Consider the following 288,358-nt stretch of genomic DNA (forward strand, 5'->3'; position numbering starts at 1 on the left):
TACAGATCCTCTAACTGAGAATTTTATTTTTTCCAATTTCAAATAATATAAAACATCGGTTTCCCACTGACTTATCAGAGGAGAGTTAGGATTCTTCCAATTTAACAGAATAAGTCTGCGTGCCAAAAGTGTAGTGAATGCAATCACCGTTTGCTTGTCCTTCTCCAATTCAAGTCCATCTGGAAGAACACCGAACACAGCTGTTAATGGGTTAGGAGGGATTGTGACCCCAAGGCTGTCTGAAAGGCACTTAAAAATTTTGGTCCAAAATGATGTTAGTTTGGTGCAGGCCCAGAACATGTGACCCAGTGAGGCAGGAGCTTTGTTGCAGCGTTTGCAGGTTGGATCTTGCCCTGGAAACATTTTGGACAATTTTAAGCGAGACAGATGAGCTCGATATATACTTTTTAGTTGAATAATTCAATGCTTTGCACATATGGAGCTCGAGTGAATTCTCTGCTTTGCTACCTTCCACTCCTTTTCTGATATATTGATTAAGAGATCTTCTTCCCAATGTCCTCTTGGGTCTTTGAAAGGTATGGACTCTAATAGGATTTTATATAATGCAGAAATGGTGTTTAATTCCTCGAAATTGAGCAGTATTTTTTCCAGCATGGTGGAGGGTATGAGGTGAGGAAAATTGGGCAATTTCTGTTTAACAAAATTTCTAATTTGAAGATAGTGAAAGAAATGTGTAGCTGGGAGGTTGAATTTGGAACGTAATTGTTCAAAAGATGCAAATATGTTGTCTATATAAAGATCTCTGAGCATTTTAATCTCTAAACTTTTCCAGGTATTAAAAACTGGATATGTTTGCGAGGGTTGAAAGAGGTGGATCTCTTGCAGAGGTGTCGCGGATAAAAGATTTTCCATCTTAAAATGCTTTCTAAGTTGGTTCCATATTCTGAGTGAGTAAAGCACAATTGGGTGATTAGTATATTTGCGATAACTTTTAAATAAAGCAGTTTCAGCTCCGATAATGTAAACGATCACATATTCGAAGAATGTGTGGTGTGGTAATTAAGGCTTTGGACTTCATACCCTAAGGGTTGTGTGTTCAGATCCTGTTACTGACATTGTGTGGCAAGAAATAAGTCACCTCACCTGCCCGTGCTTTAGTTAGAGAAAAAATAAAAGAAATGTAACCAATTTCATTTTTAAATACTGTAAGTTGCCTTGAATAAAGGCATCAACCAAATAATAAGTAATGATAATAATGTAATATAAAAATAAAATACATATTAAAGTCACATGTAAACATATTGGACTGGTCAGTTACTTTATTGCTATCCATACCACCTGCCACCTACAGGCCATCCACCTGAAGCTAAGTACTGTATGTTCAGGCCCGGCCAGTACTTGGATGAAAGACCGTCTAGTAATAACCTTGGGTAGCTGCTGGAAAAGGTGTTGGTGAAGGTATCAGGGGGCACTTACCCTGTGGTCTGAATGTGGATCCCAATGCCCCAATGCAATGATGGGTACACTGTGCTATAAACATAGCCGTGTTCTTCGGTTGAGGCTTAAAACCGAGGTCCTGAATTTCTGTGCTCATACAGTTAAAGATCCATGAGCATACTTCGTAAACAGCAGGGTATATCCTGATGTCCTGGCTAAACTGCCCTCCATGGCCTAATCATTCTGGCCCCTAATCATCATCGTTTCTAACTGGCTAACTATTTTTCACCTCTTCACCATCTAACAGCTAATGTGTGGTCAGTGTACTAGTGCAAAAATGGCTGCCATTACAACATTCAGGTGGATGCTGCAAATTAGCGGTGGTTGAAGTGGCCTCCAACTCACTACGTATAGCTCTTTGAGTAGTGAGAAAAGCGCTATATAAATGTAAATAATTATATTTATGTTCTTATTATTATCTTCATGATCACGCAGGTGGGTCTTTCTCTAGAGCTAAAGACTGTCTTTGAATTGACTTTTTGTGTAAGATGTTTAACTTATATATGTGCAGCACAGGCCCTCAACAACACATCTCCAGCAAGTTCGCCTCTGGGCTGTCTTTTCTATCTCATTCCACGTGGTGCCATACACTCTTAGTTTTGCTTGTGTGTCTTGTTTCCAGGTGGTTCTTGTTCTGTGTCTCTCTTGAAATTTTCCTTGATAATTCCAGGTCAGAGCCTAGTAGGTAGTGTTAGAAGCAGGTTTTCTGAGGGTATGCCCAATCCAACCGAACATTCTCCTCTGCATATGTTCTTGTTCTGCTTTTAGTCACAGGTGTTCACTTTGTAACAAGTCACTGTATGTTAAAGGTCCTGCGCAGGCAATTGTTGATGAAAGTTTTGGATCCTCTGTTGCATCCTTTTCGTGAATCTCTATTTTTGTGCATTATACAATAGAACAGCTTAGATGTCTGAATTGAAGACCCTCAGTTCTGTTGCTGTTCTGCTTTCTCAAGAGGACATCACATTTTTTAGTGATACAAACCCTTACCTTTTCCATTCTAGTGGTGACATCTCTATCTGTGCCTCCCTGTTAATCTACTATACTTCACAGGGAGTTAAAACAATCCACTTCTTCACAGGTGCTCCATTCTACTCTCAATGTGTTGTCATGTTGTGTACATGCCATGCTTTTAGTTAATTATTTTAGTAAAGAGGTTAGTGATGTGTTTATATTAATTTCATGCAAGTAGTGTAAAACATTAGTGACATATGAGTTGATTACTGGCAGCACTGCACTTGATATTCAGCATGCTGCTTGTGTTACTTCGAATGGTATAATGTTGCGTCGATCAATGTTCTGCAACATGTCGACTGTGATGATGAATTTCACACAGTTACTAGGCACCTACTGACTGATGAAGCATTTTGAAGCAAGCTTTAAATGAGCCCATGTATCTGTAAGTGACATGCCTTGTCAGTGAATGCGCTTTGAGTCCACTGCTCTCCTGCATGCCACACACACCATTAATGCAGCAATCTACAAAAGAGAATTCTAGCCAGGACTTTCTAAACTGAAATGCTACAAGTAAGAAGAGAGTATGAACTATGATCACTTCTTTGAAAAGAGCATTGTAGCAAAGTATGATATTGTTTGTCTTTTTCTGTTGAGGCAGACTGCACCAAAACAATTCTCACTCCATCCATTTTCTATACCTGATTTCTAACAGGACAGAGTATCAGGGAGCTGAATCTTCACCATTTATATATGAACAGTATTCCATCATGTATGCCTTAAAAGAGTTACCTTCCAACTTTTACTATTTATGGCATCTTTTCACTGTTCTTCTTAAACTTATGCAAGATCTTCTCATTGGTGAAGCACATTATGGAAATCCAATCCTAATGGCTTTAGCCCAACACGAACTGTAAGAAAGCTGCATGGAGTGTCAAATATTTGCTTCTGACTGGAAACACATCTGACTTCTGACTGCCTCTGCAGTGCCATCCTCTCAACTCAGGACATTCATGTCTCCCATCCACAGCATTCACCTCTTTTCTTTCACCATCCTGTGCTCAAGCTGTTTTGATTTCTTTTTTTGTTGAATTTATTAAAAACAAGTAACATTCCATACAAACAAGTTTAACTTCACAAAGCTAAATTCAATTCAACCCCCACCCTTGAGAAACAGAGGAAGGCCAACAACCAGAGTAAAACTTTTAAGAGTAGAAAAGAGGGAAGAGAATCCCTTTCCCCAATATAAAAGCTTATTTTAAAATGTTATTGATTAGATCCTGCCAGGGTTTAAAAACGTTTTGTACAGATCCTCTAAGTGAGATTTTGGTTTGTTCCAATTTCAAATGGTATATAACATAAGTTACCCACTGACTTAACAAAGGTGGGTTAGGATTCTTCCATTTGAGCAGGATAAGTCTACGTGCCAATAGTGTAGTAAAGGCAATCACAGTTTGTTTGTCTTTCTCCACTTTAAGCCCATCTGGAAGTACAATGTTAATGGGTTAGGAGGGAGTGTGACTCCAATGCTGTCTGAAAAGCATTTAAACATTTCGATCCAGAATGATGTTTGAGGGATGGCCGGCCGAATATTCCGGTCCACACCTCCAGGCCGCTAGATGGAGTCCTCCCAGCAACATGGAAAGTCCCCAGATTCCAGCAGGGCATTATGGATGGTGTAGTTTTTATATACAACCCTGCTGGATACCATGTGGACCACCAGGAGCCGCTGTAGGGAGGCTTACAGAGTGCTACGTGCCATATAACCCGGAAGTGCGTCATGATCACATGACCAGAAGAAACGACGTGCTTCCGGGTTGAAGACAAGGACTTTTAATCTGACCCGGAAGTGATAAGGAATCATGGACTGTAGGATTGGAACCACTTCCGGGTCAGGGAATATAAAAGGACCATGGGAAAGCCCAGACGTTGAGCTGAGTTGGGAGGCAGGGTGGCTAAGCGTCTGGGAGTGGAGGATTGAGTATTGTTTATTGTATTGATTATTGTTTATTAGAGTAGTGTGGAGTAGTGGTGCTTTGTGCACATTTATTATTATAATAAACCATTATTTGGACTTTTATCTGGTGTCTGACGTCTGGTCTGAGGGTTCAAGGGGTCACGGAGACCTTAATCTGTCACAGATGTTAATTTGGTGCACACACAAAACATGCGGCCTAGTAAGGCTGGAGAACAATTGCAATGTTCGCTGGTTGGATTTTGCCCTGGGAACATTTTGGACAATTTTAATTGAGACAGATGTGCTTGATAAAAGATTTCAAGTTGAATAATTGTATGCTTTGCGATTATGGAGCTTGAGTGAATTCTGTGCATTGCTACCTTCCACTCCTTTTCTGAGATGGTGAGTGAGAGATCTTTTTCCCACTGTACACTGGGATCTTTGAAAGGAAGGAACTTTAAAATGTTTTTATATATTATAGAAACGTTGTCTGAGTCCTCAAGACTGAACAATATTTCTTCCAGAATATAAGTAGGTGGGAGGTGAGGAAAATTAGGCAGATTTTGTTCAACAAAGTTTCTAATTTGGAAATAGTGGAAAATGGTGTTGATGGGAAGCTAAATTTAGACTGCAATTATTTATGGGATGCAAAGACATTATCAATGTGCAAATCTCAAAGTGATTTAATCCTGTACTTTTCCAAAAATTAAAAACTGTGTGATTTCTATCCCCGTTTAACCTACTTGGGCTCTCTTCATTCTCCTGTGGGTGCAGAATCCTAATTATGACCCATGGAGTGCCAATGTGGAACAGCTGAGCTGATCACGCTTTGGCATGTTAACAGGTAATAAGCTCGCCTCCACACCAAACACCCACGGCTGCCCAGCTCTGTAACATTGCACACCCACACAGCATGGGATACATTGTTTTTATTTTAAAAACCTGAACAGAAAAAAAATCTGGACAGGGTGCCAGTCCATTCCAGGGCACTCCCACACACACTGTTATGGAACCAATTTAAAGTCATAAGGCATGTCATGGGGATATGTAAATAAAAGTGAAGTACCTTGTGCAGACACAAGTAAAACATGTAAACTTCACACAGGCAGTGCTCTAGAGCTGTGAGATATAACAGTTAATTATAGCACTAACATACCTCCCTCATGACAAACATATTTTTGGAAAATCTTAAATGTTTTAATAATTTGATTGATTGGTGTTTTCTTTCCTCTTAAAACATCTTTGTAGTATATGATCTTCAGAGGTATAATTTAAGTGCCTTTTTGTGTAGTTTTATGGTGAGTTTCTCAACTTAATTTAGCGGTTTTTATGAATTATATGGTAAAAATATTCAGATAGCTGGAAATGCAGTTCAAAGCAAAGTAAAACAGGGCACAGTATAAATGCTCATATGATGTCCAGTTTTTGCAAGCAGCTTCAGAAGGGTAAACTTTCTCTTTGAAAGGGAAGCCGATATGGCAATTTCATTTATTCATTTCTAAGAAAGTGCTGGTTAATGTGCTATGCACTCAGGGACCTCCCTTGCTTTGCACTACATTTTTACAAAAACTTTAATAAAATCCATTTCAGAATGCAGGTGAAACAATGAACAGCACCATTCTTCTTCCAATAACAGCCTCTGTTTTTGTACTGCATATTGCATAAAAATTTAAAAATATAAGGTTGATTCTGGGACCACAATTCAAGTAGTTCTATTGTAAAAATACAACTGCCACTTTATTGGATAATTATAGAAAGTTTGTTGAGGGTATAAGTAGAAGTTGTGTAGAGTATATTTTTCACATATTGCATGATACAAAATTCCCAGTAAAATATCAGTGCTGCCTCACAACGCTTGGGACTGGCCTTGGCTCCTACTTCAGCCACTCTATGAGAAGAATACTCACATTCTGTCAGTATCCATGTGGGTTTTCTCTGTATGCTCAAGATTTGTAAAATATTTAATGATGGTCTCCAAGTTGTTTCAGTACAGGAGGTTATGTACTTTCACAACTGAGTGACTTCCTCAACTTTACACTCCAAGCAAATGGTAGTAGGAATGGTAGGAGTGGCACCGGCAGACTTGTCTAACTCCTTATCCACTGGACCAAACTCAGAATAAAACCAAAGAGACAAAAGGGCACCAACATAAAGGTATAATTTACAAAAATGATCATGATAAAAGGATACAAGATCAAATGAAAACACATACAAAATAACAGAAGAAAAGAAAAAATCCTTTGCCTTTCTGGGAACGTCCTATACAGATTATGTGCATTATGTTACAGATAAGGTGGGTTGTCCATTTGTTTACCACAGAGTAAATCTGACACTCATTCCCTTTCTTACCTTCTACCCTTCTCTTTCTCTGAAATGTTTGCTTTTCTTCCTCCTTCCATTTCAACTTTTACCAGCTGTTGTACTTCGTATGCCAAGGTTGCTGACTCAGAGGTGGCTTTAAACCTATTTTGTCTGTCACTTCTGGCCAAATTCTAGTACTGGTTCCTTGTTGAGTGGAGATGCTATACATACTTCAAATACACCATACTAGATCTCTTTCTAATGGTCCCTCATGTCTTCTGCTTACTGATGACCTTAAAAGGCCAAGTCTTCAATCTTCAAGATGGATCCTGAGCTGCATACACTATTTAAAGGAGAGCCTGGTCCATTCTGGGATTGTGCAGCCTTCAATGCTATATTATTGGTAACCATGTTCATAGCTCTTCTGGAGCACTCTACAGAAGTAGATAGATAGATATATAGATCGACACTATATGATAGATAGATAGATAGATAGATAGATAGATAGATAGATAGATAGATAGATAGATAGATAGATAGATAGATAGATAGATAGATAGATAGATAGATAGATAGATAGATAGATAGATAGATAGATAGAAATTTTTTTTGTCTCCAAAGGTGGAAATTTGGCTTTTTACAGAAGCTCTTTAAATCAATGTATATATTTATAGGTTTATAGGGTTATTATTGTTAAGAATGCAGAAAACACAGTGCCAATTCTAACTTCCATGTGCTAATTAACATGTAACATAACAGCAGTCTCCAGCAACATGATCCATAAGTGTAACTACCTCAACTCAAAACTATGGTCTTCTTACCTTATCTTACAACATCTGTCTTCTGTAACTGAAAAATGTCATGTAATATTGTACAATTTAATTCATTTTTGTTTATTTTGTTACAAACTGTGTGACACAATTTAAAGTCAATCTTTTAATTTCTATTTCTTTCAAGAACATCAACCTTGCCAGGACTACTGTGGTACCCAGTTTGAAAACCATTTGCTCAGGAGCTTACAGAGAGTTACCAATGCTGATTTAACCACCAACTTTATAACTAAAGTCTTAGCGAATTGGACATATGTCATACAGTACATTCACAGAATTTGTATAACCCTGTGTGGAAGTGTACCCACTGGGGAGTTTGTCTTTCCTCTACTGTCCAAAACTATACTGTTAAGTTGATTTGAAGAGTGGGTATGTTATTTTGCCCTGAAACTAACTGACAAACCACCTCAATCTGTTGCCTACCTCATGCCCACTGCTGTAGCAATTGGCTCTTGCTCCTCATAACCCTTACCATAACATAGCAGAAATGCAAAACAGATATTAACTTTTCCATTATCAGTGTCATATACTGTGCCCTCCATAATGTTTGGGACAAAGACACATTTTTTACCTTGATTTAGCCCCTCTGCTCCATAGTTTAAAATTACAAATCAAACAATTCAGACGTGATTAAAGTGCACATTGCAGACATTATTTGAAGGGTATTTGCATATATTTCGGTCACTCCATGTAGAAATGACATTTTTTTATTTACATGGTCTCCCCATTTCAGAGCACCACAATGTTTGGGACAATTGGTGTCACAGATGTTTGTGATTATCTTAGGTGTGTTTCTTTGCTTCATTACTGCAGGTATGAGATACCCAGACTTGCTTGCACTTTTTGGAGTCTGTAGTTGCCATTGATCAACATGAAGACAAGAGATGTGCAATGAAACTCAAAGAAGCCATTATGACGCTGAAAAACCAGAATAAAACCATTACAGACATTGGTAAAACCTTAGGATTACTAAGATCAAGTGTCTGGAATATCATTCAGAAGAAGAAACGCACTAATGAGCTCAGTAATCACAAAGGGACTGGTAGGCCAAGGAAAACCTCCACTGCTGATGACAGAAGAATCCTCACTATGGTAAAAATAAAGCTCCAGACGTCCGTCTCACAGATCAGAAAAAGACTTCAGAAGGTAGATGTGGATGTGTCAGAGGACTACTATTCAAAGAAATACAAAGGCCACACTACAAGATGCAAACCACTAGTTAGCCACAAATACAGAATGGCCAGATTACAGTTTGTGAAATAGTACTTAAAAGAGCCTGCAAAATTCTTGTGGACAGACGAGACAAAGATGAACCTGATCAGAGTGATGGCAAGAGCAAAGTGTGGAGACGAAAAGGAACTGCCCAAGATATAAAGCACACCATCTCATCTGTTAAACAAGGTGTATGTTATGGCTTGGGCATGTATGGCTGCCACAGGTGCTGGCACACTTCTTTTCATCATTGATGATGTAACTGCTGACGCCAGTGGCTCAGTGAATTCTGAGGTGCATAGAAACATTTTATGTCTCCAAACTCACTGGACAGCGCTTCATCAAGATAATGATCCCAAACAAGCAACAGGAGTTTTACAAAGTTAGTCACCCAATTTAAATCCAATTGAGCAGGTCTTCCATAAGTTGAAGAGAAAACGTAAGAAGATAAGTCCCCAAAACAAGCAGGAACTGAAGATGGCTGCATTAGAGGCTTGGCAGAGCATCACCAGAGAAGATCTTCAGCACTTGCTGATGTTTATGAACGACAAAGTTCAAGCAGTCATTGCATGCAAGTGATATGCGACAAAGTACTAAATATGCCTGCTTTAATATACCTGCCATTGCTGGGTACCTAACATTATGGTGCCCTGAAATAGGGGGACCATGTAGAAAACGTGTTGTCATTTTTACATGGTGTGATTAAAATGTATTCAAATACCCTTAAATTAAACTCTACAATGTGAACATTAATCGCATTTAATTTGTTTGATTTGTAATTTTAAACTCTGAAGCAGAGTGGTAAATCAAGGAAAATTGTGTCTTTGTTCCAAACATTATGGAGGGCACAGTAGGTGGTGTCACTGACCATTTTAATGCCTAGTTTGTTTTGTATAGGCTTATTTTGATGTATTTGTAAATCAGTTAGTAATCGATAATAAAAATGTACTATATATAAAATTAAGATAAATGTAACTTAAAACACTTCCATTAGTATTTTTGCATGAACAGCACAACCAAATGAAAACTGTACTCCCACAATTAGATTTCAGGCATGTTAAGTGACCAGTTCCCATAGGGGTGGGACTCAAACCTGCCTCCTTATATGAATCAATGAAAACCATAGACCTTCAGGCTATAATGCCTGCCAGAGCATATTTTCTCAGCAAGTCTGTCATTCGGTTCTGAATTTCTGACTTTCTTTATATGGCCTTATTGTGAATATTGCACATTTGTATATCAAGAGATGCACAGATGGTCAACAAGGCACAGTGACAGATGTAGTCTAAATGCAAACAAGAGACACAGTCAAGGTGCACAGATGAAATAATAATCATCATATACAATGAAACAAATGGTAACAAATAGAAAATAAAAAGCGTGAAAGAAATAACTAATCTACATATAGCACTCAGATCTAAAATAAACTATTACCATTTGTAAAAACCATGAATGCATAATCTACATAAAAACTCAAATCTAAAATGAACTATTAACCATTTCTAAAACCCATTAAGGAAATACCAAATCCACATATATCTAGACAAATCTAAATAAAATGTCAAGCTTTCAATTTTTTTTCTTTTACCAGAAGACAATTTTTTTGCTAGGTTGTTAGGTCGATCCAAATGACCTACCAGCTCATCTTGCTTATGACCAAAAAAGTAATGAAACTAAACAAAAGGAAGGATTATTTAGTTTAGTGTACATTTTAGGAATAAGTAATGCACAGAAGATAGAAATAAAAACATAATATTCTTAAACTCACTTAATCCAATAAAAGGTGTCAGGAGACCAAAGCCTTTCCCCCACAGCACAGGGAGCTAGGCAGGAATCAGTCCAGAACAGACAAACAACAGATATATTGTAGTGTAAACAATTATATTTTTTTCTCAAAAATATAGGAATAAATATATTTGTAATGTCATCCATCATAACTGAAGGTAGTTGTTTTTAATATATACTATGAATATACAGTACCTGTCTCAACATTAATAGAATGATAAAAAAGAAAGTTGTTCATTTTAACATTTGCACTCATGAAAATGTTTTAAACTGCTAAATAATAAAAGGTCTGTTGTCTGGGTTCAAAAATCTTAGCTTTTGCTCAAATATTTAATAATAAAATGAAAGAGATATGCAATGGCTGGATTGTACATGCTGTGTATTTTATATAGATACAATATGCTGTGACCTAAATTCTAAAAGGGTTAGGGTTAGGGTTAGGGTCTGCCTTGCCTTACAATATGTTAGTATTTACAAATTAGGCGAAGCTTGCAAATGCAAATATTCAGTACAATTAGTATGCCTTTTCTAGGGATCAATGTAATTATTAAATATTTCCAAGTTACATGCAGCTTTTCCAGCCTGCAGTCTGGAGGTGAATATGAAAACATGAAATCCTGTATTAGACACAACGTTTTTGTTCATATGATAAATTTTAATTTAGAGAGTTTTCTGTTGACGGGGTCACAAGCACTGCTCCTTTTAGCTTCCCACTTTTATAAAGTGGTAGAGAGGTTGGGAGTGTGCACTGACAGCACGTTGCTGCACCCACCACACGACAAACCACCTGCATTGGGACACCTCAGCGCCACACTGGAACACTGTCAGGTATTTTTTATGGTGGTTGGAGTGACAATTTTGCCACCAATCCTCAAGTTTTCCCAGGTAGTTGGAGGACCTGTTTGCAGGGCTGGATGCAAATTAACGTCATACCCAGGACGGAGCAATTGCAGGTTAAGGGCCTTGCTGAAGGGCCCAACAGAGCAGAGTCACTTCTGGCATTTATGGGATTCGAATCGACAACCTTCCAATTTTGTTTTAGCAAATAAATAATATTTAATTTTACAAATATCATAGCATTCATGAGCTAGTAACTTATGAAAACCATTGGATGAGCCAACTGTATGCAATTTACAAAATAAGCTTGCTGTTTTTATAGTGACACGTATAACAACCAATATATTCTTTACCATTTTACAATACTTTTATTAGATCTTAAATAAGTAAACACAAGCTTTTCGTCATAGACTGGACATTTCTGTTGCTTTATCATTCGAATGTACAATTTGTATTATACCATGGAACAGTAATGACAAACTATGACCTGACAGAGAACTCCTCCAGATTCCTTTGGATTATGTCATGTCATTTTCAAACGTGCTTAGCCCACACCAGGGTCACAGGGCAGGGGGCTGGAGCCTATCCCAGCTACCATAGGGCACAAGGCAGGAACAAACCCTGGACAGTTTACCGCAGGGCGTGCACACGCACACACACACACTAGGGCATTTACTAATTTTTCACCTAACCTTCATGTCTTTGGACAGTGGGAGGCAACTGGAGCACCCAGAAGAAAACCCACAGGGGGTATGGGGAGAACATGGTGACTCCACGCTGGGGGCACCTGAGACACAAACCCTGGACTCCTTACTGTGAGGCAGCAGCACTACCACCGTGCCACCGTGCTGACCCTGTAGATTAGGATTAATGTTAATTTGAATGGTTTGTCTGAATATTGTGGTATGTTTACTGCCTTTTAAGAAGTTGCTCAGCATTGTCTTCTTCTGAGAATATCACATCATTACAGGGGTGCCTTATCTTGATCTCAGACAGCCAAAGTCGACACAGAATTTCATTCTAAGTAATTTCTTAATTTGACACCTATACTTGTTGTTAATTAATCTTTCCTTTTAATTAGAGGGCTAGCTGCTGCTTTCTGTTTTTAGTTTAACACATTAAAACACATGTGGTTTTTGCCCTCTTTGAAATACAGAAGCTCTCTTGTAGCTTTGGTGAACAGGAGCTGATTCCTTTTTTTTATGTCAGTTTAAATTCACTTACTTGTTCAGAATGTTCTATTTGTAAAGTTTTTTTTTTCTCTTAACTAGTCACCAATTAAAAATGTGTTACATGCAGCAATTTAGCCAACACAAGACTACAGTCGCTAATGTGGCATTTGATCATCAGTGTATGTGCATTCTGTAGGAGCTGCTTTCATAATATAACATAGCACAACACAAAATGTTAAACCCATTTAATCTATACCAGGTTCAAGGGGAGCTGAAACGTATCGTAAGAGTTTTGGGTCCAATGCAGGTAGGTGGATCTGTACAGTCCAATGCAGTCTGTGTGATCCTGTCATAATTGAATTGTATGGAATTTATAATTGTATTATACTGAAAATAAGAGAGAACAATAGTTTATGGATTAAAGGGGTTCTAATCCATTTCATTCAGCAAAACATGTTGTTTTACCTCAGGCAAAAACAATGTACAATGATAGGATCTTCTTATGCAGCAGCATGATAACAGGAATACTGAGCAATACATCTAATTAAATGGCACATTTAATTATGTACACAAACTGCTTTATAATTAAGAAATTGGCTGGAATGAAAAATTACATCCACTGTAGCCCATCTTGGCCTGTGCTACCCACCCCTGTGCCTTATATTCTGTTATCTAAAACCCATAGTATTTCTTTTCATACAGCACACTGTCAATCATTATTATTTGTTGACCATCGGTAATCCCCCCCCAAAAAAAAAATACTGCAGATGATTTTTACTTTTAATTTTTGTCTCATTGAGATTTACAGAGTACTATAACTGTCTATTGGTAAAGGGTAATTCTACACAAAAAGCAGGGTAATAAGAAAACTGGAAGCATTAATAACATTACTGTAGACAAGATGCAACATTTCTTAACCAGGCTGCTAGAAAAATATTTGTAAAATGTAAAATGAGTGGAAGTCTTCCCTCTTTTTGTTACACTCACCTCTTTACGTGGCACCAAATTCTGCCAATCTGTATTTGAAGAGATTGTTGCAAAGCATGAGGTTGTGTTGTTAGCGAGCGTGTGTGGAGCAGTGGGGTTTTGGATGTATATCATGAAAAAAGAATGCAAAACTGGTGTTTGTCTCCAGACTCACTTCTCCCACTTGGTTCTCCCACTCTAACACACAAAATAAAAAGAAGGAAAATGGAAACAAACAAAAACACTTTTTAAAAACACAAAGGCTAATGTCAGAAAAATACTAAGTGACAGCAGTCATATTAGGGTAACTTATAAAACATGCAACGTTCTGCTTCTGTTTGCATAATATGAAAGATTTTACAAGTATCTGAGCCTTCAGGCCACAGTTATTCATGTTTTTTATAGAAGTGTCATTTTATTTTATATAAGTAAACCGGTGCTTCCATGCTGCAGACCTAACTGAAAGAGAAAATTAAAAAGAGGGAGAAATCCTGTTAAGGTTTTGAAGTAGAAATGATGCAATAAAAAAAAGCATAAATTTCAACAACTTCATTACGTTTTTCATTTCTGATTGCTCCATTAATATTTTATATGAACTGAATTGTCATAAAATGAACTAAATAGGGCCCACCGTTTGCATGCAGGTCCGCAGAAACACAGACACAGCCTGCATTATGAAGTGCGGGTGGCGGAGGAAAGGTCGGTTTTGAAAATCGACTGTTTTGACTCATCAAAGGAAACTCAGCTCTCGTGTTCTGCTGCACTTGATCCTAATGGGATCCAGCCAGTCAAAAGCAAATGCTGGAAACAGAATAGGGACCGTATTAGTGTTCCTATCATTTGTAAAGAAGGGAAAGGAGCTCAGATGTTTTATAGGCTTTAATTTGCTATACAGCAGTCAGATTCTGTCTGTAACTTGATTAAGAGACAACAATCTGTGAAAGCGGTTGTAATAATAATGATAAACCCGTTTAATTGCAATGGAAAGGGCAAAGATGAAGAGTTAAGAAAACAGAGTATGGTGCCATTGTAATGTTTGGCTCCCTGCTGGTCCTTAAAATGATGAGGGATTCATGTTTAATATTTCCTTTTGTTAATGTAATAGTAAATGATAAAGACTGGTTTAGAAAGATTATAAAGTGAGATGTTGCATGATGTTGGAGCTTTGGTGGGGCACTGTCAAGTATGTGCTGCACCAAAGAAGCGTGGTACACCATAAGACTTAGGGACCCAGAAATAAACAGGTCGAGGCATCTGTAACATGGAGATGGAGAAACACTGAGACCTCAAATGCCAGATTCAAAACATGAACAGGTATATCTTGCGAACAGTAGACAAACAATGAAAGCTTTTACACTAGAGTGAAACAAGACATGACTTGGACACATCTGGTGAGTGGATCATTCAGGAACATCTTGGAGGTAAAGAGACCAATAAATAACTTCATAATAAAAAATAAACTCATACACAGAAATTAACTGGAGAGCCGTGGAGTGGATGTCTTTCATTTCCCTTTAGACAAAATTCTGATGATGCTGATGATTATCCTGACAGATACACAATGTTGTCTTTCATGCCTATTACAGATGCCCTTATGATTCTCTTCTGCGCCAGTGGAGATATTTCTCACATTATTGTTTCTGCTTAAATACACCTATATATCTCTCAAACAACTCATCATCTCACCAGGCAGGTGGCTATCAGGCACCAAATGGCTTTGTGATTTTTAACAATTAAGTGATTAATCTATACCACTGTTTTCTACTATATCCATGCTGTGGTATGTGTTTGCAACCGGAGGGACTCATGCCAAAAAGCTATGTGTGTTCTAGAGAAAAAGGAAGCCAAAATAAATGATTTTGACAGGCACATCGTCCCAAGTCTTTGTAATGAGTTGTCTGTCCAGTAGACATGCCAATTAGGCGGCACAACATTTGCGGAGCCCAGTCATGGTGTTCTGGGAATACAACTGGAAAGGGGTGGTTGAGAACAGAAATGATGGAGCTAATGAGATGATTGAACTAATGAGCTGATTGCAGATAACTTAGTTTTGCCAAGAGCAAGCACTCTGTGCCAGTTTTCAGGAGACATCACTTGCAGGGGCAAAAGACAGAACAGCTTGGCTTCTGACTGCTATCAGCTCCATCATTTTGATTTGACATGAAATGTAGCTACTGGTATGATAAAGCTTAGCCATCGTGTGTATCTTGTACTGCCGTCATGATGATTGCATGTAAAGTAAACGATACATTTTTCTAATATGCCAGCCTAATGTGGTGATAGTTATCTTTCAAAAGTTGAACTATGTTTTCTTTTGTCTCTAGAATGGGCATGATATTGTCTAATTTTGTTAGACTGTCATTAACCTATTTCAAACTCTGTATCATGATGTCAGTTGACATAATTGTGTGCACATTTTTTAATGATTACTTCTGAAGATTGCACTCTGAAACTGATTTTTTTTAACGATTTCATATGTAAACCATATATGCTAACCTGTTTCATTTTTATAAGGCTAACTGAGCTTGAGAGAATGTAATTTGGACTGTACAGGTTAGTCCATTATGGTCCACATCTACCCTGACTATGTCCTGAAAAGCTGTGGTGGTTTAGCAGGAGGAATTGATTTTTAAAACAGTTTGATACAGAAAATGACTCAGCATAGCTGCCACTGCACTGACATGTAAATATTTACTTCACCCTGCTGGGTAGTCCATCAAGAAATATTAAGTGTTTCAGTTTTAAGTGATGCTGTATCTTGAGCTTTTAGGATCATATTTTTTCTATTCCTGTTCATGCAGGCAGCAGCTGTTTTATCAGTTCAGCATAGACAGTGGTTGTGTTGTCTGCCCAGCCTATCATATCCCTTAAACCAGCAATTGTCTTGTCTGTCCAGCCAAGTCATTTTGAAATGACAGTTGTCAGTTCTTCTTTTTTTGTAAAACTCTCCGGCAAAGATGGCACCCACTGTCGTTCCTTCAACAAACTCCACTAGCCCATCTTCTCATCCTCTTTTACTGAAGCACTGGCAGTCTTGTTCACAAAAGGCATTTTCTCAAACTCACAGTTCTTAACCTATTCTGCTTTCTTCTGTGTGTGACCTTTTTGTGCCTTTTACTGCATATGCTTCTACTGCTGAGCTTCCTTGGGGTCATAACACATTAGCTACATGTCACCCTAATCATAAGTATTAGTAAAACACTACAGTTTTTGTCTCCGATTGCCAATGCATCTCAGTATGCAGCAGTCTTAAATATCATCCATGATCATTTACATGCTAATTTCACTTCTGAGCTTCCATTACCCAGCTTTGCTGTAAAATCTCAAGTGAAGCACATTTTTAAGGTTTATAAACTTTCCCCTCTGTTGTGCTATTTCAGTCTACTTTTCCCACAGGGTACTATGAAATTCAGTGCTGTTTCGACTGTTATTACATTATTGTTCCACTGCTTTGCTGCTTCCATTGACTAGCAAAGTGTACCATTAAGGCACAGACACATATTATGGTGACATTGAAAGGTGTTGCTTTGAGACATTAGGGCTTATTGCTTGTCTGTGATGCTGCCTGACATTTCTGTTGACAATCTTTTCTTTTTACAGCCAGCAGGATCTAGTATTAGCTGAAGTAGTGCTGCCATGTGTGAAGTACAGTGAAATACTTATTTAGATGTCTGATCAACATGTAACATTTTGAAACTGTTTAGTGCCTTGATAAACCAAACACATCATTTCATAAAAAGAAACCAAAAATCAGCATACTTGATGTACTCCTTACCACTCCTTACTCCTGTCTCTTTACCACTTGGTCAATTATGCTCCCATATCCTGAAACCTTGGCAATTCAAAAGTCTGCTTGCAACCTATGTTCATGTTTAGTGCATAGCACCACTTCACATGACAAATGCTTTAAACTGGTAAGGACTGGCCTTCATGAATTACACTTTTTATTAAGGTAAGAGTTTACACAAACTGCTACCATGTAGCTTGGCTTGATCTTAGAATTTTTTTAGTTCCTAGCATCTTCTATATTCACCTTTGGTTCTTGTTCTGCATGATATTAACTTTTATTACTGTTTGGCATCATAGTACCAGGCAAATAGCTTTCAGCTGAACTTCAAATCTAAGGAGCTGGTTGTGGATTTCAACAGGAAGCATCTGTAGTCCTTCACATCAATCGATATCAATGAGGCAATGGTGGAATGGGTGAGCAGCTTGGAGTTCATATCTCTGAGGACCTAATATGGACTCAGCTTATCCAAGCTCAGGTCAAAAAGGCAAGGCAGTGTTTCTACCATCTGAGGCAACTGGGAAAATTCTGGGCCTTCCAAGTGATTCTAAAACTTTCTACATAAGTGCTATAGAAAGGATCTTAACACTTCAGATCACATCCTGGTTTGGCAACAGCTCTGTCCAAGACTGCAAAACCCTTCAGAGGATGGTGCAACCAGGTCATTTACATCAAGTGGTTTTGTATATAATGACTTTGAGGTGTGGGCGGCACGGTGGCGCAGTGGGTAGCGCTGCTGCCTCGCAGTTGGGACACCTGGGGACCTGGGTTCGATTCCCGGGTCCTTCCTGCATGGAGTTTGCATGTTCTCCCCGTGTCTGCGTGGGTTTCCTCCGGGCGCTCCGGTTTCCTCCCACAGTCCAAAGACATGCAGGTTAGGTGGATTGGCGATTCTAGATTGGCCCTAGTGTGTGCTTGGTGTGTGGGTGTGTTTGTGTGTGTCCTGCGGTGGGTTGGCACCCTGCCCAGGATTGGTTCCCTGCCTTGTGCCCTGTGTTGGCTGGGATTGGCTCCAGCAGACCCCCGTGACCCTGTGTTCGGATTCAGCGGGTTGGAAAATGGATGGATGGATGGACTTTGAGGTGTAAAGTCAGAGCAACCAAAATCTTCAAGGACTCCTCCAACCCCAGTGATGGTCTATTCTGTTGGCTAAAATTGGGCAAAAGGTTCTGCAGCTTACGGCCAAAACAGAGAGGCTCAGAAGGAGCTTTTTTTCCTTCAGAACGCAGGGCTCCTCAATCAGACACCTTACTTACACAATGGTCTCATTTGCTCACACTCCTGCCTTATGTATCATTGTTTTTTATTGACTTATACAATAAGCTTACTATCCATATTACATGTAATGGGATAAATTTCATAATATTTGATATATCTTGCCCTATATGTACCTTCTGCGTCTTTCTTTGGTATCCTCAGATATCTGAACCTCTCCTGACTGGCACGCCCTCTGTCGAATGAATTCCTTTAAAGCCTTCTTCTCTTGACTGTGTCATTTCAAGGTGCATTGCTTACCTCCTGTCTGCTGTCATACTCACCATTGTTTAAATCATCTATTCCTTTACTCCTCCTCAAGTGTCTCACACTCGCACTTCCTCTTTTAATCGCATTACCAAACCCAAACTGACCAATCACACCAAGGCCAAGTTGACAAATCAGATTGCTTGTAGGGACTGGACACACACACGGACCTTAGTTTTTTATACTATATAGTAGATATATAGAAATATTTTGCAATACATTATTTAACTTAATTCGATAAGTATAGATAGCCTCATACTTTATGTATTATATTACTGAACATTATATATAAATTTAAAGTAATGGATGGTCTACAATACTACTGATTCATGGAATCTAATTGAGGAATTCAAAGTCATCAACATGCTGTATTGACCTGTTGTAAATTTTGTGGTACTGTATAAAAGGCATTTGCCCTGTACAATGATGATAAGTATATTATCATTATATAATAAACAACATAACATTATGTCATTTGCTGCTGTATGTGACACCTTACATAGTGCATATTGTTAGCTTATATATAACATTCAAGTGTTTGTTGTTAGCTAAATTATATTTAAAATTTAAGTTGTTTGTTTAGTCTTATTCTTGTTTTCTACTCGTATTTATCTTTATTACTTACTTTTTACTCTCTTTTCTAGTGTCTGAGTAGCGAACTAGGTTGACATTTCACTGCACATTGTATGTGTATAATTGTGTATGTGACAAATAAATTTAGAGTTGCATTAAATTGATTTACTGTAGCCTTTATATAATAATTTCCAGTTCTTTACTTATATCTTTGTTCTGTTTTTACTAGTATCTCTGAATTTTTTTGCCTCATTCTTTGTCTCTGGCTATGTGAAATAACAAGTTGTACGCTCGTTGGCTTTTGTTGTCTGTCACCCCAGCTAACTAGCACTGGGGGCTTAACTGATGCCATCAGCTATATGTTACGAGATATATAATATATATACTGACTCAATTCATTTTAATTTTAATCATGCACATTTATGTCTTACTGCTGGCTTTTGTAGCTCAACTATACATGCAGGTTTACTCTCTTGGTAGAAATCTAGCATCTAGAGATGGAAGTGGAATGTCAGTCTGCAGGTAATAGACTTATGCTGATTTGTTGCATTATGATTATTGTAACTATTCAGGCAAAGGACTGGTATTTGGCAAATGAAACCTTAACAGCTTTGGCAACTGTAAGATTTATTAACACAGTTTCATGTGTTTGCTAAGTTTCCAGAAAACACAAATTTGGATCAGAAATGACTACCAGTGTTAAATATGGAAGAATATACGTAGTGTTTAAAGGATAACAGAAAAGACTTTCATTCATTCATTCAGTTCAAAACAAAAGATGAAATATGGGTCCATATTTTTATATTCAAAAAGAAGGCAACAATAAAATCTGTGGAAGTGTAGCTGGGCTCCAATGGAACAAGCCTGCTACAGAGACACACCTCACAGTTGGAAGCCACATTAGTCACTTCAGCTAATTAAGTTCTCCTTTGGCTCAGTTGAGTAAGATAGCTACTTTCCACTCTCCACAAACCTGAGATCATGATCTGGGAGCCCAGTGGGGAACGATCTGTGTGGGACCATTGCCCAAATGAAGAGAACCAGGTTACAGAAACCCTAGCTCTTTCCAAGAAATCCAAACGTCAGTTTTCTGCCAGGAACATAATGGCAACCTTGGGTGAACTGTGTAACACCACAGATGGACAATGTTGCAAAAGCCAAGCTCTGTATCCATATGCATAATGACTTTCATAGAGTAAGTAAGTTAGATAGCTATTAGACAATCCATACTCATATTTTTATGACTATTTCATCAAGGAAAAATTGTAAGATCTAAAGCTAATTATCAGTGCATCTGTTTATCACAGCACAGACCAGCAATTCTCTACCATTGTGTTAAAATGGGGAGTGTTGACTAGTACTGTAGTAGTCTTGAGATGTTAGTTGTAAGCTGAAGGCTCCCATCTAATTGCTGTTTTCAGATTTAGCTTCCATTTTATTGGTACATGAAAATGTAAAAAGAAATCAAGTTCATTGTCTTAAGTTTACAATACTTGCATTTCTCCCTAAGACAAGACAAGAGTTGTTTAAAGTTTATTGAGGACAGACAAACATGAGTTTTATGAGTGGGCGCAAGAAATGAAAGTTCAACAATCCTTCAGCCATGCAATTGGGATGGCTTTATGTTGGTCAATCTGTTCTTAATGGGCTCAGGGTCCAGAGTGAATGCCAACTTCTGTATTCCTTCTGGTAGCTTTGTGGTTTATATAGGGAATGGGGAGGAAAAGAAGGGGCTTTGGGCTTTGGGGCATGTATGGTGATGAAAATCAATTCATATTAAGAATAAATGTTCAAACTCACTATACCAAGGCTATGAATTACAAATATATATAATATAAAGACTTTAACAAAGACTGCATTCAAGTCAAAATCTGAACTGAGTGAGCTAACACTGAATAAACAACCAGCACTCAGAACTTGGACCTCACCATTTTTTCAAAGTCTGTTGGAAATGTTCTCAAACAAACCATAAACTCAAGACTAGTAGATATTCATTTAAACTCTAAATCTTCTTCTCAAAACATATGTAAAGGTTAAGACAAGCCATCATTTTCTTGTTGAAATCTATACTTGATATTTTGTATCTTGTGTCACACACGTGCGCATGGGAGCCAGCTACAGGGACCAAAAGAAGGGAATTCCATGCCAGGCCGGGGGGTGGTGGGGTGCACTAAACCTTCTTATTTTATCCCCATAGACCAGACATGGGAAATTCTGCCAAAGTCCGAAGACGTCACTTCCTGTTTGGCTCTGAGGACATCACTTCTGGCCCCGAGGATGATGTCACTTCCTCTGACCTCTCTATAAAACCAGACTTCCTCCCTCCATTAATCAGTTCTATTTTGGACTTGATTCTGTGCACTGCTGTACTAAAACTTTGTCTTTTTGCAGCCAACATCAAGTACACGGGTGGTTGCCCCGAATCTTTGTCGTGTGTCAAGGCTATTCATTTTACACTTGTAACTGATATTAGTGCAAACTGCAAGATATTGACTTACACTTTGAATCTTTTATGATCCAAACCTTTATATTTTGCTTAATTTCTTTGTAATATGCAGAACTATCTTTATATATAAGTCTGAGGTAATTAGGATCAGAAGGACATCACCTTGGGAAAGAAAACACTGATGTAATGCAAACATGTCAGTAGTTTTAAGATTATTGAGTATTCATGTAATTATTGTTAAATCTATGAGAAGAAATGTCTTCTTAAGTAGGATGGCTACTGCGCACAGACAGGGAAACAACACACTTCAGTCTAAACGCACACTGGAATGACCATAAAGCAAGACAATCCGAAAGAAAGAAAAATTCTGAGGCATTATGCAGACATATTGCTGTTGGTATAAAGGAGCCCCCATAGCGTTTCTGCTGAATGATTAGTTGGCTGAAAGTCCTCAGTGTTAGTGTCTCAGTGAGAGGATGTGCAGCATTGTTCATAATGGCACTCAGTTTTGTTTTAATTCTCTCCTTCTCTTCTAGTACCTCCAGGGGGTCCAGAGTGCATACTATACCTGAGCTTAGCCTTTTAGTTATATTGTTGATTCAATGCGCATCTCTTGTAGTGATGTTACCAGCCTAGCACATCACAGCATAGAAAATCGCACTGGTTAATACAGAGATGGGATGGTAGAGGTAGAGCTTCTGTCTTCAGTGTGAAAGTGCCATAACTTCATCTAAAAAGTCCTCCTTCACTCTAGGGGGAAACAACACCGAGGCAGTTAATGATTATGTTTTGCCATTGTCCTTCCTTGTCTTTATCTGCTCAAAACCCAGAAAGCCTCTCCTGTGGCTTATGTGTCTGATAATAAGTTATGAGGAAATGGTTGGTATGTAAATGACCGCTAGTCAGACTGCTGCAAACATATCTTAGGGTAAGATATTAGGACAGCAACAAGAACTATAAAATTTGCAGGTCTGTGGGAGGAACAATCAAAAAAGGGTTTTACATAGTACCATATTCTCTCCTTTAGGAAACTGACTAGGCACCAAGTCTCTTTTGGACCATTTTGGATATAACATATACTAAAATAACTTAAAGCAGTAGAAGACAAATCCAAAAATCACTAGGCCAGTACAAAATACAAAATGATTTTTGTATTAGTGCCTTTATGTTTTCTGCTTATGTATATTTTACATGAAATGTCTGCTGTGTAAATGTAAAGTATAATTTTGAGTGTACTGACTGAAATGAATAACTGGTAACTCCAGAAATGGCCAGGAGGGAGCACTTTGATTCAAGGTGTCTTGATTAATGGTGTACAGGGTGAGTGGATACAGTAAGCAGTATGGAGGAGCCCTGCCTCCAATGCAGTGCATGGCAGCACTGGGCCCATAACCATTTCAAATGGGACGTTATTCCTCTAGTAAACTGGAACCAGGCAGATCCTGTTTTACTTCCAATACATTTTTCCCCAGACGTCCATATAACCAGCGCTGATATTTTATGACTTGTTTCTTTTTTAAACTGTCTATATAGAGTCCCCAATAACCCGGGAACTTAGTCATGTTAAGCTTGCTGCTTCCAGGCTGTGTCATCAAGCAGATTGGTGAAATGATAACTGATTCCCAATGCCAATGCATTATACACTCCTGGAAATAACTGGAGTAAATAGCTAAAGGAAAACATTTTATTCCATCAAAACAATTTTACTGGGACATTGATCAAAAGGAATAGTAAGTAATGCAAAATGGAGGAGAGAACAGCTTGCACTTTCCCTTTGTGTCTCAGATCATTACAACAGTTTAGGTTCCTCTCATTTTATCCTGAACATCATCTTGCCACACTTGCTTTAAAAGATTCCCTTCTTTGAAACATTTCATAACCAATCAGTTTAAAAAGAGAAAATACGAAAATGGTTTTAAATGAAATGTATCATGAGGGCATTTACTGTAAATATCATATTTTAAAATGCATAACATGGAGAGATATAACATTTTTACCTACAACAGAATAAAGCTTCAGTTTTGTCAAGAATTTAACTTTTTTAAATAGCGTATTATAATTAATATTCTACATGAGCAGTGACAAAGTAAAACCTCACAGCTGTAGATTAGATTTGCATAAAAGCCTTGTTCATTTCACATATTTATGTAGAATGAGATCACTTTAGCTAAAACTGCTATATTTACTTACAGATGTATTTTAATTTCATTGTGGAATCTTTGTGGCAGTCTTCTTATAAACATTTGGCTATAACATATGTGGATAATATTTAATTGTTAGTAGAGGTGCCAGGAGCTACACCTTCAAGGCTTGATTAAGAATCCAATCCATATTGCCAGAAGCAGTATATATAACTGCACTTCAGCAAAATGATCTTTCACTGTCCCCTCTTCCCCTGAGACTTCATGTTTTGTTTCATTCCATTTGGGGGAGGCTGACAGATGGACAGCTGCTAAAGGATAAGGGTAAGGATTAGATTAAAATAATCAATAACCTCACACTTAAACAGCGCAAATGTCTAAAATGCATATTTAAAGGTAAACTGAACTTGAAAGAAATAATGAGCAAATATTTTATTTTCAGTTTATATAGTGACAGTTAACTTTAAAAGGCATGACAGACACAAGAGTTCTGTTAAAAAAAGAAAGTTGGAATCGCTGCCTGAGAGAGTTTAGGCGCCACGCAAATTTAGTGATTGCTTTGTTTCTTTTTAAATGCAAGTTAAGGCTTACAACATATTTACTAACATAACCTTGCAGGGCCCAGGCAGACTGTGTTGATTTAACTGCAGATTTTGCTTTGTCCCTGTGTTGTACTTTGATTAGAAGTACAGGCAAAAATTGTTTATCTTTGCTTTAATATTTTCATGTGGGTTTGTGGTTTATTAGTTGTAACGTTCAGCGTTTTCTTGCAGAATATTTTCTAGTCTTTGTAGGACTTTATTTGGTTATTATAATTTAGGTTTAATACATTGATCTTTTTCTAATGTTTGCATCAAAATTTCTATAATCAAAGGGACTTTATTAGAATAGAAACACATCAAAATGAATAAGGATGGCACAATGGTGTTCTGGGGTGTGCATATACCTCCCAACTCCGGAGACACAATTGCTGGTCAGGCATTGTCTGTGTGGAGCTTAACATGCTCTGCCAATAGAGACACCAGGCTGGATCTGTTCACATCTTTAAAAAACTTTTTACGGCTCACTTATTTTTTTTTTTATTTTATTTGACCTTTGCTTAGTCTACAATATATACAGTATGTACGCCTTAAATAGGTTACAATTCTCAGTTCAGTATTCTGTTTTAGTTTCATTTAATCAGTGACTACTCCATTTCTTTTTTTCCTCTGTATACTTTTTTTCTGGTTCTCTCTGCTCCCAGTCTGCCGTTTCTGCTGCTGCCCACAATGCAGATGAACAAAGAGTCTGTACGCATCTGTATAACTGAATATGGACTTCACTGGGTGGACTTTCATTTATTAATTTAAACATTTTTATGTCTTAAAATCTTACTGCACTGTTCTTTTATTATTGCTCTTACGTTATCTCATATATAAATGTCTATGCGTGGAAGTGTGTGTGACTGTGTGTCTGCTTGCCCAGGGAGTGCGAGGCTACAGCGCTGAAGCTCAAAGAAAGCGACTCTGTCGCCAAAGTAAAACCACAGAGAAAAGAGAAACGTTAATACACAAGCGAGGCAAGCACATCGGCAAAAAGAAACCTCCAAGGAGAGAGAAACTCACTCAGCCGCTGATAGACAATGGAGACGAGTACGTTGGCAAAACAAAGCCGCCAAGAAAGAGAACCTCGCTTAGCCGCTAATGCACAACCGATGCAATTGATTGATTGAAGATTATACAGCACAGGCTTGCTTAGTTTGTAAAGTTGCATGACAGTGGAGGGTTTATAATATGAGCTTATTTTAATTCCAAAGAACCTGGATACCATGCAATCACTAATTTCATCATGAACTATAGAGAAAAGTGGGAGTAAGTCTGTTCAAGAACTAAAAATTGGCCAAAAAAATTATTCAATGGGACAATGATCCAGCAGACGTAAGTACAGTACAGTGAATGTTGATGCAGAGCACCATCCAAGAACAACGCAAAACAATTCAATGCAGGTTCTGACATGTCCATCCTAGAGTCAGTCATTTGTGAGTCACTGTTGAGTTCAATTGTGTTTATCAAGCTTGTCATTAATAATGGATATCGAGCAACGCATTAACATGAAATTTTGTTTCAAATTGCAAAAACCTCAGGAAACCCATCAGATGTTAAAATTGGTTTATGGTGACACTGCACCGACAATTAAGACTGTTTACAAGTGGTTTGATCGATTTTGTAATGGATCTGACTTGGTTGAAGATGAGAAAAGATCAGGACGTCCTTCAACATCAATAACTGAGGAAATGTTGAAATGGTTTCAATCTTCATCATGACAATGCTCCTTGTCACACATCCCTTCTAGTACAAACATTTCTGTTGAATAAAAACATTACGCTGTGTCCACATCCACCTTATTCACCGGATCTGGCATTGTGTGACTTCTGGCTGTTCCCTAAATTGAAAATGACCATGAAAGGCAGACAATTTCAATCCATTGAGGACATCCAGGCAGCCATGACAGCCCAAATAAAGACATTTTTGGAAGAAAACTTCCAGAACTGCTTCGCAAAGTGGTAGGAGCGTTGGGATAAGTACATTCGAAGTGGAGGAGAGTATTTTTAGGGTGACTAGTAGTTGTAAATCTTTTACTGCAATAAACATTTCTTTTTTAAAACATTCACCCTATTTTTGATCACACTTCGTATAACTGAATATCTTAAAAGAAAAAGAATTAAAGTTTTGGAATATATAAGACAAAGTCCAGACCTCAGCCCAACTGAGATGTTGTGGTGGCACTTCAGAGAATTGTGTACAAATGAATACCTTCAACCATGGACATTTTTCACCCTGCTGTCTTATTTATGCTTTGTAACAGTCATTAGGATATTTTTTCTATTGCTAGACAACTCTATTGTTGGGAAGTACAAATTCGAAAATCTACAGCAACCTCTTAAATCCCTGAGAAGTTAATTTCATATGTACATCCTTTCAATGGAAACCAAGGACCTCCAACTGGTGGGTGCTTCCTGCTGTCTAAGTTCATATGAAGGAGGTAATCTTTACTTGATAACTGGCGAGCCATTCAGGCAAAGAGTAATTTATCTTCTGCCTTAGAAAGGATTGTCTTATTACTTTGCTTTTTCTGAAGGCGGTTATTTCAGACACTATTTCTCTATTGCATTAAGTGCTAATACAAACTGTAGCACAAGAAAAAGTGTAACAACCAAAATTCTTTCTTTTGGATTAGTACATCTTGTTTGATTTTAAATCCACCTTGTGTTTAAAAAACTCAGAAGGGGAACTGAATTTTTTTCTGCTGACACAAATAAATATTAGCTTTCTGTCGATGAAGCAGAAATAGGTGTATTATTGCTGCTGGTTCATTATTATGAACAGGGTTGTCAGCAGCAGATTGTTAGCAGATAATTGACATTTTACATGTCCCAAGGGAGTGCTTCCATAAAAGTAATAAAGACAAATAAGCACATTACAAGTTATTAGGATTAAAACTTTGAAAGACAATTTTACATCATGTAGGGAAGGACTGCCTTTATCATCACAATTTGTGCAACCATAAAAATTTACAATTTCCTAAGAGATGACTTCTGTAACTACTCTGTCCTTTTTGATTTTATAATCACTTTTATAATCTCACTTTTTATTTGAAAAGCAAATTACTTTTCAAATTGTAAAGAAAATCTATCCATTTTGTGAGCCTGATTTTTCAGAACGGTGTCCTTAAAGCTTATTACATATTCAGTACTATAGAAGAGGAAGACATGAAGGTATCCCAATATTAAATTGAACTGATTTCTAAGTGGAATGGCGCGACAGAACTACCTGTTGTGCCACAATGTTGATTTTTGAGATGTGCATGGGATGGATGTCTGTCCTGTTCCAAGATGGTCGCTTCCATGTACTAAAATGGCCAGGGTAGACAAAATTCTTGGTAAATATGTTAAGAAAATAGGTGAATAAATGTTTTCTTAGGATTTTTAAAATATAGACTGAATATTACTACTGCTAATAGTAATAATAATAATAATAATAATAATAATAATTATAATAAACTTTTGGTGAAACATCTTTTCCTTTTATTACAACTAGGACTGTTTTCGACCGGCTTCTATCAACAATTTACAATTGTTCTCACGCAATACAGATGAATAAGCGAAATTACAGGAATTTTCCATTTATAGTTGGTCATTAAATGCATAATTGCATTATTCAACACAACCTGTGCATCTGTTAACATGGTATCTCCACACTAGGGTGGTTAAAAAAACTCAGCAAAAGTAACACATTGAAGATCTCCACAAGGCTAGTTTTATTCTGTATCATATTTAGAACAAACACACATTTTCACTAAAATAAGCAACATTTAGAAGTCACTCCATGTCGGAGTTTTTAGAGGAACTGAGCAGCAGACAACTGCTACACACGTGTTGGTCTACAACATTAGCACTGTCTTTGATGAAGGTGGAAAATTCTGGCAATAAGTTTGGAACCTGTCAAATAACAAATGTTTCTGTTCCTTGTCGTTTGTATGCATTTTTGTAATTTTAGATGAGTCTTATTTCTCTTTCAGGAATAATGCCTGGTACAATGGACTTCACTGGAGACCCAGCATGAACAACAACAAACAAAATCAAAACACATGTCTACAAAAAATGCTGAAATGACTTCAGTTACATAATCTGCATGTCTGGCTTCCTGTCATATGCTTGCAACATCCCAAACACGTGTAGTTTGGCTAAAATATTTTTGAAAAAGACACTTCCTGGAAATCATCTTGTGAATAACAGAGGCATGGAATTCAGATGAGAATGAGCACGCATATTCTGGCTTTGTTTGATGGACACAATATATTTAATATGGTTATATAAAACATTATGTATATGTAACAAAAGTATAAGCAAATATGATGGGCCTACAGACTTTTCCACCATTTTAAATGTTCTTGATGACATACAGAAAGTGGAAGTATAAAAACATGGATTAGCTAATGAAACCAGTGACAGTTAAAACATTGTAAGATGATAAAGTAACAATCGTTTAACTGTGTGGGTCATATTATTGTTGTAGATAGCCATGAATCTTAACAGGTCTTTTTATTTGCAGCTTGTGTTCATTGAAATATCAAAAAATTCTCCTCCAGAAATTAATCAGTGTTTTAAAAGTTTTTGTCCATTTCATAGATTGATCAAATAGTGATGAGCTGGGAGAAAGACCAGAATGAAATAATTTCTTGTTATTCAATCGCATGTGGATCCTAGCTTTGTCATATTTACTGGAAATAGTGCTGATTAACACTCCGGCCTACGTCTTCCCACAAGTGCTCAATATGGCTGCATTCTGTGGGATATGTGTGATATTTATGTGTTTGCTGGAGCATATGCTCTAGTCTAAAATCAAAATAACAATATTTGAAAACATGCAGAAGCAAAAAAAAAATGTCTGGCATCAATCTTTGGCTAAAATAATCAATAGCCTTTAAGAACATTTTAAATGTCATTCAACATTTAATTACTCAGTCATGCTGTTTATCAGACTATCTGCTTCTTCAAATTTGTGTAATTCTGAGATAAGAGAAATGATTCAGATTAAGAATATAGTTTTTGAATAAATTGTGTAACTTCAATTGAAATATGGGTAGCAAAATAGGAAATATTATTAATTATTACACATCTGTTGCAGCACTCACACCCAAAGTCTAATTATGTATTTGTAGTAAAAAATTATTAAGGAGTCCATTACAATTGTGCATCTACAGGTAAAGGCCAAGCTGCTGGAATGCACAAGTGACTGCTACCTTCCAGAGTATTTTTATCCAGAAAGGACTCAGGTCTTTCAGGATGGCCAACTAAATGCAGTCATTCACTGTTTGAATGAAACATGTCAACTCACAATCCCCTCCATAATCAACATGGTCATATTTTAACATGCTAATCTTACTTTCATTAGTTTTGAGGTGGTTCAGCCTTGATATTGTTGAAACCAATAACTCATATATGTAGGCAAAGCCAAAGAGTGAATATGTCACACAACTGAGGACTAAAACTACTTGTAAACCATATCCTAAATTTTTATTTCACTCCCATGGTTTACTTTCAGTGCCCATTCTGCAGTGCAAATGAATAAATAATGGATCCAAAATTCAAGAATTCAGAATCACAGAAGTTGATGATAAAATGCATGGGCCAAGATGATGTGTGTTTAAAGAAGTAGATATAATTAGACTTACTCACTTAACAGGACAGACACAACCATTGTTAAGTCTTAAAATTGTTCATGAAACAAACAAAAAATATTTATGATTCAATCTTACTCATTACATGAGCAAGTCAAGAACTCTGCTGTGCAGATCAACTCATCTGTTATGGTCAAAAAGCTCACCAGAAGCTATTCTTTCTGAGACAATTAAAAAGGTTGAGGGCCACAGGATGTTATGACTATTTCCTCCGGTTCATTATTGAAAATGTTTTTTTCCATTTTAGTGTTTAATATAATAATATCTCTGCCAAGGATTAGAAGCAGCTGAAGAGTGGTGTTTTCTCTCAGAGAGTGAGAGTATGCCACTAGCTCATCCTGCATTTGCTTTCTTTTAGCTGATGGAGAAATGAGGCCATTAAGATCTTTTCTAAGCTATCGTTCCCTGCTCAACCTCTGTTCATTCTTCTTCTTCTACCTTTTAAATGCCTTGGGTCAATTAAGATCAGGTATACAAGAATTTCCTCAGTATTTCTTATTCTCATGTTATGAGACATGAATTGAACATCTTGACCTTTAAGAGTTGTGTACTATAATTTGGGGAATCATTATTATGCTGAATGTTTGGCTTTTTGATAAATTGATGTTCCATTTGTATTTGAGTTCCGTCAAATAAAATTTCATGTAGCTCACATTGTTTTGGCAAAAAATTATTATTTAATGACTGTGTATTCACTCTGGATTTTTTTTGTTGCTACACTTAATATAGAATAGGTGAAAGAAAAAATGCTACTGATAACCTAGTGGCAAATAAGAAGCATAAATAAGTATTTTTCTTAGAGTGATGAACCTTCATAAGAATATATATTTGCATGAGATAACAAGCAAGCTCTGGCTGAATGATGTTGTTTTTCTTTTATAAATCCTCACAATATAGTTAAAGACTGGAAAGAAAGGAGAAAAACATTTCTATATTGAAAATGCACAATCATTTTTTCAAGAAGTTAAAATCAGTGGTATTAAGTGCCGAAACAAACATGACAATTTTTAACATTGTTATATTAGTGCGGTTATGTGTATTTTTGCACACAAAATGATTCAATTTCGGTGTTTTTTTAATTTTAACTTAATTTGACAAAATTTACTATTGTTCATGTCTTGTTTTCTTTGATTAAACAATACTGTTTGGAGGTATCATGTAACCACAATATATATATATATAGCTGCATTAGTCGGGCGGCCTCGCAGTTAGGAGACCCGGGTTCTCTTCCCGGGTCCTCCCTGCGTGGAGTTTGCATGTTCTCCCTGTGTCAGCGTGGGTTTCCTCCGGGTACTCCGGTTTCCTCCCACAGTCCAAAGACGTGCAGGTTAGGTGCATTGGCGGTTCTAAATTGGCCCTAGTGTTTGCTTGGTGTGTGGGGGTGTGTGCCCTGCGGTGGGCTAGTGCCCTGCCCAGGGTTTGTTTCCAGCAGACCCCCGTGACCCTGTAGTTAGGATATAGTGGGTTGGATAATGGATGGATGGATGCATTAGTCACTTTACGTACTGTCCCTTAGTGCATACAATTATTGACAAAGTTTTCTTTAGTGTTATTCCTGAATTCCAAAAGGCCCTTGTGCTAGATACAACTTCTTCTTGCTCCCAACTTTGGATCATTGTCTTTTGCCTTTTGTTTTAGTTTTTAATTATTTCTGATCGTACTGCTTTGATCCCTTCCTTGCCCTCCACATCTCATTCTTTGTTAACCACCTCCTGGTCAGTCACTGCCTCACAATAATCCTCAGACATGCCTGGTCTTCCTACTCTATTATATATTAAATTAAACAAGGATTAGGATCACCATCTCCCACTAAATATATTACATTCATAAAACATTTCCTTTAGTATTGCAGGAGAAAGACAAGATCATGATAAAGATTTGAGATGGGTAACCCAGTATAATTGAATGGCTAGAAAACAAAAGAAAAACATGCAGCAATTGCAGAGATGTCTTTACAGACACAAGTTCATAACAGAACTGACTCAGTATGGCTGAAATTTCTGGTTTTAATTCTTCCCAGCAGGAAGAGGCGGGTCCAGATGGAACGGCACCAGAAGTGATTTCAGTGGTCTTACAGCCATCAATCTCCCAGTCTGCAGAAGGAGGAAGAGAAAAGGCATTAGGACACAGCACCAACGTCTGGAGCGGCAGAGAATTACAATCACTAGAGCCCTTAAGCTGTCCCAAACATGCCTGCACGTGGCAGTATCTTAACAGAGTATCCTCTGTTAATCTAAATGCCCACTATGAAAATCAGGTTTATCATGGCGGAGGTGACTGAACATAATAAATTTGGAAAAAAGGCAGAGTTTTTAGTGTGCTAGAGATTTAAAGTAACTGTGTAAGTAGGTAGATGTGCATTGACGAAAGGTTTGGGTCCTTGAAAAAACAATGGAGAGAATAATGTGGAGGAATAGTGGAGCAATATAAAAAACAACTGTAAAGCTGAGAGATGGGTGGACGTTTGTAAAGTAGTTGATGAATTCTTGAAGCAGCTCCCTGGAACAGGAGGTAGCAGCAGCACTTTTTGTACAGGTCAGGCAGACGTCTAGGTATGAAGAGAAACAACTGAAAAACATGAAGATGTACGAGGGCAATCCCAAAAGTAAGGTCTCCAAAGTGGTGGGGACGTAGAGAAACTGTTCGTATGGCTGTTGGCCACACTGTTGTGATTGGTGCTTCCTCCACTCCCAAACAAGCATGTACGGCTTCGCTGGGATGCTCAATCTTGGCTTGGCAGTCCTTGAAAATGGAGCTCCCGTTGAACGCTACCGCCAAGTGCGAAGTTCGCGCAGGAGACCGTCAATTTCCAACGAGACAGTCACGAAAGTTGAGGAAAACATGCGTAAAGATCGGCGGTTGGAACTTCATCACCCACCCACCCTATAGTCCGGACTTGGCAGCCAGTGACTACCACCTGTTCCCTAAGTTGAAAGAACATTTGTCCGGAAGGCGATTCTGCTCCGACGAAGAGGTGAAAGATGTGGTTCAACGCTTCCTGAAGGACATGGCGGCGTGCTGGTATGACATGGGCATTCTAAAACTACCACAGCGTCTACAAAAATGCATCGACTGAAATGGCGATTATGTAGAAAAATAAATAAGTCTTTAACCTTTAAAATGATGTAAACATTATAGAAAATAAATGGTTGTTTGTATTTCTAAAAAAATAAGAGACCTTACTTTTGGGATTGCCCTCGTAGCTAGACCCATCCTAGGCAAAAACTGATTTTAAAAGAAAAAGCATTGAGGTTGAGAAACTATAATTATCTCTCACTTGTATGCTTAACTTTATAATAAGCACTGTAGAACCTTTTTGGTATAATTTGAACTTCTTGTGGTTATTATATAGTAGATGTCAGAAGAGTACATTTCTATTACAGTTTATAACATATGGCTGTTTCATATTTTCCTATACATAGTTTTCCTGTCATGCACACTGTACAAAAAAGGTGAATTTATAAAAATAAATTGATTCTCACATACCTTTAAGCTATAGGATATAAAGCTGGCTGACAGCTGATCAGCAGTCCTCTTACACATTTCATTCTTCTTTTACTGATGCATAAACTGACAGTGATTACATGTGTCTTAACTAGCAGATCTACGCAGGGTGGAATAAAAGTCAGGTCACTAAATAAACTACCCATGAGGAAAAATTTTGGCCACAAGCCAAATGTTTTACTGACTTATCCCACTGTGGACAAAAACTTTGCATACCTGTGCCAAGCCCTAAAATGCCATCTAGGGGGCACCTTCCTAATAAAAAGCAGGTGCAGTCACTAAACAAAGTCCCCAAGGGGAAAAAATTTTAAAATGAAACATAGTTTATGATCTTCCCCTGTACAAATGAGTAATATGTACAAAATGTGGTGGAGATCGGTTCAATGGTGTGGATCTGCATGCCAGAGAAACACACAAACATACATTCAGTTTTATTATATTAGAAAACTCAGCAGTGTAGATATTTACACAACAGCTGCCAGCATTAAGTGAAAAAGTAAACTGATTAAATTGTTAAAGTAATGTGTTTCACTACTTTATTATTGGGAAATGTGATTAGATTACAGTAAAGCATTACAGTTTAAATTGTCATCACATTACACTTACTGACTTAGCTAAAATTTCATTACTTGCATTATAACAACAACAGCATTGATTGCTTATAGCACATTTTCATACATAAAGTTTTAATCAAATAATACGTAAATGTCATAAAAGGGCAGCCATTCCATTTGAAGGTGGCCCATTCTGGTGTCCCTTGCCCAATTTGCACTGCACATGCATGCGAAGGTGGATAAGTTTAAATACTTGGGTTCAACAGTACAGAAGAGAGGTGAAAAAGAGAGTGCAGGAAGGGTGGAATGGGTGGAGAAGAGTGTCAGGAGTGATTTGTGACAGACGGGTATCAGCAAGAGTGAAAGGGAAGGTCTGCAGGACAGTAGTGAGACCAGCTATGTTATATGGGTTGGAGATGGTGGCACTGACCAGAAAGCAGGAGACAGCAGAGTAGCAGAGTTAAAGATGCCAAGATTTGCATTGGGTGTGACGAGGATGGACAGGATTAGAAATGAGTACATTAAAGGGTCAGCTCAAGTTGGACGGTTGGGAGACAAAGTCAGAGAGGTGAGATTGTGCTGGTTTGGACATGTGCAGAGGAGAGATGCTGAGTATATTGGGAGAAGGATGCTAAGGATAGAGCTGCCAGGGAAGAGGAAAAGAGGAAAGTCTAAGTGAAGGTTTATGGATGTGGTGAGAGAGGACATGCAGGTGATGGCTGTAACAGAACAAGATGCAGAGGACAGAAAGATATGGAAGAAGATGATCTGCTGTGGCGACCCCTAACGGGAGCAGCGGAAAGAAGAAAAAGAAGAAGATGCACACTATTTAAAAGAAAAATGGGTAGAGCAGAAAGGAGAGGTTGGGAGCATGCACTGACAGAGCATTGTCACACCCACCACACAACAAAGCACCTGGATTGGGATACCTCAACACCTCACTAGAACAGAGTACTCTGAATATTAAAAACTCTTTCAGATATATACTGTGTTCAGGGTTGTGTTAAAATTACTTAAAACAAATAACTGTTCAGTTTCACCATCCTTTGAAAGAATGTGATTAAAGGTGAGAAAATAACTCAGAGGAACAGAGAGCAAAATGAAAGTTTGTCTGGAACGATTTATAATTTAACATTGATAGCTAAATTCATATTTTTTTTATCCTTTGTGATATAGAGCCTCTTTGCAAAACAGTCTCAAATAAGCAGTCAAATGAAAACTATAAGTGTCACGTGTCATAAAATGTTGGAACAACATCTCGACCTGAATTTTATTTTTTTTTTTTCACATCTCTTTAAAGCTCTCATGAAAATGGAAGAGAAGTCTGTGCTCAAGAAAGTTAATTGAGTGTTTATCTTAATGGTCAGTTAATGTATAATTGTTAATTAAGAAATGTAAATGCTTCATTTTTGATTTCCACATGCCTTTTTGATGGTGTAGATGGGAGAGGCGGAGACACAGGCATAAGTATTGTGTCACACAATAAACACTGCAAGTAGCTGGACCCACCCGATCAATAAGTGTTCTCGACTGCTGGCCATTAAACTATTAATAATTATGTTATTTACCAACTCCATATATGCAAGTGTTCAAGTGGTTAAGTCAGTTTTATTCCTACTTATTAGCATTTTTTTTTAATTAAGAATTCTTTTTGTGTGCTAATGCGTTCTACTGGCTTATTCATACATTTTTAATAACACAATGCTAACAGACGTCATTTAATTTACTTATTTAAGTGCTGAATTCACGTTCACTATTATTAGTTATGTCCTCCAAATTAAAATATTAAAATAAGTTTTGAATGCCAAACATAGATTTTTCAACTAAAAGTAATGCATATAGTAATGTGATTACTTTTAGCATTAAGCAAGGAGTTAAGAAATCCTGTTGCAACTTCAGAAAGATAATTAGTACTATGTAATAGACTTTTAAGTACTCCAGCTCTATTCACAATTGATTAACCAACTCTCTATCATTAGCCCAAATGCAGAATAATTCTGTTTAACTTGTTGGTTTGTTTGCAGATATAATTTAAAGACCTAGCTGAACACCAACCTGTTTTGTCCACGGACACAGAGGTCTGCATTATCCATTGGGTTTGATATCAAAGATGCATCTGCCATCTCTAATTTAGTTGTGTTTATATTATTTTAATTATTTACCTCACTTGTTTGAATCAAGACCATTTTATTATGAAGATTTTTGATAATTCGTCGCTTTTTTAAGTTTGTGATTGAAGTTGCCATCTCTGATATAAACGTGTTCCTGTTATTTTTATTATTTGAGCATAGAATAATCATTTGTTTGAATCAAGACCATTCTAATATGAAGTTTTCAATAATCATTGTTTTTTAAAAAGAACACACATTGAATGGAATATTGTGTACAGAATCACTATTTTTTTACAATGCTTAATGTTTCTTTACATATATTTTTGTTAAGAAATGTCAATAAGATGACATTATACCAGTCAAAATATATAGATATGAAATCAGTACTATTATTTGCCCATTATTTTGTCAGATACAAATATAAGATAAGTTCCTAACTATTCGTATAGAAAGCTTCCAATGCCAGAGACTGTAAGAGCTTCATCTAAATTTTGGGATGGGTTTCACGCATTAGTGCGACGCTCAGTGTATGATGACCAGAGGTGTGCAGAGAGCAGTGTCCCAGTTCTGTCATGCTGAACTCTGTGAACATTCAATTGATTTAAATTGTAAGAAAAAATGTCACAAAAACCTGTGCATTTAAAAACTGTTTCTATCTTTTTGTTTTCCATCTTTTTTAAAGCAAAGCTGTACATTCAATATAAACAAAAAGGGTTAAGTTACAGAATATTTACATGCACATACAGACTCATGCAATTTAACAAATCTACTCAGAAAAACAAAAAAGAAGCTGTCATATCTTTCTGGTTTGCTTTTTTTGAGGTGTCACATCATATTTTCAAGAAGACCTTAAGAAATGACACATTGCAGAAGTAAGCCTTTAAGCACAATGCTTACACAGAAAACAAATATAATAAAGGTTTAAAAATAAATATCATTTTTCACGACCTGTATAAGACTGTTCTGGGAATAATTGGACTACAAATATACCAGTCATTAAGTGGTATCACTAGAGGGGTATTACTGGATGACCGACCTTTGGTAATTACAAATGTTAACCATAAACTCTTCTCTAAGGCAGAATTAATTTATATAGAAAACCAGACATTATGGCAAAATGATACATGTAAAAAGATATGAGTGACATTTCCGGAACAATGACATCCTTAAGGTTACAGATAATGGCTAAGTTGCTGCCCTCTGGTAATCATACATACTGTAATAATTTTGACAACTGAGTTAATTAAAATCAGTATCTATCATTCACAGGCCTTGTAATAAGTAATGACACTACACTTTCTAAAATAAAATATATATAATATACTGTATATAAATTCAACAGGAGATGCAAAAGAATTGGAGGTGGCAGAGTTAAAGATGCTAAGATTTGCATTGGGTGTGGCGAGGATGGACAGGATTAGAAATGAGTACATTAGAGGGTCAGCTCAAGTTGGAAGGTTGAGAGACAAAGTCAGAGAGGCGAGATTGCGTTGGTTTGGACATGTGCAGAGGAGAGATGCTGGGTATATTGGGAGAAGGATGCTAAGGATAGAGCTGCCAGGCAAGAGATAAAGAGGAAGGCCTAAGCGAAGGTTTATGGATGTGGTGAGAGAGGACATGCAGGTGATGGGTGTAACAGAGCAAGATGCAGAGAACAGAAAGATGGTTACGCTGTGGCAACCCCTGATGGCAGCAGCCGAAAGAAGAAGAAGAAGAAATGCAGAAGAATTCATATAGGCCTTTCTCAATCAACCAAGCTATTATATACAGTATAGCCTCATTTACAATATGAATAATCACAAGTTTTTATACAATATATCCATGCATCATTCTATTTGTTGACACACTCCATCCAACTTCAGGTTTAGTTTGTTACATTAACAAATTATAATAAAAAATAAATGCATAATTACAGGCAGACGAATACAGTGAATTGAATAAAGAATGCTGCAGACATTTGGGCCACCCTCTGACACTGGAAGGGCCTAGGTTCTGTTATCTCTAAACCCCCTTTCTGTGGGGAGTTCACGTGTTCTCTTTATGTTCTTCAGGGTTTTTTTTTTTTTTTTTTGAATACTGTACTCAGGTTTTCTCTCACATTCCAAAGACGTGTGCCAGGCTGATTGGCGACTCCAAATTGCGTCAATGTTGGGTTCTTATCCCATTCAGGCTTTATCTCTATCTTGAACATGATATTACCCATTAGGCTCTCTGTGACCCTGCATTGGAATAAGGATGATTGAGCAGCAGTTAAATAAACAAATGCATTAAGTTACTTTTAATTTCATTTCTACCTTGTCAGTGGGCATGTATGATTTAAAATAGAAAAGGAGACAAGCATCATCTTGCACAGACACTAAGACGGCATTTTGGAAAATATATGTCTAGTAGAAAGCTCAGGACCAGTTATCTGAGTCACTGTTAATTGAATAATTGTAGCCATTATCGGGTTGGTTTCAGTTATCATTAACAGAATCATTTAATTTCCATTTTTATCCATTAAAGTTTCAGTTTCAGTTAATAATAGGTAACTCTTGGAGCCGAGCAAGCCAATATTTTTGTTGGTGTCATATTGTAACCTTGGCCACATTCCACTTTACTATTTTTTTGTATATCAATAGGCTCAATAACTAACTTGATGATAATTATTTTAGATAGAAGAAAAACATGCTGCTGACAAACAGACTTAGCCATCACAAATATTGAGCTATGACCTGCTAGTCTGAAATACGAACACTTTCTACACATGATAGCTGCCAGGCCAAGCATTTAAAATCAACTGAGCAAGGAATATTCTACTGAAAACCTGCTATCCAAATTATGTCAGATTCAGCCATTATAGACTTTTCAACCATCAATTTGTAAGTTCTATTTTTATTTTCCAAGTCAAAAGAAATAAGTAAGGTTAGGTGCATAGTGTATGCTTGTCATTCTGAATGCTTTTGGTTTGCTTCAGTCTTATCATTTTGTACCATTAGGTCACTACAGCATTAAGTAATCTTCTCAGTGCTTCAAATTAGGGAAATTCAATGGAATGGAAGGCATTTGTCACCTTGTCAAAACCATAAACATTACTATAACCTTAAAAGCCAAAATCAAATCAGATCTCATCTCCAATTGTACCTAGACATGTGTTTTAAAGTATATGAGGGTCATTTTTATGTACATTGCCTATGTCGTAATGTGTTACTCCATGATAACTTACTGACCTAAAATATCTGTGGCACCCACTCTCTGAAATTCCTAACCCAGAAATAAGATTGGGTGTTCTTTGGTCATTCAAATTAAGATGCATGATCAAACAAATATTAAATCATTTTTGTAGTCATTCACAGGGAATTCAGAAAGTATTCAGATCTTTTCACTTTTTACATTTTGCTGTTTCAGTCTTGTGCTAAAATCATGAAAATAATTTTTTCCCCACATCAAGCAACACTCACTACCCCACAATTAGAGTAAAAACAGGATTTTAGAAATTGTTGCAAATTTATTTAAAAAATATCTGAAATCTGAAATCTCACTTTAACGCAAGTATACAGGCCCTTTGCTATGACACCTGAAATGTGGTGCATCCCATTCTATTGATTTTCTACACCTTATTTGAAGTCCACCCATGGTCAATTCAACTGATTAGACATAATTAGAAATGGCACACACTTGTCTATGGAAGGTCCCACAGTTGACATTGTGTATCAGAGTAAAAACCAAACCATGATGTAGAAGGAATTGCCTCCATAGCTTACAGACATTATTGTGTTGAGGCACAGATCTGGGGAAGGCTATGAGAAGAATTCAAGCAGCACTAAATGCTCCCAAGAGCACAGTTGCCTTTATAATTCTAAAAGGGAAGGAGATTGAAACAACCACGACTTTTCCTGCAGCTGACCACTCGGCCAAACTGAGTAATTGTGAGAGAAGGGCCTTGGTAAAAGAGATGACCAAGAACCTCATGGTCCCTCTTGCAGTTTTCCAGGGAACCTGTGTGGAGATGGGAGAAATTTCCCAAAGGACAACCATCACTACAACGCTCTGCCAGTCTGAGCATTATAAAAAAATTGGGCAGACAGAAGCCTCTCTTCAGTAAAAAACACATGGACACACGCCTGAAGTTTACAAAAAGGTAACTAAAGGACTCCCAGAAACAATATTCTCTGATCTGATTAAACCAAGATTAACATCATGTCTAAAGGAAGTCAGGCACTGCTCATCACCTGCATATTACCATTCCAACAGTGAAGTATGGAGGGGGCGGCAACATGTTGTGGGGTTGTTTTTCAGTGGCAGGGACTGGGACACTAGAAAGGGTTGAGAGAAAACTGAATGGATCAAAATACAGAGATATCCTTAATCAAAACCTGCTTCTGGGCACTTGTGAACATCATACCGGGCCACAGGTTCACCTCCTCACAGAAAAACAGCTCTAAGTACAAAGTAAAGGCAACATAGCAGTGGCTTGGGGACAACTCCAGAAATGTCCTTGCATTGCACAGACTTATACTTAATTGAACATCTCTAAAGAGATCTTAAAATAGCTGTCCTCTGACAGCCTCCATCCAGCCTAAAAGAGCTTGAGAGGACCTGCAGAGAAGAATGGCAGAAAATTCCCAAATCCAGTTATGTGACACTTGTGCCCAAGAATACTCCAGACTGTCATCGCTGCCAAAGGTGCTTCAGTAAAATACTGAGTAATACTCTGAATACTTGGTTCAACATAGTAATTTTTACTTTAAATAAATTCCCAAAAAATTCTAAAATCCTGTTTTTGCTTTGTTATTCTGGGGTATTGAGTGTTGCTTGCTGTGGGGAAAAATGTATTTATTCGATTTTCATCACAAGACTGCAACATAGCAAAATGTGAATTTTGAAAAGTGAAGGAGTCTGAATACTTTCTGAATCCACTATACATCCTTCTGTTTTGTGAACCCACTTTTTACAGCATAGAAATCTATGAAGACACAAGCTGTCTCAGTAGCAATGAGGACATTGTAGAAACCAACCCTACTCTGATATCAGTACATTGTATGGCACAATGACACAGCCACTGGTTTATTCTTGGCCAGTTTAATTAACACACCCATCTATGAGATGTAAGATGAAGTGAGTTCAGGGGGAAACACATAAGTAATGGAGGAATGTACAAACTGCAGGCATCAAAATGTTTACCATATAATATATATTTACTGCAATATATATATATTACGGGCGGCACGGTGGCGCTGCTGCCTCGCAGTTAGGAGACCTGGGGACCTGGGTTCGCTTCCCGGGTCCTCCCTGCGTGGAGTTTGCATGTTCTCCCCGTGTCTGCGTGGGTTTCCTCCGGGCGCTCCAGTTTCCTCCCACAGTCCAAAGACATGCAGGTTAGGTGGATTGGCAATTCTAAATTGGCCCTAGTGTGTGCTTGGTGTGTGGGTGTGTTTGTGTGTGTCCTGCGGTGGGTTGGCACTCTGCCAGGGATTGGTTCCTGCCTTGTGCCCTGTGTTGGCTGGGATTGGCTCCAGCAGACCCCTGTGTTTGGATTCAGCGGGTTGGATAATGGATGGATGAATATATATATATATTACTGTTATCTGCATGTTTATGCACATTTAATGTTGGGAAACACTTAAGAAAATAAATAAATTAATTGACCATTGTGGCTGCTTATGGATTGTAATGATTTTGCAATGGTAACAAAAAAGTGGTTGGGTTAATTTGTCAAAACTGCTGAAAGCTGCATGAATATTTTATATCTTGCATTGACTTTGATTCCTGTTGTTATTTTCAGAAGCTTAGTCATTTTTATATTCTTTTTACAGAACTGTACATTATCAAAATGATTCTTAGTTCAAGATTTGGGGGGACTGGCGCTCATCCCTAAAGAAACAGGATTCCCTTCTTTCACAGGACCCATTTGGCCATGCACCTACACTTAACACTTCTTGTCATTGCAGGGCACCACTAAACTGAAAAAAGTTTCATTTCAAAAAGTAGGAATCGACTTTCCATTGAGACCTAGAAATATGGAGTAAATCTGGCTCTGAAATTATGGCTTGCACAAATATAGAAACAAAGCAAAGCTTACAACTTCAAAACAGATAAGGAAGAATTGTATGAAACCTCTGGTCTAATTAAAAAAATAGTTTCTTAATCATTATAAAATAAAAATGAAATTTATTAATGAGGTTTTAATCAGATTTAACAATATTCAGAATATTACCCCAAAAGCTGGCATCTCAAAAAATGACCAAAACCATATCAAACATACAAAGAACAAAACCTTAAAGGAAAGTGGAAACTCCATAAACCAGTGGCAATGAGAAATACAAAATTCAAAAGAGATAAACAAAACCCAAGAAAAAGAAGCCGAACAATATAAACAAAAGGTAGCTAATGCTTCAGCTGGAAGGTCTGGGATTTCTTAGCATTTTCTAGGCCAAGGGAGGTCCCACAACTGCAGAATCAGTGGGTGCCCAGTGCATTAGACTGAATATACAGAACACAACATAAATATCAGAATAAACATAGCACAATAATCAGAAATAATTTGAAAGTTATCTTAATATAAGCAATGTTATTATTTAGAGCAAGTGTAAAAGCAGGTGAAACATAAAAAGAAATTGTTCATCAAAAGGAAAAGCCAAATTTGAAAAAAAAACTCAATAATGATATTCAAAGACAAGACATACATTTAAAAAACAATATAAAAAGGAATGAAAACTCCACTGTTGAACTCCCTCAGTACTAGTGTAGAATGCAATAACTTAAGGAAAGAAAAATAAATAGGCTTTAATGGCCACTCAAAAAATACACTTTAAAAGGTAATAAACCCAACTACAAAACAGTCAATTGCCTAAGTTCACTGTCTTTGCCAAGAAAACAACAAACCATGTAAAGCGGTAAATCCAGACAACTCAATCTGCTTCATCCTGAAGAAAATCAACAAATGAAAAATATTCCCCACTAAGCTCTCACTGGGGTTTTTACCCTAACAGGCTGGCCAAGACATCCAATTAGCATGTGACCTCTCCACTGGACATTCTGGGAATCCTCTAAAAAAAAGAAATAAGTACTAATGAACTAATAAAACTTGTGGAAATAGACAAAATCATATACCAGCATTTTCCCCCCCCAAACCAAAATACTACAGTGGCATTCAGAGGATCAAACATATATTATAATAACCTGCCAGATACAATAATTTACAAATTAATTACAATGACAGCAAAGGAATACTACAAATACCAAAAAAGAGAGAGAGAGATTCAACCCCCATCCAAAAGAAAAAGAAAAAAAGTAAAACTCAGACAAAATGGAATAAAACTCCTCTCTTTTTATGATAAAATAATTAATGACACACAGAGTCAATCACAGGCCCAGCATGCTTATTCTAAAACAGGATTAATGAATTCTTACCATATTTAAAAAAAGTTTTAGACATATTTTCTAAGAGAGAATTTGTTTTTTTTTCTAATTTGAGATAATACACAACATCTCTTATCCACTGAGTTCTAGAAGGTGGGCTGGGATTCTTCACGATGAGCAGGATAAGTCTACATACTAACAGTGTGGTGTAGGTAATTACAATCAATTTCTCACTATGAACTTCAGTGCCATCAGACAGAACACCAAATATCACTGCTAGTGGATTTGGAGTGATTATAACATCAAGGCTGTTTGAGAAGTATGTAAATATTTTGGTCCATAATGATGTTAATTTAGTGCATTCCTAAAACATGTGACCTAGTGATGTTGGTGGTAGATAGCAGTGCTTACAGGTTGGGTCTTGCCCTGGATACATTTTGGACAGCTTTAAGGAAGATACATGAGACAGATAAAAGAACTTTAGTTGAATTATGGAAGGCTTGGCATAGACATAACTGGAGTGTATTCTGTGTATGGCTGAGTTCCACTTCTTTTCTGAGATGACGATTGAGAGGGCTCCTTCCCACCATTCCCAAGAATCTATGAAGTGTTTTATATGTGGTTGAGATTGGTCAATATTGCCTCTGGGATTGATATGGGTGTGAGACGTGGAAAGTAGTATATATATAATTAAATACAAGCGATCTTTTCCTGATCACTGAAATAGTTCTAAATGAACAATAAAACCCACGTTAAAAACAAGAAATCATAAAAAATAAATGTTTGTTACCTTTTAGTATCAGCGGCAGCAGCTGTGTCTTTTGTGTGAACAAGTGAAATCAGATTTGAGAGGTGCTGTACACACGCACATATGTGAAGGTAAAATAAACGACTGCCACCATGAACTGCTAGAGGTATGCAGACTGAGTGCTATGAGATGACAATGCCTGCAAAAAAAGCTAAATAAATAAAGTGATTTAGTTATTTACTTTTTTTTTTTCATTTACGAAAACTAGAATATTAGAATGGCATGCTCTTCAGTCAAACACATAATAATATCCTTAACAGATACAAACATTTACTTCAAAATCAATATAGAAAAAAATAAAAGAAACAAGGAAACACAAAATAAAAAATAAACAAAACATGATGCAACCCCAGCATAATCAGTTATTATTTACTTTCAACCTTGCAATTTAAATGCAGAGTCACACACTTTACTTTTTGTTTTCTCTGTTTGCATGTTGTAGATAGATAGATAGATAGATAGATAGATAGATAGATAGATAGATAGATAGATAGATAGATAGATAGATAGATAGATAGATAGATAGATAGATAGATAGATAGATAGATAGATAGATAGATAGATAGATACTTTATTAATCCCAGGGGGAAATTCACAGTTGTATATGCATTATCAAGACCTGAGTCTATAGATATGGAAGATTACATTAAAGAAAATCCTCAATATGTGTTTTTAAGGACATTTAGTAGTCCTGTGGGGGGCCACATTTTCCTTTCATTAAATAAAATGATAATTCTCTGCCTACATGTATAGACTATCAAGAATTCAATAGAATCAATGACATAAATAACTATCCTCTTCCTCTGATTTCATCTCAGTTCAATCAGGTTCTATTATAGTCACCAAGTTAGACTTACAACATGCCTATAATATCATCCATGTCACGAAAGTGGACAAGTGGAAATATGCATTTAATGTGACTACTGAACATTATGATTATTATCATGATTTTGGAATCCTTTCTATTTTGTGTGCCTCTATTTTGTATATTTATTTAGTTCTTTTTCCCTTTAGAGTTTTTGATATATAAGGAATCTGATTCCTCAATTAATTTTCAATTTTAGAATTGTGTGACACTAGAGGGCACTGTCGCTCTTCAAACCCCGCTGACAAACGTCCAAGACACCAAGTAAAAGCACTCAGAAATATTTTAATTTCTTCTTTTCGATATTGTGCCACAGTAGACACCACTAACACCACCATAAACAAATACTGTAAATCAATAATCAAATACAATAACACAATCCTCCTCTCCCAGCAGCTCCGTCACTCTACCACCCAACTCTGGCTCCGCTTGATGGGTTTCCCATAGTCCTTTAAATAGTCCTTGACCCGGATGAAGACTTATATTTTTCTTCAGCCCGGAAGTACTTCTGTTTTTCCGTCCCTGTGACTTGGGAGTACTTCCGGGCTATAGGGATTATAAAAATCCCTGCGTCTCCCTGCAGCATCACACGATGGCACCCATGGCACCCAGCAGGGCTGTAAAGTTGACCTCCATCTCCCATGATGCCTTGCGGGAATCCGGGGCACCTCCATGCTGCAGGGAAGACGCCATCTATTGGCCTGGATGTGTCGGCCGGGATGAGCTGCCGGCTGTCCATCACAATTGTTTTCAGATGCTAAAGCATTTCTCATATTTTCACACTCTGTCCTTTTTCTTGTGGGTTGCCACCATTTTGTAGTAATGTTTCATAATTTGTTGCTAGCTTCATTGGTACTATAGGACAACTGTGAAGTCACAATACAGAGGTCGCAGTACACGATATTGTCATGACAGTACAAAGGCCAGCATTGCACACGTGGCTAAAACCTCTTGAATTTTACAAGTTAATGTCTGTTTTTCTGATTAAGCTGGTGAAAAGCTGAAAATTTTGGTTTGTGTTTTGGAGAGAACATTTGATTAATGCAGATTTACTGACTTTTGACCCCTGCTTGTTTTCTGGCTTTTGTTTTAATCCCATCTCTCTGTTCCTGTTTCCTTCATCTTTTTGCATCAGTAAAATTATCAGGCAGTGGCATATGGCAAGGGTGTCCAAGTCCAGTACTGGTGGGCCACAGTGGCTGCAGGTTTTCTTTCTAACCAACTTCTTAATTAGTGAGCCATTTTGCTGCTGATTAACTTGTTTTGCCTTAGTTTTAATTGACATGATTCAGACCCCTTGGCAGCCAAACAATAATGAGACACAAAACAAGCCGCAACATGACCAGCAAAACCTGAAAATAAAGAAAGGTGAAGGTCTCTGTCATGTTGGTCTGCTCAGGTCACCAAAACATCTCGACATTGGTCTTAGAAAAAAACAGAAAATCAACAGTCTGCTGTGGCAGAATGAGAGCAGCAACAAGTCATGGTATTCAATAACAGCTTTAATTAACAGCAAGAATTGGCTTCTCATTAAGAAACAGGTTGGAGTGAAATTGGCTGGAGTTTGACCTTCCAGTTTAGCTGGTCATCTGTTGGCTCGTTTCACATCTCATTTCTGTTTGGCTGCCATTTAATGAAGAAACGAATCAATTCAGAGGACTGAATCCTTAAAAACAGGGCTATTAAAATGAAGAGAAAAGGAGTTAATTAGCAGTGAAAACTTCTCGCTGATTAAGAAAAGGGTTAGAATGAAAACCTGCAGCCACTGAGGCCCACGAGGACCAGAGTTGGATACCCCTGTCATAGGCTTTTTTATTTGGTGTGCTACAATGTCAATGGTGCCCTACCACTGCTGTTGTCTGGGTCACGGGGACACCTCCAAAATAATAGAACAGGTAGTCTTATGTTCACCAACCACACACACATCTTTTTTGCATGAAAACACTGTTAATTAAACCTGACCCCTGCCACACTCTCTAGACAGGTGCCCTGAGCCCTCCCAAGGTGCTTTCCCACAAAACTCCACTCCTAATCCTGATTACACTTCCCACATCCAATGCAATAGCAAGACACATCACAATATAATAAAACACTAGTGTTTGTGTGTGGGCCTGTGTGTCCGGACCCTCCAAGCAATCTGATTGGTCAGTTTGGCTTTGATCTGATCGGTCAGTTTCATTTAGGTTGCTCAGTCATACTCGACTGAGACACAAAACACTGGCAAGATAAATTGACACACATACAAGGATACAGAGGAAAGGTGTAAGAGGAACGCTGAGAGTCGCTAAGAATACGATCAAGAGAAGAGTGTTGGGCATAACAAATTGACACCATCGGGCACCAAAGAAAGGCGTAGGAAGAACAAGATAGCACACATACGGTAAGAGACATCAAATATCAAATATTTTAAAATTTAGTCTATTACCTGTAACATAGCTAATTGTTAATAAAATGCATTACTTTTCTCTATGATGATATGAAAGAGCCAACAGAAAATAATTGATTTAGCTGATGTGCTTTAGATTCTCTGCATTAGTAGATGCTGAAATAAAATACGAAATTTTACAAAAGTGTAAATATAACCTTTATTAAAAAAAGAAAGAAAAATGTATGTTTGAATTCTTTCAGTCTTTTGGCATACCACACAATGCACAGTTCTGATATCCATCTGGCAGATCCTCTCTGTACTATGTTTACTGCTGTTTAATCATATTTTTACATAATATTCTGGGTGGCAATTTTTAAGGATGCTGTGCATTTTAGGTATAACCTCCCATGACTTGTGCACACACCAGTGATATAGCCCAATGTCCCATAAGTTTTCTTAATTGCTTCTGTCTGGATGTAGACAGTGAGGAGCAGAGTTGCTCAACCCATTAGGTGACATAGGAGGCTGCCTAGGGCACCATCATCCAAGGGGCAGCATTAAGGTAACTTAAGGGACACCGAAGGGGACCCAAAACTCACTCCTCAATGTCTAATAATGCTGGGTGTGCACTCCTGACATCAATGAGTTCCATTTAGGTAGGTTAAGGGGCGTATGCTCTGGACACAGAGGGACATCTCTAATGCCAACACCCCTACCAAGGGCTCCATATGAGCTTCTTAAAATACCACTACAACAACAACAACAACATTTATTTCTATAGCACATTTTCATACAAATAATGTAGCTCAAAGTGCTTTACATGATGAAAAATGAGAAAAAAGACAAGGTAAGAATTAAAATAAGAGAACATTAATTAACATAGAATAAAAGTAAGGTCTGACAGCCAGGGAAGACAGAAAAAACAAAAAAAACTCCAGACGGCTGGAGAAAAAATAAAATCTGCAGGGGTTCCAGGCCATGAGACCACCCAGCCCCCTCTGGGCATTCTACCTAACATAAATGATCAGTCCTCATTGTATTCAGGGTACTCATGGAAGGACTTGATGATGACGGTCACATGGACTTCTGGCCTTTAATCCATCAATGTACAAATCCTTTTGTTAGATATACCTTAAGATTCAGATCCTCAAATCCTCAGATCCTCCGTCTGTTTGTTTCCTAACCTTCACATTTACTTGCACAAAACTTCATACAGTATCTGGCACAAATGTTTAAAAGTTTTTATTTGTATCGTGTAAATAAATCCCAAACTGAATGTATCTTCAAAACTGATACCTGAAGGACTTCATGTTTAACAGTACTTTAAGCCATTGAAATTGCTACGGTGGCCCAAAGGGCCAGTGACAAAAAATGTAAAGGTGTGACGCACACAATTAAACAAGGAGACGCGCACATTCAAATGAGGTGGCGCACAGAATTAAATTTGGTGCCGCACAATTTAAAAAGGTGATGCGCACATTCAAACGAGGTGCCGCGCAAAATTAGAGATGACGCGCTTACAATCAGAGGGGTGATGACAAGTAAAAGTGTACAGAAAGGGTAGGTACCTTGGCAAAACAAAAGGAAAACATTAATTGGTGGAAAGGTTTGCCTGTCAGTCCACAGGGGAAGTTTCTGATTAAGTGGTGCGCTGAGTGAGGGAAAGTTAATATAGAATTCTTGTTTCAATTAGATTGTTGGCAATCATAGTTTCCAATGTGTGTACATGATGGTTTACATTAACAGGCGGACATCCATTTCTTTTTTTTTTCCCATGCAAGAGTTATATAAAAAAAAAACGATCCCAAAGTAAAATGGACGTGCTCCCTGTTCTTTTTTTTGCCTGCAATGAGGTGTTTGATAGTTTGTTCCAGTTTGTTAAGATACCATTTTATTGTAATAACAATCACTAAAGGAATTATTTGTAATCTAACAGGTGCTCAGTGGTGATTTTATGTTCGATGTGGGGATGAATCATTGAAGTATTTCAGCAAAAGAGACAAAAAAACAACCCTCACATTCATGATTTATATGTGCTCTGAGTGTCCATATGTTTGAGAGTTCTGGATATTGCACATTATTACTTGTTCGAGACAACAAGACATTCCTCGTTTGAATGTGCGTGTCACCTTTTTTAATTGTGCGGCACCACATTTAATTCTGCGCGTCACCTCTTTTGAATGTGCGCATCACCTTAAGTGTGTGCAGCACCTTTTTTAATAGTGCGAGTCACACCTTTATATTTTTTGTGAGTTGCCCTTCGGGGACGCCGTACATTGCTCTGTTAAGGACAATTTAGTGAGCATCTGAACAATGCACTCTGAATTCCTATTTCTTGTACAATGACAATTAGCCTCTCATGGCACCTAACTAAAATCTTAACCTTTAATATTTACTTCCATTGATTTTACTGTAATATACATTAGCCCAATTTTCTTTAATATGATGGGACAACAGTGAACAGGGGACCCATCTGGTTCCCCAGATCTTTAACTTGTCCTTCATACATTTGTTCACATTGTGTCTTGCACAACTATTTACATCATCTGCAGTGCTAGAGTCTCATAGTTTGTCAGTGTTTTTCTTTATGATTATCATGGGCTGTTTTACCATAAAGGAGTGACTGGAATGCTTTTGACATCTCCCACTTGCATTTCCAGGGGCACAGCCGGACATAGCCATCACCTTTGTCTGTAATTCACAGTTATTCAATAAGGCAACTTTGACAGAAATTTTTGCCACCGGGCATCATGAGAAAGAAGTGCTGGTGTCTGTGTAAAGTGATGTTGTGAGGCTTAAAAATATGCCTGATCGATTTGCATTCTCCTGAACATGACACAGGGATGTAGCCAGCCTTTTGGCTGGGAGGGGGTCTTTGGACTTATGCATTACAAAAATGTGGTGCTGTCTAGTGTGAAGAATCATGTCACAAAACAGGCAAAAATGTACGAGTATCACTTGGTAAGTGTGTAGTTTGAACACAATAAATTAAAACAATTGGTTGACAGTAGTGAGCTCTACATTCAGGTGAAAAGACGCTTATTTACAGTAATATAAGGGCACTCATAGAAGATCCATCCATCCATCCATTGTCCAACCCGCTATATCCTAACACAGGGTCACGGGGTCATAGAAGATAACAGATTTTTATTTTACAAACTTTACAAAATATATGCATGTTTTAATAAAAAATTACCACACATATTGATTGAGAACTCTGGCAAGTTCTACCCTTCTTGGGTGCATTTTACAGGCCTTGCACTAGGCTTTGCAAACCAATAAACTAAACAAAAGGTGGACTAGAGTTTTACAATTCAATTTTCATTAATAACTTCCATTATTCAAATAAAGGACAGTCATGTAAGATATTATTTACACATGATATTATTTACAAGGGGTGGCACAGTGGCACAGTGGTAGCACTGCTGCCTTGCAGTTAGGAGACCCGGGTTCGCTTCCCGGGTCCTCCCTGTGTGGAGTTTGCATGTTCTCCCCGTGTCTGCGTGGGTTTCCTCCCACAGTCCAAAGACATGCAGGTTAGGTGCATTGGCGATTCTAAATTGTCCCAAGTATGTTCTTGGTGTGTGTGTGTGTGGTTGTGTGCGCCCTGTGGTAGGCTGGCGCCCTGCCCAGGGTTTGTTTCCTGCCTTGTGCCCTGTGTTGGCTGGGATTGGCTCCAGCAGACCCCCGTGACCCTGTAGTTAGGATATAGCAGGTTGGATAATGGATGGATGGATAGATTATGTACAAGACATATGACAGGGGATGCCAAATTCGATCCTGGAGAGCCACAGTAGCTGCAGGTTTTTGCTCCAACACAGTTGCTTAATTAAAAGCCAATCCTCACCAAAAACAGAGCTTATTTTTTCATAGCTTATTAGTGTTTTCTACATGTATCATCTTATGATTTGATGCCTAAAATGGATGAGTAATTTTCAGTTTTTCACTTTCTCTTCAGTTTCCTACTTAATTTAACCAAATAGTGAATGATGAATGCACACAGGTAGAAACAGATACAAGCTAGATGAAGAACTGCTGGTTCCTTTGTCATTTGGATCTTATTGCTAATAAGGAGCAGTTAAAAAAATGAGTACAGCTGTTTAAGAGTAAAATAAGCAATTAAGGGTTCAAAATCTTAACAAGCAAGATAACTAAAAAGAAGCAGAAAAATGTCACTTGAGTAATAAGTGCTTCAACAATAATGAATGATTTCTCATGAAACAATTGGATTGGAAGAAAAACCTGAAGCCACTGCCGTCCTCCAGGAGTGACGTTGCTAAGCCCTGATTTAAATGGTTTGAATCTTAAATAGCAAATAAATGAAATGAAGTTAATTAGGAGCAAAACCTGGTCACTAATTAAGAAAATGGCAAGAATAAAAACCTGTAGCCACTGTAGCTCTCCAGGATCAGAGATGGCCACCCCTATGAATAGATGAATTGTCTTTTATTTTTAAAACTGAATTGAAACCTGTCTGAACTTCATGTATTTTCAAAACATGGTTTAATAACTGTAACATATAATTCAATTATTGAACCATTTGAAATTGCGGCAATAAGTCCAAACACCCGTAAATTGCCACACTACAGTTATGTTTTTGGAAAAATCAACAAAACGTTCTGGTGGATTCTTGCAGATTAATGCACTTTTACTTTTTTATGACAGTAGTACGATCAAAATAACAATTACACAAAGCATAGTTAGCATGTTTTCTTTACAATGTCTAAAGGTACTCATTTTTGTGGCAACATCTGAAGACATGTTCTTTTTTTGAAAGCGTTTTAACGTTTGACTCTTTGTATATCATTTTAACTTGGTGAGAAGCATCAGAGAAACTGGAAGTTTCTGAAAGAAAAACTGCATTTTAGATTTTGATATGTACAAACAAATACTGTATGAAGAAACGACTACTTTTATAAAGGTAAAACTCATCACACCTATGGTAGACAGGCAAAGTGGTAGATCGCTAATACTGTTAATTTACAACATTTTTTAAAGCATTTTACACAGTGAATATGTTGTGTTCACCAAATATGTTCCTGGAAATTCACCGTGCAGCCAGCTTAGGCAAGTATTTTTTCCCAAGAGCCCCATGATGCTTTGCAAGGCCAACATGGCATTACAGAGCTGTAGCAGCCATGCACAGAACTTTCACATACTGTATGTTTACTATAAGATAGCAAGTACACAAGGAAAAAAAAGCAATTCACAGTGTAGTGTGATATTTTACACCGTCTCTAACGGCAAAATTTCACCAAGGGCAATTCTGCTCTTGCCAACTCCCCGGATTTCTATCCTGCATGTCTTTAAAAAATAAAATAAAAAACTTTAAGAATTTTCATTTGAGTGGTAAATTAGCTGACCATAATGAGAACATTAGGAGTATTGCCACTAGATATATAACAGTGGTCCCTGTGCACTGGGATTGCAGGACCGCATGCAAATTAGCCACGTGCCCTTCTACAATCCCAAAACAAGCCTTAAAGAAGCCTTAATGTGTCCTGTGTTTTCTCATCAGAAAACACAGGACACATTAAGAAATAATAAAAAACAAAGATGTATTGCTATTTACAAGGCATTTCTTTTTTCTTGATTAAAGTATCTACAGAGATAAATCAGAAACAAAACAGATTTTCTAGCTGCTGCCAGAGCCGCATCAAACAATGGAACAAGCCAGCCAATGTGTGCCCCAAGAGTAGAACTCTGTGAGCGCAATGATCTATAATTTATTTTCTTATTGCTAGTTTGTGGCCTTATGTTGTATTTTGTTAGTGCTATTCCTCCCATCTGCATCTTTTGTGGTTTGAGGCATAGTGGAGCAGTGGTCAGCACTGCTGCCTCACAGCTCAGATCACATACTTGGCCACTATACCGGGTCCGACATAGTTTGGCAGACTTTTCTCTAGGCCCCCAGAGACACTTAAAAGACCATTGCACCATTATAATCTACTCACAACTAGTTCAGTTTCTCCCTCTTCATTGACTTGAATGCATTTTGTGGAGTTTGGTGAAGTTTGTGAACATTTCTGTGACTTTGCTGAACTCACAGCAAAGCAAATTCTATGGGGTTCACTTATCACTAATCACTAATGTGATGATAGGTCTGTGGCAAAGTGCAATTTTTAAATAAATAATTGGGTCATGGAGTGTGCAGGCTCTAAATGGGTGCGTCTGCACGTGTGCCTTTCCGAGGTTGATTGGGGTACATTCATGTGCAAATGCAAGCAGGTCAGTCAGGTGCCTCACTCACACCTCAGAGTAGGTGGAGGACAAATCAGGCACTGTAAAAGGAGCCTGCATGGTAAAAAGGGGGGATCAAATCAGAAAAGGAGGAGACAGGCAGGACAGTGAGGAGCCTGGGTTGTAAAGAGTGGTGGTAGGTGGTTGAGTTTATGCCCTTATGAACACAGCAGCTGACCTGTGATCAAGTGAGGGGCTGGAGAAGGGGCGCTCCTTAGAGCATTGAAAGAATATTGAAGGGGAGTTGGAATGGCCCTGTCGTGCAGTCTCCTTCACAAACAGTAACGATTGAAGCTTCAGTTGGAAGTCCTATGGACTCAGACAGACTGGCAGTAGGACCCCGACCCGGGATTTAGTTGATGACTTTACCTGTCAATGGGTATATCCTAATGAGGCAAGGTCCAGATTTTAGGAAGAGGCATTGGGGATCGTGACTATTTTAAAAGACAAACCTGCCTTGGATTTTAACCTCATTTTAGTGGATTATTTATTTGGATTCTAAACTCCATGTGGCATGTTTTAAATAAATAAACTATGTATTGAAGATCTTTTGCACTGCACTTTTTGGAACAGTGTTTGGTTTTCAATAAAATCCCTTTGCACATTTGAACCAACCCATTGCTGACTGTGTGTGTCTTCATTTGCCCGGCTCATTTCAGTTTACAACTATCAATGGTTCTGGGTTCAAAAGGCTTCTGGAAGCAATCAGGGAGCACATCACAACTAACTTACCTGAAACAATAATAGCTAATCAGCTGTTCATCAAGGCTGAAAAGCACCTTTATTGAGTGACTTAATTAACAAAGTAGACATTTTCCATTTTTGTCTGTCCTGTTCTGTACGGCCAGTTTCTACTCATATATCAATGAAAAATGACAGCAAATAAACAAATACGCTCTCGATAGAGTTGCGCGTTTATCATCATTTTCTCATATTTATCTTTTTGGGTGGGTGGACTATGCCTTAACTATGGGCTTGTAGCTACACAAAAAAGTACATACTGAAAAAAATAAATGTCTTCATGGTATTTTAGAAGAAATTCAGCTTCTTGAAATAAAAAAGAGGAATTAACAAGTAATGCAATACCTCATATTATTTGTGTATTGCAGGAATGTGTTGTTGGGTACATTTTTAATTATATTTAGGATTAGGCTGATAAAGTAATTCATAATATTGTTTTTGACAAGGCATTTATGTTATTTCATTTTTTATTTAATTTTCATTACGTTTATTACGTTTTACTTTTTTACTTTTACTTTATAACTTTTACTTTTAACTATGTTTTATTACTAATTGGCATTTAAAATAGACAGTTGTAGTGAAATTCAGTATTCATGTAACTGATTTTCTATCTATAATAACTAAGGACCATCTTCCTCACGCTCCCCACAAACTCTTCTGTATACAGTCTCTTTAAATTCAATCGCTTTCTCTAATGGAGAAGCACCCTTTGAGCGGCTCAACTCTGAGATAGCAGGCACCCAGCACCTGCCGGGTGAGCAGGGGGTTGAGCCATATATATATATAAAGAGAGAGAGCGAGAGAGAGAGCAAGAGAAAATTGCAGAATGAAAGGATTGGGGACACCCTGATACCCTGTTTAATTATTACAAGAGAAAAAAAGGTTATCAACAGCAAAATGAAAAGAACACAAAGAGGATGGCTCTACCATCTAGGATATTCCCTTCTTGGCTTGATTCAGACTTCTTTTGGGTCAAGATTCATTTCCTGTAGAAGATGGTCCCAGAAAGAGTGCCAAATCACATGTCTGACTTTGTTTATATGGCTGGTAGGGCGGAAGGGTGGGGTTTCTGGGCTCATCTTAGAAGTGAGGTCATTGCTCCTCCTGTGCCTCATCTGCTGCTCTATGGAGGGAAGAGGAGGACACACAAATAACCAAGTTACCCTGCCCTCTCAAACTGGGTTCCTTACCTTTTAGTGGCTCTGAAGGCAATCCCTTAGTGCACATCCTGGACTATGTGTATATATAAATATATGTACAAATATTTGCAATATATATATAGACACAGTATAAACTGTACACAGGTATGCATATTTCTTTCTATCTTTGTCTCTTTCTTTTAACTTTGAAACATTGTAGTAAATCATTTTTGAAAATGTTCTGTTATTTGATGTTATTCTCACTCAGTTTCACTTTCGCATGGTAGTTAGTGCTGTTACCTCATAGCTCCAAGTATCTGGATACAACTGACAGTTTTACTTGCAGAGTTTTCTTGTATTCTTATGGATTTTCTTCAAAACCTAAAAATCATGAAAATGAAGTTAATTAGAATGAGTTTGAGCAAGAGTGCCTTGTTATTCTGAGCTGGTTCTGGTCTTGCTCATGATGTGATTAGAATAGGTTCTGCTTCAGCTAAAACTTATTAATCAAAACAAAAGCCTCAGAAAACCAATACACTTAGTTAAAATACATTCTTTTACATTGCAGTAAGTATTCCTACATCGCTAGGTCTTGAAATTATCTTCATGCTAAGTTGGTCAAGTTGTCAATTTTTGTTTAACTGCAGTGTGTATGGATTTTTTTAACATCATTTCCAGAATGTCCACAAACATTTTGCATGGAATTTTATATACCTCTATAACACAATGTGGCTCATATCATATATAACAGATAATGTTTTGAAATAATAACGCTTAATCTACTAATGCTGTGATCTTTGCTGTAACATTGGATAAATTAAGATACCGGATATAGGCGGTGTCTTAATTTACTAAATTACAATGTGGTTTCCATTTTAAGAGATTTGGTACTTTAATGGTTTCATTATGTGACTCCTTTCGAGATACAATTTTCTAAGTATCTGCTTATTGTGTTCTGATACAGAAGAAATTTCAATGTTAGAACCCCTTATGCAGTATATTTGCCCCACGGTGCTGGCAATTGTGTATTGTTTTAAAGAACTGGGCAATAATATTTTTTCCTTCATGTAATGTAATACATTTCCTTCATATATTGTTGTTATTTATAGTTTAGAATGATATTTAATTTTTTGTATTACCTACAAGTTGCAAATCTGTCTTGGCACTGTACTCATTGACACAGACTGTCCCTCTATATGAGGTTAAGCACCCTCGGCTATAACTGATGTTCTCTAAGTGAATCCCAATTACTGAATTTTGCTTTTTTCCTGCTCCCTACTGGGTGTTTTAGTGTAGTGAGAAAGGACTGAAGATAATTTATTAAGAGGCAGGCCTAAACAGTTTTTTTCCAATAATGCTTTGCAATACATAACTGAATACTGTAGATTTTGCTTATCAGTAAGCTATATCGAAAAACTTACATTTGTATACTCACTCAATTTTATTTGTCTATTATTTAGTCTCTATGTGGGCCCTTGAGCAAGGCCCTTAACCTGCAATTGCTGAGCGCTTTGAGTAGTGAGAAAAGCGTTATATAAATGCAAAGAATTATTATTATTTATGTTCTCTTCTATTTCTTGGATTGTGTAGGTCAACTCCAAGCATGAACTCATTGCTAGAGGGCTGCTTCTAGCCTTTAAATTCAGACTAGATTACTTTTTTTATTAATTGTTTTTTCCGATATTTATTTTTTTGTATTTTGTGTTTTTTTATTCCCACCACTCAAAAAAAAAGTACTGCATGTATCTGTGAAACATCGCGCGCACACATGTGCTCCAGCCATCTCATGACAGGTACTGAGGAGGAAAAGGAGTCAAGCGAAAACAACTAACCAAAAGTTATAAGTACACTGTGCATTTCATCCTACTTGTGTTGAGAGTTTAGGGTCACAGGGAGCCAGAGATTATCACAGCAGCACTGGTTGTAAGGCAAGAAGCAAATGTGATATGGCAACGTTTGAGCCCAGTCGCACACCCAATCAATAAATCCAGTAATAAAAACTTATAAATATAAAGTATTGATTTAGTTTTAATCCAGCTATTCACTACAGATGTTTTGAAATTGTGTGATCTAGTGATGCAGGAACAAGTCTTCATACTGTGAATCTGCAGGAGCTTGCCTTTAAGAATGGAAAAGGGAATGGATATTATTTATTTCACAGCACATGTAGGGCTAAACATTTATAAAACACAAGTAAACTATCAAATGTAACTGTGTTTCTGGTCAGTTTCATGAAGGTTAGGCTTAGAATTTAATATCATGCTGGCTAGTGCAGTTTTTATCACAAAAAAAGAAACAGATTCCATTTTATAACAATTAACTACTGTATATAACATATTTAGTTACTTTTTTGTAAGCAAAGAGTAATGTAAGGAAGTTATTTTTAAAATTAATGTTCCACAACACTGTTGGCACATGATGGGCTTTAATACTTTGTAACACTTGTGGTCACAGTACTAGTACTCAAACAAAAAACCTCTGACAAATAAAAAGGGGAAGGGGTATGGAAACCATGGAGCTTAGAATTTTCATCTGTGAGCAATGATCATCCTCACAGTGGCCGTCCGGAAATGAAAAGACATCAAAATGTTTCCACAAAGATATAACAAAAGCTTAAGACAGAAATTTCATTTGCAGTGGAGGATATGTAAATACCCAAATACTTGAACCAGTCAGTAATGTGGACAGATGCCAGAAAAGTAGCACAGTGGGCAGGGGCATTAAGTGGTGGTAGTAGGGAGAATTTCAACCAATTCATTTTATATCTTGACATAATTTCAAATGATTTTAAAGGTCTACAATGTGGGAGATCCTTAGTGGAATTCCCTAGATATAAGTGTATGTAGTCAGCATAAAGGGAAATTCTATTGTCTGCATTATGTATTGAATTCATTAGGCATAATGATCTGAAACTCTGACACTGGGTAAGGTCGTTGCCTTGTGTTAATAGAAAGTGATGATTGCAGTGTTAAGTCTAGGATTTAAATACTGTGAAGAAGTGGCTGCATTCATCATTTGGAAGAGAAGAAATCTGTTCCCAAAAGCCTGAAATTGGGCAGAATGCCATCAATGACAGGGGCTTTGCCTTTGTTCTTAGAACTCAGGGATAGTAATAGGGGTACCAGAACTCAAAGCTTCCTCATCTAAAATGTGGGGCAAATTCTGTAAATTTAAGAAAGATGAGTAAACTAAGGAGGAATGCAGGGGTGCTGCAGAAAACACAAGTGGTAATTAAGAAACAGTTTATATGGAGTAATTAGTTATTGAACAGACTAGCCGTGATAGAAGAAATTACAACAAATGACAAATTACAGCAGGGATGGAGTGAGTGAAGAAAAACATACAGGGTTTAGCCCTGAGATATAATAGTTGTTGGGTATTAATACATATTTGTGTGTTTTATTGTTGTCCTTGTTAATTATAAATTATTATTTGTCATATTTTTATGTAATTTCTGTTATTTTATCAATTATGTAATAACTCTTTAAATAAATTGTTTCGTGTATTTTGTGGATGGGTCCAGGAGGGTGGAGCTAAAAAAGGCTAGGCCTCTGTAACCACACCAGCTGCTGAGTCCTCCTTTGGCCTTTAAAAGGGGAGGATCAAGCAGCACTTAGCAGTGTACCATTTTGCTTTTGTAATGTGGAGTTGTTTTATGAATATTGGAGAACAAAGTGAGGATTGCCCATTCTGCTCAACTTTAGTGGCATACAAGGCCTGTTAAGACAGCAGATTTAACAGACATCCAACTAAGCAAAATTCCCACTTACATTCCAAACTAGGTGACCGAAGTCCAGTTTGTACCAGGATCTGTCTGTACTTCATCTGATAACAAAAGTGTAAGTCAGGGGTGAACTGACATCTTGAGCCAGAAGGCCCAAAAATGAACTCAAGCAATAACAAAGACCTATAATTCCAAGAATGAAATTCTGGGATAGACATAATATAACACCTATGGGATGGCACTGATTTTGTAACTGTGACTTTATTCTAATCATGACAGGTTCCACCTTCATTCATTAACTCTTACTCATCCCATTGGAAGATACTTTCTGGGAACCCTCTTGAGGGAATTCTCAGAAACTCTGAGGTAACTCCCATGGGACTTCTGCTCTCACTCTACAAAATGACTGAGCACCTCTGAAAACTTCTCACTGAAACTAAAAAACTAATGAGAAACTCCCTCCATTGGCAGATGAAAGCTGACAATATCTTCTCTTTGTGGACCAGAAAGCTGAGATCCAGTCTGCCAAGCCAAACAGGGAGAACAGTCTGAAGACTAGTAATGAGCAAACTCCACGGTGTTTGCTTTGCCTGGAGTTCAGAGAAATCATGGAAGTGATGGTGTAGGTCTAATTGCTTTCTACAACAGAGAAAGATAAAGTAAATGTTATCCTTACTGAATTATATAATTAATTACATGCATTGCTGAAGTCAAGAAGGATAATTAACCAAGTTAAATCTCACCTCATTTCCTACAGTATTTCCTTCTTTTTGTTTGAATTTCTGGATTTTTATGACATTTTTTTGTTCTGGATTTTAATTTTGCTTTAGGAGTCATGTATTGGGTCATGTTTGCTTCAGATTTGACTTAGGCAATTTGAATTGGGCAATAGCTTTGTCTCTTTTTGCTCTTTTGAGCTTGTTCTTTCATTTTTCTTAATTGGTTAACAAATGCTTCTTTATAAAGAGTCTTTGCTTCTACTCTTTACAAGCTGGATGTTTTGATGGTTCTTCCCTCTGGTGTGGGCATTTGTTAAATTTTTGGAATTAGAACTTTTTTCCAGTAGGGCCTGCTAGGCCAACAAGGTGACCTCTACAGTGGGAATTAAGTCCTGGAAGGCTGAATACCTACTGGACAGTAAAGCCTGTTTTTTTAAGAAGCCTCAGGACTTAATAACTATGGATCCAACTCCATCTAACAACAATAGTGAGTCCTGGGACCTCATGCATAACATCATGTGTAGAATTCACACTAAAACATGGCGTACAAACCAAAAAAACATGGCACAGAAAAAATCCAGATGCATAGAAATGTGTTTAAGCCAAGTTTCACACACCTCCCCTTTATAAACCCCAATGAATGTGAAATTTAATGCATGTGCACACGCCTACAGCCCCACCTAAAGTGCTCCCAGAATTTGGCCTATTTTAATATGCAAATCAATATAAATATCACCTTCCATTCGGTGTTTTGTTAAAAGACAATGACAAAAGTATGCAGAAAAAGGAAGAATTTTAACAAATGTGAAGCGGAGGTAAGGAAAAAATTACTATTTATTGGCTTAAGCAGTGGTATAAGAAAGAAAAGGAAGTTACGGAGTGATAGAGATAGTCGCCTAGTTCCCGAAATAAAAAAGAAGTGGTCAGATATCCAAATCGATATCAAAAGGCGAGTTTCAGTCCACCATCTGTTTATTCTGTTTTAGACAATATTACAAATGCTGACCCCCCATGCTGATGACGCAACACCATGTAGTGATGGTGCCGCTGTGTGCAGCACATTTTCAGGCATTGGCTATTCACATACCTTTTCCTCGGAAACCAATGGGTGACCATCTGGGTTGTTCTGACAGACGCTGTTCTGAAGTCACAAAATGCAATAGTGGATGCTGTAAGAAATGTGGCCAATGAACTAAGGAATATAAGGGCTGTACTATGTGATTTTGACCACAAATTAAATAAATTGATTAAAAAATAAATGGTTTATTTGATAATCTGTTTTTACATTCTGCTAATTACATTCAAATAAAATTGTAATGCCGTCCGATTTGACTGATCATTTGGTTGGCCAGGGTCATGTTTATCATAGCGCATCTCTTCAGCTACGGGCAAGCCAAGATTGTGTGGCACATTATGCAGGACACGACATGCCTGCACAATGCAAAACACTTTCTGTGCACTATCGAGGAGCACATTACCAGAGTGGAAATGCTTTCTATTTACACAAGCAAATTCATTTTCTAAAGGCAACTTTATAGTGTAGTGTCGGCACTGAGTGGCACAACAGATCAATTTTCTAATCTTTAAATGGCTCTTTGAGGTGACTCACTATTTTTAAAAGGACTGCTTGCCTTTTGCTGCACTAGTTGGAAAAAGCACCTGTGACTGTGTGGAGCTGCCATTTTTATAGGATTTCCTGCTATAGATGATGTAATGCCAGCTCATTCTTGTGTTGATTCATCCCTGGCTGATGTAACTTGTCCAGCACTGTTGCAATAGCAATGTGAGTGCAGTTGATCAGTCCGATTACATTTGGAAAACCGGACATTGCTGCAAATTGTGCTTACATGTTTCATTGTTCAACCACAATGTAAAGAAATCTTTTATATCTGGGTGAAAAGCACATAATACCATCCTATATAGCTGGTATGGTGCAACTCAGTGATGACTGAGAAATACCTGATCAGCCAGCCAGTTCATGGTGAAAAGCTCCTGTAGTTAAAAACCTGAGAGTGGACAGATCTTGCAAAGGAGCAGGTAGAGCACAATTCCTCAAAGTCTGCCATTGTAAAGCTGGCACCAGTTCAGCACACAGCTCCAAGAGGATAGTTCTTGGAAACCTAAATCAACTTAGAAGACAGTGATCATCATGTGTAAACATGCAATGTCTAATAACAACACTAAAGCAGCTATCGTAGTGGGAATAGTTTGGCCATTCTATGCACCATTATATGTTACAGAATGATTACAATCATCCATCCATCCATCCATCCATTGTCTCCCGCTTATCCGAGGTCGGGTCGCAGGGGCAGCAGCTTGAGCAGAGATGCCCAGACTTCCCTCTCCCCGGCCACTTCTTCTAGCTCTTCCGGGAGAATCCCAAGGCGTTCCCAGGCCAGTCGAGAGACATAGTCCCTCCAGTGTGTCCTGGGTCTTCCCCGGGGCCTCCTCCCGGTTAGACGTGCCCGGAACACCTCACCAGGGAGGCGTCCAGGAGGCATCCTGATCAGATGCCCGAGCCACCTCATCTGACTCCTCTCAATGCGGAGGAGCAGCGGCTCTACTCTTTAAGGGAAAGCCCAGACACCCTGCGGAGGAAACTCATTTCAGCCGCTTGTATTCGCGATCTCGTTCTTTTGGTCACTACCCATAGTTCATGACCATAGGTGAGGGTAGGAACATAGATCGACTGGTAAATTGATGATTACAATCAAGTGAATTAAATTTGTAAATGATATGCAATTAATTTCGGTGTATTTGTTAACTTCCGTGTCATTGATGCAAATATGTAAAACACGGGAAACAACACAGAAATAGTAGCACTGCTGTGACGCTTGGTGCCGCCAGTTTGCAAAACCAAGCAGAAAGGTGCTTACACAAGGTGAAGGGCTACCATGAAAATCGGCATGGCTTTACACTAAGTTTTAGTTTTTATACATCTCGAGGTGAGAGTGGAAACGGGAGTATGCAACAATTTTGTGCATAGGCACCATTTATACAAGAGGCCTCTGGTGTGTTAGATCTGAAATAGTTGGAAGAAGAGTGCCTTTAGCTCAGCCCTAACATTTAATGTTTCAATGTGATGGTTTTTATCTTCCAAGCATGGCAAAGATCTCTCCAAAGCAGAAAGCCAAGAATCAAGCTTGCCCATCTTTTTATGGTTAAGATGTGATGAGAAAGAAATTAGTGACCTCTCATAAGATTGCAGGAACCACCATTGAGCTAGTACTTATCTCCAGAAATGAATTTCATTTAGCAAATATTTGATTGTAAAATTGATTATTATGGAAGAGTGATGTACTGATTCTCAAACTGTTGGCATAGGGTATGATCGTATTTGAGAACATTAGTTTGTTCACATGATTGGAGAGAACAGATTATAGGAATCTAGGACATAAGTGTCTAAAGCTTAAAAAATAAATAAATAATTATTGACTGGGATTATTGGTGTATGGAGGACAGCATTCTCTAAAAAATGGATTTAAAAACATAAAAGCTGTCTACTAAACTCAGGTCTTCACAGAATTTTGAAATTGATGGAGTTAAATGAGGAAGATGGACTGGGAAAAAAGGAAGTGTCATTAAGCAATCAATTTCCATCAATGCCTATACATAAATCAAATCCATGAAAATTGTATAGCCAATTGCCTAAATTAGGTTGGAAAGAGTCTTGATATGGAGTGGGTGCATAAATGTTTGCAAATAACTTTCTGTCCTTCTAACTCTGCATATAGGTAAAGTGCCACCACGCTTTGTCACACCCTAGTGAAATAAACAGTGCCTTTGTATTCCTCCTAACAAGTATAAATATTCAACATTTCTTGTTAGGATCCGACAAGGAGGCAGCATTTAGCATCAGTCACCCTTATCTGAGTTTCTTGTAAAAATGCAGCGTAAATACACCAATGATATAAAAGATTAAAATTGCACAAATGTTGATTTATGGAATTCAGACTTCAAGCATTATATGAAGTGACAGAAAAATTATCAATAGTTAAAGAAAATAGCAAGGAGAAGACACCACAAAAGACATAAACTGTCTGCTGTGGAGTAGTAGCATAGCGATTAACCAATATGTCATAGGGTCCAGAAGTACTGTAGAGCACAGGGGACTCCCTCCCACTCCTCCCACATATGCAGTCTGACCTCCTAACTTCGCAGGAAGGCTTCGGCCTACTTACATCCCAAATGAGGAACTGACTTTCAAAGATACAAACAATCTCTTTAATGTCCCAAAATATATAAAATTCATACAAACGCTTTGGCTAGGAACAATCAAAACCTTTGGCTAGGAAAGACATTGCCACAAATGCAAACATTTATTTAGAGATAACAACAATGAACAAAAATGTCAATAATAGTTACCTAAAAAGGTAAGTCCCAATATGCAATCCGGTGATCAAAAACAAGAACAGAACCAAAAAAGCAAGATTTAGAAAATCCAGTACTCACAATTAAAAGCAGTCATGAACCTTTATAGACCACCGAAGGATCTGCTCTCAGCTTCCCACTGAGGGATGAGGGTGGTCCTTCAACAGTGACATCAGGGTGGCCCCATGTCTTTGGGTTCCATTCACAAAAGATACATATGAATTAACAACTGATTATACACAGATAGATGTTAAATAATATTTAAATAATGCTTAAGTAGAATAAACATACTAAAAATAATACTTTAAAATGCTTAATATTTGCAACGCACTGATGAGGTTGCACCTTTGCTTCCGCATGCAGATTTGGTGTCTGAGCTACACAAAAGATATTGCAGTACTAGGAAAGGTCCAGAGAAGAGCGACTGCAGGGATGAGTTATGAGAAGAGATTAAAGAAGTTGAATCTTTTCAGCTTAAACAAATGGAGAATAAAAGATTACATGTATTGAAGTGTTTAAAATTATGAAAGGAATTAGTACAATGCATTCAGGCTGTTTCATTAAAATGAGTTCAACAAGAGCACACAAGGGTACATGTTAGGAAGTTTGAATGAGGCGGAGAGGGGGTCATCAATTAAAATGGGTGGTCATGTGTGAGCACTTTTCATTTGCATTTCCAGAAGTGGTTTATTTAAAAATATTTTATTAATGTGTTTGGGGAATTGTGGGCATATGACTGGATGACTTAACAGTGTGGATTATTCAATGCAGATCATGTGCAATTTTTTCTTGGAGTTTTTGATATTATTTCTTTTTTATACAATGTTGGACCCCATAGCTGCAGTTTTTGTCCAAAATTTTGTTTACTGTGCTCTGCCTGAAAAAAATGTGTTTAAAGTTTTTTCTTTGCAATCAGTCTGCATTACATGAGGTATGTAACATATAAAAAATATCATTATTTAATGGAGAACTTTCCTTTAACATGACGACAGACATAATATGGAAAATAAAGCTCACCACATCATCTACTGGTGTTGCCTGCAAATCCATTGATAGTCCCAGATTTCTGTATGAAAGCTGAGGAAGGAAAAAAAAGAATGTTTGTTACAATAGAGAACGTAAACAAGGTGCAAATGATAAACTTTTAATGTGTGATTTACTTATTGTGTTAGCTCAATTGGTGAGTTTAATGTCTCAGTTTAGGCTGCCCACATTTAGCGCCACCTCTGTGTGCAAAATCATTGAAATCCTTGCATTGAAACAGCAATTTGGAGAGTGCACACATATAGTATCCATGGGTGGGCCCTGCACTCAGTAGTTAAACACAGCAGATGGTGCACAAAAGTAAGTAGGGCACATTAAATACAAATCTGATGCTTCTTTTTTGGTTTTCAATGATATTCATTTATTTGAGAAGATAAAACCGATCAAAACTGGAAATGTTTACTAAGTTAAACCTACCGTGTAAATATGTAGTGTACACCCAGCTTTGGGTCTGGATCAGATCCAGCCATTACTATGCCTCATAGGCACACACAGCTGCGTGATAGGAGTGCTGGAGATTTATAACTGTCATCTTCGGCTCTGTTCTCCTGAGTCACGCTGTAAAGTGACTAAAGCTTAATAAACTTAATTTGACAGCCCTAAAATCAGATTCACTGCTAGAAAATAGTCTTTGAAAAGAGTGACATCAATTCCTAATGGGTCCAGCTTGACAATTCAAAAGTTAAAAAATAAGTTAATTTTCATGTCTAATAAGTCTCTCTATTAAATATTTGAAATTTTTATTATAGTATAAAGAAGCATAACGGCTAAGTGCATAGTACAAATGATGATCATTATTAGTTTTTTATTCATAATATACAGCAGATTTTATTTCTTATACTTGCAGATTAATGGCTCCTATCATATTAAAATGGTGTACAGTTTTTAATGTCTAGTATTGTAAAATGAGGGTAAAATATCTCAGGAATACCATAATTCTTATGATGTATATTGATGTTACAGAAAGAAATTTTAAAATAATAGAAAATGTACTAAGCACAAATCAAAGTATGACTGCTCACCTGCTTGTTATTTTTTAATACAAATACACTAGAATAAATCATAAGGAGTTCACAGATGGGAAAATATGTATATTTTTAGTACTTTGTGCTAAAAGCATAGCACCTGAAGGTGCCAAAGGCAAAATTAAACAACATGCAACACTGAAAACAAAGCTTTACTCTTACCTTCAATATGTGACAAAGGGCCCTGTGAGCTGCTGGCCAGCCTACCCAGCACTCTGAGCTCATTGTCTCTCTAGCTGCAGGAGTCTTTATATAATAATTAATAATAATTCATTACATTTATATAGCGCTCTTCTCAGTACTCAAAGCGCTATCCACACAGGGAGGAACCGGGAAGCGAACCCACAATCTTCCACAGTCTCCTTACTGCAAAGCAGCAGCACTACCACTGCGCCACCTGTGAGGACAGAGGCGTGGAGCCACCTCTAACACCCTCAGGTACCACTCGAGACACGAGGTAAAAATATAACTACTATTTATTTTGTTATTAAACTGTGCACAAAGCACCCTCCACTCCACACTCATATAAATCACAAAGTTCAAGTTTAGGAGCCAAGCAGAGTATCCCCATTGCCCTTGCAAAACCTGGGGTCATTAATGTGGGCACCAATGACAATGTCACTGTAATATTAGTAAAATTATAAACAAATCATAAAACCAATATACATCCATGATACTATTAAAATATCCTTCCAGAAACAACATACATGCCCATGATGGCACTATGAAATTAAAGTAGCAGCTCTTGAAAACACAACAGACGTCTTTTGTTCCTGACTAAACTTTTTTAAAAATCTGCTATGAAGGCTAGGGGGTGCAACTGAGTCCCAAACCCCAAACACAAATGCAAAATACAGTCCCAGGTTCAAATAAAAGTGGGGAGGGGATCAATTCCACCCACAGTCTTTTCTTCCTTCTTTCTTTCTCTCTCTCTCTCACTCTTTCTTCTCTGCTACTGCTATTCCTCCAGGCAAGTGTTGCCTGTCGCCTGGACAGGGCAATGTGGTCTCTTTTATGGAGGACCTAGAAGTACTTCTGTTGCCAGGGATTTGCCCATTAGAAGCACTTCAGGGCCATATGGAAGTCCCACATTGTAGGGAATATAACTTCTTGCAGCACCCCCGAGCAGGACTCACAGACCCCACCAGGGCTGCAGTAACAGACTAAAAGTTCTGGCATTCCCTGTAGGTGTCCGAAATTGCTGCTACCATCTAGACAATGGGGGCAGACAATAAGCAAGAATTATTGCTGTCCTCTCTCCTTCCATGTAATGGCATCCCATCCAGGTAAGGACCCCAGACCAACTCTGGCTGGGACACCGCTCCCAGCATGCTGTCCCTCATACAGCATAAAACTAAAATTTATTAAGCTTATACTGTGCCCATGAAAACCAGTATAATGCTGTCACAATGTCCAGTCTATAATAATTGTAGGTTCTTCTGGTCCACACAGCATTGTACAAATGCTGCTATTCCCAGTGTTTCCCACAGAAATCTGATAAAGCAGTAGTGACCACATATTTTGGGGAATAAGTGGGGGAGTAGTACTGTCTTGGTCACATGTTCATTTCCATTATATTATAGTGTTTACAATCCATTGTTTTGTAGTTCATTCATACAGATTTTTAAATGAATTGCTTAAAAAGTATGAGTATTACTATTCTGCATAGTGCTAACTTGGATAATTAAAGAAAATAAAGAAAATTGAACTTTTCCAGTAATTTTTTATAACATTAAAAATAAACAAATAAAATAAATAAGTTAAAAAACAATAAACTACAGTAAACACAGTTTCTGTGAATAAATAAAAATTAAAATGTAGCTGTGATGAAGTATAAAAACTGTAACAGAACTGCATGTTTAAAAGAAGTTTATTCTTTAAATTTAAGTACTGTATTTTCTACGATCTCACATCATGTTCAATATGTCCATTTTAATGGGCACCATGGCAGCAATGATAAGATTTAAAGGAATAAAGTTTCACCAGCATTCTGTTTTAAAAAACCTTCAGTGAGTGCACTGAATATCTCAGCTAACATGTTGGACGGTCGTAGTTTCTGAACAGCCTGCTGGAAACCGCACACCACGACAATGTTTCAGTTGTGTCACTATCTGAGTATGAAGCTATGATGTAATTTAAATGCTTATAACAAGTCAATGTAAAGTAAAAAGAAAATGTTGACAGCCCTTAATTAACATATATATATGTTGTATTTGGGCTAGCCTATGACTACTTGAGCAGTCAAAACTCTATTATAATAAGGGATGTGTCAAAGTTAAATCACAAAGTCAGTTCAGGATGGGAAGAATGTGTTTATTGACACGTACATGGAGTCACTCAGTTCATGGAAGGAGATGACTGACTTACAAATGGTGGTAACACTTCTTAAATACACTTGTCAATTACAGAAGTACGTGATTAGTTTCATTTCTCATGTGCTTGAAGGTTACTGATAAACAGGACTCTTGGAATCAGGAGTCTGCTACACTAGATACTGGTTTTAATATCAATACTTGTCCTTGTGCTAAACTAGCAGTGGGGCTCTGAATAGAATAGAATATAATCAATTAGTGAATCATCAATCATATTTATCAGTAATAATCAAGTCTCACAGGAGCATTTCATGAAAAATATCAAACTTATTGAATAACAAAAGAGATATCAAATGGCATAGGTAGAAAATGAGTGAGTTTTGCAACTGTTTCCTGAAGCCCTTTATTATTCAACATTTAACAAGTTTAAAATACTTCTTTGTTTGCTCTTTTCCAGCGTCCATATCAGAAAAGCAGACTGTCGATAACAGAACCATCAATCTCATGTATTTCAGAAGTCAAATATATGTTAAATTGTCACTCTAGATATTTGCAAATGTTAGAAAAGTAACAGAAATTCAATATGTACCCTAGCAGTATTGGCTGATAGGCAAGAGTCAGCCCTAGACAGGGAGCCAGTCTATTAAAGAGCCCACCCGTGCATACTCCCACAATCACACTGGAAAGAAAGTCAATTCACCTAAATTGTTCATCTTAGAAGGCCGTAAAAACTGGAGTGACCAGAGGTGAACCCATGCAGACACTCATACAGATGAAAGCATGTAACTCCACAAGGACAGTGACCGGGGCCTCACTTAAAAAGCTTGCATATGCATAAAAAGAGGCTCAAAATGTGCATACACAGCTTCCCATGCAAATGTTGTGATTTATAAAAGAAAGCATGATGCGAAAGCCTGCATATATTTACGTCAACTCTGACCCATTCGTACACCACATTTCAAAGAAACTGGGAAAATGTCAACACCCTTGATCAAGCAGGTAAATACAGTCAAAACAGCTAAATGGGGACTCATATGCATAATAATTCATATTACTTAGCCGTTATTATAATATGTGTTGATGTGACAAATATATTATACCTCAAAAATGATGAATATGATTTCAAGACTATATTTTAGTTCCCTTTAAAACTGCCAAAGCAACATATTTGCACTGAAGAATTTTTTTGTTTTTTCATCAGTTTATATCGACTATCTGTTGTCACTTCTCAATGAACTAGCTGACAGGTTAGGAATATCTTCATCAAGCTTCACACCATCATGCCTGTTGTGCTGTTAGCCGTTAACCAGCCAGCAAGGCACTACATCCAGTTTTCATATGGTGCGGGTGTACACATTGGAAAAAAAAACATGATTTTTAACCATAGCCATTCCATTAATGTACAAGTTATCCAAGACGTGACTGGAAAACATGGTATATCAATGGCCTGGGTCAACCCATGATTGGTTTATTTTGAGACAAAGTAGCTTTGACAGACATTAAGGTGCTCTATGTGGTGGCTGGCTTGTTGGTAAGGTAACTGTCTCAGTGTTTCATATGGCCTGTACTATTCATTGTAACAGCAATGTGCCACTTGATAGTGGATCCCTGCTCAGCCGATGGTGTCTTATACCTTCCCAGACCTCAAGATTGCAGAGAAGAGATGTTACTGCGCCATGCATGGTCTTGTACTCTCAGTTGCAAAGCACAACCACATAATCCTGAATGCAGGTGGTGGGGTCTCGTGTAAGGAGGGAGGCTGCTCTACCAGCCAGTAAATGACTGCAGCATCATAACTACATATGCATGAGGTTGAGTAGCATGCTCCATATATGGATGTTTCAAGTCAGCATTTGAGACATGCAGATGTACAGATATTTACAAGGTGATTGGGATTTATGAGCTGTAAATTGCATAGAAATCCATCCATCCATTTTCCAACCCGCTGAATCCGAACACAGGGTCACGGGGGTCTGCTGGAGCCAATCCCAGCCAACACAGGGCACAAGGCAGGAAACAATCCTGGGCAGGGTGCCAACCCACCGCAGGACACACACAAACACACCCACACACCAAGCACACACTAAGGCCAATTTAGAATCACCAATCCACCTAACCTGCATGTCTTTGGAATGTGGGAGGAAACCGGAGCGCCCGGAGGAAACCCACGCAGACACGGGGAGAACATGCAAACGCCACGCAGGGAGGACCCGGGAATCGAACCCAGGTCCCCAGATCTCCCAACTGCGAGGCAGCAGCGCTATCCACTGCGCCACCGTGCCGCCCTGCATAGAAATGTCAGGTTTTATTATTCTGATTTGATTTTTTTTTGGTGTACGCGTTTTCCCATTCTTTTACCATGCCCATATTTTCACACTCAGATCCATGGAAAATTTTATAAATGAGGCCCCTGTTGCAGGATTTGAACCTAAGCTCTGGCCTCTCCTAATCTCAGCTGAATTAAGTGGGTTTCAGAATGATTTGTTCCTATAAAATAACACAGATGAATTATTAATACAAAGTAGTTAGCAAAAAAGCATTAAGCAGAACATATAAAGTTTAGTTTACATAGGTGCCTTGCAGTGCCATGGTAGTTCAAATGCTACATACTAAGAAGTCCTCGATTGTCACTAACACACCACCTACATGCAAACTTGCATTTATAAATTTTAATGAAGATTTATCAAGCTGTGTCAGTCATTTTCAAAGTTGTGTATAGTTGTTTACTCTTCACTCTAAAGAGGAGTGTGTTTTTATACATAGATCACTGGCTGTACAAGAATAATTAATCCTACAATTATATTTAAATACAGTAATATTTAATATATTCTTTTTCATTTCAAAATCACACTTTTTTCAATTACTTTTTATTCCATACAAGTACTGTAAGAAAATACAACATTTAACAGTGAGGTGATCACTAAATTTGTCCTAACTTGAAAATGCTCAATTCTATCCAAGTCCCAACCCTAAACCCCACCACGTGGACTTTAACATATTTCAAAAGAAATTTAATTTCTTTCAATATAATAATTAAATCTCTGATCATGTGCAGTAACAAAATGACTGACAGGCCTGATTATCAATATGGTAGTTTTTTGTAGTCCAATTCATCCTCATATAAGCAGTTTTATTCAAATAATTTTTGGCATGAAGCACACAAATAGCTCCAAATGTCAGCTGCTATGGGAGTTTCATCATGGCTTGGGCTACAATGTGTCAAGATGAATGCACGCCCATCAGGACTCCAAAGGATGGGACAGGGGCAAATCAGTATCAGACAGTTGGTTACTGGCACAAAACAAGCCAGATGGAGCCAGAGGGTTTCATGATGACTTAATGGGGGAATGTTACAGGGATTAATTAAGATGCCATGCATTTGTCCATTTATCATACAAAGATTAAATTGTGATTTTTAGCATTTCAAAAATATTTTAGAGTGATCAGCTAGAGAATTCATTGTTTTGAAAATGTTTAGAAAAATATAATTTGTAATAATTTATATAAAATATATTTTTTAGAATCCTGTTTCTACCCCATGTTACTGTAAGTCAAAGAGCAATAAAGTATTTCAACAGTAAAGGGAATCCTTGAGAATTATTAATTGTCATAAAATAGAATGTTGGATAAAATTACAGGAGTCCACTTCTTCCTTGATTAAAAGGCCTACAGCATGACCCATCTGATGGTAGCTAGGCTAGCTAGCTCTATAACCCATAGAGTGAAGTGTGGATGGAACAATTGGAAGAAGTTATCAGGAGTATTATGTGATTTAAGAAATAAGGCAAAGGTTAGCAGTAAGGTGTTTAAGTCAGCAGTAAGACCAGCAATGTTGCTTGGAGCTATGACATGGGGAGTAAAGTGAGTGCTGGAGAAGATGTTAGATGTGACTGAAATGAGAATGTTGAGATGGATGTGTGGAGTTACAAAAAAGGACAGAACAAGGAATGTGACAAAAAGAGGTACGAAAAAAGAGGGAGAGATATCTAAGAAAGTAGATTAAAGTGGTATGGAAATGTGATGAGGAGAGACAATAAATATGTGGGAGAAAGAATTATGGGAATGGAAGTAGAGAGGAAGAGAAAATGAGGGAGGCCAGAGTTGAGGTGAATGGATAAAGTAAAAGACAATCTGAAGGAAAAGGGCTTGACTGGTGAGTAGGTGCCGAACCAAGCTGCTTGAATTAGGTTGATCAAACACATAGAAGTGGGAAGTGGGAAAAGATGAAGAGGAAGAAATAAAATGTATTATGCTAATGTTAGGTTAGGTTAGCTTAGGGTAGGTTACGTCAGGTAAGGTGTATATTTGACACATCATTGTGGTGGAAATGACACAAAGTCACATTCCTGCATGCTGCTGGCATATGGCTAGATTTTCACCATGTGATGTGCATGGAATGCAGCAATGCAGATGTGGCCTCTGTATCAAAAGTCAACTTTGTCAAAATGACATCAGACATAGAGACATGCCCTTGCATCGACCCCTTAATATAATTCAATGCACTTAACAATGAAGTTGGCTAACGGCCTATTGGTCAGAATCCTATGCCGTCATTGCGCGAGGCATGACTGTATCTGTTTATTTATTCATTGAGCTTCTGTAAAAAGATCAATTGGGACAAATTAAGATCTATCTATCTATCTATCTATCTATCTATCTATCTATCTATCTATCTATCTATCTATCTATCTATCTATCTATCTATCTATCTCAAAAGAAATTGATAACATTACAATACAATACAAATCTAACAAAATGGTGGGAATACATAAAATTCAATTCAATGGTATTACCACTGTACTCTGCCTGAGCATTTCTACAAATGAAAAGTAATTCAGGGTAAAAAAAAACCATGAAGACAGCGGCAGCAGTAAAATAAATAAATAAAATTAGAAAAAAAGAAAAAGCAAAAAATGTGTAAAAATTAGGGGATCGTCAATAGACAGTTGAAAGTGCCAGAACATGAAGTCCTTGCTGAGTATTTAATCATGTCACAGTCCTTAGAAAGAAGCCATTTCTCAACCTACAGGATCGAGCCTGGAGACACCAGTAGCACCTTCAGCAGGGCAGGAATGAGAAAAGCTTCATAACTGGGGTGAGTGTGATCACGTTATACAGATCCTTCTGCATAAGCAATGGTTTCTATACTTCTGGGACACTATTAATATGTTTTGCAGTTTTAACAATTCTCTGCATGGCTTTATGATCAGTGACTGTGCAATTGCCAGTCCACACAGTTATGCGACTGGTTAGAATGCTCTCTACTAGGGATGTCACAAAAAGCAATATTTCGGTATTAATTTGGTACCAAAGTTCCAAAAACACAGTGGTACTAGCATTTTTACAATATAGATAGTACCAAGAAAGTCAGTACATCACTCATGCATAACTGCAAGTACTGTTAGACAAATTATTTCAGAGAGCACAATAATAAATGAGAAAAATGTGAGTAAAACTACATTTAAAAACACCTGCTGCTACAACACCATATGAACACATGTCAAAAGGAAAAACAGCAGAAGTCATGTCTGGAAATGCTTTTGTATTTGGGCAGAGAATTTCAGGGCACCTGCAGTGGGCTTGCACCCTGCCCAGGGTTTGTTTCCTGACTTGCGCCCTGTGTTGGCTGGGATTGGCTTCAGCAGACCCCCGTGACCCTGTGTTCAGATATAGCGGGTTGGATAATGGATGGATGGATAGATGGATTTCATCGCACGAGTGTGTGAATCGTACTTGTTATTAAAAAAAAACAACACACACACAGGCTCACATTATTGCCACTTTTACCTAATTATGAAATTAGTTCAATAACAGATTTGTGCATGTTTTGAAAGAAGAATCATGTTACCAATCAAATGAGGTATCATTGTTTAATTTGTATTGTCGAGCATTAGTAAGAGAGGATGGAAAGACAACAAGATTAACAGCTTTTAATGGTCCTGATATATATACTGTAAATGCAGGATTCACTTCTGCAGGTGTCTATCAGACTAAGCACCTCTACACTTTATAACTGGCATATACAGTTCAGGGTCACGGTTTTGGTATGGGGGGCAGGATTTCACACGTATCCACAGTTACTCATATAGGACTGTGGGATGTGGGTAAACTGGCAGTGCTAATAGTAAACATTGAGGAAAGACTCAAAAGAAGCAGCTATCTAGCTTGTCTACACTGGTGATGACATGCTTAGATACATTTGTTAACACCAAAATTAAATTTATTTAGTGTTTTAATGCAAGGACAAGGACAAAGCATATCTTCCTATTAATACAACATGTACTATGTTAACGGAGACGTGTAATCGCTGAAACATGCAATTAGCAGGACAAGCAAAACAGCATACCTCACTGCTAAATATGAATCTGCAAACACTGTTCATTTAGCCTTCGAAGCTGCACACTAATGTTTATTTATAAAACCTATAACTGAAATCACATATGTCAGATTTTGAAATGGTACGTTGAAAAATGTAATGCTGTCTCACAGTTATAAATTAATAGAGTACACATAACAACAGTCAAAGTAAATCTCTAATTATGGATTTGCATACAAGCATAAGAAAATGCAGTCTGATCACTGATGTAAGAAACCTTAAAAAGAGAAAAACAAAGGCTATTTAACTGGAGTTCTGAAAAGAAAACTGACAAGTTTGATTTAACACAGGAGACTTTAAAGCTGGGATAATGTAGAAAAAAGAATAAAGGTGAGAAAGATTTGGAATATTAAAGCACCATGAGTTTCTGACATTTGAAATTTGAATTAAGTTGACTCATTCATTAAATATTACTCTTTAGTAATATTTTTAACCACCTAATGATGCAAATATAAAATCTTTTAATAGCAAATGTTAAAACCATAACAGAGGGGTTCACTAACAAAATAAACTTTAAAAGCATGTTGTTATAAAACAACTTTTAAGAGTTTGTTTAAATGGAAATACCCTTAATTATCTTGGAGTTCATTAATTTAATAGTACCTATTGTCACGCACGAGCGCTTGGGGAGCAGCTTAAGGACCCGTTTTGCATCACGACAAGTCCTGCAGGGGGACAACGGCAGTGTACTAATCTCTCTCTTTGCTTCTTCAGGAAGACCGAGACACCGCCGCTGTAAAGATCGCCCGGATGACTTTAAAAGACGCACACTCCCGGGTCCCTTTCTTCCCTCTGCTCCTAATTGATGACATCATACTCCCATACTCCACCACGATTCTCCCAGAATTCCACAGTTTAATTTCCGGTCCTTTCCTATAAACTGTCCATCCTCCCTCCCTTCAGTGTCTTTTGAGTTTTGTAAAATTGACGAGACTTTTGTTACAGTATACGGGGCTAAAACCCCAAACCTATATGAGTGTTTTGTGCTCTTTATTACAGTGGCGTAGTCGGCAGGATTCAAACCTGTGCGGGGAGACCAGGGCAAATAGGTCTGCAAGGTGTTACATCACCTGGGAAGGGACTCCTAAACAACTGTTGGTTGCTGTGATGCCGGAGCCCCCCTTTCCGGTCATCTTGGGACGAGACTGGTCGGAAACTAAATGCGGTAGGACTATCACCACTCCTATACCTAGCTTGGGTCTGACTATGGAGGGTCAAGGGGCCCGCCCAGCTGCTCCCACGGTGTGCTCCTCGGCAACTAGTGATGACGTGGAGGGGCCGGGGGAGCTCTCTTTGGCGCCGGACCTCGACCCGGAAGTACAACCGGGTGGGGTTCCGGGGCAGGCAGGTGCTCCCACGGACCAAATTCCTGATGTGCATTCAGTACCGGTCTACGCCGGCATCATTTAAGCGTGAACAGTGGAACGATGATTCCCTGAAGTTTGCCCGGAATGCTATCGTGTCCGCAGATGACATGTCAATGGCTTCCACACCACACGGACCCTATTTTGTATTAGACAACGAGCTGCTTTATTGAGTTGCGAAGCATGAAGGTGAGGTACAGAAGTTGTTGTTAGTGCCGTCAGACCTACCGGCGGGAGGTTTGCAAACTAGCTCACGGCCACCTTTTAGGCACCCATCTCCGGGCTGAAAAAATACTGGAGAGGATAAAACTCCGGTTTTACTGGCCCAGGGTCAATGAGGAGGTCCGGCGCTTCTGTCAGTCTTGCCCCGTCTGTCAGCTGCGCCAGATACCCCAAAGGGACCGCGCTCCTCTGATCCCGATTCCCCTTGTAGATATTCCCTTTGAGAGGATCGGTGTCGATCTCGTCGGACCCCTAGAACCTTCGGTGCATGGTCACAAGTATATTTTAGTTATGGTTGACTACGTGACTCGATACCCCGAAGCGGTCCCCCTGCGAACCGCTAACACTAAAAACGTTGCACGGGAACTAGTAGGGCTTTTTTCCCGAGTGGACATACCTGAAGAAATCCTCACAGATCAGGGTACGCTCTTCACGTCGGATATGTTCAGGGAGGTTGCCAAGTTACTCCGGGTTAAGCATCTTAAGGCATCCGTCTATCATCCACAGACGGATGGCCTCATTGAACGGTTCAACCAAACCCTTAAACAGATGCTCCACAAGGTAGTCAGCACGGACGGTAGGAACTGGGACCAACTCTTACCTAGTGCTTTTCGCCTACAGGGAAGTGCCTCAAGCCTCCACGGGGTTTTCCCTTTTTGAGTTGCTATACAGACGCCAACCCCGGGGCCTATTGGGTGTACTAAAAGAAGGCTGGGAAAGGGAGGCACTTCCCTCCACCAAGCTCTTGGAATATATCGTGCAGTTACGTGATAGATTGGCTAAAATTAGACCCTTACTCAAAGAACACATGTCCAGGGCTCAAGCAGCACAGGTTCTGAATTATAATCGGAACACCTCCCTACGCCAATTTCCAACCAGGGGATCACGTAATGGTTGTTCCCACCTCCCACTCCAAATTGTTGGCCCATTGGATAGGGCCTTACGAGGTTAAGGAGAGGAAGGGACTCGTTGATTATTTGGTGAGTCAACCAAATCGTCAGCTGAGTGAGAGAGTCTACCATATTAACTTACTGAAGCTGTTGAAGGACAGGGAAGACGGCCCTCCTCCCAGCCCCACTCTCTCCCTTTTTGTCAGAAAAGACCACGCTTAACCTCAGCACCAATTTGTTGCCCCTCCAACGACAGGAGCTCGAAAGAGCAATCCTGTCCATCCCAGAGGTGGTCAGCGAAGCACCTGGCCGGACCTCGCTGATTCAGCACGACATCATGGCAGACCTGGGGGTGGTTGTCAGGGAACAGCCCTATTGCCTCCCCGAGGCAAAACGTGCTGAGGTGGAGCTAGAGGTTCAACGAATGTTGGACATGGACATCATTGAGGAGAGCCATAGCCCCTGGTCCAGTCCTATCGTCCTCATATCCAAACCAGACGGGTCGTGGAGGTTCTGCAATGACTTTAGACGTTTCAATCAGGTCTCCAAATTTGACGCATATCCCATGCCCAGAGTGGATGATCTCCTTGAGAGACTAGGGACGGCCCATTACCTGACTACTCTTGAAATGACGAAGGGGTATTGGCAAATTCCCTTAACGGCATCCGCAAAAGAAAAAACTGCTTTTAGTACCCCTAGCGGACACTGGCAATACAAAGTACTCCCATTTGGGCTGCACTGGGCACCGGCAACCTTCCAGCGTCTGGTAGACAGAGTGCTAAGGCCCCACCAGACCTACTGTGCCGCCTACCTGGATGACATGGTCATCTATTCCGGCACCTGGGAGGAACATGTAGTGCAGGTATACACAGTACTCCTGACACTAGCGGAAAGCCGGGCTCCGTATCAATCCTCGAAAGTGTTACTTTGGGATGAACAAGACCCAATATTTGGGCTACCTAGTGGGAGGAGGGCTGGTGAAGCCACAGTGTACCAAAATTAAAGACATCTTGGAATAGCCCTGTCCGATGGTCAAGAAACAGATGCAAGCCTTCTTAGGATTAGCAGGCTACTACCGCCGGTTTGTACCTCATTTTTCAGAGAGGGCAGCACCCTTGACGGACCTGACAAAGAAAAGGGCTCCTTTACATGTGGTGTGGAGTGAGGAAACAGAACGGGCATTCAGTGACTTAAAAATGCCCCTTACAACAGCACCTGTATTAAGGACTCCTAACTTCTCACTTCCTTTTATTCTCCAGACCGATGCTTCGGACACCCCGTGATATACATGAGCCGGAAACTGTTGGACCGGGAGACGAGGTATGCCGCGGTGGAGCGGGAAGCTTTGGCCATCAAATGGGCAGTAACTCACCTGCGGTACTACCTGCTGGGCCAGGAGTTCACCCTGGTGACGGATCATGCCGCCCTCCAGTGGATGGCCCTTCACCGGGACTCGAATCCTCGGGTCACCAGGTGGTTTTTGGACCTGCAGCCGTTCAAGTTCACTGTCATTTATCGCCAAGGTAACCTGCAAGCCAACACTGATGCACTCTCTTGGGTTCACAACCTCTCGGTTCAGGCTGCCCGACCCCATGGGTCTGGGCTAAGGGGGGGGGGGGGTCCTGTCATGCACAAGCACTTGGGGAGCAGCTTAAGGACCCGTTTTGCATCACGACAAGTCCTGCAGGGGGACAACGGCAGCGTACTAATCTCTTTCTCTTTGCTTCTTCAGGAAAACCGAGACACCGCCGTCATAAAGATCGCCCGGATGACTTTAAAAGATGCACACTTCCAGGTCCCTTGCTTCCCAATTGATGACATCATACTCCCATAATCCACCATGATTCTCCCAGCATTCCACAGTTTAATTTCCGGTCCTTCCCTAAAAACTGTCCGTCTTCCCTCCCTTCAGTGTCTTTTGAGTTTTGTAAAAACAATTGACGAGACTTTTGTTACAGTATACGGGGCTAAAACCCCAAACCTTTATGAGTATTTTGTGCTCTTTATTACACTATATAATACTGCTTGAATTTTTGTATTTACTATGGATTTTAGGCAGCATTTCTCAGTTACTGCAAATAAAATATCACAGAATAAAATGTGCACATGCTAAGATAAATCAGTTAGTTAATGATGGAATTATTCTTTAGAACCCTTGTATTAAAATCCCTCCAAGATTATAAATCTCATGTTTTGTTACACTGTAGGATCCCCATCTCTGCCATTCATCAAATTTCAAACTCTGCATTGTGTTTTGATATTCATAAATGTCAGTACTTGTTAACTTAAATGACAATTTGGTAACTACTTGATGGATATACCAGTATTTTAAAGATGCTGTTACTATTAATATTTATTTACCATATATACTCGCAGATAAGTTCTCCCGCGGATACGTCGGGACTTGATTTTATTGTATAATTTCTGTTATTTTATAATGTCGGTCATGTAAGCTGAATGCGGAAAACACACGCTATTGGTCCAAGAGATTATGATATGCTAATGCCCACCAGAGAGAGTAACCACGGAGCACACTGCCTTTTTTTTCTATGTGGGCGTGGCATTGCACTGTATCAGCAGGTGCTCCTAACTTCTCTCTCTCTCTCTATTGTGCCAATGTGACCACATGATAACACCCGAACTATTCCGAAGCAACGTTTGCACTGATTTGTGTTTTTTGTATCTCACATCCTCATACACCTTTATCATAACAGCATCCATTATCTACGATGGAGCGTTTGATTAGAAGAAAATATAAAGCTGGTTTTAAATTAAAGTCATTGAAGTAGCAAAAGAAATTGGTAACTGCGCTACTACAGCAAAATTTAATGAGTCTGAGAAACTTATGCAAGATTGAAGGAGGCAAGAAGATGCGTATATGTCAGGGTCTGATTTTATTATCGATTTTTCGAGTTTCAAGACCCAACTTATACTTGAGTATATACAGTACTTTATATTGTATTATAGAAAAAGGCACAATATTGTTCACTTCAATAATGGAGTGTCAAGTGTGTGCGCGTGGGAAACAGCTTGAAGGCTTGGGCGATGGTAATTCTCTGCCAAGACAGGAGGTGACACTGTGCACTAACAACTTTTCTTCTTCTCCTTCTGCAGAAAGGATGATTGCCACCATTCCATCTGACGTCACCTCCAGAGTTTGTCCACCTGGACCCGCATCTTCCTCCCAAAATGCCTTAAATATGGAAGAGCTGCTATCTTAATTAGTCTACTTTAGACCGAAGTCGGGACGATTCGATTTTATAACACGCATTTTCTTTACATTTATTGTTGAGAAGTATATGGGGTTGACTGCAAGGTGCCCCAAAAGTCTAACCCTTGTCCTGTTGTTACTTTTGCAGTAGATACTTTAATAAAAAGTAATCAAATGGTATTTCTGTTTTTGCCTTTGTATTGAAATGTATTGTGTATTGTAATATTTCACTGGTATTGTTATCAAGAGCTAAAATTCTGATATTGTTTCATCCCTATTCTCTATTGTTCATCAGTAAAAAATGGCAAGCAATGTAGAGGTAAGACGGACCTTTTTCAACCTCCTTAAGAAATGAAGGCACTGCTTATCCCTCCTTACCCATGAGGACATGTTAGTTGTCCATGTCAGATCCCTCTGTGGTGTAAGTGCCAAGGAACTTAAACTTAGACAACACTGTTGTGCCAGTATGTTTCTTGGACTTCCTGAAATCTGAGTTCAGTTTCTTTGTCTTTGACATATTCAGAGTTAAATTGTTATTTGTGCTCCATGCCAGTAGCTGCTGAACGTCTTCTATGTAAGCCATCTCATTGTTTGAAGTTTTGCCTCTCATGGTGGTGTTTTCCACAGGTTTAATGATCAAATTAGATTTGTGAACTGAGTCACAGTTATGGATTAAGAGACAAATACATGAGGGTGCTCAGCGGAGATAAAGAGATCCAAAGCTAAGATAAAGAGACATGGTCACTTTCATCTTTTAAAGTGTAATGATGCATCACATAATAACATGGTAAACATTTCATTAGCAATGTGAGAGACAACATTAACAATATTACCAAAATAATGAAGCAATGATATCACCATAATAACAACAAAATAAATCATTAATTTAGAAATTTCAAACATAATTAGCAAGAAATAAGCAAAGTTTTATTCCAAGAGGAGCCAAATATAGAATCACAAAATTATTTGGTTGTTTTTGCTTGAATGTGTAAGCCAGCATTAAAAGAAAGCAAAGTCCATCTTTGTCTTAACATCTCTGACCTGTGCACTGAAATGGGCTGCATCAATGAAAACAGGGCTGCATTTTTTTAAAAACCCATTTCCAGTGGGTATAAGCTAACAGATACTGAAAGCATTACACCCACTTGATTTACTTTATGTGCTTTTGCGTGCTTCTCATACCAAGGCCCTTCATTTGCTCAAGCCATCATAATAACATTAAACTGACAAACTGAAAATTAAAGTTCATCATTTCACCCTCAAAATTCTTCTTTACCTGTTTTTTCCAAAGCAGGAAAGTTTACCTGGCAAAGGGTTCCTCAGAAGCCTTTAAAGCTGAGGACTTATTTACTTCTATTTTTGTTGACTAATCTGTCCTTTTTTAATTGATTTTTGAGTTTTCTGTATATCTACTCAGGTATAACAGACTATTGCATCTTTGCCCAAGTGTTATATTATTAATATGTAACCAAGGTTGCATTTTTCATTAAGTGATTTAATTGATCTTATGAAGATACAAAAGTCATGCAGCAGTTGCCAGCACTTGAGAAGGAAACAACTTAGCAGAGCTTGCATCCTTGTAAGACACTGGAAAGAAATGGCTTTGCTTACCACTACCAAGTCTCATCTCCTTACTATCTGGCTCTGCTAAGCTTGCTATCTTCATAATTTTTCATTATGTTGCTAATAGAATATAATTTTATTTATCTGTTAATTTTTTTAAAAATTAAAACCAGTGAAATTATACTACAGTATGATTTGTATTTTACAAAGTCATCCTGTAATGCGGTCGGTGGTGTTGTCATTCACATGAGGGCAGTCTGCTGTGTCTGTGGCGTTTGGGAAGAGTAACTAACAAGCAGTGATACTCACAAAACTCTGGATAAATGCATTTTATACAGAATCACTTATCAAATAAAAATCATATTGATGTTGATGCAAATGATTTTGAGCAATGGTCTGGCATTTTTTGTGATGAATTCACTTTGTATTTTAGGGCTTCAAATAATTGCATATAAATGAAAATACCAATGGGGGCTGTGATGTGATGTTCTCTAACAACACATTTATCACATTTTTAAGAAATGGGTATGGCATGGATAATGTAAAGGGTTGTTGAAAGAAACCACAAACATCTGTATGAAACTCATCTTTACGAGTGTCAGATCACACTTGCCAAGTTTTATAATAGATGTTTCCGTATTACTGGCAGATGGTCAATTACAAAATATTTTGGACTTTTAAAATCTTTTCTAGTGAAGAAGGAGAAGAAGAGGGGGGAGATGTGTCCGGAGGCAGGAGGAGAGGAGGAAGGTAAAGAGAATGGAACTGAGGGTAGGAACTTTGAATGTTGGCAGTATGACTAGTAAGGGGAGAGAGTTAGCAGATATGATGGAGAGAAGAAAGGTTGATATATTGTGCATGCAAGAGACTAAATGAAAGGGGAGTAAGGCCAGGTGGATCGGAGGTGGATTCAAATTGTTCTATCATGGTGTGGATAGGAGGAGAAATGGAGTAGGAGTTATTCTGAAGGAACAGTATGTCAAGAGTGTTTTGGAGGTGAAAAGAGTGTCAGACAGAGTAATGATTATGAAGCTGGTAATTGGAGGTGTGATGATGAATGTTGTTAGTGCATATGCCCCGCAATTTGGGTGTGCAATGGGTGAGAAAGAAGATTTTTGGAGTGAGCTGGATAAAGTGATGAACAGTGTGCCCAAGAAAAAGAAAGTGGTGATTGGAGTGGACTTCAATGGACATGTTGGTGAAGGGAACAGAGGAATCTTTGCTTGCATTTGGGAGACTGGTATCATCCCAACTGACTGGAAAACGGGACTTGTCACCCCTATCTGGAAAGGGAAGGGTGATCGCCTGGATTGCAGCAACTACAGGGAGATAACACTGCTCTCGGTGCTGGGTAAGGTCCTTGCTAGGGTCATCCTCAATAGGATCCGTGATCACTTGATCACCTACTAGCGACCGGAACAGTCTGGTTTTATGCCTAAGAAGTCTACCTCGAAGCTCTCGAGAGACTGAGTGAGGAGTCTGAGTGTCTGGGCATGCGAGTGTCCTGGATTATAACCAAGATCCAGGCCTTTAATGACCTCTTGGGCACAGCAATCAGTAGTGTGTCTGTCTGCGGAGATAGTGTTGCCCTTGCTGAGAGGTTTACTTACCTTGGCAGTGACATTCATGTCTCTGGTGACTCTTCCTATGAAGTCAGTAGAACGGATTGGAAAAGCATGGGGGGTCATGAGGTCGCTGGAAAGGGGTGTGTGGCGCTCCCGATATCTATGCAAAAGGACCAAGGTCCAAGTCTTTAGAGTCCTGGTGCTTCCTGTCTTGCTATATGGTTGCGAGACATGGACGATATCCAATGACCTGATACAAAGACAGGACTCCTTTGGTACTGTGTCTCTTCGGAGAATCCTTGGGTACCATTGGTTTGACTTTGTGTCGAATGAGCGGTTGCTCATGGAGTCCCAAATGAGGCACATTACTTGCATTGTGAGGGAGCGTCAGTTACGGCACTTGTTATTGGGGACCCAAGTTGCTGGACCAGGCCAAGGTGTCACCCACGTAACACCTGGCTGTGGCAGATAGAGGGTCATTTCCGGAGGGTGGGACTGGACCACGTGTCTGCCTGGGGGGTTGCAAACCGGGATCCCGAGTTGTTTCGTTGTGTAGTGGGTGCGGCAACGCACTGTACCAGTGCATGCTCCCCAACTTGACTTGGCATTTTGCGTCATCCACAGTCTAATCGTGAGTAAAGTTCTCAATGCTGACCAAGACATGGGGCATGGAGTATTCACGGCCATGCGCAACAGAGAAAACATTCTGAAAGGCCTATCATGCAAATGCAACTCATGAGATTTAGCAATAACAGGTCTGTGATCAGGGTTGTTAGATTGGTTTAGTTTTCACACCGGATTGGGCTATTTATGAAAGATCTGTGAGGGGAAAAAATTGATTTGGCAATGTGTTTTTTTTGTTCTATTTTCATGGGTTATGTATGGCTGCACAAATGGGGAAACTCCAAGGGGTGGTCCAATAGTGGAAAACTGCAAGGGGAAAGATGTCAACAGCAGCAAAATTTCAAGGGGGGACCAATCTAGACACCAATAGTGCCAAAACTCCCACCAGTTGTCAACAGCATCATTCATTGGACTGGTCCGCAGCGCCATTAGGCATGTTTTCAGCTGTCATTGGGCTGGAAATATTTCCAGGACCTGGAAACTCTGTTTGTGATGTCCTTAGATGTCCGCAGCTGTACATGCACTACACTGAATAGATCAACTTGTGTCCACCTGACACAGAGGAGTATGGGTAAGCTGTTGAACCCCATTTGTGATGACGACAGAGGCTTGCAATTGTTCCCTTTGAATGAGAAATTTCCTGTAAGTGCAGGTCATAATCCTGCAATGATTAAGTCCCTGCCCTTTGAAAAAAACGCATGTTGCCGTAATTGCTCACAGCTTCTGGCGGGGCTTCTAGAAGACGATCAAACTCGACTGCGGTGGAAGTCATAAAAAGGCTTCCATAGATGAGTCTGTGATAGTATTATTACAAGATGAGAGCGAAGGGTTGGTGCATCCGACCGACCCCCCAAGCTGGTGTCCTGCCAGGACATATTCTCATTTTTCCCATAGGATCAATGATTCAGTATCTGTTTTCTGTACCCAGATTTTTCAGGAGAATGACCTTAATGATAATTAAAATTGACTATATTTCACAATCAAAATAATACAGTAATATAAAGACTGAGTAAAATTAAACTATAGCAGTACTGGGGAGTGGTTAAACAAAGTTTCAACAGATAGTTCAACAGTCTCTTGTGTAATTTGAGAGATTCAATATAATCAACATCAATAATTCTTCTAGATTATTATTTATCCTTTCACATATTACTGCTAATATAAATAAATATTTAAAAAAAACTGGCAGCAAGCATAACATTATTTAATTAGAATAGTAAATGACCCTGCCAGAACAGTTACTGTTTCAAAGACGAAAAATAGTTGGAGGTCTTGCCATATGCCAGTTTCATTTTTAATGCTGGATAACAAATGATCAGACTCTGGGACTGTGGAGTGAATCAAACAGCTCTAAGCTATTCTCTAGATCTAGAGTTATTTCTTCTTTTAGGCTCTAGCTTGTTTTTCTCATACTCATGAATAACCTTTGACAGTCAAATGAAATAAAAAATAGCAGCTTAGACTGTATCAGAATTTAGAATTAGTACAGGTTGTTACTGACAATTGAACCTCAAGACATCATTCATATATTTCCTCCCTTGGTAAAATGCTCCCTGATCAATACATGGCACATGAGAGATATTAATAACTTCAGAAGAACATCAGCATAATGGTAATACGCTTGTGTTTTTGCACAGTTTTGCTCTGAATGTAACCACACACCATGGCATTTTCATGATTTAATGCCCATCAAGGATAAAACAAAATCTACATTTGACAATGGAATTACTGTGGGTCAGAACTATAATAGAACTTTCAAAGCAACCTACCTTAAAATAATCTGAAACCTAAAATCAGATTATAAGAGAAAGATTAGATGTTAATGTCAGATAAAATAAAATGTCAGGTTAGATAAAATATAATATGCTTTTGAAAAGCTAAAGCAAATAGTATACTTTTACTAAAATACTGCACCGGTTACAAAGGAAATGGCAATTTAAAAACTCATAAATGAGTAAGAAAAAATCAATGAAACAATGCAAGAAAATAGCAAATGACAAAAATAAGATTTTTAAAAAGAAACAAACAGAAATAGAACACCTTAGAGGGAAATACTGTAAAAATGAGCTATATCTCAGATGTAATTCAGGCACTAGGTTTGGTGAAGACTAACAAAGTCGCTGTGTCATTATCATTAACTATGGAAAAAGTATTTTTTGTCAGCCTTAAGTTAGCTTATCATATTCCTGCAACTGCTCCAGTTGGAGAAATTACCTTTGTACAAGATCTCTAACCCATGTAAGAATATGGAAGCAATTTTCATAAATAAATAAGACTACTTGCTTAAAAATAAATAAATAAAAGTTAAGATAGAATGGGATTGGCAGAGGAAAATTATGTTCCAAAGAACATTACATAACGCAGCTCTGCAAAATTTAATTATTAAAAAATTCTTTTAAATGTGAATAGGTATTTTTACTTGCAATTATGAACAGAATAAAAATATATTTAGAATATTTCCATCAGGTGACATCTAAGTTCAAAATTGAAAAGAAATTTTAATTAAAATTTAACAAAATACACAATGTATTCGTGTATACAATATTTTGTTAATCTTATATTTTTAAACACATATGTAAAATAACAACAATTCATATTCATTGCTTTGCACATAACTTCTCTGGTTTTGTTATTTTTTCAATCCAAACCTTTGTTTGGTGGCCCATTGTTTGTACACTTATTTTCTGTTGTGCCCATATGAATCATCAAGAAGTAGTGTGCCATCATATTGACATCACAACGTCCCTGGCACCTTCTGTCGACATCCTTTTATATCCTCTGCTCTTTACTCACCACTCCAAGAATTTCAGGGAGAAATTCCAAATGCAAAGTGCACTTTGAGCCTTGTGTTGCAATCCAATTAGTTAAGTTTAAGCAATAAATTTTTCACAAAACGTTTAGAATTTGGATATTTATTGTAACTTAAAAACAGAAATTACTTCTTTGAATGATACCCTAACCTCTTTTTCCAGGTCGTTCATTGTACCATCAAATTATGCCTCAGAAGTCAGTTTTCTAATATCAGATCTGACAAAAATGCCTCCTTTCAATTTATCCTCAGGCAAACCTGAACACTTTTGGCAAAAATACATAAAACAGGCTCCATCTTTTGATAAGATTTTGACAAACAACTTCATTAAGTCAAGCTTAATATAGAGTGTTGGTAGCAGCACTCTATCAGGATCTACCTGGCTAGGTCCAGTGATGTTTTTGGAACCACAATGTCACTGTTTTCCTGGCTGGCCATTCCTTCTGAGCCCACTCACTCACTGAGAATACCTGGGAATTTTGTATTCCCTGACCGCTGACCCAGTTAAAATTTTCAGGTCTCCACATATGAACCAACATTGCTCATAGTAGTTCATTTTCTTGAGAAGAAACTTTAAACATTGATTTTAATATTATATTATAGAAAATATTAAATACAAGCAAGCTGTCATTACAATATTGACTTTTAATTAATTATAGCACAAAATCAATAAAATATAATTGACAGCAATGAAATGTATTTTGTGAAATAATGTTACCTAATGGAGTAAAATGGCTTTCATTTTCGAATTTAGCACCAATTTTTTTTTTCAGTGTAATCCTTCATATTATTAACTTAGTCTTTAAAAACAGTTTGTTACAAGACAATAACATTGGTGGGAATTGAGAAGCTGGATTTCAGGATAGTGAATCAGCAAGAGACAAAGTCTACAGATGAATAAGGAGTGCACCTCATGGAGCAAGGTCATTGATAGAATGCTGGTAGGAGGCTTTGCTGGGATTATAACAGTCTTCCTAAATTTGTCATTGTCAACGACATTAAAACTGTAGTTATAGAAAATACTGAAGAGGCAGAAAAAACTATTCAAAACACCTTGGTATTCTTCAAAACTGAGTTCAATTTGAAAAATATATTTTAATGTTACCAAGTGCTACATCTATCTATCTATCTATCTATCTATCTATCTATCTATCTATCTATCTATCTATCTATCTATCTATCTATCTATCTATCTATCTATCTATCTATACAGGTGAAAGGAGTATTAATTTTAAATAACATATATGTAACACAGATGTACAGGAAGCAAATCAGAAAAGATTTATGGGTTTATGTCAAGACATCTTTGTTTATCATCCAAACAATATACAAAAGCAAATAAACGACAAATACATTTTTAGATTATATTATAAATATGGCTGTTAACCAAGGGTGATTATACTCAGACTTTAAAATTATCTTTTTGCTGTGTTTTTTTTCTTGATTTTAATTTGTGGATCTTGCTTCTGTTTTGATGGTTGCTTTCTTCACTCTTCTGGTTTGTTCTACACTACTCTACCACTGACTATAATTTTTTCCTCTCACTAATATTTTTCAGCACTGACTGTTTTTTTAATGTGCCCATAACAAATCTAGAAGCACTGGATAGTTTGTGAGAAAAGTAACTAAAAGAATCCGTGAGCTAAAGGGATGCCTCACTCTAAAGTTCACAGAATTGAATTTCTTTACATTTGAACACTAAAGTCTGTATATAGGCCTAATGCAAAACCTTAAAATTCTCAACGCCATTGGTAAAATTGATCCAGCAAAATTCTCTCAGTTAAATGAAATGTGTATTGAAGGACACTAGTGGAAACCAAGGACTGTGGACATTGGGAACATATTGCTATATCATGTAGTTCAAGCAGAAACCTCGGCAACTGCATAAAATACAGTACATAGGTGAGATGTTATGGCAACTTAACTGTTACCTTGATGGACTAAAGGGTCTGTTCTCATTAGTAAGATTTCTTGTGTTCTTTAGACTGTCACAAAGATCCTTCAAACACTCTTTGATACCGGGAACGTTTAAAAACACCAGTTAACATAACAATATAAAGTTATACTGTAATAATGGTAGTTTTAACAAAGTCATTCACAATGTAGGAAACAGCTCTTGAAGGGTTTTCAGACCTCACCGCTAAACACACTCACATAAGCACCCAATCTCACTGACACTGGGTGAATTTTGAGTTGTCTGTTAACTTTGCACACACACTTTTAGGATGAAGGTGATAAACCAGAATGCACAAGGAAAAAGATAATACAAATTAGCATCATGCCAAAGCTCCATTCTGCATAAGGAACATAACTTCTAAAACCCATTCAATCCAGTTCAGGGCCATGAGAGGGCTGGAGCCTATTCTTGCCACAAGGCAGGAAGCAACTCTAGATGGGACACCAGTCCCCTAATGGGGCCTGTTTACAAACTTGCCCACAAGTCCAGCCTGCATGTTTTTAGGGATGTAACAAATAAACCAGAATATCTGGAGGAACCCACAAAGAATGGGGAGGCTGGGGAAGACAACATGAAAACTCCACATAGTCAACAATTGGGAATGTAATCTATGCGGCAGCAGTGCAAACCTATCATGACGTTTCACCCAACATTACTTTTGTTTTTGAATTCCACCCAAGAAGTATTGCCTAATGAATGGGGAACATCGTACTTTTCAATAATCGTTCAATGTTTACCAATGACTCATTGTGTTACTTACTTAACTCCACACATGTCATTTCTTACGTTGTAGGAATATCAACATAATTATATTTTGAACTTACAATTTGTGTAATAAAATCAAAGACAAAGATTTGGGGCACCAGCAGGTGAACCCCATTGAATTTGAACTGGGGATAAACAAAAGCAATAAAGCAAAAAAAAAAATTTCAAGCAGAGGAGTCCTAGAATGACTGGAGTCTACTAGAAGGGCTAATCTTTAAATACACTGAAACGACAGGGGCAGGTACTGTATATCTATGGAATTGGAAGTGGAAGTGATATCTTGGCTCTTCAAGCCTCCAGTCTTCAGTTCTGAGGTCAAAAGAGAGAAAGATGTAAATAACAGCGCCAACCTGGGGCTTGAAGAAGGAATTACAAACATAGAAGTGTATAAAATTTGTTAATAATTATAAGAATGTTAGATTAGTAAAGAAATGCTAATTGGATTCAGTAGATTCGTGGAATTTATTTATTCAGGGAGGAAGGAAGAGAGAAATATGGTGGCAGACATTGAGGTAAAGAAGAGCAGGAACAAAAGCCAAAGTATAAGTTTTGGAGGAAGTGATGAAAAATCAGAGACAAAAGAGGGGGAGAGAATGATTTTTACAATAGACAAGGCTAGGAACAAAGCCTGAAAGGATTTTAGTCAGATAAAGCCAATGAAAGATGAGCAAGGTGTGGAAGAATAGATGGAAGAGGTACTTTGAAAAGCTGTTGAGTGAAAAAAATCCAAAGGTAGTATTTGGGGATGGAGCATCAAATGAAAGACTTATATCAAGAATAAGGAGGGAGAAAGTAAAGTGGCACTGAAAAGCATGAAAAATGGAAAGACAGAACTGGATGAAATACCAGAAGAAGTGTGGAAGAGTTTAGAAGAAAGAGCAGATGTGTTGTGGGATCTAATGCAGAGAGTCTATGAACAGGAAAGAATAACAGAGGAGTGGAGGAACACTACCCATTTATAAGGATTGTGGAAACTACAGAGTGATAAAGCTGATGTCACACACAGTGAAAATTTGGGAAAAAGTTATAGAGAGAATGTTTAGGGAAGAGACCACCAGGAGGATTAGTTTAATTTTATGTCAGGGAGAGGAACAGCTAATGCAGTCTTTGCATTGAGACAGCTCATAGAGAAACATTGAGAAAAACAGAAAGGATTACACAGGGTGTTTATTGATTTGAGATGGCTTATGATAAAGTGCCATGTCAAGAGATCTGGGGGTACATGAGACAGAAAGAAGTACTGGAGAAGTACAGTATGTGAGGATTATCCAGAAAATGTATGAGGGAGTGAGGACTCAGGTTAAAATTAGTGTTAGGGTAAAAGACAAGATCCCAGTTAGAGTAGGTCTGCACCAGGGATCTTCTTTAAATTCTTACCTCTTTCTGGTTACGAGATGTGTAAAGACTAATCCCCACAGCACATGCTTTTTGCTGATGACATTGTGTTGTGTAGCACCTGAAAAGAGGAAGTGGAGAGGAAGTTGGAAAATGGAGATGGGCTTTAGAAGATAGAGGATTGAAGATAAATAGGAAGAAGACAGAATATATGACGTTTAATGATGATCAGGATTCAGAAGTTAGCCTGCAGGGAGAGCTATTGAAAACAGTCGATACTTTTAACTATCTAGGATCAGTGGTAGCCCCAGATGAAAAAATAGATGTAGACATAACCCATAGAGTGCAGTGTGAATGGAACAAGTGGAAGACGGTATCAGTAGTATTATGTTATTGAAGGATTAATGCGAAGGTTAAAGGTAAACTTTTTAAGACAGTGAGAAGATCAGCAATGATATGTGGAGCTGAGCTATGGACATAAATGGAGTGCAGGAGAAGAAGATAGATATGAGATATGAGAATGTTGAGGTGGATGTGTGGAGTTACAGAGAAGGACAGAATGAGAAATGAGACAATCAGAGGTACAACAAAAGTGTTAGAGACATCTACAAATGTACAGGAAAGTAGGTTGAAGTGGCATGGACATGTGATGAGGAGAGACAATGAATATGTGGGCAAAAGAGAGATGGGAATAGAAATACAGATGAACAGAAAGTGAGGGAGGCCAATGCGGAGGTGGATCAATAAAGTAAAAGATCTGAAGGAAAAGGGGTTGACTGGTGAGGAAGGGCAGGACTGAACGGTTTGGAGAAGGTTGATCAGACACATCACTGGGGAAATATGAAAAGGAAGAAGAAGAATTGATTTAATCTTATTCAGATTGTCATCATTTTATTATATCAAAGCAAAAAGCTCACTTACACTTTTGCATTAGTGCACTTAATAAGCCAGTACTCAAAGAACAAAAATGCAAAAAGAATTGTGTTTTGACCTTGATATTCGTAAATTACTTTGAATAAGCATTGGATAAATACATGTTAAATAAATCTCTTTCAGACTACATTGAATGGTTTCTGATGGTGGCTATTAATGATTCCCACTAATTGGGTACATGAGATTTCTTACGACTTATAAAAAATGCACTGTGGATTATTGATGACACTAAATATTTCTATGTACACATAGTAAGTGTGCTGTGTAATTTCTGAAGTTCCATCCAGGCTTTTGTTAATGCTATTTGTTCACTGCTTCCAGGTGAAACTACAGCCGCCCTATATCACCCAATTGATTTGAATGAATGGATACAACAACAATAGAAAGCAGAGTAATACTAGCACCTTATCATAAAAGATGTAGTGCAGAAAATGAATGGATGGATTTTACACATTCTGATTATTTTTGATATTCCAATTATCTGTTTAAATCCTAACAAATAAAAGACTTCCATTCAGTTTCTTCCTCTTTGCTAATTCAGAAATAAAAATGATTATTATTATCTTTTTAGCTTTTTTTACAATTTACAATTTGTGCTCATTATGTTTCTTGTGTGGAAATTTTCACCACATGCCTATTGTAAGGTCAAAGTAATACTACATGCTACATTAATCCCATAATTTGATTTGGAAGAAACCAAGATTAAGGTGAGCATCTCATGTATTAAAGCTGTTTGGCACTTCTCTTAAGCATACCGGTGAACTGCATTGGGTTATTTTCTGATGCTATTTCACTCTCCAAGCCTCAGGATATATCAATTACAGTAATCCAGTATATAAGATAAGACTGCTATAATATCTGTATGAATAATAAACAGAAGATCAGGCACCCATGAGATCTAGTTTTTTTCAGAGCTGAATAAACACTTTTAAAATTAATTTTGCATACCAGGGTTTGCATGAAGACATCCACCATTTATCCCATTAAAGTCAATGGAAAAACAAGACTTGTTATTTAGTTGAATCCTTCAGTTTCCGGGAACCAACAAATGTAAAAACTTGAAAGATCAGTCCATGTACCTTGGCCTGTTTTCTTAATCTGTAATGTAAAAATCTAGCCCTGCTATAGGAGATATCATAAGTGAGGCTTGCATTCTAAAGATTTACGGGACAAAATAGGTAAATATCCCTAAAGTACAGGTTTGTAAGCCTATTGTTAAACTCTATTACAACAGAATGCAACAAGCAATTCAATTCACCTTGTTTTGACATCTGATAATGTAAAGCACAAAACAAAGATAAACATGACAAAATCCGTCACGATAAAAAAGAGGAGCATGGCATCATTCCTAAAAATTTAGAACATTCTATGGTGCAAAAATTAATAACATTTTCAGCAGGTTTACCTATAAAATATTGTATCCACACTTTGTATATATAAATCTTAGGGTCAAAGCAACATACTGAAAATATGGTCTTGAAAGCAGGTGGGAGTGGATTACAACTTTGCTGCAGGCAAAATAAAAAGATGAGAATTCAGCTAACAGTTTTTGGATTTTCATAGCAAGCTCTGTGATGTAAAAGAATAATTCATGAGACCTGTCTTACAGCTACGTTTACAAAGATCAGGATTCAACTTTTTCTGTTATTTTTAAGTGTTCCCCTTCAATTCTCTTAAAGAAATAAAGCAGAGGTGAGTCAAAAGAAGAGGCGTCAAACCCACAATGAAAGGTTTAAAAAAAAAAGAAAGTTAAATTTGTGATCATTTAGATACCACAATGAAATGTTTATTTAATGAGGATGAAGGAAAATTTGCAGGGTGCCTGTAATATGCTGAGCAGACTTCAAGGCTTACTTAGGTATTTCAAAAGGAAGATTTGCTAAAGATTTGAGAAACCAACAAACTTACTCAGCCTTAAATATCGAAAATAATTTGCATGTTTCTAAAAGTTTGCACTGCTGCAGAGTGGGTGGTCAGTACTTGCTTCAGGACACCTTTATTGGCAACATTCCATTTTTATATTGGGAATGATAGGAGTATCCTTTAAGGCATGGACAGTCACATCCACAAGTGTAAAAATTCAATATTAAACAAAAGTGGACTTTATCACATAAATTATAAATAATGCTCAACAACATAAAACAAACAAACTTTCTTAGTTCATCTCAGGCTTCTTTATGTTGACCCTGACTTTCAGCCACTAACTCCTGGAGAGACACAAATAAAAGTTATCAAAACCCAGGTTTTTGAAGCCATTAGGGCAGAACACAATTAAGTCATAAGTATTTAAGCCTAGCAAAACTCCCTCCATGTGCAATCTCTACAGTTCCTTTATGCACTTAGACGTAGTCATATGACTTTAAACTATAGACGCATTATCATTTCAGCTAAATTTTACATCCAAGCAAAAGCTGATGCACTCCCTCCTCTTGTCTAATCGATAGTGGGATTCAAAGTATTAAAGAGGTAGGCCTTAAGCATGGTAAATGTCCCAAAAAAGACCAGAAACTTTCAAGCAGGCATAATGGCGAGCCATATAGCATACCATAACATGAATTTTTAATAGACATATTTCAAAAAAGGATGATGTTAATAATTCATTTTATCTAGTTCCGCTATTTTACCGTTAAGTATAAACATACCCAGGCATGGACTAAAATGTTTGGGTAAATAATTTTTCCTTACGTTTTCCAATTTGACAAAAAGTTCTTCCTAGGTTTTATTTTTCTTGTTATAATAAATCAACCTTATTTGTAAAGTTTCTGATAATGTAAAGCATTAATAATAATATTTACATGTAAGTGTGTTGCAGATAACAGCAGTCAGCCAACAAGGTATCTAAACTCACCTACTTTGTTGTTTAATGTTCTCATTTTAAATAAAATGTAATAATGCTTGGACACTGTTTTGGAGTCCTTATAGCCTACAGTATACTTACATACATATGCAGAAAATATCAATTCAAATAAAAACTCTTGGAAGTTTTCACGTTTTATTGTTATACAACATCGAATCACAGTGTACTTAATTTAGCATTTTCAAAACTGATCAAAAGATTCTTTATTATTCTCTGCATCATATTTGTAATTAATTTAGACCACTTTGCAGAGATCTGTTTTCACTTTAACATTGAAGAGCCTTTTTCTGTTGATCAGTGTCAAAAATGTCAAATTAAATCCATCGTGATTCAATGTTGTATAATATAAATATAGGCACTGTACAATGAAATGGTACCATAATAATAATGTTACATGAGCTCTCAGTCAACACACTAAAATTATTGAATTGATTTGTATAAATAAAAAACAGAGTGCAAGAGATTCTACAGTTGATGTGTCTGAATGTTTGCAGTTAATTACTATTATCATTAATGAAAACAAATGGTGTTAATGGACTTAAACTATTCACCTGATATATTTTATGTATATGTTGCATCCAATATTTGTATTTTTTGTCTGTCATTGGTGTTGTATTATTTTCACTATTCTAAAGAGACATGCAATTAGGAATTTAATTATAATATGTAGACATGACAATAAAACTTGAACCGGAAGGAATGGGAACACCCAATGGGCACCATGAATTGTGTACAGTTTGTGTTAAAGGCCTTGTGCCTTTGTCTGGAAGAATGGTGAACTCCTAAAACAGGGGTCGGCAACCTACGATCACACTTGGCAAAAGGAACAATTTTCAATGGCACTCTGTTTGAACTAAAATATAGTAAAAAATTATATTTTAATTACAGCACACGCACGCTCCACGTTCCCCCCCCCATGTTGTGCAAATGCCACTCAAATATAAAAGGAAACCATGTGTTCAATGCAGGCTGTGGTACGTTAAAATAAACCTCTTGTTATTATTAAGTAATATACTGCCCTAAAATGACCATAAAAGACAAAAACTTGATATTCGCTCTTTTCAAGACTCTTGGAAGAATAATTATGGATTTGTACAACAAAAGGATCATGCTGTGTGTGTGTTATGCTGTGAAAGTGCCGTGTGTCGTACATCAAGTGTTCAAAGACATTATCAAACTAAACATCAGTCCACGTTTAAAAACTCTGATGAGAAAAGTGAAGCTATAAAAAAGGCTGTTTCTGGCTTTAAGAAACAAACTACTTATTTTAGTCAAAAAATTGGAACCAAAAATAAAGACACTGATTGTAGTTATACAATTGCTTCGTATTAATTGATTAATAGCTCTGATTAATAATAAAGAATGATTAATCATATTAGAATTCTTGATCATTTCTTCTTATTCATGCAATGAATTTTGAATTGAAAAAACTTGTAATTTATAATTTGTAATACAATTTTTAATAACTTGCACTTGGCGCCAGGATGTCCAAGGTCGCAGCTCGATGATCAACTTTGTAATCGTGTCATCAGATCTGCGACCTTATGTCTTGGACACTCGGGTGAAGAGAGGGACTGAACTGTCAACTGATTACCACCTGGTGATAAGTTGGATCAGATGGCGGGAGAGTCTGCCGGACAGACCAGACAGACCCAAATGAATAATAGGGGTCTGCTGGGAACGTCTGGCAGAGGAACCGGTCAGAAAGATCTTTAACTGCCACCTCCGGCAGAACTTCAATCTCATTCTGAGGGAGGCGAAGGACATTAAGTCTGAATGGGCCATGTTCTGAGCCTCCATTGTCGAAGCAGCAGAACAAAGCTGTGGCCGCAAGGTTGTTGGTGCCTCTCGTGGCGGCAATCCACAAACCCGGTGGTGGACACCTAAGGTTCGAGAGGCTGTCAAGCTGGGCCCGTCCATAACAGGGGCTGAGGTCACTGAGGTAGTTAAAAAGCTCCAAGGTGGCAGGGCCCCTGGGGTGGACGAGGTTCACCATGGGTTCCTCAAGGCTCTGGATGTTGTGGGGCTGTCCTGGTTGACACGTCTCTGCAACATTGCATGGACATTGGGGGCAGTGCCTCTGGATTGGCAAACCGGGGTGGTGGTTCCCCTTTTTAAGAAGGGTGACCGGAGGATGTGCTGCGACTATAGGGGGATCACACTCCTCAGCCTCCCCGGGAAGGTCTATTCAGGGGTGCTGGAGAAGAGATTTTGGTTGATGGTCGAATCTCGGATTCAAGAGGAACAATGCGAATTCCGTGGAACACTGGACCAGCTCTACACCCTGGCCAGGATCCTGGAGGGGGCATGGGAGTTTGCCCAACCAGTCCACATGTGTTTTGTGGATTTGGGGAAGGCATTCGACCGTGTCCCTCGAAGCATCCTGTGGGGTGTGCTCCAAGAACCATCCAGTCCCTGTTACGAGCCATCCAGTCCCTTTACAGGAGGAGCAGGAGCTTGGTCCGCATTGCCGGTAATAAGTCGGACTCGTTTCCTGTTGAGATTGGACTCCGCCAGGGCTGCCCTTTGTCACCGATTCTGTTCATAAGTTATATGGACAGAATTTCTAGGCGCAGCCAAGGAGCGGGGGGGGGGTCTTGTTCGGTGACCTCAGAATCTCGTCTCTGCTATTTGCGGATGACGTGGTTCTGTTGGCTTCATTGGACAGTGACCTCCAGCTGGAGCAGTTCGCAGCCGAGTGCAAAGCAGCGGGGATGAGAGTCAGCACCTCTAAATCTGAGGCCATGGTTCTCAGCCGGAAAAGGGAGGAATGCTCTCTCCGGGTTGGGAACACAGTACTGCCTCAAGTGGAGAAGTTCAAGTATCTCTGGGTCTTGTTCACGAGTGAGGGAAGAATGGAGCGGGAGGTTGACAGATGGCTTGGTGCGGCATCCGCAGTAATGCGGGCTCTGCAACGGTCCATCGTGGTAAAGAGAGAGCTGAGCCAAAAGGCAAGGCTCTCGATTTACCAGTCGATCTACGTTCCTACCCTCACCTATGACCACGAGCTTTGGGTAGTGACCAAAAGAGCAAGATCGCAGATACAAGCAGCCGAAATGAGTTTTCTCCTCAGGGTGGCTGAACTTTCCCTTAGAGATAGGGTGAGGAGTTCAGCTATCTGGGAGAGACTCTGAGTAGAATCGCTGCTCCTCCACATTGAGAGGAGTCAGTTGAGGTGGTTCTGGCATCTGGTTAGGATGCCCCCTTTACGCCTCCCTGTGGGGGTGTTCCGGGCATGCTCCATTGGGAGAAGGCCACGGGGCAGAACCAGGACATACTGAAGGGATTATATCTCCCAGCTGGCCTTGGAATGCCTCGGGGTCCTCCCAGAGGAGCTGGAGGAGGTGGCTGGGGAGAGGGAGGTCTGGGCTTCCCTGCTTAGGCTGCTTCCCCTGCGACCCAATCTTGGATAAGCGGTGGATAATGGATGGATGGATGGATGGAATTTTTAATAAATATGTTGAAAAAAGTCAAGCAAAATGACACCTTTTATTGGCTAACCAAAAAGATTACAATATGCAAGCTTTCGAGGCAACTCTGGTCCCTTCTTCAGGCAAGATGTAATACAGAAACAGGAGTTCCCTGTGTTTATATACACACTAGAACAAGAAACAACATTGGTAAATCTTTAAGTGAGAAATCTTAAATGTAAAAAATTAATAGATTCTTTCAGGCTAGGGTTCATTTAACAAGAGTTGCCTTGAAAGCTTGAATATTGTAATCTTTTTAGTTAACCAATGAAAGGTGTCATTTTGCTTGACTTTTCTCTACATTCATAATGGCTAACACGGTACAACACCCTAGTACTAATAAATGTGTTGAAAATTAAAATTTGACAAAACATTCTTTTCACATATGATCCTATGTATTTTAAAATATTGAATGACCAATAGTATAAGATCCAGTTATAATGGGCTTCAAAAGTATGTCCATTATAACTGGACCAATTCTGATACTATATATAACAAAACTGGTAGAATTATTTTGGCACGCGGAATAACATTGTAACATAGGCTCGGCTGAAAGGTTGCTGACCCCTGTCCTAAAACATTATAGCATCCAATAAATTTGAAAAATTTGAGTTATCAAAAATTTGGAATTTGAGTTATAAGAAATTATGAATTACTCGGGGTAGTTTATATATTTTGCCGCTTAACTTATAGTTCCAGCCCAGTTATAGTCAAATATATTCACACAAAGAAACTAATCATTACTTGTGTAGTGCAGGTCACAGATTTGCACATAAAATCAACATGTTTAAAATGAGCAAACATTCTTAGACGTTTGCACTAATGTTTTCAGGTAAATGGAAAAGGGTGCTGAAACAAACCTTTTTTTTCCCATTTGTGGCATAAAGGTCACATAAAGAGGACATCCTTCATAATGTCACATGTTAGGAAATACTTTGGCAATCAGCATGAACTTTTCAAGTTAGTTTAGCTAAATGGCTATATGAATTGTCCATGTCTATTGTAGTTTTGTATTATATTCTGAGAAAGGCTAATTATTATCCTTATCCTCAATCAGATAAACACTGTTGTTCAGTTATTAACACATAACTCAGAAATATTATGACCTGCAGTTCCTCAGCAGGAAGAGGATTAGAGATAATTCACAGCAATCTGAGATAGTTCATCTGCAATAAATGGGAAAGGCAAACAGACGGCAATCATAATGTGAGTAGTTTAAATTGTAGACATACTTAACACTAAATAAACTGTGCAGTAATGTGCAGAAACTCAGCTTTATGTCTTCAGATTTTTGAAGGACTTAAGACTGTACCTATAGCAGAAGACTTTTATAGAAATTATGAATTATTAAGCGTGTATTTCTAGTGGATGAATGTAAATGTTGTTGTGAAATTGCATTTGATTGCTAGAGACATGATTTCTGGATGTAGCTCCTAAGTTAGTTGTTTCTCTTATCTATATGTTACAAAAATAGAAGTGAGAAGTCTAAGGTAACTTTTTCTCACATTTAAACTGTTTAGGGTTTCAATGCAATGAATTTCTCCTCCAAAAACAAGTACAAACCATCTAAGTCAACGATCCTCACATCCTTTCCCTATATCTTCTTTGTTAAGACTGTCTTTTAGGGTAACGCTATGAATCCACCTCAACATCTGCATTTCCATCCTCTTCAACAATCTGACTTCCTTCTTACACAGCATCCATGCTTCAGCTCCATCAAGCAGCACTAGCTTAGAGGCAGTTTTGGACATTTTTCTTTGCAAAGCAAAGGTATTTTTCTGTCAGAAAATATTCCCAACATCGCGTGCCGTTTACTTCCAGCTACTATTATTTGGGCTATAAACTCTTCCTTACATCCACCTTTGACTTTCATCACTAACATATGCATGCACTCATTTGAAGTTTTATTATCTGTTCATATTTTGAATATATTACTATATGTTGCTTTTTATTCTATTGCTTCCCAAGGCCTGTTGTCAGACTAGGAATCATGGAGATTATTTTGTGTCTCCTCAATGATAATGAAATCATAAGCATTTGTCCCTTGTCCCATTGCAAGTCTCTTCTCACATCTTGATTCACCTCATTCATAACTATTAGAAAGATTAGAGTGTTTTGCCATGGATTTGTCTGCTCCACTGTACTCATCTCCCGGTTTTGATATTCTTTTGTATTGCCCTCTGGATGATATCCTTTTCCATAGTGTCCATTACTATAGCAGATTGTATTAACTGCTCTTTTTATTCATTTGTTTTCACAAAAATCGTCAAATAAATGACATAGTCACATTATATACTGGTTTTAACTTTCTGTCTTTTAATCAGCACATTGTAGAACATATATAACTGATAAATATAAGCTGGTAAATAAAGTTGTACATATTGTTTAGCCGGGTGCAAAAATAACAGTTGCATGAACAAGAACATTTTCGGGTGTCAATCAGGTCATCCCGTTTATTGTTCAAGAGAGAAAAAAATGCTCTTCGGCATGCATGTCCCGCAAAACTGAAAATCAACTCAAAAGCAAGGCATTTATGCTGGTTAGCCAGTAATAAGGTCCACTTTGGAGAAATGACACCTCCTGCAGGAAGCTCAGGCTTTTACAGAGGCTGAACCAAATGGGGTTGGATTCGGTTGATCTCACTGAGCGCTTTCTTGACACTATGGGGAGAAAAGGAGAAGACACCATTAGCGATAGTGTCTGCTCTCGTCCCAGTGGGTTATTACATACCTTGTGCCTTTGAAAGGAAGTCCTACGATGTGCATGCGTGACCATTGTTTGGTGGTAGCTGTGTTCTTGCAGTATGTCTCTGGATGATTATACTAGAAAAAGTAATTTTATATAGATCCTGACTGCAAGGAAAATCTTTTCTTTAGTATTACTGGAACAATTTTATATTTACATGTTATCATGCATGTGTACCTGGGGAACACATTCCAGGCTGTAACAAGGTAAGCAGTACCACCCCAGGGTGAAAGGGGGTGCTGACGCTGGCTGTATCTTCTTTTTCTCAAGGAGAAAGCCTAGCGCAGCTCATCATAAAACAAACCAGTCCTGGAAGGTGATGTCGCATTTACACCTAAAGCTTGATGAGGACAGAGCTCCTGTGATTGTATTTAAAGTAATTTGGATGGCTGTTTGAAGCCCCTTTATTTTCTTTATGTAAGCCCAAAGGGCCATGTTTTCTTTTCTGCATTAAAAGCGGTAACCCGGCTGGTACCCCAACATTTCCACGACATACCATTGTCTGTTTTACCCAGCCACAATGTAAATATGAATTACATTTATATGTAAACTTGTAAAACTAACAAACACAAATCTCACTGACATATTGTTTACTGATTATTTTGTACTGTTCACTAGATTGTTCACAAGTACATTTCCATTTTGGTGACAGCTTTACATAGAACTTTTTAAGTAAAATATATGTTACACTTTAATGAAGGGGGCGGCACAATGGCGCAGTGATAGTGCTGCTGCCTCACAGCTAGAAGACCAGAGTTCATGTTCCAGGTCCTCCCTGTATGGAGTTTGCATGTTCTTCCTGTGTTTGTGTTTGTTTCTTCTGGGTGTTCTGGTTTCCTCCCACAGTCCAAAAACATGCATGTTAGGTGGATTGGCAGTACTAATCTGGCCTTGGAGTGTGTGTGGTGTTTGTCTGTGTATTCACCCTGCGATGGACTGGCACCCTGTCCAGGGTTTGTTCCTGCCTTGTGCACGATGCTAGCTGGCATAGGCTCCAACACCTCACGTGACTCTGTTTGGGACTAAGCAGGTTAGAAAATGACTGACTTTAATCATAACTTACTGCAAGATGAAACTTTCAATCATTTTAAAATTCAACTAATATGTTATTTCAAACTACTTAAGGACAATTTGATTAAGGTAAACTTAATGGATTACTATTGCTTAGTCAACTAGAATTTTTTTTTTTATTTAAGGTTTAACTCTGACCTTTTCTGATGGGACATCTGAACCTCTTTAGCCCAGAACTGAGAAGATGATGTGGCTGTCTAACTCAGGTTTTCAAACATCGACTTGATATTACTTGTGACAAGCTAAAGCTGAAAGATGAAGTTGTTGGGCTGGACAGTCTGTTTTTGTCACGATTGTTATAATATTCTAATTCCCAAGGACATCAATAACATTTTTTCAGCACATTCAGTTAAGTAGTGAATTATGTTGGAAATCAGTAGGGAATCAAGAGGATGCTCATTCAAGATGGAAAATCAGGAGTACTATCAAGACATATTGTTAAAGCAGACAGCTTTTGAAAAATGTTTGGATGAGACAGTGGAAAGCTTACTTTTATTCATCTAAGCAGGCTTCCAAAACTGAAAGGTTTAATCATACGTATAGGTTGCTGTCATATTCTATATCATGTATTTTGACAGATGTATTCAGTTATTTATGCTGAACCACCTTACATTACTCTGTTGAATATGCAGTGCACACCTGCTTAAAGAAAGATTTTTTTCTTTTGTAAAATATTGTTCATAATGCAAAACCAAATAACAATCTGGAAGAATGAGCACATATCACCTTTTATATTACCCACCGAAAAGTCACATTGGCTTATTTCATCATTTAACACCATGCAGTTAAAACTGATTATAATAATTCTGTTCTTGGGCAATGGGGAGCAGATGCCATATGCTGAATTGCAGAGGTGAGAAGAAATGGTGTAATAGATGAGAGCAATTTTCTTTTTATCAGGCAAATCAAGTAAATAAACATTTCCTCTGCCATCACCTTCAAAGAAAAATAACCATGGAGAGAAAACAAGTGCTTATTATGCCACACAAAACATCTTTTCCATTTTTCAGTCCATTACCTGAGACAAAGCTAATCCTAATCAAATGTACTGGAGGGTTGTCTTTTTTTTAATTATGGGATGGGATGAGGATGACCCATCATGCCCGATATAATGTTATATGTCTTCATTTGGGCACACTAGACTAAGGTTCTTCCTCATATCTCCCCAAGTAATGAGCTCTAAATGTGGGTCTCTTGTTTCCCTTGCAAGGTCCAATATGGTGGAAATATATTTCTGAGGGCTAACTTACAGATTTGTCTAGAGTTTATCTGTGGCATCCTTCTGGATAGTTTTCTGAGAAATTCTACAAATTTTATTGAATATCCCTTGAAGTCTGGTTAAATTAATCATTAAGAAATGGAAAGAGTATGATATACAACTGTAAATCTACCTAAAGCAGACCATCCACAAAATCCACCTGTAGACAACTACTGAGGGAGGCCACCAAAAGGCCAATGAGAACTCTAAAAGGCTGGAAAGACTGTGCATACAATAACTGTTGCCTGAGTGCTTCACATGTCACTGCTTTATGGGAAAGCAGCAAAGGGAAAGACATAGTTAAAAAACACACACACAAAGAGTTTTCCAGAAGGAACATGGGGGACTCTGAAGTCAGTTGGAAGAAGGTTCTATGGACTGATGAGACCAAAATGTATCTTCTTGAGCATCAGACTAAGCACCATATTTGGCATAAGCCAAACACTCCATATTATCAAACACACACCATCCCCACCATGAAACATTGGGTAGCAACTGCATGCTGTGAGGATGCTTGTCTGCAGCAGGCCTTGTGAGACTGGTGATAGTACAGGGTAAAATGAATACAGCACAATGCAGGGAAATTCTGGAAGAAACTTGTGCCTTGGGAGAAAATTTGCTTTCCAGCAAGACAAAGACCCCAAGCATAAAGCCAAATCTACACAGGAATGGTTTAAAAATAATAGTGTTAACGTCCTGGAGTGGCTGAGTCAGAGACCAGGTCTTAATCCAACTGAGAACCTGCAGCTGGACTTGATAAAGACTGTTCACAAAACCCATGAAAGCTTACAGACCTTTAGCAGTTTTGCAAAGAAGAATGGTCTGACAGAGACCTTTGCACAAAGACTAAAGGTTGTTCTGGCTATCAAAGGTACTTCTACTAAATACTGACTTGAAAGGGAGTGAATACTTTTTATAGGCACTGTATCCTAAATAATGTGTCATGTGACTTCTTTGTCAACATAATAGGCAACCAGCAAAGCAACATTAAACAATATGGTCATGGGCCTTTCAAGGAAAGACACAAAACAAAATGGCATCACTAGAATAACATTTACCCAACTATCTTTCAGAAGTGTTAAAACATACCATTGAATATGAACAAATAAAAATATTGGCTAGTTTTAAATGAAAACCTACATAGTAGAATATTTCTGAAAGACTGGACCTACAAAGTGGCACAATACAAATCTGGTTTTAGCATTTGGAACATCAACATTTTACTCATAAATAGTCTTTCTGCATATTTTGTTTTTTTAACTCTCAGAACAAAAACATTTACATCACAGTTCAAACATATTCAGAAAATGCTAATCTTTGTTTACTATATTTACTCAAAGCATTCATCCATCTGTTTTCTAAAGCACTTAACACTAGAATCCCTGAAGCTTACGATTTCTTTCATTGTCCCTGACCTCCTTAAAGTTTCTTGACATGTGCCAAGAAGCTCGTAGTTAATTATCACTGCGCTAATAGCCCGCTATTGTTTTGCAAATGTGTGGGTGAGCAGAATGGAGCCTGCTACGCTCAATTCGGTGAGATGAAGGCATCACTCTGCTGCAATCCTTTCAGCTGAAGTCTGTGTTGAAGTGTTTATCTGGCATACGTGTGTGTTTGCGTGTTTCATTTTCAACCAGTTGTCACAGTGGTAACGCAGTTCAATCTCAGACCTATGCAGATGGCACAGTGGAAAAGCTACCACTTAGCAATCTCAAGATAATAGATTCAACTCTCACATTGTCCCTGCATTTAGCACTTTGAGTAGTGAGATGCTATTATAATTATTATTATCATATAATAAAAACATAAATTTGATGTGAGTTTGTAACATCCTGTGTAAATTTATGGTACTTGGAAAAGTTAGAGCTGAAGGGATAAAAGCAGACATAGAAATGCAGCTCAATTATTTCTTCTTGGTGTCTTGTTGAGCAAACAGACACTGCAATGTCTGTGGTGGATGTTACTTTTTCTTGCACACAGACATTTTCATCAACATGTCATTTGAACAATTTTTTAATTCAATTTTATTAAAGATTCAATGAATAAAACTGAAGGTAAGGTAAGGTTTTTGGTTTTAATTCCTCAAATATGCTCCCTGAAATGGCCTGCTAGCCTTCTCGCTGTTTCACGTATGTAGATGGCTGAACACTTCCTACCAGAAATGCAGGATTTTTAGACTGGCAAGAGGCCCGTTGTTTAATATAGAATTTACTAGAGGGATCAGATACAAGGGGATTGTTGGTGACATATTTACAAGTGACACAGAGGCTCCTGTTATGACTCAACGTGCCTAATGAGGAATGTTGCTCTCCTCACTAAATTGAGCTATGGACAAGAATTTTGCATTTGTTAGGTAATTGATGGAAAGAGGTCAAGGAAGGGATAGAAAAAAGGCAGCAAAATTTTGTTTGATGACCCGTAGAAGAGAATAGTGGGACCAGTGGGATTCAGGTTTTATTATTGGGGATCCTGTGATCGTGGATGTTGCGAGGTCTGCTCCTGACTTAATTGAGTGGCCTGCTGACAATATGAGAAGGAGAAACCCCTCATTCTGAGTTAGAAGTCAACCTCATAGCAGCAGAGATTCATAACACCTTTTTCTTTTTGAGTTATTTTAGCTGTTACATAAAACAAAATAAGCTTTTTTAAAGAAGTCAAAGTTTAAGTCCAAGTGGAAGATAATGAATTAAGATGTGGAAGTTATTCAACTCTGCGTGGGTTTCCTCCGGGTATTCCGGTTTCCTCCCACAGTCCAAAGACATGCAGGTTAGGTGAATTGGTGATCCTAAATTGTCCCTAGTGTGTGCCTGGTGTGTGGGTGTGTGTGTGCGTGCCCTGTGGTGGGCTGGCGCCCTGCCAGGGGGTTTGTTTCCTGCCTTGCGCCCTGTGTTGGCTGGGATTGGCTCCAGCAGACCCCCATGACCCTGTAGTTAGGATATAGCGGGTTGGATAATGGATGGATGGATGGAAGTTATTCAACTCCCTACTCTTTAAGGACCCACCTGGGTTTTGAGTAAAGATGAGAAGCCATATCTTAAAGGAATGCTGAGAAAGAAATATCTGATTTATAATAGAGAACCTGAATTTTTGAAAGTGCTGTTTTATTTATTTGTGCCTAATGACAAGGTGAAAGTGCAATTTTTGTCCAGAGTAAACTGGATTATTAATCATCATATCCTTCTTGGTTTATTATATTACATGAGCTGTTCCTCATTGCCTTTTGTTTTCTGCCTCAAAATAAATATTCAAAATGCACCTGCACCTGTAGTTTTTATAGACAGTAAAACAGGTTTTTTGTGTATTTGGTCATTGTGTAAGTTTATGGAACACACTTACATGGTAAGATGCAGTTTCAAAGCCTGATAGTAGTAAAATTATAAGAGGATTATGCTCACCTTTGAAGTTATATTTATATTTTTTAGTATCATCATACACATTTTCTATATACAAGCTTGCAGATTTTACAAATAAAAATGAGCATGCAGCCTTTATTATTTGTTTGTTTGTACTCTGTTGTTAAAATCTGTCCGCCTATCTATATACCTAACAACAGCATACTCAGAATCTATTTGTTAATTTTATTTTCTTTTTGAATATCAGTGACATCTGGTGAAGCATTCTGTAGCTGGATGAATCAAAAAGGGATATGTCCAATGTGAAATGTGGTATGCGAGCCTCAGGCAGTATGTTCAACATGGGGCTTTTGTGTTGATTTTTGGACACTGACGCTAGCTTTAACACTTCACTTCAATTGCACAGAGACATGAGGGGTGTTAGACATCTGGTCTCCAGTCCGTGTGACACGGAGCTCAGGCAGAATCTGATGAAATGCTTTAGGGTGACACAGACTAATTTGAATTGTCAGAGGAACGCAGGGTCACATTATCCTTTCTGGGCTATTCAATGTTACGACACACATATTTTAAACTAGTCTTCTTGTAGTTATAGAAGCTCAAGTATAGTTTTATCATTTTTTCCTTCTTCATTTTGTTTATAGATAATTTATTTTTATGTAACATTCTTTGTACAGTTCTTCCTCAGAACACTGCACAGTCCAATAAATATAAACATTTTAACATTAAAGATAGTCAGTAAAAGAAACAGAAAATTAGAAACATGAACTATATATCAAAGAGCAAAAGCTTAAAGGCAAACAAAAAGGAAAAAAAATTACAACATGACAGAAATCTAGGACAGGAATGATAATTTAAATTATTTAAATGTAATATCCTTAATAAAATCCAAATTAAGAAACAAATTCTTTTCATACATGTGGTATCACTGAATTGTCTAGATTTACTGTCACAACTTTATATATTTTTGATGCCTTAGTTGTATTTTGTTTCTTATATAAAGTAAGATGAGTTTAAATTCAATGAAGAACAGTTTATACAGTACACCCGTCCATCCTTCCATTACCTGAACCTGCTTAGTCTCTGTTTTACTGTTGTGAGAGAATGCAGCACATCCCAGCAGCACTTGAGTGCAAAGCAAGAACCAGTCCTGCATGAAGCACCTGTGAGCTCAGTTAATCTGGATTGTTTCTCTGAAGTATCAAGATATAAAAAAAACTGCCAGTCCATCATAAAGCAAAACTGAATATAAACTGCAAAAAAGATGCATTATTTTAAAATTTTATTATGCTACAATGAGGATTATATTTTCCTTTAACAAACTCAAACATTTTTTGCGGAAGATATATTTTATAAATTTCTTTAAATTAATTAGACGTAAAAAAATACAATATGGCTATCACATTAAGTTACCACCTCATATACATTACAATGGCTCTGGTAGAAGTCATTGTTTTTAGAAGTCATTGAATTAGTTTAATCAAATCTGTCTTTGTACAGTGCACTTTAGTTTAAATACATTAACAGAATCTTTGGAAATGTCACAGCAGGTCAATGCAATTCCTAACATACATTGTATCATCACAAGGAAATTCAATGTTTAAAAAAATTGCAGGCCAAGTTATTGGAAAGTACAACTTAAATTAATAAAATAAGAACATTTTCAAAGAAATGGAAACAGACGCATGTAAGAAATAGAAAAAATCTGTCATTATATAAAGAACAGAATATTCATCGAAATGGGGTGTCATGGTAAGAAGGACAACTTTCAGGGAGATAAAGAAAGAAAAGGACAAAATCTGAAAAAAAGTAACATGGAAAAACACAATGATTGTGTCACGCATGCACGCCTGGGGACCATCTTCTGGCCTCTGAGGAGATAAGCAGTAGCACCCTGGGACAAGAGGGGATGCCGACTCTAACAGTGTCTTCTCCTTACCCAGCAGCATCAAACAGCCATCCAAGGGGGATGCCCAGTTACGTACACAAAGCCTTGAAAAAGCTCCGCCCCATCCAGTTCTGACAATATAAAAAGAAGCCACACCCAGAAGGTGGCAACACATTCTGACCTGATGATCAAAGAGGACAGAGCTCAGCCCTTAATTTTTCACAAGGCAAAAAGCCAACTGTAGTTGTTTTGTATGTTTGGCCCCTAATGGCCATCTTTTCTGTTCTAACTAAATGGGTACTTCCCGGCTGTGAATAAGCCTGTAAACTTTAATGATGACACAAATCTGAATGGGTGTCAAGTTTCAAACATACTATACTTCAGTCAAGTGCAGCAAAGCCAAGCCACCTAAAATAACCATTGCCACACACATGCGCATGGGAGGTAGCTAAAAGGCCTGAATAAGGGTAATTCCATACGAGACCAGGGGGTGGCAGAGTGTACTGACCCATTCTCTCTTTCCACTGCAAACCAATTACGAGAAATTCTGCCTGGTTCCTGATAACATCACTTCTGGGTCTGGGTTTAATGACGTCACTTCCGATTCTGGGTTTAATGATGTCACTTCTGGTTCCGGGTTTAATGACGTCACTTCAGGTTCCGACCCTGATGATGCCACTTCATACCCTCTGCTTTAAAACCGCCATCTTTGCCTCATCAAGACAGTTCTGTTTTGGACTCGAATCTGTACACAAATGAACTCTCAATTGAACTCTTTTGCACCCAGGAAAAATTATACAGGTGGCTACCCCAAATCTTTTTGTGACTCTTTGGTCTCCTTTTGTCTCTCAGTTCCTAGTAAAATAAAAACATACTCTAGCTTGTAGCTCCTTAATGACAGTGACCCTTTCTTCCTGATAAAATATATTTTTGCTTTATGTTTAAAGTATTTAATATTTTCACTAACCCGTGAATTCATTATGAAAACTTCACACACAGTTGTGTTGTATTTTTAATGAGTGTTACAAGACAGTGTGAGGTCTGTAAGAAGTTGAAAAAATGTCTTTTGTAAAGAAATTCTTTGAAGCTTTGATGATTTAGGAGTAGAAAAGAGACATACAGTACATATATGGAAGGAAGATTAATTACAAGTTTGTATTTCTGTATGGACAATCTTATTTTGTTTTGGAAAGACACATTCCTGAATTATTGCTTCAGTCTCAAATAACGGACTATTAAAATTAAGTTAGCAGAATAAGAATATTTACTTCACATAAGGGCAAAGAATGCAGTATTACTGTTACGCTCAGAGTCTGAACCTAAGTCAGTGGCCACTTTATTAGGTGCATCTACTTACACTCATATGAAAAAGTTTAGGAACCCTTCCTTTTAATATATGACATGCCTTATGGAAACAGTAGTATTTCAGCAGTGACATTATGTTTATTGGATTAACAGAAAATATGCAATATGCATCATAATAAAATTAGACAGGTCCATATATTTGGACACCCCAAAAGAGATATTACATCAATACTTAGTTGAGCCTCCTTTCGCAAATATAACAGACTCTAGATGCCCCCTATAGCCTTTGATGAGTGTCTGGATGGAAGTATTTTTGACCATTCTTCCATACAAAATCTCTCCAGTTCAGTTAAATTTGATTACTGCCAAGCATGGACAGCCTGCTTCAAATCATGGGGACTATGACAAAACATTGTACTTTTCCCTCTGCATGAATGCCTTTGTAGATTTCGAAATGTTTTTTGGGTCATTGTCTTGTTGGAATATCCAACCCCTGCGTAACTTCAACTTTGTGACTGATGCTTGAAAATGATCCTGAGGAATTTGTTGATATTGGGTAGTACTAGGGTGTTGTACCGTGTTAGCCATTATGAATGTAGAGAAAAGCCAAGCAAAATGACACCTTTTATTGGCTAACTAGAAAGATTACAATATGCAAGCTTTCGAGGCAACTCAGGCCCCTTCTTCAGGCAAGATGTAATACAGAAACTGAAGTTTCCTATGTTTATATACACACTCTAGGACAAGAAACAACATTGGTAAAAATTTAAATGAGAGATTTTGAATGTAAAAAATTAATAGATTCATTCAGGCTAGGGTTAATTTAGCAAGAGAGAAAAGAACAATGTATTGTCAAGATCTCTGGATAAGATAACTGTCCAACAAAGTCTTTTGAAGTTTGTAATGAGTTTTTTCAAAACAATGTGGGTCTGTAGACAGGTTGTCTGTCATTCTGAGAGATGTAAACAATCCTCATATCTGGCCATAAAACTCTTGTCTTTATTCAATCCATGTTGTAAAGTATTAAATTTTAGCATGAGTTTAACTTCCCATTCTTTTCTCTCTTGCTGTGTTTTGAAGTTGCCCATAAGCACTGTGACCTTAAAGTCCTTCTCACAGTGTCCATGGCTGTTGAAGTGGGCCGCCACAGGAACATCTGTGTTGCCATGTTTAATGTGGAACCTGTGTAAGTTCATTCTCTGGCGGAGTGTTTGTCCAGTTTCTCCCACATAGAGTGCAGTGTCAGGACATTTCATGCAGAAAATTAGATAGACTACATTAGATGATCTGCAGGAAAATGATCCCTTGATGTGATGTTCAAGTCGGCAGTGTGGTATAACTATACGGTCTGTATCATAGATGTGGGCACATGTTTTGCATCTTTTCTGTAGGCATGGAGATGTGCCATTTTCTGTTGGTTCACTTAGGGAGCCTCGGACAATTAATTGTTGAAGGTTTGGTGGTTGTCTGTATGCCAGGAGTGGAGGTTCAGGAAATACATTTTTCAGTGTGATATTGGGTTAAATTCATCCAATCCTCAACTTTAACAAGGGCCCCAGTCCCTGAACTAGCCACACAGCCCCACAGCATGATGGAACCTCCACCAAATTTGACAGTAGGTAGCAGGTGTTTTTCTTGCAATGCGGTGGTCTTCTTCCGCCATGCAAAGTGCTTTTTGTTATGACCAAATAACTCAATTTTTGTCTCATTAGTCCAAAGCACTTTGTTCCAAAATGAATCTGGCTTGTCTAAATGAGCATTTGCATGCAACAAGTGACTCTGTTTGTGGCGTGAGTGCAGAAAGGGCTTCTTTCTCATCACCCTGCCATACATATGTTCTTTGTGCAATTTGCACTGAATTGTAGAACAATGTACAGATACACCATCTGCAGCAAGATGTTCTTGCAGGTCTTTGGAGGTGATCTGTGGGTTGTCTGTAACCATTCTCACAATCCTGCACATATGTCGCTCCTGTATTTTTCTGGGCCTGCCAGACCTGAGTTTAACAGCAACTGTGCCTGTGGCCTTACATTTCCTGATTACATTCCTTACAGTTGAAACTGACAGTTTAAACCTCTGAGATAGCTTTTTGTAGCCTTCCCCTAAACCATGATACTCAACAATCTTTGTTTTCAGATCTTTTGAGAGTTGCTTTGAGGATCCCATGCTGTCACTCTTCAGAGGAGAGTCAAAGGGAAGCACAACTTGCAATTGACCACCTTAAATATCTTTTCTCATGATTGGACACACCTGTCTATGAAGTTCAAGGCTTAACAAGCTAATCCAACCAAATTGGTATTGCAAGTAATCAGTATTGAGCAGTTCCATGCATTCAAATCAGCAAAATTACAAGGGGACCCAAATTGTTTCACATTTGATTGAATTTCATACAACTAAATACTGCTTCACTAAAAATCTTTGTTTGGAAAACACTCCAGTACTCAGATGTTCCTAAGAAATGAAAGACATACCACTGTTATCTTTTTTATTGAAAGTAGAGTAAATTATTATGCAGGTTGGGAGGGGTTCCCAAACTTTTTCATATGACTGTAGTACTAGGTATGACCATGTTTTACCTGAATTCTTTGGGCACAGATTTAACACACTGCTGGACTGTAACACACAGTTTCTTCTTATTTTTTAGCCACAGATTCATGCTACTGTCTTCCCATTGCACCTTACCCCAGTGGTACTCGGGGTAAGTGTCTGGCATTAACAGAAGTGACTGCAAAGTTCATTGAGACATCCTGTGCTTGGTGACATTGTGCATTATCATAATAAAAGTATCAATTTAAAAAAGAGCAGAATATGGTAATAACGGGTTGGACATACCGTAGTCAGAAACAGAGGCTACTACAGTATGTGCCAAGTAAGCATTCTCATGATCATTACTCTGAAACAACCAGCCAGTATCATTAACACAACACAGGGTAGATCCATTGATGCTGTTTACACATAAGTCTGACCCTGCCTTCTGCTTGTTTCAGCAGAAATTAAAATTCCTCAGACCATTAAAATTTTTCTTATCTTCATTAATTCAGTTTTAGTTATCAAATGCCCACTATAGCCTGCTCCTCCTGTTTGTAGTTAGCAAATGTGGAACCTGGCATGCACTCCTGCTGCTGTAGCCCATTCACTTCAAGGTCCAGCACACTTTAAGTTCTTCAATGTTTTTGTGACCACTAATATTTGTGGCTTTACTATTAGCTTGAAAGAGTTTGTGTGTTACCTATCTGATTAACATGGTGTTTCCATCCACAGATCTCCTGTTCACTACATGATTTTTGCTGATCACATCATTCTTTGTAAACTTTAGAGATTATGGTTTAGAGATGCTGAAGCCACTAAGTATGTCTGGCTTACATCTTGCCTGAAGAAGGGGCCTGAGTTGCCTCGAAAGCTTGCATATTGTAATCTTTCTAGTTAGCCAATAAAAGGTGTCATTTTGCTTGGCTTTTCTTGGCAGTCAAAGTAATTTAAATCATGGGCTTTGCCCATCTTCATCTTCGGTGTAGCAATAGCTAAACCCCTTGACCATATCTGGTTGCTGTATATAATGAACTGCTGCCATTTGACTATCTTCATGGAGAAGCAGATGATTTGGGTTAATAATCAGATGGCCACTGAGTGTATATAGCTTGCATACCAGGAAAACAGAACTTGAGTCAATGAATTTGTGAACCTCATGCCCTGGGTACAAAAGAGTTCGATTAGGAGTAAATCAAGACAACAGATATGGGGGCTAGAGTTTTAAAAAAGGAATTATGCAAATTCTCAGAGTTTATGCAAAGACAAACAGAATCAGACTAATCTAATGAACAACAGGAAAGGCAACTTAAATGGCAAGTAACATTTTAGAGGACATTTAAAGACAAAGATGTTTAGTTGACAAGCCTGAGTTAAAGTAAGATCTAAGGGAAAATATATAAAATTATTACAGACACAAAATAGGAGAGAAAGCATTTTCGAGATTATTAAGCAGTATACCTTGTTAATTTATGCTGAAATATTTACATATGACCACAAAACAGTCAACATGCCATAGGTCAAAAAGAGAAAGACCTTTGGGAAATATGAATTAAGGCAGTAGTCAATCCAAAAGGTTTATCAAATCTACTTCAGTCAAAATACATATTTCTTTAAAAAATTATATGTTCCAAGATCCGAAATGGTTGAGAAAATCTAAATTCTCAAAACAGGTAAGAAAAGTTAAGAAATATGAAAAATGTGTAATTTTATCTCTCAATTTTAAAAAAGAAAAAATGCAAAATTGGGGAACATACTGTATAATAGAATATCAGAAAAATTGTAGTTAAACAGACCATTCAGCCCAATAAGTTCGTCCACCCATTCACCTAGATTGCCTATAATAACATCAAGTTGAGATCTGAAGGTCCCTAAAGTCCTACTTTCCAATACTCAATATAGTAATATATTCTGCATGTCTATAGTTCTTCGCATAAAGAAAAACTTTCTAACATTTCTGTGAAATCTGCCCTTAACAAGTTTTTTGTGTTGAAGAATGTATTTGAAATAAACAGTTGTAATCCATTTTACTAATTGCTTTCACATTTTGAAAGACTTCAATCATGTCCCCTTGTAATCTCTGTTTACTTAAACTGAAAAGGCTCATCTTCTTCAATCTCTCCTCATGGCTCATCCTGAATTCCACCTAGACATTCTCCTCTGGATTTTTCTCTATGTGTTTTTTGCAATAAGTGTTGCTAAGTCTTTTTTTTAATAAGGTATTATTATCTGTAATAGCCTTTGTCACTCATGTGCATCAGAGGACTCCCTCACAGGCTCAGTCAAGTTATGTCGTAACCTGTCGGGATCAGAGGGTGCACTGCCACTAACTTTGTCTTAACTTTACTACTTTGCAGTGCAGGGAAACCACCCAATGAGGGCATTTAGACCCCTTTAAGTCTGAAAGTCATAAATCCCGGGCGTCCAAGATAGAAGGTGTCACTTTTGGCATGGTACAAGCTGCAAGATGGACCTCAGGGAAGCCAGACCCAACCTGATTTGTTTGAGGCCCCAGACCAGGGGAGGAGCACAAAGACACACCTTTTTTGTTCATTTTTACATTATTTTGATTTTATCCTTGGACGAATAAAGGGGACAACCCGTTTGGTATCTCAAACATATACTGTGCATCCGGAAAGTATTCACAGCACATCACTTTTTCCACATTTTGTTATGTTACAGCCTTATTCCAAAATGGATTAAATTCATTTTTTTCCTCAGAATTCTACACACAACACCCCATAATGACAACGTAAAAAAAGTTTACTTGAGATTTTTGCAAATTTATTAAAAATAAAAAAATTGAGAAAGCACATGTACATAAGTATTCACAGCCTTTGCCATGAAGCTCAAAATTGAGCTCAGGTGCATCCTGTTTCCCCTGATCATCCTTGAGATGTTTCTGCAGCTTCATTGGAGTCCACCTGTGGTAAATTCAGTTGATTGGACATGATTTGGAAAGGCACACACCTGTCTATATAAGGTCCCACAGTTGACAGTTCATGTCAGAGCACAAACCAAGCATGAAGTCAAAGGAATTGTCTGTAGACCTCCAAGACAGGATTGTCTCGAGGCACAAATCTGGGGAAGGTTACAGAAAAATTTCTGCTGCTTTGAAGGTCCCAATGAGCACAGTGGCCTCCATCATCCGTAAGTGGAAGAAGTTCGAAACCACCAGGACTCTTCCTAGAGCTGGCCGGCCATCTAAACTGAGTGATCGGGGGAGAAGGGCCTTAGTCAGGGAGGTGACCAAGAACCCGATGGTCACTCTGTCAGAGCTCCAGAGGTCCTCTGTGGAGAGAGGAGAACCTTCCAGAAGGACAACCATCTCTGCAGCAATCCACCAATCAGGCCTGTATGGTAGAGTGGCCTGACGGAAGCCACTCCTTAGTAAAAGGCACATGGCAGCCCACCTGGAGTTTGCTAAAAGGCACCTGAAGGACTCTCAGACCATGAGAAAGAAAATTCTCTGGTCTGATGAGACAAAGATTGAACTCTTTGGTGTGAATGCCAGGCGTCACGTTTTGGGGAAACCAGGCACCGCTCATCACCAGGCCAATACCATCCCTACAGTGAAGCATGGTGGTGGCAGAATCATGCTGTGGGGATGTTTTTCAGCAGCAGGAACTGGGAGACTAGTCAGGATAAAGGGAAAGATGACTGCAGCAATGTACAGAGACATCCTGGATGAAAACCTGCTCCAGAACACTCCTGACCTCAGACTGGGGCGACGGTTCATCTTTCAGCAGGACAACGACCCTAAGCACACAGCCAAGATATCAAAGGAGTGGCTTCAGGACAACTCTGTGAATGTCCTTGAGTGGCCCAGCCAGAGCCCGACTTGAATCTGATTGAACATCTCTGGAGAGATCTTAAAATGGCTGTGCATTGATGCTTCCCATCCAACCTGATGGACCTTGAGAGGTGCTGCAAAGAGAAATTGGCGAAACTGGCCAAGGATAGGTGTGCCAAGCTTGTCGCATCATATTCAAAAAGACTTGAGGCTGTAATTGCTGCCAAAGGTGCATCGACAAAGTATTGAGCAAAGGCTGTGAATACTTATGTACATGGGATTTCTCAGTTTTTTTATTTTTAATAAATTTACAAAAACCTCAAGTAAACTTTTTTCACGTTGTCATTATGGGGTGTTGTGTGTAGAATTCTGAGGAAAAAAATGAATTTAATCCATTTTGGAATAAGGCTGTAACATAACAAAATGTGGAAAAAGTGATGCGCTGTGAATACTTTCTGGATGCACTGTATATTGTTCGAATCTGTCATTGCCACACCCTACCACGCCTTCTAAATCTGATATTTAAAGGATGAATAATGTGTTAGAGTATCCAAGGAAAAAAGCTGGTACCCAGGCATCCAAAGGGAAAAACTGCAATTTTAAATCTTCACAAAATTTGTTGTCCCGCTATATTGAAAATGAGTAGCAGACTATGAGGGGACTGATATTTTCTTTTAGAAAACAATCAAGAAATAAACATGGTTAAAAGAAAAGGAAAGAGTTGACACAGCAAAGTCCTAAAGAAGCATTAACTGAGCCAAAACTCTAAGCTGTAATCATCTTCAAACTAAGCAGAAGATCAGAAACCAAAAGAAAAGCTTTGAAAGTGTATGAGTTCTTTTTCAATATCTGCAATCTTAGATGACAACATCAATACAAGGTCAACCCTGATACCATTGCATGCTTCCAAAGCCATACCCCTAGAGACCAACTGTCACATCTATACAACACCATAAAATGACTGCCTCTGTACTGGCGAGCTGGTAATTTCTGCTTATTTATTTTCTGTTCAACTTAATAAAGTTGATTTAAACAATCCTCACAGGACATATAATCAAAATGCAAAAGAGTGATGTCCCTCATTAAACTTTCAAAACAACAAAAGAAAATTTAAAGAGTTCACAAACAACCTTTTCAGCCTCATGAACATATCCAACAACCGAAACCTGACAATCTGCAATGATAAGAAAAATATAATGAAAAATAAAAATATTTTTTTTGTAGTGATTCTAGAAACATGAGAAGAATCAATTAATTTTTGCACATTTCAAATACCTCAAAAACACACCTATAAGCCCAGAGAAACATTTGTTTGGAGACAAAGAAGTTTTCAAAATGTTCAAATCATATCATCTGATCTATGAAATGTCAAATAATGAGGGGGTAAAGTCACCAAAAAATTTCATTATTTAAGATTTAAAGCAATGAGCTGGAGATTATCACCCTTAGAAGCAAAAAACATAGTGAGCTGCAACAGATCACACAATAGGGTTTACACAAAATTTTTGCAAACATGTAACTCATGATTGAATGAAATCCTTTCCATAACATTTTGAATCTACTATTTTTGGCAATTGTTGGTTTCTTTCCTTTGTTCTCTTTGTATTTTGGTGCTGACACCATCATAAGTATTGAAGGCATCACTGGGGGTACCACAAAAAATGTCCTACAGTGTTGCTTGTGTCAGAGCCTTACATTTGCATGTGCCTTAAACTCTCTTTGTAATTCTTCAGTCATTGCAGATGAGATGTCAACTTCACACCCATGCGCATTGGGGTTTTATGGTAACATAGTACCTTTTCTAAGGCAGTTAGCAATTCATACCCAGTGAGTTCTGTGTGGGATTCAGTTCTGGGAAGTGAATTGTTCTGTCAAGGCTCAATTTATTTATTACATCATTTTTCTCTAGCAATGGAGGTTTAGTCTCAGTACAGTGGTGAGATCTTCACTTATTCTTTTTGAAAACTGTTAGCATCTGTTCTTTTTTCTTCTGTTTCAGTTCTAGGATGCAGTTTTAGCAAAGTACTAAGTGAAACACTCTTCTTTTTCTTCTTTCAGCTGCTCCCATTAGGGGTTGCCACAGCGGATCATCTTCTTCCATATCTTTCTGTCCTCTGCATCTTGCTCTGTCACACCCATCACCTGCATGTCCTCTCTCACCACATCCATAAACATTCACTTAGGCCTTCCTCTTTTCCTCTTCCCTGGCAGCTCTATCCTTAGCATCCTTCTCCCAATATACTCAGCATCTTTCCTCTGCACATGTCCAAACCAACCCAATCTCGTCTCTCTGACTTTGTCTCCCAGCCGTCCAACTTGAGCTGACCCTCTAATGTACTCATTTCTAATTCTATCCATCCTCGTCACACCCAGTGCAAATCTTAGCATCTTTAACTCTGCTACCTCCAGCTCTGTCTCCTGCTTTCTGGTCAGTGCCACCGTCTCCAACCCATGTAACATAGCTGGTCTCACTACCGTCCTGTAGACCTTCCCTTTCACTCTTGCTGATACCCGTCTATCACAAATTACTCCTGACACTCTTCTCCTCCCATTCCACCCTGCTTTTGTTTTGTCTGTTTTCTTTTTACTTTAATACAGCTTATTTTCTGCCTCCTTGTGCTACTGTAGTAATCTGTTAATAAATACTTTTCTAAAATTATATTTAAGCATCCTGGGTGCTAGTTGGTTTTGGTGCTGCCTCTGGGCTTTGAGAAGAATAGAAGGCATTTAAACCTCATTTCCTGGAGGACTGCAGTCAAATGAGCTGTTGTATTACCATTAACGGGCTGGCCTGTTAACTTCTATGTACATTGTCTTTATGGCAAACTTCAAACCATACAGTTTATTCAAAATAAAAATTAAAATCAGCAGCTTGGAGTTTTGTAATTCCTGCATTCTTCCTGATCCTTTCTAAAACTGTATAAATTGAATGGATGCAAGACGTGCATTTTACAAAGGGGCAATGAAGCAGCTTATGCTGATTCACTGCTTCTAAACAGTTAAAATGGAATCAGTCCTTTATTAGTGGTGAGAAAACAGTTTCCAGTAGGATTTTGTGTATTGTTGCTTTAATTTGGTATCAAACTTAATGTGATCTTTATTTAGTTCCTAATAATATAGACAGAGAATCCAGTTAAACAAACAGAAGACAAAGAAAATTATACAAAATCCTCCAACATTTAAATAAAAATAAAAATAGTAATTTATGAAGTGGAATTATATCTTTGTACTTGTCTCTTATTATGACATTTGCTGCCATGTTTGAGTAGTAAGTGAAAAGTTTAAGCAGCTTGACACAAAATGTTACAACAGGCAATTCTGCCTGAAACAAATTTATCTGATCAAGATATTGGGAGATCAACAAAGAGTGTTTTTCTTGAGATAGGACTAAAGTTTCAAGATCACAATTTGTTCTGTTAATGTAGAAAGAAAGGGTAAATTTGAAATTGATTCATAATTCTTAACATATGATGATTTGAATCTGAAATAACAGTCTAAAATGTTTTCTTTGAGAGAATCACAGGCTAATGACAGTTAGTAAAGACAGATAAAGATGGTAAAAGCAAAGTTTTCCGTAATCTGATGCAGTACTCCTGGATCTGGAAGTTGACTTTGCTGATTTTGTATTATTAAGGAGTCCAAATAAATTCTAAGTTCTGAATATATTATTTTATAATAACCATTTTATCAAATTATTCTTTTTTAAAATGCAACACTTGATGTTCTTAAAATATCTCTTTAAAGACTGTATTCCTAACTGGAATATTCTGTGACTTAAAAAAATGATACATTAAACAATGCATTGCCTGGTCTTTAGCTCGCATTCTGCTTTCCTGCAGTCTGCTTTTATGTGGATGTTTACATTTGAAAGGGATCTTATGTTACACAGCTTAAAGTAAAATACTTTCCTAATACAAGTTTGATACTTTAATGGGTGTACAGAAATGCAACCTACATATGGAAATACTGCAAAAGCATATAGAATATACATGAGGGTAAATCAAAAAGTAAAGACAATTTCAGTACTCGGTAACCGCAATGTATAGAAGCTGATGCAATACAGGTTTGTGATAGTTTATGGGTAGTTCGAACATGCACAGTGCAATGCTCTGCCATTAATCTAGTTGAAGTTAAAGTCAAATGAACATGGGTGCCCCACTGGGGGATTGCACCATTGTTGAACAACGCACTGTAATGAGATTTCTTTGAGCAGGTGGACTGAAACCTGCTGAAATTCCCGCCCTACTCCCTACGACAACTTCTGATTCCCCATAACCCAACATTAAAATTGTGTAGGATAGTTATTTAGTTAAGCCCCATTCTGTTAGTTACAGTGGTTACTGCTGCTGCCTTACAGCTGTGAAGTTGAGCTACGGTATGTGGTGTTTGCATATTATTTCTATATTCATGTAGGTTTTCTTCCGGATGGTCTGGTTTACTTCCCACATCCAAAAAAGGTAATGCTCATCTGGCTCCGTATGGGTGAGCGTGTGGGCGTATTTATGTGATAGACTGACCACCCTGTTCAGGATTGGAACCCACATTGCACCCAATTCTGCTTCTAGACCCTTAAGTTCGTAAAAACAGGTCAGGAAATTGATGAATGCACAAGTAATTATGATAACCAAAATAGCACAAGAGTGCATTTAAATTCACTCGTTATATTTCACTTTCCATTGGTTCCTAAATTGCAGTCAGAAATATTACAGCACCTTACCATTCAGCAATAAAAACTACACAGCCCTTGATAAACTTTGGCATTAGACTTGATTGTACCTGGCATCATTTAGAATAACATTTGATATAACTGATGAAAAAGTCGACGTGATATTAACATTTTAAATTCAGTTTATTTTTTATGATGCAGAATTTATGGAATATTTGTTTCATATGCATTAAGAGATACATTGTGTGTAATGCATATATAATATAAGGACAAGCTCTAAATTTCACTGGTTCCTCATCCAGGATTGGCTTCTTCATTGCAGTAGGTGTTTTATGCAACCTTTCTAATATCTGGTGACTCAGTAAGTTACAGTTGAGGAATAAAAAATATAGGCTACAATTTTGAAATCAATGTTGTCATAGATCATTAAAGAAATCATATAAAGTTCATAAAATAGGTATTCACAATAATCAATATTTTCAAATATTATTAATTTAGCACTCATTCTCAAATACACTGAATCCATTTCTTATGGATCTCATCCAAATTGAACTGAGCACAAGCCACAGAACCCAATCCAGCCCTTTTACACACACATACCGGGCCACTTTGAAATCACCATTAACCTAACACGAACATATTATGGGAATGTGGAAAGAAAAATGGTCAACCTTAGGGAAAGCCATGTTAGACGTGTGGAGAATGGCAATGACAGGGAATGGGATTCAAACATAGGACACTGGAGCTGTGAGGCAGCAGCACTGTTCACTAGACCAAAAGTGGCAATTTACCTTTGCAGAAATGTCATTGTTTATAGTAAATGCTATAGCCAACATTTCTATGAAAAAATTAAAAACATCATCTAAGTGCTTACACCCAATAAGTCTTGAGCACATCAGATATTTACCACAGTGAACAATCTGTGTTTAATACATGTGAACAGCACAATGACAAATGATGCCATGTATTCATCAAGCATGTGCTCCAGCTGAATGTTACCGGGATGCTCACCATACCTTTGAGGATACAAATGAACAGAATTATCACAATAATAAGGCAACTGAAATGAAAAAGCATTCGAGTATCTTTGTCACTTGAAACTGTGGACTATTTTAATAAAAAACATCTCTACTTTACTTGAAATTATCTTCTAAACTGCTGTTTTTATTTATACATCAATGCATTATTTATCAGTGTGTTTTGAATCTTGCCTCATTGAAAACCGAGACCACATTATGAAGACTGGTAGAAAATGGAATTTAAAATTTTGCACAATTTTGACTTTTTAAATAGCAGGTGAATTCCTATAAACCTGGTGTCACATTTTATTGAAACATTGTATTGCACACTGACACATGGTTTGTTACAGGAGAGCACATGATGGCGCATTTATTTGTTTCTTTACTATCTCCCTTATTTTGAAATTCTAAGTGAATCTCACCAGATGGCTTATTCCAGTAGGTTAATATAAATGCATTAACAGTCTAATTAATAATTATTTAAACATTTTAAAATATTTTCATTGCATAAAAAAGCATGAAAAAAACCCAAGTGCATCTGCCATTGAACTCTTCTACAGAGTATCCTGTGCACTTCTGTGTATAATTTAGTTTGTTGGCTGGTGTGGAGGCAAATAATGAGTGGCAGCCATTAAAATTATTCATTCCAGGACCATGCTATTTATTAAGTGAACTGCTTGCATGTAATTTGCAGGATGCAGCCAATGCATACAAAATAAATAAAACACTTTTGACAGAATATATCAGTTTTGCGACTAAAACCACATTGGATTTCTCATATTAATAATTGTGCGATGCTTCTAGAGAATGAAACCAGTTGACAAGAATATATCTAGATTTCTTGCTGCTGGACTATCTGTCCTTTAAATTGAATTAATAAATCATTATTTTATAAAGCATCCTCTGTGTAAAATGACAAAGAATTATCTGTTTGCATTTTTGTACCACTATTCAGAGAAAGACCTATCACACAAACGCAAAATACAAGTACAAAAGAATAAAGGATATTACGCAACAAACAATAAACAAAAGAAAACTGACCTTAAAAACTGGAGTAAAAGTACAGTGAATGAAATAAGATGCAGAAATATGATAGCAGCAGGGTGCCACAAAAACCACATTCTCTTTGTTGAAGCATTTTAGCTAGGCCCTATTGAGTTCTTACAGATTACATTAGATTATACTTTATTTGTCCCCAGGGGGAAATTAAAATTTTACAGAGCTTCAAAAAATAAGTAAAAAAATGCAAAAATAAATATGATAAAAACAAACAACAACAACACCCCCTCCCCTCATGCACATAAAAACTTCTTGCTTGGATGACAAAGAGCGGCTACTCTCAATATCATGCCTGTAGGTGGCAGTAAGATGAGGTCAGACCAGCTTGGATTGTGCCACAGGTTTATATTTCAAGGCATTAATACAGTAATCCCTCCTCCATCACGGGGGTTGCGTTCCAGAGCCACCCGCGAAATAAGAAAATCCGCGAAGTAGAAACCATATGTTTATATGGTTATTTTTATATTGTCATGCTTGGGTCACAGATTTGCGCAGAAACACAGGAGGTTGTAGAGAGACAGGAACGTTATTCAAACTGCAAACAAACATTTGTCTCTTTTTCAAAAGTTTAAACTGTGCTCCATGACAAGACAGAGATGACAGTTCCGTCTCACAATTAAAAGAATGCAAACATATCTTCCTCTTCAAAGGAGTGAGCGTCAGGAGCAGATAATGTCAGAGAGAGAGAGAAAAGCAAACAAATCAATAGGGCTGTTTGGCTTTTAAGTATGCGAAGCACCGCGGCACAAAGCTGTTGAAGGCGGCAGCTCACACCCCCTCCTTCAGGAGCAGAGAAAGAGAGAGAGATAGAGACAGACAGAGAAAAACAAACAATCGAAAATCAATACGTGCCCTTCGTGCTTTTAAGTATGCGAAGCACCGTGCAGCATGTCGCTTCACGAAGCAGCTGCACAGAAGGTAGCAACGTGAAGATAATCTTTCAGCATTTTTAGACGAGCGTCTGTATCGTCTAGGTGTGCGAACAGCCCCCCTGCTCAATCCCCCTACGTCAGGATCAGAGAAAGTCAGCGCAAGAGAGAGAGAGAAAAGTAAGTTGGGTAGCTTCTCAGCCATCTGCCAATAGCGTCCCTTGTATGAAATCAACTGGGCAAACCAACTGAGGAAGCATGTACAAGAAATTAAAAGACCCATTGTCCGCAGAAATCCGCGAACCAGCAAAAAATCCGCGATATATATTTAAATATGCTTACATATAAAATCCACGATAGAGTGAAGCCGCGAAAGGAGAAGCGCGATACAGCGAGGGATTACTGTATTTGGGTAGAGCAGGGTCCATGAAAAGAACAGGTCTAATAGGCCTTGATTCCTTCTTTGAAGTCACTAGCATTAAGAATGATTCATCAAAAAGATATTAGCACAAAATGAATCATTTCTGTTGCTGAGTCAGCCAGGATGGTGTAACTGACTTTTTCTATGGGCAGTGACACAGACAAATTCAGCATTTAGGTTTAATAATACTATGCTCCCTTTTTAATCACTGCACATTCACAAAAATCTCCAGTCCTCCTCCTGCTTTTTCCACTCAGTCTGATGAAACCCATTCAGCATGAAAACAGCATCTGAAATAAATGGTTCTCCACAGTACCCAAATATCACAGTGGATTTGAGAATGAATGTAAAATTAACAATATCTGAAGATATTGATGATTGTGAATACCTGTTTTATGAACTTTATATGATTTCTTTAATGATCTTTGACAATATTGATTTCATAACTTGCTTACTTTAATTCTCACTTCGGATCTTTGCCTCTTCCATCTCTAGATGAGCCTGTAACTTTTTTCCTTCCTCTGGATATTCACCCTTTAACCCTTTTCAGTTATGGACAGATATATTTCCTGATGTTATAAACTACATAGGCTTCCATCAGATCTTTTACGCTCAAGTTCTCAGCTTGTCTGAGAGACAATTGAGGTGGGCCGGTGCATGGGTCTGCATTGACAGCAGCATCTCTGCAGTTTAGTTTAAAAATCCATTCATATGGTAACAAGCCAGAGGACAAACCTTAAAATTATTAATTGATAACATTAACTGATTACAATAAGACCATTAATAATTCTAATAATAATTCTAAATAAACTTTAAAAAACAGAAAGACAAAGAGAGCCACTGTACAGGCTGCCACCTGATGTGGCGTCCAGAAGTGGAAAAAAAAAGCTTTGGTCCAACACATTGTGGACAGAAATTCTTTGATTTACTTTGTTGATTGTTGGTTTTCTGACACTTCCATGTCATAGTTGTTAGGTTTACTTGGTTCTCTGTCATGAATAAATGTTATAGCTTTTGAATACATTTTTGATTATTGACTAACTTCCCTGGCCATGGTTAATTTTACACTATTCGTTAATTTATTAAATATTCTTAAATACAATCTAAGATGCCTTATCTTCAGTAACTCTATCAACAACCGTGACCTTTGGTTTGGAGTTGATGTCATCAAATCAAATCTTCCTAACCAACCTTCCCTGGGTGTTTCAACCCCTAAATATGACACCCTTTGGTTTGGCAGGTTGGCAGTGGTGTCCAAGTCAGTGGCTGTCAGCCCCAGACCTCCAACCCTAACTCCTTCTGTAGCATAACCAGCAGGAGGCTCTTTCTGCTACCTCGCCAATCCTGTGATCAGTCATCTTTCCTTCTTTCCCTGGTATTCACAGGTAATTTCTATGAGGAATTCTAGGAGGAAGCAACAAAAGGATATGATCAAAGTGGAGAATATGATATTATTAATCTTGACTTTCAGAAAGTATTTGATAAGGTGCCACATGAGAGGGTTGGACATCAGTGTAAAGGAAGTGGGAGTTCAGGGTGTAATGTGTAGATGGGTGCAGTACTGACTGAAACACAGTAAGTAGATTGGGTTATGGTACAAGGAACCTTATCAGATTTGAGTGATGCTAAGAATGGTGCCCCTCAGGGGTCAGTGCTAGGGCCGATGATATTTTTAATATATATAATTGATTTGAATAGGAATATAAGTAACAAGCTGGTTAAGTTTGCAGATGATACCAAGATAGGTGGATTGGCAGATAATCTCAGATCCATGGAATCATTACAGAGGGACAAGACAGCATAAGGATTGGGAAAATTTGTGCCACATGTAATTTAATGTAGGTAAATTTAAAGTATTACACGTAGGAAGTAAAAAAGTTAGGTTTGAATACACAATGAGAGGTCTAAAAATTGAAAGTACATCTTATGAGAAGAATTTAGTCGAAATGGAGTTGTCACTATGAACTTCCAGGCAGTGTTTAGAAGCCATTAAGAAGGATAACAGAATGTTAGGTTATATAGCACCATGATGTGTGGAGTACAAGTCCAAGGAGGTTATGCTCAAGTTTTATAACACACTGGTGAGGCCTCACCAGGAGTATTGTGTGCAGTTTTGGTCTCCAGGCTCCAAAAAGACATAGAAGTGCTAGAAAAAGTTCAGAAAAGAGCAACTAGGCTGATTTCAGGACTGAAGAGGATGAATTATGAGGAAAGATTAAATGGGCTGATCTTCTCAATTTAAGCAAAAGGAAATTAAGAGATGGTATGATTGAAGTGTTTAAAATTATGAAAGGAATTCATACAGTGGATCGAGACAAGAAGACAGGGACACAGTTGGACATTTATTGAGGGTAAATTTCACACAAACATTACGAAGATTTTTTCACACAGAAAACCATAGACACATGGAATAAGTTACCAAGTAGTGTAGAAGACAGTAATGCTTTAGGAACCTTTCAAAGTCAACTTTTACAATAATTAAGCAGTTACTACTTGCCTGCATTGTTGGGATGAATGGCCTGTTCTCGTCTAGATTGTTCTAATGTTCTAATTTCCAACGCAGTGAGTACTAACCATATTGACTGTGTAGGGAACCTTCTACAGCCCACCCCGAGAGGAAACAGCCATGCTTGCCAACCTTTGTCCCTGTACTCCTGGACTAAGTCCTGGTATTTGGTATCTTTCTTCTTGTGGATTTCATCACACCTCTCCTCCTATGGGATGGTCAGTTTCATCAGGATGACTTTCCTCACCTGCTCCAACCAAATAACAATGTCAGACCTTAGAGATTTTTGCAGAAACTGGGAAGAACTACAGCATCCTTACCAGATCTGCTCTCATCTATCACCCTTGTATCTTCTGGAGGATGTTGCTTTTTGTCATCCTTGCAGAAGATGGCGCCTCCCCCCACCCTAATGAACTGGACAGATGATGCTGGTGTCCCATGGTTTTACTAAAACTTTCATCTTGCCTTTTCTTTAATAGTCATTGAGGGTGGTAGAAAATAGTTAACTACTACATAGATACAGTATGTACATTGTCAGACCTGTTTAATACAGTTCAGGATTGCTGAGTGTCTGAGTCTCTTCCAGCAGCAGGAGGGGCAACTTTGAATAGGGTGCAACTCCATTGTTGGGTACACAGATTAGAGGCAATTTAGAGTCACCAGTTAACCTAACCTGTACATCTTTGTGGATGTGGGATTAAACCTGGAGTACTCCAAAGAAAATGCACAAATATATGAGGAGAATGTGTAAAACCCACAAAGACATGAACTGGTGGATCTGCACACCACCAGAGTTAACCACGAAACCACCAGTTGTTCACTAGTATTTATTAAATGAAATTGGCTTAATGGAGTGTTATTTATATACTTGCACTAATACTTTTACTCATGCACAGAACCCTACATTCTTCTGAATTCAAAGGCTGGTAGATGCTGTCATTGACAGTGACCCAAGACAGCAAAACTGTAAATTAAAAAATGTCAGTCACTGTTTTTTTGGTTGGCATTTTATTGATTTAAAAAAAAAAACAGGAACAGTCAAATGAGAAATGTCAAAAACAGAAAATAACACCCAGCCTGTCACAACCCACCTGGAGATGTCCAAGAAAGAATCATCTTAAAAAGAAAAAAAAACAAAACATTGGCATACCACTCTCTACATCTCTGTTAAAGCTAAATAAACATGTTCTTAATGAGTGTGACATCATTTTCAGGAGAAGTATTAACGAGTGAGAATTAAATCGTAAACTAAATTTCTCCAGGCATTTATTGAACACTGTGAATTTTCAGGAGCATTTTAGCAGCTGTAGAGCTTAATGAAATCATCTTTTTACTAGGAGATAGTAAAGTGTGTGATGGAAAATTCAGAAACAGAAGAAGCTGTGGAGAACAGGGAATAGTAACATCCCAAGTGAACAAAAGAAAGGTGAAAATGGAGGACCACAAAAGTGTTGTGGGAGACCAGGACTAGAATATGTGAAAAAAATATCTTTAAGAGAGCATAAACTGCAAATAGGCTCAGGGATAAACCCACTAAATATTGTTTCATGGGTGTCAAATAAATTATTTGACTATTTTATATTGGATATACTGATAACTGGAATTTTTGACTTTTTTTAAAGTTCCCCAGTTCACAGGTGAGGAAAGTGTCAAATCAAAATTTTTTGTGAGCCAGACAGATTTCTTGCCTCTGTCATAAAGATGTGCGTTTAGGACAGAGACTATTTTGGATTGAAACCGGGTAGAACAAACAAATATTAAAAAAGGATGTGATGGAATAGGGGAGGATGAAGAGCTACTGCATGCTTTGAGGACCAACCTTAGCTGTAGGTAAAAGAAAAAAGTAATTTTAGAAAATGAGAATTTAGAGTTAAGGCCTTCTAAATTATCAGTCACTCATGATAGTCCAGCATCATCTCCCAAAACTAGCTATCCACTTGAGGAGACTACAAACAGTCATCTGCCTCTGGATTTTCTATTTCTCTTTACATTTTCTTTATTATTCTCTTTACAAATGTATTGTCAGGAAAATAAACAGTTCTTGGGTACTGTAAATCTACGTCTTTTTCAATAAGCTTTGAGTATCCGATCCTTAAGCTACACTTATCAACTGAATACATTGAAAATCTGTCCATCTTTCTGCCTGTGATGTGTAAACACAATAAAGATGGGGGATTATCTTAAAAAACATAAAATATCAATTGTTGTGTCTGCAAAAAGAAAAAAGAATGAGTTGTTACGTCTTTAAGCCCTTGTGATGACAGGGTAAGTGATAAAAGTCTAATTTAAATTGATATGGATTTATATTTGGTTAGTATGATGAAAGGGGGAAGCTGTGAAAGTAATTGCGTTTAAAAAATTGTCCTTTATACTGTAAGACATTTGTTTCATTAGTTGTGAAGCAATGTATTAAAAAAAAACTAAATAAATAAAATAAAAAATCCTTGTGGGAAAGATAAAAATGTAATGCGCTTTTTTATACAGAATAATTTTTAAAACAATCAGTCATTTTTAATAAGACAATAACAAGCTCTGGGCTCCTTGAGGATCCTCCCCAGACTGATTAAATCATTCTGAAAATGTGCCAAAAATGCAAATAATATAGTTAGCCAAAATCATTTCCAGTCCAAAAGCGGTAGTGTTATGCTAGTGATGATGCGCACGCTGCATATTAGCTGCATTATGTGCTGCACTGTGAACCACAATACAGGACATACCATAGAGTAGTTTGTGTACTTGAATATTAAAATTATATTTTAAAATGCACAGGTTCATTCTCTTCACCTGCCTAATTCCCATTGATTTTCTTTCTGTGTTAATTCTACAATATTTAATTCTATATGCTCTATTTTTTGTGATCATTTTCTTCATTAACTAGGGTGAAAGTGGTGTAAGGAAGATAACTTATAAAATAGTAACAAAATAAACCCCAAAACAACTCATCTATTCAATCTTTCAGTACCAGACCCTCCTTAAAGGTGCATCCAATACTGACAGAATCAGGTAACATACAGTATGTCACCTCCCCAAAAGTAGCATCAATAGAACATCCATCAATCCAGAAACCCAATACCCCCCCACATGGAGTCCTATAAAAATGGATTATGAAGTGTCAGAGGGCAACTGGTGGCTAACAAACAAATAAGTAAATAAAAATTAAGACAAGTGACTGGGATACATCTAAGCCTTTCTTTATCACCAATACCACCTAACCAACATAATTGTGTCTATTGTGGTGAAGATAAGTAAGAGAACTGCAGGCAAGAGAACAGAATCTAAAGCTGGGTCAGGCCCGGGGTTATAATTGAGGGATCCCTTCAATTGTAGGCAAATCAAATGTGGATCAGAAAGGATGCGGTTTTAAATTTCTTAGAGTTACCATCACTGACGACCTGAAGTGAGCACAATACACCTGCTTATGATAACCTTGACTGCCTTAGACACCTGAGGAATTCTTGGATGGCTCACTAGCTTTTATAGATGCAGACATCTCAGCCTCACTGGCTGCATTATTTCCCAGTATAGAATTGTTTCCGCTCTGGGACTACAAAGCATCGCAGAGGGTGGTGACGTTGGTATAGTGCCACACAGTTGACTTCTATTCAGGACTTAAATGAATTTCACTTTTCTCACTGCTCTATTCTGGAAATCAGTTCGCCAGATTCAGAGATTTTTATCCATAATCTTTGGGTGACTTAACAATCACTCATACTGACCACACCATGATTGCCTATTGTGTACAGTATACTGCAGATATTATAGAGTATGCAAAAGGTGCATATAATGTATGATGTTGTGTTCTTTGTTGGTAGGATTGGACTGCTTATTTAATTTACACTTTTTTTATTTTGAGAGTTCTGATACTATGAATCTTTCATTAGTTTTTCAATCAGAAATTTGCTTTCATTTTTGGTATTTTGTTTGCAATGCTATCCCCGCCATTTTGTTTAATAACAATCAGCGCTATTTTGCTCACTTGCTGTTATTTTAGCTCCAGCATTGCCAGGTTGTGCCTTCAGAGGTTATGACCATTGACTAATAACGGTCACTTAAAACACACCCTTTAGTCAATTGTTCTCTAACTGAATTTTTCTCTGGTCGAACTCATGTTCGTACATTATTTTGACTTTGATGTTTGTTTCATTATTTGCCATTGGTCCCTGTTTTCCACTTTTTTCGGCTTTTGACTACGGCTTTTTTCTCATGATCACTTTTCAAATAGCTCTTGCTAGTGTTTCTAACAGGACAGTTGTATTGTTTTGTCTGTTGCTGGTATTGTGTTAATGTCACTCATCAGTGGAAGGCATGCAAGTATGAATTTCATTATAATAATCTTAAAATTGAGCTTGAGGATTTCACATCATGACTGGTTCAGTAAAGAACACTGCTTTGGATGGTGTGCAATATAAATGTGTCTGGTGTCAAGAAAAAACAGCAGATAAAGATACCTCAACAAGATGTTGGTAACCTGGGAGAGAAGTAACTAGTGGTGTTATTCTCAGATGCTAGAGGTCAGGAATTTCCTGGTTTAAGGCTGATTTATACTTCTGCATCAGGCCTATGCTGTAGATACACCATAGACCACTAAGCCATAGTGCAGTGGTTCTCAAACTGTGGGGCGGGCCCCCCTAGGGGGGCGCAAAGTAACAAAAAGTGGGGCGCAAAGATGTGAAAAAAAGAAAACAAGAATCGAAAATATGAAAAATACATCTATTGAAACCAAAACAAATTAACTTAAACTACATTCTGATACTAGAAAAATAAATATAGAGTTAGATAAATGTCGATAAAAGTTAAGTAGGTATAATAAAATATGCATCCATGATATATCATTAATTAAAAAAGAACAAATTGGTATTAGTGGGCTCCTTTCAAAAAACATTAGGGGGGCGCGATTAAAACTGTTATGAAAACTCGGGTCACAAATACTTAAAGGTTGAGAAAGGCTGCCATAGTGTAGCCTCACATCCCTCTCTTCAAAAATGTGACTATGTGTCCCTACACAACCTAACACAACTCTGACTGGCCACTTTGGTAGCGGTGTATTTCATGAAATGCATTTCTGTTCATTTTCCATCCATCCATTCTGAATTATCATGGGGCAGACTGAGGAAAGACTTGTTGAAGAAGTTATACAATAAACCCATTTTTATGATACCTCATTACAAGACTACTAAGAAAATTACATGGAAGACAATTTGCGCTGCAAAATATTGGCTAACATCGGTTTGGAAGTATATGAAATAGTGAAAAAATGTGAGGGAAAAATATGTTCACCTACGGAAGAAAATGTGTAGCCAGAGGCGTGGTGATCCTAGAGAGCAAAAACTGCCTGCATTTAAATGAATCATTCACTTTTCTTATGTGTCACAAACATGGCCAACTAGCGTTCAGGCATAAGACTACAGTGTGGCACAACACCGAAGTATAAACTGTTTTCAATGGCATGGCCTGCGACATAGGCTTGACACAGAAGTGTAAATCAGCCTTTATGGGAGACACTTTACTCCAAAAAGAGGAAGAGAGAAAGAGAGGTTAAAAAGGGTATTGGTGTGAGATAAGCATATTCTGGCCAACAGAGGGCATATAAGCCCAATTTAGTGTGTATAGGGCCATGCTGCCCTTTTAGCCAAAAATGTAGCTGAGGGACTGTCTGAGAAAAATGGCCCTTTTAGGTAGGGTTAGTTGGTGCAGGGTCTAGTGTGCAGTCACTGTGGTATATAATTAGTACATCACTGTCACTTATGCTGTAGGTAGGTATGTAGATATATGTAATTTTGTGATAAATGTTTACACATAGATTTAGCTTATATTTACAGACATGTATATATAAGTATTTGTACTGGGAATAAGATGATATGCACAGAAATGTCCTTTTGAAGCTGTGACCGGTGTCCTGGCCGATTCGCCGTCCTTGACCATGGTGGTGGCGGTCACTCAAGATGGCGGCTCCTCTACTCCTTATTCCTAACACATGATGCAGGCTGCTGCACACTAATGCTATCTTAGCTGCCAGCTAACTCTCTGTTAAACAGTAAACCATTGACAAACAAACACAGTTACCTTTTGAAAACCCCACCTAAACAGTATTTCAATGGGAAACAAACACGCTCTTAACCAGCTCTTTAGCAGTTTCAGCTGCAGCTTTGCTCCCTTACTGCTTAACGTGCTTCTCGGACGATGCTTAGGACATTTAAGAGACCGGACCCTGGCCAGCCAATTACTCACTGTTCTGTCCTCTCTTTCCCAGAGTGCGTCTGCCCTAGCTGCTGCTTCCAAGACACTGCTCAATGAAGACTTTGTGTTCTTCTAAGATGAAGGGTGAAGCCAGAGCACAACGTTTGCCAGTTGATCCCTGTGCATTTGTGTGCTGAAGATAGAATCCAGTTGAATAAACTCTTGTGTCGGTTCCTGCCTGTTCACCAATAAAGTTAATCTTCTTTGGAAACCCTGTCTCCTAATCAACTCTATGGCCCAAGCTTGACAAGGCATAAACATCCAGAGGGAAAAGTTAGGAAATAAGAATATAGATGAAGACTTTGAATGGAATGTCACCTCTCTGAAGGGGAAGAATCCTGAGTTAGTGCGCGAGGTTGAGAGGTTCCGGCTAGATATAGTCGGGCTCACCTCGATGCACAGCTTGGACTCTGGAACCAATCTCCTTGAGAGAGGCTGGACTCTGTAACACTCTGGAGTTGCCCCCGGTGAGAGGCGCCGAGTGGGTGTGGGCATACTTATTGCCCACCGACTTGGAGCCTGTACATTGGGGTTTACCCCGGTGGACGAGAGGGTAGCCTCCCTCCGCCTTCGGATGGGGGGACAGGTCCTAACTGTTGTTTGTGCGTATGCACCGAACAGCAGTTCAGAGTACCCACCCTTTTTTATGCTAGAGGGCATACCTTCTGGAGACTCCCTCGTACTGCTGGGAGACTTCAATGCTCACGTGGACAATGACAGTGAGACCTGGAAGGGAGTCATTGGGAGGAATGGCCCCCCCAATCTTAAACCGAGTGGTGTTTTGTTATTGGACTTCTGTGCTCGTCATGGATTGTCCATAACGAACACCATGTTCAAGCATAGGGGTGTTCATATGTGCACTTGGCACCAGGACACCCTAGGCCTCAGTTCGATGATCGACTTTGTGGTCGTGTCGTCGGACTTGTGGCCACATGTCTTGGACACTCGGGTGAAGAGAGGGGCAAAGCTGTCAACTGATCACCACCTGGTGGTGAGTTGGCTTCGATGGTGGGGGAGGATGCCGGTCAGGCCTGGTAGGCCCAAACGTGTTGTGAGGGTCTGCTGGGAACGTCTGGCAGAGCCCCCTGTCAGAAGTAGCTTCAACTCCCACCTCCGGCAGAACTTCGACCACGTCCCGAGGGAGGTGGGGGACATTGAGTCCGAATGGGCCATGTTCCGTGCCTCTATTGTTGAGGCGGCTGACCGGACCTGTGGCCGTAAGGTGGTCGGTGCCTGTTGTGGCGGCAATCCCCGAACCAGTTGGTGGACACCGGCGGTGAGGGATGCCATCAAGCTGAAGAAGGAGTCCCACAGGACCCTTTTGTCCTGTGGGACTCTGGAGGCAGCTAATAGGTACCGGCAGGCCAAGCGGAATGTTGCTTCGGAGGTTGCTGAGGCAAAAACTCAGGTATGGGAGGAGTTTGGGGAGGCCATGGAGAACGACTTTCGGACGGCTTCGAGGAGATTCTGGTCCACCGTCCGGCGTCTCAGGAGGGGGAAGCAGTGCAGTGTCAACACTGTATGACTGTGGGGGGTGTTCCAGGAGTATGGGGTACCGGACCCCCTGATAAGGGCTGTTCGGTCCCTGTACAACCGGTGTCAGAGCTTGGTCCGCATTGCTGGCAGTAAGTCGAACCCGTTTCCAGTAAGAGTTGAACTCCGCCAGGGCTGCCCTTTGTCACCAATTCTGTTCATAACTTTTATGGACAGAATTTCTAGGCGCAGCCAGGGTGTTGAGGGGGTCCGGTTTGGTGGACTCAGGATTGGGTCACTGTTTTTTGCAGATGATGTTGTCCTGTTTGCTTCATCAGGCCGTGATCTTCAGCTCTCTCTGGATCGGTTCGCAGCTAAGTGTGAAGCGGCTGGGATGGGAATCAGCACCTCCAAATATGAGACCATGGTCCTCAGCCAGAAAAGGGTGGAGTTCCCTCTCAGGGATGGAAGCGAAAATCCTGTCTCAAGTGGAGGAGTTCAAGTATCTCGGGGTCATGTTCACGAGTGAGGGAAGAATGGAGCGTGAGATCGACAGGCAGATCAGTGCAGCGTCCGCAGTGATGTGGGCTCTGCATCGGTCTGTCATGGTGAAAAAGGAGCTGAGCCGTAAGGCAAAGCACTCAATTTACCAGTCAATCTATGTTCCTACCCCCACTTATGGTCCTGAGCTATGGGTAGTGACCGAAAGAACAAGATTGTGAATACAAGCAGCTGAAATGAGTTTCCTCCACAGTGTCTAGATTCTCCCTTAAAGATAGGGTGAGAAGCTCAGTTATCCGGGAGGGGCTCAGAGTAGAGCCGCTGCTCCTCCACATCGAGAGGAGTCAGATGAGGTGGCTTCGGGCATCTGATCAGGATGCCTCCTGGACGCCTCCCTGGTGAGGTGTTCCGGGCACGTCCAACCGGGAGGAGGCCCCAGGGAAGACCCAGGACACGCTGGAGGGACTATGTCTCCCGGCTGGCCTGGGAACGCCTCGGTATTCTCCCGGACGAGCTAGAAGAAGTGGCCGGGGAGAGGGAAGTCTGGGCATCTCTGCTCAAGCTGCTGTCCCCGCGACCCGACCTCGGATAAGTGGAAGAGGATGGATGGATGGATGGATGAAGACCTAGAAATTGTCAGCATTTCTGGTGTGAGAGGGGAAAAAGAGTTTATATGGAAAGACAATAAACAGGGGAAGGTATCATACTGTGCTGCTATTTGAGTATGCCTTCAAGCTATACAGTCTCTGGACATCTTTTCTCTGAACCAAGACAGCCAGGACTAGTTGAAGAGCCAAAAAACTGGGTGATTGAAAAAAAAACTTGTTTGTGTTCTTGTTGTACCAGAGATTCATGTGTTTGATAATAAAGAAAGAGCTGCTTGTATGTTCCAAGTCAATTCAGCACTAAAAGTTAAGCTAAGTGTTATTTTTCTTTTATGTTAAAGTGCTTCATCCTCAGCCACCTGTTTTGTGTGGCTTGAGAGAAAAGAATACATTTTTCAGGGACCATCTGCGTCCTACTCTGGCACAACAGGAATGTGTAGAGGAATAACTATCCTTGAACCTGTAATTGATTAAGAGGCTGACTTTAAAACCCCTGTGTAGAGTTTAAAGCCATCCCTGGTCCAGTGGATCGTGGAATACAGGGTAGAAAGGAAAGTGAACAAGCACTTGTATGGTGGGAGGAAAGGGACAGAATTTGATAAGACAAAGAGAGAGAGAGGGAGACAGAGCATCTGTGATGGTAACCATGTTTAAATAAGGGTAACCTAATTAGCCTTCATTGTGGCTGTCATCACTTAACATTATTCCAACATCTAAGAATAAGACCATAGTAATATTGAAGATGAAATAATCCTGCAGTTTTGGTTTTGTTACCCCTCCCTTTGGACAAAAGGTATGAAATCATTCTCACACCAATAAATTCAGAGTTTCTATGAAAAAGTAATAGCCAGTCATAATAACAAATATTCAATGTGTTCTTTCATATAATATATTGGGGAACCCCAGCCATTAGTTAAACAAGCAAGCTTGGTGCTCTGAATGATGTTCACGTGCTTGTTAGACTTCTTAGGTTTTCATGTAACACAATACTTGTATGTATTTTCACCCATGTGAGTAGTTGACATGTCAGTAGTAATGACTGGTTTCTTGTGGGTTGCACAAACATTTTGTTAATTGCATCACTGGTGATGTATCCTCATGTCTTAGCACAAAAGAAAGGAAGAAACATTTCACTTAACTCTTATTTCTTAATCCAGAATAAGAAGCAGAGGGAATGTTGCCTTTTATGTTGTTTTAGAAGAAGAGGAAAGCAATGTGTTTTGATACTATGAGGAGCCACATGTTGCCATTCCGAGTTTAGCAGCAAACAAATTCACAGACTTCTTTATTTTATCCAGTGAAACTATTTACTTGAGAAGTAGCTGTCCCTTCAGTCTTGTACAGTCCAAGTCAGTACATGATTTCCCCAGCCACCTATGTTTTCCTCTCCTGTTGGTGGCTGCAACTTTAACCTAGCTCCTTGGAGACCATCTCTTTCCAACATTAAGAAAAAGCAACTTGGCAGCAAATTACAAATGTCTAACAAACGGCAGCAAGTCAGCTCATTAGTATCCTTCATACTCCCATGAAGTCTTTGGATCACTGCACAGTGGCTGCATATCTGCCTAGTAAACAGTAGCATGCATGGATTAAGCTGCTGGGTGCTTAACTTGTATTATACTTTACAATAAGGGAAAATTTGTGTTTTAATATGTACTTATTGTATGAGGGGCTTCAAGAGAATTCTGCTTTTCTTCTTATCTTCCCCCATTTGAGTAAATTCTGAAAATCTAAGTATATTACACTGATCTAGTTGCAACTAGAAACAAATACAGGTCAAATTCTGTTACAACAAAGTGCCAGGGACCTAAAAAATATTTTTTAGTAATGAGATTCTGTATTTGTCACTATAGTGCTTTAACTTGCATCTAGGCATATTTCAGTAGCTTCTTTCACGTTAATTCACGTTAATTTTCGTCTCCTCCTGTCTGCAAGTTATGCTGATGGGAATTTTCTGTCAGCATTTCCTTGCCATAATACACTTTCATGGTTCGAATGATCCCCAAATCCAATGGCTGAAGAACTGCCGTGTAATTGGGTGGAAGGAACTCAACTCCAACATTATCTAAATGTAGAAGCATGCTGTGAGCAGCACAGTTATCAATTAGAAGCAGAATCTTCCTTTTCTTCTTCTTCATATTGTGAAGTTTCTGAACTCTTTTGGGACCAATAACGAGACGACTCGCTAAAGTGCGTACCGAAGTGTGATTGCCTCATCTGTGGAAGACTGCTTGTCACAGTGCTACAGCAGAGCGATTGCGGTTGAGTGCCTGTCATCGATGGGTGTTGCAAAGAACATTATGATGCAGGGAACAGTATTACTTGGCCACTAACCTGGCCACAACCCTACCTGACTGCTTTGCCTGTGTATAGCAGAGTGGCAGATCGCGCTATAATAAATAAGTGTGCTGTTCTTGTTTCAAGCTGAATAAAGCTGTTTTTGCTAAAGTACTGAGACTCAGCCTCATGTTTTGGGGTGCAAGACAGGGACTCACACGTCACAATATCCTTGTCAAGTTGTCACAGCCAGTTTCCCAAAATGTCTTGAGTCATCCAAGCTCGCTGGTTTGCTTTATACTCGCAGGGAAGGAATGTAAGGTGCTTAAAACACAGAGGACTTGTCGACTTGCCAATGATGAGAGGAATAACTGCTTTTTCGACGTCTTCAAATGCAGTAGTTCGCATACGTTTGCACTGAGGCCCAAGGTTTGCAACCCGAGATTTTTCTTCTATTTTTACTTGGTCTTTCAAGAAAATTCCAAATTCACTGGCGAAATTCCGAATTCACTGGCAACGTCTTTTCTGTTTTTGGCGGAATCGAGCGCCACAAAAATTTCAAGTTTTTTTTCTAATGTGAACTGTTGTCGTTTTTTCATGTCTGTTATTTCTATAGGAGGGTGACAATGAGTTAAATTCCAATGGATGTTTTTCAAATGTTGACAAGCAATAAGCAAAAAGTATCACTGAAAACCACAGAAAACAAACACAGCAAAAAACAGTACAAGGAAAGTTCGAAGAAAGAAAAAAATTTATAAAGTTTCTGTTTGGGGATTGTGGTGCACAACTGAGCTGCAACCACAGAACTAATTGCTTTGTGGATGATTCATTCAGGAATTTCAAGGGCTTTCGGGCACTTAGTTGTAATGAAAGTATCTGCTGAATGTATTTCGTAGTAACGAGATTTTTATAGACTCTGTCTTATGGGGAAACTGTCGGGTTTCTAAAATCACTTTGTTGTAATGAAATTTCCAAAATCCTCAACTTTTTGAACACTGTCATGCCACCAACTCTGTTGCCTTTAATTTCTTTTTACTGTTGAATGGATGTGAACAGGGCGGCACGGTGGCACAGTGGGTAGCGTTGCTGCCTCGCAGTTAGGAGACCCGGGTTCGCTTCCCTGCGTGGAGATTGTATGTTCTCCCCGTGTCTTTGTGGCGGTACTCCGGTTTCCTCCCACAGTCCAAAGACATGCAGGTTAGGTGCATTGGCGATTCTAAATTGTCCCTAGTGCTTGCTTGGTGTGTGTGTTCCCTGCGGTGGGCTGGCGCCCTGCCTGGGGTTTGTTTCCTGCCTTGCGCCTTCCTGCCTTGTGCCCTGTTTGGCTGGGATTGGCTCCAGCAGACCCCCGTGACCCTGTATTTAGGATATAGCGTGTTGGACAATGGATGGATGGATGGATGTGAACAACATACATGCAGATTTGTCACATACACAGTCATATATGTACAATGTGCAGTGAAATATCAACCTGGTTTGCTACTCAGGTTATGCAACAGAGAATAAAAGATACTGTCGCAGTAATAATAATAATAATAATAATTCATTACATTTATATAGCGCTTTTCTCAGTACTCAAAGCGCTATCCACACAGGGAGGAACCGGGAAGCGAACCCTCAATCTTCCACAGTCTCCTTACCGCAAAGCAGCAGCACTACCACTGCGCCACCTGTGAGGACAGAGGCGTGGAGCCACCTCTAACACCCTCAGGTACCACTCGAGACACGAGGTAAAAATATAACTACTATTTATTTTGTTATTAAACTGTGCACAAAGCACCCTCCACTCCACACTCATATAAATCACAAATACTCTTTCTCAAACCAATCCTCCTCGCCCAGACACTTCGCCACCCTACCTCCCAGCTCAGCTCAGTGTCTGGGCTATCCCACAGTCCTTTTATATCCCCTGACCCGGAAGTGGTTCCTGGCCAAACCCACAAGTCCTTATTCCCTCCGGGTCAGGGTAAACAGTCCTTTCTTCAGCCCGGGAGCACGTCGTTCCTTCCTGTCACGTGATGATGACGCACTCCCGGGTTATAGGGCACATAAGAGCCCACTAGCCCCCCTACAGCGACTCCCGGTGGCCCCCAAGGTATCCAGCAGGGCTGTGTATACAAACTACAAAGTCCATGAGGCCCTGCTGGAACTCGGGGCACCATCATGCTGTCCGGAGGGCTCCTCCTGGCGGCCTGGGGGTGGCGACCGTAGTCTGTAGCCGGTCGTCCATCACAATACGTAAAAAATAACAAGATAAGGAAAGACAAGAAATACAACTGAGAGTAAAAAATAAGACAGAGGAATTAAAAAATTATTGTAATAAGACCATTGATTCATTTTATATGTTAACACTGTGCCAGTAACTATTGTAGTCAAAGGGTTCCCAGTAACTCTAATATCTCAATTCTTGGACAGGCACAGTAGCTTAGTCAAACTAGTAGTAGAAACAGCATAGTTGAAATTAATCTACAATTCTTAAGTATATACAGTTCAATTCAGTTTATTTTTATATGACATTCATCAATGAGTGCAGGCAGAGCCCACTGTGACAAGTTTTCAGATAAAATGCAAGTATAAATTTTACAAATCACTAAATACATGATTAGCATGAATAAAGACAGATTTGTTTAAAATAAAAGTGGTTTGAAACTAATTAACATTAATAGAAACCAACAATATCTGTTCATTAATTAATTGTTGAACTACAGCCAGTTGACAACGGAGGAGATTAAAACGAAAACTCCAGTCAGCCGCATCCCTGGTAAAAATAAAGCTGTGGGGGGGTCTATGGTCAGTTTTAAAAGTGAAAGTCAAAGGCAAAGATAGACACTGTGACAGTCCTGGAGACTCTAGCCAACTAGTTGCCAATACTCTCTACAGTAGAGTCTGTGCTGGCCATCCATTCTGATGACATAACTGAACCATCTAATGACTCCAAGGGTCCTGGTATTTAAGACTACTTTTCCATGGAACGGTGAACATCTTAGCAGTATTATGGTTAAAATCTGATTTATTCAATATAAATTTGACTATGGCATACTTTTACTGTATCTGTAAGTATCCATGTCAGTAACAATTTATCAGTAATACGAGGGTAAATCAAAAAGTAAATGCAGTTCACAGTGCATCTGTCTGTCATTTGTCTAGTTGAAGATAAGTCAAATGAACACAGATGGTCTTCTGTGGTCTTGCACTATTGTTGAACAACCTGACTAAGGACACTGGCCCAGTATGGGACTGAAAACTGCATGACTCAAAGAAACACTTATGAAAATGTAGAAAGGTTTAAAGTGGGAAGGACAGATGGAACCTACAAAGCTCAATCTGGTCGACAACCAACATCGCACACACAAGCCCACGTTGACATGGCAGAGAAGGACAACAGATTATTTAAATGTAATTAATGCATTGATTTAAATGTAATTGATAAATTAATTTATTTTAATAATTATATGTAATTTAATCAATAATTTATCTACCTCAGTTTGAAAGAAAAGAGTTTTGAAAAAGTTTTTTTTATTTTCCAAAAGTTCATCCACTTTTCCTGCAATGATTTTAACTCCTTTGAAAAAAACCTTCTTTTTCACATTCATACCAGAACGTTACAGCTGCCTTTATGTCTTCATCACCTGAAAGTCATTTCCACAGAGAGATTTCTTCAAAACGTGGAACAGGAAATAATCTGAGGGAGCCAGGTCAGGACTGTAGGGTGGATGGTTCAGCTGCTAGAACTCACATTCTCATATGGCAGCCTGTGATTGACGTTATATGTTGTGAAGAGCACAAGCAGCACGCCTGCTGTGAGTTTTCCTCATGTTTTCTCCTTAAATGACTCCTGCAAAGCGATCACTGTGTTGGCGTAACTCTCCCCGGTTATGGTTGTCTTGTGTAGAATGAACTCCAGAAACAGAAGTCCTTCAATATCCCAGAAGACGGATGCCATTCACTTTGCCTACAGACTATTCTGTCTTGAACTATTTTGGGGTGGGGAATGACTTGTGCTTCCACCTGCACTGACTCCATTTTAGATTTAGGATCTCTGTGATAGACCCAAGTCTCATCTCTAGTCTCCAAACAATTTAAAAAATTCACTTGGTCTTCACTGAGCATCTTCAAGTTTTCCTGACAGCACTGGAGCCTCGTGGCCTTCTGATATGGCATCAGCATTCTTGGAACACATTTTGCACTGACCTTTGACATGTCCAACTTTTCATGAATTATTTTCCAAACTGCACCAGCCGATATGCCCATTTCTTCAAACCTTAATTCGTCTGTCTGACAAAATTAAATCCTTGACTTTCTTGCACATTTCTGTGGATGTTTCCTCCTCAGGCTGTCCAGTGTGAGGGTCATCTTCAATGGACTCTCTACCTCACTTAAACTGCTTGCTCCAAAATTTTACTTTGTAGGATGAATGGAGCAAACTCACCATAAACTGCAGTTCCGCATTCATGGATCTCCTTTGGCTTTTTCCCTTCTTTTGTGAGAAATTTTATCACTAACATTGCTCCAAATTTAGCATATTCTTACTTGATTTACACATGAACTCTCCTGACTCTCACTGAGCCACAACTGTGCATGAGTAACCTTGAGACATGTCACAGCATGCTCAGACTTGTTTCAACATGCCTGCTACTTTCTTTCATACTCAGGTAAATAAATTATTGAACACCCCTCATATCAGCTATGGATTTGCACAAGCCATAGTACAAGATGACTTAGGGTATCATAACGTTTGCGTAAGATGGGTACCCAAACAGCTTACTGATCTCCACAAGATAACGTTCTTCGGTGAATTTCAGCATATTTCTCTCTCTCTGCTCAAAGAAATCTCTCCGCAGCATGTTGTTCAACAGTGGTGTAATACTACAGCATCCATGTTCATTTGACCTTGGCTCCAACTAGACTAATGGTAGAGTGCAACAACATGCGTGTTCGAACTACCCATAAGCCATCATGAACATGTTGTATTTTGTATTGTGTCAGTCTCTATCAGTTGCAGTTACTGCGTAGTTTACAAATTGCCTTTACTTTTGACTTACCCTAGTGTTAAAAACTAACTATACTTGCTGCCAAAGACAGGCACTTCCTTTCTCGAACGCATTCTCATAAAGCTTGCTTATAAAAACTCTATCATTTTGAGGTGTCCTCTTATTGCCTACAGCATTTGTAGACAGGCCCCTATTACCCATTGCTAATACTTCCTGCCTTTGAAGGTAATTAGTGTTGCAACTCAATAGATAGATAGATAGATAGATAGATAGATAGATAGATAGATAGATAGATAGATAGATAGATAGATAGATAGATAGATAGATAGATAGATAGATAGATAGATAGATAGATAGATAGATAGATACTTTATTAATCCCGATGGGAAATTCACATTCTTCAGCAGCAGCATACTGATACAATAAATAATATTAAATTAAAGAATGATAATAATACAGGTGAAAAAAACAGACAATAACTATGTATAATGTTAAATATTAACGTTTACCCCCCCTGGTGGAATTAAAGAGTCGCATAGTGTGGGGGAGGAACGATCTCCTCAATCTGTCTGTGGAGCAGGACAGTGACAGCAGTCTGTCGCTGAAGCTGCTCTTCTGTCTGGAGATGACATTATTTAGTGGATGCAGTGGATTCTCCATAATTGATAGGAGCCTGCTGAGCGCCCTTCGCTCTGCCACAGATGTTAAACTGTCCAGCTCCATGCCAACAATAGAGCTTGCCTTCCTCACCAGTTTGTCCAGGCGTGAGGCGTCTTTCCTCTTAATGCTGCCTCCCCAGCACACCACTGCGTAGAAGAGGGCACTCGCCACAACTGTTTGATAGAACATCTGCAGCATCTTATTGCAGATGTTGAAGGAAGCCAGCCTTCTAAGGAAGTATAACCGGCTTTGTCCTTTCTTGCACAGCGCATCAGTATTGGCAGTCCAGTCTAATTTATCATCCAGCTGCACTCCCAGATATTTATAGGTCTGCACCATCTGCACACAGTCACCTTTGATGATCACTGGGTCTATGAGGGGTCTGGGCCTCCTAAAATCCACCACCAGCTCCTTGGTTTTGCTGGTGTTCAGGTGTAGGTGGTTTGAGTCGGACCATTTAACAAAGTCATTGATTAGGTCCCTATACTCCTCCTCCAGCCCATTCCTGATACAGCCCACGATAGCAGTGTCATCAGCGAACTTTTGCACATGGCAGGACTCCGAGTTGTATTGGAAGTCCGATGTATATAGGCTGAACAGGACCGGAGAAAGTACAGTCCCTTGTGGCGCTCCTGTGTTGCTGACCACAATGTCAGACGTGCAGTTCCCAAGACGCACATACTGAGGTCTGTCTTTAAGATAGTCCACGATCCATGCCACTAGGTATGAATCTAATCCCATCTCTGTCAGCTTGTCCCTAAGGAGCAGAGGTTGGATTGTGTTGAAGGCGCTAGAGAAGTCTAGAAACATAATTCTTACAGCACCACTGCCTCTGTCCAAGTGAGAGAGGGATCGGTGTAGCATATAGATGATGGCATCTTCCGCTCCCACCTTCTCCTGATATGCAAACTGCAGAGGGTCAAGGGCGTGTTGAACCTGTGGCCTAAGGTGGTGAAGCAGCAGCCTCTCCATGGTCTTCATCACATGTGATGTCAGAGCAACAGGCCGAAAGTCATTCAGCTCACTAGGACGTGATACCTTTGGGACTGGGGTGATACAAGATGTTTTCCAAAGCCTCGGGACTCTCCCCTGTTCCAGGCTCAGGTTGAAGATGCGCTGTAGAGGACCCCCCAGCTCCGATGCACAGACCTTCAGCAGTCGTGGCGATACTCCATCTGGACCCGCTGCTTTGCTGGCACGAAGTCTCCTCAGCTCTCTGCTCACTTGCGCTGTTGTAATTATGGGTGGGGATGTCTTTCCTATGCTGGTATCAGCAGAAGGATGTGTGGAGGGTGCAGTACTCCGAGGTGAGAGTGAGAGTGGGTTAGGGTGGTCAAACCTGTTAAAAAAGTTGTTCATTTGGTTTGCTCTCTTCACGTCTCTCTCAATGGTGGTACCCCGCTTCGAGCTGCAGCCAGTGATGATCTTCATCCCATCCCACACTTCCTTCATGCTGTTATTCTGCAACTTCTGCTCCAGCTTTCTCCTGTACTGCTCCTTCGCCGCCCTGAGTTGGACTCGGAGTTCCTTCTGCACGCGCTTGAGCTCATGCTGATCACCGTCTTTAAAAGCCCTTTTCTTCTGATTCAAAAGGCCCTTGATGTCACTTGTAATCCATGGCTTGTTGTTAGCATAGCAGCGTACTGTTCTTACTGGAACTACAATGTCCATACAGAAGTTGATGTAGTCAGTAGTGCAGTCAACAACTTCCTCAATGTTCTCACTATGAGATCCCTGCAGGATATCCCAGTCTGTAGTTCCAAAACATTCTCTCAGAGTATTCTCAGCCTCCAGGGTCCACTTCCTGAATGATCGTGTGGTTACAGGTAGGACTCTAACTTTTGGTTTATAGTGAGGCTGAAGCTGAACCAGGTTATGATCTCCTTTCCCAAGCGCAGGCAGCGGGGTGGCGCTGTATGCGTCTTTAACGTTTGCATACAGTAAATCAATAGTCTTATTTCCCCGGGTGTTACAGTCCACATACTGGGAGAATGCAGGCAATGTTTTGTCCAGCGTCACATGGTTAAAGTCTCCAGCGATTAGCACAAGCGCCTCAGGGTGCTGCGTTTGTAACTTAGCAACAGCGGAATGGATGATGTCACTCGCTGACTCCACGTCTGCCCGAGGAGGAATGTATACAATAACAACAATGACATGTCCAAACTCTCTGGGCAAATAGTAGGGACGTAAACTTACGGCCAACAGTTCGATATCCCTGCAGCAAGTGGAGATTTTGACGTTAACATGTCCAGAGTGACACCACCGTGTATTAACATAGAGAGCGAGTCCTCCTCCTTTGTGCTTACCACAGGTACTTGCATCTCTGTCCGCTCTAACTGTGCTAAACCCGGGTAGCTCCACGTTGGCATCTGGGATGGTGTTATTTAGCCACGTTTCGCAGAAACACAACAAACTGCATTCTCTGTAGGTCCTTACATTTTTCACCAGCGCAGCCAGTTCGTCGATCTTATTTGAGATTGAGTTTACATTCCCCAGAATCACAGAAGGCACCGAAGGCTTGAAACGCCACTTTCTCGCAAGCCGCTTCTTTTTTAGCTTAGTGCCGGCTCTGCTGCCACGATACCGCCTTCTATATATAAATAGTATTTAGCAACACAACATTGCTTGGTAAGTTATTAGCTTTGTTGTTGTTAAAATGCACAATTGTGCATGTGCATGTGTGTATGTGTGTGCTGCTCTGAACTTTCATACTGAATTTAAGATGGGAAACTTATGACAGTTAAAAACGTATCCTTTACGTAGCTTATTATTTCTGTTACCATAACATCAATATGCAGAATACATTATCATCCTAACTACTGAGTTACAATAAACAGTTCTTCGATTCAAAGTAGATATACTTATGGTTTGGTTCATGTTGAATCCAGGTATTGGTGATGCTTTGTTCCAGTCCTTCTGGGTCAACTTTCACTGGCATACATGGTAGGATATTCAGGACTCTTTTTTCTCTCTTTGTTCAGGAACTTTTCTCCTTGTTTGGCTTGGTCATATCTTCTGATACTGCAGTTTTCTCCAAGGTTTCACAGACTGTGGTGTTCTTTTTGCTAGCATACAATTTATGTGTGCTGGGTAGTTAGTGATTAGTGGACTTCTTCATTTAGCAAGACAAATATGTAGCTTTCTTACTGTCACACTGTTGCTCATGCACCTCGCTTTACTTTAGCAAGGTTTGGACTTGCAGCACCCTTGTCTAACTCCAATACAGACAGTTTTCCACTCTTTCAGTTTGGCACCAGGTTGCCCTTCAGAGTAAAAGGGATCACTTCAGCCTTCATTGTGGCCTTGCCCTAGCCAACAGGGTGTGTGCATTATCTATCTATCTATCTATCTATCTATCTATCTATCTATCTATCTATCTATCTATCTATCTATCTATCTATCTATCTATCTATCTATCTATCTATCTATCTATCTATCTATCTATCTATCTATCTATCTATCTATCTATCTATCTATCTACACTGTAAAAAATGTTTTGTTGGATCAACCTAAATGAATTACTTCACAAGGTAACAAGAAATTTAATTGATTTCTTTCAAATTTTAAAAAGTATTTGAGTAAACTTAATTCATTTGAGTTTGTTTTAACCTTTTCAAAAACTTGAATAAAAGCAAAAAAATGTATTTAGCTCAAACCAAATTTCTTTAAAAACTCAAATTAACTGCGGTGGGCTGGCGCCGTGCCCGGGGTTTGTTTCCTGCCTTGCGCCCTGTGTTGGCTGGGATTGGCTCTAGCAGACCCCTGTCACCCTGTAGTTAGGATATAGCGGGTTGGATAATGGAGGGATGAACTCAAATTAAAATTTTGTCCATTATTGTATTCACTGTGATGCCAACTTAAATTCTTAATTGGACTCAACTAAATATGTTCTTTATATGGTGTTGAATTCACTGTTTGTTAGGGTGAAATTGTTTTTAATAAAACAAACCACATCAATGTTTTGCTTTAAACAATGGAAGCAAATTTATTTTAAAATTAGTGCTACATTTTGTACAGTGCCTTCAAACATGAAACATGTTTTTAAACTGATCTATTGGTGGTGAATGTTACTGAACCAGCTATAGCAAAACTCTTTTAGATTTATTACTGAATATTTGCAACACAAAAATCAATTTTTTTGGTCATTCTGTGAACATGTTTTTTCTGTAAATATTCAGAACAAACATTTCACAAAAAATACATATATATACATATTAAATAGACAATATATTTTATAAGCTTTTCACAAAAAATGTTTATAACTTATACATAAAATATCTATTTAAAATAATTATATATACATATATTAAATACACCTTATATTTTGAACATTGCATAACATTATATAGTATACATAAAATGTATATATATATATATATATATATATATATATATATATATATATATATATATATATATATATATATATAGTCACAAACTCGAGACAGAGTCATATAAAGGTTTGGGGCAGCCACCCATATAATTTGGTTTCCTGGCTGCAAAGTTGCTTTTCAAAATAATACAGCACTGATGTGCACAAAACCGAGTCCAAACAGAACTGAGGTAATAGGGAAAAGGTGGAGGCTTTTAAAGGGGGAGACAGGAAGTGAAGTCAAAGGGGTCGGGCTCATGTAGGTCTTCTGCCATTGGTGTGAGCCCGGACGTGACATCACAGGGGTCGGAGCCGGCAAGGTCTCCAAAGCGATTTTTTGCTTTAGACTAAATAGAAGAAGTTACATTAAGCGACAGCAAGGTTTTTCAATTTGAAGTAAGGCAAAAAATTACGTTAGGTGAACAAACATATTAATATAGTTCATTACAACTACAAATATTACCTTAAATCAAAAATAGCCCTTTTTCTCTTTTTAGAGTCTATCTATCTATCTATCTATCTATCTATCTATCTATCTATCTATCTATCTATCTATCTATCTATCTATCTATCTATCTATCTATCTATCTATCTTTTACTGAATTTATTAAAAGCATGTGACATTCCATATAATCAAGTCAAACTTAACAAAACTAAATTCAATTCAACCCCCACCCATGAGAAAGAGAGGAAAGCCAAAAGCCAGAGTAAAACTTTGAGAGTAGTAAAGAGGGAAAGACGTCCTTCTCCCCAGTATAAATGCTTATTCTAAAATGTTATTGATTAGATTCTGCCAGGTTTTAAAAATGTTTTAAAAACATCTGTTAAGTGAGAATTTGATTTTTTCCAATTTCAAGTAGTATATAACATCAGTTACCCACTGACTTAAAAGAGGTGAGCTAGGATTCTTCCAGTTGAGCAGGATAAGTCTACGTGCTAATAGTGAAGTAAAGGCAATTACAGTTTGTTTGTTCTTCTCCACTTTAAGCCCACCTAGGAGTACACCAAACACAGCTGCTAATGGATTAGGAGGGATTGTGACACCAAAGGCTGCCACCGGAAACATTTTGGACAATTTTAAACGAGGCAGATGTGCTTGATAAAAGATTTTAAGTTGAACAATTGAATGCTTTGCACATATAGAGCTTGAGCGAATTCTTTGCATTGGCTGCCTTCTGCTCCTTTTCTGAAATGTTGAGTGAGAGATCATTGTCCCACTGTAATTTGTAATCTTTAAAAGGAAGGGACTTTAAAATGTTTTTATATATTATAGAAATGCTGTCTTCAAGACTAATCAATATTTCTTCTGGAATAGAAATAGGTGGGAGGTGAGAAAAAATGGACAGATTTCGTTTACGTGCTTTAGACACATCAAAATGGCTTCAGCCTTTAATGAAAGCAGAGTTCCAAAATACCTCACAAATGCTCACTAACACAAGATCTTTATAAAAAAAGACTTCACTGTCAGAAAATGCTCTGTGGCACAAAAAGCTCCAGGGGCTCAGAAGGAGTTGTCTTCAAAAATTAGGCAATTCAGAAATAAACAAGTATCAATACACACATCCCAAGAAATATCAAAAACAGAGCACACAGATCCAAATCCAAGAAATCATTAATCAAAAAGGTGAAATAAGTCACCAGAGAACTCACCAGAGCTACAGCCAGGATGCAGGAAGAGCATATATAGGGAGAATACAGATCTAGTACTTGTAATGGGTTATAAAAGAAGAAGAAGACATTTTGCTATTGTTTTTTGGATGTATAAAAGTCCATTCTTTTGGCTGAATAATTGGTGCAAAGTTTTGTCCATCAAGGTTGCCAGTAGCTCATATTGCTCTTTGTTCTCCAACTAAGTCTTTAAATGGTGCACAATGGAGACATCTCAGCTTGTCACTTTCCTTGTGACTGTCCAGTCTTATAAGATAAGACTCAGAAATTTAATTCCCAAAAAGCCCTTATGGGGAGACAACTGACACTTGAGTTGATGTTAAAAGTGCCTGGCAGCTAACTCTTAAGCAAAAGACTTGCATGTCAAAGCAAAGCAAAATGAGTGATGCCAGTCTGTCCTACAGACTTCTGTTTTGTTAATTACATCAGCAGGATTGAAACAGTAAACAAATAATAAAGTTCACTCTTCTGTGTTGATAACACACTGTGATAAAACTCAAAGTGATCTGTTACAAAAGCCACATAATGCGTTCAGATTCTCATTTTGTTTGCTATAGAAATTTCAGAAGAAAGTTACATATTGACAATCTGGTGCACTGAGTGCACTCTTTTTGGGGGTCAATTTCAACAGCACACCATGGATTGTTTTCAATGGGATACTATCAAAGGAGATCCGTTCCTAAAAGAAGAACAGGAGCTTCTCCACAAGCTACACCTCTTTCAGTGCCAGTGCTGTTAAAACCAGGATAGTCTACCAAAACAGCATCATTCACACTCTGACCATAGAAGAAGACACATTGGTCTGGATGGACTTGCTGACATCTGTGTTTTTTGCTTTTTTATAAACTGAGATACAGCGATTAATTGGGGTTTTCTTTTTTGGAATCCAAACACTTTAACATTTCCCTTATATTCCTTTTATAATATATAGTATAAAACAGATCTTACTTTCTAATCTACTTACATAAAATAACTAAAAGAGTTAAATTAACTTTCTGAAACTTTACAAATTACCGCTAAAAAGTGATTGACACTTCTTTCCTCCAATCAACATTCATACAAGTTGAACCTACAGTGCTAAATTCTGTAGATAATTTTTCAGTTTGTGCTCATAGTTTATATTAAATGCAAGGGCACAATTTAGCTTCAGTAATCCATGCATTTATTATGTCCCGGCTTGATTACTCTAGTTCCTGCCTTTATGGTATCAGCAAAGCCACTCTTTCTAGACTACAACTGGTTCAAAATGCGGCTGCAAGGCTTCTAACAGGGAGTGGCAGAGGCCAACATATTACTCCAATTTTAAAAACCTTACATTGGCTGCCGGTTAGATTCAGAATCGATTTTAAGATACTCCTCCTAACTTATAAGGCATTAAATGGTCTAGCCCCCCGCCTATTTGAGTGTTTTGCTCCATCGATACAATCCCCCTCGCGCTCTTAGATCCGCAGATCAGCTCCTTCTAACCGTTCCCAAGGCACGTTTTAAAGCTCGTGGTGAAAGGGCTTTCTCCATCGTTGCACCCAGGCTCTGGAACTCCTTACCCTTAGTGGTTAGGCAAGCCACTTCAGTTGCCACATTCAAATTACGCTTAAAAACGCACTTCTTCACATTGGCTTTTAATTCTTAACTTGTTTCATTTTCTACTTGTTTTTCGCTGTTTTCTCTATTTTATTGGATCCTCTGACCTGTTTTTAGTTTTTAGTTCAAATTCTCTCTTAATGTTTGCTTTAATAATCGTAGTAAGGAGTATAGAAACCAATGTCAGGAACCAGAAAGTCTAAAGTACTTAAACACACACACAGACATGTGTCAGGTTATTTGCAAACTTGCATGATGATGTGTTTAAAGTGCCTCCTTTGTAGCGTTAACTGCGTTACTTCCAAAAGGTGCACTCTGTAGCAACCAGCATCACGTTGTGACTTAAAATGGGACAAACCTAAGAAAAACAAAATGGCAACAGAAACAGCAATAATAACATTTTCAATAAGCAAAAGCAATATTAATAGTGGGTAACAAATGCAAAATATGACACAGAGCTTCAAAAAAATAGGATATTCTGAAATAACCAAATATAAAGGCGGTGAAAGAACTGCTCTTTCAAGCACAAGAGTGCTCTTGGTTACTTTCCTACTGGAAAAGTAAAAAATTCTTGTACTTTTTACACAAAATTTTCTTTATTATTTTTTACCTGCTAAATACAAGGCCTCTTTCCTTTTTTCAAATATTCACTAAAGTTTTCCTTTGATAAAAAGCAATAGATGTAAGGCTTTCCCTTTAACACTGAATTCTCCATAAATGGTAAGTTTGGTATTTTCCAGGTTGAAGTTATTTCTTCACAGACATGTATTTTCCACATGAAATTGTGTTTTAAAGTTTATCACGTTCTATAAATTAAAAAAAATATATACCTTGCCCACAAACGTGCTTCACATTGTAGTCTGTGGGGCATGGAGGAAAAGCCAAAAACTTACCAAACATGTCCATTTTTCAAGCCAAGACAGTTGGCAAGTATTGATTGACATCTTGCAATTACACACATATTGTAAAATAGTTTTTTCATGTCATTTTCACCAAAAAACCACCAATATTATGAGATTCAGCCGTTTTAAAAGAAGATCAACCAAGCAAAATCACCCAGCACTTAGTCTGCCTGTGTGATGATGACCTTTCACCTCCCCTGGGGGTCATTTACAATACAATACAATACAGTTTATTTTTGTTTAGCCCAAAATCACACAGGAAGTGCCACAATGGGCTTTAACAGGCCCTGCCTCTTGACAGACCCCCAGCCTTGACTCTCTACGAAGACAAGGAAAAACTCCCAAAAAAACCTTGTAGGGAAAAATTGAAGAAACCTTGGGAAAGGCAATTCAAAGAGAGACCTCTTTCCAGGTAGGTTGGGCGTTCAGTGGGTGTCAAAAGAAGGGGGTCAATACAATACAATACACAGAACAGAACAAATCCTCAATAAAAAATAAAAAATAAAAATTTTTTAGAAGTTCCTCCCAACCTACCAAATTACAGTAAACGTTTTGTGCCACATGGTTGTTTTTGTTTTGACTTGCTTCTGTATTTATGTGACAATTTGCAAAAGTGAATAGAAAACTTATCCTTACCATGTAAGGTACCAAGTACCATGCATATGCGATAAATGATTATTTTGAGACGCCGATTGTTGTCACAAACATACATCAGAAACACAGAAGGTGTCAACACTCAACATCTGTCTTGACTTGAAAAATGGATGTATGTACTGGAAACACCCTAAAGTCCAAACTAAGAGCTCCTTGACACACCATTCCCAATCTGTAAAATTTTCCCAAATTTCTTTCTTTCTTTCTTTCTTTCTTTCTTTCTTTCTTTCTTTCTTTCTTTCTTTCTTTCTTTCTTTCTTTCTTTCTTTCTTTCTTTCTTTCTTTCTTTCTTTCTTTCTTTCTTTCTTCATTGCAAAAATGCACTGCTCTGGCAATAAAAGAACAGAGCCCATAACATCATGTTTAGACATACATGTACTGTACATTGTGGTGGACTGCCGGCTTCCTATTCCGGCCCTCACCCCCAGGCAACCAGGAGGAGCTCTCCCAACAGCATGGACGTGCCCCGAGTTCCAGCAGGGCCTCATGGACTATGTAGTTTTTGTACACAGCCCTGCTGGATATCCTGGGGACCACTGGGAGTCGCTGTCGGGAGGCCCATGGACTCCTATATGCCCTATAACCCGGAAGTGCGTCATAATCCCGGGACAGGAAGAAACGACATGCTTCCGGGGTGAAGATAAAGACTGTTTACCCTGACCCGGAAGGAATAAGGAACTGTGGACTGTTGGGCAGGAACACCTCCGGGTCAGGGTGTATAAAAGGACTCTGGGAAAGCCCAGACACTGAGCTGAGCTGGGAGGTAGGGTGGCTAAGTGTCTGGGAGAAGGAGGATTGGTTTTGTGAGTAGTTTATTGTGTATATGAGTAGTGTGGAGTGGAGGGTGCTTTGTGCACGTGAGTACAAAATAAAGAAGTCTTGTACTTTCATCCGGTGTTTGGAGTGGTACCTGAGGGTTGAAGAGGTGGACGAAAGTCTTAACTGCTACAACATACATATAACAACAATGCCTATAGTATAAAAGCATGCTGTCCATGGTGCTACCAACACTCCAGATTCCAAAGCACTGTGTCTGTCAAGTTTAAATTGGCATATTGTGAAACTTTTTTCTTAATAATCAAACAAAACACTAATGGCTTCATAAAAACTTTGGAGTTTAACAGACATACCCAAACTCTTCATTCTATACTATTAAATTAGTAATTCCTTTCTATAAAAGAGCTTAAACTACCACACCCTTCCTCATCTTTAATCATCTTTAAACTCCTGATTAACAGCAGTAACAGACATTTTAATCATACCAGCATCTGCCATTTTTCCCAATATTCTTTGCAAAACTGCTCAAGCTCTGTCAGGTTGCACAGGGATCAAGAACAGCCTTTTTCAGGTTCAGCCACAAATTGTGGATAGGATTGAGATCTGTGCTGATATTTATAAAGTGTTTCAGGGTAGAAGAACAGTTCTGACTGGAACAAAATCTCATGGTGATGTACATTTGGTCCTGCTCTTAGGAGTAAAAACATTTTAGTAGTTGTCCTAATGTAGGAAACTACTCCTAACTTCACCATGATTTAGGAGAGCTACAGAGCTTTCCTTACTTTATAACAACTGCCAGAAGATGGCGTTCAGGGAAAGATTAGCACGCATATCCTGGGAAGGTTGGAATGATTTGGAAATGTTGCATAACAATGAACTTGTAAATGGATATTGATTTGACAGATATGGAATATTATTCATAACAAATCTTGTATGTTATGTGATCACTCCATCTATGCGGCAAAGCCACACATTTATTGCCGAAATGAAAGTTCAGTAATGTTACTTATAAAATGTGGCTTTGCAATAGTGACAATTTGGATATGTCACAACCAACACTTTCTCAAATTTTGCACCAAACTTGAAACGTCCTTACAGATAATGCCCTGAGGTAATGAGCAAATTCATACAATTCTCCACCATTCTACATGAGGTTAGGTTAAAGCAAGCTACATTAAAGCAAGCTACATGCAAATTGGCACGCACATTAAGTGTGGATAAGCACACATACACAAATTGCAAGCAGTATCGCAGTATCAATACACAGGTAACCAGTATATACCCTGAAGATATGCAGGGCTAAATAGGTGATTGACAGTGAAATGTCACACAAGTACACTGAATTCTGCATTCCACAAACCTTGGAACATTCATGCTACACTTCAAGAAAGCAGGTGGACACTCCCGGGGCATTGGATAAATAAAGCCTTGCCGAAGATAAGGGGTGGTGGGATGAAGGAGATACACAGCACACCACAGTGGAAGATGATCATGAACACTGGTAAACTGAACATAACTTCAGACGTAGCACTGTGGCTAGTTTCAGTAAAACTGTTGCTTTACTAAGCACCATAACAGCTGGAAGGTGATTCTACTGAAAGTATGGCTGTGGATCATTCATTGTTAAATAAACATGTTCCTTATCAAGCTTTACTCTCTTTCAGTGTGTGCCTCAGTCTTTTCATCTCAATGCTCGTTACAATGTTATTCATTAGTATCAGAACACTACAAAGCATCATCATGAGTAGCATTTTGTGGTTTGGAGCACCATAAAATAGTAACCTCATTCATTCTCAAACATGAACTCTGGGATAAGTGTAAGACACTTCATAAATACTTCATATGTCCTACTCTTGGGTAGGACAAATTCTTATCCTAGTCAGACTTTTAGTGCAATTCCTAGGAATAATTCTGAGACTGAAAATACGGGCCCTGGTCTCCAACTCAACCACTCCAGGACATTAACGTTGTTGTTTTTATGCCAATCTTGTGGTTGTAGTCATGCTAGAAAACAAATCTACCAAAGCAGACTGCTTCAGATTTTCCTCTAGGATTTCCATGTATTTTGCTGTACAGAAGCTACAGGATGGTTTTTTTAATAACGTGCAGTGTTCAAATATGGCATTTAATTTGATTTTTAGTCTGGCTAACTCTAGGCAATATGTTGTGTGCTTTTTTAACAGGGGTTTTCTCTTTGCCACTCTCCCACAAAGCTGCAACTGGTGAAGCACCAGGGCAAGAGTTGTTCTCTGCACAGTCTCTCCAGTCTCAACCACTGGAACTTGTAGACCCTTTAGAGCTCTCATAGGTCCCTTGGTGGCCTCCTTCACTAGTCTTCTTCTTGCACAATCATTCAGGTTTTGGGGACGGCCTGCTCTGGGCAGATTTACAGTTGTGCCATACTCATTCTACTTCTTAATGTCTGATTTAACTGGATTCCAAGTGATATTATTCAGTGACTTAGGTATTTTCTTGTCTCCGTCTCCTGACTTGGGCTTCTTAATTGCCTTTTCACAAATTTGCTTGGATTGTTCTCTTGTCTTCATTTTGTATATCAAGCAACAATGCTGACTTAACACAAGTTGGATACAGAGCTACATTTACACTACAATCAATTGAAACCCCTTGACTACAGACAGATGATCTCAATTTAACCAATTATGTGACTCTAAAACCAATTGGCTGTTCCAGTGATGATTTAAGCATATTAAAGAGGGTGAATACTTTCTATAGACATTGTATATAAACAAATTTTACTTGAGTGCTTTTCCAGAGTAAGTACCGTTTCTTAAGTTTTATAAGTACAAAGCTGTAGTACTTTAAAGCACTTTTTCTTATTTATATTCGCTTTCAAATATAATTAATCTATTTTAGATTTTCAGCAGCAGCCCATGAAAACACTAAATGGATCACCACTCCCTTTTTAGGATGTAAAAGATAATGGTTGGATTTTGGTCATCCGTTGTTTCAGGGATTTATGGTGTAGCCTTTTTGTGATTATGAAGCCAATGTTCCAGTTTATGGCAAACAGCTAGTTTACAGTCTTGAAAGCTCTCGCTGGCTTTCCATCCTTAAAAGGGTTGACATAATGGAATAAAATTTGGCAGCCAACAGCTCACGTGTTATATGTACTGTATGCCTTGCTAATACCAGTTTTGTAATATGCTCTTAGCAGCAGCAGGCTCAAATTTCACTACATCAATCACCCTTTTAATATGAAAACATCCCGCTGAGATTCGTGACTCGCTGTGAGTACAAGGACATTGAAATCTGCACTGAGATACTGTACTGCGCCCCTGTGATCTAGAAATTTAAAACCACCATAAATAACACATTCACAATTGAGCTCTAGTTGCTTGTAATATTTGTGCTATCTTGCTAAAAGACCACAGAGTCTTTTGGGATAGGAGATACAGAATTGAAGATTTTTATCCTTTTGTTATAATTTTATTATGGTCACTGCATTATTTTATTAAAGGGGGAAAAATATTTTGGTGAAATTTAGCCAGCTTACAGTCATATGATTAGTAAGGTGGGCAAATTAGAGCAACATGTTATTGTAGTACTTGCAGATACTTCAAATGATAGGGATTTATACAAAAAGAACAAAAGGAAAAAAGTACTATCATCCATCCATCCATTTTCCAACCCGCTGAATCTGAACACAGGGTCACGGGGGTCTGCTGGAGCCAATCCCAGCCAACACAGGGCACAAGGCAGGAACCAATCCCAGGCAGGGTGCCAACCCACCACAGAAAGTGCTATCAGTAATCTAAAAATATAACCCCAATACTAGGCCGAAATGAAAAAACACTATTGGAAAATTTAGGAGGGCTGAGAGAAAAGTGGCAGGCTAATGTTGACCCAAACCACATCAGTTCATCAATCATTCCTTTATATAAACAAATCAAAGTCCATTACAAAGCCAATAATATTCTTATTTAAAGAGACCTAAACAGAAAAGAGAAGTGTGTGGTACTTTTTTGGATTTTGGTTTACAGTCATTTCTTCCCGCTACAGCCTGTTAGTTCTTCTAATGGAAAAACCAGTGCAGAGGATATGGCAGTAATCTAGTAGGAGGATGCTCATAAATAGGAAGTTCACCCTTTTAGAAATGTGAACTCATCATAACAGTTTCCATGAACTCTCTTTATCACAGAAACCAATTTTTATATCTGCTGCGTATACAAAAATACTGTATATGTTAAAATGTTTAGGCTATCCCTTGCTGGCAAAGAAACATGTGAAAATAAACCCATTTTGCACCCATTCCTTATTATGGCTGCTACCATTCTTTGTCATAATTTGTTTTCAAAGTATCTGAGAACAGTAATCAAGTGGCATTTTCTATTATAGGAAACAACAGGAAAATGACTCAATTTTGTCAAACCTCCCCTAACTGTAACAGAAAGCAGATGAAGAAGAGATAATGGACTTGCCTAGAAACATTTGGTCAATTTTTTTCTGTAACACAATACTTAAAAACAAGCTAGTAAATGTATGCATGGCATGACATTCAGGTTCATTCAGGGACTTAGTGAACTCCTGTAAAAATGGCAACATTTTAAAATTTTGATTATGTACATCATCAAAGACTGAGATTTCACATTTTCGTTTATTTTGTGTTTTTGTAACAATCAGTCATACTACAGTACAGTGGAACCTCGGTTTACGAACGTCTCGGTATACGTACAACTCGGTTTACGACCAAAAAGTTCGCCAAACTTTTGCCTCGGTTCACGACCAAACACTCGGTTTACGAACAAGCCAGGTTCCCTTTCGGTTTGTTGATGTTCATTCTCTCCCTGTGCATTTCCTGTGCAGCGAGCGAGAGAGAGCACGTGCACGCGCACGCGCACACGCACACACACACACACACACACACACACAGGAACACGCGCGAGAGAGGCGTGTGCGCACACACACAGGAGCGCTCTAGACAGACACACTGTGAGCTGCAAAGCTGATCGCACCCCCAGAGAATACAGACGCCCCTGAGAAAACCCCTAAGAAACATGGACAGACTACCTTCACATTCCTCCTTTCCCTTCTTGCCGGCTCTGTCGCGTAATATGCCTCTCGTGCGGTGCTCCGCCTTCTTAAAAAGCCTGCACGGGCTTCTTTCAGTTTGTTAAATTGGTTGCTTGCTTCTCCTTCTTTCTCTCTCAGACAATCTGTGCTCCTGGCGGAGCTGTCATCTCTGACTTGTCATGGAGCACGTTTAAATTGTTGAAAAGAGACAAATGTTTGTTTGCAGTGCTTTGAATAAAGTTCCTTTTTTTCTACAACCTCCTGTGTCTCTGTGCAAATCTGTGACCCAAGCGTGACAACACACACAGGCGCTCCAGGCTCGCAAAAGAGAGACGCACGCACACACACACACACAGGCTGGGGGGGGTAGGAGAGAGACGCGCACACACACAGGAGCGCTCCAGGCTCGCAAAAGAGAGACGCACGCACACACACACAGAGCGATTGAGGGACGCATAAGTTAGAGAAGGCTTGTTTTTGTTTTCAGTTATGTTTCCGGTGATCGGTTCGTAGCCTGCATTGTTGCAGTGTTACTTTTCTTGGTGGTTTATTAAATTACGGATTTTTCAAATATTCCTTTTTTCCCCTGTGCTTAAAACTCATTAAAAAAAGTGTTTTTAGCGAGAGCGGTTCCTAGCACTATAGCGCGAACTATTGCAGTGTTAGTTTTCTCTGTTGTTAAAGGTTTTCTCAGTGTTATTCAATGTTTTTACATTTAGTTTACCATTACGCTGTGCATTCTATGGTATAATTAACTATATTTGTGCTTAAAAACTGAAAAAATGTATATATTTACATACAGTTTCTACGGTCTGGAACGGATTAATTGTATTTACATACAATCCTATGGAAGAAATTGCTTCGGTTCACGACCAACTCGGTTTACGACCAGAGTTGTGGAACGAATTATGGTCGTAAACCGAGGTTCCACTGTACTTTTATTAATGGATTACATAAATTACAATACATTTTTTAAAGAAGTACCAAATGCATAATTAAAATCTATGTTGATGTTCACCCATGTGTGCCTATGTAGCAGAGGTGATGTCAAGTTCCTGGCCACGCATGTGATGTTTTGGGGATTTGTTTTGCCATCAGAAGCATCTATCTGACACGTAAAAGAGGAAAATATACATTGAAGATATCCATCCATCCATTTTCCAACCCGCTGAATCCGATCACAGGGTCACGGGGGTCTGCTGGAGCCAATCCCAGCCAACACAGGGCACAAGGCAGGGACCAATCCCGGGCAGGGTGCCAACCCACCGCAGCATTGAAGATATGAATTGAAATAAAAAGGTAAACTTTTATTTACTTCATTAAACAGAATATAGTACATTTCATGAAATAACCTCTCTCAAGATAAGATTGAAACAGTAAGTTAATAACAGAATGTTTGTCTGTTTTAAGATAACTGATTTTAAAGATATAACAGTAATTTTTAAATGGAAGTTTTTGAAGTTTACAAAATTTGCAAAACACTCTCTATTTGAAATATCACAATGAAAATTAAACTTTCCCATTAAATTTGCTTAAAAAAAAAGTACTTCAAAGAAATTGGCCTGACTAACATTGTTATACCTTAGCCAGGGTCACGTCTGTGGTTCAGGTTTTCTTTTTTAATTATTTTGTTGTCTTTAAAATATTATTTTGTAAACTTCTGTTGTTGAATATGTTTGTGTTCTCTTTTTTGTGAATATTACTTTGTTTCCTACTTCTCTTATATTTTAGTTTTTTAAATCATGTTTTTATTCTTATTTTGTGCATTGAGCCTGGGGAGCTGGGTTAATTAGTGATGGGCAATTCGAAAACAATTCATCATTTAGAATAACTCTTTTCAGTGAATCATGGGAATCAATTTATAAGCATGAGCTAATTGATTCAATACAGGTCAACGAAGAGAACTAAAGCACATGTGTGGCTACGTCAGTTTAGATATTTTTGCATGTGAAGTGAATGTGAAACGTACCATCCATTTGACTCATGAGTCTTTTTAGTTACAAGCAAATCATCATTAGCAAAAGAGAACTCTGTCATTGATCATTCTCTTGTTCATCATACAAAGCACAATACAGTAACAACACATTTATATTTGAATGTATTACAATTTATATCTTTTATTGTACAATTCATTATTGGAGTTGTTTTAAACAAAATATATAAACATAATATTAAACTAATACATTTATGTCGCTTTGTACATTCAACAAAATAGTCTCACAAACCTGAACCTTATCAAAATATTATTCTAATTTCTAACAATAATCTGCTTTCAATTATACTCTAGCATGTGCTTCTTACAGCTCATCGAATGCAGGCATCATATATCATTCACTGATTCTTTCAAGTTCCAAATTAATCATTACACAAAAACTGCTCTTACCATTCTTATTCAATTGACTCACGAATGAGACACAAATTCTCGTTAATTTGATTTGTGAATGGGTCTCGCAATTCTTATTCACTTGTGATTCTGTAACATAATGTCTTATTTTAATTATGCATCTTAAATGTGTTATAATGCTTTTTGTTTTGAAACAGGACAGTATCATATGAATTATCATCATTATTAAATTCATACATACCGTATATACAAACATATGCAAATGAAACAACAGTACTTGGCATAACTGAACTGAATTCCTATTATCATTGCCACTACTTTTAGATCACCGTAGATGTTCCAGTTGTAGTTTTTGTACTGTATATTTATATATATTTAGTGTGACCGGAAGTCACCGCTAATTAGCTGCCTTTAATGGAGGCAATTGTTGCTCATGGGCAGTTCAGTAGCTCCCATGCTCCATTTTTCCTACCACATAGTGCTGGCAGCTGCACACTTATATGCTCTTAACAGTGAGCTGTCTCTTTGTTAAACAATAAACCTATGACAAAGAAACACAGGTGCCCTTCAGAAACTCCCTCTTAAACAGTGTTTCAATGAGAAACAAACACACTCTTATCTGTACTTTGTGGGATCAGCTGGAAGTTGATAGAACATTTAAAAGACCCAGCCCCGATTATCCTAACGGCTCAGTCTCCTGTCCTCTCTTCCCCACACTGCATCTGTCCCAGTCGCTGCTTCCGAGCCGTTGAACCCACTTGATAAAGAAGGCTTTGTGTTTTTTTAACCAGGGGAGGGAAGCTGTACCGCAACGTTTGCGAGTTGCAACCTACATGCTTGTGTGCTGAACATAAACCCCTTTCGAAGAGTCTTGTGTCTGTACCTGACAGTTCAGCAATAAAGATTTCTTACCTTGGAAATCTGGTCCATTTTTCCTTTCTCCTATGCAACTCTGTCATCCAATATATATATATATATATATATATATATATATATATATATATATATATATATATATATATATATATATATATATATGAGAGAAAAATACCAAAAATAGGCTATTGTAAGAAAATGGTACATGATAGGAAAATTGAAAGGTGATTTTTGTGATCAGCACCTCAAAAATCCATAAGGTGCAACCAAAAGTGTTCAGGTTCAGCATTATGAACTTTCATGGTGTTAGAACTTATGATGTATGAACATTTATAGCTGATGTCTTTATGTTTTTATATGGATAAAAAACCAACTGAAGAAACCACTCAAAGTCATGGAATAGAAAATGAAATACAACAAGTACATTATCAAGATATTTTGATAGTAGTACGGTACTCTAATGATCACTTGCATGGAGTTAGTGGTACAAGTTAAAAGTCATCCAACTTGCTTTCAATCTCATCTTCACTTCCACAATAATGACTTATTCTCTTCATTTTGAACTAGATGCCAGATAGTTTGATCTCCCATGTACCAACCCTAGCCTGCATCAATCCTGCTTTAGTTTGATCCCTATGAAATCTTCTTCTTTCCCAGTTATAATATTAACTCAATTAAAGTAAATCGCTTGCTAGTGAATTCACAATGACAGCCCTAGCTACACTAAAATGAAAAAATAGTCTGATGCATAATACTGCTGGTGCCTAGTGCGTTAGACAACAAGCAGTGAACACATTCTGTTCAGACTGCTTACATGTCAGAAATTAATAACACATACAATACAATACAATACAATTTATTTTTGTTTAGCCCAAAATCACACAAGAAGTGCCGCAATGGGCTTTAACAGGCCCTGCCTCTTGACAGCCTCCCAGCCTTGACTCTCTAAGAAGACAAGGAAAAACACCCAAAAAAACCTTGTAGGGAAAAATGGAAGAAACCTTGGGAAAGGCAGTTCAAAGAGAGACCCCTTTCCAGGTAGGTTGGGCGTGCAGTGGGTGTCAAAAGAAGGGGGTCAATACAATACAATACAATACAATACACAGAATAGAACATACAATACACAGAATAAAACAATCACATAATAAGATTTGGATATATTTAGAGTCCTGGAGACCTCATCCATCAAGCGCCCTCCCCCATTTGGCCATTCAAAGAGTGTTGGGCCAGCCAATCCGATGAAAGGACCCCTCTTTCCCACGATTCCTGCGATCCTCCATCAGGGATGACTTTACCTTATGCAGTGTGGAATATGACCCGGACACAGACAGACGGAGAGCATTTTAAAGTCCAGCACATGTTTATTATACACTACTATTTACACTTATCGTGAGCACAACCCAGTGCCTCGGCACCAATCTCCCCTTCAGTCCTTGGCCACACAACACAATGGCTTCAGTCTCTCAGGTCCACCTCCACTCCTCTCCTCCGAGCTTCGTCCTACTCCTCCCGACTCTTGCCCCAGTGTGGCGGAAGTGCCGGCTGTCTCCCCGCAAGCACACCGGGTGTCCCTGTTCCTCTTCCCCCCAGCACTCCTTTCCTGCTGTGGTCCAGGGCCCTCCAGGTATTGGGGTCCCCCTGGCGGTGACCACGGGCCCCTACAGAGTCGAGCTTCCCAGCTCTGTTCCCGCGGCCCCTAGGGCGGTCACCCCCTCGAGGTCTGGAGAAGGCACAAGCCCTCCTCCGATCTTCTCGGGCGTCCCGGCTGGGTACCACCCCCATCCGGGTACCACAGCAGGCAAAACAACTTGACAGGTGGGCCGTGGCACCAAGTGCCACATTTGAGTACTGAGAAGAGAAACAGAATAGGTGAGGATTAGTATCCAATTATAACTATCATGTTACTTATGTTTTAGTGCTAATGACTAACAACAGAGATGCAGTCTGTACAGTTAATCAGCAGCTCTAGTGAGGATATGCTAAACTGAAGTAGTGAGTCTTCAGCCGGGATTTAAAAGCTGAAACCGAAGGGGCATCTCTTATAGTAGCAGGCAGACCATTCCATTGTTCTACTCACTTGCATTTTAGTGAGTAGAACAAAGCTTATAATACACTACAAAGCTTATAATACACTATCTGGAATATAAGGTATAAGAATTGAGTTTTGCAGCTAGTAATTAAAAGGTTTATTATATAAAATAAAAAGATGTTAGGGGAAAAATCAAGAGGTGATTCAATGATAATAATCCAAATTAGATTTGGAAAGGTCTGAAAACAAACATGGGACTGGATCCTAAAAAATGTGAAACATTTCCAATACACAAGGACAACAAGCTTTTAGTGGATGAACTTCATGACTTTTATTGAAACCAATGATTTCAGAAAGCAAAATACTGGGATGGAGACGAGTATAAGTGAAGTGGAAAAATTTCTGCTGCAGATAAAAACTAACAGGGCAGTGGGGCCAGATTGCATATTAGGATGATTCCTGAAGTCCTGTTTCAAGCTGCTCATCCAGTTTTTCATTTGCTTATTAGCTGTTCCCTGACCTGTGCTATTGTACTTGTACAATATTGTATTGTATTGTATTTGTCAAAAGAACAAATCATTACCCCAGTTCCTAAGGTCTCCAGACCAAGCAGTCTGAAAATATATAGACCTGTGGCACTCACCTGAATTCCAAAAAAATACTTTGAACAATTACTGAAAAACATTTTAATGACAGAGACAGTATCTTTTCAAGATACCATAAATTTGCTTACAGTGCAAACAGAAGCGTAGATGATGCTTGCTGTTTATTCTACATCAGGTCTATGTTTTTCTCGATAAACCTGGTTTATATTTCAGAACACTATTTCTGGATTTTTCCTCAGTGTTCAATACCATCCAGCTTCACATAATAATAATAATTGATAAATTGAACAGTATGAATGTTAACATATTTATTACATTATGGATTCAGGACTTTCTTTTAATAATTCACAAACAAGCAAAGTACAGGGCACTTTTTTATATGTCATTCATTCAAATACAGGGACTCCGCAAGGCTGTGTTCTGGCCCCATTACTATTTACACTGTAGACAAGTTACCTGAGATAGAACAATGACTACTGTTCCATTATTAAGTATGCTGATGACACCATGTTGATAGGATACATATCTGGGAAAGATGAAACTCATTATTTAAATGAAGTGGACTGTTTAGTAAACTTGTACAATAAGAACCATCTTACTCTGAATGTCAAAAACACCTTAAGAGATAGAAATCTGCATGTTCACCCATCATTGTTTTGGTGGAAAGGTAGAAATATTGACTGAATATACATAGTTAGGAACTACCCAAGATAATAAACTTGGAAACTACTTGACCTAGATGACCTCATACGTATGAGTCAGCAATGCCGTAAAAACTGGAAATCATCTCTCTGATGACAAGCACCCATAACATGCAGAACTCAACTTCAGTAAATCAAGTAGGATAATCACTTTAAAAACCCATACAAACCGCTCCAGAAATTCTTCTTATTGCCATAAACATTTTTAATAAGGAATATTGGAGACAATAAAAAATTCCAGGTTAGAGGTTTATCAAGGAAACATTTTAGGCTATGCCCTGTGGTGGGCTGGTGCCCTGCCCAGGGATTTGTTCCTGCCTTGCGCCCTGTGTTGGCTGGGATTGGCTCCAGCAGACCCCCGTGACCCTGTAGTTAGGATATAGTGGGTTGGATAATGGATGGATGGACGATTTGTTTTCATGATGCAAATATTTTAGAATTTCTCTGTAATTTTAAAACTGTCTTGTCTACATTTGTTTGTTTTATTTCATTTGTGTCTGTTATTGGATGCAACTGAGAAGGCAAATTTTATGTTTTCTTGTGTAAATATGACTAAATTAAAACCATGAAACTTGAATATTATTGTAAAATAAGAAACAATCTTAGTTGAGCAAAAACGTAAGCAGGTGCTGTGACTGTGCTGTAATAGTTATGCATAAAGAGATGCTTTCTGTGAAGGAACTCATGCTCAAGGAGACTCCACATTCTTGACATGCACTTCTTTCCTTAATAAATGCTTCCATTAAGTTGCCTATGATGCACATTAAGCTTATTGGCCTATAGTTACTTGGATCAGCCTGATCACCAATTTTGTACAGCTGGAGAATATTTGCTAGCTTCAGTTCTTTCAAAGTTTCACTACCGCACAGTGATTTTTTGAAAAATCTGCATCAATGGCGTATATATGTACTCACTAAATTCCTTAAGCACTTAAGGATAAATGGCAATTTGTTAATATTTGACCCTATTTCATATAAGCAGTTATTCTCTCTCTACATTTTCCAAATAACTAAGTATCTCCTTAGTAGCCCCTGTTACTTTAGGAAAATTATCAGCTTCTTCACATGTACAAACTTCAAAACAATTAATGCTCAAAGCATTAGCTCTTCCTTCTTGATCATTCTTTTATGACTATATTCAAATAAAATTGAAAGAATATCTTTGGGTCAACATTTACAGAGATCTAAAGCCCTCACTTATGGCATCTGTTTTCCCTGCACCCCATATCAGAATATAGCTCCTAAATGGGCAGGGCTGTCTAACAGCTTGTAAGCTGCTTGCCTTGAAAGGTGAACACAGTTCCACTTCTTTTGATCAGAGACTGTTTGCTGTCAGCTCACAAGCAAGCAATAAGCTGCTGGTTCCTCCCATGGTCTCACTTTCTTTTTGGTTCACCATTCCAAAACTTTGGGATAGCAAGAAGACTGGTGTTGCAAGACCTCATGAGTAATGAAGACAGGCATTCTGAGGTTCTTGTTTTTAACATTTAAAGGCAGAGTTGTGTACTTGGTCCTGTGTCTATTAAGAAGCAAATGTTTTCAATCTATTTAAGAGTATGTGACTGCTGTGTTGGGTTTACTTCTTCTATCTTGTGTTTTGAAACAAACTCTGTTACTACTACTTGCCTTTGATTTATATTTGCATTATAACATGATATAATTATTATTTTTAAAATTATTATGTCACTTATTCTTAAGCGATATATATTAATAAAATTATAAAAAAAAGAAAAGAAAAAAACAAAGTTTTGTACTATTGTCTGCAGTTAGGCTCAGGTTATAAAGGTTTGTTTCTCTTTTTTAATTTTGTAAGCTATGTACTGATTAAACAATGGATAAAGCATGTACCATGCAATAATGTATTAATATTAATTTGTTAGTTATTTTTTGCAGCACATAGTGTTATAATTTTGATTCCTATCTCACTATGTCTTTAAGTATGTACTCATAGCTAGAAGATGTGGCTATGCTAAAAATACAAATCTCTTTTAGACCAAAACAAATTTGTTTAAAGAGTACAAATTAACATCAATACTTTTGAATTTCTAAATAATTTCTCTCTCCCAAAGCTTTTCACTTTCATAAATAATTGTTTTCTTTGGTTATTTTCAGTTGTACATTTTAACTTAAATAATGTGTTATTATTCTCTTTCTTCCATGGCTGCTGGAGGAACTCCTTCTGTAGGTGGCATACTAACATATACTAACTGGATTAAAAGGACATGGAAATGTTGTTGAATGTTATGTTGTGCATTTCTAGTTAGCAGAAACTAGTAGAATACTCTGATTAAATTAGGAAGAGTTTTATGCAGAGAAATATATGAAATATTCAGTATATGGGAAAATCCTATCCAGTTCTTTATAAAGGCTGCCTGTGATGTGGCTGGACAACCAAACTGCTTAAATAAAAACAGACTTTGACTTGCTTTTTCATAATAACTGTTGACCTTGAAGGTTATTTTCTCTCTTGATTTGTGTTGCCTGAAATTTTGTTCTGCGGTGGGTTGGCACCCTGCCCAGGTTTGGTTCCCTGCCTTGTGCCCTGTGTTGGCTGGGATTGGCTCCAGCAGACCCCCGTGACCCTGTGTTCGGATTCAGCGGGTTGGGAAATGGATGGATGGATGGATGAAATTTTGTTTTCATCTTCTCTATTGCCAAATGGCATCACCTTAATCTACTTATGAATTAACATTTATTGAGGATTATTAAGACTAGTTATAAGAAAATGGCAGCACGGTGGTGCAGTGGTAGCGCTGCTGCCTTGCAGTTAGGAGACCGCGGTTCGCTTTCCGGGTCCCCCCTGTTTGGAGTTTGCATGTTCTCCCCGTGTCTGCATGAGTTTCTTCAGGGTGCTCTGGTTTCCTCCCACAGTCCAAAGACATGCAGGTTAAGTGCATTGGCGTTCCTAAATTGTCCCTAGTGTGTGCTTGGTGTGTGTGTGTGTGGGTGTGTGTGCCGGGCGGTGGGCTGGTGCCCTTCCCGGGGTTTGTTCCTGCCTTGCACCCTGTGCTTTGGTATTGGCCCAGGCAGACCCCCATGACCCTGTGTTGGGATATAACAGGTTGGAAAATGACTGACTTATAAGAAAATACATGCAGTTACTTGTTGAACCACAATGTAAAAATAAAGAGAAATATGATCTTGTCCAGATCAATTTATAAGTAAAGATTTATAAATGTCTTCAATAACAATACTGACCCTTACTTGACCAGGATTACAAAATGAGTAAGTAGTAAGAATGCTGTCTTCTGCAGCCCTCCACTTTAGCCATTAAGCCACAATGTCTGAACACAGATTTATAATTAGGGATCAAAACCAGTTTTAAAGCCGATTGCCTTAATGGCTAGAAAACGGGTCTCTAAAATTCAGTTCCCATGTCTTACTCACTTTCTGCCCTGATCAAGTCACTTAACTTGCCTGTGCTCTGAGTTTAAAAAGATATATAAAAATCATACAATATCTCTGTACTTAGAAAGCAACTTGTGAGAATGTTTATAAAATATGTATTGCTTGTTAAGAATGGAGAATATGGAAAACATATATATATTATTTAAATATGGATCTACTGCCTTAAGGAATAACCTGTGACCTCACATCAACTCACAGTGTTGAGATCACTCACTGGACATATTTTATGCTGTGTCCTGTATTATTTCTTTCTGCAATCCCTGCTTTTCTTTTAGATTACATTTAGAGACAGTAAAATACATTGGTACTCTATCATTTAAGCAAAACTAGCTAAAAACTAAACATTGAATATAGTAATTAGAGTTTACGGGAGAAGAATTGCCCATTTGAATAGAAAGCCATCAAAATGTGAACAAAACCATCACTTTTAACTGATTGATTGTCTTTGGATTGTACTAGAAACCAAAAATCTCACAGATGGTCACACTGCAAAGCCAGAGGTGGACACTATTATCAAGCCGCAGACATCAGTACATTAGAACAATTATGACAAGAACAGGACATTTAAACTAAGAAAGCTAGTTAATCCACTTTACCTAACCACGGAGTTTAATACTATGTTCCTTCTGTCCGTGGATCACTGTCTAAAAAAAAACAAAAACATTAGTGGGTAAATTTCAGTTAACAAGTTTTCATTTTTGTCCCATGCTCTTGTTGAAAAGTTCATTTTTAAGATGGAATCCACTGTACTAATTGTCTTCATCATGTCGTTTCAAAATCTCTGCTTACTTAAAATGAAAAGGTTCAATTCATCATTTGTAATCAGTCCAGTGGCTCTTTTCTGGACTTTCTTTCTTAGGTTTTATTTTTTTTTCTGCCATACAATGACTAAAACTTAGTCACATAGTACTCCAGATGAAACCTCAAAAGGATGTTGTATAGCTTACGTATAACCTCCCTAGACTTCTACTCCAGGCATTGTGACATATTGTACAATCTAACATTCTATTAGTTTTCTTTATTACTTCTGTACACTGAATGTAAATAGTGAATGGTTCACTACGACTATTAACTCCCTCTCACAAGGTGTACTTTTAACTTTCAGACTCCCCATTTTGTCTTCAAATGTTGATAAGGTCAAAGTGTACTTTACTGATCCCTGTTGGACATCTCATTTAATATCAACTAATTTGAAAACAGCTCCTCATACCATGACTATTTGCTTCTGGTGCTTAAGACAATTTTGCACCCATCTTCACGCTGTACCTTCTTTTAGTTTGATCACTAGCTTTTCTTCCTTCCTGAAAGTCAGAATTTAAATATTACATGTACCTATCTGATCATATTCTTTTATTGCTTTCCCACAGAAGTCTAGAATTTTCATGAAACATGATCTCCGCTGTCTAAACTCATACTGAATGTTCACTGATACCGTGAGAAGAGAGCACAGCAAGAAAAAGAATGATCCACTAGGATAATACCAACATTGGAGACCTTCTGGATTGGTATTGTTTCTCCTGACATAGATTAAGCACCCAAAATTCATATATAGTGAACAAGTCTGCGTTATTAGCAATTGGCAACAAACAAACAAAGAAAACTTAAAAAAATGACAAAATATAATCAAACAAGTTAGAAAACATAGGCATGGCATAACATTCGGGTGAAGGTAAAAATGAAGTTAACTGTTTCCAAACTTGGAGCATTTACAGTTTTTGTTTATTTCATAAAAAAGATAGATATAAATATATATCATGAAATAAAATTCTTTGGAACAGTAAATTATTCAGTAATTCAGATTTTACAGCATGTTTTTTTCTGTTTTATGATTGACACATTTGAAAATTTACCAATGTGTTTTGAACAGCAGTTTTTCAAATTTCAAACATTGTACAGCTTACTCCACCCAAAAATATCTCAAAGAAAATGGAAGCTTCTCAGCAAAATGTTTTGAAGAATAAATGTAAAATTAGTCCACTGTGAACCAAATTATTTTATGTGGACAGACATATAGATATGCAACAAAAATGATTGATATTCTCTATACACTGCAGTAAAAATGGAGAATACCATTCGATGTTGATATGTGCGAAAGGCTGCACAAAGTTAAAAATGATAAATTACAAATACAAGTAGAGACAGAATGTTTATCAAATAGCATATTTGCATTATCTTCATGTAATGCTCTCATTCTACTGTCAATGCACAATTAAAAGTGAAAATAAAGATTTGAGATATTACTTACTACGCCCGGAGTTCCTCAAGGCTCTGGATGTTGTAGGACTGTCTTGGCTGACACGCCTCTGCAACATCGCATGGACATCAGGGACAGTGCCTCTGGATTGGCAGACCGGGGTGGTGGTCCCCCTCTTTAAGAAGGGGGACCGGAGGGTGTGTTCCAACTACAGAGGGATCACACTCCTCAGCCTCCCTGGAAAAGTCTATTCAGGGGTTCTGGAGAGGAGGGTCCGTTGGATAGTCGAGCCTCGGATTCAGGAGGAACAGTGTGGTTTTCATCCTGGTCGCGGAACAGTGGACCAGCTCTATACCCTTAGCAGGGTCCTGGAGGGTGCATGGGAGTTTGCCCAACCAGTCTACATGTGTTTTGTGGACTTGGAAAAGGCATTCGACCGTGTCCCTCGGGGAATCCTGTGGGGGGTACTCCGAGAGTATGGGGTACCGGCCCCCCTGATAAGGGCTGTTCGGTCCCTGTACGATCGTTGCCAGAGCCTGGTCTGCATTGCCGGCAGTAAGTCGAACCCGTTTCCAGTGAGAGTTGGACTCCGCCAGGGCTGCCCTTTGTCACCGATTCTGTTCATAACTTTTATGGACAGAATTTCTAGGCGCAGCCAGGGCGTTGAGGGGGTCCGGTTTGGTGGGCTCAGGATTGGGTCACTGCTTTTTGCAGATGATGTTGTCCTGTTTGCTTCATCAGGCCGTGATCTTCAGCTCTCTCTGGATCCGTTCGCAGCCGAGTGTGAAGCGGCTGGGATGAGAATCAGCACCTCCAAATCCGAGACCATGGTCCTCAGCCGGAAAAGGGTGGAGTGCCCTCTCAGGGTTGGTAGCGAGATCCTGCCCCAAGTGGAGGAGTTCAAGTATCTCGGGGTCTTGTTCACGAGTGAGGGAAGAATGGAGCGCGAGATCGACAGGCGAATCGGTGCGGCATCCGCAGTAATGCGGGCTCTGCATCGGTCTGTCGTGGTGAAAAAGGAGCTGAGCCGCAAGGCGAAGCTCTCAATTTACCAGTCGATCTATGTTCCTACCCTCACCTATGGTCATGAGCTATGGGTAGTGACCGAAAGAACGAGATCGCGAATACAAGCGGCTGAAATGAGTTTCCTCCGCAGTGTCTAGATTCTCCCTTAAAGATAGGGTGAGAAGCTCAGTTATCCGGGAGGGGCTCAGATTAGAGCCGCTGCTCCTCCGCATCGAGAGGAGTCAGATGAGGTGGCTCGGGCATCTGATCAGGATGCCTCCTGGACGCCTCCCTGGTGAGGTGTTCCGGGCACGTCCAACCGGGAGGAGGCCCCGGGGAAGACCCAGGACACGCTGGAGGGACTATGTCTCTCGACTGGCCTGGGAACGCCTTGGGATTCTCCCGGAAGAGCTAGAAGAAGTGGCCGGGGAGAGGGAAGTCTGGGCATCTCTGCTCAAGCTGCTGCCCCCGCGACCCGACCTCGGATAAGCGGGAGACAATGGATGGATGGATGGATGGATATTACTTATAGTAATTTCTACTTTAAACTTAGATTATTTAGTCTTGGTTATTGAGGATCGTGAGCACCTATTTCTCAAAATTGTAAAATAAATTGAAAAATAAAAATCTATCTGAGTTCCAGGAGCTAAGTACTTAAATGTTGCATGGAGGACATTGGTTGGTATTCTCATTAATTTGTTTATCCAAAACACATGAGCATTTTGTTAATTCTTCTCCCTTAAAGTAAAAATGCTCAAGGATTCTTGCACACATCTTACCTCACTTTGATGAAATCTATCAACAAGAGAAATATGGCTAATATGAACAGAATATAAAGAGGGTTATTAACTCAACTACCGAAATTTATGACTGGAAATGTGATATGAACAGAAAGAATTAAATTAAAGGACTACAGGTGTACTGTAGTTCATAACCATAATGGGGTGGGATATGTGTTTTTCAGCAATTTCTCTACGTGTTCTTTACATGAAAATAATTCATCCCCCCTCCTTTTGATAAATATGTAACAGCTAGTTAATACAAACTAAAGAAAAGTTTCTATTGTGAGAAGTTTGGACGGAATTCAGTAAATGATTCCTAGAAATCATTATGCTTTCTTAGACGTCATGTCCTTAAATGAACTTTTACAGCTTCTTAAACCAAAAGATCCATTTGATTGCCAAATCATTTAAGTGATTGATTAATAGAACATCTTCCTTGACTGAGTCATGTATTATATGATTATGTTGGTCTATATCATGGCATCATTTGCAATGTTATTGCAGTCTCTGCCGTCATTCGTGACAATAATTTAAAAAATGCTGTTATTCTGCATGAACAGACAATTTATCATTTTTATTCATCCTATCTTGTAATTAAAATGACTAAACACTGAGAAAAGTTGCTACTCTCAAAAAATGGATTGAATTTCTATTGAACATACTAAAGCAGATCACATGGATTCAATTATTCTTTTAATGTGCAAACGTGATTACTGTATATTGCATCAAGTCAAAATGAAAAGTGATTTGATCTCAATGTGAATAAGCATTCAAATAAAATGAAACAACAACTGGAAGGTGCTTGTATGAAGGTATATTTCATAAAGTTAGGAGGTTGCATAAACCAGCTTTGCCTTAGAGGGAAACAATGTAAATTGTTCCTGGTGATCCCCATACCTTTGTTTAGTGGAAAGAAAGTTAAAGGTAGTTGCCTGGTTTGTGCTCAATAAATTGGTAAAACTATCACACACTCTACTTCATAAAAGTAACCTGTCCATCTCTTTGAGACAACTTGGCTGCCGCATCTTAAATGTTGGATTTTGTAAAGTCTATTGACTATAACTTTGAAAATTCAATTCAATGGAAGTTATAAGTAGCATAACTATAAACTGGTGCTACCAGCCATTAAATCTGAATGAATGAATGAAAAGGGAAATGCAACATGAATGAAAATGAATAGAATCAGATCACATTGCTGAAACCAATACCATAATGCCACTAACATAACAAATTCAGGTAGGAATAACTTTATCAAAATAGAGTGTCCATGAAAAGATAAATACATAAATTCCACTGAATTTATGAAGATAAGTAAAGGTGAATAAATTCCACTGCAGTAACATAATATTTACGTGTTGAAACAATGCAGAATTATAGGGCACTGTAAAACCCAACAATTCATGTGTAGCCAATGTCCGCAATTAAATGAAGTAAATCCTAAAGTTTTTTTGTTTTTTTTTGATTAGCTGGCTTTAAACCCTCTTTTAAATTAACATTATTTTTCATCTCATTAACTTGCTTTTTTGTAATTTGGTTTAAAAGCTTTGCAAATTTATCACCAGTCAATATAACAGTTGAAACTGCCATCTCTTCAACTATTTTAATAGTCTATGCACTTGTATAAACAAGTCTTTCTAAGAATGGTGTTTTCGTTGCTTTCAGTTTTTTACATTAAAAAGTAAAGAATAATTTGCCAAATTTCTTTATTTAAAGGACTTTTGTGAAAATATGATAGTAATCCATATTGGGCAAAGAAGAAGGAATTGATCTGCCCTGAATTTCAATAGTTAAAAAATGGCTACAACACTATGAGGTGGTATAAAAACATAATGTTAAAAAACATATCCAAGCAAGGCACTTTAATCCTTGTCAGCTTCTGCTCTGAGTGAGCCGCTCAGGTGCAAATCCAGCTGAGCATCAAGGTCATCAGTATAGCAGCGCCCCGTCTGAGCCTGCACCTGGGCAATAACCAGAGGGGTTCAAGCCCCAGCTTGCTTGAATGCTTTTAACTCACAAGAGACCCATGTCTACTACTGACTGCTTAATGCAATGTCCCACAAAAGGAAACACATGCGTGCACACACACAGCCACACAGCTATATACTGAACCTGCCCTGCCCTCTTGGGATAACGGGGTCTGCCTGGTTGCCATCTGCTGCATAATGTAATAGGGCAAACCTTACATCCTTTATTGCCAGTCTCTTCCTCATCAGTCTTAACTACACTATGGTATCCCTCCCCTTCACTTTCCACCCTCCATGCCTTCACCCCCTTCTCCCAAACATCACTCTATCCCTCTAGACAGACCTAAGTGTGGATAGTTGTCTCCTGCTATCATTTTCTCCCAAGAGAATTATATGTATGAGGGCCATCTGTTTCTGTATTTTTCTTTCTTTTCATTTTTTATTGCTGTACGCCATTCTTCCTATTCTATCAATAAAAAAAAAAAAAACTTAATCAAACTCTATATGTTGCAATAAGTTAGAATTCTCCCCATGTCGAAATTATAAACACTAACAAGTTACAGGAATATTGATAGTGAAAGTAGCATAAAATAACCCATACAAAGCAGCTAACATTACATTATGAAGAAAATCACAACATTCTAGTTTAAGTTTACAAATTCCAAAATAAAGGAAAGTCAATATAATAAAAAATTACATGTACACACCCTTTACATATATTTATCTATGTCATATTATAGTAATGGGTTAATGTATTTAATCATCGTAATAATATTTTAAAACATCTTTAAATTTTTTCCCTAAGTATCAAAAATATGTTTTAGTTATTTGTCATTTTTTTTTTATTCACTTTCATCCACATTACGCAAAAATAAGTTTAACTAACATAGACTTTCAGATAACAGCAAAAGTACATATGGGTAATTCTTATTACAGGTCATTATATTACCAGAAATATCTTTGAAATATAAATAAATCGAAGCACATTAAAAACAGAGGGAGATGGGTTTTAAAATGTAAAAAACAGTCACATAATGTATGATTGTTTGTGTCTGAATGTTGGCCTTCACTTAACTTCACTTTATGACATCCAGGGCAAACAGGTCCAAAAAGAGCTTCTTTCAAAAACAAAATGAAATCTGTTCACTTATTTCTCGTTCTCTCTCTCTCTCTTTCTTTCTCTCACTCCATTTCCCATCTCCTGAGAGAGACCTTGCAGCCTGGTTGCCATCTGCTGCCTGTTTTTTTATGAGGCTGGAATCAGATGGCATCTAATCGATCGTCACCATCTCTATGGTAACCAGGGCTATGGAGGAGCAGCAGAGAGACATTTTTCCAGCCCTGGGCCTTCAAGAGTGAGTGTGTGTGTGTGTGTGTGTGTGTGTGCATGTATGTGTGTGAGAGACAGAGAGAGAAAGAGAAATATAGAGATTGACGAAAAAAGTATGAATTTAAACAATTTCAATTCAGCCTTTATTTGATACTTTGGTCCATTTTTATGATGGCATAAGTACAGCAGTAAATATATGTGTGCAAGACACCTACAAAATAAAATTGAAATATTACTGAAAGGGATTACAACTTCTGGATAATTGACAATTGTCAGTACTGTTATATAAATGTGATCCAGTATATTTGCCTGAACAGTTCTTTGTGGAATGAAACATTGCCTGTAATTATTTAAAAAAGGTCCCTTTGCCTGCTGATTTCTGAAGTTAAATCTTATGTTTGTACCCCTGGCAGGTGGTGATTCCTCTGAGGTCTTGTATCTGGTTTTCAAAAGTCTTAACATAAATCCAAAGCTAACAAAATATCAAAAATATAATCTAAGACAAATATCATTGGCCTTCTGAGCAAGTAACAATTTCATACTTTGGAAGTAGGAAGATAATTCTTCGCTTTTATTCTAGTATGGTGTGAATTACATTTGCCTTTTAAATCTACATGCTTTTATTTTACTATAAGATAGAGAATTACAAAATCTGTATAAATTTGTACTAAAGAAATAGACTATCCAAGGGAAGATCTTAGTTTAAAATATTCTCAGCTTCCAAGTTCTTGTTTTCTGTATGTAAGAATCAGAATTACTCATAATGAAGAACTCTAATCACACAGCCTGCTACTTCAGTGGGGTTATCCCACTACAGTGTAACACGAGGGGCGCAGAGAAGCAATACTTTGTCACAGTAACATCTGTTACGTGCAGTCCACACTACTTAGAAGCATATTGCATGAACACATGAAGTGATGCTCTTTAGCAAATGTTGTGCGCATATTTGGACATCTCTCTTTTTTTGTTAAGTCTAATTATAATGACGTTTCAACTTTTATTTCTATTTGTTTATTTATTGTCACTTATTTATTTTAAATTAATTTCAATACAGTAATTGCAGTTGTGATTAACCTACATTGTACATATTATAACAAATCTGGTCTTTCATGCACATTTTATGTATTTTCTGAACCTGCTTATCAAATTCAGGGTAGTGAGGTAGAACAGTGTATCCTGGCAGCAAGAAGCACAAAGCAGAAACCAACCGTGGGATGGGTGCCAACTTAAGTGGACAAAGGCACACGCTTACTTACTTATAAGATCAACTTAGCATTTAGTCACCAATCATTTTAGTCACCCATGTAAACAAAGATATTGGAAGAAAGAAGGACACTTTTAGGAAATATCCATACAAACATTTTCACACCCACTTTATCTGGAAGTGTTTTCTGGCAGTGGTGGGCATAAAGCAGGAATGGATCCTCAGTGGGTAGCCAGTCCATCACAGTACATGCACGTTTGTATACCCTCACTCGCTCATAGTAGGGCTAACTTAGAGTCACAAATTAATATGTCCTGCATGTTTTTGGGGTGATGAGTGGAACACACAAATAGCAGAAAAACAGTTCATATATGGAGAACATGCAGACTCCACACAGATTCAAACACTGGACACATGAAAAAGCAGCACTAACCACTGCAACACCATGTCTCCCTTCTTTTCAGAAATAGTTACAGTCAAGTACAGAATGTCTGCTTTCTGAAAAATTCAGTCTCCTCAGATTCTAAAGGTGAAGAGTTCCCGTTCATTCAGTCTTTAATTTTAGTGTGACAATTAGATAAGGATGCAATAGGGAGAGTATCATAATATTCTCGGCCTATACTGGCAGCACTAGCATCTCTGCTGCCCAGTTCAGCCAGTCCATCACAGGGCCCACTCACATAGAGACAAATATGGAATCATAAGTTAACCTAACTTGCACGTCTTTCAGAATATGGGAGTGAAAGCCCATACTGAACTACATGAATGTCTAGGCATGGAATCTGAATAAAAGATGTGAGGTGGAAGCACAACCCACTGAACACACCATGCCACTGCTACTAATGTATGCTAATAAAAAATGATCACTTTGTAGATTAACATGCAGAATCATTTCTGCTGTCTGGAAACAAAAAACATTCTGTTTACATTTAATATCATTGATAGTTTTTATTTCAATGTTTTTATCTACTCAATACTTGGCAAAGACTACATCAGATAAGCTGATTTATGCTTTCTATTCAATAAAACTAAGTTGTTTATTTTAATGCATTCTTGTTTATTATGGCACCAGGGAGTAGTTACATGTCTCACGTTGGACAGAAATGCAAGTAAGAATCTCAGCTGTACTTTGTACGTGCGACAGCATGACTGCTACAAGTATTACTATGTTTAGCAATCGATAAGCCTCATACAAGTACAATAGTTTAAAAGTTATTTTTAATGGTGTGTTGTATTAAGGAAGCTGGATGAAATAATATTTCGCTTTAACACTGTGGGTTTTTGAAATTAGTTGAGAATCGTAATTGACAGTGATGACAATGGTTTTCCTTGTGTTTCTATTCTCTGCATCACTTACGTCTTTTTTATCATTGATTGGGTTAAACTGGATTGAGAATTTATGCATGTTTATTTTTTTACTAATATGGGGTTATTTTGACAGAGGAGTCTTCATTATTAAATTCTATTTTTATTGCTCACATTGTAAAAGAAGAGACACATCACTGAAAAAGGTTTGGGTCTGTGACACTGTATAATGTAAAGCAAATGGAGAAAATAAATGGTCTTTATGCAAAGACAAAGCAACAGCTTTTCAGACACATGTCCAAACAAAGAACTGACAGAAATGGTGGGGTTTGAGGTCATATGGGTTTCAGGCAGGAAGGGATGGGTTCAGGAGGGCGAACAATGGAAGTGACGTCAGTGGTTGAAAGACTGTCCATCATCCGTGCTGCAGAGGGAGGATGAGAGAAAGCATCAGACAACAGTGTCAACCCCCTGGTTCAAAAGAACAAGTACCATCATCAGAGCCCTTAAGCTCTCTCCAAAGTACACACGCGTAAAAACATGCACTGGTTCTTTGCTGGGTTGTGTGGTTCCTTGTAGAACAGTTGCTTGACAAAGAGCCATGTAATTCTGAGGAAGGTTCTTTACATATGAAATGGACTCTTCTAATATGTAAACTAATCATCAAATTTTAATGTTTAGTAGGACCTTGCAGGATACTAACAGATCAAGTAAATTTTTACTTAGCCTGTTTAACTGTATGCAGTAAGAATCCTTTTAAAGTCACAAACCCATTGGTGTTTCACAAATCTGTTATTACCTATTCATGGTTATTTATGGAGCCAATTATGGAGCCAATTTTCAATCTCAAACATTTTCAAATGGTTTTTTTGGGACCCAAAATGGTTCCCTCATACCATCCCACTGTAGAACCTCTTTGGCACCTTTATTTTTAAGTGTGTGGGTAATCTAATATGGCACATTAAACCAGTGAGAATCCTAAATAAATATATTCACCATGTAAAGCAATCCATTTGCTACCCAATATCCATTCCTGCATTAGAAAGAATTTATGTGAAATGTATTCAGTGGATACTTTGAAATTGAACTCTTCTATAAAGAGGCACAGTAGCTGAGCCTTTGGTTTAAATCCCAGGACATAATTTGTTGGAGATTTATGTGAACCATAGCATGTTGATTCATTTAGATCAGGGGTCCCCAACTCCGGTCCTGGAGATCCCCAGTGGCTGCACGTTTTCATTCTAATCCTTTTCTTAATTAATGACCTGTTTCTGCTGCTAATTAACTTCTTTTGAATTCATTTTAATTGACTTGTTTTTTTAAGATTTGTTCCCCTGAATTTCTTCATCGTTCCTCTGAATTGCTCCATTTCTTTCCTTAAATATGAGCCAACAGAAGACCAACTAAGTCAGGGTCTGAAACTCCAACCAATTTCACTCCAACCAGTTGCTTAATTAGACACTGATTCTTGTTGTTAATTAAACCCGTTCTTTAATTCCATTATACAATAGCATACATTTCCAAAATTGTTGATTTTCTCTTTTCTAAGAGCATTGTTAAAATGTTGTGGGGACCTGAGCAGATCAGCATTCCTGAGGCCTTCACCTTTCTTTATTTTCAGATATTGTATGATGGACACAGTTTGCTGGTCATGTTTTGGCTTATTTTGTATCTCATTATTGTTTGGAAGCTAAATAAGGAAAAAGAAACACTTAAGGGGTCTGGGTCTTCAAGAGCCAGTCAAATAAAATTAATTCAAAAGAAGTTAATTAGTAGCAAAAACAGGTCATTAATTAAGAAAAGGGTTAGAATGAAAACCTGCAGCCACTGTGGTCCTCCAGGACCAGAGTTGGGGACCTCTAATTTTGATGATGCTCTTATCCAGTACAACTTACAGATCACAAAGGACAAATTATAATGTTCTCCACATATTTTTTTGCTTGGTTGTTCACTATCCTGCTAAGATCTACTGCACTGGCCCAATAAGACTGTGGGTATGTGAATGAGTCTGCCCTGAAATGGTACACCTCACTGCTTCCTACATTGTATCTGATGCTACTAGGCATTAACCCTGGCATAAAGCAGTTTTAGAGAATGCCTTTATGGGCAGATCATTAAAATGACAATAGGTACACAGGAAAGGTAAGCAGTGTGGTGGAGCAGCTAAGGCACTGGACTTTAAACCTCAAGGTGCCCGTTTAGTTCCCATCTCTGCTTCACTGAGTGATTCTGAGTTAGTCAATGAGTCTGCCTGGACTCCATCTGTAAAGCAGCTGTAACACATCCTGACCTTGTAAGCCACCTTGAATAAAAGGTGTCAGTAAAATGTAAATTAATAATAAAAAACAAAATATTACACTTATGTTACAATTAGTTGCACTAAGATAATTAACTTACAAATTAAATCAGTAATTGAAATCAATAAAATGTGTGGCTTAGCGGTTTCTGGGGTATTATATACTTTTGTTTTTCAGGATGGATTTTCAGGATGCCTGGAACACCAAAATGTCATCTGGCACCAGATACAGACAGCTAAGAAGGAGAAGAAAGATTTGCACGTGGTTTTCCTAGATCTTGCCAATGCTTTTGGGTCAGTGCCGCATGAGATCTTGTGGACGGCGTTCAATTTCTTCCAAGTCCCAGAGGGAATCACAAGGCTGGTCAAAGTCTACTTCCAGAACCTGCAATTCTGTGTGACATTACAGACTAGAACAACGGCCTGGCAGCACCTTGAGATAGGCATAATGGTGGGCTGTACCATCTCTTCACTGACGTTTACCATGGCGATGTAGCTAATTATTCGAGCCTCCCGATGGGTGGTTGGAGGGGAACGGTCGAAGGCTGGTTTGCGTTTCCCCCCAATCAGGGCATACATGGATGATATGACAACAATAACAACAACAAACGCATGCACCAAACGTCTGTTGAATAAACTTCAGGAAAACATCAGGTGGGCACGAATGGCATTTAAACCCAGCAAATCCCGCAGTATCTCCATAGTCAAAGGCCAGCTTACCAATGAGAGGTTCCAGGTTAACAACGAACCAATACCAACAGTTCTGGAGAAGCCTATCAAAAGCCTTGGCCGTTGGTATAGTGCAGAGCTCAAAGACTCGGAGCAGGTGGAACAACTCAGGCAGGACACAATCAACGGCCTAAATAAGATCAATAACACTGCCCTTCCAGGGAAGCTGAAACTGTGGTGCTTTCAATTTGGGCTACTGCCCCGGCCCATGTGGCCAATTGCTATCTATGAGGTCACATTATCCCAGGCCAACCGGCTGGAGAGACTAGTGAACGCACAAGTGAGGAAGTGGCTTGGGCTGCCGAGGTGCCTCACCAGCATTGGCCTGTATGATAACGGAGCCCTTTCCTTGCCAATTTCAAGCCTGGTGGAGGAGTACAAATGCGCGAAATCAAGGCTGGAAATGACTCTCACAGAATCCCGGGACTCAGTTGTCAGAGGAGCTGCTCCAACCCTAGTAACACGGAGGAAATGGAAGCCATCGGCAGTAGTTGCGGAGGCAAAGGCTGCCCTCAGACACCAGGATGTAGTGGGGCATGTCCAACATGGTAGAGGGGGCTTTGGATTCGAAGCAGTAACACCCACATGGCAAAAGGCTACTCCAATGGAGCGGCGGCAAATGGTGGTGGAGGAGGTCTGCCGCCAGGAGGAAGCAGCCAGGTGTGCCAAGGCGGTCTCCCAAGCCCAACAAGGCCACTGGATGAAGTGGGATGGTGTGGAGAGGAGGAAAATTACTTGGAGCGAGATGTGGAGCATGGAGGCTAATAGACTAAGTTTTATCATCAGAGCCACATACGACGTCTTGCCCTCCCCAACCAACCTACATCTTTGGCATGGAAAGGATTCAGCATGTCCCCTGTGCGCTATCCCAGCAACCCTCAAACACATACTGGTGGGTTGCAAGACAAGCTTAACTCAAGGAAGATACACCTGGCGCCACAACCAAGTGCTGAGATGCTTGGCTGCTGAAATAGAGAACAAGAGAATAAACATTAACGCCATGCCTCTACAAGCACAAAGTATCATCCGACAGAGAACAACCTTCATGCGGGAAGGGGAGAAACAGCGGACCAAGCCTTTACTCCAAGATAATGGTCCATTGAACCCAGCCCGGGATTGGGAGTTGCAAGTGGACCTCAATCAGAGGCTCACCTTCCCACCCGAAATTGCGACAACTAACCTGCGTCCAGATCTTGTGCTCTGGTCCAAGTCCTGTCGGCATGTCTTCATCGTTGAGATGACAGTCCCATGGGAGGATGCTATCGATGAGGCATTCGAACGGAAGAGGCTGCGATATGCCAGTTTAGCAGCTGAAGCAGAGGGGCGGGGCTGGAACGTCAAAGTGTGGCCAGTGGAGGTGGGATGCAGAGGGTTTGTAGCCAGTTCCACCACGAGGCTATTGAAGGAAGTAGGGATCAGAGGGCAGGTTCAACGGAAGGCAATTAAAGAGCTTGCCAATGTAGCGGAACGGAGCAGTCACTGGCTGTGGCTGAAACGTAGGGACTTAATATGGGCTGCCAATTGATTGAGTGGTGTCACCATGCAACATACACCCGGGCCTGATCAACCAGGGGTGGGCCAACCCCGGCGGAGGGTGTCTTGTGATAAGCGGCCGAAACACCCAATGAAGTCAGGGCACACAACTGAAGATGTGTCGCATTGGTTTCACCACGCAATTCTGTGGAAAATTCCACTCCATTCAAGATGACTTCTGTTTTCAACTGTTGTGCTGAATAATTAGGGATATTAACACCTAGTCCTAGTAAGAATCCTGTTTGCATCTAATATGAGCTTTGTTAAAAATTGTCAAAGATGTCAACAATGTTCATCCAATTCATTCAGCCACACTCTGAAACACATAGAGCAATCAGGGACGCCACTAAAAGTGGTTACAACATATTTTGAAAAAACACTCCAGTAAGTATTTCACGATAGTTAGATTCATCAAAGCCTTAACAGACTATCTAGTCATATTGCAGAAACAGCAAGCATGCTACCTTTAAAGACGTTACTGGTGGAAATACTGGGGAAGAGTTTCTAGTAGCTGGTCGAATATCAAGATTAAAGACAAGATCCTCTTTTGAGTCCTAGATTGTCTTAGGTTCTTAAATTGCATTCAAAAGTTATGAATTCTGACATTAAGGATTTATACAGAATGCGACAGAAAAAAAATTGTGACTGCAAATGTATACATGAATGAACATATAATATGCTGGGAGGAATGTAGCAATGGTTTATAAAAGAACAGCAGGAAAGCAAATGAGAAAATAAACTGGTCTGCTGCTTGTTTGCCACGAATAAAGTTTTGCACTCAGTTATTAAAGGGCAGTGAGCTGAACCTACAGAATGCATGTTACGAAAATAATCTGGTTTTACAGGATTACATATTTAAGGAATGGTAAAGTTTATAATTATACTGTAGTAATATAAAGTCTGTATGGAGTTATACCATTCAAACTCGCCAATTACATTGGCCAGTCCTTGTCTTTGTTTTGCCTTTGGGGTCTCCGCCTGTGTGCTACCCTTGGGTTACAACATAAACACAGTACAACACAAACGCTATTCTTCTTCTTCTTTCGGCTGCTCCCGTTAGGGGTTGCCACAGCGGATCATCTTCTTCCATATCTTCCTGTCTTCTGCATCTTGTTCTATCATACCCACTACCTTAATGTCCTCTCTCACCATATCCATAAACCTTCTCTTAGGCCATCCTCTTTTCCTTTTGCCTGGCAGCTCTATCTTTAACATCCTTTGGGACTCGACTGATCCGGTATGGAAATTTGTATTGTTGTAGGCATATTGATCTGGCAAAATTTTACACTGGATGCCCTTCCTGACGTAACCCTTTCCATTTATCTGGGCTTGGGACTGGCACAAAGAAACACACTAGTTTGTGCTTCCCCTGTGGCTGGGTTACAACACAAACACTATTAATAATTTAAAAAAATAATAAATCATGACAATATAAAATCCATTAACCATATAAGTGAGATATCACTATTTGACAATAGAGGAAAAGAAAAGAAAAACTTAATGTTGGTTCAAACAGAAAATGTCACTGTTATAGAGACTTAGACCAACTGGCCACTCTGCTCCTCCTAAGTATTTTACAATACCATAAATAAATGCTGAGAAGTCTAACAAGAAGAAGGTGTACCGGTAGTTCTTTTCTTACTGAATCCAAAGGCTGCCAATTTCTCTGGTGTTTCTTGGAATGGGCAGTAGTACGGGCTTGATAAAATGATAGTGGCATCAAGTGCCACAGCAGGATACTGAGAACAGAAAGAGAATACAGAAGGGTCACAAATTGTCCTTATTGATTGCTGAGCTTTAATTTTTTTAATTTTTGAGAAAATGGCTATAAACATTCAAAGAGTTAAAGTCTGTCCTTTCTTTGTTCTGTGTGAGATAACTTGTAGTAGGGCTACATGAAATGTTAACTGTGTTTATTTTATTATTTAAGTACTGTATTTGTGATAATGGCAAGAAAATGGCAATTTACAAACAAAATGAGACAGAGCATTACTACCCTTAGAAGTGTAGGCCTTTCATTTAGAGAAATTGTAAAAACAATCGAAATGTCAGTGAGTGCAGTGGTGTCCTACACAATCCAAAGGCAATTGGAAACTGGAAGAAACTCTGATAGGAAGAGATCTGGCAGACCCAAAGTCACAACCCAATCAGAAGACAAGTTTCTATGGGTGATGTGAGCTTATGTGACAGGCACCTCACAGCACAACAGCTTCAAGCACAGCTTAACAGTGGTCGACAAAAGCAAGTCTCAGTTTCTACAGTGAAGAAGAGAGTTTGTGCTGCTGGTTTGACAGGGTGAGTGGCAGTAAGACAGCCATGCCTCAAAGGACAAAATAGGGCCTTGAAATACCCAGACTAGAAGAAAGTCTTATGGACCACTGAATCAAAATTTGAAATCTTCGGTTCATCAGGAAGGGTGTTTGTAAATCGTTGAGTTGGTGAAAGGATGGTTCCTCAGTCGGTGACACCAAAGTGTGATGGTCTGGGGTTTTTTGATGGTCTGGGGTTTGTTCTATGCCTTGATGTCATGAAACATTAAGACATTAAACTGTGTGCATTTACATCTTGCCTGAAGAAGGGGCCTAAGTTGCCTTGAAAGCTTGCAAATTGTAATTATTTTAGTTAGCCAATAAAAGGTGTCATTTTGCTTGACTTCTCACTACATAAAAACTAAAAAAACTGAGGTGTTCTTAAACCACCTCATGCTATAGCAAAGACACCTTCACAGGAATATGGTCGCCATATTGACCAGAGCATTTCTAGAAGTTAGAGCTCCGACAGTGCTGCGACCTTTCACTAAATATCATCTCTTTTTGACCAACAAGCCAAAATACTTATATTTAGATGAGATTTTCCAGGCTAAGACCTAAATCCTTTTCAGTTTCCCTTATGTTTCTTATTACACAATACATCCTGATCTTCCTACTGTTTGAAGGAAATAGCTAAGGTATTATTTTTTTACCTTTCAGATTCTTGATATTTACTGTTAAGTTTGGTTACTAAATGAACATGAGTCTGTGTTCTATCATTTGTGTTTTTATATGTGAATGCTTGTTGTTATTTTATGGAGGCCACCAGTTTATCCCAATGTTATTTGACATTTTGCATTTCATTTTTTTTCAGCAAAGGCTAGGAGTTCTATCAGAAAACAAATCTTGTTATTCATAATCATATACTGAATGGCAGATCTCCAGCATAACTATGAATGAAATTTTTTCCCTAAATGAAACTCATCTCAGCAACATCAAGGATGATGCTTTTTGACTTTTCATTTGTCTTTTTAAGGCCTTTTTTCTTTTTCTAAATTCAAGGCACTATGGATACATTAGCTCAGCTAAACAAATGTAATTTTTTTTTTTTTTTTTTAGATAGATAGATAGATAGATAGATAGATAGATAGATAGATAGATAGATAGATAGATAGATAGATAGATAGATAGATAGATACTTTATTAATCCCGATGGGAAATTTAATTTAGTATTTTTAGTATTTTTTGGGGCAATACACTGTTATTCTTGTTAAAAACTACATACTAAGTACTATAAATATATTGAAAGTAATTTTTAAAATCTATAGTAGACATCTTCTTAAAGGTAAAAGCATGGGATATAATACAGATGAAAGAACCTAATGTAACATTTTAATTATTGTTGTTGTTGCTGTTGTTTGGTTAGGTCAATTCATTATTTATTGTTTGGGAGGAAATGTATTTTAATTTCAATCCTCTGTAAAAGATAAGATGCACAATTTTTATATTGTAATGTTTTATGCTTTAGGCACTTTTTATGACAAAAATATGAACATATTTTTTCTGATCTCAAGGCAGCATTTAGCCCACAAGTTTGTGACCCACTCAGTGTATGGATGTACAAATCTGCAAAATAATGTAAAAGAGGAGAGGCAATAAAAAGAAATTGTTACCAATGAGATGAATGCTTATTTCAGGTGACCTTGCAAATTAGGGCAAATGAATACACAAATAGCATACAGGTCAAGCACCTCCTAGTGAACAAATGGAGCTTTCAAAATCTTCTGTAGTCTCCATGCAGCAATGCCATGTGCCTTAACTACTAAATAAGGAGCATCACAAGAAAAGCCACATATTAGAAATGTCATAAAATAATTTAGTGTACTTAATTCATGTCATGATGTGTATAGAATAACAGTGGAATTGCACATCGCCCTCACAGATAAGGCATTCATATAATGTATAGCCAAATGCATGCTTTTTTCTACAACTTTCAGGAGTGCTATTGAAAGAACTCAAATTTAAAGATAACAGAAAGCTAAAAACACCAGATTGAATATTAGGAAACCACATTGAAGGGCTGACAAACATTTCGACAAATGCAAAGCACAAAGTGTGAGTTTGTATCCCATGTTGCAGCTGGCTATCAATACAGGAAGATTAAGACAAGTGATACCTAAGAAATGAAAAGTAAAGTGAGGGAAGTAATAAATGAGTTTTTGGTATTAAAAGACAGTAGGCTCTTTAAACTTCGATGTCCTTAAATGCAAGCCATTTTCTATTCAATTACACAACTTATGCAGAACATCTGCAGAATAAAAGTGGAGTATGCCACACTCAAAAATAGAACACTTTTGTTACAACAGCAATGCCACCTGTGCCAACGCTCTTCTAGCATGCGTAAAAATAAAATAAATTAAATACTGATGAAGGAGAAGTTTTGCCATGGAATTGACAGTTATCTAAGTTTTGGTCTAAGCAGATCTCAACCACCTTTCAACTGACTACACTACAAATCTATAACCTTTAATATTTGCATTTACACCTATTATTTATCAAATTGTACATCCGTGGAGGTATTTTAGAATTATTAGTGAATGATAAAAATGTACCATCTTTTGCCACCTTTTTATCTTAATATTATGAGTTTGGGAAAATAAAGATGAGGTGGCATTCTCAAAACCAAAGCTGGGAAATAATGAAATCATTTTGTTAAAGTGTTCCCAATGCTAAATTTTCAGTGCTTTGTTTTCACTGCCTTTCCTTTTGGCTCGACTTCTGAACTTAAGTGGACAAACAAGCCTTTGGTCAGCATGCAGACATAAGTGTGATAGTGTTGTTTAAATGTAGGTTTGATAATGTCCAAAGGACACAAACATGTTGTTGCCAGACAAAGAGGTCGGGACTCAAATCAAGGAAAATCTGCAAACAGAGCAGGCATGGACTTGGTCAGGATCCGCCAATCCAAATTCTACCTTGACTTCACTTTTAAATCCTGCCTTCATATGCTACATGTTGCCGGTCACAGGTCTTTTGGTGCCCAGTCTCTCGCTTGTTAATTATCAGGAAGTTAGAGTACATGATACAAATAGTTTGCTTTTTCAAGAAATGCTAATTGTTACCTGTTGTGCTCAGCAATTTTGCCTTGTATTTTATCATGAATCGTTTGTTTCCTGGAAAGATCTGCTTTGTTCTTCACTAGTTTTGTGTGCCTGCAGATTGTGCTATCTGCCTTTGGTGAGTTCTTCAAATCTGAAATCTGATTTGTTTCCATTTTTAAATTTTGTATTTTTGACTCTTTTGCTTAACTCATGGTTATGACTAATTATTGTGCTCTCATTTTTAAATGACAATCTCCCTATTTTTTTTGCTATTGTTTGCATTTTACTTTCTCTTTTTACCATTTCATGTAACAGAATACAACTTTAATATTCATTGACAACTGTTACTATTCTACATAGTGAAATTCATCATGGGTGGGCTTAAACATATTGACAAACTGTAATAAGACTCCATGTGCAAGGATTATTGTGAGAAGAGGAAAATAACCAGGAGATGATTACGTGAGCTTAGAAACGTATAAAGAGAACAAGCATAACAGTATGTAAAGGGGCACAATGATCAGGCAAAGAAACCACGAGGGCAAAACGAGAAGCAAAGTCAAAGGCATAAAACAAAACAAAACCTGACACTAGGATCTACTTGTTTGAAAGCTAACTAACAATAGAATTGATTTTATAGAATTTTATCCAATTCGAGGGATAAGGCATGTTGAAACCATCACCATATGTATTCCGTCACATTCTGTGACATAACCAGCGACACAGTCAAGGTCAAGTGATGGCTCCTGATGCATTGCAAAAACGAAGAATGAGACAGGAAGTAAAAAACAAAAGTCTCTCAAAATAAATTAATAAATAAATAAATCATGAACCATAATTAAAATGAAACAAAAGCTTTGCAAAAAATAAATCAGCTATTAAGTTCCCACATAGGTGCTGCTGTCTGTAAAACCTGTGGTAGCACCATTTAAGAAAACGAAACAAACAGGAGTCATCTTAGTGCCTTATGTGAACATGTAGTCCACACAAGCTCTTGGATGTTAATGATATGTGTGGATCCCTCCACGCTGGAAGGACCGGAGGAGGGAGCGTATCCAGAGCATTACCTCCCCCAGAGTGCTAGGTGGCAGACTCCCTGGATTGCAGCAGTGCCTCGGACTCTATGGGAGTTGGGAGTGTGATACAGCACTGTTGGGTTTCGTGGGGGTGCTGCAGCTGTCAGAAGTGGGACAACAAGAACCTGGAGCACTTCCAGGTGCCTTATAAAATGAGCCAGCAGCCACTACTCCAGGAGCCAGAGTTGGGTTGGAGAAGACAAAGCTTGCCAGGAGGAGTGGAAGAGAAAAGAGAGAGAAAGAAGAAAAGACATGTGTTGGGCTGTGCTTGTGGGAAATGGGGGAAGGCGTTTCCCACGACGGAAGAATATAAAAATAAAAACCGTGTGTGCCTTGAACTTGTGTCTTGCGTTTGTTTGTGTTGGGTCTGGGTGGTGGTGTGCCCTCTGCAGGCCACATATGCAATCACAAATTTTCTGCATTGATCATTCCTTGGGCAGCATGTTGGCGCAGTGGTAGTGCTGCTGCCTTGCAGTTAGGAGACCTGGGTTCACTTCCTGGGTCCTCCCTGCGTGGAGTTTGCATGTTCTCCCCGTGTCTTTGTGGGTTTCCTCCAGGCGCTCTGGTTTCCTCCCACAGTCCAAAGACATGCAGGTTAGGTGGATTGGTGATTCTAAATTGGCTCTAGTGTGTGCTTGGTGTGTTTGTGTGTGTCCTGCGGTGGGTTGGCACCCTGCCCAGGATTGGTTCCTGCTTTGTGCCCTGTGTTGGCTGGGATTGGCTCCAGCAGAACCCCGTGACCCTGTGTTTGGATTCAGTGGGTTGGAAAATGGATGGATGATCATTCCTTCCCATGTTTATGTATAGTGAATGTTTAACAGTGCAATATAGGGAAAGGCTTATTATCCTCTTGTGAACTGCGTGTCTGTCAAATTAGTTTATGAGAACATTTTAACAAGAACTCATGAGTAGCTCACAATAAACAGAAATTCAAGTGTCATGTGTACAAAAAAATTCAAATCATGCGCCATCACAAGGTTTCATGTAGAGAAGTGGTTCACTCAACTGTTTTCAAGCTGCCATTCTAACCAGTCCCCCATTTCTTTTGACTTGGTTTTGTGTGTGCTGTTTGATTGAATACACTCTGTTATGTATGCCATGAAAAAATCTCTTCAGGAACCAGAGGTGACCATGTGAAGAAAGTTAAGAAACAAAGCCAAATAAATGACCAAGAAGTGCATGGTGTCAAGCCTTTATTCTTTTGAATTGTTTTGGTGCATAATATATTGTCCATGGTAGTAACCAATCAGTTCTTAAGGGGGTGAACATGAGGATGAGAAAGGATTAGGCTTTAGTTTGTAACCTGTAAGTATCTTTAAGCCCTGCCAAGGTTTATGTGCATCACCATTGCTGCTGAACTTGGCCTCCAGTATATCTCTGTATTGATGGTGCGTTCTGAGCTCAAACTCTTTTCTATATAACTGTTCTGAAACACATTTTATGATGAATTTAGTTATGACATTCACATCTGGATCCCATGAGGAATCCCTAAGAATGTCCCAATTTAGAGAATGAAAACATTTAATGTAGTTAGTATTTGAAAGCCAAAAATGTATTTAGGGAGTGACAGAAAAAGACATTACCCTAAGTTTGAAAAAGGCACTATAAGAATTGGTAAAAAAAAAAGAGCAAGTGTGCTGTTTGCATTTTTGTTTAAAGACTTTAGTACTGTCATACTAGCTTACAATTTTTGGGTCACTTGAGAACCGGTTAAAGGCCAATTTGACAGACATAAAATGTTATTTATCTCACTTATGGCTGCCAAACAGAGCTGATTGGCTGATGATTAGGAGCTGTTAGCAATAAAGAACCAGGAAAGTATTTAGGAAGCTGCAAATTACAGAAAAGGTTACTGTGTTTTTATGAATTCTTTGATGATATCAATCATAATAATAATAACAATAACAATAATTAAACAAAATTGCAAAAAGTAAAAAATTAAAAAAGAACAAAACCAAGAGAAACATTGAAAACTGCAACTAGAAATTAACTGTAAGGAATCTTAAAATGAACTCTACTGGGAGCAAAGACAAAGCAACAAAAAATTATTTCAATACTAATCCAAAGAAATAAAATTAACAGCCTAAGAGACTCATAAATGTATTTATTTTTTGTTTGCTTTTTATTTTATAGTACAGGCTCAGATAAGTTCACAGGCATATATAATTACATAATACACACCCATAAAGATAGAGATTAGTTTAACAGGCTGTGAATTAAAGCAATTTTTAAATGAATGATGCGAAAGAACCCTAAAATATGTGTCCTTTAATATAGTTGTTGAAATAAGACCAGTTACCAATGGAGGAGAGGAATACAAAAACTCCATTCAGCACCATCCCTACAGAAAGTAAAACTCTGGGGTTCTCAGTCAATTAAAAACCAAAGACAAAATGAGTCACAGTCACAGCTCTGGAGATCTAGGCCAACTGGCCATACACCCACTCCTGGGACAGTTCTACAGTTGAATCTGTGACTGCCCACCTATCTGGTGACAGAATCTTTTTATCCTTGGGTTCCAACGCTCCCGGTGTTTCACAGAAAGACAGCTCAGACATAGAGCACTGGCATCAGGTGCCACAGCAGGATGAGAAACATAATACAGGAGGGTTCTTAATTACTGTAATGTTTACATTTGTTGTACAAATGACTACCAAACAGAGTTACAATATGAAAAGCTAATAAGCAGCTCTCATCCAGGTATGCCAGAGAAAGGTAGGCAGTCTTCTGCCTGGATTTAAAAGCTAAGACCAAAGGGTCCTCTCTTAGGCAGAAAGCATTCTGCAGCTTTGACACCACAACTCTCCTTGTTATTGTGACCGGTGTCTGGTCACACTTGCAGGTAATCTAATCTAGACACCGTTAAACTGACCATGCCACCCAGTTTTATTAAGAGACTGGGAACTTTTGAAATTTACTGAGCACACGGGTTTCTTTAAATTGGGCAGTGAGTAAACACACAATAAAAGACACACAGTAATTTCAGGAAAAGCAACAGCAATTTCTATTACACAAGACAATATATAATATAGTACATTAAAAAGATAAACAAACATAAAAAAATCTAACAATATAAGGAACGAAATTCCTTTTCTTAAAAAGGAAAGCACACAGTCCACACTCTAAAAGTCCATTTAAAACAAGAATTGGAGGATACAGCCTTTAGTGGTGCTGAGCTCCGGTTTGCCCAACAACAATTAATCGTCCAACTGTCCACGGATGCAGCCTGTTCACCAGAACACTCTTTTACCAACAGAAGTTTTGTCAAATCGTGGAATCCCTGTCAGCGTCTTTTCGTTGTTCTTTTTTTTTCCACTCGGGGCTCCTTGTGTTGCTGCAACCTAGGCATGCCTCACTCGTCCATCAGCCTTGCTTGGTCCTTTCATGGGGCTTCCCTGTCTCGCTAGACCCACAATTGTCTTCTGTTGGAGCTGTCTCTTCCTCCATGGAGGTAAGTGTTGTTGTCCTTGTGCCTCATGTCGTACCAGCCACATACCCTTGTCTGCCTGCGAGCCCCTGTGCTCTGTGCAAGTGTCTTGGCAGTATTCTCAGGTGACCATCCCTCTCCCCTGCATTCTCCTGCCTAGACGTTTAAATGTCCATCAGTCCCTGCCTAGATCAACAGGACGATGAATTAAACAATGGTACATCCAAATTTCCTGGGTTTAACAAATAGTGTAAACACAAGTTAACAAAAAGTATTGCTGCCAACTATCAATGAGTATACATATGATGATTAGAAACCGATATTCTCAGACACATTAATTTTTCAAGTCAGATAAATACAAACATTTTCCAAGGAAGGAGGAGTTCTTTTATCACAATTTTGTGTTGTTTGTATACTTAAGCAGTTAAAACTTCAAAGCAGTGATTCTTTTGCAAGACAGCAAATAATGATATTCTGTAGACAGCCATCACAATAATTAGTAACAGGATTACCCAGGAATTTTGCCTTTTAACTTCTCACCCCAGTCCCAACAATGGGTGCCTATTGCCTCTTCATCTGCTGTGTTTTAAATGTAATATTTACATATTCCTTTGCCTAAGAGAGAAATGGAACCACCCAGTGTACAAAAACTGTCCCCCTCTGACAATATTTTATTAAACCTTAAAATCTTGAGATCTGATTTGTATGTAATGATAAATTTAGTAAGCAGGTTTGGCCAGTAATAAGGAGGATTTTGAAATAAGTCCTAAGCTTAACTGGAGGCCAATGTAAAGACTTAAGAACAGGGGTTATGAGGTCATACCATCCAAAAAAAAAAAAAAAAAAAGATATTCTAAATGGAAGTACAAAGAAGCATCAGATTTAATAAGTGGTATTTAAGACCTTTGAACCCAACAGTAAACTGGAGCATAACCTACAGTTCAGGAAGAAACAATTGTATCCATTTAGGCTTGTTCGGTTCAACAAAGATTTTGATTAATTCAATTCTAAAACTTGTCATGTCTTCTTAACACCGGGAGCTTTTATCTTTATACATTACTTTATTACATTTTTTCTTTATACATTAAACATTAACTTTCACTCATTTCGACCTTTCAAAATTACAAATCGGAATCATGAGTTTTTACATTTTATTTGACACAGTTGTTGGTGTGAAAATAAATTATTGCCAGTACTCTGTTTTTGTTGGTTTCTTGATCCTCATTTTGATGTAATATAAATTGTAAAAAAAGTCTTAATTGAGTTTGGGCCATTAGAGTTTTGAACATGCTTATGTACATATAACTTTACTGAAGAGTTCTCTTTGTGGGTCAGAACACAAGATGCCATAACTCCCATTTCAAGCCCTAATCCTAAATCAGTTCTTAATAGATTCTTCCTTCTGTTAAGGAGGGTTTGATAAACGCTTCACCTGCAGAAAAAATGGAAACACCAACTGGGAGCACTATGCTCAAATTTAGATATTGCCAATGAGTCAGTGATTTCTTCATTATAAAACAATTCGACACTCTTAAAAATAAAGTGGTTCTTTGGATCAATGCTGTAGGAGAACCATCAAAATGAAGGGAACAGACAGAACCTTTATTTATTTAAATCCCTAAAGGTTTCCATAAATCGCCATGAACAGATGATAACAGATTTGTAAAATACTATTGGGTTCATTTTAAAAGGACTGCATTGCTGCATACAAAAACATGCTGATCTGTACCCTGTTAGGTAGCCTGCTATCCATTAAATATTTCTATATTATCTATATATTAGGAACCTTTCCAAAGCCAAAAGAAACAATTTCATATTCAGTGGACCCTCCACAGAATTAAATGGTTCTTTATGCAACAATGGTTCTAGGAGGAACCAAACAACCTAGTAAAGTGCCATGTTAGAACATCTAAGATTGTGTTAAACTTTCCCAGAGAGAAGCCAGCAGAGAGGTCTGATATAGTTTGTCTACGACTTCCAGCCCCCAGTTAACATGAGGTTTGGTTGTTTTTTTGGTAGGAGCTGGGATGCAGATCTGCAGGAACTCCTGGGGCTACTAGATGGAGGTCTAGCTGGAAGACATCAAAACTTTACTAGACCACAGATGTGTTCTTCAAGCTCTTCCCATAAGACACTCCCACTAATGGCTCTTCCAGTCACAAGCCACGTGAGCCTGGAGATGAGGCAACAGCTCATCTGACAGGGAGGAAGAGGAGGTTCCAGTAGGATAAGGGAGGTGAGAAGGCAGAGTATTTGTGTAATGTGGAAAGTGGGTAAGTAATTTGGGCACCCCACCCACCCCTCAAAAAAAAAATAGACAGGTGGAAAACCTACGGTATATAGATCAGCCAAGAGAGTTAGTAGATTTTTAAAATGTTTGTTACTTTATGTTTTCCTTGAGTGTTAAACCTACCTTATATTTTAAGGTATTGTTTTGAGTTAGTTATTAACTTATTTAGTTAATTAAATGCTCTTCTTTGAGTCACCATTGTTCTTTGTGTTACTGTGTAACTTTTCCAGTCACGTAATGCCTGCGATCTCCCAAATTTTGTCTCAGTACATTAATTTGGCAATCAGTCACCAAGTTCCCATCTCTAGCTTGTTTTGTTCTGTTCACTTAAACCCAAATTTAAACACAAAGGGGAAAGCAAAAGGAAAGGGAAAGGTAAACACCCACAGGAATGAGACAAGAAGAAAAGGAATCTCTATGCCAGTAAAGAACTTTGCATACCATAGAACAAATCTGCATTTTCATCTTCACCTGTGACCACAAACTGTAAACAGTGACCCTAAGGATAAATCATGAGTGTAATTAAAGTGAAGGTTTCTTAGAGGCTTTCTAGGCTTACTTTTTGTGAGAAGCTGTAAAGAAATCTTGGAGCTCTGTAACTTTCTTTACGTGCCTTTGGTTATCTGTTGGAAGTTGTCTGAAGTGCTCCGAGTTTTATCTTTAAATAAGATTTTTTTTACATTCTATTTCCAGAGTCAGTAGAAATTGGACCTGACTAATTCATCATATCATGTGTAAACATAAAGGATATAGACTCTATATCCATCCTGTTCTGCTTTTCACTCCAATAGCAGCTCAATATAGCAGAGCTCGTGCACGTCTACAGATACATGCTTAAGGGCTGTTTGTGCCAGCGTATGCATTCTACTATCTGTTAAGAGATATAATGGGAATCATCAGCTACTTGTAGTATTCCTCCGTGCACCTGCCTATCTAAATAGGTTACAGTTGAGATCTGGCACATACTATCCTTACTCACTTAATGAGATTTGACAGTTCTCTAAAATAGCTTGTCTAAAGGGCTAGGAAAAAGTCTGGATAGAAACAGTGTATTTGACTATTTAGTAAAATATATATATTTACAGCTATAACTATTATTATAAGGTTATTAAGTTATTGTCACTTCTAACTAAGGAATGTCTGAGGAATTTTAAATGCAATACAATTTTATATGATTATTTTTAACTTCAATGATCTAAGCACCTCCACATTTCTCTTTCAAATTGTGGCACTTAACATGCTGGTGTCTGTTTTAAGAATTCAAGATGTTCAGATGTGTCAGTTTATTTTAACTTGAAATAAATTTTTAATTAAAGTGATCTTTTGACACATATAATATTGTACTGCATGAATCATTAGTGATGCCAACAACTATCAAAAAAAAACCTTCAAATTTGCTAATGAATAAACCTCAGTTTTTTTTTTCTTTTTTATTTTGATAGGAACACTAATTAAAAGTTTATAATAAATAATTATACATTTCTTTGTGCTTAAGTTATTTTACAGTCTGAAATGTTAAATAGACTGCTAATATTTTTACTGCGTGGTTCACTGTAATTAAAGGTGTATATAAGGCTTTCGCAAAAAGACAAAAGTAATGATATATTACAAATGTTTTTTGTCTATTTGATATTTATAGTTCTAAAGTACATAGATATTATTTGCGTTTAAGAAACTAAAGAGAAATAAATAGACATTGCCATTTCATCACATACAAATCATTTAACAATAAAGCCTCTTTTGTTGTTCCTGACTTGATCTTAAAATGTCCCTGAATGCTCTCAAGGGCACAACTCAAATTTTCATCCACCAACCACGTTCATGTCCTTCTCAACCCAACTCACAAAATGATGTAAAATTATTTACATAGTAGTGATGCACATAAATGATAACTGACATGACTTATCAGTGAAGAGACAGCAGTACAGACTTTAATTCATACCTTTAAATCAATTGTTGACCTGGGCTATTCACATGTGTTCTTTCCAGGTAATCTGGTCTCTTATCACATCCCAGAAATATGCAGGTTAGGCTAACTGGTAGCTCTAAATGGGCCTGGTATACAGTAATTGAGTGATTGAGAGTGTGGAATAAACTTGGTTTGTGTATTGTACCTGACATTAATAGGGTGGACTCTAGATTCCTTCTACCTGCTGTTTATAAGTAAATTTATTAATTAATATCACTAAGTAAATTAGATTTTTTAATTGCAGTAGTAGTTGTTGGAGAATTTTACCTGTAAAGATAATAGTGAAATTCATATGTACAAGTCTAACCAACATTCAACACATCACCACCATCAAGCACCAGGCTTTCAGAAAGTATACAAACCCCTTCACTTTGTTCAGATTTTGCCATGTTGCAGCCTTAGGCTAAAATGATATGATTAATTGATCAATTTTACTCCACAATGACAAAGCAAAAACAAGATTTTTGAAATTATTGCAAATATTTTAGAAATAAAAAAATGAAATATCCCATTGACACAAGTATTCAGATCCACTACTCAGTACTTAGTTGAAGCTCTTTTGGCAGTGATTCTTGCCTGGAGTCTTTTTGGGTATGACACAATAAGCTTCATACATGCTGGACTTAGGGATTTTCTGCCATTCTTCTCTGTAGATCCTCTCAAGCTTTTTCAGGTTGGATGAAGACCCTTAGTGGACAGAGATGATCGATTTGATTCAAGCCCCATCTCTATCTTGCCTACTCAAGGACTTACCCAAAGTCGTCCATAAGCCACTCCTGTGTTGTCTTTGCTTTGTGCCTAGGGTCATTGTCTGGTTAAAAGGTGGACTTCAGGCAACTCTGAAGTGTACAGAGCTTTGGAGTAGGTTTGCTCTGTACTTTGCTCCATTCAGGTTTCTCTCAAAGAGAAGGTTTCCTAGTCCCTGCTGCTGAAAAACAAACGCACAACATGATATTACCACCACCACACTTCACTATTGTAAAGGAACTGCACAGGTGATAAACAGAGCCTGATTTCTTACAGATGTGACACTTACAGTTGAGGCCACACAGTTTCATCTTAGTTTCATAAGATTAGAGAATCTTGCTCTTTATAGTCCGAGAGGCCTTTAGGTGCCTTTTTAGAAACTCCAAACAGGCTTACATATCTTGTCTGGCCATAAAGCCATAAAGCCCAGATTAGTGGAGTGTTGCCGTGGTGGTTGTCATTCTGCAAGTTTCTTCCATCTGTATCAGCCAGAGTGACCACTGAGTTCTTGGTTACCTGTCTTATCATCATTATTCCCTTCTCTCCCGATTGTTCAGTTTGGCCAGGTGGCCAGATCTTGGAAGAGTCTTGGCTGTTGAAAACGTATTTCATTTAAGAATTATAGAGGTCACTCTGCTCTTGAAAGCTGTCAATGCTGCAGAAATGTTTTGTAGCCTTCCCCAGATCTGTGCCTTGATTCAATCCTATCTCTAAGCTCTGCAGGTAATTCCTTCAACCTAATGGCTTAGTTTTGTTTTAATGCACTCTGTCAGCAATGGGACCTTCTATAGACAGGTGTGTGCCTTTCCTAATCATGTCAAATCAATTGAATTGACCACAAGTGTACTTCAAACAAGGTGTAGAAATATCTTGATGATTAACAATACGAATGGGATGCACTTGAGCCAGATTTCACATGAATAGGAAAGGGTCTGAGTATTTCCAAAAATTTCTAAAATCCCTTTTTCACTTTGTCATTCTGGTGCATATATAGATAGATACAGTAGATAAAAACTAATTTATTTTAATAGTAATACACAAAAGAATTCACAAAAAGAAAGAAAATTCTGACTTCACTTAAGGTAACATTATCAGTCATAAGCATTATCAGTCATAAGCACAGTTATAAAAATGTATTGCTATAGGTGTAAAGAAGCCCTAGTAGTGTTTTACACACACTTCTTTTCAATCATTTATTGGCTATAAGCATTCAGAGGAAGGATGTACAGCATTGTTCATAATGGTTGTCAGTTTTATCTTCATTTTCTCACTCACCACTACTGTCCAGGGTGCATCCCATAACTAAGTCCACCCTTTAAATTGGTCTGTTAATTTGGTGAGCCACTCTTGAAGTGATGTGTTAGCCCAGCACACTGCAGCATAGAATATCATACTGCCCATCACAGAGTTGAAAAACATTTAAGGAATACAGTTTCCTAAAAAAATTTGGGACTGGTCTCCCCTAGACTTTCTCGTATACTTAGATATGGGGATGGATATTTGAAAAGTAAACAACAAGACACTGGTTATATTTTTATATTATATACATTAAAGAACCATCAATAACAAATCAAATCATATTAATAATATATTGAACATAAAAGTAAAGTTGAATAAATCAGACTCTGCAGTTAAATGAATGAAAGGTAAAGTACCACTTCCGGTTAACGGAAATATCCCAAAAGTTGATAGAAATCTACGTTTTGTACCTAATACTTGTATGCAAAATTTGGTTGACCAAAGTGAAAGCGTACTCAAGTCATTGTGTTTACATACATACACACGCACACACACACACACACACACACGCACAAACAGCCACACTGACAAAATTCCAAAAATGGTATTTTCGGACTCGGGGAGGTCTAAAACATCGGGATTCATCAAAATCTCGAAATGGAATTTTTGGAGGATTCCAATACTTTCCCTATACTTTGTATTCAAGAAAGTATAAATGAGTCTGCTCTGCTGTTCCTTATACAGTTCCTCTGTGTTACCAGACAAGACACTCTGTCTCTGGCTGTGTTTGTATTTTTTATTTGTTCATTTTGTGTTTATATGCATTCATTTGTGGTTTATGTTACTAAATTTGTTTGGTTGGAAAATGGATGGATGGATGGATGGTTTTGTTTATGAGTCATTGTATATTATCTTGTGTTAATTCTGCTTGTTAGTGTCCTTGTTTTTTGCCTATTGAGTCCAAGAGGTAAGGACCCCTAACACAATGATAGGTAGCCTCAGCACTATTTAAGGACCTAGCAGGCTGCAAAGCCTGCCACTGACACATTAGCTCCTGTTTATGTTTGTATGGCACCCTTCTTTGGATTCTTTTAGGGATTCTCTTTTGATTTCAAAAGGAGACCAATTAGAACTTGAATATCAAAAGACATACCTTCACTAAATCTAGAATAAAAACAGCAACAAAGTTTAAAGGTCAACTGCCACAAGTCAGTAATCAAAAGACAAAAGCTGTCACCATTAGCTAGACGCAAAACAGTTAACAAATTTGAATTGCTTTAAGTCGATAGTCAGCAGATGGAGAGCACACACAGAAGTTGTTTAGTGTCTAATCTGTAATCTCAGACACTGTGCTAAATGTGGCAAAGGGTTAAAAAGCAGAGCATTAGTGGCGTGGCAAATTATGCATTCTGGGAAAATCACCTATGTAAACGGTGGAAAATGTTTTGACAATACAGCCATTACATGTTGAAGCTTATAAAATCGTAACAAGGCAAAATCATAAACATTAATACATTTCTATTTACTTGTAGTTACACTATTATAACAAAGCATATATGTATCAATAATCCATGGTGAATAAAGCTAACAAGAAAAAGAAAAGTTAGCAAGATGACCAAATCATACAATCACAACATTTGGTTTTGATTATTTTTGTGTTTTCTCTTTTGTAGCAACTTTTGTATTTTTGCATTTTTAAACTTCTGTTAAATAACTTTTATGTCTAAACACTAAACAATCTTTAAGAAATTGCTTTTGTTCTTTCAACCAGGTTATTTTTATAGTTTCCCTCTCCCTTATGAGTTTTATAAGCTTTGGCTTGGCCTGCCTGCAAATTCCAGCCTGACTTCTGAGATATGAAGATTCCTTTTGTGTTTTGTCAGCCTGCATCACAACAACCAATGCTTTTTGCCCTAGCTATCTGTTTTCGGAAGCAGAGATTAAAGGAATCAAAAGGACTTGAACAGAAAATATTTCTTTATGCTGTGCTTTATACTTCATCTTAGACCCACTTTCATCTATGTCATTCGTATTATAGTTGCTGGGAGAACACCTTAACATCTCTATAATTAAAATTAATTTGAAAAAAAAAAACTAAATCAACATAATTGATTTTTAATGCTGATTGCATCAGAATAGTTTATATAATAATACAAGAAAACAAAAATCTGTTTATATTCAATTTTGTAAATACAATAAAAAACAGCAAACAAAATGTTAATTAATGTTCTTCTCTCAATCTTATTTTAGCTGGTATAATCAATATTGTCAAAATGGACATCCACTCAAAGCTCCAGTATTTCTTTCAGAGTTACCCTATTATATTATATATATATATATATCAACAAATCCCTCCCTAAAAAAACTTTGGAAATTAGAAGACTTCCATGGTGCTATGAAAAATCACTTCTCTCAAAGAGAAATTCCAAACTACCTTCTATAACACAGTAGAAGAGTGATGCTCTGTATCATCTCAAATTGGAAATATAACATTATCTTTATTAGGATCTGTACAATTTGTAGAACTTGTTAAAAACTCATTAATGTAATTCTTAAATAAACAGGCAGGACCTGTGCTGTGGTGAACCATTTTTCTTCACTTACTTATTTTTCTGATATAAAGAAATATTGTAGATAATAATTGTACAGCTCTGTTAGTAAGATGGGTTGAATGCTGAGCTTCATGGATTGTCTTTAGACCATACTATTGCACTTTTTGTATTCAACTGTTATCTTTATTTGATTGCTTTGTGTGATGATATTATATTTTGTAAAATTAAAAAATATCAATATTTGGTCAATATTTTTATTAATTTCAAAACAGGAGGGCCACAAAACTCCAGAATACACTATGCAAAGCAGTAGTTAAATTTACTTTTTAAAAATAAACTAAGCAAGAAAGAAAACTTTAAAGTTTTACCTTCAAGATACATAATATAAATAAAAAATTTAAAAATGAAAAATGATAGCAAACAATTCAGTAAAGAAAATACAGAATCTGAGTCATCCAATAGGGAAAATGAATCTGCCCAAGCCTGTATACTATCCAAGTCCTTCTGTAATGATTTAACGAATTCCAAATTATCTGCTAATCCATCTATCTTGGTATCAACAGCAAACATAACCAGCTTGTTACTTATATTCCTTTTTAAATCATTTATATATATTAAAAATAGCAGTGACCCTAGCACTGACACGTGTAGAACACCACTCTTAACATCGGCCAATTCTGATGAGGTTCCTCACACCATAACCCTCTGAGCTTCCTGTGTCTGAGCCAATTCTGCACCCATCTAAAAACATCACCCTGAACTCCCACTTCTTTTATTTTGATGTTCAACCTCTCATGTGGCACCTTATTGATTGGGTCAGCATGTGTCTTAAATAGCCCTCAGGTAACTGCAGATCTAATGACCTTTAAATTAGTAAAAAGCCCTACCACACCAGACACACCAGACCCTCCACAGTAAAGACTCGGCCCTTTTTGAAGTCTACACCCTGTTTCACACAGACTGATTACCAATTTTAATATCTATATTGAAATCTCAGAATCTACATTTTCTGCTAGGTGCCTAGGAACAAAAGCAGTTATAGTATTTGTTCACTTTTTTTTCTCTTGGAGAGTCTTACACTTAATTGTAATTCCTAATTAATAACACTTTCAAAGTTCTTTCACTTCTTAGCTGGCCTTTTTTGTCTTTTAACTCTTCATAAAGTCCATTTTCAAATGCAGAAATTAGGACATTGTTGTTTTTTCATGTGTCTATTGAAAGTATTTTAAAATGAATCATCTGATGGCTATCTGGCTGATCCCCTTGTATTAGATTCAACCATGATCTGGCAGCAACTGTCTACCACGGAAACAGCAAAAACAGAGTGAAACTATTTAATGAAACCTCTCTAAATTCTTTCAGCTGGATTGAGTATTATCAAAAACAGAAGTAACCCAGTTTCAGAGTTTTTTATATAATTATAATTATAAATAATTAAAGAAATTCCTAATTTCTTCATTGCAAACAAACTGTTCTGAAGCACAAAGATTAATTAACACTGTCTAATGAAGCACCTGCAACTTCTAGGGTCTATTGATAACAGACTGGAAGTGGAATAAGAGCCTGTCTCAGAACTGGTGTTGAAGTGGTGACAGCAGTAGGACCTTCTAGATTTTGCTGTAAGATGCCACACTACTTATGCAACGTCTGACTGCTGACTAACTGGAGTTAATTCCCACAGAACTGCAGACACTTTTACATAAATAGGTAGGATAAGATCGTCCCACTTATTATTTTCAGATGGACTTCACACGCTACTCACTCCTATGTGTTTTCTTCTTCTGACTTTTTATATTCTTGCATGGTAGGCAAAATATATGTCAGTTCCTTATTTGAACATTAACTCTCAATAGATTCTTAATAATCATATGCATTTTGTCTAATCTGACTAATTTTGCTGGGTAAAGATGAAATCAATCTATATTTAATATGCTTCCACTCTAAACTGTTTTACACAAATGCAATTCAATTTGCAGAAGACTTTTTCCTTTTATTGTACTCAGCATAGACGAGTTAAACCAACATTTTCTTGATCATTTGGTGGCTGTCATTGAACATTAAGTTTTGCTGTCTTGTTGCCTTATTCAAATGGATATTTAGCCACTGGACAACACTGCCTGCTATTATTTTATATTTTCACATTTCACAAAAAATCAAGACAAACATTTTCTTTCTCATTTTAATTTAGTAAAGGGTATTTTTAATTTTTTTTAAATCACAATGTGAATTTTTTTTGTATACACTGAAAGTCAAACAAATAGGTTAGTGGTCTTTCTTCTAATATAATGGAGCAAAATAATATAAATATATATCTAATATTTTCACCTGACTAAATAAATAAATTATAGTTACAAATGTAGGACAATTAGTAGAGTCTGGATGAGCTCTGTCATGGCAGTCTATTTGTCTCTGTCTTCTGCTCTCATATACTGTATAAGAATGAACTGCCAGTTCTGCTACTGAATGTTCCTCTGTAAAATAGCACAATTGTGAAGGTTATTGCCTTTAATTAGTACACAGGTGTCCTGACTGACATGCAATCAACTCTGGAAGAGGTTTTGGCAGCTTCAGAAACAAAAGCCTGCAGCTTAATGTCCTCTTGGCAACCTGAAGTCAGCCATCATCCTTGTCCAAAAACTCTCCACTGAATTTGTTCTATCTCTCTAATGAGCAGCCTATTGGCTGCTTGTGATTTCACCTAAAACAGAAATGAGGAGCTTAAATCAAGAAAGCAATTTTCTTCATAAATAATACCGGTACTGTGACCGACAGCAGAACAAGTGGATTATAAATGGATGAACTGAAGGATAAGTGTGATGGGGCGGCCATCATAACCTAGAAATGCTTTGCACTCTGTAATGACTTGTATGGTAAGGCAGCCAACAAGCGTGTACTATATTATGTTTGTTGAATATTCTTTTAAGCAAGAACTTTAGGCCAATCCCAGAATTCGGGTCATGATTTTTCTCCATTTGTGCCATTTTTAATTTGTTTAGTTTCTGTTCTCTGTTTTGTTTGTGTTCAATAACATTACACTGGCAAAAAACAACACGTAATAGACAGAACTGGAAAAACCAATGTCTACACCATACAGTTGTGCTTCAGCCAACTATGTGGTTAAGTGAGAAACCCTGCATCAGCCTGTGTAATATGTTGAAGCGACACATACTTAAGTTGTACTCAAAGAAAATAAAACTATAGGGGCACTTTGAGGGTCTGTGTCGTGAAAAGGACAAAATGTCTGTGGCCAGGGTTGGGAGTTAAATACAAAATAGTAAGCAAAGGTGTAGTTAAAAATGTAGGGGTTTTTATACCAAATTAATTTCATTAAATTCTGTTCCAAACATATACAGTGATCCCTCGCTATATCGCGCTTCGCCTTTCGCGGCTTCACTCTATCGCGGATTTTATATGTAAGCATATTTAAATATATATCGCGGATTTTTTGCTGGTTCACGGATTTCTGCGGACAATGGGTCTTTTAATTTCTGGTACATGCTTCCTCAGTTGGTTTGCCCAGTTGATTTCATACATGGGATGCTATTGGCAGATGGCTGAGAAGCTACCCAACTTACTTCTCTCTCTCTCTTGCGCTTACTTTCTCTGATCCTGACGTAGGGGGTGTGAGCAGGGGGGCTGTTCGCACACCTAGACGATACGGACGCTCGTCTAAAAATGCTGAAAGATTATCTTCACGTTGCTACCTTCTGTGTGCAGCTGCTTCGTGAAGCGACATGCTGCACAGTGCTTCGCATACTTAAAAGCTCAAAGGGCACGTATTGATTTTTGACTGTTTGTTTTTCTCTGTCTGTCTCTCTCTCTGACATTCTGTGCTCCTGATGGAGGGGGTGTGAGCTGCCGCCTTCAACAGCTTTGTGCCGCGGTGCTTCGCATACTTAAAAGCCAAACAGCCCTATTGATTTGTTTGCTTTCCTCTCTGTGCTCCTGACACGCACTCCTTTGAAGATGAAGATATGTTTGCATTCTTTTAATTGTGAGACAGAACTGTCATCTCTGTCTTGTCATGGAGCACAGTTTAAACTTTTGAAAAAGAGACAAATGTTTGTTTGCAGTGTTTGAATAACGTTCCTGTCTCTCTACAACCTCCTGTGTTTCTGCGCAAATCTGTGACCCAAGCATGACAATATAAAAATAACCATATAAACATATGGTTTCTACTTCGCGGATTTTCTTATTTCGCGGGTGGCTCTGGAACGCAACCCCCGCGATGGAGGAGGGATTACTGTACTTACTTTTCCCCAATAATGTTCAAGAAAGAAGTCATCCCCTAATTCTTTAAGACATCCCCTTATTCTTTTAGCACACAATGGGAAATGGGAATGGGAAAGTACTCACATTTAACAGAAGTCACTGTGTCACTTTCAAATATGTCACCAACAAACAACAACAACAACATTTATTTATATAGCACATTTTCATACAAAAAATGTAGCTCAAAGTGCTTTACATGATGAAGTAAAGAAAAATAAAAGACAAAGTAAGAAATTAAAATAAGACAACATTAATTAACATAGAATAAGAGTAAGGTCCGATGGCCAGGGAGGACAGAAAAAACAAAAAAAAACTCCAGACGGCTGGAGAGAAAAAATAAAATCTGCAGGGGTTCCAGACCATGAGACCGCCCAGTCCCCTCTGGGCATTCTACCTAACATAAATGAAATAGTCCTCTTTGTATTTAGGGTTCTCATGGAAGGACTTGATGATGATGGTCATGCAGACTTCTGGCTTTTAATCCAAACACCCTTGTGTTTGGTTCCTCTGGTAAATTCAGCATTAAACTATGGGCCTGTCTAAAAATCTTATATACTGCATTTTGCATAGGAAGTATCCAGCTATCTACTTAAATAAAACAGGGACAGGAGACAGCTAGCAGACAATCACTGAGAGCATGTTGGTGCCATTAAAATGACAGACCTCACTAAGCTTATTGTAGAACATCCCTTGATCATAGTCACATTGACCTTCCTGTTTGTGTTCTTTTTAGGGCTTTAAAAATATTATTAAAAGAAGAAGAATCTAAGCTCACTCTTAGCTTGGGATCTCATACTTCTCCAGGTCTCAATGACCAACTAACATTTTAATCTCTCCCTACATGTATTCTAATAGTTTTTCTTACCTACTCCCAACTCTTCTCCTTTCGTTTGCACTGACTTTGTTCCCTTCTTCCCCTACTGTTACCTGCTTTTTCCTTTTCATTTGCACACTTCATGAAGGCTATAAAGCCAAAACGTTGTTTCTTTTACCTTCTTTCATTTTCAGCGAGGAAATTCATTTATTCTTATGAATATTTTTGTTAAGTCCTGTTATTTTTCATTTTCATATTGTTTTGTTTTTAATTTATGATGTTATTCTAATTTACATTAACTCTTGTTAGTTGTCTTCATTCTTCTCCGTATGTTGAGCCAAAGGGATCGGGACCCCCTGACACTGACACTGCAGCTGCAGGCAGCCTATTTAATCACCAGACAAGTCTCTTGCCTCTGCTGAGGCCTCAGCTCTTACCGTATTGTTTAGCTACCTTTTCTTGAATCTATATTTTGACATTTTTTAAGTTATTCCTCTTATTCTTTTGCCTAGTGTATATATATTGTGGCATACAGCCGGGACACTTCATACAGGTGGGACACCTCTATGCTAGAAGGACTGGGGGAGGGAGCAGCCTCTCTGGGTTGTAGCGGTGCCTCAAACTCCTACATGGCTCCATGGGAGCTGGAGTTTCATGCAGCCCGGTTGGGTTCTGTGGGCGCCGCCAGGGGGTGCTGCAGCTGCTGCTAAGCACTTGATCACAGCACTTCCGCCACACCCGGAAGTGCTGCCGGAAGTAGACCAATGAGCACCTGGAGCACTTCCAAGTACCTTATAAAAGGAGCCAGCAGCAACTACTCTGGGATATAGAGTCGGGTGAGAGATGACAAAGGTTGCCAGGATGAGTGGAGGAAAAGAGAGAAGAGAAAGAAGTGTACTTTGTGTTTTGTGCTGTGCTGGAACTGAGTTAGGTGTCTGCTGAGAAAAGAAAAAAAATTAAAGGATGTGTTTTCACTTGTGTCCCATGTTTATCTGTGTCGGGGTTGGGGTGGCTGGTGCGCTCCCTGGTGGTCCACAATATATATATATTGTAACGGATGGTTGGGACACCGTGCGGATGGAAGGACTGGGGGAGAGGTCATGTTCATAGCAATACCTCCCCCAGAACACGAGAGGGCAACCCCCCTGGATTGCATCAGGGCCACGGGCTTGGAGCTTGGAAGCTCATCTGTATTGGGGCCCGTGGTCACCGCCAGGGGGCATCTGGACAGTCCTGGAGCCCTGGACTGCAGCATTTCCACCACACACAGAAGTGCTGCCGGATGGAGATCAGAGTGCACCTGGGATTCTTCCGGGTGCACTATAAAAGAGGCTGCCTCACTCCGTTCAGGGATCCAGAGTTGGGAGGTTGAGAACAACACTTGTGGAGAGAGCAGCGGAGGCAGCAGAGAAGAGAGAGAGAGAGAGAGAGACAGAAAGGAGAAGAAAGAGAAGGGACTGTGCATCACTTGTTGATGATTTGTGCACTGTGTGTCAAAAGAAAAGGAATAACTGTGTGCTGTTTGTACAGTTGTGTGTTCTGCCTGACCGTGTCCGGGTTTGGGGAGTGGTATGGCCCCCGTTATTCCACAATATATATATGTTGGATGGGTATAGCTGCCCCAACCCCGACACAAACAGGCAGGACACAGGTTTAGCACAGAACACACACTTTTATTTACAGCTGGGGAGCACTCCTCTCTGCTCCCCGCAGCATAACACAGTATATAAAGCACCAACACAGTCCCTTTGCCACCGTCTTCAGTCCCCCACACAGGCTTTGTCCTCTTCCTCCCAACTCTAGCCGTTGGAAGCTGGCAACTGGACCCTTTTTATAGGGCACCCGGAAGGAATCCAGGTGCCTCACGAGCTTCTTCTGACAGCACTTCCAGGTATGGTGCCATATTATTCCAGGTATAAAATATCTGCCCTTGGCTTGTGGTTTTGGCTTGAGGATTTGGATTTTGTTTGCTTTTGGGTTGCCTCTTTGTGATAACATTTTGTTATCTTCTTTATCATTTTTAAATCATTTCTTATTTTGTTTTTGAAATTCTTTTTGGATAAACTTTGCTATTGTAAGAAACAATGCTTTTCTAGGAATTTATATGGTCCCCTATCCACTTTTTTTAGAATGTATATTCCTGTCCTTTTTGAGGGTACAGGTGTGACTTGCATTGAATATAAATGTTATGCCTTCTTTCAGTTCTTAATTCTATTTTGGAGTTCTAGATAGTTTTTAGTGTGAGGGCCCAAAATCACAATAATACAGTATTAGGGAAAGAGAGAAATGGGAATCACAGAAGTTACCATAAAAATGATAATGGAAATTCATGGCAGTTTATCTTATTCCAACTCTAATGACTGAGAGCAAAGCAAAAAAAAAAAAAATGAATAAAAGAACACAATAAAACATTTGCATATATTTTGCTGTGTGGTTTGATCCTTCTAGGTTATAACATTTTAAATCTCTCTTAATCTGACATCCTAGTCCAAGGCCCAGTCAACATCAAGTGATGTCCAGCATGAGGAAGAAAGCAAATTTGGAAGGGCTGCCAGCCTACTGCAGGGCCCAATTTTGCACACATCTACATTCACTTTTACTTGGTCAGTTTATATTTACCAAACCTGCACGTTTTTGGGATGTGAAAAGAAAACCATTGTAATCAGAGAAAAAACAGTGCTGACAGAGAGGGATAGACAAGGGGCAGAAATGGAAATCAGGGGACTGGATTCATAAGGCTGTTGCATGCCACACTTCTTCAAGGCAAAGATATTGAAATGTTTCTTTATAAAAATAGATTAATAATGAAACCAACTAAATTAGGGATGATTATAGTATAATACAAAGTTTAATATACTGTATCTGTGAAAGAAAGTTTTTGAGTTTAATAGCACTGCTCAAAATCAAAAGTTAAATCAACTTCTAAACAAGAAAATTACATTAAACGGTGTGTCGTTGTGATCTCTTGCACTCAATACCATAAAAAGTTGCAGTATCCGTCTATTTAAATTGAGATTCTCAGCTGTTATTTTAAGTGTTTGACATTATTCATAAAAAAATCGAAGAAATAAATCTCAGATGTAGGTAGCATCAGGTTAGCACACACCATAAAGACACAAAGACAGTAGTAATTGAATCATCTTTCAGTATGGTCACATTTGGTCCCAGGTGGTGAAGTAAATTATATGAAGGTTCTTTTAAATGAAAATGTAAATAAATGTAAAGAGAGAGAAAGTGAGGCACCTAGTAAAATATTGATTGCCAGAATATTTCTGGCACAGAGCCACACAAGATGAAAATAAAATGAAAAGTTGCTTATTGCAATCAGTTTACTTTTAAAATTTTCTACATAGGATTTCACAAGAACACAACACAGCTGAGCTTTTTATGATAAGGGGACTGATGTGTGAGGAATAAAAAAAAATAGGATTACGGTGTTATAGAACATGAACAAATAGATCCAGGGGAGCAAATCCCAAAGTGTAGGGTGTAGGTTTTTCTTTATAAATTGAGGGGACCCCATGCATGTTCATAATACTTTTACACTATTTATTTATAAAATGCTTTCCAATTCTTAGCCTTGAGCTGATTCAACTTGACTAAAAAGTTAGTGGAAAGAGAAACCAGGGTCTAATTTGAGAGCTTTGAGTAAACATTGTTGTTCAGAAGTGCTTTATCACCAAGTTTTAATGCCCAGGTTACCCAATCAATGTAACATAATTTAGAGCGCTTCGTATTGTTACTCTGACACACTCTGTGTAACATTGTCAACACAGGGCGAAATAATACAGTACTTCATTAGCTGTAAGCTATAGGCTTTGGTAGTTGAATGAAACTGTTAAAAGTATAATGAAACAATAGTAGAATAATTAAAAAGACTTAATGGAAAAAAAATTGACAATGTCAAAACCTTCACATATTTCTCAGTAATTCTGAGATATCTTCTGCTGAATTACATAGATCCTGAAAAACATTTGTACTCTATTAAAATATTTTTAAAACTTCTGTTTTCATTTTTTGAATCACATTTTCCTACTGAGGTTCACAAATAGCCAGTCTATCTAGTTAGGAACGCCATAGAAGACAGGAACCAGTAGCTGGCAACACACCAGCCCAGTGCACAGCACACTTGCAACACAGCGCTGCTTTGTCTATTTTAGGGACACCAAAACAACAAGATCTCTTTGGAATGTGAGTGTAAAACTAGAGTTTCACAACTTTAGCATTTCTTTGGACTGTAGGAGTAAAGCAAAGTTTTCTAGAAGGAGATTAAGTAAAACTGAGACATCATAAATGATTCCTGGGTGTGTTTTGGGAAAAGGAGGGTATTTCCTGATGTCCCGGTTAAATGTCCCACAGCCTTGGTAAGTTTTGGCCCCCTTACCTCCTTTGTCTAACTTTCTCATCCTTTTACCACATTATAGCTATTGTCTGGCAAACATATTTGCGCAAGAATAGCTGCCATCACATCATCCAGGTGGGTGTTGCACATTGGTGGTGGTTGAAGTGGTTCCCCATAGTGTACGTAAAGCCCCTTTAGTAGGTTAGAAAAGTGCTATACAAATGTAATTAGTTATTACTATTATTAATCCATTTGAATTGTTTAATTAACACAATTATTTAGTTAGCCAATAAAAGGTGTCATTTTCCTTGACTTCTCACTACATTCATAATGACTAACATGGTACAACACCCTGGTAACTACTGGAAGTAAGATATTTTTTAAAGAAACTTTTACAGCTCTGTTTTGCATTCATTTTTTGTAGTACCTAAATTGACAAAGGAGAGCATCAGTCTTACATTACATAGCAATATCATTAATGTATTGGTGACCTTATTGAGTGCTATGGCTGTTCTTAAAGTAATTGAGAGTGTCTGCTTGTTTTATTAAAGGATGCATCTCTTCAGCTCCACTTAAAGCTAGGAAACTGAAGAATTGATGTAGCCATTTATTGCCTAGTTTGGATTGAGATATTCCTCTCTGACACTGGCAGTCTTATATCGGGGGAAATTTAAAGTGACCAGACAAGTTAAAGTGTTTGTTCTACACACACAGTATGGTAAGAAAAAAACTTATTATTTACTCCACAAATGCAGCAATTGTTTTTGATTAAAAAATTTGTTCAGAATTTAAACCATATTGTCCTAGAAGTCAGTACAATGTTACACATTTACACTTTATAAAATAATGTAGCACATTTTCTAATGAAAATAAGAAATAGAAAGAATTAATTGATTCAGATCTTGAGATAGATCGTCACCATGCTTCAACACCCACATACAGTATGATTTAAATAAGAAAAGATTATAGTTTCAAAACCAATTTGATTTGTTACCTTATATTAACTCAGAAATGCTAAAATTATGTTCAGAAAGATATTTACATGAACGTATTGGCAAACCTAATCATTTTATCTGTCAATTTAGGCATCCGTCTTCTTCACAATTTATCTCTCAGGTTTCCAGCACATCCACTAATATTATATAACATTCTTTTATATTCTAATTGTATTTGCTTCCTGCTCCACCAGTCTATAAAAGCATTATCCTCATATTGATCTCTCAATTATGTCATTTGTTATTGATTTATTTTTTTTAACTTTGGAAATACCTGCTCTTTTATAACACTATTAAAGCTTAGCAATGTGTTTAGTCTACATTATAATAATTATATTTGATGATTTCTGGATTTCTTTATCTTCTGCAGTTAGAGTTATTCAACTATTCATTATCGATGCCCCCAAAATTATAATCCTCTTTTTATCCTATGCTCAAGACACAGTAGAAATGTATGCCTTACACAATATTTTCCTTCTAAATGCTAATTGCAGTATTAGCTGGGCATTTTATGTAGCCACACTGAAATGTACTGTATTAACCTATTGTATTATAATACAATACAACTTATTTTTGTATAGTGCTCTTTACTGAGCACTGCAAACAAATTCTCAAGTAAAATGCAAGTATAGATTATACTAATTACTAAATACAGGAAGTAGAATGAGAAGACACAATTAATTTTATCTAGTGCGCAATATTTGTCAATCATTTTATTTTCTCAGTGTTTTTTTCAGAGTTGTCTTTTTGGGTACCAAGAAAGTATTTAAGACTGAGTTACCTTTACAAATAGCTTATCTTTAGGTCAAGGTGTCAGTTTCACCTTTCATATACACACCCTTAAAAAAAGTTTTGCGAACAGCAAATATTCACAACATTTAATATTTGAACCAGGAAACACTTTTTCTTGCTTTCCAGTCTTCATCATGATTTCAGGGCACATGAAGTTTGCATATTCAGACAGTTGTACAGTTGTATATATACAGTATTTCAAACCCTTCTGCTTGTGTTGGGATTATAATATGTATGTTGATAAAATGTAATTTTTAATTCTGAAAAAAATCTTTAATATCTTCAACAGCCATAGCTTTTCCTAATCAACTGCTGTTTTCAATGTTTAGGTACCTACAGTATATATTGTCTCTTCCCACTTTTTGTCAGATTAACTTTACAATTCTAATCATTTTTGAAGTATTTGGTTTAATGAGATGTAAATGTTTACCTTACACTGTGGATGACAAAGTTTCTTCAAAACATGTTTACATATTTTTTGTTAATTTTCCCAGAGACAACTTCTTTTTCAATTGTTAATAAGGCTATATCTAGGTTTATTCAAGTAAATAAGATTTGTAGAGTTACAGTAGCAATTCTCCTCATCAGTTTTGGTTATAGTTCCAAATATAGACCCAGTTACTACCTGTCTCAGGACTTACATTACATTATTCAGAACCTTCAATTTTTTTACATTTTATTACGTTGCAGAATTGTGCTAAAAACATTTAAAATAATTTTGCACCTTATGAAGAAACACTCACAAAAATGAAAATGGAATTTTAGAACCTTTTGCAAATGCATTAAAATAAATAAAAACCTGAAATGTCACATTGACACAAGTATTCAGACCCTTTACTCAGCACTTGGTTCAAGAACCTTTGGCAGAGATTTCAGCCTGGAGTCTCCTTGGAGTTGATGTGACAAGTTTCACATACCTGGATTTAGGGATTTTCTGCCATTCTTCTCAACAAATCCTCTCAGGCTCTGTCAGGTTGGATGGAGACTACCGGTGGACATTTATTTTCAGATCTCTACATAGACATTTAATTGGGTTCAAGTCTGGGCTTTGACTGGGCAACTCAATGACACTCCCAGTTTTGCCCCTAAGCCACTCCTGTGTTGACTTTGCTTTGTGCTGTTGAAGGGTGAACCATCAGCCCAATGTGAGGATCAGATCGCAGGATTTCATTAAGAATATCTCTGTACTTTACTCTGTTCAGCTTTCACTCAATCCTGTCTAGTCTCCCAGTCCCTCTGGCTAAAACACAACCTCTCACTATGATGTTGACACCACTGTGCTTCACTGTTGAAATGGTATCGCACAGATGATGAGTGGTACCTGGTTTTCTCCATATGTAACTCTTACAATTGATGCCAAACAGTTATGTTGGTTTCATCAGATCAGAGATTCTTGTTTTTTAAAGTCTGAGAGTCCTTCAGGTGCTTTTTTGGTAGGTCAAAGTGGTCTTTTATGTGTCATCTAACCTCTGTGCCATAAAGCCCAGATTAGTGGAGTGTTGTAGTGGTGCCTGTCTTTCTCCCATCTCTACACATATTCACAGGACCTCAGCCAGAGTGACCATTGAGTTCTTGATTACCTCTCTTACCATGATCATTCTCTCCTGATTGCTCAGTTACAGGAAGAGTCATGAGTCGTCCAAACTTACTTCATTTATGGATTCCAGTGTGCTCTTGGAAACTTTCAATGCTCCAGAAATATTTTGTAGCCTTTCCTAGATTTCTGCCTCAACACAATGCCTGTAGAGCTTAAAGACAGGAAATCATCCAACCTCATTGCTTAGTTTTGTTCTGATACTGCCACTATCAATAATATATGCAATAATATAATAATATAATATGCAATAAGATGCTGCAGATGTTCTATCAGACGGTTGTGGCGAGCGCCCTCTTCTACGCGGTGGTGTGCTGGGGAGGCAACATTAAGAAGAAGGACAACTCACGCCTGGACAAACTGGTGAGGAAAGCAGGCTGTATTGTAGGCATGGAGCTGGACAGTTTGACATCTGTGGCAGAGCGACGGGTGCTGAGCAGGCTCCTATCAATTATGGAGAATCCACTGCATCCACTAAACAGTATCATCTCCAGACAGAGGAGCAGCTTCAGCGACAGACTGCTGTCACTGTCCTGCTCCACTGACAGACTGAGGAGATCGTTCCTCCCCCAAACTATGCGACTCTTCAATTCGACCCGGGAGGGTAAACGTTAACATTATTCAAAGTTATTGTCTGTTTTTACCTGCATTTTTATTACTCTTTAATTTAATATTGTTTTTTTGTATCAGTATACTGCTGCTGGAGTATGTGAATTTCCCCTTGGGATTAATAAAGTATCTATCTATCTATCTATCTATCTATCTATCTATCTATCTATCTATCTATCTATCTATCTATCTATCTATCTATCTATCTATCTAAACAACTATTGTTTCTAAGAACCAACAGAAAAAGCTATAATTGAGGTGTAATGACAATAAGTTTAATTTAACTGACAAACTATTGCTTATTTTTAATATTATTATTTTTGAATAAATGTTTAACAAAATCATTTAAATCCTTGTCATATCAATATACACTAGTCTTTGAGTAGCCTGAGTTTGTCAACTGTTGCTTTAACAGTGTGTTCAAAGAGTAGCAAAAAGAGTTCTAGTCCAAGATGACTTCCGTGCTTCCTATTGATGTTGTAGATTTGTTGGTGGTGGACCACTATTCTGATTACCACCCTCTCCTTAAGCCTCACATGGTAAACTATATTAAGGTCTGGTGGCCTGGAAGGCCACTACATTTAGCTGAATTCACTGAATAATTCTTGTCATCCTATCCTTGAGACATTGAGCATTATCCTGCTGAAAAAGCCCACTCGCAGATTGGTACACTGTTCTCATAATGATGCACCTGATTGACAATGATGTTCTAATATCTTTTCCCATACAAATATTGTTCTGTTCATAGTAAGTGTAAAATGATTCAGCCAACACAGGAAGAGAGGTTTGGGGGCAGCCGCCCGTACACTTGAAATTGGCTGCCAAATTGTTACAAAAAGGTGGTTGAAATTGATACAGCTCAGTGTATAACAAGAGAATAAAAAGATAGGGAAACATGGTGGTTATATATGTGGCAGACAGGAAATTATGTCATCAGGCAGGAACCGGAAGTGGCGTCCTTGGGGCCAGAACCAGAAGTGACGTGACCGGAACTGAAACTATCGTTCTTGGGGCTGGAACCGGAAGTGACATCCTTGGAGCCGGGGCCAGAAGTGGCGTCTTGATAACGGACCCAGAATTGACATCATCGGACCCAAGTGGAATTTCCTGTTATCAGTCTGCCAATGGAAAAGAGCAAGGATTAATGCACTCTGCCATCCCCTGGTTTGGCAAGGAGTTACCATCTTTTGAGCCTTTTAGCTGTCTCTCATGCACACGTGCATGACATAAGGAGCCGACACTGTACGAGGGAAAAAAAATCCATACCAGCAGCCACAGTAGTTTGGTTCATCAGGCTCATGGGGTTATTTCACCCACTTGATCTGACCATCAATGTAAGTTTCCAGGAAATGGCATTGTTCAGAAGGGAAGACTTATTTTTGCAATCCTGCAGTGCTGAGTGTTTGCTTTGCTTAAATGTTTCTGTGTTTTGCTCTGAAATATTGAAACAAATTTGAACTATCATTGGTGTGAAGAAATGATTAATTTTACATTCTTTTAAGACCCTTTCTGGCTCCACTGTTGTCCTTAACATTACATAACAAACTTTAGCCTGTCTGTTACTCTTCTGCCTTTTTCATCAACAGTGTGTTTCTATTCAGAGGCCCACCATTAGCTGTCTGTTATGGGGATGCAGACATGTAAATAGCAGTGATTAGCCAGGCTCAATTAAATTTTACCAAGTAAACTTTAACACAAAGCTCCTCCACAGTATTAGGCAACATATGATAACCCATCTCTTCTTAACTAAGTAATATTCATAAAAGAATGAAGGAAAGGGAAGGTAATTTATTTCGTCACTATTCTACAGTATCTGTGATTACCGCAGCCTGTTGCCTTCAAAAAGGAAACATTATCAGTATTTTGTTTAATGAAAGTAATATAGTCTAAGAACACATTAGGTTTTTTGAGAATATGGTCACCATGTGTCATCGCAGCTCCAGTGTCCTCAGTTCGAGCCCCAATCAGGGCCTTTACAGTATGAAATTTCACATATTTTACTCATGTCTGTGTGGATTTTGTCTGGGTACTCCAACATTCCAGAAAATAAAGGTTAGGCTGAATGACACCTCTATGTCTGCAAAGTATAAGTGTAAAAGGAATTTTGCCCAATGACTTGTGCCCTGCAGTTTGAAAAAATGAGAACAGAAATAGAAAAATTAGGATAATTATTTTCATATACTTTACTAGCTAAATGTATTTTTCTTTGCTCTTAAGGGCGAAATTTCTAGTTATTTAATATGCAATAAAGAGTGTCCAAAAGAGGAAAACTTTGATATTAAAACACTATAACAAATGTATTAGTACCATATGTTATCAAATTATAATCTGATAATTTTAAAGGGAATAGTCCAACAGTGTTGCTGCTGCTAATGGTTTAGTTCTCAATGCTATTTAAATCTTGAGACCAGTTATTTAAGTGAAAAACACAACTACAGCTTTACAGCAAATGGCTATCCCAAATGAAAAGGCTATAAAATCGCAAAATTCCTATTTTTAATATTTAGCAATTTAAGTTTGTGGCCAACAAACAATATCAAAATGTATGTATTGGAATTTTTAGACTGATAGTAGATAGACTGAAAAAGATGGCACCAGAGGCAACAAGAAATAATGGATTATTAGTATCAATTCTTGGAATCTTATTACAGATTAATTGTTACCCTGAGCAGATCAGGCCAACCATAAAACCATAAAACTAATGCAATGGATGGTTTATCTTTATCATAAGAAATCAATGTAATATTATTTGTTTATGTCATCGAGTAAATTCACTCCCAGATGGTAATATTAGGTTATAAATGAAACAATATAGCTCATTACAGTTCTGTGAGTATTCAAAGGCTACATGTATTTATGGAAAATTCTGCTATATTGGGAATATCAGACTAAATAATTTCATTTTACTAAGACATTAATATGCTCGTTATTGTTATAAATAAACACAAGTGTAAGATATTTTGTTACTTTGCTTATTTTTGTAAGACACACCATTATTAATAAATTTACCCTCTGTAAGAAAACATTACATGTGGCAGCCATAAATATAGTTCTCAGGGAAAATCTTTAAAACAACAATCCAAAACTATCACATCCCTAAAATTGCCTGCATGTTTTGGTTAAAGTGCTCAACTAGAAGTAAAGATTATTTATCTTGCAGGAATTATTGATTAAACAAATTATTAATCCAGTTTTCATCACTGTAAATTATATCACAATAATGAATAATCCTTCATGCTTTTACAAACTGCTTATACCATGTATTTCAAAAATGGGTCACAGCCCTGGAAGCCCTTGGGAGACTTTCCTTGATACATTAATATTTCCCAGGAATATAGAATAGGTCTTGTGCCATATGAAAGAGAAAGTATGACCTCAATGTAACACCATTTGTAACATGACCTTCCTGATGGTGGCTGACTTGCGCATAGAAGACTAATGTGAATTTATACATTGGGGTACATTGTAAAGTGATGAGGAGTTAGGCTTTATAGATGGAAAAACAAACCTTGGGAGATGAAGGAGGTGGCAAAAGTCAATTACTATTAGGAAAGGGAAGGCAGAATAGGAAATTTCTCATTGGAAAGGTGGTGTGGATATTGTTTGTAAATTATAATTTAGATCTTTGAAAACTGTAATTGATCATTTAAACCTACTTTTTTCTGAGAATACAGCATTGCTATATGTGTATTCATGTAGCTTTAGATGCTCTATATAGGGGATCTGTTTTTGTTTTGAAAGACAGATATATAATTATGTATTCTTCATAATTACTCAATTAAACCTCAATTAAAATTTTAGTTCTGACACATAGGATAAGCTTCTTGTGTTACACTGATTTACGTTTTTGTAAATACATCCTTCTGTAGCTGCTGGTGAGTAAGGCAGGATCAAGCTCGGGTCAAACGCATGCCAAAAGAAATCTCTCAGTCCAAAAAGTTTGTTTTAAAAGATTTACTGAAAATTCAGAAACAAACAGTCCACACAAGAATAAATAAAGAAGTTGGTAACATACTTAAAATAAAAGGCAAAAAAAGAAAATTGGAAAAAATGTCTCTTCTCTAAACTTAACTTTTCTTGCCAAACTTCAGTTGTTTCTTTACTTAAAGATACTTTACTTCGCCTTCAGTACGCTCTAAAAGTATGGCACGTTCAATAGAGCATATTAACATTCATCCTATAGGACATGTTAAGTTACGGTTTAAAACCGTGTGCCCTCCATGCCTTACACCTGGCAAGGCAGCTCACTAACTGAGGCTAATCTATAGTCACAGAGGCTAGAAATAGTTAGAATATACCAGTTCAATTCAGAACCTCCCATAGACTATGCACCAACATATAGGCAAACATTTAATATGACTTAAATAACTAGCAAATGGCTCTTACACCCTCAAAAAAAAGTATGTGATTATCTCTCCACAGTATTTAGTTCAGGTTTTTTAGCTGCACACATTGTTATCAGGAGCATAAAATCAAGTATGTGGCCATGCAATCTCCATTGACAAACATTCTCAGTTGAATGGGATGTTCTGAAGGGCACAGTGACTTTAAAAATGGCACTGTCATAGTCCATTATCCAACCCGCTATATCCTAACACAGGGTCACAGGGGTCTGCTGGAGCCAATCCCAGCCAACACAGGGCGCAAAGCAGGAACAAATCCCAGGCAGGGTGCCAGCCCACCAAGTACATAAAATTTCTGCTCTGCTAGATCTGTCCTGGTCAATTGTAAATGCTATTATTGTGAAGAGGAAGCAAAAACAGCTCAGTCAGGATGGTAGATCACACAAACTTACAAACCAGGACCACCAAGAGCACAGCAAGTAAAAATCGGACATGCTCTGTTCCATCATTCACAACAGAGTTCCAATCTGCCTCAGTAGGCTTTATTAGCACAAGAACTGTGTGTCAGGAGCTTCCACAAATGAGTTACCATGACTGAGCAGCTGCACACAAGCCGAAGATCACTAGGTGCATTGATAAGCATTGCTTGGAGTGGTGTAATGTACAGCACCATTGGATTTTGTAGCAGTGGAAACATGTTCTCTGGAGTAATGAATCATTCTTCACTATTTTGCAGTCTGATGCACAAATCTGGGTTTGGCAGATGCCAGGGGAACACTACCTTTCAAAGTGTGGTGGAGGAGGGTATAATTGCCTTGGGCTGTTTTTTTCAAGGTCTAGGCTAGGTCCCTTGGGGGCCCTGCTGAGGCTTCAAATACATTTAAGATAACTGTGCACTTCCAACTTTATAGCAAAAGTTTGGGGAAGGCCATTTTCTGCTCCAGCATGGCTGTGTCCCTGTGAATAAAGCCAGGTCTATAAAGAGATGTGGGAACTCAAATGGCCTGCACTGAGTGGTAATCTCCACACTGTTGAACAGCATTGGGGTTAATTGTGAGCCAGGTTTTCTTGTTCAACATCAGTACTTGACCTCACAAATGCTCTTTTGGCTGAATGGGCACAAATATCCACAGACATACACCAAAATCTTGTTGAAAGCCTTCCCAGAAGAGAAGAGGCAGTTACGGCCACAAACAGTGTTTTTTTTTCAGGGGGACTCCATATTAATACCCATTGTTTTGTAATAGGATGTCCATTATGGTAGGTGGCAGGAACCCTTACCTGGATGGGACACCCATAGTTTTGAAGGATGGACTGTTTCACCCCCGGGATGACAGAGGGCAGCCCCTTGGTTTCCAGCAGGGCCACGGGTCATGAGCAACCCTGTTGGAAACCATGGCCGCCGCTAGGGGGCGCATGGACCTTTCCAGGGCCTTATTTGGCCACACTTCCACCACACCAAGAAGTGTGGCCGGAAGAAGCTCATTGGGCAGGTGGAGTTCTTCCGGGTGCCCTGTAAAATAGGGGCCAGTCCCCACAATTTAATGGCTAGAGTCGGGAGGAAAAAGACAAAGCCTGAAGAGGAGTGGAGGTGGATGGACGGGTGGCTGAGAAGGGACTGGATTGTGTGTGTTGGTGCTGGTATCTGTGCACAAAATTGTAAATTAAACTGGGTTGTGTTGTGTTGAACCTGTGTCCTGCCTGTCTGTGTCTGGGTTGGCTCCACACCATCAAGCTCATACAGATGTGATGGTCAGGGTTCAGATTTATAAAAGTTGCTTACACAAAAAAATAGACCCGAAATGAACATATGCCACATTTTACACAAATGTTAGGATTTATAAAAGAACTTGCTTATATTTACAGCAACTCTGACCCAAAAAGTGGGAAATGACAACACTCCTGATCAAACAGAGAACTGCAGACAACCAGCTAAATGACAACTCATGCATACAATAATTCATATCAGTAAGCCTTCATTAGAGAATGTGTGTGGACATGACAAACAATACTAAACCTTAAAAGTGATGAATATGGTGTACAGATTGTATTTTACTGCACTTTTAAGAGGGCTAATACTGCATATTTTACTAAAAAAATTTTTTGTTTTTGTCTCAGTTTGTATGGACCACCTGATGTCAGTTCTCAGGCAGCTGGCCAACAGGTCAGGAATATCTCAACCAAGCTTCGATCCATCATGGCCGCTGTGCTGGAAGTCATTAACAGACCAACGAGGCGCTATACAGAGTTTTTATATGGTGTGGGTATACATACACAAAACACAACATGTTTATCCAAATGTAAAAAGGTAATTTGCAGTAGTGTCCAGTTCTCGTAACATAACTGTGGTAATTTACTGCACTCATATTGCAATAAGGGCATCTAGCAAGAATGAAGCTGCTTTTATTAACCATAAGCAATGACATTCCGTTAACACACAAGTTATCTGTGATGCCAAGATGAGGCTCAATGTGCGATTCTTTTATTTTGAGGCAAAGTAGGTTTGGCAAATGTGATGGTACTATACATAGTGGCTGGCTTGTTAGTAAGATAATTGGCTGAAATGTCAATGTTTCGTATGACCTATACTATTCATTGTAACAGCAATCATGCCATTCCATGTGCCAGGTGATAATGCTACCCGCTCAGACACTGGTGTTTTATTCCCTTCCCTGACCACCAGAATGCAAAGGAGAGGTGGTATAATTCTGTGCATGATCTTGCGTGCTAAGTTGCGGAGCACAGCCAGACAGTACTCCTAAATGTAGGTGGTGGTGTTTCAATGCATCAGGAGAGAAGCTATTACGCCAGCCACTGAAGTTCTGCAGCATTCTGATTGCATATGTGCATGGCTGTCCATATACTGTGTGGTTGTTTCAGGGTGGCAACTGGATGGGGTTTCACATGTGCACATTTACACAGGTATATAAAGGTAAATTGGCATACGCATGTTTTTTAGCAAACATATATTTTCACGCAACATTTTATAAACAGGATCTCAAGTGTCCACAGACTTTTGGCCAAATAGTGCAGCTTATAAGGCAAGGAATGGTGGATCAAAAATCATCAAAATGTCTCCGATTTTAGCCTAATCAAACTGGTCGGTTTCATCAAGTTCTCTTCATTCAAATTTTTGCTTTTTATTTTTTTCTTACCTGTTTCAGATTATATTTAATCACTAGATGCAAAAACACTTAGCTTGCATGAACATTGTTTGAATGTAAATCACAACAGGTGAATCATACTTACACTCAGGAAGTGCACAATTAATAGAAATATTTTGAATACTGCCAACAACAAATTAAACATTATTGTAAAATCAAGAAAAACATTAGACTTATGTATTCAAGGCAGCAATGGATTTCACCAGATATCCTTATGTTCACTTGCAAGAGTTTTATCTGGCACGGTAACAGTTTACAGACTAAGTTGGATAAATTCTTGCAAATATTGAATATTTTTGATGGCACTTTATCAAAAAGGTGTCTCATTTGCGCAGAAATGTATTATATGCTTATAGCTGCTAGATTGGATATTTTCTTGATTGCTATATCTAAAACAAATACCAGTTTGCTAACCAGTTTGACCACATTTAAGGTTATGTATTGACTGCCCTAAAACCAATGCATTTTATAACCAGCTGATTCTAAAGTTCTTGTGTAAACTGCGTCTATATAGACATTTTTTTCCTGATTGTCATAGTCATTTTTATTATGGATTATTGCCTATAAAATATCCAAAGTAAACACATTTCTGAGGACACAGACATTTTTTGCACATGAGTAATCAGTTCCTTAGCAACCAAAAAAAGAGGAGCAACTCTGAACTGTGCTTCTTCGACCTCCGAAAGAACAAAAATGAGACAATATATCAAGCAGAAGCTACAGCCAGAAGAGAGGAAATTTATCATTTTCATGCATCCTTCTAACTCTCCCAATGCAATGACTATTAGTTATAAAGACACTGACCAGTCCTGCAGAAGAACCACTCAAATTAATGCATTGCTTTTCCACAGCTTACTTTTAACCAGAAATAAAGCAGGCTAGTAGAATGATTGAATCATCACTGGAAACGACTAAATGTATTCCAGGTCTGTGAACTCTTTAGTTAGCATTCTAAAGTTAACATTAACATACACTAAAATTCAGTTTTTTTTTTTACTTTCCCTTTAAATGAAGAAAAGTAAAAGATGAAGCAAAGTAAAAAAAAAAAGAATAAAGGTGTGATTCAAAATGATGCATTTGCCTTCTAAGGTTTTGTGATGTCAGAGAATAAACCCAAAGTGCTATAGAAATTGGGTAGAAATTAAAATTGGCTCTAATATAGTAAATTAAAAGCTGACATTCAAAAAATCTCAAAGTATTTATTGTTCAAAGACAGTAACACTGTTGAGCCATCTTAGTTTATTGCTTGATGAGACATCTTTGTCTCACCACCTTCGTACCCGGAATCATCTAGATCCAGGGGTCTACAGAGCTTCTGCATTATGTATGAGGAGAGTTCTTTCATTACTGATCTCTGTCCAATTATAACATTTATACAAAGTCTTTAGAGTGTGATCCACCCTGTGACTGACACATGCATAGATGGAATTATTATACATTGAGTAAGAAAGTAATTTGGTCTGGCAGCATAAGCACGAGAAAGAAAGTTACTTTTAAGTAAAAATAGCTCTGTAGATGTAGAGGGTTTCCTTGTGTCTTACAGATATTCCCATTTCCTCCTGTTTCTCAAACACATGTATGTCAATTTGTCTTTTCAGATGTGCTTATGTAGAAATGAATGTGCCTGGGTTGAACTGACATCTCATCTTTTTGGCCTAATGTTCAATATGACCATAGCCCATGACAAAGTAGATTCAGAAAATTAAAGTACGGATGTGCAGTTGAACTCTGACATATAGTAAGGCTCAAAAATCCCATATCATTAATGATTTTACCCAATAGTGTTTTTTCTACTGAAGACACATTTAAAAGACAAATAATAATCTCCTGTTTTGATCAGTTCCCTGTCATACCATATCATGTAATTATTTAGATGATGCTTTCATCCAAAGCATTATAGAAATCAGATGTTTGCAGTACAACTGTTTACATCTTTGTACGATGGTGTCATCGGTATGCCATGGTCCATCCTGGGTTTCTCCACTGGCTTATGTTTAATTTTCTTTTTCTGTCTTCTTTGTTCTTTTATCATTATAATTTATTCTTTTCTATTGTTTTTTTATCATTTTGTTCTGTTTATTTGCTCAGCCTTAGAGATAAGGTGAGGAGCGCAGACATTTGAGGACACTGTAAAGCAGAGGTTCTGCTCCTCCACATCAAAAGGAGCTAGTTGAGGTGGTTCGGGTGTCTGATTAGAATGCCTCCTGGACTCCTCCCTGGGGAGATGTTTCTAGCATATTTAACCGGAGAGATCTCGAAGCACAGCAAGGACCCACTGGGAAGATTATATCACCCTGGAGGAGCTGAAGGAGGAAGAGGTGGCAGGGAAAAGGGATGCCTGGGCATCTTTGCTCAGATTGATGCCTCCACGACCCAGACCTGGAAGATGGATAGATGTTCATTTGCTGTTTGTTTAATTATGTATTATTTGTTATTTTTATTCTGTTTGTTTATGTTTAATTATGTATTATTTGTTATTTTTATTCTGTTTGTTTATTGTTTAGAATCTATATGTGTCTTGCTGTTCATCTGTGTCCTGTGTATTTTGTGGGTGATTCCCCTAGAGTCGTGAGAACAAAAACAAGAGCATAATACTTACAGTTAATAATCACCATCTCCACTAGAGCTCATTCAAAAGAACCACATAAAACTTTATAGGGCTGGGAGCAGTCCCCCCATGAAGATTGACCCAAAAAAGGAGAACAGTAATACACACATTTGATGCTTTCCCACCGCAGGAACTTTTTTCAGAAACCAAGGAACTTTTTAGAAACTCAGGAATGTTTATAGCATTCTGACTCCGACGTTTTGTAGTCCCTGGTACATTTTTTTAGCTCCAACTCCACAGTATGTACTTTTTGTTGAACCAGGTACTATCATTGGTAGGGCACAGGTAATAAATTGTGCTGATCGGTTGACCCTAAGCACTGGTGTCATCTTACAAATATGTAAGTTTGGACATTGGAGAGTTATTGGTGAAGATGGAGAGTCACATTTTGCATCACTCTTTATAGCTGTCTCCCTGATGCGCCATGTCATGTTCCACACTGGAGCAATAAGTCGGGCGGAGGTTTTGACTGTAAACTCTCTAACGCGTCACGCTTCGCACCACATTCCTCTTGTTTGAATGTTTTGCATAAAGGTTGCACAAATATGTTTTGCATATTTTGCATAAAGGTTACAGTTCCTGTTGTGCAGTGGGAACGCAACACATGGAAGTGTCCAGTGACCACAAATTGGCCCAGGACCTACATCATACAGGAACTCATTGGTTCCTAAAACTAAGTTTCTGCAGTGGAAAAGTGCCTATGGATACCAAACAATAACCTAAGAGAATTAAAAAAAAACAAATAAAAGAGGAGAGCAACATTACAAAAAACAATTGAAAACAATAAATGATGGCGAAAAAAGAACAAAGAAGACTGACGAAAGAAAATTAAACATAAGCCAGGAGAGAAACCCTGGCTTAGGCCTAACAAATAGACATAGCAGCAGGTTTCTCCATCCATCCATTTTCCAACCCGCTGAATCCAAACACAGGGTCACGGGGGTCTGCTGGAGCCAATCCCAGCCAGCACAGGGCGGAAGGCAGGAACCAATCCTGGGCAGGGCACCAACCCACCACAGGACACACACACTCACACACCAAGCACACACTAGGGCCAATTAGAATCACCAATACACCTAACCTGCATGTCTTTGGACTGTGGAAGGAAACCGGAGCACCCGGAGGAAACCCACGCAGACATGGGGAGAACATGCAAACTCCACGCAGGGAGGACCCAGAAGGTGAACCCGGGTCTCCTTACTGCAAGGCAGCAGCGCTACCACTGTGCCACCGTGCCGCCCATGAATGTTTCTGATTGCTGTAATTTAAAATAAAGCAGTATGAAGAGAGAAATATAGAACCCAAACTGAGCTAAGCATGTGCTTATTAGGTGTCGGAAAAAGGTATTTAACAAATAATTTCAAGTTATTAGCAGGCACTGTCACTTTCTAGAAAGGAGGAGACCTGAAAACCTCAGCTGAAATCCTGTGAAACAAATGTCTGAACAAATGTTTTATTAAACAGCTTAAAGTTATGGTAGCAGATTTACCTTTCAGATGTCACTGGTAAACCACGTTGTTCTTACAGAATAAACATAGACTGGATTTGTTAACAACTAAGTCATATTAGAGGTGATCTAGTAAAACATTTTTTAAGATATTCACCAATGCCTTTAATTTTCATTTCTCTTATTACAAAATAGTATATGGCTTTTTGTACTCATTGATGCATGTAGCAGAACAGCTTCTGCAACCCAGCAATCTAAAGTCCTAAGTGAAAGTTGAAAGCAAGAACTCACTATAGGGGAAACATGTGAGAATGTAACATAGGATATGAATGGAAGAAAATAATCAGTCTGCATGTTACTTTTTAGTCATGTTATATGTGCAAAGTACCACATCCAGTCCATTATAGTTAGAAATGTATTACAATGCTATAACACTTAGCTTGTGTGCATAAGAAACTGTACTATAATACCTTATCAAAAATACCATGATATTATTTTTGACTTTATCATTAACATGTAATTTTTCATATCATACAATTAATTAGTATTGTATTTCTGTGTTTATATTTTCAGGTCTGCTGAAAAAAAGTTAACTAAATAATATCAAGTGTGTAAAATGACTCAGGGGAAAGTATGTGTGTTTTATTACTTCAATTGTTATAAATAAAACATCTCTAAGTGTATCAGTATTTAATTAGAAATACTTTAGACAATTGTCAGGAATTTAGGGTTTTACGTGGACTGTACTGAGGAGCTCCTGTTACTGCCAATTGTCATTCCAAGGGATCCCTGTAGCTGCCAATGACCATTCCAGCATATGCCTTAATTAATTATGTCCTTTGATATTACTTAATTAGTTAATTTGGTTTTATAATAAAAGTGCGTAACACATTTATGTCTCAATATCCATTTGAAGTCTGTACTCAAAAATCAAAACTCTGCAATAGTAAATTCCTCATATTATATCTTTTTAAGAAGAAGTAGGTGAATTAAACAATCATATGCAAACCAAAACATTTACTGTAGTATAAAGGGTCTATTTTATTTGTGAATCCAGACTGATAAAATTGTCCCATGTATACCTGCATGCCTCTGATATATCATCAAATAAAGCAAAGTAAGCATGAAAGAGATCAAATATTGCTTATTCAACAAAGATATTCTAAAATGGCGTGTACACATGTGTTGGTACCACTGGAAAAGGTCACAAATAATCAGATTTGAATGATTTTTCAAAATAGATGTCTTTTAAATTGGCATCACACATGTCTCCAATCCTACAAACAGTTATTCAACCGATTTAAATGGAGAAATGTGGTCACTCTGCTGTTTGGTATCACCTTGTGTCCTACACTGAACTTGGACCAGTAAAGCAAATGAGTGGTGTGAGGAGATCAGAAAGAAAATTATAGACAAAGCAAAGGCTATAAGACCATCTCCAAGTAGCTTGATGTTGCTGTGACAATTATTAACATGTTTAAGGTCCAAGGGGCTACAGCCAACCTTAAGAGAAAACTGACCCCCAAAATGGGCAAAAGGATAGTGAGAATGGCAGACAAAGAGTCAAGGACAACTTCCAAAGAGATACAAGGTGAGCTCCAAGGTCAGGGTCCATTAATGTCTGAACGTTTTTTGAATGACAGTGGGCTCTATGGAAAAAGACCCAGGAAAACTCCACTGTGTGCTCTTTTGAAAGAAAAAAACAAAAAGCCATGCTGGAATTTGCTAAAATGCATATTGACAAGTCGTGATGCTTCTGGGTGAATGTCCTCTGGACAGATGAGACAAAACCAGACCTTTTTGGCAAGTCACATCAGCTCTATGTCCACAAACAAATAATGAAGCTTTCAAAGAAAAGAACACCAAACCTATTGTGAAACATAGAGAAGGCTCGTTATGTTTTGGCGCTGCTTTGCTGCATCTGGCATGAGGTGCCTAGAGTCTGTGCGGGGAACAATGAAATTCCAAGACTATCAAGACATTCTGGAGAGAAACATACTGTCCAGTGTCAGAAATTTCAGCCTCAGTCACAGGCCATGGGCCCTCCAACAGGATAATAACCCAAGCACTCAAGAATGGCTAAGAACAAAATATTGGACAATTCTGAAGTAGCCTACTATGGGACCCTGATTTGAATCCTATTAAACATCAAAGGAAAGAAGTGAAACATACAGACTGGAGAAGGTCCCCTTCACATCTGATACAGCTGGAACAGTTGGCTCAAGAAAAGTGGGCCAAACTACCAGTTGACAGGTGCAGAAACCTCATTGACAGTTATAGGAATTGCTTGTTTGCAGTGATTGCCTCTAAAGGTTCTATAATATTTTGTTGAATACAGAATAAACAATGATGGGTGCCAATTACTTCAGAAACAATTGTGGGTTCCTATTTTGTTGTGGAGGGGTGCCAACAAATTTATCCATGTCTGTATTTAGGAAACGTGGTTGATAACAGATAGATGAGTGTAGAGATGAGTGTGAGTGGTTGAATGATCGTGTTCATGATGGACTGCCACACCATTCAGAGTTGATTTCTACATTGATTCTAATGTATGGACTGGCGTACCTCCATTTTGTAGTGGAATATGTGAGTTCAAACAATGAAGAGATGGATAATAATGTTTGTTTAGTATACAGTGATCCCTCGCTATATCGCGCTTTGCCTTTCGCGGCTTCACTTCATCGTGGATTTTATACGTAAGCATATTTAAATATATATCGCGGATTTTTTGCTGGTTCGCGGATTTCTGCGGACAATGGGTCTTTTAATTTCTGGTACATGCTTCCTCAGTTGGTTTGCCCAGTTGATTTCATACAAGGGACGCTATTGGCAGATGGCTGAGAAGCTAGATTGCTTACTTTTCTCTCTAACTTGTGCTGACTTTCTCTGATCCTGACGTATGGGGATTGAGCAGGGGGGCTGTTCGCACACCTAGACGATACGGACGCTCGTCTAAAAATGCTGAAAGATTATCTTCACGTTGCTATCTTTTGTGCAGCTGCTTCCTGAAACGTCATGCTGCACAGTGCTTCGCATACTTAAAAGCTCGAAGGGCACGTATTGATTTTTGACTGAAAAACAAACTCTCTCTCCCTGCTCCTGACGGAGGGGGTGTGAGCTGCCGCCTTCAACAGCTTTGTGCCGCGGTGCTTTGCATACTTAAAAGCAAACAGCCCTATTGATTTGTTTGCTTTCCTGTGTCTTTCTGACAGACTCTGCTCCTGACGCGCACTCCTTTGAAGAGGAAAATATGTTTGCATTCTTTTAATCGTGAGACGGAACTGTCATCTCTGTCTTGTCATGGAGCACAGTTTAAACTTTTGAAAAAGAGACAAATGTTTGTTTGCAGTGTTTGAATAACGTTCCTGTCTCTCTACAACCTCCTGTGTTTCTGCGCAAATCTGTGACCCAAGCATGACAATATAAAAATAACCATATAAACATATGGTTTCTACTTCGCGGATTTTCTTATTTCGCGGGTGGCTCTGGAATGCAACCCCCGCGTTGGAGGAGGGATTACTGTATTCATCACACTGGGTAAGAAGGTGGGAGCAACATCATAAAAAAATTTTGGAAAGCTAAACATTTTATTCATCTATCCATTATCCAACCCGCTATATCCTAACTACAGGGTCACGGGGGGTCTGCTGGAGTCAATCCCAGCCAACACAGGGCACAAGGCAGGAAACAAACCCTGGGCAGGGCATCAGCCCACCGCAGGACACACACACACACACCCATACACCAAGCACACACTAGGGACAATTTACGATCACCAATACACCTAATCTGCATGTCTTTGGACTGTGGGAGGAAACCGGAGCACCCGGAGGAAACCCATGCAGACACAGGGAGAACATGCAAACTCTATGCAGGGAGGACCCGGGAAGTGAACCCAGATCTCCTAACTGCTGCCCTAAACATTTTATGAAACAATAAAATTATAACTTATAATTTAGTGATCAAACGGGACAATTAACATAACATTGTCTTTATTGTACAGTATACATTTAAAGAGACTTTGTGAACTGTAATATGCAAAGAAATGCTGCCTTAAAATAGAAGATTAATTTGCAACCACTAGGGAGCATCTCAGCTCTTCAAACCCCTAACACAAGTCCCAGTTTCAAATAAAACATGTTTAATTAAGCTTTTTCACCAAGTTCACACAAAGAATTCTTTTTCTTTCTTTTCTCCTATAGTCCACCCAGACGAGCATTGTCTTCCTCCTCTTTCCAATTCCAACTCACCTCCTATCACACATGTAGACCATTAGCAATCCATCATCCATCTATCCATCTGCTTATCCAGGGCCAGGCCATTGGTAATCCATCATTCCAAGCTCATTATTAGATGATATGATGTAATAAATCCATATTTTATAACTTGACACCACTTTTGTGAAAATTACAAACATTAAAAGAGAAATGTATATTATCTTTCACTTTATCAGTGTATTTTTTAACAGCTGTAATTGTACTTTTATTTACCCAGTGTGCATCGCAAGATGAGGACAATTTTTTTACTGCACAATAAATAACACACAAAAATATAGATGCATTAAATATTTTATAATTAAATTATTCACTGGTAATTTTAAACACATGGGTTTTATGTATTTATTTATTTATTTTTACAGAATGCCATAGAGAGTGCTGTTCTCAGTTGGGATATTACAGCAATTTCCTTTGATATCCTGTTATCAACCTCTGCCAGCAAACAAAGTCAAAATGTGTAAGAGAAGATTCACAAGCTTGTTATCCAGTGGGGGATATCAGCTTTTGAACAAATTAATTATTACAAATACTTAAGATGTAAACACAATCATCAGTGTTTTTACACTTTAAGTAAATGTTGTTATTATCCTCCTAACATGACATTTCTCTTTGAGATTGTGAATTGTTATTTGGAAGCATTTATTGGAGCATATGACAAAGACAACTGAAACAAAGATAATTTAATTCTGTTTTAAGTTTTTTTTTTCAAAAATGATGTTATTGAATGAAGTAAACTGTTAAAGCTATTTACAAGTGCACATGTAACCAAATTTCTTTATCTCAGGCAGCATTCATTTCATAGTGCGTCCACAGTGCTGATTTTACAGATTGTCGAAAAAATGGCTTAGCCATTCGATGCAAAGGAGAACTCTTGTCGGCTCAGGTGACTATTCGGGATTCCGCCTGTGAGTGTATCACTTCTTTGCATTGTATTTGTTCAATTTGGATCGTGGTTTAGGGGATTTGTAATCAATTGAATTCATTCCTGTACTTATTTTCTACTTATATTTTCATTGTTATCATATTATTATTCTCTATCATTATTTTTGTGACATTATTAGAGAGGTATAAATGAAAGACCTGTGTATGTGTGTATGGAGCAGTCTGCTCTGCTCACATTTAACCAGAGCCACTAGATGGCCAATGCGTGCACTTTTAAATTTTTTCGGAGCTTGCTCTGCAACACCTGTGTGCAGCTAATGCTGCCACACAACAGCAATGTCGTGGTAATGACATCAACACAACATTGAAACAAAGCAAATATTGTGGCTCAACAACGTGCCAGTGAAACACCTCAGCAAAGGAGGGCAAGGCTTGAAGTTTTCACTAAAAACATTGTCTCTCTGGAGGTATTTTCTCGAGACAAAGATTGATAGGACTCATATGCCAACGGTATGAATAAGATATGGTATCGCCAGTGTCTTCTTACGAAAACCAGTGGGGCAGCAAGCACAGGTGGGTCCACATCCTCTGCACTGGGTATTTCTTAAGAGTTAGCTGACGCCTCTCGAAGTTCACAAATATAGTAAAACTGCTAGGGAGTCTTATGGTGTTTTTTTATCCCAAAGACCACATGCAGTGGTAACAGCACTCCACATGATGACCAGAAATTGCAATGCGTGATTGTATCGAGTTACCAGTATTTAAGATGGCAGGGTACTGCCAATCGTATTCAAATTAACCATTAATAAGTGTGAGTGAGTGAGTGCTCATGTTCTTTGGTGGGCCGATATCCCATTAGAGCCAATTCTTACATGGCGTCTAATGTTGGCTCTGGTTTTACACCATTTTGTAGTAGAATAAGTGAGATGGAGAATAATGTTTAGTATTTTTATCTCTTTGGGCAACAAGGTGGAAACAGCAACATATTAAATTTTGGAAAGCTACACATTTTGTGAAACCATAAAAATATAACTTATAATTTAGTGATCAAGCTGGACAATTAAAATAACATTAAGTCTTTGTTGTACAGTATACTGTACATTTAGAGATGCCTCATATCCTATAATATGCAAATAAAGCTTTAAAAGAGAAAATCCACTGTTTGTACAAGATCAAAAGTTTGCCTATGTGGCCACTTGAGGGTGTCTCAGACCTTCAAACCTCAGACACTACTTCAAGTCACAAGTTTCATTGTTGCAGCATGGGGCATGGACCATAGAATAGTACAGAAGAACTAAAAACATGGCATGATACTTAAGAACCATGACCTTAAAAAACAAAGAAGTTTTGGAGGGATAGCTGGATGGCAAAAATGCACCTTGATTCATGTAGAATTATTACATTAAGAATTAACCAGCCTTAGCCTACTCATACTAGTTTATTGTTGAATCAACTACTAATGTAACATGCAAATGTGATGGTCCGGGTTAGCTCCACACCACCTGGTTGCTTCCAGGAGCCACTGGAACTCGTTGGTTTATGTCTTATCTTCTGTTCCTTCCAATATAACTCTGTCTCTTCCTGAGTCTAGCAGAACACCAGAGGTTTACAAGTGGCCACATACCCAGGCAAATGGATTTTAGCATCCAAGATGCACCTCCAGAGTGCTTGCATGTACAAGTGCTGCAACCTTTTCCACACTTTGAACCAACATACATTTTGCAATGCTTTTGCGCATGGAGAAGAAGGTTGCAGATGAGATGAACAAATATGTGCTATGTGTGAATTCTGCCTGTGGTGAAACACCATTTGTTCCCTGAGTTCACTGAGAATTTATTTTTCCTGCATCATTTTATTGATTATTATTCATGAAACGTTACCTTAAAGTCATATCAATCTAATTTATTTCAAATTCACTTATTCTCTAATTATGCATGCTGTGATCATAGGCAAGAACGTCCTACCAGCATTTTTCTACATGGTTTGAGCAGGTGCACATGTAAATGACTACAGTGAGTCTACAGTGAGTTCAGCAACATAATAAATTAATGGTCATGTTGCCATAATTCTGCTAAGGGTGCAAAACTAGGTGGTGAGTGGTTGATCCACCACAGCAGATTGAAAGGGGGATTAAACCTCATGTAGACAACAGTGTTGGAAGTGGCATTACCTTTGTTTTGTTCTTTATTGACTCCTATTATTTATCCTAACTTTTCTTAACATGTTATTTTGTAGGGCTTTTTGATTGCAGCTTGTAGCATCCCACAGGGAGATGTTCATCACAGTGTATAGGAAAACAGTGTGGCCTGGTAGCTAAGGTGTTAGATTGTACACCACAAGGTTTCTTGTTAAATTACTCTGGCTCCCGATGTAACCTACAACAAGTCACGTAACCTGCCTGTGTTGGCTGTGCTTTTTTTAACAATATATATAAATATAAACACTTGTAATATAGTCCTGTATGTCTAATGTGTCTCTGGATGGTGTTTGGTACAAGAAGGCAGCACTATTTCATGCATGTATTCCCAGTATTTGAGAAGTAATACATAAGGTAAGAGGGAAAACCAAAGCCAATATGAATAAATTTTAGAATTATAAAATTGGGCCATTGTTTTAATAGCACATCTTGTGAGAGTAACTAAACTAAAAAAAAGGGGGAAAAAACTTTTCTGGATTAGAAGAAACTGAAACCTGAAATTTCTATGCTTTAAACCTATTTAAAAAAAATTCATAGCCTTATGATTAAATAAGCTCATAATCATAAAAGTACAATGTCAATGACTACAGCACATCCGTGATTTTAATTTTCTAAAATCTTTTCATCTGAAATGATGACAACTGCAAAATCATGTTTTATTTTCTGCTTTTTAATGAATGTAGTTATGTGAAAAACAACAAGCTGTTGTCTGTATATTTATCTTATCCCCAGTACGCTATTGCTCAGATGGCTTTTCAGTACTGAGATGATGCCACAATTTCCACACATGATTTCATTAAATGGAGAGGCATGAGATTATTCAGGGAATTGAATAGGGTGGAGCGGTCCAGTCAATTAGAATTAGACATGCCATAAAAACAGCCTGGGGAAAAACCTTTTTAACTCTAAAATATTAAAACGGGCCTATTAAATAAGTAAGGCAGCTGTATGGCACCTGCCTAAAATTATATCTAATCCACACTTTAAGCCATTGCTACTAAAACGATACTGAAGCAAGTTCATGTTTTAATTACTGGAGTGTGGAGACTGTTTTATATGCAAATCAGCACATCAGCAATATTAATCACTGTATCTAGCAGCCAAGCTTTTGCAGAGTTGGGAGGAAGTTAATGAACTTTTTCAGAAGAGAGCAAGGAAGAGGGAATTAGAGAAAATACAACTTTTGCAAAAAAAAATTAAAAATACAGCCAACGATAAATGTAATGATAAGCTACCTTAAGAACCTGGGAAAAGGAAAAATACACTCAAGATATTACTCCATCTTCTAATTAAATTCTTTATATTTACATTTATATTTATTCATTTACCGGCAAAAAAGCAACTTACAAAATGATTTAGCACAATCAAGTAAGCATTAGTCTGGGACTGTTTGGGAACAAGTGTTACAGGACAAGGTTACAAAATTGATCATTATAAGTGAAAAGCTCTAAACACCACAAAACTAGTTAATATTTCCTTAGTCACCAGAACCTATCAGCCAATAACAGTTAGAGAGAAATTCTCAAAACACGAGAGTCTTTAAACAAGTCTTAAACACATTGAGAAAGTCAGCAGTGTGGATGGAGGTGGGAAGCTTGTTCTACCAGCAAGCTACAAGAGATTTGATGCCATGTAGAAGTGATATCACCAGATGCCATTCACTAGCAAACCTAATTGGGTGAGAGGGATCATAGGACCTCACATATAGGGGCTGACCCATTGATTATTGTGCGGGCAAACATCAAAGATTTTAACTTAATGCGTGCTGCTACACAGTGCCAGTGTCGCAAACCTGAAAATAGGAGTGACATTTGTTTGATTCGGTGATTGAACACCAGACATACCACTGTATTTTGAATCATCTACAGGGGCTTAATAACACATGCAGATACTGCTGCCAACAGGGAGCTGTAGTACTCAAGGTGTGACAAAACCAATGCCTGGACCAGAAGCTGGACTGCAAACTCCATCAGATATGGTCTGAACTTGTTGTTATACAGAGTGAATATACAAGGGTGAGAGACAGTAGCATTATGATCAATGAAGGATAGCTGTCCACCCCAAGGTGGCATACTGACTTGGTGAGTGTTAGGGATAATGGGCCAAGTTGAACAGAGACGAGATGTTGAACAGGCAGACTGACTGGGATAACAACGAGGGATCTGCACTGGAAGGTTGCCGGTTCAAATCCCGTAAATGCCAAAAAGGGACTCTGCTCTGTTGGGCCCTTAAGCAAGGCCCTTAACCTGAAATTGCTGAGCGCTTTGAGTAGTGAGAAAAGTGCTATATAAATGCAATGATTTATTATTATCTATGTTTGTCAAGATTAGCTGGAGATGGTGCTCCTTCATCCAGATTAAGATATCAATGAGACAAGTCAAAATTCTAACTGAGACCGTGTGGTCTTCTGGAGGGACTCCAGGTACAAGTGTGTATTATTGGCATAGCACTGATATGAGAATCAATGGGACTGGATGATAGGGCCAAGTGAGTTGGCATATAGAGAGGGGAGGAGAGGACCCAGCACCGATCCTTGGGGTGCTGCTTTGCTGGCCTGATGCACTGACATCACTCCTCGTCAGGACATATGGTGGGTTCTGCTGAAGAGGTAGGATATGTTTATGTTACGCAGAATAGATCTTTCTACTCTTGTGCTGTTGTAGTATACATCCAAGGGATCTGTTTGTATTATCAAAAAGTGGTATATTTAATTTCCCCTGATGGAAAAATACAGTATAAAATAATTTAATAAACTTAAAAAAAAATACATTTTTTCTAGGAGGAGCAAAATGTGCTGGTGAGTTGTTAAGATTTATAATGACAGGGAGACAGGCAGATCTTAAACAGGAGCAGCTTTTAATAACAGCAGTAAAAAGGTAAAATTAAAACCTTTATGGGAGAGCAGCCAATTGCTTGCTTCATTTGACCAGAACTGGGTATTTCCTAGATTTACCAGCTCTCACTGACCATAAAAACAAACGCAGTTGCGCTAAAAACAGTAATGTTACATAATACCATTCAAAAAAATGAAATGTAAAATAAACAAAGAAAATACGAATAACCACAATTAATTATTTAATCAAAATAAGTCTAGCATGTCTAAGAAAAATTAGAAGGGCTAACAGGTGTGTCCCTGAACCTACTTTTATAAGAGAAATACTGCCTGTGGCTTCACACACCAATGCACATGGTCATTCTCATGACATGTACTGTATGTGTGTCACTATAGGAATGAGTTATCTCTCCTCTAATCTATTACAATGCTAATGCAGCAATTAATGCAGCTGACCTCCTACTTCAAAAAGCTAGAACTTTCTTTAAATCTTACTTAGAATGGCCATCCATTATGATTGATTGTAATACATGCGACCTGCATAGAACTGCTCCACTGCTGTCTTGATGCAGTAGACAAGGTAGTAGGGGTGCACCTTACAAACATTACATCAAGATAAATAGTACTTAATCAGTCTTAAACATTTACTCTATATGTTGGATTTCTTATATTACCTGTTTATGCAAGCTCATTTTTGGTCTACAACTGGTAAATTCAAGGAGCTAGCAAGGAATCGTATCAGTATGCAAAGAGGGACGCTACCATTGAATAACATGTTCACACCTAATATATTCTGCTTAGGACAGCTATCCACTCCATTCAGTTTGAAACTTACAAGAAAAACAATGCTAAACATTTTCTATACAGTGAAAATTCACTTGGTAGGCCAATTCTTCTGAGTGTCATCAATGGTGAACCACTTACTTTTAATACTCAGTCTAAGAAAACAGATTTTAAAACTAAGACCTAAACTAACATTCTCTGTCTAGACTGCATTCTAGAAAGCTGTCACGATGCATTAACTTTTGTTATTTATTTGTTATCTTTTCCCGTTCTTACATGATGTGTGATGATGTCATCATTGTGCCACCATTTATGATTGACTCGAAAATGCCTTCCATGTGCTGGCATGAGTGGGTCGTTAAGGGGCATAGCTACTTGCTTTCATGGGCCATTTTTTGTAAAGCTGAGATGCACTTTGTTGTTGTTCTAACTTTGTTACAAAGTGAAGACCTCTGGTTCATCCCATGAAAACTTCTGTAGTGTCTGTCAATTTCACCCAGAGATTAATTTTTGGTTTTGGCTGACTTTTGATTTGGCTGCTAGCTCATCTTTTGTTTTGTCTGTGTATCAGTTCTTACTTTGTCCTGACTACACTTCATGATTTACAATAAAATGTCCCCATTTTACTCTAGTAGCCAGCTTTTTGGTAACATCTAATTAATCATGACAGAAACTATGCAAATTGTAATAAATTAGCTATAAAAACATTACCCATTTTCTTGGCAGTACGATTTTATTTTTTTTAAAGGAACAAAATGAGCCAGCTTTAGAAAACCTAGCTATAATGACTATAATATCGGTATTCTGAACATGATCGACTTAAGCATGTAAGTTAAGTAACCCTTTGTTCAAGATACTGTGTCAAAAAATAACAGACTTGGGATTCAGAATCATATATATATATAATACTGTGTAGATAACATTATGCCTTGCTTATTCTTCTTCTTAGGATGGAATGATAAAACTAAACTAAAATAGCTAAAAAACAAAACCACGTGGTCTTGTCTAAAGTGCAGCTGCTTAGTTATTTAAGTTATTTAGTTTTTTTTCAAATGGGACAGATTTTTATATGCCCCTTCCAACCATTGACATTACTGCCCCAACACCAATCTGACTGCCATGAAATTGTAGTCACCCACAGGATGTACGTTTCTAGAAAATTACATATAGGATAAAATAAGAGAAAATTCTAATATTCAATGAGTCTGCATGGACATTAGATATTAGGATGCCAAATGGCATTTGGTTGGTGTGGCATAGTAACAGAAATTAATGAAGAAAACAATTAACAATCAAATGGTCACCCTGAGGGGTCCAATAAAACTTCAGGATCATTTATTTATGAGCAACAATATATTTAATTTGCTTTTATTAACAATAATGGATAGGGAATTCTATCACTATTTAGACCTATGTAAAAGAGAGGGTGGGCAGGAGCGATCTAACGTGCTTCTTAAACTGATTTCCTGTTGCACTAAGAGGAGGCACAGGCAGCGACCACCACACAGAATACATTAATTTCATGATATTCCTGCTCCCTGAACATTTAGAATGCTAACGATAAATACTTGATATCATTTTCTTGATGAAATGCATTAAAGCATATATTAAACATGTGGGGGCACAGTGGCGCGGATGTTGCACTGCTGCCTCGCAGCAAGGGGGTCCCAGGTGTTCCCTGCCTTAAGTTTACATGTTTTCTGATGGGTTTACTCGGCGTGCTTCAGTTTCTTTTCAAAGTCATGTAGGATGTGGGGTTTTGTTATGCTAAATTGACCCTAGTGTATGTGTTGCTCCTGTAATACAAATAGACCCCTTGGATGTACAGTATACTACAACAGCACAAGAGTAGAAAGATCTATTCTGTGTAATATAAACATATCCTACCTCTTCAGCAGAACCTGTGCGATACCCATTCATACATCCAGTTTTTTGGAGCCTCGTCTCACCTGCCATAAAGTTCTCTACACTGAAAGTAGACCTGGGGGCCCTTACTGCGAGGGAGCAGCACTACCACCACACCACCATGCATGTTTAATACATGTTTTAATGCAGCCTGGGGGCACACTGTGGCTGCAGGTTTTTGTTCCAACCAGCTTCTGTTTTTAATTGGACACCTGGTCTAATTAAGTGATGTGTTATTTCCCAAGTTCTGTGTTTTATATATATATATATATATATATATATATATATATATATGTACCAAGCAGTTATATGGGAATAATGTATTTTTTTCTTTTTATCAATATTTTCATCTTGATTTTCATTTTACTTTTCCAGGTGTTCTAATTGTTTAATACATCCATTATTTACTAATTAGTGGCTCTGACTCTAAAGTAGCTGCAGCCTTTGATTATTCAGTGTTGTTTGTCAGCATGTCTGCTCTGCTCGTTTTTAATTGTCATTAATAAGATACAACAAAGGGGAAAAACTGCACAAAGAAAGGGCAAAATATAATGAAATCAACAAAACAGAGTTAAGCCTTTAAATCGATAGCAAAAGCAGAAATTTTTCTAAATGTCTTATAAACGTAAAAATCATTCTGCTATGCTTTTCTGAATGTAGAATAAAAGAAAAATAATACCAGCTAATTAAATGAGATCAGTGCTATCAGGTGTTGTCACTGATTAGGAATCCGGTTGGAACAAAAACCTGCAGCCACAGGGGGGCCACAGGACTGAGGTTGGGAAACACTGCTTTAATGTATTTCACCATGAAAATGATATCAAGTATTTATCTTAGCATTCTAAATGTTCAGAGAGCAGGGATATCATGAAGTGAATGGATTCGCTGCCTGTGCCTCCACTCAGTGCAAGAGGAAGTCAGTTTAAGAAGCACATAGCGATTAACAACTGAGTTGGAGAACGCTTAACACAAAGCATTTAATGTGCTACATTATGACTGGGTTTGAGAAAATCTAGCAAATTAAACATTCATTTTAAGATGAAGTTTAGTTTTACGACATTCTATTTTAATGACAAAATAAACTATGAGAATAAAGTCAACGTGTCGACTTTAATCTTAACATAAATGGCGAGAATAAAGTCAACATGTTGACATTATTCTCGACATATACTTTTTGTTTTCTTCACTGTGTCCGTATTTTTTTTTCTTCTATGGATATGGATTTCTTTTTAACTTTGGGAGAGTAATGAGAGTATTTGAAGGCTTCTGGCAGTTTACCAGTCCCGACTATATTTTTTGTGTGTGTGTATTTAAGGAAGGCTAATGGCCCAGTACACTGACATCTTTTTGTAGGAGCTTTCAAAATATGAAGCCACTCCTGCATAACATTTACTCTTTTTATTTAAGGCATTAAGTCATAATCATTCAAAACAATGTATGATTTCACCCAAGTGTGACATTGTAGAAAGGCTTTGGGGGACACCTAATTTGAAAATACTGTACAGTAATCCCTCGCTATATTGCGCTTCGCCTTTCGCGGCTTCACTCCATCGCGGATTTTATATGTAAGCATATTTAAAGATATATCGCGGATTTTTCGCTGCTTCGCGGGTTTCTGCGGACAATGGGTCTTTTAATTTCTGGTACATGCTTCCTCAGTTGGTTTTCCCAGTTGATTTCATACAAGCGACGCTATTGGCAGATGGCTGAGAAGCTACCCAACTTACTTTTCTCTTTCTCTTGCGCTGACTTTCTGTGATCCTGACGTAGGGGGATTGAGCAGGGGGGCTGTTCGCACACCTAGACGATACGGACGCTCGTCTAAAAATGCTGAAAGATTATCTTCACGTTGCTATCTTTTGTGCAGCTGCACGGTGCTTCGCATACTTAAAAGCTCGAAGGGCACGTATTGATTTTTGCTTGAAAAACAAACTCTCTCTCTCTCTCTCTCTCTTTGTCTGCTCCTGACGGAGGAGGTGTGAGCTGCCGCCTTCAACAGCTTTGTGCAGCGGTGCTTCCCATACTTAAGCCAAACAGCCCTATTGATTTGTTTGCCAGAGATTGTTTTCTCTATCTATGTGACATTCTGTGCTCCTGACACGCACTCCTTTGAAAAGGAAGATATGTTTGCATTCTTTTAATTGTGAGACGGAACTGTCATCTCTGTCTTGTCATGGAGCACAGTTTAAACTTTAGAAAAAGAGACAAATGTTTGTTTGCAGTGTTTGAATAACGTTCCTGTCTCTCTACAACCTCCTGTGTTTCTGCGCAAATCTGTGACCCAAGCATGACAATATAAAAATAACCATATAAACATATGGTTTCTACTTCGCGGATTTTCTTATTTCGCGGGTGGCTCTGGAACGCAACCCCCGCGATGGAGGAGGGATTACTGTGTATACCTTCTCTTACTTGCAGATTCTTTTTAATGTAGACCCACAATATAATATTGAATTCTCTTTAACTCTTGACCTTTTACAGCAACTAGATATACAGCCCACACTTTATTCTGTATAATGCTACTGTATCATTTCTACAGTATATGGTCTGCACTGTATTTTACATCATGCTATTGTATCAATTGTATACAGCTCACACTTTATTCTATATCAAGCAACTGTATCAATTCTGTTGGGGCATCTTCCTCACCTACTGACCTAACTAATGCATTTATTAACTAGATTAAATAGAAATGCAAGTCAGAGAAGCAGGCAGTTAACACGGCTTAATGTTGAAATGTTCACATTATTCATATTAAATATTTTTATATGCCAAAGCAAAACCAGAATAAGATGTGAAAATATACACCATACAACATGGTATTGCCACATGCTCAGTTTCTTAGGGAGCTCTGGTCTTGTGTTGCTGTTTGGCATCATAACCTCTTCTATGCTGCATTTGCATCTCACTCAAGATGGTGGTGGAAGACCCTGATCAGCTTGGTTACTGACCTTAAGAAGTTATCCTGAGTGTGGCAAAGTCATCGTGTCCTTGAGGGGCTTAAAAATCTTCACCTGCCCCCAAAAACAGCATTTGCCTTTTATTCCGGAGATCATAAAACAAAATTTTCTGTCTCCGAGATCCAGAGCAGATAAAAATATCTCTCATGAAACTGTTATAATCTGGAGTCATTAATATAGCAGAAGGGAAGGGTTAAGCCTCCAAAATACCCAAAAGCCGACCAGTGCCTTTACTGGCCTGCCCAGAAGAGGCTCACTCAAAGTGCAATGGGGAAATTGTCTTTCAAAGTTAAAAGTGCAATTTTCAAGAAATATCCAAAATGCTCTTTAAGGGAAAGAACACATTCCACCCTGGCTTGCAGAGAAAAGACTCACCAAAAATCTTTATAAATGAAAAATGTTTATAAATAAAATAGAGAATTTATCAAAAAGACTCAAAAAAGCAAAAAAGTAATTGACAAAGTAAGGACTGGAAAATCAGGATTCCATAATCTAAGATATGGTCATATTTGGTAAAACAGAAGTTAAGACTCCAAACAAGTCTCTTGATTTATCTTATCCTTATCTAATGTCAAAGTCTATCGTTACCAAAATAATAGATATGAGCCAAATTATTATTCTTTTTTTTTTAATTTTGACATGTATATTGCTTATTTTTGTTATTGTTATTGTGACCATCAGGGGGGCGTAAAAGCACCTCAAACCCCCCAGACACAACTACAAAACACGGTTCTGGGTTTAAACCACAAGACCTTCTTTATTTAAAATCTCCACCACTCTCCAAATTCTCTTCTACAATAACTCAACACAACAATATATCTCTTTTCTCGTTTACCTCACTTGAAGCCTCATCCACACTCCCCACAATTCTAACTGCCCTTGCAGAAAACTTGACTTCTTTTAGTACATCTGGTGCCACAACATTGCACCCTGGAAGCACTTCCAGGTCAGAAGGAGGTCTATTGTAACAATCCCCTGCAGCTCATCCTGGTGGCACCCAAGAACCCATGGGACTGCAATTGCCAGCCTGCCCTATGGATATTCCTATGGATGTGCCACCAGTGGGATGCTGCCACCCTGTGTGTGTGGGGTGTGAATATGACATTTGGGAAGCAGACAGCACCTGTCCTTCCATTGTGGAGTCCCTTTCTGGCCAGAAACCAGACTCCATCCCAGCCAAGATACTTATCTGTCCAACACGGCACTCACATTATTTAATTTTATCATTATGTTGTTGATGCCATTTTGCAAGCTTTGTTCTTATCTTGGGAGCTACCATTTTGTGTGGTTTTCCTCATGGTCATGACTATCTTGTTTAGGATTGCTAAGAAGATTACAGTGGGTGGTACAGTCTGCTGAGAAGATCATTGGGTGTCAACCTCCATAAACAAATGACTTGCTCATTGCCAGGACTAAGAATGGAGTAAGGAGGATTGCTCCAGACTCTGCTCATCCCAAAAGCCATGTTTTCACCAAACTACCATCACAGGTCCATAGCTTCTTTCCTGTAGTCATTCACTTTCTTAATAAACGCACTCAGTTGTAATACCCTTCTTTTCCTACCACATCCTAGTTTCTAATTGATACTTCTTGTAAGTTTGCACTCCACTGAGAACTTGATCCTATTATCGTAATCATAGCACACTTTTAATGCAAACTCCATTTGTTGCTTGATTCAAGATTCAGGGTTTCTTTATTTAGTCGTGTTTACACAAGAAAACATGAAATTTGTGTTCTCAGTTGTATCTAATAACAAGACAGAAAGAAATTAAACAAAACAATTAAAGACAGGACAGGTTAAGGTAAAGTAGTTTGATAGTGCATATTTATACAAAAATGGTTACAAGATGCATATTAAACCTTAATCATTTTCTCCGATATTCTTGTTAAAATGTTGTATGGCAGTAGGAAAAAAGGAATTTCTGGAGCAATTTGTGTGGCTTTTCAAAGCGACTGCCCTTCCTGATTTACTGAAGTTAAGTTCTACATGTAATGGATGTCTGCCATCAGTTGAGATGATTTACAGTGTCTTTATCATTGTCCTCTGAGACACACTTGCTAGATCATTTACATCAGTCTCAATAAATTTAGCTGCAGGCTTAGTAATCTGCTGAAGCCTTTTTAAAATTTTGTTTTGTCAGACCACTAAACCAGGCAGTGAAACTGAAAGTGATGAAAGTGATCTTTGTGTTTTCTAGTATTTTATGTACTGATGACAAGACCAGTTCTTGTATGGTGGACATACTGGCAATAAAGTATTCTGAATCTGATCTGGTACCATGTGATTCATGTCTATCATGACTTCAGTCATATTTTTTTTTTTTGTTTTCTTAGGTTTTTTAACTATTATTTTTGTTAACGCTACCAATTTGTGGTGTGGTCATCACCATTTTGTACTTTCTGATGCTCTGTATTGTCAAGATATGATGCATATAATATATATATAATATATTAAAAATGCATATAATATAATAAAAATATAATTTGAATATTAAAATATAATTTGAATTTATGTAAATAAGGTGTTGTTGGAAGGCAAAACCTGACATTTGATTTTTAAAGAATGGTTGTTTGTTTTACCTATATTAATTTTGGCATTTTGTTACTTCAGACGCACAATGCAAAGCTCCAGTATTTTGATTTTTGCACTTCACTTCCACAGCCTTTTTATAATTTTAAATGTTTAGCTTGTTATCTTCATTAGTAAAACTTACGGCCAGACCACTTTACAACACTTTGGTCTACAAATGTACTCAGAGCAGTTTTTCTAAATACTTTTCCTGTGCTCTCAAAGTATCATTTTTCATGTGATTCTGTCCCTTCACTCTTAAACCTGAGAATCTGACTGTTGTTTAATTCTAAGACCTTCTCATTAAAACAAATGGAAAATAACTGTCATGATTCTGATTTTCCTTTCATTACAACACTATAAAACCCCAACTTTAAAGAATCTCATCACCCTACACACCTTGTCCCGTCCATTCTAGACAGCTTCTTGTTTGACTCATAATGCCTAAAGCAGTGATGGCGAACCTTTTAGAGACCGAGTGCCCAAACTGCAACCCAAAGCCCACTTATTTATTGCAAACTGCCAACACGGCAGTTTAACCTGAATACTGAGGTTTTAGTTTAGAAAAAACAAAACTTAAAGGAAAAATACAATAACAGAGCTTTCAATGATACAAACAACTTTTTACTGAAAGGAAAAAGTTTGCATTTGGCATGCTTTTGAACAATTAATGTGATTTTTGCTGTTGTATGCATGCTGATAATCTGTCTAACCTTGGCTCATACTTTGTAAGTTTGAGAGCAACACATGCAGCACTCAGGTCATCTGTTAGTCTGTTTCTGGTGTCAGATTTGATATAATTCAAAACTGAAAACAGCTGCTCACAAGCATAAGATGGTCCAAACAAAGTAAGGAAAGCAATCCCAAGTGCTTTCATTGACTTAAAATTATTTGGCAGAGTATTCCACACTTTAAGAATTTCATTTTCAGAACTAACTGTGCTGTCCTTTGTCATCCCTCCCCGCTTCTCAAGTGTTTAACATAGGTTTTCCCCATTGACCTTCATTCTCCCGGGAACCGCTCAGGCCACACTACCACGCCCCCCCTCTAAGCCGCGATTGCAGCGATTATCTATTAAAACTGGCCTTTTCAATTTTGAGCTGTGGACCCGCTATACCACATCCCCTCCAACCTAGCTCCTCTCCAACCCCACCATGGGAATCACCTTCACCATAAACTCAACAGGATGCCATCTGCAACGCACCCTCACGCCACATGTGAGCCGCCCGCCTTATCCCAGACAGGAGAGGGAGGAAGCGCTCCCATTGGGCTGCTGGGCAGAGGGGCGGGTGATGTGAGAACTGTCCTCAGGCGCGCATGGAGAAGGGGATGGGAGCAGCCCGGCCCCGTGTCCCTCTGGCTTTCTAGTAACGAACTCTGTGCTGGGGCGACGGCATGCGTGCCCACAGAGAAGGCTCTGAGTGCCCACTCTGACACACGTGCCATAGGTTCGCCACCACTGGCATAAAGTAATGAGGTGTAATTAAAAATATTCAGGCCACCTTTATTAAAATATTGCTTTATCTGTAGAGGAGAAAAAGGTAGCGAGGTTGTGTGGACACTGACTTGATACTTTGATGATCCCGTTTTTCTAGGTCAGTCCACAGTTTCAACTGGCCTTTTTATTCTGAATGCTGCAAAATAAATGGCACCTGGCTGCTATCCATTGGGCACCTCCTAAACAATTAAACAAGTCTGCCTCTGGCCTGCTCTCTAATTCTTACCCTGTCACTGTACTTACTAACCAGTGTCCTCCTGATCTTAAACCGCTCTGCCTGTGCCTCTTTGGTAGGCACAATACATTTGCACTGCAGGACCCACACAACAGTGTCATAAGTGCTTCATGATTTGCAGACGCACAAGTTAAAAATATGTAAAAATGTTAATAATGATGTAGAGAAGAGCAGCGGTAGCATGTGCGTGGCTCTTAAGGATTTCAGCTGCTTTTCTTGGCTGCTTTTATGTCTCGCTGTCCCGAGATGGACTTTCGTACCCAGCCATCAGTACGATACTGAAAAATGATGTCAATGCAGATACTTGGGATTTCGATGGCTCTTATATTTAAATAACAGTTGCCTGCTAGGTACAGCTAGGATTTTGTTTTTTTGCTGTTGTCGTTTCTTCTTGCTGTGGTCGCAAGTGTGACCATTACCCTAATAATAAATGATAAAAAAGCAAGCACAAGTTCTTAACCTAAATTTGAATATATGTGAATATTTACTCATTTTTTGGCTAACTTGACAGCCATAATACGAGTACACAGTATAATATTGTGTAAAATATGGCAGCATCCAGAAACATGCACCTGAATTCAAAAAGACCAAACGTTTGTGATGATCTTTTCTATTTTGTTAAGAAAAAAGCCTGTAGCAAAGGCCCCAGTTTCTATAATGTCTAGTTTTAAAAGCTTTATTTTGTAAAATAACTTAAAAGAGCATTTTGTTTTCAAAGAAAGTAGGGAAATTTCAGTTACTCATTTTGCCTCTGCTTTTCAGCATGTCAGTGTCATGTCATGGGTACTGTCATCTCCTTGCAGGTGGCAGTGCTGTAGTGTGGATGTCCTAGTTTTGGGATATTTCTGTTTTTGACCTTCATTTTCGATTAACATTTTTTAGGCTCAGATGGCTGATATGTATGCCTATCTGGTTTTAGTTCTTTAGGCAAGGACTGTCATCTGTTCCATGCAAGATTACTATTTCATGGTTATCATTACTTCTCCACCATTTGTGCCTCCCAGGAAAAAGTTGCTGCCTGCCTTGTAATACAGCTGAGTATCCTGTACTGTAGAATCTTGGAACAGAGTCACTGCTTCTTAGAATTGAATGGATAGAGATGGCACAACTCTGGCATTAAGTCAGAATGCTCCACTGGCACTTGATCATGAAAGTGCACTTTGTATTATCCACTAAGTGGCAAACCAAGAACATTTTAGATTTGTATTTCATAGATAACCTGGGTATGCTTTCAAATTCTGTTGGAGGAGCTAGAGACTGTTGCTTGTCATAGGAAGTTCTGCCTAAGCATTGAATGGAAAATGAAAGTGAAAAGTAAGAAATAATAAGTTAGCAGCCTAGAATGTTTTAAAGGATACGCAATAGAACAAGAAAAGTGCTTTTGCCAATGCTACCAATTAGTCAATCGATCAATGTTTAGTTTATTTAATGCCTTTTGCAAGGCACACAATAATACAATCCAAAGCAACATAATAACTATACATAACATAAAGCAATTCAAAAACAATTTAAATGACAAAAGGGATAACTCTATAAATAGCATTCCTATAAAGCATCTCTTAGAGTTGCTGCTTTTGGTTTATTTAGTAACAAACTAAGTCTTACTAATCAGATGTCCAGTTTTGACTTTGGAGTGAACACCTAACTGAGGATACATATTCTATAAAACTTTGTTTTCTTCATGGCTAGTAAGACATTAATGGTGACATGAATGGTGTTTACATTGGTGCAATAATATCTGACATGCAAAACTTAATTAACAATAAAAGGAAGTCAGAATAAAAGTTATCTGAATCAACAATTGGGAATTATGAATGGAACAATTCTTTCGGCATTAGAAAATGGATCAATGGATTAAACTTGCTTTGTAACTTGCCGTGGATAATGGTGTTATGAAAGATTCACCCCAGAGCACAGACAGACACAGAACACCCAAGTCCAAGAACACGCTTTTAATTTCTGCTGTTATACAGCACATACACAGTGCACAAATCACCACAAATACAGCTCACAGATACTCAGTCCTTTACTTTCTTTCTCTTCTGCCGCCTCCACTCCTCTCTCAAAAGCTCTGTCCTCTGCCTCCCGACTCTGGCTCCCAGAATGGAGTGAGGCGGCCCCTTTTATGTTGCACCTGGATGTGCTCCAGGTGCACCCTGATGAATTTCCTGCAGCACTTCCTGGTGTGGTGGAAGTGCTACATGGGCACCCGGAAGCACTCCAGGTGTATTTGGTTCCTCTTCCGGCAGCACTTCCTGGTGTGGCGGAAGTACTGCCATCCAAGGCTCTGAGATTGGCCCCGATGTAATCCAGGGTGATTGCCCTCTTACGCCCCAGGGAAGATATTGCCCCTCTACCGGTTCTTCCCTTCTCCAGGAGTCCTGGTGGGGCAAGGTCCCTTGTCGCCTGCCACAGTGTCTACTAAATAAATAATAATAATAATAATAATAATGAAATAAAATTGAAATTCTCCTGACCCACTGGATAGAATTGCAAAAACATTTTGTGTTACAAGGTGTGCCACTGTAAGTACCATGGTGGATGGACTGACATCCCAACTGGGATGGATGGTGAATCTTTAACTAACTGGGAGGCCATAACAGAAGGACAAAATGAAAGGAGGTGCACCCTGACTGGGATGGTTGATTCCTATGCCAGTCAGGATAAAAGTATAATGCATGGACTAGGGTAATTCTGCACAGTTCATCCCACTGTATGAGAAGGTAGATGGTCCTCTGGTTTGGACCCAGTCTGGACATTTGCAGGGATGCCAAAGACTTGTAATTTTGAATGGTGGCCCTGTCGTGGTCCTTGGGTGTCACCAGGGAGTGCTGTTGGGAATACACCTACTTGGTTTGGGAGACGTGTGCATGACCCAGAAGTGTTTTCGTTATGCGGGGCTGTAGCTTCAGAAATACTGGTCTATCATAAGAAGAAGCCATTTTGCATCAAGGGTGTGAAACAGAATTGGGAGGCAGAGGGCAAAACACAGTTGGAGGAGAAGTATAGATAGATAGATAGATAGATAGATAGATAGATAGATAGATAGATAGATAGATAGATAGATAGATAGATAGATAGATAGATAGATAGATAGATAGATAGATAGATAGATAGATAGATAGATAGATAGATAGATAGATAGATAGATAGATCTTTATTTGTCCCAAGGGGAAAATTTGCTCGTTTTAAGTAGATACGTAAGTAAATATACACTCACACTTTGGTGTGAACACAGACTGGAGTTACTATAAAGCAAGAAAAATACAAAAGAAAGAAAAGTTCTGACTTGATTGTGGTGTGGACTTTGAAAAAGAAAGGTATTGTGAATGAAAAAAAATGTATTTGCTTCTGGGACTGTCTCGGTGTGAGTGTGTCTGAGGTTTAGGGCTCAGTGGCAGCCCCTGGAGGTCACACCGCACAGTGTATAACAAGCACATCATTTGCTGAGAGAATGTTTTCCCAATTCTATGTAGTTGACAGTAGAAAAATCTGGTAAGAAGTATTGTGGAAATAGGCAACATCTTGGTAGATAACTCAAAAAATAGGCGCTCAAGGTGAAAGGTGGGGTAAAAAAAAGCAGTATTAGAAAAGGCAAATTTTGTTCTAAACACCCATATCATCGATCGGCTGTACAGCTCTCCCAAACTAAGGCCACACAGGAGTTCAGTCTTTATTGTGGCCTTTAAATTGGTGTAGGATGTGTTTCTACCTTGAACTCCACAACTGCAGTGAATAGTAGGTTTAAATGCCCTGCTAGTTCAGCCAGTTCATCTAGATGCATAAGATAGCTAAATATATACCATAGCTCCTCCACATTATCGACATTGGTTTCAGCAAATGGTGAACATAACACCTAATGTGTTTGCTACCTTTCAATGAAGGGTTAACACTACATCTTATGAACATCTTCTAAAACATCTACATAATGTTGAGTAATACAGCAGTACAATTCATTGATTCAGTGGTTATGACGAAATAACCCTTTTTTATTTTCTAATTCTGCTATTAAAATCTGTTAGTACATTTTTAAACAACTTCATATAAAATGAACACATATATCAGAATTTGATTAAAGAGTCAATTGCTTACTTTCAGATTAAGAAAAAAATATTTTGAATGTCAAACATAAACCTTCAGAGGTTACTTATATTGAAATAAATGTTAAGAAGGAGAATCATTTAACAAAAGACAGCAGCAGACTTTGGAAACAAGGAAGAAACTGGAGTTTAAAGGAACATGACGAGACTGATGATGTGCAATACTAAGAAAATGCAGGACAGGGTTGAAGGAAAGTAAAGTAGATAAAACAAGCAACAACAGAATAATCATTACTCTTCTATTAGTAAAACACATATATTTGGAGATTGTCCTAATTGTATTTAAACTAAGTAATTGAAAGCCTGTTTTAGTGCAAAGTTTCCCTTTTATTCCACACGCTCTTACATTGCTGCTGACTGGCATTCATCTACAATGTGCATCTTCTCTTTTGTCTTCCCAACACTGTGCTCCAGTCCTAAGCCACCCTTCTGTTGCAAGTCCTCTCCATCTGTTATCACTTCTGTAAGCCAGCTGTCCTACCCAATGCTACTTGCTTTCTTTTGATTATTTTTCAACAATATCTGTCACTGCTGTTTGATTTTTGATTAATTCATTTATCTTTCAGTCTCCAATGGGCATGCCAGCCCTATCTTTCAATACCTTGCTTTGCATGTTTCTGCATATGTTGAAACTTGAGATTTTCTTGTGACATTTATGTAGACTGTAAACATCTTTTCAAAAAGGGGCTTTACCTATTACTTGCAAAATTTACTTATATATAAAGGAAATTCGTATTCATATTGACATAGCTACACTTTTCTTTTTTCTTTTTCATGTTGGTAGATACCAATATAAATAAATAAGTAAATAAAGACATTCAAGTTTATGTGCATACATTCATACATAGATGCTGTGTTTAGTGCTGTCACCTCACAGTTCAGATCCTGACCCAGTCACTCTCAGCATGGAGTTTGCACACTCTCTTTATGTGAGTGTGAGTTTTTCCAGTCTTCTTCCCACATGCCAAAGATGTGTTTATAAGGTTAATTATTGACACTATATTGCTGCTGGGTGAGTGAGGACTGCTGTGTGCACAACTGAGTCTTGCAGTAAAATGGCTTTGCTTCTGGGATAACCTCTGTCGACTCTGAAAAGGAATAATTTCAGAAAACAGACAAAGATAAATATTTGAAACTGCATGAAAAACTGTTGTTTCTCATTCATTTTTTTTACACGCACTAATGTTGAGCTTTAACATTCATTGTATTTTTCTAGGTCCATATGGAGCTCCCTTTAAGAGAGCAAATGTTGATGTGAGCATGATTATGCAGAAAGGTGAAATACAAGCTCAAAGTCAATTTATGAAATGAGCATAATTTGAATATGCAAACAAGATAAATTAAAATACTAGACTGGAAAGAAGCCACCACTGTTCTGTTTAGACTTTAATATGTTCTTATTAATCAAATCCTATATCAGTATAATACCTACTACTATAAAATGCATTATTATTATTACTGCTGCTTTGTAAGCTACTAGATAAAGGTGTGCTGCCATAAAAAGTACAATGCTGAGAATGTACTGTACCATTCATGTATTTTATATAGTGACTTGCTATAATTAGGGTGTTTCTTTATTTTTGTAAACATCAACTGTTACCCCTTTTCTAGAACTGATAATCACTGCACCATCACAAACAACAGTGCCCTTAATTATATTATTTCATGTGTTGCGAGAGACAGCATACACAGTTAATACCTTTATAAACTGACACAATCTCATAGGAGAATTAGTTGCAGTGATTTCTTATTTATATTGTGTGATGTTTAGATCCACTGTTTCTTCATGTAAATCTGGCTAAATCAGCTTTAAAGTGTCAGTAAATACAGTCTAACATAAATAGCAACAGCTATTATGTGTAGAAAACAAGATTCTAATATTATTGTATAAAAATGAAAGTAAATGTGTAAAAATCTTATCTATATAAACAAAATTGCAATACCTGTGTTTTGAATTTTTTGGCTTAATTGGATGTTATTCCTCTGTTTTGTACATGCAGGACATCATGTCAGCCCACAGATTGCATTTTGTCTGTTTATTTATTTGCCAATCGTGCAAAAACAACTGAGTTGAAGGCAATGAAATTTTGCAACCATGTTGATACAACTTAAAATCCAGATTTCAAGGCCTCCCAAAAGTTCTTGTATTGTTGGATGTGGAGGAGTATGTGGGGTACAATCCCAAAACTGTATTATTATGCCAAAAACGCTTCTGCCAATGGTAATAAAGGCTACATTTCATGTCCAAGATTCAGTGGAAACAAAAACTGGGTGGAGACCAACACAAAAATCGCTCATCACTCAAAAACGGATATTTTCAAAAAATTTTGTATTTACCCTATTGTTCATGCAGTTTTAAATATATGCTTCTTAGAGTTTCAGGTATTTCACTGGTGAGCCATAATGGTATAGGAGGAAAAAGAAACTGAAAATTAACATTATAAAATGAAAATGCAATCTTTCTTTTGCAATTTCACTTTCAATTTGAACAGCAATGAAGCTGCAAAAATGAAAACTAAAATGCACATAAACACTGGCACCACCTTCTGGTCATTTAATTTTCATTTTCAAGTACTCAACATGCAAATAGTGCGGGTCAATGGGTGGGGCTTGGTACCTCAATTTCCTACAATTCTTTGTCCTTCATAGCTGTTCAGACACTTTGATCGATAGAACACTTATCATTTCGACTGTGTTTAATTCACGTGATTTTGATCGTACAATATCATGTTACAATATTTAACATGACAGAAATAAGGCTTTATTAGGCCATAATTAACATTTATTTACACTGAAGTGGAAATGGGATGCTTCCTATTTTTGTAGTGTCAGCACCAAGAGCCGCAATGAATGGATTTCTCTGCTCTTTGCAGAGCTCTTTGAGCTTCATTGCTGTTCAGGCTGAAAATGAAATTACAAATGTTGTTCTTTCATTTTATTTTTATTTTTTGCAACATTCTTCCATGTAGACTTTGAAAATGAAATTGCAAAAGAGAGATTGCATTTTCATTTTATGATTTTAATTTTCATTTCCTTTTCTGCAGAAAATACCTCCCATTCAGCACCGCAAAAATCAGTCATTACCCTAAAACAGTCGACGTTCATTAAATTTATCTTTTATATTACAGTTGATCCAGTTTATGATATTTCAAAAGTTTCATCATGAATTGAGGAAGCAACACAAATAATAATAGCTATGACCAGCTTACATGCCATATCAAAGTTTCATTTATTCAACAAGCCATCCACTTTATTAATATACTGTAGGATTAAACATCAATTCATGAAACCACAAAAAAGTATGCAAAGATTTAACATTTATGGTTCCAACACAGCAAGGAGTTACCACAATTATGGAATCCAATCATACAAAAAGAAAATATTCTCACGAGACAAGGAGATTGATAGTTATCAGAGAGGTAACACAGATGACAGACGGGACTTTCACATTTCAGCCAGCAATAAAAAATGGGTCAACATAGAAAAACCCATAAATATTTGCTTTGTTATATTAACTTATCATACAAATATATCTGGGTAATGCCAGGTACTTCAGCTATTTCCAAAATAAAATAAGAAAAGCAAATCTCTGTTCAGTTGCAATTCACATAATAAATGCACAAATAAATAACATAGAATATTAAAGACATTTTCCACCCCTTCAAAAACATTTCAATAAAAATTCAAAACTCTAATATTTAACTAATAACAAAAGAATAACATGAAAAAAGCAGTGTGTCAGATTGTTATAGCTGTCATTTGTGTTTCTTGCTTCTGGCTATTTGAATTGCTGCTGCTAGTTCGTCAAGACAGATATTGATCATATTTAAGTTCAGAACATTATACACATAGCACATGCAGTGTATTATCAAAAATGAAACTGCAATGTATCAGTATTTCCTTCAGCACTTCTGGGACATTGTCTTACAGATGCATTTTAAAAATGGAGAATTCCAAAAGTTAAGAAAGTTAATAATAATCAGATACTGTTGTTTCTGATTGTATTATAAAATGGCTAAGAACATGGCAATTCCATTGTTTAAGCTCCTCATTTAACACCAACCATCCCAGACTTCATAATCTCTGTTCATTGAGTTTTCATTTAAATAAAACTAAATAAGATTTTTTGTTTATTTTATTCTTTCTGTAAGCTTTAATTATGTTATTCAGCTACACGTCAGGCTCAACTTTGGCTCCTGTGAGATAGTGTGGCTGCAGTCTGCACTGATTCTTTCCATTTCTTTGGGAAAAGTGACAGAAACTAAATGCAGTGCAATATAACTTCCCAACAGTTGATATAAGTATGGTCAAATTTTATTGGTGACACAAAATTTAATTATATTTAATACAGTACTACTGTAATACATTTTAAAATTACTGTGTGTAAACGATTTGTTATTCACAAATGTGGATGTATGGGCATGCCATGAATAACAAGGTTCATAACAATAGGAGCTTTATAACTATCTGATACTTTTATCTTAAGTTAAAAACTGTGCTGTGAAGAGTATTTACCATGTCTGATTCTCAGCATTATTCTGTTTGTTCACTATGAACTTGATTGGGACTTTTTGTTGGCCGTAAGTATGTGTAAAGGAGATTAGAAAGGAGAATTAAAGGAAGAAAAATCAATGCTTCTTTTGCATCTTTGGATTGCAAGCTAATCAACTGTGCAATCCTTTGGCGAAAAAAACTTATTTCCTTCATTATTAGACTTAATCAGTTAAAGGAATAATTAATCTTTGTCTGAATACTTTGGTCTTATATAGGCTAACTTTATTGCAATGAAAACTGAACTTTTCAGTATCATATGGTTGACAGTTTTTTACATTTTTGTTTCATTTCTTTTGTTGCTTCCGTTGTTTCCATGGGTTCAAGATGGCTAAATCATCATGGAGTATGATCATGGGATATAACCGTAAGACTCAGTGTGTAATGTCAAGGCAGACATGGTCAACCTGAATGCAGTGTAGGATTTAGAAAGCACAAGCCAAGTCAAGTCAAAGTTGTGGAGCATGCACTGGTACAGTGCGTTGCCGCACCCACTACACAACGAAACAACTTGGGATCCCGGTTGGCAACCCCCCCCAGGCAGACATGCGGTTCAGTCCCACCCTCTGGAAATGACCCTCTATCTGCCGCAGCCAATTGTTACATGGGCGACCCCTTGGCCTGGTCCAGCCATTCGGGTCCCCAACAATGAGGATCTTATGAGCCAGATCACCCTTGGGGAAATACGCCACATGGCCGTAGTGCCGTAACTGATGCTCCCTCACAATGTAGGTAATGTGCCTCATTCAGGACTCCATGAACAACTGTTCATTCGACACAAAGTCAAACCAACGGTACCCAAGGATTTTCCGGAGAGACACAGTACCAAAGGAGTCCAGTCTTCGTCTCAGGTCACTGGATAGCGTCCATGTCTCACAACCATATAGCAAGACAGGAAGCACCAGGACTCTAAAGACTTGGACCATCATCCTTTTGAAAAGATATGGGGAGCGCCACACACCCCTTTCCAGCGACCTCATGACCCCCCATGCTGTCCCAATCCGTCTACTGACATGAATGTCACTGCCAAGGTAAGTGAACCACTCGACAAGGTCGACACTCTCTCCACAAACAGACACACTGCTGATGGCTGTGCCCAAGAGATCATTAAAGGCCTGGATCTTAGTTTTTTATCCAGGACACTTGAAAGCCCATACACTCAGACTCCTCACTCAGTCTCTCGAGCGCCCCTATCAGAGCCTCCATTGACTCCACGAAGATCACAGCATCATCAGCAAAATCAAGATCCGTGAATCTTTCTTCACCAACAGACGCCCCACAGTCGCTGGACCCCACGACCTTGCCCAACACCCAGTCCATACAAGCATTGAACAGAGTAGGAGCAAGAATACACCCCTGACGAACCCCAGAATCAACTGGGAAAAACAGAGGTTCTGCCTCCATGCTGCACAGCACTCACAGTACCGGTGTACATGATACCCAGCAACCTCGAGGGGATCTTGCAAACCCTCAGGATGTCCCACATGGCAGCTCGATCAACTGAGTTGAATGCTTTACGAAAGTCCATAAAGGCTGCAAAGAAACTCTGCCAATATTTGCGTTTGCGCTCCATGAGAACCTTCAGTGCCAGGATACGGTCGATGGTAGACTTCTTATGTGTAAAACCAGACTGTTCCGGTCACTGGTAGGTGATCAAGTGATCGCGGATCCTATTGAGGACGACCCTAGCAAGGACCTTACCTGGCACTGAGAGCAGTGTTATCCCCCTGTAATTGCTACAATCCAAGCATTCACCCTTCCCTTTCCAGATAGGGACTACAAGTCCTGTTTTCCAGCCAGTTGGGATGATGCCCAACTGGAGGATCAGCCTCAAGAACCGTGAACCCAGAGATATCCAACATCCTAGCCGGAGGATCAGCTTTGAACAACTGCTCAAAGTAGCCAGCCCAACGGATCACAACTACAGTATCATCCATAAGGACCATTCCATCAGCCGCCCTGACTGCGACTCTCCGAGAAACAGATTCAGATGTGTGTAATGCTTCGATTCCTCTGTAAGCAAGACGTGGGTCGCTAGACCACAGATGGTGTGTCACTTGCTCACAGATCCTTCTAACAAATGCCTCTTTATCTGCCCTCAGTGCCCTCGCAGCCATCCTTCTCAGTTCCCAGTATGGACCAGAGTTGCCATTGAGCTGTGCACTGCGACTCAAAAAAAGCACAGTATAGTATGAATTAGATTTTTTGTAGTTAGCTATCCTTGTTTGTGCCTTTTTCAGGATATTTCTTGGCATTTGACCATTTTACTTGTTTTTGTTTAATTACCTTTTACAGAACTGTGGTGTCTTTTTTGCTCATTTATACGCTGGTTCATATAGACATATGTTCACAGTGGTTTTGTAGGACCACATGAGGGAAGGAAGGTCTCGGTTCCAGCTTCTCTGTTCATGCAATGCTTAAGGTCTGTAAGTGAATTTGACACCATATGCTGTTTTGGTTATTAAACTCCAAATCACTTTATGAAGAAAGGCATATCAGCAGCACACCAGTGACCAATAGAAAAATATTTTTATTTCTATTTTCCATTGCGGCTGACATGTAACTGTCAGTACATAGATTTGAGATGTCAGGCTCACACTTGCTTTTGTTGATGACATTTTATCTGAGCAGCACAGCATTCCAAAGCTTTGAATATAAAGAGTATGGGCTCCTTCATGCTTGCCTGACAGATCGTATTTGGAAATATGATTCAGATGACCATTTTGAGAAGTGAGCAAGGTTACTTTTTAGGTATGGATGTATAGGTTGGACGTGCCCTTAAGTATTGTGAGGTATACTGACCAGGAAATAAAAGTGACCTTAAAGTGGTAAGCAAAGTCATAGTTAAGAACAAGCCTGGGCAAAAACCAGGAAAAACAAAGCAGAAAAGCATTCATTAAAAATTCAAAGGGACAAAACTAAATTCATACTGTAGTTGAAATGCAAAAGAATAGTCTACAATCAGACTGAGAAAAATTTTCTTTCTAACTGATGCTAAAGGAGCTTTTTATGACTTTCCTTTAATCCACTGAGGAATACTGAAGAAGTTGGGTGGTGCTGTTTTACAGTGGAACCCCAGTAACCTAAAGTGAGGTGATAAGTGATGATATGTGAATCCCACAAAATGATGTCCAGAGCAAGACAAAAAATATTTTAAATACAAACATTCTAAATTAGAATTAGAGGATATATGCTTAAATCCAGAATTATAACATTATATAGATTTTAATGGCTACACACTACACTACAGTTGCAACCGTAATCTGAACAAAGTAAAGTCAAAGGGAAAACTAATGTCGGAACTAAAAGCTTTTTGTTTGCTTAAGCATTATTCTCTTACATCGTCATTCCTTCAGTTGCTTATATTAGAATAGAAACAAATTAAAGAGTAAAAAGAAATAAAACACTGAAACAAAATCAAACAATATAAACAAATAAGCAAGGTGTCTTTGATAAAAACAAGGATCAAAAATGAAAAGAAAATTAAAATCATAAATGCACAGTTCTGAATGCTGTTTAAGGTTTTCTTAATCAAGAAGCCCAGACAAGAACACAAGAAACAATAAAATATTTAAAAATAGCAAGAACTGTCTAATCTAACTCTTAAGTATTACAAGAGAGCTTTTCTAAAACTAAAAGTGCAATGTTACAGCAACAACTTACAGTACACATCTGTGAAAGTTTAGCATATGGCTGCTACAGCTCAGTGATGTCATATTAGCCTCACAAAGCATCACGAAATGATGGGGAAAAAATGTTCATCTGAGCAGGCTGCACAGAGAATCTCCAGGAAAATACTCGCTGGACAAGTTCACCGGCAAATACAGCACATATTCACTGCGAGAAAACACATTAGCGAATTTTACAGATCAACACTTGTGTTCATCATTATGACCTAAGAAAAGAGAGAACCTATCCATGGTAAACACCTCAAGCAAAACTCATCAAGTTTGATGTTAGTGCATGCCATGGTTTGGCCATGCATTCCAGGATCTGAACTTTAATAATAATAATAATAATAATAATACATTTTATTTATATAGTGCCTTTCCCATGCTCAAGGCACTTACAGAATATAATAAAGAACGGCAGAATATACAGTATATAGCATTGTACAAACCAGATAAATAAATAAAGAAGATTAAGACAGTGAATTCTGAAAAAAAAACAGACAACATAATTGATGGTCTAGCACACACATATACAGGTTACATGAGCATCTTGACAGAGAAGTAAACTGAAAGAAGGGTAATAAAGGCAGGTAGAGCTAAAAGCCTTCCTGAACAGATGAGTTTTGAGTTGTTTTTTAAAAGAATTCATGGAGTCAGCTGACCTGATTAATTTCGGTAGGTCATTCCAGAGTCTGGGCGCTATACAGCTGAAGGCCCTGTCACCCATGGAGTGTAGATTAGTGAGGGACACAACAAGATTACCAGAATCAGAGGACCTTAGGCACATAGTGATGGAGAAGGTCACTGATGTAGTTTGGTGCGAGGTTATTTAAAGCTTTGTAGGTTATTAGTAGGATTTTATATTCGATTCTGTAAGACACAGGGAGCCAGTGGAGACGGAGCAGGATGGGTGTGATGTGCTCGCTGCTGCTGGTTCGTGTAAGGACTCTTGCAGCTGAGTTTTGAATAAGCTGGAGCTGTGATATAAGATTAGAAGGGGCACCTGCCAGTAGGGAATTACAATAATCGATGCGGGATGTGATAAAAGCATGGACAAGTTTCTCAGCATTAGAGAAGGAGACGAAGGAGCGAACATGGGATATGTTACGGAGATGAAAGTAAGAAAGTTTCTTAATGTGATTTATGTGGGCGGAATAAGTGAGGGAGGAATCAAAAATGACACCAAGATTTTTTACAGTAGAGGCAGGTCTGATGAGATCACTGCCAAGTTGGACTGGGAAGGAGCTCATTTTATTAAGTTGCATTTTAGTCCCAATTTGCAGGAATTCAGTTTTATTGCAATTTAATTTTAAAGAGTTCTGCTCCATCCAGGTTTTAATTTCACTAAGGCAGGTTGTGAGCTGAGAAAGCTCTGATGAAGTTCCACTTTTAACATTGAAGTAGAGCTGAGTATCATCTGCATAAAAATGATAACCCAATCCATAACTACGGATAATATGGCCAAGGGGAAGCATATAAATACAGAAAAGCAGAGGAACGAGGATAGAGCCCTGAGGGACTCCTTGTGTGACTGGCACGGAGTTGGATCTGCTGTTGCCAAGACTAACAAACTCTTGCCTATCAGTCAGATAAGGTTAAGATGAGCTCTTCTGCACAGCACTGTACATGCTATCACAGCAGGAAGGCACCAGTCGTCAACATGTCTGATGTACTGACAAGAGACAACTTCCTGCTATGTGCATAACAGTACAAGAAGGAGAGGAAGGAGCGAACACGGGATATGTTACGGAGGTGAAAGTAAGAAAGTTTCTTAATGTGATTTATGTGGGCGGAATAAGTGAGGGAGGAATCAAAAATGACACCAAAATTTTTTACAGTAGAGGCAGGTCTGATGAGATCACTGCCAAGATGGACTGGGAAGGAGCTCATTTTATTAAGTTGCATTTTAGTCCCAATTTGGAGGAGTTCAGTTTTATTGCAATTTAATCTTAAAGAGTTCTGCTCCATCCAGGTTTTAATTTCACTAAGGCACTTTGCCATTTTTAAAAGAATTATGAATTATTCTCTGCATCAGGTAAGACTTTCCTTCCTGTGAAATATAAATAAAGTGTTGCTGGATCACGACACAAAGCAATGATCTGAAACACCCAAGCATATTAGTTGTACATGAGAACAACCAATTTTTGAAATGTTCTACTCGAAATATACTGACGCGTTGCAGCAAGACCTGTAACAATCAGTTCATGATAGCAGAAGTATAGTATATAATTTAATTGAAGCCATTCTCTTAAGAAAAAATCAGCCACTGTGCCACATTAAAATTATTATTAAAAACAGTTTGTTCAGATATAGTTATTGCACCTAAACAAGTTATTGATTCTAAGGAAATGATTTATTCTTTTATAAGGGGAATTTGTATAACTTTATCTAATGTTAGAATATAACTTTATCTAATGTTAGAATATAACTTTTGAAAAATATGAGTTCATTTAAAAAGTGTGTGTACCTAAAATTATTAGTTGACTATTTGATAGTGCTCACAATAATACAGAATATAAGAGAAGATCAAGAACTTTTTCAAGCCACAGTGCACTCATGTACTTCCCTTAATAAGGTACAGTAAATGATTCAACAAAAAAACAACAAATAAATCCCACTGTAAACTGTCCACATTTGTGGACATTATTTGAATCAAAATCATTTCAAATATTCTCAACAACCGTGGATGCTACTGAATTAACCAGTGGCCTCTCAGTGGGGAGTAAGTTAAAAATCAGCATATACAGCATTTCTGCAACTATTCAGAGGCATCAATCCTATTTGGACTATTGGTTCCAAGCAAATATATATTGTCACAAACTCGACACAGAGTCATAGAAAGGTTTGGGGCAGCCACCCATGTAATTGATTTCCTAGCTGCAAAAGTCATTTTCAATGAATACTGCACTGATGTGCACACAACCGAGTCCAAGACAGAACTGAGGGAATAGGGAAAAGGTGGAGGCTTTTAAAGGGGAAGACAGGAAGTGAGATCATAGGGATCGGGCTCATGGTCTTCAGCCATTGGTTCAAGCCCGGACGTGACGTCACAGGGGCCGGAGCCGGGCAAGGTCTCCTTCCATAGGCTCGGTCCCGGAAGTGACGTCAAGAGAGCCAGGTGGAATCTCCTGTGATTGGTCTACAGGAAAGGGAGAAAAAGAGTCAGTGCACTCTGCCACATCCCGGCATGCCTCTGAACTGCCCTTACTCAAGCCCTTTAGCTGCCTTCCATGCACACGTGTGTGACAGTATACACATATACATTCTCAGTCTAAACTTATTCAGGGTCATTCAGAATCAGCTTTCACAAAGGCTAATTTAGAGTAAACAGATTTTGAAGGAAAACCAAAGGACACAAAAGAAAACTTATACAGGCATGAAAAGGACAAGAAAACTTCATACAGGTAACAACACAGTGTGAACTCAATCCAATGACACTGTATTTGTAAGACACCTTTATTAGACAGAATCATTACAAATTCAACCATTGAAGTAAAAGAGTTTGACTGAGAAGGAGGTGCATGACTGAGCTGTATGGAGAAGGTTGATCAAGGACATCAACCCCACAAAGATGATGAAGAGAAAGGAGAAGAACAAGTACAAGACAAAGAAACTCAATCAATGAGCTGAAAGTATGTAGATATTGACTGAGAGACAGAGCTGATGGATCACATTACAGTAAGGTAAATACAGTGGAAAGCTATTTTAAAAAATAAATACAGGAATTACATTTTCAGTATGATTAAAAAAACACCATTTATTTCTTCAGTTTAAATTCTAGGATTTACTGATTGTCATTGACACTTGTAAGGAGACAGTCCCACTGAGAATGAACCACACAATACTAAAGGAACATTTACTTATATTGCCGGCAAATATCAAAGAATATTTTATAACAAAATCTTTCAGGATTCTTTTAATTGTATAGATATAACTTTCTACAATTATAAATTATGTACCTCACTGCCATAGAAGTTTTATCTTAAACATCCTATGGAGCTCCAGATCTTTCATATGAAGAGTTTCATCACAGAATACTCAAAGCGCATGTAAGCCTGGCGACTATTTTGCAGCGATCACTGTGAAGGCACAGAGACTAACTCTCTAACAGCTTTTCTATTTTCCTTTTTAGACTGTAGAGAAAAGCCAAGCAAAATGACACCTTTTATTAGCTAACTAAAAAGATTACAATATGCAAGCTTTTGAGGCAACTCAGGCCCCTTCTTCAGGCAAGATGTACAAAATTACATCTTGCCTGAAGAAGGGGCCTGAGTTGCCTTGAAAGCTTGCATATTGTAATCTTTTTAGTTAGCCAATAAAAGGTGTCATTTTGCTTGGCTTTTCTCTACATTCATAATGGCTAACACGGTACAACACCCTAGTACTACCTTTTTAGGCTGCACAGGAAGTCGATGGGCAATGACCAGTCATATCTCTTCCTTCAGATCGATAGGCCCACCCCTCCTAGCCCAATTTCTCGTTATTTCTTCAACCATCTCATTAAGAGATACTTCACAACAAGGCATATTTACTTTCAAACCAATATTGTCACAATAAACAGTTTTTCCTAGCCCTTTCCTTTGGTAATTTAACAGGGTCTGTACTTAGAGTCTCAACCCTTTGACATTTTGCTCGTCTTGTTTTTCCACATACTCTATATCTGTTTTAGTCAAATTAAGAAAAAATTTGTTTTTATTGTGACTAAATGCAATGGACAATAATGTCAATATAAAGTTTTATTTTATTATTTTGGACAATAATTCTGGTCATATTTTTCTAACACATGATTCCAGTGTAGTATGAGACTACCAAGCAATTGTCCTTCTAAAATTGTGTATCAAAAAAATAAATTATGCTGTTTATTGCATTTTGTGATGAAGCTCTTCATAAGTTGAATGAGTGGCGAGATAGAGTCTTAAGAGAAAAAGGCCTTCAGTCAAAATATTATGCAATAGTTTCCTCAACATCTGATAGAACTGTTGTTTTTTAAATCATTCATTGTTCTATATCTTTCTCAGGCTAAGTATTTGAATTATTTTGGAACACACTGCATATTCTGAGCAACTTTTCCCTCCATAGCAGAATTATAACATACTTGTCCTGGCTGTTTTGGATTCAGTATTTTTTAATTTTATAGTAAGACCTTTACAGTTTCCAAGAATCTTTCATTTCTTATGTTTTTCAATGCACCATCACTAATTAATGGCATAGATGTGCCAAGTTCTTGAAATATTTCTGAGAATATTGCTGATGGTTAATTTGATTGGAAATTATAAAGTTTAAACTCTTTGGTTTTGAATATTGTGCACTCTTGTAAATGGACCCCTTTCACTGCTTGCTGAGAGTACAGTATTTCAAATGAGAGTTTATCTTGATTTGATTGATTTCCCCCTGGTAATATGCAAATGCCATTCAATTAATAAAGAGAACATCTAGGCATGCAAGATAAAAAATATTTATAAGGACTGGCATACTGATTAGAACAACTAATTTCAATCGTAATTATGATTGTAATTGGTTATGATCGAGGGCAAGAGAGACCATCAATATTACAATAAATAATACATTTTACTGCCAGGCTTCTTTATTGCAAAAGATTATTACACTGACTAAACACATCACTCATCATTGTAATCCTTTGTAAATATTTTTAGATTTCAAGGAAAAAAATATAAATTGTTCTTTGTCAAGGAAGATAATATTTTTGGAAAATTTCATTGAATAGATTTCTCACATTGATATTTTAAGTACTACATAAATTGTTATGTATGTAAGTTAAATGTGTGACTATTTTATTTTACAAGAAGCCCTATACTGTAGTAATTTTTAATTAATAGCTGATTAAGTGTAATGATACATTGTAATATTACTGAGGAAGAGGTGAGCACAATTTTCTCTTTTGATTCAAAATGCATACTTTAAAAGATTTGAGCATGGGAAAAGCACTATATAAATAAAATGTATTATTATTATTATTATTATTATAAATAAATTAGAATAAGCTAATAGGGCAAGATAACATGGCTGTATTTTATGAATATCTCAAACTAATTGATTGTTTTTTTGATACAGTGTTGGAATTTGACAGTGTTTGTATTTATTTATCCGCTCATTAATCATTTTTCTGAACTTTAATACTTCATTACTGAGCTACAACAGCAACTGGGGCAAGGCATGAACTTGTTCTAGATGTGCAATTTACATACACAACCACAATCCTTTACATTTACTTCTGTGTCTGACGCCTTTATCCAAAGAGACTTACAACATGAGAAATACAATTGGTTAAATTTCTTTTGTTTTTTCTAACTGGAGCACATGCATGTGAAATGACTTGCTCATGGTCATACAGTGCCAGTATCAGGATCAGAATGCACAACTTCTGGGTTTCAAGTTGACAGTCTCTTTTAACCGTTATGTTACCCTGTCTCCCGTGAATGTAACCACTTAAACACAGAGAGAGCATACAGACAGAGGACATTGCTGCCAACAAATAAGTCTGGATTCAGAGGCTACAATGTGGCATAACAAAGCAGTATCTTGGCACAATGAAGCAAGATGTCAATGCTGCTGGCTTTAAACGTTTAAATGTTAACATGGTCATGGTTTATGTGTCAGTTACACTTCTTTATCAGTTATTGTTCACTGTGAGTGTTAGGTTAATTTTTAATGGCAAGTTAGCCTGGAATACTCTGTGTGTGTGGATGTGTTTGTGTGTGTGTGTGTCCTGTAATAAAAATTAAGTGCCATTCCAGCTAGAGCTGATTCTTTCTTTGCCTACCTGCTGTCAGGGTTTTACTGAGGATAAGCCACAGGTATAGGTAAATTATGGAAATCCAATTCTAGAAGTCTTATATTTCCTGATTAATTACACCTGCATTAACATAACACAAGAAAATGAAACAGAAAATAAGAAATCTAGAAATAATTAACTAATACATTTACAATAAACCCCAAAAGACAGATGGAAAAATTAATAAAACTAAAAATTGTGGAAGGCATTGAACATTGAAGAAAGATTGGAAGAGCACTAAAGTCAAATCAAGTGACCTAAGGCCAAGAATCTAAAGAAAAAGAGGAGCAAGGGAAGGCAACTGAATGACAAAATAGTAAACAAGAGCAAACCACAAGATAAAAAAACAGAATTAAAAAAGTAAAGTAAAAAAGAGTACCAAAAATCAAACCAGAAACACAAAACTCCAAAACAAGAAAAGTAAAACACAAAGAAGCTTGAAAATCCCTTTCTAGTCTAGTGGCAGATCAAATGTTGTATATGCTCATTCAGACTGTTAGTTTTTGAAGGCTCTACACCTAATTTCTCCATTTATCCAGTCAAGTGTATTTGTAGACTCTTCCTGGTATATGTCAGTATATTTTTTCTATTTAAATGTGGTTTCAAATTTGATTTTTATTGTATTGATGACTTCTGATAGATAGATAGATAGATAGATAGATAGATAGATAGATAGATAGATAGATAGATAGATAGATAGATAGATAGATAGATAGATAGATAGATAGATAGATAGATCTATCAATCTATTTATCTTACTAAACCACAGTTAATATATGCACGGCGGACTCACCGAGGCGCATGCGCACTGTGGCCTTGGCGCCCGCCCCAGAGTCCAGAGTCAAACGCAGCGGCTTTCCAAAACGCGGTGGCTTCCCAGAGTCAGTAGGTGGCGCCCAAACATCACAACCTGTAAGCACCCAAACAACACCCCTGTGAGCTACACTTGCTCTAATCCACTGTGCCAGTAATATAGATCACATAACGGTCACAGACTCTAACCCAGTGGCTTCCCAGACTCAGTGGCTGACACACGGACACCACAACCTGTAAACTAAACTTGCTGTGCTCCACTCTGCCAGCAGTCGGTGTCAGCAAAGGCAACAGAATCACGTCTCCACAAAACAAAACCGCTATAGTACAGATATGCTTATTTAATTAAATGACATTTCCCCAGACGCACCCACCCTCCATGATATGTCATCCATCCAGATATCGGACAGAACAGAAACTGATTGCCATTCTTGGATTTCCGATTCGCTAGCGAATCGTGGGCTTACTTGTACATAGAAAGATAGAACTTTATTTATCACCTGGGGAAATTTGGCTTTTTGCAGAAGTTCCCACTAACCCCTGTAGTGTTTACTGATACACTTCTGCTGTTTAATTCGCTGGCTAAAAGTAGTCAGTATTATTGTGTTAGAGAAAGGATGTGCAGTGCTTTCATAATGGCACTCTGTTTTGCTTTGATTCTCTCCTTCTCAATTATGACCTCTAGGGGTTCCAGAGTGTATCCTGTAACTGAGCTTGCCCTTTCAATTAGCATGTTGATTCAGAGGGCCTCTCTTGATGGGATGTTTCCAGCCCAGCACAGACAATTGCACTGGCCATCCCAGAGCTGTAAAAGATGTGAAGGATGTCATTTTCCACATTAAAGGAACACCTTCTTCTATGGAAAAAAGAGTCTGCTCCATCCTTTCTGATATAGTCCCTTTGTATTCCCAGTCCAGTCCAACCTGTCATTAATGTGGACACCCAAGTACTTGTAGGAGTGCATCACCTCTTTATGTACTCCCCAAATAGTGACCGGGTATGGAGGCTCTTTGGTGAAGTGAAGTCAATAACCAGCGCCTTATATTTTCTGATGTTAAGTTACAGTTAATTCTTTCTGAACCAAGAAACAAAGTTCACCACCTGACTCCTGTCCTCTGCCTCATCCCCTTTATCAATACACATTATAGGTGCAGAATCATCTAAGAATTTCTGCAAGTGATATGACCTGGTGTTATATTTATAGTCTGAGGTGTACAGAGTGAAGAGAAAAGATAACAGGATTGTATTCCACTGTTTCTCCTGTCCATATCAAAGACACACTCCTTGCCTTTCTTAGGCAAGTCCTTTTGCATTATTTAGCCTTTTTTTCACAAACTGTGGTCTACCTGAAAGATAGTCCATTATCCAGGACACCATGGGCTCATTCAGCTGCATATCCATCCATCCATAGGGACAAACTTAACAGGCGATAGAGGGCACCACAAAGTTGTTTATTGTTATACGTTTATTAAGGAATCATCGGTATGTGTTGTGATTTTTCTGGATTCTTTGAACTGTTTTTGGAATTTTTATTATTGATTTTCCATCCATCCATCCATTTTCCAACCTGCTGAATCCGAACACAGGGTCACGGGGGTCTGCTGAAGCCAATCCCAGCCAACATAGGGCACAAGGCAGGAACCAATCCCGGGCAGGGTGCCAACCCACTGCAGGACACACACAAACACACACCAAGCACACACTAGGGCCAATTTAGAATCGCCAATCCACCTAACCAACATGTCTTTGGACTGTGGGAGGAAACCGGAGCGCCCGGAGGAAACCCACGCAGACATGGGGAGAACATGCAAACTCCACGCAGGGAGGACCCGGGAAGCGAACCCAGGTCTCCCAACTGCGAGGCAGCAGCGCTACCCACTGCGCCACCGTGCCGTCTATTATTGATTTTTTTTTTGTTAATTATTTTCAGTGTTATGATGGTGATGTTTTGAATGAATTCCTTGCCATGCTTGCTGCCACTTTGTTATATTTTTACATGGCCGTGGCCACACTATTTACTGAATAGAATTCCCATTGCTGGTCACGTGACATGGAAGTCATATGATATATTAGGATATTGCATTTCACCTTTTCATTTCATTTTCATTTTTGTGTTTGTTATTAGCGAACATAGTGAAAAGGGGTTGAAGTCTTCAAAATAAACCTTAAAAGCAGGCCAGGATCTTTCCTAGCCTGCCCAAAAGAGACTCATCTCAAGACAGCATGACCTCACAACTTCACAGGCAGGCCCCAAAATAGGTGTTAAAGATCTAATAACTTTAAATGTCTCAAAATATAAACAAGTCCACAAAGAAAGGTTAAATAAGGCAAAATGACTTGCCTAAGAAAGAAAATCCAAAGCAAGTCCTATGCTGAAACCGCAAAATTTAAGCAAAAATCCAGAGCTCTTCAAACTCAAATCAATGAACCACTAATGGATCTACTTTATAACTTCAAACATATAGGCTGAGGGCAGTCCCTCAGACGTGACACTGGGGTGGCCCCACCTCTTGGGGTTCCACCCACAAAATACAAGTAACAAACCAGAACATATAATACATACACAAATAAATAAACAGAACAATGGCAACCAAAATAAATAAATACAATAAACATCAGAAAAACAATACTTTACAATAAACAAAGAAGATGACCAAAAAGGAAAGTAAACATAATCCAGGGAATACACCCTAGCTGAAACATAACAGTGTTAGTATCAGTTTGAGGAAAGACGTCCAAGTCAGAGATAGTTGAATCCACTCCCTGATTATATATTTAGGTGCCACTTTTGACCAACTTAAACACACCATTGTATTACACAGACTTAAGAATCATTGCACGTTATATGGTTAGGCAATATCCCTTCATGGATTATTTCTCCAACCATTTTCAACATCCATCCATCCATCTATTTTCCAACCCGCTGAATCCGAACACAGGGTCCCAGCCAACACAGGGCACAAGACAGGAACCAATCCTGGGCAGGGTGCCAACTCACCGCAGGACACACACAAATACACCCACACACCAAGCACACACTAGGGCCAATTTAGAATCGCCAATCTTTGGACTGTGGGAGGAAACCGGAGCGCCCGGAGGAAACCCACACAGACACGGGGAGAACATGCAAACTCCACGCAGGGAGGACCCGGGAAGCGAACCCAGGTCTCCTTACTGCGAGGCAGCAGCGCTACCACTGCACCACCGTGCCACCCCATTTTCAACATGTACCGATAAAATAATTTATTACATTTTGTTATGTTCTGTGGAGAGGTAAGGAATTGCTCATGGCTCTCTAATGAGGCCTACTAGATTCCACTGGAAGGTAACATTCAAAATCACAATATTCGCTATATATACTGTATATATATATATTGTCACACACACGATTAGGGGGCAGCCAGAAAGACCAACGGAGAGCGAAAACTCACAGGGATATAAGACGGTGTACTAATGCTTCTCTCCTTTTTTCATCAGAAAGACCGAAGAACAGCCAAATCTCTATATGTGAAGTCTCCGCTAAAAAACGAGGACGTACAAGGAAGGACTTCCGCATTCCAGGCGTCCCCAGGTGATGACTTCAACCCGGTCGCCCTCTGATGACATCATCTCCGTCACATCCTGTCCACGTCATCTCACCTCTTTACCAATTTCCGGCCATTAAACCAGCTGCCTTTCCAGTATCAATGGTGAATGTATATGCTAACTCTTGCAGTGCTGTACAAAATAGCGAATATTTTGGTTCACCTACAGTATATGGGTACGGTCCCCCAACCCTTAATCTGCCTCTCTGGTCTCTTTTTCACAATATATATATATATATATATATAACTGAAAGTCATCTAAACACCCTTTTGTCCAGATTTGTATTGAGATTAGACTTTGGTGGTAGCAGTGCACAAAGATCAACTAATAGAAGAAAGTACATTCAGAGGTGTAAAGATAGTGGGAATAGAGAAAGTCAGCAGGGTCAACAAATAAACAAATGTCCACAAACAACTTCTGATGCAAAATAATCTGATATACTCGGGGTGAGGCACATTCCACACACCTGTGACACAACAGAGACACACATTTCAGGCAGGACAAACAACTACTTCCACAAACCTTACACTCCAAAACAAAATCATACACACTGGCAAAGAAAAACAAGAGCATCTGTGGCCACATTTATTAATGTTTAGTCTTATAATGGACTTGTAAGAAGGTCTGAAATAGAGTAGTTGCCTTTATGGAGTACATGTCTGCACCTTTAAGAATTAAGTTAACTCACTTAAGGATTGATAAGCCACGAGAAGTTCACACTACTGCAAACACTCCTGCTCTTTGAATCACAGTAAAGGTAAAGCTTGGTTCAAGTTAGTGCGGTGCTATCTTCTGTATGAAAAAGGATTGTGTTCCACCTTCTGCTATAAAGACTACAGAAAGGGCTCGGCATTGGTGTTATTGCCTGTGCTGGAAGACTTAGTACTAGGGTGTTGTACCGTGTTAGCCATTATGAATGTAGAGAAAAGCCAAGCAAAATGACACTTTTTATTGGCTAACTAAAAAGAATACAATATGCAAGCTTTCGAGGCAACTCAGGCCCCTTCTTCAGGCAAGATGTAATCATCTTGCCTGAAGAAGGGGCCTGAGTTGCTCTGGAAGACTTACTAATAGGCAGAAATTTCTTTATCCATGTCACTGAGCAGAAGCACACCTCCGCTGTTCCTCAACAAATTGATCTAGTATAGGTGCAAAAAACACAAGTTAGGAATAGTCCATTTGCTAATCTGAGTTGCCAACCGAAAAAGTGATAGTCACTTCATGGTCTTTTTTCAAAGACTGTATTTTTGTCCTCTATAAACAGTATTAGATGTTAAGTTATATTTAATAAATGCATTTTGTTGTAGTTTTAAAAATTGTTTTGTATGTGTATGCTTTGTAATGATATGTGTGAGGGTAATAACTCTGCATCATTTTCATTTGCTGTATGTTTATGTTAATGACATAATATAATTTAGAGAATTTTCATTATTTCTCTTTGTAAACTGTATACAATAAAATGCCTATTTTTGTATAGCACTCTTCATTGAGTGCAGGCACATAGAGCTGTAAACAAATTCTTGTGTAAAATGCATTGTAATTATTGCATTTAATAAAAACAGAACTAGTACATATATAGATATATAATTTGTGAGGGACGGCCAGCATCTTTACCTGGCTGGGACGTCTCTTTTAGGAAGGACAGTGGGAGATGGCCTTTGAAGAGTTCTATCTCCCCCGAACAGTTACTTTGCATCCCCCTAAGTTGTAACAGTGCCTCAGATTCCCACAGGGCTGTATAGGAATTGGTATTTGTCGGCTCAGCCCTGTTGGGTTCTGGGGATGCTGCCAGAGGGAGCTGTGGAAGCTGCAGAGCCCTACTTTGGGCTTTCACCACACCTGAGAGTGATTCCAGACTTTGCTAACAAGCCACCTGGAACACTCCCAGGTGTAGCATAAAGGGAGCCACCTGCCTTCATTCCGAGAGCCAGAGTCGGAAGGAAGAGGACAAAGCTTGCCAAAGGAAGAGTGGAGGCGGAAGGAAGACAGAGAAAAGAAGTGCTGTGGCTTGTGGTTTGAACTGGGCTGCTGAGGGGAACAATTTGGGAAGTGTTTCCCCGTGTAAATAAATTTGAATGTTGCTGCACTTGTGTCTGTGCTTGTTGTGTCAGGTGTTTGGAGAGCTGGCGTTCCCCCTCTAGTGGTCACAAAGTACATATACAGAATTGGTACATACAAGAACAAATAAAAAAAACAAAATATAAGCCGATTAACACAAGTGGAAAACGACAATATCTGTTTATGAGTTAGTTGATGAACTATTGCCATTTGACAAAACAGGAGATGAAAGTTGTAATAGAGAACGCCAAAGACAAAGTAAGACACAGTTGCAATTCAAGACAATTACAAAGTTTGTAACTAATCACAACTTATCAGATCCCTGGAGATTTCTAAACCTAAACTCAAGAGCATATTCCTTCTACTCACCAGTGCATCACTGCTACTCAAGAATTTATCATTTCTTTGTAGATAACAATATCTTTCCTACGTTTTAATCTGGTAAGTATGATGCTATTGTTATCTCGGACCACGCTCCTTTGATCATCAGAGTTAAAATCACTATGCCCCACATACTCATCTCGCAGCTGGCGTCTTAACCCACTTTTATTAGCAGACGAGAACTGTACAGAACTTATATCCAAGCAAATCGATGTTTTTAGAGACAAATGCTTCCTCGGAGGTTTCTGCAGGAATACTCGGGGAAACTCTGAAGGCCTTCTTAAGAGGACAGATTATCTCATATCTTTACCACAGAAGTAAATTGGAAACCAAAAAGGTATTAGAAGTAATCAGTGAAATTACTAGAATAGATGAAGAATATGCCATGTGTCCAAATGAGGCACTCCACAGGAAAAGACAGGCTCTGCATTCAGAACTCAACCTCTTGACAACTAAAGAAACAGAATAACTAATTTTTAAATCAAGACATCATTACTATGAACATGGAGAGAAAGCCAATAAGATCTTAGCTCAACAAATCCACAAGCAGGAAGTTCACAATGCAATCCCAGCAATCACAGACGGAGACAAAATCATTGACCATAAAAATATGCACACATTTACAGTAGATACTACTATAAGTCCTTATATTCTGCTGAGTTTAAAGAAGACAACACACAATCTAATGCATTTCTGGATGCATTACACATACCACAAATAGATACTCTCAGTGCAGAGGAATTGGATAAACCTCTGGCACTATCAGAATTACTAGATGATATAAACTCAATTCAGAGTGGGAAAGCTGCAGGCCCTGAATGCTACCTTGTCGAATTTTATTAAAAAATTCTCAACTCAGCTAGCTCCCTTTTATTAGCAAAATTTACAGAAGCTAGAGACAATAAAATTCTACCTCAACGTTTCTCCAAGCATTAATTACCATCTTTCCTAAGCAAAATAAGGACTTATTACAATGTGCATCATACAGACCAATTTCACTTCTGAATAATGATATTAAGATACTCTCCAAAGTCCTACCTAGAAGGACTGAGAAAGTACTTCCTTCAGTAACATTACAAGACCAAACTGGATTTATTAAAGGTAGACACTTAGCTTCCAATCTTTGATGCCTGTTTAATGTAATATATTTACCCACAAAGTCTAAAACCCAAGAGATATTATTATTATTGTTGGGTGCAGAAAAAGTATTTGATATGGTTGAATGGTACTGCCTTTTCACTACATTGGAGAAATTTGTGCTTGGTCCGAATATTTGTGCATGTATCAAACTACTGTAAACCAGTCCAGACACTTCAGTTTCTGTTAACAACATTAATTCAGGCTACTTCAAACTAGAACATGGTACTAGACAAGGATGTCCCTTATCACCACTGCTTTTTACAATCACCATTGAGCCACTGGTAGTTCACTGTTGAAATACTTATGAGATAAAGGGGATTATCAGAACAGAAAATTTCTCTATATGCAGATGATATGGTACTGTATATATCACATCCACAAAGTACTGTGCCTGCAGTCCAAACAGTACTAACAGAATTTCAAAATATTTCTGGTCTCAGAATTTCTATACAAACAGAGATGCAGTATGCACAGTTAATAAGCAGCTCTAGTCAGGGTATGCTAGACTAAAAAAGTGAGCCATCAGCCTGGATTTAAAAGCTGAGACTGAAGGGGCATCTCATATATTAGCAGGAAGATTATTTCATAGCTTTGGTGCCCTGTAACTAAAAGCTTCGCCTTCCACCGTTATAATACTAATCCTTGGAATTTTAAGTAGGCAGGCATCTTCAGGTCTCAGTTTACACTCTGGTTTGTAAGTAATGATAAGCTCAGATAAGTAAGCAGGGCCTTGGCCATTTAAGGCTTTATATGTTAAATGTAAGAAGAAATGATCCCTGAGCTTAACTGGGAGCCAGTGCAATGACCTGAGAACTGGAGTTATGTGTTCATAGATGGAAGAGAGCTAAACATTAAGATATAATTAAAGTGTAGTCAGTAGGTTTTGCCTATGCTCCATCTTGGAAGGTTTAGACCTGAGTTTGTTGTGCCTTAGGTGGAAACTGGCTTAAAAAGACAGTTCAGTAATCGTTAGATAAACAATCTTAGTCAAAAATAACTAAAGCAGATTATCAAAATCTGCTATCACTCTAATAAGATGACTAGAGAATTGTATTGCCTTGTTTTATAGCTTCATAGATGCAAGGATTGATTCTGATACTGACGTGAGCAACATTGGAGCACCACAAGAAACAGTCCTGTCTTCTTTTCATTTTACTCCGTACACTTCAAGGTATAAATTTAACACTAAGTCATGTCACTTGCAGAAGTTCTCAGATGATTCTGTACTTATGGGCTGCATCGATAAAGGGGAAACTTTGTTTCTTGGTGCAGAAAGAATCACCTTTAACTTAACATCAAAAAACGAAAGTTCTGGTTATTGTCTTTCACAGCACCAAAAAGCCTGTACACCTGGGGCCTCATGTATAACGCCGTGCGTAGAACTCACACAATAACATGGCGTAAGCACAAAAGCGGGAATGTGCGTATGCACAGAAAAATCCAGATGCAGGAATCTGTACGTGCGCAAACTTCCACGTTCTTCCGCTACATAAATCCCGATCAGCGCGAAAAGTAACGCACGTGCACGCGCATTATGTCCATCCCCAACTCCTCCCAGAATTACGCCTCTTTGAATATACAAATCAATATAAATAGCCTTCTGTGAAAAGACAATGGGAAAAGCACAGGGGAAAATATAATAATTTTAGCGAATACCAAGTGGAGGCAAAGGAAAAACGTACTATTTGTTGGTTTAAGCAGTGGTATAATCAACAAAAGGAAGTTGATTGAGTGACAGAGTGTTGGAGAAACTCGAAAGCTCAAGTTCACAAAGTCGCACAGTGCCCGAAATAAAAAAGAAGTCACATATCAAAGTTGCCATGAAAAGGCGAGTCGTAGCCCACCGTCTGAGTGTCATATGAAAGCTTATTAGGGTACAGACAAAAAAAATAGGCACACAGTGGGAAAAAAGCACGAAATGTCAACTTTAATCTCGAAATTTCCACTTTAATCACGTAGTTTATTTTGCCATTAAAGTAAACTTCATCTTAAAATCGTTTAATTTACTAGTTTCTCAAATCCCATTGTAACTAAAGTAGCACATTAAATGCTTTGTTCTGTATTTGATCTTCTATGTGCTCTGTGTGTGAATCACTACCTGCTTCTTAAACAGGCTTTCTCTTTCTCCGACAGGACACATAATCCATTACATTCGTGATATTACAGCTCTCTGAATAATTAAAATACTGAGATGTATACGTGATAGCTTTTTCAAGATGATAGGAATGAAAGCATGTTATTAAACATGGGAACACGGTGGCACAGTGATTGTTCATGTCTCATGCAAAAGGCTTGCTGCGCCATGCGTGACCTTCGATGAAATAATTTATTACAGAAGTACTGTAATAAAAACAAAAATAAACTGTATTGTATTGTATTGTACTGTCTCTTTTAAACGCACTAACCTCCAACTCCTGTCCTTACTTTTCTTTCTCCAAATACCCAGTCGCCACACAATCAGTTCTGTAATAGACGTGAAGCCATCTGTAAGCTTAGAACGCTGATTCTTCAAAACTTTTAAGGAACATTGAAATATCTTCGTAGTACATGTTTAATTATTCTGTCCGTCTATCCTTCCAGTGTCTCGTCAGCACCAGCAAGAATACAACGCAATGCAGGAACAGTCCCTGAACTAGCTAGCGCTGCAGCACCGTGTCCTCACATGTTTAATTATTAACAATACAGATTATTTAAATGAAGTTAAAGTTTTATTTGTATAATATAATCAACATATTTTGCTGCATTTCATCTTAAAAATGATATCGTCATCATATGTAAGTACATGCTTTATAAAGTGGTGCAGGTTGTGCAATATTAGAACTGTAGTGCAAGTTTACAGTGAGGTAATTGTACTTATAAGTACAAACAGTTCTACAAGGTGCACTTGATGGACTGATTGAGTGCGTTTATAGTTCTTGGGATGAAACTTTTTCTAAACCGCGAAGTCCGTACAGGAAAGTCTCTGAAACGTTTTGCCGTGGCTCAGGCAGCGTCTGCTTCATGCTGTATACCGATAATTCTCTTTCCAATTAGCTGCTGCTGTGATTCCCCACTCAGATACAGTGATATAAATACTCCAAGCGGTGCAGTGAGAGTAATATGGAAAAAGATGATCTGCTGTGGCAACCCTTAATGGAAGCAGCTGAAAGAAGAAGAAGATGCAGTGAGAGTAACAACGCTAAAGCAGTTATGGTATTTGGAATACTATGGCTATTCCCGGGACCATTATATTGTTGCAGGTTAATTACAATCAGATGCATTACACTAATAAACAATATGCAGTTAATTTCAGTGTATTTATAAAGCCACGTCAGGAATGTGGATCTAAGAAAGAAAGGGTGACCACACAGGAACAGTAGCACTGCTTTGACGCTGGGTGCTGCCAGTCTGCAAAACCGAACGGAGAAATTGCGTATGCCAGGGTATGAGGTACCGTGGAAATGTGCGTGGCTTTACACCAAGTTTAGGTTTTATACATCACAATTTATACATGAGGCCCCTGGTCACTGTTTTGGGAATACATGAAGAGGTAGTGAACTCCTACAAGTACCTCGGCACCACATCAATGATGACAATCTGGACTGGTCTTGAAACTTAGAGGAACTATATGAGAAAGGGCAGAGCAAGCTCTTTTTCCTTAGGAGACTGCGTTCCTTTTATGTACGTAATGACATCCTTCACATCTTCTATAGCTCTGTGATGGCCAGACCAATTTTCTACACTGTGGTGAGCTGGGCTGGCAACATCACTTCAAGAGAAGCCCACCAAAGCAACAGACTAATTACAAGGGTAAATGTAGTTATGGGACACACTCTGGACCCCCTGGAGGTAGTAGGAGCAAATTAAAACAAAACTGAGTGCCATTATGAACAACGCTGCACATCCTCTCTTTGACACACTAACACGAGTACTTTCAGCCAACCGATTATCAGTAGGAGTGTGTCAAGAAACACTACTGGGGATCCTTTATACCAACACCAATATGCATGTATAATGCCTGACTGTGAGTGTAATCATTAAGTCATAACTCTTCTTTCTTTTTACTTTTGTTCCTTTTTACTCATTCTGGTATGTGTTGAGACATATGTGTGTGTGTATATATTCATTTTTCTTTTACATATTTAACTAACTGTGATAACCACCTAAGGCAGGTTGAAAATTAAGTAATCAATGCAGACCTAAGTGAGTGTTAACATTGGCAGTGCACCATTTATTTGAATGTATTTTGTAATGCATGTAGCAATAAAATACACTGCATTTTTCAATCCAACAGATGGTGTATCACAAATATGTCTAGTAATAAAATGCATTGCATTTTTCATTCCAACAGATGACACATCACAAACATTAGCACGGCTTTTACCAAATGGCATAAAAACAGAGACATAGCAATTGGATGGACATGCAGATACATAGACACTTTTATTAAGGTGGATGAGCTTTTGTAAAAAGCCAAATTTGCCCCTTGGGACAAATAAAATTCTATCTATCTATCTATCTATCTATCTATCTATCTATCTATCTATCTATCTATCTATCTATCTATCTATCTATCTATCTATAGTAGCATGGTGCTGATGAAAAACACCTGAAATACAGGCAACAATATCAATATAAACAAAGTTGTGTTTGGGCTCGTTACAACAAATATGGGGCCAATCTAATGTCACCAATCAACCTAAGTAGGCAAATCAAAGTATCTGGAAAAGGAAAAACATGCAGACACAGAGTGAATGTGCGAATTTCACACAGACCGAGACCAGGCTGGGATTCAAAATTATAAATTTTACAAAAATATATTTAGATAATTAAACAACTCATGTACAAATTATATGAATTTCCTGTTAAAGCTACATTAATTTAAAAGGAAGCACTTACATTAAGGTTTTTTTAGTTTAATTATAAATTGATTCTCTTCCATGTTTTAGAATAGTGATTCAAAGAACCTGCTCTTTTTCCCAGAAATAATAATGATCAACATTATTTACATATTTGTGAAAAAAACAACTGTTGTATGTGTTCGGTGTAAAAAATTAATAATAGAGAAGGCTATGAAGACAGCAAAAAAAAGGTGATATATACTGCTATTCATGATAGAAATAAAATATTGAAACAACCAAAACTTAATTTCTTTGCCAGAAAATAAATGTATGTAATATTGTTTTGATGATTAGGATGTGTGTGCACCTGAGCCTACCCAACTTAACAAAAAATGTCTGACCAGCTCTTTACCAAAAAGCAATAAGTTTTTCACAAGTTGTAACAGGGAATTGTATGGACTGTTCGGAATTGTCAACATCTCATGAAAATAGCCTAGCTTTTTGATAAACTTTGTTGAATTTATTTATTAATTTAAATCTTTCTTATTACAGTAACTGCAATAATGGGCAACAGGCAGTGTTAAATGTAATAGGAAAGAGTATGAACAATGTAACCTAGATAGGGTATTCATAGTAAAATGGCTTGTTTAAAATTGGGTTTTCCCTTTCTGATGACTACCAATAGACTGTGATTTCCTGATTGGAAACAGTTTGCAAAGCAGAAAAGTGTGTCTTAGGACAACAACATTACTGCCAGTACAAATGCTCTTTTCCCAGTTGTGGCCCAGCTAGACCCTACGCCCATCCTGTGTCACTATTTTCTGCACACCACACAGTATGGCATTGCTCATTCCTCTGCCTATCACTCCCAGCTGCACTGGATGCAAAGGGTGAAAAGGTGTTTGGTCACCTGAATTGCTCATTCATATGGCAGGTTCTGGACAAGATGAGTGCCAGTTCAGAGTTCATAAGCATGTTAAAATGTTGTATTTAACTTTCTCAGCAATGCTGTTGTCCACTTTTCCCTCTTCTTTTTAATTTACCTCTTGAGCTGCTGGCTGCAGGTATTCACATATTATACCCAGGCATTCCTTTATCACTGTGTAATACCTCTGGCATAATCCCACTCTAACCCAACAATAACCTTCTATATGTATGAAACACTTCTAATGGCCTCCTTCATGTTCTAGATCTTTTTAATTCCTATGAAATCATATCAGGTTGTAAAATTAATTAGCTGAAATCGTATATCCTTCAACTGAACCCATCTACACACTGCACCTCATTTCCATAAGTCATCTCTATTACTAGATATGATGCCATATGGAAGATATGATGACTAAATACCTCAATATTGACTTACCTTCATCCATAAATGAATTTGCCACTGCCAGTTTTTGTCAGATCTTTGTAGACATCAAGCCTTCATTCCTCCCATGGACAAATCACTTGTCATTTCAGTTCTTCCTAGCTGTTGTTAAACCAAATGCTACTCCACAGTTTACATTTGTGAGTGTTATGACATTCACTGCCTTACTTTTTTACTGATCAGAGGCCTGCTGTTTGGTTTCCAGATTTATTTGTAACGGTAGGTGATGCAGGTTGAATCATTTTGTCCTAATTTATTACAAAGCTGAGCAGGTGTCTTCCTTCCAGATTTAGAACTTTATCACTGGATCATGTGCTGCATCCATTCTGGAACTGGTTTTCCCTCATGCTGCTGATAGGTTTACTATCGAGTGGCCGAATGTCTGCACCTTTAATTTAAATTATGCCAACTTAAAAGTCAAAAGTATTACAATTTGGCACAAAATATACAGGCAGTTAGACGCAATCTAAATGGCATATGAACTGACCCTTAGTTACTAATCATCCCGGAATAAAACTGTGGTTTGGATGTCTAGTAATCAGTTTGCACTATTGTTTTGAATTTGTACATGTGTTGTTTCCATTGTTTAATAATTTGATCATTATGACAGTGAGGTCACCTCAGCGTCCAATTGCCACAATGTTATTTACTATTGGTATGGCTCATTGGTACTCACGTATCTTGGATTTGGTGTTTGTCATCCCATAAAAGATGACTGCACACTGGCTTCTGTATCTTAGTGTTGGAAAGTTCTGGAAGAACAAACTTTGTATTAGTGTTAATTAAGGGGAAACTACTCAAGAAAGTGTTTTATCTTCTTTATTTGTTTGCTTTGTGATTTCTGGTTTGCATTCTTGTTTACTCATTTGGTTTTGTTTTCTCTATTGGCTAAAGAAACTCTTCCTTATGTTTTTGACTATGTACTTGTTTTTCCCTTTTCAGTAGCTTCCATTTTATGTTTGATTTCCATGCCCCTAAAAAAGTTCCATAAACACCAATAACTATCAAGAAGTCCATAACACAGCCCCTACTAATGAATGGTTGCATGGCACAGCACTGATACGTACACGTTTAAATCCATTTATAGGGAATTGTGTAGCTTACTAGGTCACTTGCTATGGTTACTTTGGAAAACATTTTGAATGTGTATGTTCTGGATATATTGATTTTATATACTTAAAATCCATTATAAATTCCTTTAAATAAACCTTATAAATGTATAAAATTCCTTTCCCTTTTATGCTGGGCGTTGATCATACAGAGTGTTGATGACTTTTCTCTTATCCATTTACCCTCATTGCTGTTTTGTAGACTTATTTTGTCCTCTCATAAACCCGATTCCTGTCTTCTTTGCTGCATTTGAAAACATCTACCTTCAGTCAGTCAACTGTCATGAGATCTAGTCCAAGCTCCCATTTGTGTAGCACACAGTCTTAAAAAACATTAGAAATTCCTTGATGAACCCAAATCAACAATTCAAACAATTCTCATATATGCATATGCAATATTGTATTTCTTGTAAACAACAAATAATAATCTTAATTCAGATCTTTTCTCCCATCTCTACCCTCTATGAATGACAAGCACATTTATGCACATGTAATAATGTTTCCCGCCTCTTCTTCCTTAATTTTTATTAATAATGCTATATAACTTATTACCCAGCTTGTTATCTCCAAACCTTTCTCTAAGTATTTCCACAGGTATATATGTTTGGGCACAATAATCACACTACAATCACTTGTCTTTTGCTGGAAGACACTGAAATTAATTACACTATTGTCACACACGTGCGAATAGAAGACAGCTAAAGGGCTTGAGTAATTGTAATTCTACATCAGGCCAGGGGGTGGCAAAGTGTGCTGACTGTCTCTCTCAGTTCCTTGCAGACCATTGCTGGGAAATCCTGGCGGGTTCTGGTGCCTCTGATGACATCACTTCCGGTTCCTGGACTCTCAGGAGATGTTCTAAATTGGTTTACATCATATCTGACTGGCAGGACTGAGCATGTCGCCCTTGGCAGCGCAAAGTCCCACACCCACAACGTCACCTGTGGTGTTCCACAGGGCTCTGTGCTGGGCCCTATCCTTTTTACTATCTACATGCTCCCCCTTGGAACTGTCATTGGCAGACATGGTTTATCGTTCCATTGCTATGCCGATGACACTCAGCTTTACCTCAGGACTACTCCCACCTCCTCTACTGCTCCTCTGCCAACATCTACATTGTCTACCTGCCTGGAGGAGATAGAGGCATGGATGAGGCTCAATTTTCTTCAGTTGAACAGATCCAAAACAGAAGCCATCTTAGTTGGTACATCACATCATCTTCGCTCTTCTACCATCACCAGTATTACTTTCTCTGGCCAAAATATTCCTCTTTCCACATCTGTTACTAATTTGGGTGTTAGAATGGACTCCCAACTTACTTTTGACACCCACATCAAATATCTCTGTAAGTCATCTTTTTTCCATCTCAAGAACATCGCCAAACTCCGCCCATTACTCACCCTGGCAGATGCAGAGAAGCTCGTCCATGCCTTTGTCTCTTCCAGGCTGGATTACTGTAATGCGCTCCTCATTGGGATTCCTGGCAAGAGTATCCAGAGACTCCAGTATATTCAGAACAGCACTGCCAGGATCCTGATGAGGGTGCGAAAGCATGATCACATCACCCCAATCCTGAAAACCCTTCACTGGCTCCCTGTTTCATTCAGAATAGAGTACAAGGTCTCCCTTCTTACCCATCAGTGCATTTATGGACATGCCCCTCTTTATTTACAGGAACTCCTTACCCCTCATACCTCCTTACGCTCCCTCCGCTCTGTACACACTAACACTCTTCAAGTCCCCAGAACTAAGCTCAGCAGCATGGGTGACAGGGCGTTTTCATCTGTGGTGCCGAGGCTGTGGAATGCCCTCCCTGATTACCTGAGAGCCCCACAGTCGACTGAGGCCTTTAAGCAAAACCTAAAAACTCATCTTTTTAGAAAGTCATTTTGTTAAAGTATTTTATAGATTCTTCTGTTTTTTTTATTTATTATTCTATTTTTACTCTGTAGCACTTTGGGATTGCTAAAATATAAAGTGCAATATAAATAAAATTTATTATTATTATTATTATTATTATTATTACTTCCGGTCTTGTTGCTTGTGATGACATCACTTCCTCCACTGGCCTTTAATGCCGCTATCTTACCTCCACATACACAGTTCTGTTTTGGACTCAGTCTTGTAAACAACTTGCTTCAATTCAACCTTTTGCAGCCAGGGCATATTATATGGGTGGCTGCACCAAACCTTTGCAATAGTCTTGAGTCATTCTTGTGACACTATATACCTGGATGTGTTCATTTTACATTATATACTTAGAATTATCTGCAGGTGCACCATTATGACTTGCAGAAGGGGAAAGAACATCATTCTGGGTGCTTAACATATTTCTTGCAATTATGTACTTTCTAATAAAAATATGGATCCCACAAAAATGTCACCGGGAAACCTAAATGTACTGTTTAATCCAGTGTTTCACAACATGTGCAACATTGCAGGTGGGCCATGACAGACCCCAGATGAAACCCTGCCCTCACCTCTTTGACGATCACTCTTGATTCACAGCAGCAGCAGAAGGAAAAGCATGGCCATTTGGTCACTCTAAATTCATAGGGTGAACCCCAACCTCCTGTTCGGTTGTGAAAAATTCACAAAGGGGTGATTTGTAATACATTTCTATGGGTCCACATGTTGCTGCTCATTTAAACAGAAGTTTTATTTTCTGTATATCAGCATTACCCAATAATAACAACAGAAAGCAGACATGTTATAAAGCGGAAACATCCTGAGTGAGGTCAGAAGTAATTTTGCAAAGCTATGCCTTGGGTATTGGTGAGAAGGTAACAAAATTCAATATAGGGAGTGTTGAGCCATTGGTAGTCTATTTAGTCATTAAGTGGAATTAGAAACAATGTCCAGATTGGTTCAAACAATGACCATGTCACAAGTCTGCTATAATAGGGTAGCACATAAAGATCATAAGAATGCAAAAACAATATTTCATACACATATTGCATATATTATCAGGTCTTATCCTGCAGTTTATTGAGCATTACTTGCAGAGAAGGTGAAACAAAGCTCTGCTCCACTAGATCTTGTTTTCTGTACTGATAGCACCATATACTGTGCACTCATAATATCTTTTAAGAAAATGCCCCACTATGTAATGGATGAAGTTTGTTCTTCTACATAATGTTGATGAGGACAGTAATAAATGGAAGTATTGATGGCATAAAGAGATTTAGCATATCAACATACAGATAGTGAGAGAAATAATGAGACAACACTGTGAAGAACAAGAAGCACAACTTACAAAAATAAATGTTTGGGTGCTTTCATTTTAACCAAAGCATTTTTGAGGACCCTTGTAGTATAACATGGAAGTATTCTGTGAAAACAGAGGGACAGATGAGTTTCATGATCTTACTTAATCTTTGTATCTTTAAAGAACTGATCCTTTATTTATTATTATCACCAAAACACAAAGGAAGCCAAAAACCCTAAGAGAAAACACAAAAAAACACCGTAAACCCGGCCAAAAGCATAATTAAAAACACTCATCTTTCATTGGCCCAAGATTCATAAAATAATTTTCTTAGCTCAAACTTGACTAACTTACTGCAATTCTAAGATTTTAAACTGATTATCCCCAGAAATAAAAATAGCAGCATGTATTCACCAAGCACATTGCCAAATTAACAACAAAATTAAACTTTCTATATAAAATAGCATTGAAAACAAATATTCTTGTGTTTTATAATTTTAGTAATAATGGCCTAGCAAGATATACGTGCTAGCATAGTAAGAATGGGTTCATATTATTAATAAATCAATCTTAATACTAAATAAATCATGCTTTTAAATGTGTTGCCTTGGCACTCATTATTAGGCATCTATGCATTCACTGCCTGTCACCTTCCATACCAGGCAAAAGCCCAATCAGCCTCACCGGACTGATCGTAAAAACTGACATTCAAATTATTAACAGAGTGCCAGCTATCCGATTACTAAGCACTAGTCTGCAGCTCACCATTAGTTATGTTTTAGCAGGGGTTCCTTCCATGGCCTGTGTTTAAATTCCTTTAACTTGTCTTTTTCGTCCCACTAGTTTTAGTTAATATTGTTCTGTCCAGTTATTATTTAGTAGATATATTTGAAGTATTATTGTTTTTGTTACGTTTAAGAATATGTATTGTCATTTTAAATCTCATCATGTTCCCTGTGTTTTGGGGTTGGAATCCCAAGAGGTGGGACCACCGCTCCCAGCCCCATAAAAGAAGGCTGGGCAGTGAGTCTCATGTGATTCACTGGTAGCTGTTAGTCTGGTGTTAATTTTTGTAAATGTTTCTTTTTCTTTGATATTCTGGTTGTGTGATCTTTGCTCTGTTAATGGATCTTGCCTTTGTTTTGCAGATTAGGAGTTGTTCACTAAGGAATGGCTTTTAAGCAACACTATTTTTGCTTCTTTAAGCATTTTTGCTACATTTCTCTTTTTTGGCCTTCTGTTAAAAAATCTTCTTTTATAAAGAATCTTGCAATCATCTTACAAATATATATTTTTTACAGTTTCTCTACCTGGTAATACATTTTTAATATTCTTGATATATTTTGGGAAATTTCAAATTATTTTGCCAGATCTCTTGTTTGGAGCTTTATAAGATGAAACTTCCCAGTTTGCTTGGGTCAGGCTGCCCTAGGATGAGTCCTGGCCAGTTTTCTGTGAGTATTTTTGAAGTCCTCACCTATTTTTGCTATTTTGGTGCTAGATTCCCAACACCATTACTTTGCCTTGGCATCAGTTTTGACAAAGTGTAAGTGTTAAGTAGCCTTGGCAAAACCCCTGAAATCAGAGAAATTTAGATTTACCTCCAAATGTATGTAACTTTCCTAATGGACTATGAAAAATACTTTTGATTCATCCACTGCTGGAAGGTGTCATAATTATCTAGATTGCTACCTCTGGAGCACCATCAAAAGAAAAATCCAGGTTGAACTATTTCCTAAGACATCTGAAATGAATCCTCACCTTTGTGAAATAAACTGAAATAAAGGATATAAAAATATTGATACAGTATCTGATGTACAAATATTTTTATATGGAGATATTAATACTCTGTGTTTGTCAGTCCTCTTTGTTTTTCATTTGTTTTTGTTGTTTTTTCACCACTCTCTCATTTGTTTTTATTTGTTAAAATTTTGCTCCCAGGCCCTTACCCATAATAATGTGCTTATGGTTTTAGGTGTTGCCTTTGCTCTTTTCTGAGATAGTAGCTACTTTTGTTAAGTTTTATTTTGCTCCTTTGTGTTTTAAATGTATTTGTAAACATACTGATCTTTCAATTATATTTATTTAAATTATTTAATTTCATTTTTGGTTTTGTTAACTTGTTTTTTTGAATTTTTGACTTCATTTTTTTTCTATCAATTTTTTTCTTTAAGTTGTGTTTTTTCTAATGTATTTAGTATTTGGTATTGTAATTTAGCTTTTTTTTAAATTCATCCTTATTTTTGGAATATCATCTTGATTTTTGGATCTTTGGAAATGTTTGTGCCCTTTGAATTATCTTTAATTAAATGAATACATTGGTTTAAAGTTAAAAGGTAAACATTTTTTTTCTTAATTCAGCCAGGGATGCTGATAGTTTCCCTTTCCAATTTTGGACTTTTCAAACTTTTGGATAATCTAGAAAGCAGGATTAGTATGAAATCTGGTTAAAATGAGTCAGAATTTACATAAATCTAGTTAATTCCATTCCAGAAAACCTGGATCTAGCATGTGTTTCTGGAACAGATCAACCCAAAGTTGTATGATGTCTTCATTCTATGTCCTCACTTTGCCAAATTTCTCCCTGGGAAGAAATAAAGTTTGTTTGTTCGTTCTATCTATCAATGAGGCCAAAGATACGGAATACAGTTGACACAGAAGCATAGCTCCTTTGCTAAATTATACTCAGAAAAAAGTAATCAAACTTCAGTCAGACATTCTGGCATTCCCAGAGAAGGGTCTGCATGAAATTTACCATTTTACACTGAAGATTTTAATATATTGGAGCAACTGGTAAAGAGCAGATTTCTTCACAACATCATTGAAGATACTGTGCATAACGACAAAAAGATTGCAAAACTGCCCTCAACTTTGAAGCACTGTCTGCTCACACACATATAGTACATGCAGGTTATCTTTCTGAGGCAGAAAAGAATAACCATCCTCAAAGAGGTATTCCACAGAGTTGCAGGTAGGGCAATTGAATTTAAACAACTGCTGCATTTCTGGGCAATAATAACTGGTAATAAACTTGCTGGTGGATCAAGCTGCCCATTTTCAGCCCTTCTGCACAGTCCTACACCTTTTAAACAATCAACTCTGAAGACTGTCCTCTTCAGCTGATACTTATACCTAATATGCTTATTAATGCAGTTACAATTTGGGTTCTGTAATGGAATAAGGCAGCATTATTATTTCTGCATTGCATTGTAGTTCATTTAGCTGAAGGTTTTTACGAATGATGCACAATATCAAATACTCAATACAAATATCACTGTGTCCTCTTATACATTAAAATAAAATGAGATGCCAAACACATAATTACTGTACAAATGTTGAGGCCTAATATCTGGGGTCTCATGTTTGAACAGGTCAAAGAGTGGGAACTGCAAGTCTTCTGTTGTGGATTTGTACATGACAGTATTTAACCTTTGCTTTCTTTTGTCACATAATTATAGGACAATATAGAATTCAGTGCAGACATGATAATGTTTTACATCTCTTGCAGTAACT

This window comes from Erpetoichthys calabaricus, chromosome 4 (genome assembly GCF_900747795.2).
Source record: "Erpetoichthys calabaricus chromosome 4, fErpCal1.3, whole genome shotgun sequence".
NCBI classification, from domain to species: Eukaryota; Metazoa; Chordata; class Cladistia; order Polypteriformes; family Polypteridae; genus Erpetoichthys; species Erpetoichthys calabaricus.